This window comes from Oncorhynchus nerka, linkage group LG5 (genome assembly GCF_034236695.1).
Source record: "Oncorhynchus nerka isolate Pitt River linkage group LG5, Oner_Uvic_2.0, whole genome shotgun sequence".
NCBI lineage: Eukaryota > Metazoa > Chordata > Actinopteri > Salmoniformes > Salmonidae > Oncorhynchus > Oncorhynchus nerka.
The window spans coordinates 47860810-48114850 of NC_088400.1; the positions used below are offsets into that span (position 1 = coordinate 47860810).

Sequence of the window (254041 nt, forward strand, 5' to 3'; positions counted from 1 at the left end):
CAACAATTTATCCACAGATAAAGGGGTAAACCAAGTTAGTTTCCAGTAATCTCTCATCCTTCAAAATCAAATCAAATGTATTTATATAGCCCTTCGTACATCAGCTGATATCTCAAAGTGCTGTACAGAAACCCAGCCTAAAACCCCAAACAGCAAGCAATGCAGGTGTAGAAGCACGGTGGCTAGGAAAAACTCCCTAGAAAGGCCAAAACCTAGGAAGAAACCTAGAGAGGAACCAGGCTATGTGGGGTGGCCAGTCCTCTTCTGGCTGTGCCGGGTGGAGATTATAACAGAACATGGCCAAGATGTTCAAATGTTCATAAATGACCAGCATGGTCGTATAATAATAAGGCAGAACAGTTGAAACTGGAGTAGCAGCATGGTCAGGTGGACTGGGGACAGCAAGGAGTCATCATGTCAGGTAGTCCTGGGGCATGGTCCTAGGGCTCAGGTCAGTTGAAACTGGAGCAGCAGCACGGCCAGGTGGACTGGGGACAGCAAGGAGTCATCATGTCAGGTAGTCCTGGGGCATGGTCCTAGGGCTCAGGTCAGTTGAAACTGGAGCAGCAGCATAGCCAGGTGGACTGGGGACAGCAAGGAGTCATCATGTCAGGTAGTCCTGAGGCATGGTCCTAGGGCTCAGGTCCTCAGAGAGAGAGAAAGAAAGAGAGAAAGAGAGAACGCACACTTAGATTCACACAGGACACCGAATAGGACAGGAGAAGTACTCCAGATATAACAAACTGACCCTAGCCCCCCGACACATAAACTACTGCAGCATAAATACTGGAGGCTGAGACAGGAGGGGTCAGGAGACACTGTGGCCCCGTCCGAGGACACCCCCGGACAGGTCCAAACAGGAAGGATATAACCTTCAGGCCTTATGTGGTGGTTGGCAACCAACTTTGAGGTGCATTACCACTACCAACTGGCCTGGAGTGTTAACCTCCGTTCATCTTTCAATCACCCAAGTGGGTATATGCTCCTAAAAACCAATGAAGAGATGGGAGGCAGGGCTTGCAGCGCACCAAGCTTCACAAATAGAACTAAGTTCTATTTTAGCTCCTGGCTATGCAGATGCTCGTTGACATGCGTGGTCAGTGTGGGGTTGGATAATGTCAATGTGTACATTTATTTTACGACGCGAGTGTGTGGTCAGCATGTCTAAAATTAATATCGTTGGTTCAGAGATATTTCAACCTGCGTGTCCTGATCGCGTCTGGTGTGGGTGGACAAAAATCAACATGAGTGCGATGGCAGAGGCACGCACGCGGTCTGGTCAGCATGTTAGTGTATGCCTATAGTCTGAAATTGCCTCTGGAAACTTGGTGTGTATGCTTGTGCAAGTTAACAGATCACTAGATTGATATGCATAAATGTGCAGTGACTCTTGTTTGATTTTGCTAAAGCAAAATATATGTATATTTTTTAAAAACAGCCACAACCAAAATCAAACAGTTGTCTGCATGGCGAGAGTCTCCTCAATGAATGGAGGAAAGGTGTATTTATCCCTGGGACAAACCCGAGCCCAGGTGTGTCCCATTTCGCTGAAGACCCTCCCGGCTCCACTCACCGACATCCTATTAAGGAAAACAAGAGCAAAGAGAAAGAATGGGAGGGTTGTCACAATTAGATCATTAGATTGATGGCCATTTTGTTTTGCCGCTACTTTTTACTGCCCACGCACACACACTCATCTCTACCTGTGTAAACTATGGTTCCTCCTGAAAATATTCGGTGGCACAACCTTATCCAGGTCCTAATACTTATAATAATGTGGTTATGTGCTAAAATAGCAAGGATTTCTTTCTTACTAAAGCCAATTCTAAAGTATAATTTCAAGTGTAGTAATCTAAAAGGCTCTATCTACATGGTCAATCCGACATGCATGGCCTCTGCAGAAGTCAGGATATTAAAAGCCAATTTATCCTGGATCCGAAGATTTGAACAAGGGCTTCAAGGCACTGCATGGTCAATCTGGCGTATGCATTGGCTGTGCAGCATTTACATGATAAGGCATCTGCAGAAGTCAGGGCATTCATACTTCTTGTGCTTCGTGGAACAGCACCGAGCTGTTGTGAAGGAAGTTGTCAAGGAAGTGAGTTTGTGTTTATACAGGACCTCCCGCCCTCAACTTCCATCAACCAATCATGTCAATGTGGAGCTATACTGAGCCCTCCACATTGTTACATTTGAGAGCGGTGATGCGGTACAGAGCTCAATTTGGCCTCTGCATTGCCTCTTGAGGCTCTGCAATTGCATCACACCATCCATATGACTCCTCTGACCACATTTTCAGATCAAGCATAAATTGGCTTTTAGTATGGAGTGTGTGAAGCAATTGCAGATCCGCAGGAGGCATGCAGAGTCCAAATCAAGCTCCATACCACATCGCCGTGGGCCTCTCAAATGTTTAACAATACAGAGGGCTTTGTATAGCTCCGCATTGACATGACAAATCCTGTATAAACACAAACTCACTACTTTGACAACTTGCTCTGCTCTGCTCTACTAAGAGCAAGAAGTGAAACCCCTGAAGGCTGTATCAAAGTAAATGCTGTACAGCCACTTCAGACATCAGATTGACCACGCAGAGCCTTTTATACTTCTTGCCTATGCTGAGCAGAGCAGGGCTGTTGTGAAGGAAGTTGTCAATAAATTAAGTTTGTGTTCATACTGGACCTCCCGCACCCACCTACCATAAACCAATCATGCCAATGCTGAGCTATATGGAGCCCTCTGCATTATTACAAAATATGGGCTGCTCACAGCGATACCCTATGGAGCTCAATTTGGCCTCTGCATGCATCTGGAGGCTCCGCAATTGCGTCACACCATCTATATGGCGCCTCCGACCACATTTTTGGGATAAAACATAAATTGGTTCAGGTATTTCAAAGGTGGCATGCACAGCAACTGGGAGCCAGGGAGACATGCACTTAACCAAATCCCCCACATTCATCTTGAAATATAACTCTATTCTCAAAATGTAGACTTTATTCTCTAAATTCAATGTTGAGATTATTCTCAAAATATTGCTACTTTTTTAAAGTACTATTGTGCAAAAAATAAGAATCAAATCAAATCAAGTACCACCACCCTCTGCTGTTCCTTTTTTCCCCTCTTCACTTGGCCTTAATAGTCTTCCATACATCTAGACATGACCTCTGAGAAGAGTGGAAGGGAGATGGCGGAAACAGATGTATTGTTTGAAACTGTTGGCGAGTTAGGTGAAGACGAGAGCACGGAGTGTAAGAATGAATGGGATAAACTGGTGAAAAGGAAAGTCAAAGTTGTGGTTGAAATTAGGAAACCCCTAGACTCTTTTTTTTTCAGAGTGAGGGTTTTGGACCAACGTAACCTGGACGATCCTTTGGAAGTTTCGTTAAATGTCATGGGTGTGTTGGTTGAAGTGGCATCAGTGAGGGTATCAAGAAGTGGGCTTATTTTGAGTTTACAGCTGAGGCATTAAATAAATCCTGTCAAAGGATGTTCTGCCCTCACAGGCCCCTGAGCCTGTATAGGGATGAGACTTGAATTGGAATGTGACTGAAGGAGTGGGATGTTTATTTTATGTGCCACATTTTTTATATTGTTGATGATGCTGGTTTATCCCCTTCCTACAATGGATTTTTTCTATAGTTTACCACACGTACTGTAGGTGGCGCCAGGCACCTCTAAGGACTGTTTGGGGACCGCAATAATACCATAAAAGAAGAAAATACTTCGTTTGGAAAGAACAATCAATCATAAGGCTTGGCGCTGCAGGTAAATAACAAGTGTTACTTATAGAAGCCAACCTCGTATATTGGCCTCATCCAATAATTCTGTCATGATGGATCAGCGTTTACCAAAAACGTTGCAACCTGCCGCGAACCAGGAAGCTAACATCCCTCTCCTGCTAATAAGTAGCCAACTAACGTTAAGCTAAAGCTACTGTAGATAATTTTCCTATAAGTTATCCACAATAATCAATCAATACTAAGTTTTATCTCCCCTAATATGCATGTGAGCGAATAGATTGTATAGATACTAGGCTGCCTTAAATCACATTTATGTGATTGGCATGCAAGACTCAATTGTGTAGACCGGCCTTGTGTTAGTGAATGGTGTTAGCCAGTAAGCTACAAACAATGCATTTTCTCTTTCGCTCATTCCTACAAAAGTGGGTGTGCAGTAGTGATGGGAAGTTCGGCTCATTACTGACTCTGATCGTTTTGACTCGTTAAGTTAAAAAACAACGAATCTTTCGACTCATTTCACCAATTTGAATCAGTAATGCCCAGAGCACGCAGGACCCCCTACCGGCGAACGATGAACTGAACACTCGAAGGAGTACATTGTACATGCCTCTCGTTCATAGGGGCCTTATAGGAGTGGGAATTTGTGACTGAGACTGATTAACATTTGTTGGTTGCTAGGCATACAAATAACGTTACTCCACGATAGGCCTACATTTGAAATCAAATTAATTTATAAAACCATTTTCACGCCAGCGGATGCCTCAAAGCGGCAGGGTAGCCTAGAACGTTGGACTAGTAGCCGAAAGGTTGCAAGTTCAAACCCCCGAGTTGACAAGGTACAAATCTGTCGTTCTGCCCCTGAACAGGCAGTTAACCTACTCTTCATAGGCCGTCATTGAAAATAAGAATTTGTTATTAACTGACTTGCCTAGTTAATTAAAGGTAAAAAGAAAAGTGCTTTTACAGAAACCCAGCCTAAAACTCCAAATATATTGACATTTTCAAATACATGCAACTTAAACGTTTTTAATATCAATACATTTTTATTTGAAAATCTTTTGGACATCTGAGCAACTTGAGGGAACCCTATTTGAGTCAGAAAATGATATTTGAATGATAGGTAAGATAACACAGTGGTGTATAAAGTACTTAAGTAAAAATACTTGAAAGTACTGCTTTAGTTTTTTGGGGTACTTCACTATTTATATTTCGGTCAACTTTTACTTCTACATTCTTGAAGAAAATTATGTAATACATTTTCCCTGACACCCAAAAGTACTCATTACATTTAGACTTTATTCATCTAGGCAAGTCAGTTAAGAACAAATTATTATTTTCAATGACGTCCTACCCCGGCCAATTGTGAACCAGGAACTGTGACACCTCTTGCACAGTGCCTTAGACCGCTGCGCCACTCGGGAGCCTAGCATGCTTGAATGCTTTAGCAGGACAGGAAAATGGTTAGATTCACACACTTATCAAGAGAACAACCCTGGTCATCCCTACTGTCTCTGATCTGGCGGACTCACTGAACACATGCTTTGTTTGTAAATTATGTCTGAGTGTTGGAGTGTACCCCTGGCTATCCATAAATTAATAAAAAAACAAGAAAATGGTGCTGTCTGGTTTGCTCAATATAAGCCATTTGAAATTATTTGTACTTTCAGCAATTCCATTGACTTTTTATACTATAGTATATTTAAAACCAAATACTTGTAGACTTTTACTCAAGGAGTATTTTACTCTGTGACTCACTTTTTAAATTTTCTATTAAGGTACCTTTACTTTTACTCAAGTATGATAATTGGGTACATTTTCCACCACTGGATATACAAAACCTTGCAGAGCGCCTACACTACCGTTCAACCGCATGGGGTCACTAATAGGCTGACCACACCACTCATGTCACGTGCGCGAGCGTTGCAAAATAAATGTAGTCATCTATGTTATTCAATTATTGCACCCACACTGCTCACGAGCATCTGCGTTGCCAAGGGCTAAAATAGAACTCCTTTCTATTTCAGACGCAGTTACCCACGTGCCATCAACTCATTGGTTATACCCACGTGGGTGATTGAAAGACGGACTGTGTTGCCGGTCGGTGTAGTAATACTATGAAAGTTTAGATGCCAATCACCATATAAGTTCAAAGATGAAAAAGCCTGGAAGGAGGAGAGATGACTAGAAACGATTCAGTTGACCGTTTTAGCTAGCAGTGTAGTTAGTTTGCCAATTATTTTATTCACCACTCTAGCTTGTAGAACAGCTAGTATAATAGGTAGCTGACTACTACCTACTTTTAAAGAGTGACTGCCCCTAAAAAGCAACTTCTCATTTTGAAAATGGCATATGTACTATCGATATGAGTCAGAAACATTTATTCTAGTGTCAAAATTGACTTACAAAGTGTAAATAGGAACATTTTTGGTCATAAAGTTAGTCTTGTCCAAAACTGAGATTTGCCAGATGATAGGGAAGAATTGTCACGGAATTAAGGTTACCGTAACAGTTTTCCGTGGATTGGGTTTATTTTAATCCTGTCCACAGCTGGCAGCATCCAAGTAATCATACATTTGGAGAGCAGCTTCATGGGACCTGTAATGTCCATGGTCAATTTGGGGCGGCAGTGGTTAGAGTGTTGGACTAGTAACCGGAAGGTTCCAAGTTCAAACCCCCGAGTTGACAAGGTACAAATCTGTCGTTCTGCCCCTGAACAGGCCGTCATTGAAAATAAGAATTTGTTCTTAACTGACTTGCCTAGTTAAATAAAGGTTAAAAAAATTACATTTGGTTTGACATTGACATTTGATATCTGATGGGGTTAGATGGGGACCATCAGTAAACTACACAATGTACATATTTTAAAAGTTCAGTAGCTCCACATTTTAATGACCTAAAAACCTCCAACTATAAAGTGTAATAATTCATATACAAATATTGAAAGCATTTGAGACAACTAAAACATGTGCAACATGAAAATATCGTCAGATTTCCATTTTGTAATTCATTGACGGTCCCTAACTAGCCCAAGAGAAAGGCTATCCAAAGTCAAACTAATTTTGCCACGGCAAGCCAGTTGAAGCTAATTGGCTAAATAATTTGTCTAACTCTTCCCACATCCGCATCAAACCACACCCCGAAACCAACTCACGTTTGAATTCAGTCAAAACCAAATCACGTTTGAATTCGGTCAAGGCCGCTAGCCTTTATTATTATTATTATTTTAAAAAAAATCAAAACCCAGAATTTTTACGCGTAATCATAGTGAAACACGGAAATTCTGGTCTTAATTTTGACAGTTCGTTGCAAAAGTGATATATTTAGGTATTTTAGTGGTAAATCTAGCTCTTTTTTTAGCGGTTCAACTCTACCATTGAAATCATGATGTAGGTACGTCATCTCAAGGGAGGGTTCGGTTTGGGATGTACTGGGTGGTACCACCTCAAGGCTTACTATAAAATCAGGTGATAGGGCGCCTTATTTGACAATGGTCTTGATAAGTGGAGTGTGCCAATATATTTTGCATCATGCTTCCAAGACAAGACAACTGACGTTACACCAAATTAAAATGGCCGTAAATCACATTTCTGCTTATGACCAAATTCAACGTTTTTGCTTACCGTTTCATCTGTGCTTTTACAAAGGAAAAAAAACATGTAGGCTATGAGGATTATATGTTTATATTCGTAGCTACATCCAAAGTAACAAGAAATAGATGACAATGGTGGTCATGTCAACTGTATATTTCCCAAACGCTGTGACTGGGGACACAGTCCGCTAAAACAGTTGACTTATAGTTCAAAGGTTGTGAGTTCTAATTCCACATGGGGCAGATATATTTTTTTCTCTCCAAATCCTTTACAGTATTCATCCAATGGCCACACACCTCTAAGTCAAAAGAGTGAAAAGCATACCTGTGAGAATGGGTCACCCTGTTGGTAGTAGTAGTTGTAGGTGTTTATACAGTAAGACCAATCTGTGAGTCAATTTGACCATTTGAAAAAGGGCTACTGCATAAATACTGCGGGTTGGATTGAATTGAGCCCCTAATCTTCATTTTCAAGGTGATGATTGCACTTTTCTTCCCACTACAATACTGCAATACACGTGAGTCCATATTTCAAATGTATTTTTTGTGCCCCATGGGTTCTTGCCCCACACCCACCCCAAGGTTAATATTTATGAGCAATTCACCTCACCCACAACTTCTCAATTGAATGCATTTTTTAAACATTTGAAAGGGTTGGGCAAAGGCTAAATTGGGGTTGAGAGTTACCCTTTAATGAAACAATTCTAAAATGAGGCCAAATAAGGAAGTGTAGTTACCCTTTAAAATAATGAGCTACTACAGAGATCATTAAATGATGTCGAGATACTAATGTCTCCACCAAAACAATGGGAGTCGTTGTCCCAAAGGCAGGAAGGCATGCGACAACCTTAGGTCCAAAATAAGCCCATAGAAACGCATTGTGCTTATTTTGGACAGATTTTGGCGAGCCTGAATCCTCTCGCTTCGCCTTTTCTTCTCTGGCTACTATGAATGCATGATTAGGTTACCCAACAAGAAGTGAAAGGGGATTTTAAATTTACTGGTAGCAGTACAAAGACCGTCAAGTGAATGCATTTGTTATTCATTGCTTTTGTCTTCACTCCACAGGGATGTCGGGCCTAAAGCTGATCTCTGCAACTGACACCCGGTATTCAGGAACGGTGCTGAAGTCGATGAATAGACAGCGAAATAATGGATTGTTCTGTGATGTCACCATAATTATACAGGACCGTAAATTTAGAGCACACAAAAACATCTTGTCCGCGTCAAGTACTTATTTCCACCAACTCTTCTCAGTGGCTGGACAGGTGATCGAGTTGAATTTCATCAAGGCGGAAATCTTTGAGGAAGTCCTGAATTACATTTACAGTTCCAAAATTGTCCGCATTCGTTCCGACATGCTCAATGAGCTTATCAATGCTGGGCAGGTGTTGGGCGTGAAGTTCATTGCGAATCTAGGCGTACCGCTCTCACAAGTCAAGGGCCTACCTGGCCTGTCCAAAGACACAGAACACAATGAAGTAAGCTCCGTGGAGAAAAGCAGTACAGACTCAATGGGGATGATGATGATGCCTATTGTCACTGAGTCCTTTTCAGTGTCTGCAGAGGAGTTCAGTCAAACTGACAAAAGTGCAAACAAGGATCAGGACTCAGACGATGACGACATTATGTTTGTATCCAAAACAGACGCCACCAAGAAATGCAAGCCCTGCGAAATCATCGATTTGGATGGACCCAATACAGAGGAAGACTCTGTGACAAAGCAACCGGGAGAGGCCAGACCCGCTTTGACAAAGGACCAAGAGAAAACAGTCAAAGCAGCTCCGCACCTCAACAGCTCCTCGCAGACCTTGCAAGGCCAAACTCCTCTGATCAGACTCATGGTGTCCCCTGACGCAAGCTCAAATATTGCGTCTTCACCCACTGGAGCCTCCTCTTGCAGCACACCCACTACGCCGGCTAGAATTGGCACTTTCACCCCCGAACCCATCAGCACCTCCCTGCCCTCAGAAAACCACAAGATAATAGGAATCCACAAGAAGCAGGTTACACTAGCTCGACAGAGTGACTTAAAAATCAAGCTCTCGGCCCTTAAGTCACCTGACGGATTCATCAACGAGGCAGGCCTCAACATTCCCCAAATATCCGCCACCACAAAAAAGACGATAACATTAGATAAAGCCTCAGAGATCGACTCGTTTTCTCCAGGCTGCAAGGTGTATGCCAATATTGGGGAAAACACATATGACATTGTCCCCATGAAGGACGACCCCGGGGAGGGAGACTCTAAAAACAGTAGAGGGGGAAAGAGGTCTCTGATGGCTACCCCTCTTCAACCTTTCAACACCTCTCAACTGCCACAGGGTGCCACAATCAAGAAGACCAAAACAGAGCAGCAAGATCACTACGAGCTCATCATGGACGGGAAGACTTTCTTTGTGTGCATGGTCTGCAAGCGTCCCTACGTGTGCTTGACGAGCCTCCGGCGCCACTTCAACACCCACTCCTGGGAGAAGAAGTACCCGTGCCACTACTGTGACAAGGTGTTTGCTCTGGCCGAGTATCGGACCAAACACGAGATCTACCACACAGGCGAGCGGAGGTACCAGTGCCTGCTGTGCAACGAGATGTTAATCAACTACCAGCTATTGTCGACTCACTGCAAACAGGCCCACAACCAGGACCCATCCGGGAGGAAACAAAAGGACGACACCGACAACAACTTGTACCGCCTGCTCCCTTGCAAAACGGTGCAGTTCAAGACCTACTCACATGAGACAGACGATTCAGATTCACGAGGGGTCCCTATTATCCAAGAGGATGGGAGCGTCCAGCACATTAACCCTGGAAGGGGGAACCTGGCCAACCCACTACAGTTACAGTCCACCCAGGGCAAGATGTTGAACTGGGATGACATCTTTGTGGAGCCTGAGGCACAGCCTGGATCAGGTGCCCACCGGCCAGGGAGCCACCCTATCCAATCTCCCCCAGGCTCTTCTGAGTTTGAGTTTGTCATACCAGAGACGTACTGAGCAGGGTGGCTCACCGCTCTGTGATCTATGCCTTGTCAGTGGGTCCCCTTATTTGAATTTTGTTTCCTGGATCCACGTCAAATGTTGTCTTTTTCAAATGTTCAACAGTTGTTTTAGCTAAACTGAGCTAAAGTGTACAAAAATATAAGCATACAACAATTTCAAATGTTGTACTGAGTTACAGTTCAGATAAGGAAATCAATCAATTTAAATAAATTCATTAGGCTCTAATCTATGGATTTCACATGACTGGGCAGGGCCAGCCATGGGTGGGCTTGGGAGGGCATAGGCCCACCCACTGGGGAGCCAGGACCAGCCAATCAGAAAGTTTTTATTACAAACAGAAATACTCCTCAGCACCCTGTGACCACCCCCACCTCGCCCCCATTCAGATGATCTGGCAGGTGAAGAAGCTGGATGTGGAGGTCCTGGGCCGGCGTGGTTACACGTGGTCTGCGGTTGTGAGGCCGGTTGTACGTACCGCCAAATTCTCTAAAACGACATTGGTGGCGGCTTATGGTGGAAAAATGAACATTCAATTCTCTGGCAACAGCTCTGGTGGACATTTCTGCAGTCAGCATGCCAATTGCACGTTCCCTCAACTTGAGACATCTGTGGTATTGTGTTGTGACAAAACTGCACATTTTTAAAGTGGCCTTTTATTGTCCCCAGCACAAGGCGCACCTGTGTAATGATCATGCTATTTAATCAGCTTCTTGGTATGACACACCTGTCAGGTGGATGGATTATCTTGGCAAAGGAGAAATGCTAAATAACAGGGATGTAAACAAATTTGTGCACAACAGCTTTTGGTGCTTATAAACACTATCTGAGATTTTTTATTTAATCTCATGAAACACAGGACCAACACTTTACATCTTGTGTTCATATTTTTGTTAAGTGTAGTTGTTTTTAGGAAATTCCTATGTGCTCTAGCTAGCCCATCCGGAGTGTAATGTGGCTTTTGTTCTTATCAAGCTCTTGTCATTGAACTATGTATTGGCGCTCATTGTATTTCTACTTACCCCTTTTTATGGTAAATATTTGTGAGTACTCTGTCTGGAGTGCCCATGCAGTTCAACAGAAGGACCCTAAATCTAGGCATACACATTTATTTATTGTTAGATCTTTATTTTTTTATTAAATATATTTTTTTATCGGGAGTCAAATTACCTTATGCCTTTCGGGAGATAAAATGTACAGTGGTGCTGAATGGTAACCGTTGATGTTTGTTGTTTGAACAGAGATTGGGTCAGGATGCTGGATATTGATGGAATTAATGGATGTCATTCATCCCTTTGTTTTCTGAAATACACACTTTTTAATTAAACTTTCATTAAAAACAACCACCGACTGTTTCCTCGTTGCTATAAGATGAATCTCAACAAGGAAAGAGTCAGTGGTTGTATTTGATTCACCTTTTATTAAAAAGTATGGATTTCAGAAAACAAAGAAAGGCACACAACTACAGAGGACAAACATAGGTACAAGGTAAGTATTTCATAATTACATGTTTTAAAGTATTAATCCACAAAGCCTGGTCTCTGCTTTACTCCGTTGGTGGAGTTCATCAGAAACTTCCTTCACCATGGAGTTGAGTTTAACTCCTACTCTGTATGTATACGGTTTGCCTACATAGTGTATCATAGGAATCATGTAACTTGAAAACCATTTCTTTCTGTTATGAAATAGCACCTAGTGCAGGATTGTTCTGTAGATCATTCTTTTTTTGATGTCCATTCCCCTTGTCAGTATGTATTTGAATTGAGTTGGACTGTGGAGAGCTAACTTGACATTTTATACTGCTTCATTATGTCCTTCACTGACAACTTTTATGGCAAAAAAACCCTTACACAATTAACAGTGGTGTATCTTGTACATAATTGTGACCCTTTTCACTTGAAAATGTTTCTGTTTTAAAAACGTATTTATTAGGTATAGTGCTAAACAAATGTTAATAAAGATTTTTTTTTTTTAAGTGTGCCTCATTTTTGTCAGAATGGAAGAGACCTATTGAATGAGATGACTACACAGCATTTTAGTTTGAAAGAGTTTAAATCTGATAGTTTTCCTAAATCCCATAGTAATGAAGGCCCCTCCATTGGCATTTTTTCCCTGGTGGATGGTTATTCTCAAAAATGGAAAACAAAATGCACCTTGTGAGGTAGGTATTTCATTAAGGATGATGCATGTTGACTATTTAACCTTTTTGTCGTCTATGGGAAAACAACACCGTACAAACATTTTACACAATTACTTTTAATGGCGAGAGAATCAATCCACGCCAGTCAACAGAAGTCCATCTTCAGCGCAGCGGTTGAGAAAGTGCTGTTCAAAACAAATTTTGCAAAAACAAAACGGACTACTTTAATCGATCATTTCAAGAGGCTGCACTTTACTTTGAGGTCGACGCATTTTGTGATTAAGACAACACAAAGGGGTGTTATTTTGGTATACTCAAGTGTACGTGTGTAATAACCTATTATATTACACCCATAAAGAGACAGGAGAGTTTAGTGTTTAGTCCCTTTACAAAAATAAATAACATTAGGAGTGATAATTTATTTTTCAGATTCCTATGGAGCCAGATACCTGCCAAAAGGATGAATGTACATATTGTTAGGATCGTAAGAAAATCCATACTTAAATTGTTAGGATCGTAACAAAAGCCAAGTGTGAAACAAACGTAAACGTGACATTTCATCCGTGAAGATACAAACACCATGTTATGACTACGGACTGACATTTTAGGCTTGAACAAATCTTGTGTTGCAATTCTGACGTACAATAATACCTTAAAGAGTTTTGACAGTTTAATCTCGCCAACAAACAACAAAACGTACACCAAATGGCCTGTGAGGAGTGCTACCCAAACAAGTATAACAGCATAAAAAAAATCGGATGTCAGGGAAACCGGAAAGAGGTATCCTGCACTTTTTCAAGTTAAAAGTCTCCATTCTGTAGTACTCCTCAGTTGATTTTAATTCACATTTGCGTAGCTAATGTAATAGATTTGTTTGCATGTCTAGATGGCATTATGCCTCTCTTTTATTAATGTATCTACAGTACCAGTCAACAATTTGGACACCTACATTCAAGGGTTGATCTTTATTTTGACTATTTTAACTAAATTGTAGAATAATAGTGAAGACATCAAAACTATGAAATAACACATATGGAATCATATAGTAACCGAAAAAGTGTTAAACAAATCAAAACATATTTTAGATTTGTCAAAGTAGCCACCCTTTGCCTTTGACAGCTTTGCACACTCTTGGCATTCTCTCAACCAGCTTCACCTGGAATGCTTTTCCAACAGTCTTGACGGAGTTCCCACATATGGTGAGCACTATTTGGCTGCTTTTCCTTCACTCTGCGTTCCAACCCATCCCAAACCTTCTCAATTGGTTTGAGGTCAGGTGATTGTGGAGGCCAGGTCATCTGATGCAGCACTCCATCACTCTCCTTCTTGGTCAAATAGCCCTTACACGGCTGGAGTTGTGTTGGGTCATTTTCCTATTGAAAAACAAATGATAGCCCCACTAAGCACTAACCAGATGGTCTTCTTCTTATTGGTGTCCTTTTAGTAGTGGTTTCTTTGCAGCAATTCAACCATGAAGGCCTGATTCACACAGTCTCCTCTGAAAAGTTGATGTTGAGATGTGTCTGTTACTTGAACTCTGTGAAGCATTTATTTGGACAAAAATATTTGAGGCTGGTAACTCTAATGAATTTATACTCTGCAGCAGAGGCAACTCTGGGTCTTCCTTTCCTGTGGCGGTCCTCATGAGAGCCAGTTTCATCATAGTGCTTAATGGTTTTTGCGACTGCACTTGAAGAAACTTTAAAAGTTCTTGAAATTTTACAGATTGACTGACCTTCAGGTCTTAAAGTAATGATGGACTGTCGTTTCTCTTTGCTTATTTGAGCTGTTCTTTCCATAATAGGAACTTGGTCTTTTACCTAATAGGGCTATCTTCTGTATACCACCCCTACCTTGTCACAACACAACTGATTGGCTGAAATGCATTAAGAAGGAAATACATTTCACAAATTAACTTAACAAGGCACACCTGTTAATTGAAATGCATTCCAGATGACTGCCTCATGAAGCTAGTTGAGAGAATGCCAAGAGTGTGCAAAGCTGTCATCAAGGCAAAGGGTGGCTACTTTTTGAAAAATCTCAAATATAAGATATTTTGATTGGTTTAACACCTTTTTGGTTACTATATGATTCCATGTGTTATTTCATAGTTTGTCTTCTATTCTACAATGTAGGAAAAAAATCCTTGAATGAGTAGGTGTCCAAACTTTTGACTGGTAATGTACTTTGAAATGAACAAGGGAGAGGTTAAATGTAGGCTAAGTCTGGTATAAGCTTATTTTCACACTTCACAATAACTCTGTTGCAGTGGTCTTAGGTAGTCTCCATATAGGCTATCCCCTCCATCACGACACTGCTGCCCAGTTGAAGAGCTTGTGATCTCCATGCAGCACCACAGCACCATGAGCCTTCAGAAAAGCAACCCCTCAGCCTCAGAAGATGGTCTTCTGGAGGCATGCAGTCAGAGTCATTATACCCTAATAAAGTGCAGAGTATGCATGATGCGTGCAACTTCTCATTCCAACATATTTTAACATTTGAATTAATCCTTCATTCAGTTCAGTCAGTATGTCACCCATTCAGTCATATGTCTGAGTTGCAATAGGAACTAAATCAAAGAGAATAGAACAGTCTTATCCATTTGTTTATTTTAATCTATGTGTATTCAAACTTATTTGGCCTATCACATTAATAATATGTTTAATTTAGGCATATCCAAATAAAAATAGGCTTTCAACTTGTAGGCGTTGCAATTTAGGCTGTCATTTTGGGTACTGGTGTCATGTGGAATCATTTTAGAACTCTGTTTTATAACTGTTTTTATTATAGGGCTCTCCTTAAAAATAGACCCTAGCTCACAGGCCTCTAAATATAGCCTCCAAATACATTTTTTACATAATAGTTCAAGCATGTGCAGTGGCTGATAGGAAAGATGTCACTCAGGACAGGTTATGACCAAGACGTAATCAATATTTAGTTTTGTCTTGTTTTGGATATATCCTCCGTGATGGGGTTGTGCATCGCAAATGGCTAGGACAAGCCTACATAATACCGAGTCGGATTCACTAACACTCAAAATGCCTAATATAAAGGCCTACAGTCCGTGCTCCAAATACTGGAAAAAGTGTGATTCATTCGTTTACATGATCACCACAATAGCCCCACGCAGCTATAAAATTACAATTCTGCCATTATATAACACACAACAGCATGGCATATTTATATACGAGTTGATTTAGGTTTATTCCACTAACATCTGGGCTAGAGTTGCTTGATTGACTAGCTAATTTCAACTAGCTACGTTCGGTTCATGTCCTTTGCAGATGCCACATCACTGACAAAAGTTTGTACGCATAAAAAAAGATCTGTAAACGAGTAAAGGGATGTGTAAAGTAAGAATTTAACGTGTAAATGGGGCGGCAGGGTAGCCTAGTGGTTAGAGCGTTGGATTAGTAACCGAAAGGGTGCAAGTTGAAATCCCCGAGCTGACAAGGTACAAATCTGTGGTTCTGCCCCTGAACAGGCAGTTAAACCACTGTTCCTAGGCCGTCATTGAAAATAAGAATTTGTTCTGACTTAAAGGTAAAAAATATATATACTTTAAAAAAAAATCATAGTCGTAACATAAGGTTTTTACATTGGACAGATATGTTTCACACATGGTTTTTATTACGATCCAAACAAGTCACATATGGATTTTCTTACGATCCTAATGATACGCATGTTCAACCTTTGGCAGGTATCTGGCTCCATAGATTTCCCCCCAATCCACCCCACAACAAAGGATTTTTTTGTCATTATTTCCTCTGCTATAACCCTGCTCACAATCTGCGAACAACAACGTGAGATAAAGAGTAATAGGATGAACTGTGATCTATGCTTCAAAACCTTCATTTTACATTACACTTTGAGATACAATTGTGTACCTTTACATATGTCCAAGCAACGTTACAGATTATATTTCTAATGATGTACAGTAAATTGCACGCTTTTGGTCCTAATGGAAATACGCTAAAAGTTGAGCTTGAAAGCAATCTAACAGTGTTAATACTGGTTCAATGTGACATTACCAAGGCGTATCAATCAGTCCCGAATCAGACAAACCATTCCCAAACCACGACACCAGTGTCATGCCACTTAAAGGCGATGCAAAAAATAAGGAGCAATCACGGTGCCACTTTTGACAGGAAGCATTCAATAGAAAACAGAGAGAGAGAGAGAAACACACGGACTGAGGTGCGAGTCAGAGGGAGGAGACCACATTGTCCAAGGTGGCGAGCTTCTAATCTGGTCAGGATAACTGGTGCTTCTCTGAGAGTCGACAGATATGGATAAGGCACATCTGTACAGTCGTGGCCAAAAGGTTTGAGAATGACACAAATATTAATTTTCACAAAGTCTGCTGCCTCAGTTTGTAGGCTGGCTATTTGTATATACTCCAGAATGTTATGAAGAGTGATCAGATGAATTGCAATTAATTGCAAAGTCCCTCTTTGCCATGCAAATGAACTGAATCCCCCCAAAATATTTCCACTGCATTTCAGCCCAGCCCTGCCACAAAAGGACCAGCTGACATCATGTCAGTGATTCTCTCGTTAACACAGGTGTGAGTGTTGACGAGGACAAGGATGGAGATCACTCTGTCATGCTGATTGAGTTCGAATAACAGACTGGAAGCTTCAAAAGGAGAGTGGTGCTTGGAATCAATGTTCTTCCTCTGTCAGCTATGGTTACCTGCAAGGAAACACGTGCCGTCATCATTGTTTTGCACAAAATGGGCTTCACAGGCAAGGATATTGCTGCCAGTAAGATTGCACCTAAATCAACCATTTATCGGATCATCAAGAACTTCAAGGAGAGCGGATTAATTGTTGTGAAGAAGGCTTCAGGGCACCCAAGAAAGTCCAACAAGCGCCAGGACCGTCTCTTAAAGTTGATTCAGCTGTGGGACTGGGAACCACCAGTACAGAGCTTGCTCAGGAATGTGAGTGTGAGTGCATCTCCACGCACAGTGAGGACTTTTGGAGGATGGCCTGGTGTCAAGAAGGGCAGCAAACAAGCCACTTCTCTCCAGGAAAAAAAATCAGGAACAGACTGATTTTCTAAAAAAGGTACAGGGATTGGACTGCTGAGGACTGGGGTAAAGTCATTTTCTCTGATGAATCCCCTTTCCGATTGTTTGGGGCATCCGGAAAAAAGCTTGTCCGGAGAAGACAAGGTGAGCGCTACCATCAGTCCTGTGCCATGCCAAAAGTAAAGCATCTTGAGACCATTCATGTGTGGGGTTGCTTCTCAGCCAAGGGAGCTCACTCACTCACAATTTTGCCTAAGAACACAGCCATGAATAAAGAATGGTACCAACACATCCTCCGAGAGCAACTTCTCCCAACCATCCAGGAACAGTTTGGTGACGAACAATGCCTTTTCCAGCATGATGGAGCACCTTGACATAAGGCAAAAGTGATAACTAAGTGGCTCGGGGAACAAAACATCAATATTTTGGGTCCATGGCCAGGAAGCTCCCCAGACCTTAATCCCATTGAGAACTTGTGGTCAATCCTCAAGAGGCAGATGGACAAACAAAAACCCACAAATTCTGACAAACTCCAAGCATTGATTATGCAAGAATAGGCTGCCATCAGTCAGGCTGTGGCCCAGAAGTTAATTGACAGCATGCCAGGGCAGATTGCAGAGGTCTTGAAAAAGAAGGGTCAACACTGCAAATATTGACTCTTTGCATCAACTTCATGTAATTGTCAATAAAAGCCTTTTACACTTATGAAATGCTTGTAATTATACTTCAGTATTCCATAGTAACATCTGACAAAAATATAAAAGACACTGAAGCAGCAAACTTTGTGGAAATTAATATTTGTGTCATTCTCAAAACTTTTGGCCACGACTGTAGGCAGTCCTGGTGTCTTGAGCGAGGTAAGCTTGTTTTCTATACACGTACAGCCGATTCGCACCTTGGCTCTAACTCTTCGATGTTGACAGAACTTTAAGGTGTAAACGATAGGGTGTTTACATCCCCCATTACACTGTTTATACCTATCCAGACCCCTGCAAACATAGAATAGTTAGGGCCAAGGGAAAGATGTAGGGAGCGAACTGGCATCTACAGAGAGTCTGCTGAGAAAAGCGTGTTGGGCAAGCAGCGTCTTGTTATATCCCCCACTCCATCCAGGTTGGGCTGAACTGAATCCTAACAGGCTAAACTTATTGGGGGATGAATGAACCTTGCAGCCCTCCTATGACAAATGGCACGGGCTTCTAGTCACATTAGTGACGCATGCTATTTTTTTCTTCCAGTAACTCCTTGTCTCTGTACACCCAACAAAGCCCAGGCAGGCTTGGCTGCTTTAGAACGGTATGGAGCACCAGCGTGTAGCAGCAGCACTCTTTCAAACAGGTTAATATTAAAGGCCCACCAACACCTATCAATGCCCATTGTTGTTACTGCAGCTGGCAAAAGAGGAGATGATGCTGGATGCCCTCCCCTGTTCTTTCCCAGGACCAGCCACTCTCCTATGGGCTGTATGGTGGGGGCTTCTCATCGGGGGGGGAGTAAGGGGAGAGTAGCTTGGGGGGACCAGGGTGGGCCACATACGGCTGGCCCCTATGCGGCTAGCCCCTGACTGGGAGTCATCAGACAGGCCAGAAGAGTCAGGGAACATCATGCTGGAGCCCTGAGGAGAAGGGAGGGAGAAGATGAGCCGGAGTTAAAACAAGACAGATGACTTGAGTTTGTACACTACTCATCCTATGATCAAGCAGTAAGGACAGAATCTTAACTTGAAATCCACCAGTGTAACTTGAATGTGTGCATATTTACCATTGACATAAATGTGTGATCTCCTAAAAAGTTTGACTTACCCACACATAGTTCAAGTTAGTCTTCAGTCCTAATGCATTATTCATGTTAGTTGTGGCTATGTGGGGGATAATGTATGATGGGTATTAGTAGTATATTACCTGCAGGTCGTAGGCAGTGTAGGGTGGCAGGTAGGGGGCAGTGTTGAGGTAGGAGTTGAATGAGGGGGTGCTGGGAGCTGGAAACTCTAAGGGGAAAGAGGCTGCAGGAAGGGGCTCTGATTCACACGAGTCAGGGGTCAACATGGGCGTCTGTCCAAAACACAAAAAAATAATGGGCAATACTGATACCTGTGGTTCATGGTGTGTGCACGTCACAAAGGGCAACAATAAGGGCCACATATACTGAGAATTTGCATCCGGGGGGGGGGGAATAACTGAACTTGTCGAATAATAACCGCTTGCTTTCCCTTTGTCTGTTGAAAAACGCTTTAAAACGTTATGCTAGGATGTGCCCTAATAAATACAACCCTGCTGCTCATCTCACCAAGTCCTTGAAACCTCCTAGCACGCCGGCGGTAATGATGCCCAGGAAGAGAGCGACAATGTTGAGAATGATGGCGGACCACAGCAGGTGGTGGAGGTGCACCACGTCCTCGCAGCTCCCCACCTCCGTGTACTCATGGTAGCCCCCCATAAGCTCCACACGGCTGGGCCAGTGTGTGGGAGAGGTGGGTGGACGAGATCAGGGAGGAGAAAGAGTAAAGACAGACAGAAGTAAGAACCACCTTATTGAGATGCAAGGCTAAAGAGAAATGTGTAATGCCTACGACATTCATTGTGACAAATGACAGGCAAGCATAAATCCCAAATCAACAACATAGAAATTAACACAAGTGCACCTTTGGTTGTAAAACAGATGACAGTTTCAAATCAAGTTGGAAAGGGGGAACTACTGTAGCTACAGCTACTAGAGAGAGAGAGTTGGGGGAAACGGGTATGAGGATTGGTATTCATGTAGGAGTGAGGGCAGGGCATCCAATCATTCCCATGGTGGATTCCAAGCAGGAAGACTTATACACAGCTACTCTTAAAATCAACCACACCAACAATAATGTTTCATAAGGGGCTAAAAGAAAGGGACCTATTTCCAAATCATGGACGTTTTCCTAAAATTTATTCGCATGTCCCAAAAGAGGGTGTTCTCTGAAACATAAGCAGTGCTGACCTTAAAGCTATGAAAAAGACACTAAAACAACAAGTGTATACATTTGAGGCAAACAAGTAAATAATCAATCAATTGAGCTGATTTTAGCTGCCCCTCAGGCAGAAAAATAATCAAAACAATCCTCTAATGATAGGAATTTGCGAAGGAGGCTTAGCAAACTCACTTGCCACAGTTGTAGAGGTCACAGCAGTAACAGGTATTGGATTTCACACGTAAATTACAGGTAGCCCGGGATGCTGTCTGGCAGTGAACCTAGATTTAACACAGATAGTCACTGTTATGACATGGTAAAGCAAATGGGTCATGCTCTATATTATGTGAAACTGATGGATTTTCAACTCTAAGGCAACATTTAAACAACTTTAAGGCAACCTTTCAACCAAAATGGTGATATGAGGTCAACAGGAATGAAGTGTGCACTCACATCTTCATAATCAACAGAGGGTTTGGAATTGGCGTGGAAATCACAGCGACCGGCGTAGTAGGGTCTAAGGTCCTGGGGCGCAACACAAAGTCATCATATCCACATTTTATCCTACTGATTAGGTTTTACACATCAGTAAAGAAACAACAGCAGTAGACCCAAGACCCACTGCAATTTGCATACCGCCCAAACAGATCCACATATGATGCAATCTCTATTACACTCCACACTGCCCTTTCCCACCTGGACAAAAGGAACACTTATGTGAAAATGCTATTCATTGACTACAGCTCAGCGGTCAACACCATAGTACCATCACTAAGTACCATCACTAAGCTAAGGATCCTGGGACTAAACACCTCCCACTGCAACTGACCCCGACTTCCTGACGGGCTGCCCCCAGGTGGTGAGGGTAGGTATAGCAACACATCTGCCACGCTGATCCTCAACACTGGAGCTCCCCAGGGGTGCGTGCTCAGTCCCCTCCTGTAATCCCTGTTCACCCACGACTGCATGGCCAGGCACGACTCCAACACCATCATTAAGTTTGCAGACGACACAACAGTGGTAGGCCTGATCACTGACAACGACGAGACAGCCTATAGGGAGGAGGTCAGAGACCTGGCTGTGTGGTGACAGAATAACAACCTATCCCTCAACGTAACCAAGACTAAGGAGATGATTGTGGACTACAGGAAAAGGAGGACCGAGCACACCCCCATTCTCATCGACGGGGCTGTAGTGGAGCAGGTTGAGAGCTTCAAGTTCCTCGGTGTCCACATCAACAACAAACTAGAATGGTCCAAACACACCAAGACAGTCGCGAAGAGGGCACGACAAAGCCTATTCCCCTCAGGAAACTAAAAAGATTTGGCATGGGTCCTGAGATCCTCAAAAGGTTCTACAGCTGCAACATCGAGATCATCCTGACTGGTTGCATCACTGCCTGGTACGGCAATTGCTCGGCCTCTGACCGCAAGGCACTACAGGGGGTAGTGCGTACGTCCCAGTACATCACTGGGGCTAAGCTGCCTGCCATCCAGGACCTCTACACCAAGCGGTGTCAGAGGAAGGCCCTAAAAATTGTCAAAGACCCCAGCCACCCCAGTCATAGACTGTTCTCTCTACTACCGCATGGCAAGCGGTACCGGAGTGCCAAGTCTAGGACAAAAAGGCTTCTCAACAGTTTTTACCCCTAAGCAATAAGACTCCTGAACAGGTAATCAAATGGCTACCTGGACTATTTGCATTGTGTGCCCCCCAAACCCTCTTTTTACGCTGCCGCTACTCTCTGTTTATCATATATGTATAGTCACTTTAACTATACATTCATGTACATACTACCTCAATTGGGCCGACCAAACAGTGCTCCCTCAGAATTGGCTAACCGGGCTATCTGCATTGTTTATCTGCACCCACCAACCCCTCTTTTACGCTACTGCTACTCTCTGTTCATCATATATGCAGAGTCACTTTAACCATATCTACATGTACATACTACCTCAATCATCCTGACTAATGATTGTAGCCTCGCTACTGTATATAGCCTGTCTTTTTACTGTTGTTTTATTTCTTTACTTACCTATTGTTCACCTAACACCTTTTTTGCACTATTGGTTAGAGCCTGTAAGTAAGCATTTCACTGTAAGGTCTACACCGGTTCTAAGTAACCTGTATGTAAACAACAATTTCTCATGGAAAATTGAAAAGGTACAAAACAATGATGTCATCAAGTGGCAATGGTCAGATTCTATATTAAATCAGTTATTGGTGGTGTTACTATGTAATAACACTGAAACAGTGACATTCCATATGACTGCATGGTATCTGTGCATCTGTCTTCTGTATGATTGCTGCTTAGAACTTGGCTTACTCGCTGTGTTTGTTACTGGTACTCACAATGCGTCTTGCTGCAAACACCCCATCCACAATGGCACAGCAGAAGGCAGCCACCACTCCGAAACTAATGAACATAATGGACACCACCAGCTGGAAGACACACAAAGAGTGACGAGAGAAGCAAAGTGTTATCCACTCGGACCTTTGTCTTATTATCTTCCATAGCAAAGTCAAATCAAGGGAAATATTCCATGAACATTCCATGAATAAATCATTGTGTTTGTTGTTCTGCATCTAATGCTGTACATTTATTTATTTTACATGATGGTGCGTTGGATGTTTGTTGTCTACTGTTAGCTGTTTGCTCCTCATCCAGTTTTTGTGTGTAAAGGCTGACAAGCTACACACTCATTCTTCATTTCGGGAGCTAGGAGGAGTAGCTACGCCCCTGGCAACACCCCACGGCTCTCATCTGCAGTTCCGTCCATACATTCTTGCGTGGACATCTGTCCCCCTCCTCTTACACATGTTTATTTCTGGATGCATCTCACAAGAAGCCCTAAGATACATGTTCTGACAGCCATGCTAAAATCCCTGTGAGCCAACTGTGACATTCTGCTAGAGAAGGTAGCAGTGTTTCTGTGCCCATGCCACATGAAGACCACAATTTGGGCGTAGTCTATCAATGCCAAGTGATTGTAGCTTAACGAATTGAATTGGGTTATTGGCGGTGTTTGTCTGCAGAGAGCTATAGAGGTGTGGCATAGAAACTAATATGGAAGCGCAGGCGTAATATAAATACTCTTACCATCTGCCTCTTATTTTCTATCAAATGGGCTCCGATGATTCCGAGAAAGGAGCCTAGGCCCAGCTGAAAAAAGAGCACAATGTTGTTAGGTCACCAGTCGAACCAGACTAAATGGGAAATTAATTAAAATGGTAATAAAGACCTTTCTGTTGACTCATTCAGGATCAGGAAATGGTCTTTCTATTTAGTTCACCCAAATGACTTTTCCCCGGAAATAATCAATCCCAATTATTGTGATAGAAAATGACCAAGTTCAAGTTCTGTAGAACTGTTTCCTTGGCCTAAGTGTAGCACATGTAATGTGGATGTGAAACTTACTCCTCAGCCTGAAGTGTCCCCGCTTGCGCCAATGAATAGCTAGATATTTGCGCGGCACTGACTGGTAAGACGCTTCAGGAGGGCAGTCACGTGTACTAGTAAGGCAGAGGTCCCGAGTTCGTGCCAGGTATGGGCTGAATTGGGAGGAAGTGGTACTTGATAAAGGCCTTTGCAGACTGTATGATTTTAGCCTAATTTATGCCATGATTTTGACTTCTCAGACCACGTTGTGGGCAAATTCTTAGGTCGTAAACAATCGTTGTACGTCTTGTCTTGTTCAGTGTGACAGGTTCTAGGTCTGATTAAGTACCGAAAAGGTTCTAGTAGCATCCAACTTTTTTGCCTTTATCGTGTAGTGTGTGGCTGGTGTTACGATCCCGGTGACTAACCAATAGGAACACTGCCGACACTGAGTATAGTCAGATTAATATAATAGTTTGATTTAAACTTTTAGCCTACCGGTACATGCTGTGCAAGAAGAAATATTTCCCTAAAACTTCCTGTTTACATGACATCTGAAATAGGCTACCCGATGGGATAAATGCACAAAATGTCCAATCAAAATAAACGTTTTACCACAGCGACTATATTATTTTGGGAAAGCCTATTTGATTCTGAGTTCGAACATATAAAGTTTGTATGTGAAAACTATTTATTTAGGTTTTTCCGAACTCACTTCACTTATGCATAAGCATAGAGTGAGACATGCGCTGCTGGCACATGTGCAGATCAAATACACTGCTGCAGTTGACGTAGCCTACGTTGGCTGACGTAGCCTCACAAGCAAATCACAGAATGTGTCGACAGAACACATTTGAAGCAAATCTTACAATCTGGCCAGGTTGAGATCAAGATTGTAATTTGGTAACGTCGCACAGTGTGACGTTGTTAAGGCCTTAAGCAAGCAGCATGACTTCCTTTACAGTGGTGCCGTGACCCAGGTCTACAGTTGCACTCAGCTCAACACCGGGGTCGCTGTTGAGTATGTTTGAGCGGTGGATGTAGCACATGGGGATGTGAAACTTACTCCTCAGCCTAAAATGTCCCCACTTGCGCCAGTGAATAGCTAGCGTTTCACATGGCGTGGACTGGTAAGACGCTTCAGGAGGGCGGTGACATGTGCTAGCAAGGCAGAGGTCACAGTTTGCGCCAGGTATGGGCCGAATCGGGAGGAAGTGGTACTAAGCAAGCATTGTGGCGTCATTTACATATGCTTAGATCTATAAATGATAGTATAGGTGTCCAAGATCACCACCCTATTACTCTCATCAATCCAACTAGGGTTGCAAAGGGTAGGAAACTTTCCGCTAAAATTCCAGAATTTTTCCGGACATTTTCCATGGGTAGTTAAGGGGAATTTGGGGAATTTTGCTTAAATTCATCAAAAAAGTTAGCTTACAACAGTGAACTGTCATTGTGGGATACACATAAGGCAATTCTAGCTTTTGTGGCATATTTTGGTTAAACTGTCCCCAATTCAAGGGAATTGCAACCCTCTGCATGCACAGTGCATTCTTCCATCACATGTGCAGTGCACTCTTCCATCATATATACAGCTGATTCTCAAGATCTTCCACACTAATGAGATGCTATTGAGCCCACACTACTACACTGTCTGAGCCAAGGACTACATACTTTCTGGTAAATTTTGATTTCAATACTGGGTGGGGTGAATATATTTTATATGACATACATGATTTTTTGTGAATTAGTAAATAGTAGCCTACAGAAATGTGTGTTTAAATCAAAACTAGCTAGTTAGTTTTTTTTTTAGTTTTAGCTTGCTTAAGTCTGCTAACTGAGTGTTAATTCACCCATTTCCATGTTTCATTTTAAAACATGTATCTTACAAAGGACGTGTTTATTCTAACTGCTTAACTATTTATCTGTACATGGAATTGTATTTGGGTTATTTTTACTCATTTTTTTCTAATCTTCACAGTAAAATGCCATGGGCACTATCTGATGTGTGGAGACATTTCACTGCAGCTAATATAGAAGGAAAAGCTGTGTACATTTGCAAATACTGTGCTAAATACATTACATTTACATTTAAGTCATTTAGCAGACGCTCTTATCCAGAGCGACTTACAAATTGGTGCGTTCACCTTAAGACATCCAGTGGAACAGCCACTTTACAATAGTGCATCTAAATCTTTTAAGGGGGTGAGAAGGATTACTTTATCCTATCCTAGGTATTCCTGAAAGAGGTGGGGTTTCAGGTGTCTCCGGAAGGTGGTGATTGACTCCGCTGTCCTGGCGTCGTGAGGGAGTTTGTTCCACCATTGGGGGGCCAGAGCAGCGAACAGTTTTGACTGGGCTGCGCGGGAACTGTACTTCCTCAGTGGTAGGGAGGCAAGCAGGCCAGAGGTGGATGAACGCAGTGCCCTTGTTTGGGTGTAGGGCCTGATCAGAGCCTGGAGGTACTGAGGTGCCGTTCCCCTCACAGCTCCGTAGGCAAGCACCATGGTCTTGTAGCGGATGCAAGCTTCAACTGGAAGCCAGTGGAGAGAGCGGAGGAGCGGGGTGACGTGAGAGAACTTGGGAAGGTTGAACACCAGACGGGCTGCGGCGTTCTGGATGAGTTGTAGGGGTTTAATGGCACAGGCAGGGAGCCCAGCCAACAGCGAGTTGCAGTAATCCAGACGGGAGATGACAAGTGCCTGGATTAGGACCTGCGCTGCTTCCTGTGTGATGCAGGGTCGTACTCTGCGGATGTTGTAGAGCATGAACCTACAAGAACGGGCCACCGCCTTGATGTTAGTTGAGAACGACAGGGTGTTGTCCAGGATCATGCCAAGGTTCTTAGCGCTCTGGGAGGAGGACACAATGGAGTTGTCAACCGTGATGGCGAGATCATGGAATGGGCAGTCCTTCCCCGGGAGGAAGAGCAGCTCCGTCTTGCCGAGGTTCAGCTTGAGGTGGTGATCCGTCATCCACACTGATATGTCTGCCAGACATGCAGAGATGCGATTCGCCACCTGGTCATCAGAAGGGGGAAAGGAGAAGATTAATTGTGTGTCGTCTGCATAGCAATGATAGGAGAGACCATGTGAGGTTATGACAGAGCCAAGTGACTTGGTGTATAGCGAGAATAGGAGAGGGCCTAGAACAGAGCCCTGGGGGACGCCAGTGGTGAGAGCGCGTGGTGAGGAGACAGATTCTCGCCACGCCACCTGGTAGGAGCGACCTGTCAGGTAGGACGCAATCCAAGCGTGGGCCGCGCCGGAGATGCCCAACTCGGAGAGGGTGGAGAGGAGGATCTGATGGTTCACAGTATCGAAGGCAGCCGATAGGTCTAGAAGGATGAGAGCAGAGGAGAGAGAGTTAGCTTTAGCAGTGCGGAGGGCCTCCGTGATACAGAGAAGAGCAGTCTCAGTTGAATGACTAGTCTTGAAACCTGACTGATTTGGATCAAGAAGGTCATTCTGAGAGAGATAGCGGGAGAGCTGGCCAAGGACGGCACGTTCGAGAGTTTTGGAGAGAAAAGAAAGAAGGGATACTGGTCTGTAGTTGTTGACATCGGAGGGATCGAGTGTAGGTTTTTTCAGAAGGGGTGCAACTCTCGCTCTCTTGAAGACAGAAGGGACGTAGCCAGCGGTCAGGGATGAGTTGATGAGCGAGGTGAGGTAAGGGAGAAGGTCTCCGGAAATGGTCTGGAGAAGAGAGGAGGGAATAGGGTCAAGCGGGCAGGTTGTTGGGCGGCCGGCCGTCACAAGACGCGAGATTTCATCTGGAGAGAGAGGGAGAAAGAGGTCAGAGCACAGGGTAGGGCAGTGTGAGCAGAACCAGCGGTGTCGTTTGACTTAGCAAACGAGGATCGGATGTCGTCGACCTTCTTTTCAAAATGGTTGACGAAGTCATCTGCAGAGAGGGAGGAGGGGGAGGGGGAGGAGGATTCAGGAGGGAGGAGAAGGTGGCAAAGAGCTTCCTAGGGTTAGAGGCAGATGCTTGGAATTTAGAGTGGTAGAAAGTGGCTTTAGCAGCAGAGACAGAAGAGGAAAATGTAGAGAGGAGGGAGTGAAAGGATGCCAGGTCCGCAGGGAGGCGAGTTTTCCTCCATTTCCGCTCGGCTGCCCGGAGCCCTGTTCTGTGAGCTCGCAATGAGTCGTCGAGCCACGGAGCAGGAGGGGAGGACCGAGCCGGCCTGGAGGATAGGGGACATAGAGAATCAAGGGATGCAGAAAGGGAGGAGAGGAGGGTTGAGGAGGCAGAATCAGGAGATAGGTTGGAGAAGGTTTGAGCAGAGGGAAGAGATGATAGGATGGAAGAGGAGAGAGTAGCGGGGGAGAGAGAGCGAAGATTGGGACGGCGCGATACCATCCGAGTAGGGGCAGTGTGGGAAGTGTTGGATGAGAGCAAGAGGGAAAAGGATACAAGGTAGTGGTCGGAGACTTGGAGGGGAGTTGCAGTGAGGTTAGTGGAAGAACAGCATCTAGTAAAGATGAGGTCGAGCGTATTGCCTGCCTTGTGAGTAGAGGGGGAAGGTGAGAGGGTGAGGTCAAAAGAGGAGAGGAGTGGAAAGAAGGAGGCAGAGAGGAATGAGTCAAAGGTAGACGTGGGGAGGTTAAAGTCGCCCAGAACTGTGAGAGGTGAGCCGTCCTCAGGAAAGGAGCTTATCAAGGCATCAAGCTCATTGATGAACTCTCCGAGGGAACCTGGAGGGCGATAAATGATAAGGATGTTAAGCTTGAAAGGGCTGGTAACTGTGACAGCATGGAATTCAAAGGAGGCGATAGACAGATGGGTAAGGGGAGAAAGAGAGAATGACCACTTGGGAGAGATGAGGATCCCGGTGCCACCACCCCGCTGACCAGAAGCTCTCGGGGTGTGCGAGAACACGTGGGCAGACGAAGAGAGAGCAGTAGGAGTAGCAGTGTTATCTGTGGTGATCCATGTTTCCGTCAGTGCCAAGAAGTCGAGGGACTGGAGGGAGGCATAGGCCTTGTTGGCCGCAGATCGGCAGTTCCAGAGGCTACCGGAGACCTGGAACTCCACGTGGGTCGTGCGCGCTGGGACCACCAGATTAGAGTGGCCGCGGCCACGCGGTGTGGAGCGTTTGTATGGTCTGTGCAGAGAGGAGAGAACAGGGATAGACAGACACATAGTTGACAGGCTACAGAAGAGGCTACGCTAATGCAAAGGAGATTGGAATGACAAGTGGACTACACGTCTCAAATGTTCAGAAAGTTAAGCTTACGTAGCAGGAATCTTATTGACTAAAATAATTCAAATGATACAGTACTGCTGAAGTAGGCTAGCTGGCAGTGGCTGCGTTGTTGTTGTTCTATCTCTCTATAGTGCTGTTTCTTGTATTATGGTCTCTTGTTTCTTTAGAGGTTTCACTTTGTTGTCCTTTTTCTTTTCCTTTTTCTTCTGTCCTTATTTTGTCTTCCTTTCTTCTGTTAACTAGATATTATTTGTAAATCATATGTGAAGAATGCAACAAAGATGCAGAATCATCTGGCCAAGTGCATAAAGTTCCCTCAGTGCTCACAACAAGCAACCTCTGACAAAATTCACTCTACCTATATTTGAGGTGAAAATGATGAATCAGATACCTTGTTGATAGCAACAGCTCATGGTCCTCCTGGAATCAGACTTTTTTTTTGACTCAATGGAGGAACGTAGTCAGAGAAATGCTGATGAAGGTTTTGCTCGAGCTGTGTATGTAACTGGTTCACTTCTGATACTCACAGGCAATGTGTATTGGAAGAGATTTCTGAATGTTCTTCTCCCAGCATACACCCCTCCAACCAGACATGCTTTATCTACTCATTTGCTGGATGCAGAGTTCAAACAGAGTTCAAGTGAAGGTCAAGCAAATCATAGAGAAAGCAGACTGTATAGCATTAATCTATGATGGGTGGTAAAATGTTTGTGGGCAAGGAATAATTAACTACATCTCCACCCCCCAACCAGTATTCTAAAAGAGCACAGACACAAGGGACAACAGACACATCGGTCTCTACATTGCATATGAGCTGAAGACAGTCATCAATGACCTTGGACCACAGAAGGTATTTGCACTGGTGACAGACAATGCTGTGAACATGAAGGCTGCTTGGTATAAAGTGGAGGAGTCCTACCTCACATCACACCCATTAGCTGTGCTGCTAATGCATTGAATCTGCTCCTCAAGGACATCATGGCACTGAAAACAATGGATACACTCTACAAGGAAACGGTTAGGTATGTGAAGGGCAATCAAGTTATAGCAGCAATCTACCTCACCAAGCAAAGTGAGAAGAATAAAGCGCCACATTGAAGCTGCCCAGCAACATCCGTGGGGATGGTGTTATCATCATGTTTGATAGTCTCCTGGAGGGGAAGGAGTCTCTCCAAGAAATGGCCATATCGCAGTCTGCCGATATGGACAGCCCCATCAAGAGGATCCTCCTGGATGATGTATTTTGGGAGAGAGTGGTAAGCAGCCTGAAATCTATAGAGGTAGCCATTGATGGATTTAGGGAGACAATGCCATCATGTCTGATGTTAAGACTCTGCTTGCAGATGTAAGAGAAGAAATCCGTACTGCCCTGCCCACTTCACTGTTGTTCCAAGCAGAGGAAACTGCAGTTCTGAAATACATCAAAAGGCGTGAAGACCTCTGCCTGAAGCCAATACACTCTGCAGCGTACAAGAGCATCCTGTCTGGTGCAGAGAACAACGAGGCCTATGGTGTCATTACTACCGTGTCTCGCCACCTTGGCCTGGATGAGGGCAAGGTTCTTGGCAGTCTGGCGAAGTACACTTCCAAACAAGGGCTTTGGGATGGAGATGCCAACATATCTGATCAGCCACCTGGTGGAAGGGACTTTGTGGATCTGAGGCTCTTTCTCCCATTGCCTCCATCCTCCTCCAAATCTAACCAACATCAGCCGCCTCAGAGCACAACTGGTCCTTGTTTGGGAACACACACACCAAAGCACGCAACAGACTGACCAATACAAGGGTTGGAAAATTGGTGGCCATCTGGGCAAATTTGAGGCTTTGTGAGCCTGACAACGAGCCATCCTCAACAAGGTTGGAAAATGACAGTGAAGATGAAGCCTGACAGTGAAGATGTTCAGTGAAGATGTTCAAGAGGTGGACATTGAGGAGGTCCAGGGAGAAGACATGGAAGCATGAGAGGAAGACAATGAAAGCTTTAGTTTCTAGACTATAATTTTACAGATGTATATTGAAAACATTTTTGGGAGATGCAATGGATCATTGGGGATCATTCAAAAGAAAACATCCCATGAAGAGTCAACTAATTTAATTAAAGTTCAATTCGTAACATTTGTATTTTATATATATCTATTGGAAGGATTTAATCATTTGTAATTATGTCTACTTATGATGAGGTAAAATGTTTATGTTTCTGTCTCCATATGATATGGTAAATATATCCAATGCAAAAACATCTACATTTTTGTAAGGGGTGCATACTGGCGGCAGAGAAGTCAGACGCAGGAGAGCAACGGTGCAGTTTATTCATAAAAAGATAAAAACATAACAATCAATAAACGGGTACAAAACCCGACGCACACCAGACATAACGTGTACGAGCACTTACAATCAACAATACAGGACAAGGACATGGGGGGGGGGGGGGGGGGCAGAGGGTTAAATACACAACATGTAATTGATGGAATGAAACCAGGTGTGTGGGAAGACAAGACAAAACAAATGGGAAATTAAAGGTGGATTGGCGATGGCTAGAAGACCGGTGACGTCGACCGTCGAACGTCGCCCGAACAAGGAGAGGGACCGACTTCGAAGGAAGTCGTGACAATTTTAAATTGCATTCATATTCATTTGCATATATTTACGTTAATTCCTATATATTCCCAAAGAAAGTTTCCACCTCTGAATATTCCCCAAAATGTGCAACTCTAAATCCAACCAATTCAGATCTGTGATTACTTCAAGGAAAGCAAGGACTTCTGGAAACAACAGAGGGAGCACCCCCCCTATCCACATCGACAGGACAGTAGTGGAGAAGGTGGAAAGTTTTAAGTTCCTCGGCGTACACATCACGGACAAACTGAAATGGTCCAACCACACAGACAGCATGGGGAAGAAGGCGCAACAGCGCCTCTTCAACCTCAGGAGGCTGAAGAAATTTGTCTTGTCACCAAAAGCACTCACAAACTTTTACAGATGCACAATCGAGAGCATCCTGTAGGGCTGTATCACCGCCAGGTACGGCAACTGCTCCGCACACAACCGCAAGGCTCTCCAGAGGGTAGTGAGGTCTGCAAAACGCATCACTGGGGGCAAACTACATGCCCTCCAAGACACCTACACCACCCGATGTCACAGGAAGGCCAAAAAGATCATCAAGGACAACATCCACCCGAGCCACTGCCTGTTCACCCCACTATCATCCAGAAGGCGAGGTCAGTACAGATGCATCAAAGTTGGGACCGAGAGACTGAAAAACAGCTTCTATCTCAAGGCCATCAGACTGTTAAACAGCCATCACTAACATTGAGTGGCTGCTGCCAACATACTGACTCGAATCTCTAGCCACTTTAATAATTGGATGTAATAAATGTATCACTAGTCACTTAAACAATTCCACTTTATATAATGTTTACATACCCTACATTACTCATCTCATATGTATATACTGCACTCTATACCATCTACTGCATCTTGCCTATGCCGTTCGGCCATCGCTCAACCATATATTTATATGTAAATATTCTTATTCATTCCTTTACACTTGTGTGTATAAGGTAGTTGTTGTGAAATTGTTAGACATTACTGCATGGTCGGAACTAGAAGCACTGCTAACCATGTTTATGTGACCAATAAAATGTGATTTTGATTTGGATGCATTTCTGAAGTATTTAAACAGGGCCCATATCTATGATCGTGGCATCGATCTCCCAGTAAGAATGATGTAATGAAAGTACAACCAGTCTCTGCTCTATTAATACAAGTCTCACAATAACATTTTTCTTGATCTATACTAGTTAAGATTGTTCTTCAATACCTGCCCTATTCTTGTATCTGAAATGTGATTCACTGGTCTTTTTCAGATGAATAACCATACATTATTTATTCTTAGAGACAACCTAGTCATCATGCACACTGAATATAATCGAGGAACTTTATTTTTCCTGTTAGGGAGCTTCTTATTTTATAGAATATCATGTCTATAGGATCAACACAGTTAGTTTCTCCTGAGGCAGAATGCTGAGGGTTATATAGATGGGGTCTGTGAAGCCACTTTAATATATATATATATTTCGGTAACACTTTACCTGACGTCTGCAGGTATAACACGCTTTAGAGTAGAATAGAATAGTAAATAATAACTGCATTTTTCATGTGAAGAAATGTCTTGTTTATAACTTGTTATTATAATAACATATAAGCATGTATGAATGTATAAGCATGTGTGAATCTTTATAATGTATTATAATAATCAAACTTATAACAAGTTATGTCTCTCTAAGTATCAACATTTCAACTGACTCAAAATGGCTGGTATGTAGTCAGGGTCGAGATGATTATAAGACATTGCAAGAGGGTCATATACTCATGACAAGTCTTGCGATGCATTATAACTGCATCATAATGCATTCGTGGTGTTACCCTCTTTTCATTGAGGTATGACATGTCTCTAAGACAGTAAGATGTTAGACTGCTACTTACAAGGACTCCTGGGTAGTAGCCACCGACAGTAATGTTCTGTGTCCTGGTGGTGGCTGCCAGTCCAAAGACAAGGATGAGCACAGACACAATGAGCAACATCACAGTGACCATGATGGACTTCTGTTTCCTCTGTTTGAATGATCCTGGAAGACATGCGCAGCGTTAGACAATATACTCGTATATCCATTCAATATACAGGTAACTGAAAGTGTTCCTGAAAACTTAACTCCGGCCATGAAACATTTTAGTTGAATTGTATGAACAGTAGACTAATAAACAAAGTACTTAAATATATTTTGACTGTAGTATCCCTGTGTTACGCACTCCTCTTCAATGGATAGGGTAATATCAACAGGAGTGTGTTTTGGTTAGCTGGGTCGTTCCACCAATTAAGTGCCTTTTGCGTAGTGTACCTTAAAAAAATGTAATAAATATTTTTGTCACCTAATTTCAACATTCTGTCATAAAGACATCTCAAGAGGTTATGGTCCCGTGTGCCTCAGTTGGTAGAGCATGGCGCTTGCAACGCCAGGGTTGTGAGTTTGATTCCAATGGGGGACCCGTGTTGAAGGAAAAAAAAGTTTGAAGATGTATACACTCACTACTCTTTAGTCGCTCTAGATAAGTGTCTGCTAAATGACTCAAATGTAAACGTTAAATAAAAAAATGACTAAATTAAGTGCCAAATAAAGTAACAGGCTTGACAACTTCATATTAAATCATCCAGAAATCAAACAAAAAAACCTGTGAAAAAACACGTGGTTTTCAGACGTGAAAAAAATATTGAAAATACACACATATTTTTCATTTTCATGAGTCAGACAAACATTTTTACAGTGTTTTTCCCCTCATGTCCCCATAAATGTTCCCCATATTTTTCACCACTTCCAACTACATCTGATCTCCCATCCAGGGACCGACACTGTTTAGCTTCAGAGGCAAACCAGCAGTGGGATGCAGGGTGCTATGTTGCTGGAATAAATGTGCCAAAACCTGCAACTGGAAAAAAAGGCAGCAAAAGCAAAGGCCATAGTAACATAACCAAAGACAGGGGAAATTACAGGAAAGAGGGAGGTGTTTTATATACTGATTAGAGGTCGACCGATTATGATTTTTCAACGCCCATACCGATACCGATTATTGGAGGACCAAAAAAGCCGATACCGATTAATCGGACGATTTAAAAAAAATGTATTTGTAATAATGACAATTACAACAATACTGAATGAACACTTATTTTTACTTAATATAATACATCAATAAAATCAAATTAGCCTCAAGTAAAAATTGAAACATGTTCAATTTGGTTTAAATAATGCAAAAACAAAGTGTTGGAAAAAGAAAGTAAAAGTGCAATATGTGCTATGTAAAAAAGCTAATGTTTTAGGTCCTTGCTCAGAACATGAGAACATATGTCCATGTCTATCCAATCCAAGATGGCGTAGCAGTCAGACGTCTTTGTCCTGTCGTGTCCCTTGTATATATCGTTTTACATCTTTTTCGTTGCATATCCTTTATTTTGCTAAACCTCAACATCTAAATACTCCCCTGCAACCCGCCTCACCCAATGTGGCGTGGATCTGCTTTTTTTTCCTAAAGTATTTATATTTACTTCGGATCTGGAATCCCTCAACTGAAGCTAGCCAGCTAACTACCAGCTATCAGTCAGCAAACCATTGCCAGCAGTCATCAGCTGACCTTCAGCTCGGAAAGCTCTCGTCAGTTCGAACAACGTGACTCTAACCAGAGCATAACGTACCTGTTATTTTTATCCCCGGATTCTTACCGCAAACTGAACATTTTCATCTGGATCTTCACAACTAGCTAACCGCAATCCCGGATGACTACTCCTGGCAAACGTTTCCATCCCAGAGCAAGCACCAATTAGGTTGAAGCTAGCCCGGCCAGGGCTCCTGTGCTACCACCGAAGTATACTCCTGGGCTTCAATATCCGGACCCCTTATACAGCCGGTACTGGGCATGGAACCCCGCAGATCCCCTACGACTGGAATACCGACATAATCTGCCCAAGGACCTCAACAGGCCCCTCAGGCGCGACGCCCGCTGAAGGCCCATTATGCTAACCAGCTAGGCCTGCTAGCTACCTAGAGCTACTTGGAACCCTACTAATTCCACGACTGGTCTATCGACGTTACCGCACGAAGAGGCAAAAACAGACTTACCCCCACCGCGACGTCCCCCAAAGGCTAACTTTCTAGCCCCTGCTATCTGCTTGCTTGCTAACCCGGTCTGCTAACTGCTAGCTTGCCTTCCCGGTCTGCTAACTGCTAGCCCTTGCTAACTGCTGCTTGCTAACCCGGTCTGCTAACTGCTAGCCCCTGCTAACTGCTTGCTAACCCGGCCTGCTAACTGCTAGTTTGCCCCGGTCTACTAACTGCTAGCTTCCGGCCTGCTAACTGCTAGCTTACCTGCCCGGTCTGTAACTGCTTGCTTGCTAACCCGGCCTGCTAACTGCTAGCTTGCCCCGGTCTACTAGCTGCTAGCTTGTTTAGCCCCGGCCTACTAACTGTTAGCTTGTTAGCATCGGTCTGCTAACTGTCTGAATCGCCATGTCCCCAGCCAGCCCAACCACTCACTGGACGCATATGTTCACTTGGCTACGCATCAATATGCCGTGTCCATTATTGTCCTGGTTAGTGATTACTGTCTTATTTCACTGTAGAGCTTCTAGCCCTGCTCAATATGCCTTAACCAACCATGTTGTTCCACCTCCTACATATGCGATGACATCACCTGGTTTAAACATCTCTAGAGACTATATCTCTCTCTTCATTACTCAATGCCTAGGTTTACCTCCAATGTACTCACATCCTACCTTACCTTTGTCTGTACACTATGCCTTGAATCTATGCTATCGTGCCCAGAAACCTGCTCCTTTTACTCTCTGTTCTGAACGTGCTAGACGGCCAGTTCGTATAGTCTTTAGCCGTACCCTTATCCTACTTCTCCTCTGTTCCTCTGGTGATGTGGAGGTTAATCCAGGTCCTGCAGTGCCTAGCTCCACTCCCACCCCCCAGTTGCTCTCATTTGTTGACTTCTGTAAATGTAAAAGCCTTGGTTTCATGCATGTTAACATTAGAAGCCACTCCCTAAGTTTGTTTTACTCACTCCTTTAGCACACTCTGCCAACCCAGATGTCTTAGTCATGTCTGAATCCTGGCTTAGGAAAATCACCGAAAACCCTGAAATCTCCATTGCTAACTATAAGGTTTTCCGCCAAGATAGAACTGCCAAAGGGGGCGGTGTTGCAATCTACTGCAAAGATAGTAATACAGAACTCTGCAGGCTATCTAAGTCTGTACCCAAATAATTTGAGCTTCTACTTCTAAAAATTCACCTTTCCAGAAACAAGTCTCTCACTGTTGCCGCTTGCTATAGACCTCCCTCTGCCCCCAGCTGTGCCCTCGATACCATATGTGAATTGATTGCCCCCATCTATCTTCTTAGCTCGTGCTACTAGGTGACCTAAACTGGGACATGCTTAACACCCCGGCCATCCTACAAACTAAGCTTGATGCCCTCATCACTGTCAAATGCTTCCTGAAACACTTCTGCGAGCAGGCCTTTCTAATCGACCTGGCCAGGGTGATGATGATGCCTGGCTATTCTTTAAAAGTGTTTTCCTCACCATCTTAAATAAGCATGCCCCTCTCAAAATATTTAGAACTAGGAATAGATATGGCCCTTGGTTCACTCCAGTCCTCTCTGCCCTTAACCAGCACAAAAACATCCTGTGGCGTTCTGCATTAGCATCGAATAGCCCCCGTGATATGCAACTCTTCAGGGAAGTTAACAAATATACACAGGCAATTAGAAAAGCTAAGGCAAGCTTTTTCAAACAGACATTTGAATCCTGTAGTACTAACTCAAAAAAGTTCTGGGACACTGTAAAGTCCATGGAGAATAAGAGCACCTCCTCCCAGCTGCCCACTGCTCTGAGGCTAGGAAACACTGTCACCACCGATAAATCCACCATAATTGCGAATTTAAATAAGCATTTCTCTACGGCTGGCCATGCTTTCCACATGGCTACCCCTACCCCGGTCACCTGCCCGGCACCCTCCACAGCAACCCGCCAAAGCCCCCACCATTTCTCCTTTACCCAAATCCAGACAGCTGATGTTCTGAAAGAGCTGCAAAATCTGGACCCCTACAAATCAGCCGGGCTAGACAATCAGGACCCTCTCTTTCTAAAATGATCTGCCGAAATTGTTGCAACCCCTATTACTAGCCTGTTCAACCTCTCTTTCGCATCGTCTGAGATTTCCAAAGATTGGAAAGCTGCCGCGGTCATCCCCCTCTTCAAAGGGGGTGACACTCTAGACCCAAACTGCTACAGACCTATATCTATCCTACCCTGTCTTTCTAAGGTCTTCGAAAGCCAAGTTAACAAACAGATTACTGACCATTTCGAATCCCACCATACCTTCTCCGCTATCCAATCTGGTTTCAGAGCTGGTCATGGGTGCACCTCAGCCATGCTTAGACAATACTGTGCAGCTGTATTCATCGACCTGGCCAAAGCTTTCGACTTTGTCAATCACCACTTATCGGCAGACTCAACAGCCTTTGTTTCAAATCAAATCCAATTTTATTGGTCACAAACACATGGTTAGCAGATGTTAATGCGAGTGTAGAGAAATGCTTGTGCTTCTAGTTCCGACCGTGCAGTAATATCTAACAAGTCAGCTAACAATTTCATAACAACTACCTTATACAAACAAGTGTCAAGGAATGAATAAGAATATGTACATATAAATATTTGGATGAACGATGTCCGAACGGCATAGGCAAGATGCAGTAGTAGACGGTATAGAGTACAATATATACATATGAGATGAGTAATGTAGGGTATGTAAACATTATATAAAGTGGAATTGTTTAAGTGACTAGTGATACATTTATTACATCCAATTATTAAAGTGGCTAGAGATGTTGGCAGCAACCACTCAATGTTAGTGATGGCTGTTTAACAGTCTGATGGTCTTGAGATAGAAGCTGTTTTTCAGTCTCTCGGTCCCTGCTTTGATGCACCTGTACTGACCTCGCCTTCTGGATGATAGCGGGGTGAACAGGCAGTGGCTCGGGTGGTTGTTGTCCTTGATGATCTTTATGGCCTTCCTGTGACATCGGGTGGTGTAGGTGTCCTGGAGGGCAGGTAGTTTGCCCCCGGTGATGCGTTGTGCAGACCTCACCACCCTCTGGAGAGCCTTACGGTTGTGGGTGGAGCAGTTGCCGTATCAGGCGGTGATACAGCCCGACAGGATGCTCTCGATTGTGCATTTGTAAAAGTTTGAGAGTGTTTTTGGTTACAAGCCAAATTTCTTCAGCCTCCTGAGGTTGAAGAGGCGCTATTGCGCCTTTTTCACTACGCTGTCTGTGTGGGTGGACCATTTCAGTTTGTCCGTGATGTGTACGCCGAGGAACTTAAAACTTTCCACCTTCTCCACTACTGTCACGCGATGTGGATAGGGGGGTGCTCCCTCTGCTGTTTCTTGAAGTCCACGATCATCTCCTTTGTTTTGTTGACGTTGAGTGTGAGGTTATTTTTCTGACAGCACACTCCGAGGGCCCTCACCTTCTCCCTGTAGGCCGTCTCGTTGTTGTTGGTAATCAAGCTTACCACTGTAGTGTCGTCTGCAAACTTGATGATTGAGTTGCATGGCCACGCAGTCATCGGTGAACAGGGAGTACAGGAGAGGGCTGAGAACGCACCTTTGTGGGGCCCCAGTGTTGAGGATCAGCGGGGAGGAGATGTTGTTTCCTACCCTCACCACCTGGGGGTGCTACAGGGTGATAGTCGTTTAGCTCAGTTACCTTGACCGAATACAAATCTTGGGAACAGGAACAATGATGGCCCTCTTGAAGCATGTGGGAACAGCAGACTGGGATAGGGATTGATTGAATATGTCCGTAAACACACCAGCCAGCTGGTCTGCGCATGCTCTGAGGACGTGGCTAGGGATGCCGTCTGAGCTGGCAGCCTTGCGAGGGTTAACACATTTAAATGCTTTACTCACGTTGGCTGCGGTGAAGCAGAGCCTGCAGGTTTTGGTAGAGGCCATGTCAGTGGCACTGTATTGTCCTCAAAGCGAGCAAAGAAGTTGTTTAGTTGGTCTGGGAGCAAGACCTCGGTGTCCGCGACGGGGCTGGTTTTCTTTTTGTAGTCCGTGATTGGCTGTAGACCCTGCCACATACCTTTCGTGTCTGAGCCGTTGAATCGCGACTCTACTTTGTCTCTATACTGATGCTTAGCTTGATTGATTGCCTTGCGGAGGGAATAGCTACACTGTTTTGTATTCGGTCATGTTTCCGGTCGCTTTGCCATGATTAAAACCAGTGGTTCACGCTTTCAGTTTTGCGTGAATGCTGCCACCAATCCAAGGTTTCTGGTTGGGGAAGGTTTTAATATTCGCCGTGGGTACCACATCACCGATGCATTTGCTAATAAACTCGCTCACCGAATCAGTGTATACATCAATGTTATTGTCCGACGCTATCCGGAACATTTCCCAGTCCACGTGATCGAAGCAATCTTGAAGCGTGGAATCAGATTGGTCGGACCAGCGTTGAACAGACCTGAGCACGGGCGTTTCCTGTTTTAGTTTTTGAGCTGGTCATGGGTGCAACTCAGCCATGCTTAAGTTCCTAAACGATATCATAACTGCATATCTGCCTCTGCTGGTTCACCAACTCCTTCTCAGACAGAGTTAGGTGTGTCAAATCGGAGGGCCTGTTGTCCGGACCTCTGGCAGTCTCTATGGAGGTGCCACAGGGTTAAATTCTCGGGCCGACTCTTTTCTCTGTATACATCAATGATGTCGCTCTTGCTACTTCTGATTCTCTGATCCACCTCTACGCAGACGACACCATTCTGTAAACATCTGGCCCTTCTTTGGACACTGTGTTAACTAACCTCCAGACGAGCTTTAATGCCATACAACACTCCTTCCGTAGCCTCCAACTGCTCTTAAATGAAAGTAAAACTAAATGCATGCTCTTCAAATCGATCGCTGCCCCCACCTACCTGCCTGTCCAGCATCACTACTCTGGACGGTTCTGACTTAGAATATGTGGACAACTACAAATACCTAGGTGTCTGCTTAGACTGTAAACTCTCCTTCCAGACTCACATTAAGCATCTCCAATCCGGCCTCCCGGGTGGCGCAGTGGTTAAGGGCGCTGTACTGCAGCGCCAGCTGTGCCACCAGAGACTCTGGGTTTGCGCCCAGGCTCTATCGTAAACGGCCGCGACCGGGAGGTCCGTGGGGCGACGCACAATTGGCCTAGCGTCGTCCGGGTTAGGGAGGGCTTGGCCGGTAGGGATATCCTTGTCTCATCGCGCACCAGTGACTCCTGTGGCGCACTGGGTGCAGTGCACGCTAACCAAGGTTGCCAGGTGCACGGTGTTTGCTCCGACACACTGGTGCGGCTGGCCTCCGGGTTGGATGCGCGCTGTGTTAAGAAGCAGTGCGGCTTGGTTGGGTTGTGTATCGGAGGACGCATGACTTTCAACCGTCGCCTCTCCTGAGCCCGTACGGGAGATGTAGCGATGAGACAAGATAGTAGCTACTAACAATTGGATATCATGAAATTGGGGAGAAAAAGGGGTAAAAATTCAACAACAAAAAAACACCAAATTAAATCCAAAATTAAATCTAGAATTGTCTTCCTATTTTGCAACTTCACTCATGCTGCCAAACATACCCTTGTAAAACGGACTATCCTACCGATCCTTGATACCTCAGCCCCATTGTGTTTTATTTTTTTGCTCCTTTGTATCTCTACTTGCACATTCATCTATCACTCCAGTGTTTAATTGCTAAATTGTAATTATTTTGCCTCTATGGCCTATTTATTGCCTTACCTCATTTGCACACACTGTATATAGACTTTTCTATTGTGTTATTGACTGTATGTTTGTTTATTCCATGTGTAACTCTGTGTTGTTGCTTGTGTCACACCTCTTTGCTTTATCTTGGCCAGGTCGCAGTTGTAAATGAGAACTTGTTCTCAAGTGGCCTACCTGGTTAAATAAAGGTGAAATAAAAATAAAAAATTAAATAGTGGAAAGAGCAGGTGTTTATAATGTTTTGTACACTCAGTGTAACAGTATAGCTTCCGTCCCTTTCCTCCCCCTACCTGGGCTTGAACCAGGGATCCTCTGCACACATCGACAACTGACACCCAGGAAGCATCGTTACCCATCGCGCAACAAAAGTCGCGGCCCTTGCAGACTAAGAGAAACAATTACTTCAAGGGCTCAGGGCGAGTGACGTCACCGACTGAAACTCTATTAGCGCGCACCACAGCTAACAATCAGCGCATGTGATGGTGCATGGTAGTCTACCTTTTGAAAATACCCGTCTTTGTTAGATTCTTCATTTGAATCAATAGGTCTATTGGTGATTTTCATGATTTCAATAATTATCTGATGTAGAATCAGGTGTTATTAGGCCTACAATGTAATTCATTAATGATTATAACATCTCATGGAACTACTTTGTAAGGAATATAAATACAATGTAACCGTAACGTGTGTGAATGTAGTAAAAAAAAAAGGTAGTAAAAACAGAATCACAAACGAACACTTATTGGCTACATTATATTGTAACGACCCTGGGTTTATAACGTTGCTGGTTGCGAGCAAGAAGCACATCAATTACTTAGCTAATGTAAACTAGCGCTTTCCAATATTTGAATAATGTACAGCTCTACTCGTGTCAAACACATTTTATTCCCACATAGTCAGTATTACATCCTATCTAAATAATTTATCCTGTCAATATGACCACGTCGTCAAATTGTACCTTCCTTTTAGAATGTTGACAACACCACACAAAGATAAACAGTCTGACAGTTCAATGTGGCTTACAGCAGTAAATAGGCTACAGACAGAAATGTTGCTGTTGCCCACCCAGATAACCGCACAACATATGCTTCGACGTTACCAAGTAGCCTATATTGTTTTTGCTGCAACCACGCAGTTGATCTTGCACACACATACCTATAGGAGTTTCAGTCAGAATTCCGGGTTGTTGATTCTGTACGAGAGGCATTTTCTAATCAAACGAAGGAGCTGGATATAGGCCCAGAATTATAATTCAAGGATAAACACTAGATACCTGACAAGCAGAACAAATAGGCCTACTTGTTCACTGCTATGAACTAATACAGGCGTGATATTTGATTGCAGTAGCATACTCTAAAGCAGACGTCCCCGCACCGTTACGGTTGTTGTCGCTTTTACGTTAACAAATATTGACATATGCACTCTCTTCATCTTTCGTGAACAGCGGAGCATCAATAGGTGCACAGTTTGGAACATGAGTCACGCTCCAGTTACAGGTCTCGTCCTCTGCACAGGCGTTGCCGACACATGCCAGATCTTACAACGCCTGGATAAGGTTTTTAAGTGACATCATCGATAACGTGGCACGCAACCATTGGTTGATGCGTGCAACGTCTGAGCGGGGAACGCGACCTCAGTCATACCAGACAGTCCAACTGAAGACAAAAGTACATTTAAATCAGTCCTAAAATCATCATGGGAACATTTTCATATAGACTACATCTGAAAAAGGCAAACACTCGTTTTAGCCTAGTTTTTTAAATCCCAAATAATTAGACATATTTCGTTTCTGCTTTTTTAATTCGTTTTTATTATTGTTATAATACAGTAGCCTAGTTGTAACAGTTATTTTGATCATACAGGACGACATACATATTAGCTGACAAGAGGCTCGTTTTACGCAAGAGTGTACTAAAATTGACAATTTGAGATGTTCGAGCGCCACCCCATGTCAAAACTGAAAATAGTTGCCATCAACTCCTATAAACTGCAGGGTTTTACATAGTAATCTATTAGCCTATTTATTTCAGATGTCCTCAAAGTGTTCCCTTTCATTGTGATCTGCGCTAATAGACCTACTACCCATGATTAATTACCAAACTAATCATACGATGTTGCGTGGCGTGTGGCACAGAGGCAGACATTATGCTGTATCTGGTTGGACAGTCAAGGTGGACGCAATTGATTTATAAAAAAATGATGAAAATGATTTTAATTCAATTAGCCTATGGTCTGTTTAGGGCATCTACCTGGCCTTTCACCTGACCATCTCATATAAAAAGGCTAAGCCGTGATAATGTAACTAGGCTAATTGACCAATACCAGGGTACATAATACTTATAGATACATGATATATAAGTAAAGCAAAAATGATATAGGCTAACGTTATAATGTGTAAAAAGATCTAGGCCTATAACACATATATCACCCTTCAGTAGGCCTAACAAGTAAACAATTTGATTAATAAGCAGTATTAAAATAACTATCTACATTTGATTAATAAGCAAAGTGTTAAAATAACTATTTTGGTGCGTGCGAGAAAATGTGCCTTCACAAATAAGGGAAAAAAAATGAGCACAATGGTAAATAAAATATGTTTTTCCATGACGACATGCCTCCTTTCATGTAAAACAATATCAAAAACGAAACAAAAAAAACAGCAAGTCCATGGGCGAGCAGATCGGGACGTGACTGGCGTGCAGATATTAGATAGCCCTTGATGATGAGATATATTTGAACTTCGCAGAACGACGTTTATGGTGATCAGTCGGTGATGGGCGGTTGTACACATTGGGTCTGTACTTTCAGAGTGAGATGCAGATACTTAATGCACGATCATCAATACACTATCGAAATGTACCAGTTGCATGCCATTTCGCCTAGCCTTCAGCAAACAATGGCCATTTAAAAAAGCACAAACATAGATTCAAAATTAGTGATAAAACCCCAGTTAATCCAGATTTGTGCACGATGGTGACTGACGGTAGCATGTTGGGAATGACAGAACAAATATTTTTGGTGTGCTGCGGCTTTGCCTGAGCCTCAGCTCAGTTCAACAGACAATGGTACTCTGGTGTGCGTGTGCAGAATACCGTGCATCGGCCCATGCACTGTTGCCAAAAGTTCTTCTCCGATAAAAAAAAAAGCCCTTCCCCCCCCCCCCCCCACCAGTTTTCCTCTTTTCAGTGTGCACTCATTCATTCTATGATGCTCGCCTAGTTGAGAGGAGATTCTCTGTGCCCAGCTCCCGTTGTTTGCGTTAAACTTTCTAATGAAATCAAAAATTACTTTTTGACCAATTTAGAATTCGTTCTACTTAGGGTCAAGAGGGATTCAAGACAATCACAGAACTTTCCCTGCAAAAGAAAACTTCAGGTATGTCAAGATAAGTTTTTAATATTTTTGGGAAATCAGACCCAGGAGTTGAGCCCCAAAAATGTTTGAAATAGTTTCTCAATGTTTGGTCCTCAAACTTAAAAAACTGCAATGGATTTCCATAACTTTCTAAGGATGTTAGGATGTGTCCCTTTAATTCCTTGGGGACGCTAGTAGATGTGATTGGTTTAACAAGTACCTTTCTCCCCTGTGAAGAATTATGGAGCCCAATTGTACTGCGGGAGGGGCTGAGGAAGAGCACCATGGAAACTACTCACCAAATCCAGTAAGTCTGCTTTAGAATACAGAGGATGACATGAAAACTAATTGATTTCTGGGATTCATTCTACTGTCTACAAGTGCATGTCACAAGAGGTTTGGGGTACCATTCCTCATGAATTGAATTAATAATTAATTCAATTCCCATTTCTGTCTGAATATAATATAATAGGATATAATAGAATAGAGAGTTCTTAAAAACAAAACTCCACTTCATTAAGGAAGTGACATTCTAAAAACCCCAGGGGGTTCCACTGAACACTGTGGATCTTTCTGGGGCCTCTCGATGCTGAGAATCAGTGTATAACATCTGGCTGTCGCCGTGACCCTCCAGCTTGGCTGCAGCTGTTTCTCCAAGCAGGAAGGTCAGCCTTGAGGAGGAGAGATCTCCCAAAGAGGGCCACTGGGGTCACGGTGAATGTCAATTTAGCAGAACATGGTGGGACATGATGGAACATGATGAGACAGGACCATCGCGGAGTAGTGTTGCTATAGTGGATGCCATACCGTTTAAAAAAAAATGTAAATACTTGATACAAAGGGAATAATAGCATTTATCTAACTAATAAACATGGCGGTTAACCTAAAAAAAACATGGCTGATTATAATAATCAAAATATGTCTTTCTGTAATGAGTTGGAACAAATAGATAGTGATTGTTAACATCGTGGCAAGGCAAAGTCAGACTGGGAAGATTCTTACCTTCCTTTTCCCGTCTCATTTTTCCCTGTGCCAGTCTGCCGAGGTGGCGCCTGGCAAGCACGCGGTGGCAGAGGGCTTGGAAGAGGTGCAGGAGGAGTTGATAGAACATCAACCTCTGGAGCAGGAAGACCTGAACTTCGAGAAGTGGAAGCCGAAGCCAAAACCCAAGAGGACGCTCCACGAGAAAGCGTTCGATGTGAAGACATATCTATGGAACGCTGAGACCAGAGAGTTCATGGGCCGCACTGGGCATAGCTGGTGTAAGTAGAAGTGCTCAGTTTGCAGAAGTGCTCAGTAGTACAGTAGTAGAGGTAGTAACTGCGGTTGCCCATGCAAATCATATCATACAAAATATATCACCCACAAGAAAACAAATTCTGTGTTCAAAGCTGCAACAGGCCTGATGACACATTGGTTCTTAATTTCTATAAAAATCCATTAACTTCTCTCTCATTTGTAATCATTACAATTTTAATCGCCAATGGTTGAAGGCAAAAGTGCTGGTTTCGTGGCTTATTGTTTTTGGATGATGGTTGGGGTGGGCTGGGGCAGTGGGTGGGCTGGGGGGGGGGGGGTAGAAAGAAACGTGTCTCCCCAGTCCCTCGGCCCTGCTCACTGTACTGCGAGTGTGTGTGTGTCCAAGCTCAATGTTTACATAGGTGCACAGACGACTCTGTCCCGATGCGGACAAAAACAAGGCTGCCTGGGGACGGCTTCCCGGTAGGACTGCGGTGTTCTGAGTCACACGCTGGCCAGGAATCACATTCCTCATACCCCTCACCCAGCTTTCCACTGCCTTTTTCACAAAGCCCCCGTGACCTCCGCATTTGACCCTAGCGTGCTTGTGGCCCCACGGTCGCAGGCGAACACGTAAAGAGTAGACAAGCAAGTTTTGTTTCTGTAGACAGAAAAAGTTGTCAAATTTCATTACCAGTTTTGCGCAGTCCGCCAGACAAACTTTATTGGCAGAGGCTGTTACCTAGAGTTTGTTGAGGCGGTGATGATGGAGCAGGGCTCTTTATCCGACAGCCTGGTTGCTATGCGATCTGACAGCCTCGTTACTATGTGACTCGTTTGGGTTTGAACTCCCTCAAGCCTAACCAATGCACTACCATACGAGAGCACTAACATACGAGACCGGTCCAACGGGCCAAGATTTGAGAAAATGACGCAAGCAAGAGCATGTTCCTCCTTCCTTGTCTGAAAATGAGAGTTTTTTTCCCTCATCGTGCCCAGTACTGAAGAAGACAAGAGGCCAGGCTCAAGACAGGAAGCGATTGCCTAAGAAAGCAATGTGTGCACACTTGTTAAGGAATGGGGCCCCATGTGCCTCCTGGCAAGAAAGGAGGGGGGACTGAGTTTGAAGTCGGTGATGTGTGTCCTGTGTGAGAGGAGTGTGAGAGGGGGACACAATACCAGAGTGGGGTGATCGTTGCTCCTTGGAGCTGGCCGCAGCTCTATGGCTGCAAAAGACCGTCACTATGATGGCAACCGGAGGTTCACTGTGTTCCTGAGTGAAAGGACAGCTGGGAGAATTCTCACTGAGCTCAAACAGAAAGGCCTTTGTGGGCTCAGGGGACGCAAAGCTGGCTGCAACCAGCCTCCTGTGAAATTGCCTGCGCAGCAAAAGCCATTTAAATTTAGGGCACATTTGGGTTTGATTAGTTGCTAATGGACTGTTAATTGTAATTCGGGGAGAACAATGGTAGTTCTCAAGGTTTCCTTTTTCACACAGTTCAGGTCATTTGAATGAATTTGTTAACAAATGAGTTTCGTAACAAAGTACAAACTGATTGGAGTGATTTCCATTTACAGACGTGGAGAGGCAACACTTTTGTCACATTGGTGAGCATCCTGAGCAAAGACAGTAGAAGTGTCTAGACAGCCCAGACAGTTCCAAATTCCAACATAATAACTGGAGATTCTTTATACTTCATTATTTTCCCCAACTCAAATCAAAGAATTTCCATTCTGATGCACACTGATAGCCATAACCACAACTATTACCCTTGCCGTTCTTCTAATGATCTCCATTAAACTGAATTACAGTGACCGTGAATGTAATTCATTCTCTATATCTGACCTCCATGTTACCTCCTTCTAGTTCTGATCATCCTCTTTTACACTGCACTGTATGCCTTCCTGGCGGCCATGTTTGGTGCCTGTATGTGGTGCCTCATGCTGTCCATCAGCCCCTACCACCCAACCCACAACGACAGGGTGATGCCACCAGGTAAATATGAATTCTAACCTCCCACTCCCTATTTCTCTCTCATTCTATCCCTCTATCCATCCTCCAATCTGTCCATTCTATCTGAACGTAAGCACAGTTGACTGTCTATGGGTTTCCTTTGGCAGGTATGACGATGTCCCCACAACTGGATGGGCACTATGAAATCGCCTTCAACGCCTCCGACCGCAAGTCTTGGAAGAAGTATGCAAAGCTAATGGAGGAACAGCTAAGATGTGAGTCAGATACCAAACATGGTGGAATAGTTGGCATTTTGCCAAACTTGAATAGTAACTTGCAGGAGTGTGGTCTGAAAGTTAGCTGAAGATAATGTTTATTATTGCTGGGTTCGATGGGATTCAAATGTTGGGGACATGTTGGGTTATAACATTGAAGCAGAGCAGGCACACAGTTAGTTAATCCTCTCCCCCTTACCTTCCCTACCTTTGTCCCCTGTCCCAACTGCCACTGGGAGAACAGCATGCTGGGAAGGGAAAGCCTCTTTGTGGGCAGAGCGTATCCATTGAGTTCTGCTGCTTTTTTTCCGTTCTTCAGCGGTCCGCTTTTGTCAGACTGCCTGAATCAGAGGCCCGGCGGAGCAATCGGTTTATTTATGGGACCCCCCCTCCCCCCTCATGTCCCTCGTTTTTTAACATTCTCCATTTCCGTGTTTCAGTACTAACCACTAAACCCCCATTACAAAACTAAAAATAATTGTTTCATGTCTCTCTTTCAGCGTACAATGATGCCCTACAAGAGCAGAGGAACATCCAGTGTCCGCAGGATGCGTACTTCATGCAGGACGATCAGGAGGAGAGCGCAGAGAGGAAGTCGTGCCAGTTCAAGAGGTCTTGGCTGGGCGAGTGCTCAGGGCTCCAGGACCCCCACTTTGGCTTCTCCCAGGGGAAACCCTGCATTCTCCTCCGAATGAACCGGGTAAGACACAGCTCAGATTTGATGAGATCTCCCCCATGGAGGGCCCCTCTGTTAGCCTGGTTCTGGATCTGTTTGTGCTGAGAGAACACCTCCTGTGGTCATTGTCATGCTATGGAGGGCCCCTCTGTTAGCGTGGTCTTAGATCTGTTTGTGCTGAGAGAACACCTCCTGTGGTCGTTGTCATGCCAAACATGGTTGGCACGATCATAGGAGTTGAGAACGACAGTCCAAACAGATCTGAGCTCAGGCTATCACTCTATAGCATCAGTCAAGTAACATGAACTTCATCCTATAGCTGCATATATAATCAGCAATTGCTAAGAGGTAGTGTTATTTGTTATAGTCGTAAAGTGGAGTTTATCGATGAAATGGAGGAAGATGCCATTGAGGTAATCTGAGATAGATGCAGACATTTCAGTGACATCTTGTGGCCATCGTGAGGAGCAGATGAAAACGTTATTGTAATGTGATTACAGCAATTCTGTGACTAGTCAATGTCATTGTTACCATTATATACTGTAGCCTAAAGTTGTATTGTCCCCATTTGGAAAAGTCTAGAGTGAAACCTGGTGGGGATATCCAAAATTAATCTTATTGCTAGGTAGATGATTAGACACATTTTTTAAATGAAATGTTAATAAATCCTGACTTGGTAAAGTTGAACAAGATACCATATACAGCTGGTCTCAGCTGGAGGTTATAGAATGGATACGTTCAACCCAACCTTATGTGGATGAGACCTGATGTCATGACTGGTGAAAAGTCTCTGAAGAAAACTGAAGACAGCCACTGGGAATGATAAATTTGCATAGTTTTGCAACATTGTTTCTCAACAAAAATGATGATATAACAATACAAGGGTCCCTTTTATTGCTCTTGTCCTGTAGATTCTTGGCTATTTACCTGGTCAAGGCACTCCAGTGAATGTGACCTGTGGAGTCAAGGTACAGTAACCGACAGCATTCTTCCCTTCCAAACATCTCAACCATAACCGGGGCTGTAAAAGATCTCTCCGTGACTGAATATCATAACTGCTTATGGGACATGGTGTTAGTCACAAAAACACGACTCACTGTGACCTCTCACTCTTTCAGAAAGGAGTGCCAGAAAGCTTGGGAGAACTTCAGTTCTTCCCCAAGAGCATTTTCAACCTGATGTACTACCCGTTCTATGGGAAGCTGAGACACGTAAGTGAGGATTGTCAGCAGCATGCTTTCCGCTGCTGCTCTCATGATCTAGATTATATGCATGATCATAGTGACGATAGCCACTCAAGTTGCTTTTGTCCCATATCCCTTCTCCCAGGTGAACTACACAGCGCCGGTGGTGGCCGTGCGCTTCAATGGGCTGCAGTACGACACCCACATCGTTGTAAAATGCAAACTCAATGGCAAGGGCATCATCAATGATTCGCCTACCGATCGCTTCCTAGGCAGTGTGTCCTTCTCCTTTGATGTGGGCGCATAGTAGTATTCCCCATCCTACTGTTGGTGTGATGTCCTCATGACAACCAGGAGACAGGAGAATATAGGGGAAAAAATCTCATGTTGAATCCTTGTTTTTCATAAAATAGTTGACCAGCTTCTCTCTTCTCCCATTCCCTCCCGTACCCTTGTGCCTTTTGCTGAAAATAGCTAAATATTTTTGAATGTTAATGGATTATAAGCACAGACACCCCACAGACACCTCACCAATAGTCCTGAGCACAAGTTAAGTAGACAAACGGAATATTACCATTGAATACTTAGCAAGATTAATACCACTAGCTAGGTTTATGAAATACAAGGTTCATCTCACAGATATATTATTATACAGTACAAGCTGCCCTATAGTTAGTCTCTGTAGCTATGCAAATCCATTTATAATTTAAGACATTAATAGACCATTATTAACAGACAGAAACTGTACAATACTGTACAATAAGAATATAAGCGGAACATGTTAAGCACATTTTGATTTGAAATCAAATTCTGTACTAATTTCTTTTGAATCTTTCAACATCATATCTATTGTGTTTTGTAGACTCCAAAGGCTACCATATGAACAATGGCAGGACACTTTTACTTACACAGTAAAAAAAGAAACAGTAAATGACTAGGTTACATTTCAGGTTTTGTTGTTTGATAACTCCTTATTCCACATGTATTGATCATATATAAGCCCTATGCTGCCATTTTGTTTCCTTTTCTTTTGTATGAACACAACAAGACTGCTTATGAGAATGTAATACCGCAGGCTGACATTGATCCCTATATTAGCTGATGGAAACTAAGATCTACTCTGTAAACAGACAGTGTTCACACCGTTGATAAACTTGTATACCAGTCTTGCACGCTCTTAACGAAATAACAGGCCATTTTGATATAGGCCTATACTTAATCCTTGTTACTGTATTTTTGCTATGATTCTACTAAACCTGGTATCCATGTTGTATTTATTCTGATGTATACTATAATAAATACAATGTTGATAAGAACAATGTTTTTCCATAGGAATGTATTACCTAATTGTGTAGCAGGCTAAAATATATTGTTTTAAGTAATGATATATTTTTTACATGAAACTCTTTTCTTATGTTGGTTGTCAAGCAGACTACATTAAACATAACCTATTACACACGCACAAACAAGATAGGTCTACTTTGCCCAGATATGTTCAAAGGCATTGCAGAATTATTTATTAATTTTATTCCATAATGTTGACATGGTGCAATCAATTATCAAAACTGCCTAAAGAATTGGAGATTCGAGCTAAGAAATATTCGAATAGTGAGCATTATGCCAATTCATATTGTTTAATAAAACCATAACACTGTAGGAAATGTATACAATAAACTTGAAACTGAATTGACTAATTTAACAATGTGTATCTGTCATTGTGTACTGTTAAGAAATCCTGAAAAAATGACCTGATTTGACACTTGTCAAGTATCAAACCACAACATATCAAGTCAAATCAAATGACATTGAGAGGCTTACTGATGCGTAAAACAGTAAAACAACAACACTAACGTTTAGGGACTCATTCGAATGGTTAAGGTTTGGGATAAGGATACAGTTAAACTTAAGTTCACGCATGAATTCTGAGTGGTTAAATTAAGGGTTAACGTTTGGAAAGACTTAAAACAACAACAAACAAGTGTCTAGCACTAGGATTAAACACTCAACTCTCAGAGCCTGACGCCTCGATCACACCGACAGCATCGTTGCCTTTTGGTACACCAGAAGTACATTCATTTCCAATGTAACGCTGTGTTTGCCTTGCAGCATTGCGTTGCAGAAGCAGTTGCAGTGCATTCTGTGTGTGGCATACGCTGGATTTATCAAACGTATGCATCAAACTTTGCATAGAAAGCTTGACAGAAATGGTAGCAGAAGGTGAATGTTGCACACATTTTGTTGCACACCTATCCAGATGATGCTGCGTACCATTTTGCATAATGACTCTGTCGGTGTGATCTAGGCAGAGGTCTGCAGTTTAAACGCAACAGATTAAACGCAAGCCTACTAGATGGAAATAGGTGCTCACGTTGCCCCTAGAGGACAGTTTAGCTTCCACATTTAGCCAATTCTGGTACTTGCAGAACCGGCACCTCCTGGTGTATTCCATAAGAGATGTATCCATTGTTCTCTATAATATGTTGAGGTCCATAGGGACAGGCTCATGTGACCTTAAAAGGAGAATGAACTTGGGCAGCTACCAACATACCAGTGATGACTGCACCCACCACACAGCACTGGGACGGTTTCCCTATTCCCTTTTAAATTTATAGTGCACTACTTTTGATCAGAGCCTATAGAGAATATATGGGTGATTTTACAATGGCCATTTTTGGCATTTCATATTTTCCCCAAATTAAGTTGGTTGAGAAATAAACTTTTATCAACAGAAATACTTTTCTAATTTTGTCACGAACCAGAACCTTGTATTGGCTTTGACCATTTTATTTGACAATACATAGATTTCACTCAATTTTGCCAAAATATTTAGAGATTTATCTGCCAGGTAATGTTAATATGATCAGCTGTCATAAATTCCAACCACAACATAATGAGATGCATTCTTTCAAGTAGAGGACAATCTAGCTGAGTGCCAGCACTTGCGGTAATAACTGAGAATACAAATACTCTTATCTTGACATATTCAAAGTTATATCATACACTCTCTCCATGTCATATCCTTGTTCTCCACTGTCACTTCCCAGTGACAGTGGACTTGACGTGTACATTTTGTGACTTGACTTGTACATAAAAAAAATATATATATATATATTGATGACTCCTTTTCTAACCAGCTGCATATAAAATACACTCTAGTTTCTAACGGACAACAAACGCGTAACATATAGCTAGTACGAATTAGATTCGTAACATATCCCTAACCCACCCCCAAAGAAAATATCACAGGAAAAGGATGTCATAGGACACAATTTGATGACGAAGCGCACACACACAAACATGGGGCCCACTTTTGTCTCGTGAGCACCACTTTCAAAACTACTGGCTGAAATTATTTTAAAAATTGTGTGTGCATAAATATGTTAAACACTTTTCTTGTTGAAATAAATAGAATATCAAAAGTCAGGGTGTGGGACCATTGGCTTCTCAATGGAAAATAGTGAAATCCACAAAAACATGTAAAAAAATATCATAGAAAATCTTTTTTTAAACTTTGCAAAATCGCCCATACAGTGCATTTGGTAAGTATTCTTTTTCCACATTTTGTTACATTTCAGCCTTTTTCTAAAATTAAATAGTTATTTTCCCCTCAATCTACATACAATACCCCATTACAACAAAGCAAAAACAGGATTACAAAAATTGAAAGATCACATTTACGTAAGTTTTCGGACCCTTTACTCAGTACTTTGTTGATGCACCTTCGACTTGAATGTTCTTGGGTATGAAGCTACAAGCTTGGCACACCTGTATTTTGGGTGTTTCAACCATTGTTCTCTGCAGATCCTTTCAAGCTGTGTCAGGTTGGATGGGGAATGTCGCTGCACAGATATTTTCAGGTCTCTCCAGAGATGTTTGATCGGGTTCAAGTCCGGGCTCTGGCGAGGCCACTCAAGGACATTCAGAAACTTGTCCCGAAACCACTCCTGCGTTGTCTTGGCTGTGTGCTTATGGTCGTTGTCCTGTTGGAAGGTGAATCTTCACTCCAGTCTGAGGTCCTGAGAGCTCTGGAGGTTTTCATCAAGGATCTCTCTGTACTTTGCTCCGTTCATCTTCCCCTCGGTCCTGCCCACTCTCCCAGTCCCTGCCGCTGAAAAACATCCCCACAACATGCTGCCACCACCATGCTTCACCGTAGAGATGGTGCCAGGTTTCCTCCAGACGTGACGCTTGGCATTCAGGCCAAAGAGTTGAATCTTGATTTCATCAGACCAGAGAATGTTGTTTCTCATGGTCGGAGTCCTTTAGGTGCCTTTGGCAAACTCCAAGCAGGCTGTGCCTTTTACTGAGTGGCGGCTTCCATCTGGCCACTCTACCATAAAGATATAAAGGCCTGATTGGTGGAGTGCTGCAGAGATGGTTGTCCTTCTGGAAGGTTAGCCTATCTCCCATTTTTTTTTTTTGGTACCGTTCCCCAGATCTGTGCCTTGACACAATCCTGTCTTGGAGCTCTGCAGACAATTCCTTCGACCTCATGGCTTATTTTTTGCTCTGACATCCACGGTCAACTGTGGGACCTTATATAGACAGGTTTGTGCCTTTCCACATCATGTCCAATCAATTGAATTTACCACAGGTGGACTCCAATCTCAAGAATGGTCAATGGATGAACAGGATGCACCGGAGGTCAATTTCAAGTCTCATAGCAAAAGGGCTGAATAGTTACGTAAACAAGGCATTTCAGTTTATTTTGCAATACATTTGCAAAACTTTCTAATACCCTGTTTTTGCTTTGTCATTATGGGGTATTGTGTGTAAATTAAGGTCATTTTTATTTAAGAGGGGTCTGAATACTTACTGAATGCACAGGGAGTCGTTGAAGAGGTAACATTCATGCCGCCATTATGCTAGTCGAGACTATAAAGTCATGATCCTGACCAAAGTCTCATCTTTGGGCCTGAATATTGCAGTTTTTGTTTGCCTAACACTGCCAGTTTTACAACTGTATACAGAGATAATGCCAGTCACGAGTGATGTCCTTGTGGTTTAACAAGCGCAATAAAAAAGGAGAACACCAACTGTGGTTAATGAAATAGGAGTCAGCAAATTGCTACAAAACAGGAAAGCAACTTTATTTAAACGTTTCCCTCAACTTTAGTTCAACGAGCTAACATCATTTCACAATCGTCATGAGATAAGAGACAGACTTGGTTATAAGGGGAATAGTAGTGCAACAAAAAGGCACAAAACCACATCTTAGAGGCAAACTTAACCAGGATCAGTATAATCATAAGTATTGGTACAAAACAGAAGTTCACACCGAATAATGAGCATGATACAAGAACAGTAAGGAAATAACATCCTTGGTCAAAACACACTGATTTAATTTGTTTTTCAAAAAAAAAAGTGGCTGTTAATTTACCTGCTCTGGGATGGGGAGGTTCAGAAAGGAGTTTCCTTCCTGTCCAGGCTTTGGTCAATTCTTGTACTTCCTATGAGGCCTGGGTCGCGTTCAGAAGGATACGCGGTAGCAAAAAGGGTTGCAACAGAATTTTTCTATTGTTCAGGCAGTACCTCACGGTTTATAAAGTTTCAAAACATTCTCCCTACTGAACATGACCCAGTTCTTGTTGTAGATTTCTTAACTGGGCCATTTCTGATACCAGACCCAAGACTATGCCATCATCCTCCTTTCCGAAGGGACTTTAACATGAGTGAAAATACAAACATCAAAATGACATTTATGCAACTGCTCCAAATGCTGGTTAGTATCTGTGTCTTTGTAAAGTTAGTGTCCCTTTCATTGGGTCATGGCTAGAAAGGAATACAATTTCCTAACCTTAACCTAATTCTCCTAACCTGCCATGAAAAGTCAAATCTGACAAAAGCTGTATCCATTCTAGTCAAAACCCTTTTATTGTACTACGACTAAGAGAAATAAGCGCAGGGGGTACAATCACAATTAAGAATCTGCTAATTTAATGAGGGAATTCATAAAAATAAATGGCATTTTCTAATTCTGCAAAGATTTACCAATGGATACTTAGATATAACATTGGCTCTAAATTTCAATGCGCTTTCAATATTTTCTCAGTATAATTTGACATCTCTATTCATCAAAAATGAACATTCATTCTATACAAGAGAGCAATTAAAATGTACACAAATATAATACAGGATATCAACAGAACAGTGTGAGAAAACAGCCTCATTCATATGAACCTCTGGGAATAAACAACTGATGCCCTGTTATTAAGGAGGAGCCATGATAGGAGTGTGAAAAGGGAATTTGCTGAGGGTAACATCAAGGAAAGACCCATGGGAAATGGAAAGAAACATTTGGATGCCATAGAAGCTTTGGGGATGGGGAGGCAACATGTTGTGAGGGGCTTGGAGGATATGAGGGAATGGGTAGGGGCAAAAGCAGCTGTGATCGGATTATACAGACTGGTAGCCAGTGCGACTCTTCCTCCGGCCAATCAGGTAAGAGATAAGCACAAGGATGATTAGGAAGCTGAGGGCCACGCCCACAGCAATGGGCACCAGAAAGCTCAAATCAGAGTCCATGAAGCACTCCACGGCTGCCACAGAGAAGAGACAGAGAAGAAGGGTTAGCAATGATAGCATGCTAGTGATTAGTCAGCAGAAAAGACCAGAGTTAAGAGGAGAGAAGAAACAGGATTTGGTTAAGTCCTTCACAGACATGGAAGACATTTAAATTTTTTTAAAAGCAGCAAGTTCAGAACCAAGACATATTCATTGGGGTCAGTCAGAGCATTAATTGCAATTAGGAAAACCTTTGGTCACCAGCCATCTATAGTCAACCATGTGATGAGGAATATAAGATGTGTCAATCAAAATCAATACATTCTAATTACACACACAGCTGTTACATGCAATCGTTAACACAGCCGCTTCTCCAAGTCATTGTTTCATGAGAAAGAGCTTTCCATCCGGTGAATTTCACCATTAAGTAAACTCTGCACAGTATTTAAGTCAAATTAAATCAACAATTATCCAGATGACCGAAGTTATAGCCTCAGCATAGTGAAGATAATTTAGAAGTGCTCATAGCCAGTGCCCTGGTTTCGCTTTCTTCCAATGAAATAGGCAACCAACACAATGAGGACCAGTAAAGTCAAGGCAACCCCGACCGCTATAGGAACAAGCCAGCTCTCTGTCGTATCGTCTTGGCAATCCTCCGCTGGATGACAGTAAAGAAAGTGGGCACCGGGGGGGGGGGGTTGCAGGGTGGAAGAAAGGTAAAACATCAAAATGGTGAATGCATGGTCAGAGACACTTCTCAGTCAAGAATAGTTGGAAAACAAAGAAGGGATTTACTAAAATGTCCAGGGGACCAATAATATTGTAAAATATTAAAAATGGTCCACGCCAGTTTATGCACAATTTCCATTCCCATTTATTGCAGCTAAAAGCCTATTGAAAAGGAATTCAAAAATTAACATTGTGCACCGCCACAGAAGAAAAGAATGTACACCGAGTTTAAACATTATGAACACCTTGCTTTTCCATGACAAGACTGACCAGGTGAATCCAGATTAAAAGTATGATCCTTATTGATGTCACTTGTTAAATCCACTTCAAATCAACCAGTGTAGACGAAAGAGGAGACAGGTTAAACAAGTATTGTAGCCTTGCGACATCGATTGTGTATGTGTGCCATTCAGTGGGTGAAAGGGAATGACAAAATTGTGTGGTCAACACGGAGTCAACACGGAGTCAACATCCCGGTTGAACGCTTTCGACACCTTGTTGAGTCAGTCCATGCCCAGACGAATTGAGGCTGTTCTAAAGTAAAAAAATATTAGGAAGGTGTTCAGCGTATCTTAATTTGAAGAATGGGTCTGTCCTGTGATTACGATTTCCTGTTTCTTAACATGCTGCTTTATGAATTCATAAACTAGGAGAGAGAAAATAGGAGCCAAATAATCCGATTCATTAATGTAAATGTAATCAAACGTGATTGAATCTCAAAATGGAGCTGCTTTGTTGAGCAAGGGAAAAATTGTCACAATCATAACATTTGATCATGTCAAGTGAATGAAAATTGGGTATAGTAAATGTTTTCAAAATGGTATTTTAGAACTGATTGTTGACGCGGTCAAGAAAAAAAAAATACAATTTTAAAACCAAAGTAACAAACAGAATTTGTACAAAAGCAGTCAATTTTCCAAGACAACACACTGGAATGTAAAAGCAATAATCAATCATATATTTGAAAAGGAAAAAAAGCAAATCATTCACATATACAGCATCTTAAATGTTTTGGGGTTGACTGATTGATCAACAGAAATTAAAGGCGGCAATCAAATTTCTTCATGTCTCATGCAGACCCATCTCACTATGACAAAGCGATAATACACAGCAAATACCCATTTTCACCTGTCCTAACAGTACGACAATATACACATGTACTGCAAATCCTGTGGACAATCATCCTTTCTCCTACCTGATCGATTGGTGCAACTTACAAGCGGTCAACTAGGCAGGGTTTGAGTCAATTCCATTTCATTTAAGTCAATTCAGGAAGTAAGCTGAAATTATAATTCCAATTTTCCTCATGAAAAAGCTGAGAGGCAAATTGGAATTATAATTTATTAATTGAAATGGAATAGACCCCAGCCATGGTCACAAGTGCCCCCTTACTAAGTGGCAGCTTTCGGGAGCAACACCACAGCAACAGCTATAATATACACAGGTGTAACATTGCAGCACACATTTTCAATTTATGTCAAACTTACTGAACAATTTAGTGCATTTAAATGTATAAAAAAAAGAATCACCATCTGCGAAGAATAGGTTTGAATGACCGCAAATAAATCAGAGCTATCCCTTTTTTAAAACCTAACGCCAACATATAATGACTGGAGGGGTTGTGGGTTACCTTTCTTTTCAGGTTTGTCTTTTACATCCTCAAACTAGGCATGGACTTTTCAAAGTTAATTAAACACTTGGTAGATTTCACACTACACAATGTGAGCGTGTCAGTCAAAGTCAGAGACAGACTGACATTGGTGGCAACCATACGTCAAGTACTGCTGTGCGTGAATATAAATGACGGATGCCTTGTTTTGTCAAATCAACTTAGAGACGGAACTATATGCCAGCAATACCACCTTTTCTTTTTACCCGAGTTGCGTCCACACATTTCAGTCAAAAAGTTACATCTCCAAATTCAAACTAATGACCGACTAGTGGATGATCAGTAACGAGCTGAAAGAGCAAGGAGCGCAAAGCAGCAGACCTTGATCCTGGTTAGTTCGTAAAAGAGTTCCTGAGCCAAATCAACAAAGCTACTCAATGTTGTCTCATTGAGCAGCGAGGCAAATGTGAAATGTTCAAGTCAGTCAAAATAGTGCACTGCTACGATGAATTGTGAGTATGAATAAAACCACAAAAGGTTGAATGAAAATACACAAATTCAATAAGAACATAAAGAAACAAAAAAAAGGTAGGCCAAAGGGAGGGAGGGAGCAAGTGCATGATTCATAGTGAAAAGGGCACAGCCCCCAATTGTCACAGCTCCTCGTGAAAATGTGCAAACTGTAGCACAAGGACTTTAACTGGTGTTTCTATGAAATGTGCTACTTCATAAAAAGCGTCCCTACCCTGAATGAGAAGCCTCCGGCAAGTAATGTCAGATGGGTCAGGTGCAATCACTGAGAATTTTCAATAAATAAGGCCTTTACTGGTTCCAAAGGTTTCAAAAAATTGCACTGGCTAACACAGAGGTCAAATAATCCTGCACTTGCTCCTTTACAACAGAAAAAAAAGATTAAGCAAATCAAACAAAACGGAAATCACAAACAAATAAACGGGGTATGACAGTCGAACCTGGTCCTGGAGAGCATTTGTCTTCAGGTTTACCTAAGCAAAGCTAGACTAAGCTCAAGTCTAAGAGCAGCTCTTAAGAGTGGCTGAAGTAAGGAGGTGACAGTCTAACTATTCCAGTTGTACAAGTCAGTCGTCAATTGAAAGACTGCACTGAGACAGCCATCCAGGACCAGGCTTTGGGACCGCCACCCCACACAAGGATCAACCTGTGTTCTTGATTATTTATCACAGATTCACGATCACAGATTGCTTTTAGAGGGTCTGATATCCCACATAGGTCTTCCTACGACCTATCACATAAGCAATCACTACAATGAGAATCAAGCCAGCCAGGGCGGCACCAACAATGATAGGGATTAAGATGCTGGTGTCATCCAGTGAACATTCATGGGCTGCAGACGAGAGAGAGAATCAATGAGCACAACTTGGAACATCATCTTCTCATGATCATTTGGTTGTTAATCTTTTTAGGGCAGAAGCATGGCATGACCTCAAATACTTACCCGTTTCACCAAACTGGACATGTAACCTATTCTACTGAAGCCCATAATGGTTATTACAGTCTATGTCTCAGCTTCAAGCATGTTAGCTGCATTTAGCTTTAGCAATCCTAGTAAGCTGTAGAATACCACTAACATAAGGGTAATGACGCAAATTCCCCATCTCAGGAAGTCACCTACCTGTAGCGAATTCGCCTTTGTTGACTTCAAAGGGCTGGACGCGAAGCTCAAACGTGTAAAGAGTGAGTGTGTCGGTGACGTTTAAGGTCTGCTCCTTGTTGCACATGTAGGAGCTGCCTACCGCCGCCGCCCAAATGGACATGTTGGTATTGACTGCAACGACGGGAGCCCCTGGACATAACACACAAGTGAGCAATGTTATAATATGCATTGCATGTACTGTGCAGGTGCTGAGTGTGTAATGTATACTGTTTATTACAAAGCTGCACTGTTTCCAAGAAAAATGGCAGCTTGGGGAGAATAAAGTTGATCCTATCCTAACATCCAATTAGGGACTTTGTTCCTGAAGGGGTTTGTAAGTGCATTGCTGCTTACCAGTGGCTGGTATCACTGTGACATTCAGAGCGTGCAGTTGGAACTTCTTGCCGTCCTGTAACGTGCAAGGAAACACTTATCAGTTTGACTGAAACAGACCCTACTCTGTATTTGTCCAATTGTCTACATGCTAAATGCAGACAACCAGGATAATACCGGACTTGGTTTCAGATTTTTTTTTTTACGTGTCTGGCTTCGTCGCCTTACGTTGCTGAACGTGAACACGATGGTGATTGTATCTGATGTCAACATGAGATCGCTGCTGTTGGCCCTACAGGCTCCGCCCACTTCAGTCATATTAGGCACCAGGTTGATGGTCTCCTCTTTCTAATAAAGGGGAAAACACAGGACGGTAAACAACACTAACATACTAGCAACAAAGACCTATCTTCATAGACAAGAAAATCATATTCTCTGACAAACATATCTGAAAATGTTCCATTGAACAGACTATTGCATGCTAAAATATGAAACATCAAAAGGGCCTATTTTACAATCGCTATCCTACTTGTATACATACGTCTCCTTGCTTGTAGCCGATCTGTAGGCCGAAGGTGGCCATCAGGCAGGCTGTGCTGTTGACGTCGGTTGCGATGCTGTACTTTCCAGTAGTGGGAGTGGGCAGTGTAGGGGTAGAAGTGGGGGCAGCTGTGGTGGTAACGGTCGTGGTGGGCGCCACAGTGGTGGTCATGTCAGCGGAGCATATGGTGTCTGTGTAGGGAAAACAGAGAACCTATTAAGTTCAGAGAACCAACCGGGTTGGGATCAATTGCATTTCAGGAAGTAAACTGAATTTCAGTTCACTTCCTGAATTGACCCTTGTTAATTGGAATTGACCACAACCCCGGAGAAAACACAGTAAAATACATTTACATTACATTTAAGTCATTTAGCAGACGCTCTTATCCAGAGCGACTTACAAATAGTTTGACATACAGCGCATTCGGAAAGTATTCAGGCCCCTTGACTTTTCCCACATTTTGTGACGTTACAGCCTTATTCAAAAATGAAAAAGCAAAAACAGTTAAGACAATTTTGCAAATATCACATTTACATAAGTATTCAGACCCTTACTCAGTACTTTGTTGATGCACCTTTGGCAGCAATTACAGCCTCGAGTCTTCTTGGGTATGACAAGCTTGGCACACATGTATTTGGGGAGTTTATCCCACTGTTCTCTGCAGATCCTCTCAAGCTCTGTCCGGTTGGATGGGGAATGCCGCTGCACAGCTATTTTCAGGCTGGGCCAATCAAGGACATTCAGAGACTTGTCCCAAAGCCATCAAACCAGATTTCCTCCAAACGTGACGCTTGGCATTCAGGCCAAAGAGTTCAATCTTGGTTTCATTAGACCAGATAATCTTGTTTCTCATGTTCTGAGAGTCCTTTAGGTGCATCTTGGCAAACTCCAAGCGGGCTGTCATGTGCCTTTTACTGAGGAGTGGATTCCGTCTGGCCACTAACATAAAGGCTTGATTGGTGGAGTGCTGCAGAGATGGTTGTCATTCTTGAAGGTTCTCCCATCTCCACAGAAGAACTCTGGAGCTGTCAGTGACCATCAGGTTCTTGATCATCTCCCTGACCAATGTCCTTCTCCCCCGATTGCTCAGTTAGAGCTGGCTGCCTAGACTAGGAAGTCTTGGTGGTTCCAATCTTCTTTCAGAATGAAGGAGGCCACTGCGTTCTTGGGAACCTTCAATGCTGCAGACATTCTTTTGTACCCTTCCCCAGATCTGTGCTTCGACACAATCCTTTCTCGGGGATATACGGACATGGCCCCATGGCTTGGTTTTCGCTCTGACGTGCACTGTCAACTGTGGAACCGTATATAGACAGGTGTGTGCCTTTCCAAATCATGCCCAATCAATTTAATTTACCACAGGGGGACTCCAATCAAGTTGTAGAAACATCAAGGATGATCAATGGAAACAGGATGCACCTGAGCTCAATTTTAAGTTTCATAGCAAAGGGTCTGAATACTTAGGTAAATATGGTATCTGTTTTTTATTTTTAATAACATTTCCAAAAACCTGTTTTCGCTTTGTCATTATTTTGTTTAGACTGACGAGGGAAAAATGATTTAATCTATTTTAGAATTAGCAAAACGTGGAAAAAGTCAAGACTGAATATTTTCCGAATGCACTGTATGATTGTGGCACAGTTGATCTTACAATGGCCTGATGCTCATACTACCTACCGGTGTCACTTTTGCTGCCGTTAATCACAAACGCCTGTAGAGCAACATCATACAGTGTCTGAATGACAGACTCTACTGTCCGGACATCTGCACTCTTGCAGGAGTAGTAGGTGTCCACACTCACATTGGTGATAATTGACTTTACCGTCACAGACTTGGTTTCTAAAAGCAAGGATTGTCAAATATCAGCAAGAAGGATTGACAAATATCAGCATGTGTCATATCAACTACAGTACTAAATTTGTATATCGCAAATTAACAGTATCATGACATTTACATTTACATTTAAGTCATTTAGCAGACGCTCTTATCCAGAGCGACTTACATGACATCATAACTATGTAGTCACGAGTTCGTTACCTTTTGATGTAGAGTTGGGGAAGACGCTTGAGTCATTGAGATTGTAGGAGAAGATAATGGTATCTACTTGGTAGGTTTTGTTATTTTTAGTGAAATCCACTGTCCAACTGTGCCCATCTCCAAAACTGAGTTTCAATGTCGATGTTGTGTTATCACAGGCGCTCCCTTCGGTTGTCACATTTTCAGGCAGTACCAAAATAACAGTTTCACTCTGAAAGAGGACGAATATATTGGACAGTCATTAAAATATGGATTCCCTTTTATCATTTCCCGCCAAGTACTTCCTTAGGAACAGTGCCATTTTGCATCATGACAAAATAGTACAGTAGACATAACATAACTGTCCATTATAATGATGGATTAGCAGGGGGGAAAAAATAAATATTTCATATTCTGGGACAACGGGTGGGTCTAATCCTGAATCCTGGTTAAAACCGGCTTCCATCCGGTGTCTATTTCACAGGTTACCACTGGCTAAATCTATGAAGGTAAAATGTCTATTTATTCTGTTCCATCTGACTGCGCAATCCAATGTCTCATCAGCCCAGCCAAGCAATTTATAGACTTGATCTCTACTATAAAAAGCATAGACATAATCTAACATTTCTTTTAAACTAACAGTTTTCAGAGATTTGTATAAATCTTGCTATCCTTCTCTCCGACATTTGCAAAATTGTTTCAATATTCAAATTAAATCTCCATCTGTCTCATAGTAATTAACGTATCGTGAGTAGGGACGAGACAGGCAGCGCTTTTCAGCCTGTCTAAATTATGAATCAGCTGGCATCATTTTTATGGATATATACAAAGAAATGTCAAACGAAAATGGGTAAAACGAAATGAAGTGCAGCTAGTTTGCAGTCTTCCCAGCTTCAGTTGGAAGTGATTGTAGTAGCTGTGTTGTTGGCTGGCTCGTTGGCTGGCTGGGTAAGCAAATTTTCCATGCCAGGCAAAACCGCGCCTCATTAGCTCATTGTTATGGATGTATCCAAATAAATGTCAATAGAAAACAGCTTATACAAATACTTCGCTGTTATTCTGGCTGCTTTTTTAAATGACTAAGTTAGCTGTAGTTGGCTAGCTAGCAAGCAAGTGATAAGCATGTTGCCAGCCAGTATGGCAATGGAACATTAAGAATGAACGACTGGGTCAGGTCCATAAACACAGAACAAAAAGACAGAACGACTGGGTCGCATCTCTAGCAACCGAACTGATAGAACAAACGACCAGCCGGCTTGGGTAGCAAGCCTAGATTTGTTCCGGGACTATATCTTGTGGAAGGATGAAATAGTATGAATAAATACATCAAAATAATATTTTTAATGAAAATATGCCAATCATTATTTTAATACATTGCTAACCCGGCCCTCAACATCATCTCGAGCCTAACATGCCAATATATCCTCCAAACACCGGCTCCGAGGGCATTTTCACTTAAATTAGGCTTTTTTATTGCTAGGGACAATAACTTTGACAAACCCTGGTGTAACAAGACAAGCTATGACAATTACAGGATAAACCGCTGAACAGACAGAAGACTTTTCCTTGCAGTTACTCCCTCTTGTCCCCTCTGTGATTACATTAAGAACTATATTTGTCAAAGTAGACACTCAACTCAAAACTTATTAAGCAGAGTGACAAATCATATCAAGAGTTATTTATAGGCCTATGTATATTACCATGCAGAAAAACATTTAAAGAGTAAATACACACCTTGTTTACACCAACTTCATATGCGACTGAGAAGTTGACCATCAAATTGGCGTAGAGGCATAATTTGTTCTCCGTGTTGTTGACTGACACTTCAGTCCCATGTGATAGATGGAGTTCTGAAATAAAAATGAACAGCCATTTTCTTGACATGTTATGAGGCAGAATGTTGGGGGACTCCTGAAAACAAACTCAATTTCAATAAATTCACAGTAAACACACAGCATAGGTAGCCTAACATGAGTTTTGGTCATTTTCTACATGCCTTTACAAGTACCCAAAATATTTAAATTCTTATAAAACTCAGTGGGGAACACACCATATGCTAACAATTTCCAAACCTTCATTGTTGTGAAAGTGTTCATCATCTGAGCAATCTCACATGGAACTAAATGGGCCCGGTTTCCAGATTGCGACGGAACTTAGGTTTACAATCGTTTTAAAGAGGCATTGTTCCTACCACGCAGAGAGAATGTTTGAAGTGTTAATCTTAACATTAGAATTACCCCACAAAACTGATGACAGATCAGCTCCTAGAATGATATTAGCCCCTATGGCTGCAAATATTGAAGTGGCTTACCATGCTTAGGCTTCCCAACAATAATGCACCAAATTACAGATTGGGCATTGCACACAGGTTACACCATCATGAAATACATATAGGCAAAATAATTACAGACAGTAGCCTATTGGAAAAATATAACTCAATTTTTTTTAGAAAACATTTCACCATTATTTAACTAGGCAAGTCAGTTTAATGCAATCATCTCAGTTTTTATTTGAAGTATATTTTCATCCTTTACTTGATTATAACACTTTAGCAACTTTGTATTTGCAGTCAATTTCATTCTGAAGATACCAGCAGTCAGTCAGACTGATAAACATTTTGCTTCTATGTTTAGCAGAGATATTCTATGAACAAAGTGACATGGAAGGGCAAAAAAGCTGTAACTACGCACTAAGCTGTTCTAGTGGTCTGAGGCAGTCAGTTAATAACAAGCGTTTCCAAATGCAACTTTAGTACAGGTTATTTTGGGAAACAGCTGAGATAGAACCTTTGTAGGAGCATCGTTACAACAATGAACTAAGCCTGAAGACGCTTTTGTAAAACTGGCCCTGGTAGGTTATCACCAGTGACCCTGTGTCCCGTCACCCTGAGTGACTTGATATCAGAGGCCTTAGCTTGCAACAGAGGACTGGGGCCATTTCTCAACTGAAAATATTCTAATGAAAATTGAAAAACTTGGAAGGGAAAAAAAAAAAAAAAACTTGGAAGGATTCTGACATGAATATCAAATGAGTCCTGGCAACACCATGGCAGGAGGCCAAAACCTATCCCGGCTATAAAATAAGACATGCATTGGCTCAATGTGCAAATTCCTTCTATAAATCGTAACAAGAGGATTGGTTTATAGACAGCAACTGCTATAGCAATCACTTCGGTTACTGTGCAGGTTTAAAATGTTACTGCAGCCGTTTTACAATTAAATAACAAAAGGTCAATCAGCAGATACTTGGTCACGAGACAACTTCCTGATCAACGCGCAAAGCCATATATCATAAATAAGATACAGCTAACGTTACTTAAGTGAGAATCCTTAACGTAAATTTTGCTGAGATTTTGGATTGAACTGGATTTACAACAGTATAGTAACGCTAACGTTATCTAGCTAGTACATTACATATTGATACCTAAGCAAATGTGTGACTGGTAGCTAACGTTACTTAGCAAACTACGAGTTGTGAGCCTATTTCTGTCATCTAACATGTTACAAATGAACAGGGCGAATGAAGCTGGTCGATGTTGTCGTTGACATGTTTTGGTAACGACACATAAGGACGATATTGCTAACTAAGCCAAATGAAAGACAATGCCAAACATTACTTGGTGTTTAAGAGACAGCGGTTATTTTCCCTGTACACCCAGAAGTCCTTTCTGTAACATGACCTGTCAACTAAGACATATATTAAAACCACAACGAACGTTAGCATGACAGGTCAACAGTGCCATAAACTTAATGTCTTAGATTATTGGGTCTTTGATTGCCGGTAAAGTTGCGTGAAATTCACATGAATAAGTCTTTACTTTTAATTTATTTGATGAGTTAAACTTAGCTACAGCTAATGTTGGATAGAAAACTAGCTAACTAGCCTAGCTAGCTACTGGCGCAGCAAATAAATAACGTAGTTAGCTCAAGCAATATGGCTGAAGATAGGCCTACCGCCCGAAGTGACGGAGCACCGAAAGTTTCCTCTTATGGATTACAATATTACCCAACGATGACACAAAACAATATTTCGTTCAATTCTGTAAACATACCATTTCCAAGAGCGAGGAAAAAAATCAGAAACGCACAGCGAAACATGATGACTTGGTAGCCAAAAGACCTGTTCAGGAAGCGACAACAGCTTACGACTTCAGCTACCTTCCAAGTGCAGCTCCAGAGCATCCGCTCGTCAGCAATACAAAAAAATAAAAAATACTTCCGGTTCACGGAATTTCGGGAACAATAAAAGTCCCCCGCGTAATAGTAAAAAAAGTGCCCTTAATCTGTATTTATCTATGATATATGAAAAATAATTTTCTAAACATTAACTATGATAAATATTTGTTCATATTTAAGTGAAATGTGCATTAAATGTGGGTTTAAAAAAACTTGTTCCAAGGTCAAATAAATGCTCCCAATGCAGTACACATGTACACACATATATGAAATATATATTGGTTACAGGGAACTATTCTAGGTGCCGAAGTAAAAGTTGAGTTGGGATTACTCACTAGGGTCTATAAAATAAATACATGGTGTTATTTCATGGAGGCCTTCAATCTAAATACCCAGCTAAACTTTCTCCTCAACCCACTCCATAACCCCCAATGCAATATATTGGTCTTTAAATTACATATTGGCTTAGAGAAAAAAGTATTCTATGAACCGATGTAAAATGTATTATGCCGATGTACACTACCATTCAAAAGTTTGGGGTCACTTAGAAATGTCCTTGTTTTTGAAAGAAGCACATTTTTTGTCCATTAAAATAACAAATTAATCAGAAATACAGTGTAGACATTGTTCATGTTGTAAATAACTATTGTAGCTGGAAACAGTTGATATTTAATGGAATATCTACATAGGCATACAGAGGCCCATTATCGGCAAACATCACTCCTGTGTTCCGATTGCATGTTGTGTGAGCTTATCCAAGTTTATCATTTTAAAAGGCTAATTGAGCATTAGAAAACCCTTTTGCAATTATGTTAGCAGAGCTGAAAACTGTTGTACTGATTAAATAATCAATAAAACTGGCCTTTAGACTAGTGGAATATTTGGAACATCAGCATTTGTGGATTTGATTACAGGCTCAAAATGGCCACAAAGAACTTTCTTCTTAAACTATTCAGTCTATTCTTGTTCTCAGAAATGAAGGCTATTCCATGCAAGAAATTGCCAAGAAACTGGAGATTTCGTACAACGCTGTGTACTACTCCCTTGGCCCAACAGTGAAGAGGCAACTCCGGAACGCTGGCCTTCTAGGCAGGGTTCCTCTGTCCAGTGTCTGTTCTTTTGCCCATCTTAATCTTTTTAATCAGCCAGTCTGAGATATGGCTTTTTTTGCAACCCTGCCTGGAAGGCCAGCATCCCGGAGTCACCTCGTCACTGTGATTTTAATGGACAATTTCTTTTCGCTTTTCTTTAAACAAAAAAACAGGGACATTTCTAAGTGAACCCAAGCTTTTGAACGGTAGTGCATGTGCTGCCCCTCTTCCCTGATTCTATGCTGGGCATGAAATATCAAGTGTGCCTCTATGTAATGTTGTCTCAAACAAATGATCCATAGCCTATAGGCCTAGGATATACGAAATGCATGCTCGGAGAAGCACAGGGCAAAGTTATTTAGAAGAAAATATACTTCATTTTTTTGGGCTGCTGGGATGGTGTAAATAAAACTATCCCAAACATTAACCCTGGCATGCTCTGCTCTTGCTGATGTAAACCTTTTTGTGGTGCCTAACCTATCATGACTCAGGATATGACCCAGATGCAGACACGGGAGGCGGATAGTACAGGTCCCAGATTTATTAGAAACAGGGGGCAGGCAAAGGGCGTGTTGAGGGCAGGCAGGTACAGGACAGCAGGCAGGCTCGGGGTCAAAGCAGGCAGAATGGTCAGAACTGGGAGAAACAGGAGACAAAGGCCTGTGAGACAGAGGTTTAATCCTAGACACATGAAAAGTGTGATGTATACAGAAGGTAGGGGGCAACAGAAGACAAACAGCAGAGGGGCTAAGGATCTTGGAGATGGGGAAAGGGCTGATAAAACAGGGGGGACAGTTTGCGGGACTCTACCTGGAGGGGCAGATCCCGACTGGACAGCCATACCCTCTGCCCGAGACTATAACGGGGAGCCGGGGTCAGGTGAAGGTCATCTTGTCATCGATACCTGGAGGTGGTCTTGAGAAGAGCTGACCAAGCGCTCTTCTCTAGGTACAGCGACAACGGTGGACGAACATCTGGGCTGAGGGTATGCTTACCTTCCTCTTGCTCCGGGAAGAGTGGGGGCTGATATCCCAGGGAGCACTCAAAAGGCGAGAGACCAGTGGCTGAGCAAGGGAGGTTGTTGTGGGCGTACTCTACCCACAAAAGCTACTGGCTCCAGGTGGTGGGATTGGCGGAGACCAGGCAGCGAAGAGTCATCTCCGGGTCTTGATTGGCTCACTCCGACTGGCCGTTAGACTGAGGGTGGAACCCGGAGGAGAAGGCTGGCCGACGACCCAATGAGTGTGCAGAACGCCCTCCAGAACTGACGAGAACTAAGGACCCGGGTCGGAGACCGCGTCCCCTGAAAGTCCATGGATCTGGAAGCTGTACTGCACCATGAGCTGGGCCACCTCCTTGGCTGAGGGTAGCTTGCGGAGAGGGATGTGGGCGGCTTGGGGAGAGGGAAGTGGGCGGCTTTGGAAAACCGGTCAACCACGGTAAGGATAACCATGTTGCCATCAGATGGGGGGAGTCCAGGGATATATGTGACCAGGGACGGGAAGGGGTTGAAGGAGGCCAGCCGGAGCTAGCAGAGGAGTCTTATTCTGGGCACACACGGTGCAGGCGGTGACAAACGCGGAGATGTCAGTAACCAAGGTGGGCCACCAGCTGGAGACCATGTAAATGGGACCTTGGGAGAGGTGAGAGGTGAGTGCTGACAGGGGAGAAGCCCGAGTGTTGTAGCCCCGGATGAACCGGTGGTAGAAATTGGCGAACCCCAGGAAGTGTTGCAGCTGCACTCTGGAGGTGGGTTGCGGCCAATCCACCACCGCTCTCACCTTTTCAGGATCCATCTGGATGTTGCCTGCAGCTATGATGTAGCCCAGATGGTGGAGTGATGGAATTTGCATTTTTCCGCTTTGACGTACAGCTGGTTCTCCAGAAGACGCTGGAGGACTTGTCTGACAAGTTCTTGAGCTGAGTGGGAAAACACAAGGATGTCATCAAGGTAGATGAATACGAACCGGTTCAACATGTCCCGGTTCGTCATTGACCTGTGCCTGGAACACAGCAGGAGCGTTGGCCAGTCCGAACTACATCACCAGGTATTCGTAGTGCCCGCTATCCATGTTAAAGGTGGTCTTCCACACACCCCCTTCCCAGATCCGTACCAGATGGTAGGCGTTCCGGAGGTCCAACTTGGAGAAGATGGTAGCCCCCTGGAGAGGCTCGAAAGCCGAGGAGATGAGTGGTAACTCCTTGTGTCTTCCAATGGTGGCTCCCTGGGAGGAGACGGCGTAACTGGTAAGAGTCTGCTGGGTCAATCATGGCCTGTTCTTACTATCACGACTCAGGATATGACCCAGATGCAGACATGGGAGGAGGATAGTACAGTTCTCAGATTATTTATTAGAAACACGGGGCAGGCAAATGGCAGGTCAATGGAAGGCAGAAGCTCGTGATCAGGTCAGAATCAGGACGGCAGGCAGGCTTGGGGTTAGGGCAGGCAGAATGGTCAGAACCGGGAAAAACTAGAAAACAGAACTAGAGAAACAGGAAGACGGGAAAGACCACGGGAAAGACCTGACAAAGACAAGAAACTGGCAACAGACAAACAGCAAACACAGGTATAAATACACAGGGGATAATGGGAAGCTGAGTGACACCTGGAGGGGGGGTGGAGACAAGCACAAAGAGAGGTGAAACAGATCAGTGACATAACCAATGGCTTTGCTGTGTACGGTGGCACTTCAGGAAGCAAAATGCTTCTTCCGAAAATCCATTTTGGTTTGTCAAAAAAACTTTTCAATGGCCAATTGGAAAACCAGTTGTCACTAGTGTTAAAGAAATCTTAGGAATATGTGGGACAAGAAGAGGTAACATTCAACATCTTGTTAATCAGATTGAGGAACAGCTGGAGTTGATCTACCCTTTGAGCCAGTCACCCATATATTTATTTAACTAGGCAAGTCAGTTAAGAACACATTTTTATTTACAATGAGGCCTAGCCTGGCCAAACCCTAACGATGCTGGGCCAATTGTGCGCCGCCCTATGGGACTCCCAATCACGGTAATGTAATGAGATAGGAGATGAGGATGACAGCACAAATGTAAGTCAGTGCAACACAGTCAAGACAAACTAATTGATACAAAAACACAAATCAAACACTGAGTGGGGAGGTGAAATGCAGCGAAACGTAAACATGGTGTTTCTATAAAACACCAAATAACAGTAAACAAGCAATGTTAGCATGTGATATATGTGCAAATTGGTATCACTTTGATTCTATTGGCCTACCTTCAGATGGGGGCCAATTCTCAATGCAACTCAAAATCATGTCAAGTTCAAGTACATCCCATTGAAAAATGGATTTAGTCTTAAAGCGGACTGTGACACATTTATACATTCTAATGCTAGAGACAACAAGGTGCAATTCAAGAAAACAGTACGATATGTCACACCCTGATCTGTTTCACCTGTCTTTGCGATTGGCTCCACCCCCCTCCAGGTGTCACCCATCTTCCCCATTATCCCCTTTGTATTTATACCTGTGTTCTCTGTTTGTCTGTTGCCAGTCCGTATTGTTTGTCAAGTTAACCAGTGTTTTTGTTCTCAGCTCCTGCTTTTCCCAATCTCTCTTTTTCTCGCCCTCCTGGTTTTAACCCTGTCCTGACTCTGAGCCCACCTGACCATTCCGCCTGAGCCTGCCTGCCGACCTGTACTTTTGCCCCACCTCTGGATTTTTGACCTCACCCTGATCCTGCCTGCCTGCTATCCGGTACAGTTACCCCACCTCTGGTTTACTGACCCCTGCCTGCCTTGACCTGTCTATTGCCTGCTCCTGTTGGATTATTAAACCATTGTTAATTTGACGTTGTCTGCATCTGGGTCTTACCTTCATACCGGATACAAACAGAGAATGCAAATGAGGATCAGGTACAAAACCTATTGCTTGTAGGGTTTAAATGAGGGAATGTCAACTGCTCTGAGAAGATCTTCAAGTTATCCAACTTAATGTGTAAAATGCACACACACTTTTGAAGTTGAAGAACCTGCTTCTGATTCTCATCCTGATGTAGCCAAGAGTTCATACAGTAGATGGAGTGTCAGTGGTGCAGCGCAATCAAATCTCAGACACCAAACATATTGGGAATGAATACTACCAACTAGAGACAGGAAGTTGTGGTTTATCAAATGAGGTTTATCAGATGAGGAAATCATAAGCTCTCTGAAAACTGAATCAGATGAGCAGCATGTAACTGGAGAGTTTGACATCAAAATAAGCGAGGATACACTCAAGTGTGTTTTGTCAAGTGAGGCAAATTTTGGCTTATGCTTACCACTCCAAATAATGGTATCTTTATGTTGACTCGTGACGAATAGGAAAGAAGTGGAACGTATTTTAAAAAGTCCTCACGGGTAGGCCTATTTGCACCACCAAGAAACATGGTCCAGAAAAGTCGGATCTGTAGCCTCTGCCTTTTTAAAAACAATAGCAGTTGTGGTGCTTGTGTGCTTGTTCTCTAAAGCAGTCTTATGAGAGGGCAATGTGAATACGCTTTTCCACAATGGCACGCAAGACTTTGTTTTACATGACTTATCAGAGAGGAAATAACTTAGTTGAAAGAAGTTAAGGTTTTAAGCTTGAATGATACAGCACACTTCTGAAATGAAGCTAAATGCCTAATGATGAAATGATACTAAAATATAAATGTTATTTAATGTTGTGGTGGGCACCAATATTGCTAATTTGATATGATATTGATACCATTTTAATATCAATATGATCAAGGCATATTGTGATATTGGTTTATTCTTCCTGTTAACCTACACTATTCAGTAATAAAGCCTACATGACTGTTCCTGCATGCACAAAGCCCTTTCACAGCCCTTCTCACAGGCTGCTCAGCATACTTCAAAAAACGTACAAAATCTAACTAAAACAGGCTGCTTAGCATCAACTGTGGATGGGGTGTGGTGTGGATGGGCTTCCTATTTTAACAAAAATGGTTAGGTAGGTTTAGGCCAACAGGCCCAATGGGCAATCCACAAGCAGTTGTCTGGACTTCACAGAGAAGTGAACATTCACAGTTGCAATGTATTTTCTACGAACCGCTATGATGTCAATATCAAACTGAAAAAGGTGTCACACCCTGATCTGTGATGCTTGTCTCTCGCCCATTTTCCCCATTATCCCCTGTACATTTATACCTGTGTTGTCTGTTGCCAGTTCGTCTTGTCTCGTCAAGCCTACCGTACTTCTGTTTCTCGTTAGTTCCTGTTTTCTAGTTCTCCCGGTTTTGACCATTCTGCTTGCCCTGCCCTGGATTACTGACCTCTGCCTGCCCTTGACCTGTCGTTTGCCCCCTGTTTTGTTCACAGAACTGTCTATTTAAAGTATATTCATTTAAAGTATATTTATTTAAAATATATTCATTATTAAATTAAACTAACATTAGTTAATCCAGAGATTCTTACCTTTGCATCGATTCGGTAGTCTCACCCAGATCATTATGGCATTTGTAGTTCTTTATGAAATCCACATTAGCAGGTAATTAGCATTTAATTTGTGGGTGGTAAATACAGGCAAATATTTTGATAAAAGTGACCTTGTCCGAGAGAGATTTACATGGTTATGGAATCGTCATGCCAGGGTAAGCCTACACCAAACACAGCCCTTATTTTAAGTGTTTCTAAATCTTCCCTCTGACAAATGGATGGTGGAAAAACAATTGGAACAATTTCCCTGTTTAACCACTAGGATTTTATGGATATTATGACTCTTCCACTGTGGGACTCTATTGGAATCGTCTTAATGCACATTATGTACATTACCATTTAAAAGTTTGGGGTCACTTAGAAATGTCCTTGTTTTTGAAAGAAAAGCACATGTGTCCATTAAAATAACATCAAATTGATTAGAAATACTGTATCGACATGGTTAATGTTGTAAACGACTATTGTAGCTGGAAACGGCAGATTTTTTATGGAATATCTACATAGGTGTACAGGGGCCCATTATCAGCAATCATCACTCCTGTGTTCCAATGGCACATGGAGTTAGCTAATCCAAGTTGATCATTTTAAAAGGCTAATTGATCATTAGAAAACCCTTTTGCAATTATGTTAGCACAGCTGAAAACTGTTGTTCTGATTAAAGAAGCAATAAAACTGTCCTTCTTTAGACTAGTTGAGTATCTGGAGCATCAGCATTTGTGGGTTCGATTACAGGCTAAAAATGGCCAGAAACAAAGAACTTTCTTCTGAAACTCATCAGTCTATACTTGTTCTCAGAAATGAAGAAACTGCTTGTACTACTCCCTTCACAGAACAGAGTAAACTGGCTCTAACCAGAATAGAAAGAGGAGTGGGAGTCCCCGGTGCACAAATGAGCAAGAGGACAAGTACATTAGTGTGTCTAGTTTGAGAAACAGATGCCTCAACTGGCAGCTTCATTAAATAGTACCCACAAAACACCAGTCTCAACGTCAACAGTGAAGAGGCAACTCCGGGATGCTGGTCTTCCAGGCAGGGTTACAAAAAAAAGCCATATTTCAGACTGGCCAATAAAAAGAAAAGATTAAGATGGGCAAAAGAACAGACACTGGTCAGAGGAAGTCTGCCTAGAAGGCCAGCATCCCGGAACAGCCTCTTCACTGTTGACGTCTGGAATATAAATACACAGAACCAGTCAAAAGTTTGGACACACCTAATCATTCAAGGGTTTTTCTTTGACTATTTTCTACATTGTAGTGAAGACATCAAAACTATGAAATAACACATGGAATCATGTAGTAACCAAAAAAGGTGTTAAAGGAATCAAAATATATTTTATATTTGAGATTCTTCAAAGTAGCCACCCTTTGTCTTGACAGCTTTGCACACTCTTAAACAGCTTCATGAGGTAGTCACCTGGATTGCATTTCAATTAAAAGGTGTGTCTTGTTAAAAGTTATTTTGTGGAATTTCTTTCCTTAATGCGTTTGAGCCAATCAGTTGTGTTGTGATAAGGTAGGGTTGGTATTATATTACATATTATGCCAAGAACGGCTCAAACAAGTAAAGAGAAATGACAGTCCATCATTACTTTAAGACATGAAGGTCAGTCAATCCGTAAAATTTCAAGAACTTTCAAAGTTTCTTCAAGTGCAGTCTATGATGAAACTGGCTCTCATGAGGACCGCCACTAGAAAGGAAGACCCAGAGTTACCTCTTCTGCAGAGGATAAGTTCATTAGAGTTAACTGCACCTCAGAAATTGCAGCCCAAATAAATGCATCACCGAGTTCAATTAAAAGACATCTCAACATCAACTGTTCAGAGGAGACTGTGTGAATCAGGCCTTCATGGTCAAATTACTGCAACAACAAAAAAACACTACAAAAGGACACCAATAAGAAGAGACTTTCTTGGACAAAGAAACACAAGCAATGGACATTAGACTGGTGGAAATCTGTCCTTTGGTCTGATGAGTCCACAACCAGTGTGTCTTTGTGAGACGCAGAGTAGGTGAACGAATGATCTCTGCATGTGTGGTTCTCACCGTGAATCATGGAGGAGGAGGAGTCATGGTGTGGAGGTAGTTTGCTGGTGACACTGTCAGTGATTTATTTAGAATTCAAGGCACACTTAACCAGCATGGCTACCACAGCATTCGGCAGGGATACGCCATCCCATCTTGTTTGCGCTTAGTAGGATAATCATTTGTTTTTCAACAGGACAATGACCCAACACACCTCCAGGCTGTGTAAGGGCTATTTGACCAAGAAGGAGAGCGATGGAGTCCTGTATCAGAAGACCTGGACTCCACAGTCACCCGACCTCAACCCAATTGAGATGGTTTGGGATGAGTTGGACCGCAGAGTGAAGGAAAAGCAGCCAACAAGTGCTCAGCATATGTGGGAACTCCTTCAAGACTGTTGGAAAAGCATTCCAGGTGAAGCTGGTTGAGAGAATGCCAAGTGTGCAAAGCAGTCATCAAGGCAAAGGGTGGCTACTTTGAAGAATCTAAAATCTATTTTGATTCGTTTAACACTTTTTTGGTTACTACATGATTCCATATGTGTTATATCATAGTGCTGATGTCTTCACTATTATTCTACAATGTAGAAAATAGTACAAAATAAAAACCCTTGAATGAGTAGGTGTTTCCAAACTTTTGACAGGTACTGAATATCAACTCATCAAGAAAATAATCATACCTTTTTCAGGACCCTGTCTTTCAAAGATAATTCGTAAAAATCCAAATAACTTCACAGATCTTCATTGTTCATTTAAACACTGTTTCCCATGCTTGTTCAAATGAACCATAAACAATTAATGAACATGCACCTGTGGAACGGTTGTTGTTGTTCCTTTGCATTAGCGTAGCCTCTTCTGTAGCATGTCAACTATGTGTCTGTCTATCCCTGTTCTCTCCTCTCTGCACAGACCATACAAACGCTCCACACCGCGTGGCCGCGGCCACTCTAATCTGGTGGTCCCAGCGCGCACAACCCACGTGGAGTTCCAGGTCTCCGGTAGCCTCTGGAACTGCCGATCTGCGGCCAACAAGGCAGAGTTCATCTCAGCCTATGCCTCCCTCCAGTCCCTCGACTTCTTGGCACTGACGGAAACATGGATCACCACAGATAACACTGCTACTCCTACTGCTCTCTCTTCGTCCGCCCACGTGTTCTCGCACACCCCGAGAGCTTCTGGTCAGCGGGGTGGTGGCACCGGGATCCTCATCTCTCCCAAGTGGTCATTCTCTCTTTCTCCCCTTACCCATCTGTCTATCGCCTCCTTTGAATTCCATGCTGTCACAGTTACCAGCCCTTTCAAGCTTAACATCCTTATCATTTATCGCCCTCCAGGTTCCTCGGAGAGTTCATCAATGAGCTTGATGCCTTGATAAGCTCCTTTCCTGAGGACGGCTCACCTCTCACAGTTCTGGGCGACTTTAACCTCCCCACGTCTACCTTTGACTCATTCCTCTCTGCCTCCTTCTTTCCACTCCTCTCCTCTTTTGACCTCACCCTCTCACCTTCCCCCTCTACTCACAAGGCAGGCAATACGCTCGACCTCATCTTTACTAGATGCTGTTCTTCCACTAACCTCACTGCAACTCCCCTCCAAGTCTCCGACCACTACCTTGTATCCTTTTCCCTCTTGCTCTCATCCAACACTTCCCACACTGCCCCTACTCGGATGGTATCGCGCCGTCCCAATCTTCGCTCTCTCTCCCCCGCTACTCTCTCCTCTTCCATCCTATCATCTCTTCCCTCTGCTCAAACCTTCTCCAACCTATCTCCTGATTCTGCCTCCTCAACCCTCCTCTCCTCCCTTTCTGCATCCCTTGATTCTCTATGTCCCCTATCCTCCAGGCCGGCTCGGTCCTCCCCTCCTGCTCCGTGGCTCGACGACTCATTGCGAGCTCACAGAACAGGGCTCCGGGCAGCCGAGCGGAAATGGAGGAAAACTCGCCTCCCTGCGGACCTGGCATCCTTTCACTCCCTCCTCTCTACATTTTCCTCTTCTGTCTCTGCTGCTAAAGCCACTTTCTACCACTCTAAATTCCAAGCATCTGCCTCTAACCCTAGGAAGCTCTTTGCCACCTTCTCCTCCCTCCTGAATCCTCCTCCCCCTCCCCCTCCTCCCTCTCTGCAGATGACTTCGTCAACCATTTTGAAAAGAAGGTCGACGACATCCGATCCTCGTTTGCTAAGTCAAACGACACCGCTGGTTCTGCTCACACTGCCCTACCCTGTGCTCTGACTTCTTTCTCCCCTCTCTCTCCAGATGAAATCTCGCGTCTTGTGACGGCCGGCCGCCCAACAACCTGCCCGCTTGACCCTATTCCCTCCTCTCTTCTCCAGACCATTTCCGGAGACCTTCTCCCTTACCTCACCTCGCTCATCAACTCATCCCTGACCGCTGGCTACGTCCCTTCTGTCTTCAAGAGAGCGAGAGTTGCACCCCTTCTGAAAAAAAAACCTACACTCGATCCCTCCGATGTCAACAACTACAGACCAGTATCCCTTCTTTCTTTTCTCTCCAAAACTCTCGAACGTGCCGTCCTTGGCCAGCTCTCCCGCTATCTCTCTCAGAATGACCTTCTTGATTCAAATCAGTCAGGTTTCAAGACTAGTCATTCAACTGAGACTGCTCTTCTCTGTATCACGGAGGCCCTCCGCACTGCTAAAGCTAACTCTCTCTCCTCTGCTCTCATCCTTCTAGACCTATCGGCTGCCTTCGATACTGTGAACCATCAGATCCTCCTCTCCACCCTCTCCGAGTTGGGCATCTCCGGCGCGGCCCACGCTTGGATTGCGTTCTACCTGACAGGTCGCTCCTACCAGGTGGCGTGGCGAGAGTCTCCTCACCACGCGCTCTCACCACTGGCGTCCCCCAGGGCTCTGTTCTAGGCCCTCTCCTATTCTCGCTATACACCAAGTCACTTGGCTCTGTCATAACCTCACATGGTCTCTCCTATCATTGCTATGCAGACGACACACAATTAATCTTCTCCTTTCCCCCTTCTGATGACCAGGTGGCGAATCGCATCTCTGCATGTCTGGCAGACATATCAGTGTGGATGACGGATCACCACCTCAAGCTGAACCTCGGCAAGACGGAGCTGCTCTTCCTCCCGGGGAAGGACTGCCCGTTCCATGATCTCGCCATCACGGTTGACAACTCCATTGTGTCCTCCTCCCAGAGCGCTAAGAACCTTGGCGTGATCCTGGACAACACCCTGTCGTTCTCAACTAACATCAAGGCGGTGGCCCGTTCTTGTAGGTTCATGCTCTACAACATCCGCAGAGTACGACCCTGCCTCACACAGGAAGCAGCGCAGGTCCTAATCCAGGCACTTGTCATCTCCCGTCTGGATTACTGCAACTCGCTGTTGTCTGGGCTCCCTGCCTGTGCCATTAAACCCCTACAACTCATCCAGAACGCCGCAGCCCGTCTGGTGTTCAACCTTCCCAAGTTCTCTCACGTCACCCCGCTCCTCCGCTCTCTCCACTGGCTTCCAGTTGAAGCTCGCATCCGCTACAAGACCATGGTGCTTGCCTACGGAGCTGTGAGGGGAACGGCACCTCAGTACCTCCAGGCTCTGATCAGGCCCTACACCCAAACAAGGGCACTGCGTTCATCCACCTCTGGCCTGCTCGCCTCCCTACCACTGAGGAAGTACAGTTCCCGCGCAGCCCAGTCAAACCTGTTCGCTGCTCTGGCCCCCAATGGTGGAACAAATAAAGTACACCTGAAAAAGGATAGGATAGGATAAAGTAATCCTTCTCACCCCCCTTAAAAGATTTAGATGCACTATTGTAAAGTGGCTGTTCCACTGGATGTCTTAAGGTGAACGCACCAATTTGTAAGTCGCTCTGGATAAGAGCGTCTGCTAAATGACTTAAATGTAAATGTTGTTAAGACACTAACAGCTTACAGAAGGTAGGCAATTAAGGTCACAGTTATGAAAACTTAGGACACTAAAGAGACGTTTCTACTGACTCTGAAAAACACTAAAAGAAAGATGTCCAGGGTCCCTGCTCATCTGTGTGAATGTGCCTTAGGCATGAGGACTGCAGATGTGGCCAGGGCAATAAATTGCATTGTCCGTACTGTGAGAAGCCTAAGACAGCGCTACAGGGAGATAGGACGGACAGCTGATCATCTTCACAATGGAAGACCATGTGTAACAACACCTGCACAGGATCGGTACATCCGAACATCACACCTGCGGGACAGGTACAGGATCTCAACAACAACTGCCTGTCAGTGCTCAGACTGTCCTCAATAGGCTGAGAGAGGCTGGACTGATGGCTTGTAGGCCTGTTGTAAATCAGGTCCTCACCAGACATCACCGGCAACAACATCGCCTATGAAGAAGACTCCACATGTGTTTTTCGTTGAGTGTGTAGCGTATACTCCAACTTGGGCGAAGCTTGCTCCTCCCAGGAGCGCTCTGCAGTGTTTTGTCGTCTGTTAAGCTTTTTTCTTACAGGTCGACAGCATGCTACGAATAAGGGTGAACGAGCTGGGCCAACCGGTTTACAGTGCGAGGCTTAGTTGTCTTGTCTGCGTCTGTCTGCCTATTAGCCTCCCGGCTAATTGCGTTACAATTTGCTTGTTAGCTTCAGCTGGACACTAGTCTTACACTTTTTATAAGAAAATATTTCCAGCTGGTAACCCAATATTATATATTGCATGCAAAACTCTGTCTCACTCTTGGGGAAATATATAAATAAGCCTTTGAGGTTAGTGAAAGAAAGGTAATAGGAGTGTTAAAATTCTGATATTAATCTTCAATGATATTTAAACAAGACAAATCATCATAATTATTGATTCTTCAAGACATTTCATCCTTTCATTATTAGGATGTCAACTTTGCCTTGCATTAAGAGAAACTGCAAGAATGTCTAGGAAAATTAATAGATGGGGGGGCAACATAAAAACTCTGACAATTACTTTAATCTGAAGCAAGAAAACAAACAATTTATTCAGACACATGGCAAAGTCCAGTCAAGCATGATTTCTCAAACAAAGTATTTTTATCTGTTGAGATTTCAAACAACTCCATTAATGCCCAAATGCAAGGCCTGCCATAAAGCCCTACAAAGAGGACTTACAAAGAATAGAATCGTAAATTGAGATATTATACTTGGAAACATGAGGGGTAACAGGGACTGATGTCGCTGTGCTTTTAGTAGTAGATCATCTCTAGGAGTTAAGAACAAGACCTAAAGGCGAGGTGACTGTCGAAGTTTGTTTGCACTTAAAATGTCAATGCATTTGTAAAGTCTTGTATATACAAAAAGCAAACATTGAAAACAATCAGGGCAAAAGTGAAACGGACAACTAAATGCATACAACTTGTAAAAGTTAGTGTTTGGTTTAGCAGCATTTACAACCCCTATAAGAAAAGTGCTCCATTTTTGGCACGTACTGTCAATTCCTCATAATATCGCCTAGCTACTTAATTGTCTCATTGATTGCTGTTGATGAACAGGAGTAGTTTGAGACTAATAGCTATGGAGAATCGTATGACTTGGCTGCAGGTGCCCACATCTGACACTGAAATCCACCAGAGAAAAATAAAATCCTAATGTGAATGTTTATCCATGGGTCTCACATGCAACATTGAGACAAGCTTCAGTTTATTTGTTTCGCTCTCTTCCAAGTGTAGTATGGTAAGAGTAATGATATGCATTTGAACATTTGCGCATGGGATAGTACAGAGTGAATTAAAAGTAAAAGTAGTGACTTAAAAAAACAAGGCGCAGAACGCCAATGGACAAAGATCTACGTTTGAAAAGAAACTTATTTTCCCCCTCTGTAAAAAAAACAACAACAAAAACTGAACAACATTGGTTTGTCTGTTTTTCTTCTTGTCCAAGGTAGCTAAGTCCAATTCTCACTGAGCGGCACTGAGAAAAGAATGGACGATATTCTTGTTTTAATGGGCATGCAGTCCACAGGAAAACAGGCCCCTGACAAAGTCCCGCAGAGCAGTATCCATTCAGTTGTCGGTCGCTGGGTTGAAGAGGGTAACGCTAACATCCAAGGTACCGAGTGCTCAGAGAAGACTTCAGCCTGACTAGACCACCTGCCCCCCCTCCTCTTCTTCATCCCTCGCTCTTTAAGCCACATAGTTGTATTGGTTGGGGTTCTCCTTGTCGCGCTCCATGTAATCTCTGTCAATGAGAGACTCTATTCTCTTCTTTAGGTCAGCAGGCTGTTGAGAAGATGAGTGTTAGCAAACAGAAAAACATGAAACCTCAAGGTAACAGTCCACTATGAAGTGCTTGTACAGTTTCCATGCATCTTAATACAACGGATGGGTCTAATCCTGGATGCTGATTGATTAAAACAGTCTTCCAGCTGATGTCTATTCCACAAGTTACCGCCGGCTAAGTCTATGACGTTGAAATGCCTATTCAGCAATCCACTGTCTCATCAGCCCAGCTAGGTAATTTATAAACTTGATCTCCACTGTAAGAAGCATCTAGACATCATCTCCCATTTCTTTTGGACTTCAACAGCAGAGATTTGTATAAACCTTGCAGTCTCTCCGATATTTGCAACATTGTTTCAATATTGAAATTTGATCTCCAGCTGTTCCATAGTAATGAACGGGTCAGGAGTAGGAATGAGACAGACAGGCAGGCAGCTCTTCTCAGCCAGTCGAAATCATGAATTAGCATGATTTTTATGACAAAGAAATTTCAATATAAAACTGGTCAAAACACAAAAGCAGCAACTATATGCTATTATTCTGGCTGCACTGTTTGACGTGACAATATTAGCTAGCAAGCAAGGGATAAGAACTGGCAACGGAACATTTACAACGAACAACTGGGTCGCATCCACAGATATAGAACTCAAGGCTTCACGACTATGGCAACCTAACCGATACAATGAACAAACTGCTGGCTTGAGTAGCAACCCTAGATTTGCATTGGGACTATATGTCGTGGAAGGATGAAACAGTATGAATAAATTCATCAAAATAACATTGACATGTTTTCATTAATCATTATTTCAATATGTTGGTAACCCATTTAATAAAAGTGATAAAGCCCCCGAGACGAAACACCCGTGCCAATATATCCTCCAAACAATTACATAACCCTTTACTCAGATTTTCGCTGAAGCACCCGTGGCAGTGATTACAGCCTTGAGTCTTCTTGGGTATAATGCTACAAGCTTGGCACACCTGTATTTGGGGAGTTCTCTCATTCTTCTCTGCTAATCCTCTTGCTCTGTCAGGTAGGATGGGGACCGTCGCTGCACAGCTCTGGCTGGGCCAATCAAGGACTCATCCCGAAGCCACTCATGCATTGTCTTGACTGTGTGCTTAGGGTCATTGTCCTGTTGGAAGGTGAACCTGTGCCCCAGTCTGAGGTCTTGAGCAGGTTTTCATCAAGGATCTCTGTACTTTGCTCCATTCATCTTTCCCTCAATCCTGACTAGTCTTCAAGTCCCTGCCGCTGAAAAACATTCACACAGTATGATGCTGCCACCACCATGCTGCACCGTAGGGATGGTGCCAGGTTTCCTCCTGACGTGACGCTTGGCATTCAGGCCAGAGTGTTCAATCTTGTTTTCATCAGACCATAGAATCTTGTTTCTCATGGTCAGAGTCCTTTAGGTGCATTTTGGCAAACTCCAAGCAGGCTGTCACGTGCCTTTTACTGAGGAGTGGCTTCCATCTGGCCATTCTACCATAAAGGCTTAATGGGTGGAGTTCTGCAGAAATGGTTGTCCTTCTGGAAGGCTCTCCCATCTTCACAGAAGACTCTGGAGCTATGTCAGAGTGACCATTGGGTTCTTGGTCACCACCCTGACAAAGGCCCTTCTCCTCCGATTGCTTAGTTAGGCTGGGCAGCCAGCTCTAGGAAGAGTGTTGGTGGTTCAGATCGTCTTCCATTTAAGAATGATGGAGGCCACCGCATTCTTGGAGACCTTCAATGCTGCAGAATTTTTTTGCTACCCGTACCCAGATCTGTGCCTCGACACAATCCTGTCTCGGAGCTCAATGGACAATTCCTTCGACCTCGTGGCTTGGTTTTTGCTCTGACATGCACTGCCAACTGTGGCACATTAGAGAGACAGGTGTGTGCCTTTCCAAATCATGTCCAATCAATTGAAATAATCACAGGTGGACCAATGAAGTTGTAGAAACATCTCAAGGATGATCAATGGAAATAGGATTAATTTCAATTTCAAGTCTCATAGCAAAGGGTCTGAATACTTATGTAAATAAGATGTTATTTATTATACATTTGCAAAAAAATAAAATACGTTTTTACACGTTGTCATTATGGTGTATAGATTGATGAATTGTTTTTATTTAATCCATTTTAGAATAAGGCTGTAACCTAACAAAATGTGGAAAAAGCCAAAGGGTCTGAATACTTTCCGAACGCACTATGTTGGAGGGTCAGTTTGGGCCATCAAGAGAAATAAAATACCACATTAGCAACAAAGCGTTTGGGAACCTCACCCGAGTGAATAGTTATCTTCCTGCACACAAGGTCGTGTGTTTCAAACATGCTTGTTCCCCGTTTACTCACCTTTACGGGGAACTTGAGTTGGTTGTACACTTCCGACACCAAGAGATTATGGCTCAGAGTTTTCCTCATCTTCATGATCCGGACGATGGCGGCGTCGATCTGATACTGCCGGTCCTGGTAGACTCGTTCCGTGGTGCTGGCTTGCTCTTCCACCTACCAAGGACAATTCACCAAATTAATAAGTGGCTAATGTTCAATTTTCCCTAGTTTTTTCCCCTGCTTTATAGACGTTAAAAATAAACCAGTACCAGGTTTCCATCCAACCTTCTTATGCGAGTAAAATGTCGGATAAAAAAAAAATCACGACATGGGGCGCCCCCGAAACATAACCGCACGGCCGCCCTACTTCTTATCACACTGTGGAGGGAACACAGCTTGACTGACGGCCAAATGTATTTTTACATGCACTACGTCATCACTCACAGACTTACCCACAACGACTCAATTTTATGGTAATACATCTCTGGTGGGAAAATGTTATTTATGTGGATATTAGAATATTTGCACGAAAACCTGTTGCCAGTTGAAAGGAAACCTAACTATTGGAGGAGACTGATGAAGTGGAAACATATATGACAGACTTGGTATTTGAACACCTGCCTCTAGGGGGCATTGGCTAGCTCTGTACCAGCAGCGCTACAACTAGACTAGACTGGCACTCATATTCCTATTTGAAATGCACCAAAACTGGAACAGGCAGGGGCTACCTGAACCGGTCCAAAAATAAAAAACTGCAGTCCAATAAAAACCTTTAAAAAAACAATTATCCTAACGAACACAACCCTGCTGTGAGTGAGCGAATTTACCGTTTCTTTCATCTGGATCTGGTTGATCTTGATCCTGAAGAGTTTGTGTTTGAAGTCATCGTTGCAGGAGAACTTGTCTCCGTCCTCCACGTCTTTGCTCTTGGGGACTTTGTGGATGACCCGTGCCTTGCCACACGCCAACGACTGCAGGGTCCGTCGCAGCTCGCCATCCTCTGCACATACACACAGTGCCTTCAGAAAGTATTCATACCGTTGACTTATTCCACATGTGGTTGTGTTACAGCCAAAATTCAAAATGGATTACAATACCCCATAATGATAATGTGAAAACGTGTTTAGATATTTTAGCATATTTACTGAAAATGAAATACAGAAATCTCTCATTTACATAAAGTATTCACTCTTCTGAGTCAATACTTTGTAGAAGCACCTTTGGCAGCAATTACAGCTGTTAGTCTTTCTGGATTGTGCAATATTTGCACAATTCTTCAAGCTCTGTCAAATTGATTGTTGACCATCTTCAGGTCTTGCCATAGATTTTCAAGTAGATTTAAGTCAAAATAATAACTTGGCGAGCTCAGGAACACTTACTTTCTTCTTGGTAAGCAACAGTGTAGATTTGGCGTTGTATTTTAGGTTATTGTTCTGCTGAAAGGTAAATTCATCTCCCAATGTCTAGTGGAAAGCAGACAACCAGGTTTTCCTCTAGGATTTTGACTGTGCTTAGATCCAATCCATTTCCTTTTTATCCTAAAAAAAAATAAACTCCCCAGCCCTTAACGATTACAAGCATACCCATAACATGATGCAGCCACCACTATGCTTGAAAATATGTAGAGTGATATTCAGTAATGTGTTGTATTGGATTTGCACCAAACATAAGACTGTATTCAGGACAAAAAGTAATTTGCTTTTCCAATTTTTTGTTAGCAGTATTACTTTCGTGCCCTGTTACAAACAGGGTGCATGTTTTGTGATTTGTATTCTGTACAGGCTTCCTTCTTTTCACTGTGTGTTTTAGGGTAGTATTGTGGAATAACTACAATGTTGTTGATCCATCCTCAGTTTTACTACTATGACAGCCATTAAACTCCAAATGTTTTAAAGTCACCATTGGCCTCATGGTGAAATCTCTGAGCAGTTTCCTTCTTCTCTGGCAACTGAGTTAGGAAAGACACCTGTATCTTTGTAGTGACCGGGTGTATAGATACACCCTCCAAAGTGTAACGTATAACTTCACCATACTCAAAAAGATAATTAAAATGTCTGCTTTTTAAAAATACATTTTTACCCATCTACCAATAGGTGCCCTTCTTTGTGAGGCATTGGAAAACCCTTGTATTTGTGGTTGAATCGGTGTTTGAAATTCACTGCTCAACTGAGTGATCTTACAGATAATTGTAAGTGTGGGCTACAGAGATCAGGTTGTCATTCAAAAATCATGTTAAACACTTATTTCACACAGACAGACCATGCAACTTATGTGACTTGTTAAGCACATTTTTACTCCTGAACATATTTAGGCATAACAAAGAGGTTGAATACTTATTGACGCTAAACATTTCAGCTATTCATTTTTAATTAATTTGTAAGAATTTCAAAAAAATAATTCAATTTTGACATTATGGGGTATTGTGTGTAGGCCAGCGACAGAAAATCTCAATTTAATCCATTTTAAATTCAGGCTGTAACAAAAATGTATTTTTTAAAGTCAAGGGGTGTGAATACTTTCTATTGGCACTGTACATACGCACGCACATCCCACTTTAGGTCAACACAAACTCAATCCAAAAGGACTAGGCAAAAGATTGTGGTTCTCACATCAAAACAAAAGATGATATTTATCGTTTCTACTGTTTAAGCAAAATCTCTGAAAATAAATTGATCATCTTCAAGATGACTGCTCTATTTGATCCATTATGATTTGTGTGATGACTGAGACATTCAGCAGAACATGCTACATTGTGATCATACAAACCTATTCCTGTAGCTAGCTTGATCTCCTCCAAGGTGAATTCCTCCCCTTCGTTGAACATGAGCAGCACTAGCGTCTGAAACAGGGAAACCTGAAGCTCTTTTTTGCCCTATTTGGGAAAAAACAAACAAAACAGGGATACGAAAAGTTTAAAAAAATGAAATTCTGCCTAAATATATTACACTGAACAAAAACAAAGGCAACATGTAGAGTGTTGGTCCCATGTTTCATGAGGTGAAATAAAATGTTCTTATTTCACTAACATCTTGTGCAAATTTGTTTACATCTGTTAGTGAGCATTTCTCCTTTGCCAAGATTATCCATCCAGCTGACAGGTGTGGCATATCAAGAAGCTGATTAAACAGCATGCTCATTACATAGGTGCACCTTGTGCTGAGGGCAATAAAAGGCCACTAAAATGTGCAGTTGTGTCACAACACAATGCCACAGATGTGAGATGAGGGAGCAGGCAATTGGCATGCTGACTGCAGGAATGTCCACCAGAGCTGTTTGCAGATAACCTAATGTTATTTTCTCTACCATAAGCTGCCTCCAATGTCGTTTTAGAGAACTTGGCAGTACGTCCAACCGTTCACAATGTGTAACCACGACTGCCCAGGACCTCCACATCCAGCTTTTTCACCTGCGGGATTGTCTGAGACCAGCCACCTGGACAGCTGATGAAACCGTGGGTTTGCACAACCGAATAATTTCTACACAAACTGTCAGAAACAGTCTCAGGGAAGCTCAGCTCATTGTCCTCACCAGGTTCTTGACCTGACTGCAGTTCGGCATCGTAACGGACTTCAGTGGACAAATGCTCACCTTTGATGGCCAGTGGCACGTTGGAGAAGTGTGCTCTTCACAGATGAATCCCGGTTTCAACAGTACTAGGCAGATGGAGGATAACGCGTATGGCGTTAGGTTGGCGAGTGGTTTGCTGAACGTTGTGAACCATGGCGGCCATGTGGTTATGGTATGGGCAGGCATAAGCTACGGACAACGAACACAATTACATTTTATCGATGGCAATTTGAATGCACAGATACCATGACGAGATCCTGAGGCCCATTGTCATGCCATTCATCCGCTGACATCACTTCATGTTTCAGCATGATAATGCACCACGGCCCCATGTCGCAAGGATCTGTACACAATTCCTGGAGGCTGAAAATGTCTGAGTTCTTCCATGGCCTGCATACTCACCAGACATGTCACCAATTGAGCATGTTTGGGATGCTCTGGATCAACGTGTACGACAGCGTGTTCCAGTTCCCGCCAATATCCAGCAACTTCGCACAGACATTGAAGAGGAGTGGGACAATATTCCATAGGCCACAACCAGCCTGATCAACTCTATGTGGAAGAGATGTGTCACGCTTCATGAGGAAAATGGTGGTCACACCAGATACTGACCGGTTTTCTGATCCACGCCCCTACCTTTTTCTTAAGGTCTCTGTGACCAACAGATGCATATTTGTATTCCCAGTCACGTTTCCTTATATGAACTGTAACTCAGTAAAATCTTTGAAATTGTTGTGTGTTGGATTTATATTTTTGTTCAGTGTAAATGAGTGAAACATCATTCAATAGATGGGTAGCTACCTCTTTAAATTCAGCTTTTAAAACACAATGGCCTAACGTCGACTGCCACTGTAACTTCCTGCCGCTGTGCTTGCCCAGGTAAAATGTCTTGAAAATCTCCTGCAGTCGCACCATCTGGACAAGAGGGGCAAAAGTGTTAAACAGTAAACACTGAGGACAGGTCTATAAAAAAAATGTATGACCTAGATAATAACTGTGGTGATGATTAGGCTTTGCTGTACAGTTGTTTCTGAGTGCCCTAGAGGGGGAAAAAAGGGAGATTTTCTTCATTTTCTTCCTATCGTGGATTGACGGGCCTCATTTTACATTCATAAACCATGTTGTGGGCCTTTCCAAAACCACTTGGGGGCATTTGTTTACACCTCATTCAGTCACGTTGCCTCATTAGCTAGCTAGTAAACAACTTGGTAAATTTACCAGCATATCCAAATTTTGGGGGGCACAGAAAGAGAAAAAAGGGACAGCTTTGTCAGATGTCATCGCTCACAAAAATTGATGTTCTTAAAGAAACAGTGTACCATTTTCCATACAATGCATGTCAATAGGTAGTGATTTTACACAATATAGAAACCTAATATTCCACAAATGACTTTGTAATTCCAATGATAAAAATTAAAAAAAAAAAATTGTATCTACATTTTGGCTTTTTATAATAAACCAATTCCCAATATAGTGTACTACTTTTGAGTCCTATGGGCCCTGGTCAAAAGTACAGCACTATAAAGGGAACAGGGTGCCATCTGGGATACCAACCAAATGTATTACATATCAGGTCATAAAACAAAAGAGCCCAAAGGGTTCGATATTTGTAACCTCTGCGGGCAGATGGACCTCCATTGGGATGTAGGTGGGCCAGTATCCCATGGTGAGGATGTTCACCGTCAGCTCAATGTTACCAGGGATGTTTTGACACTGCATGTAATAGAGAAAAACGGTAGAAAAAAAATACATAAGCTAATATTTAAAAGTTATTTTGATGTCCAAATACTGCCACAACGACAAGCTTCCTTACATATCTATAGCTGACTGCGTAATGTATTTGATATTGTTGCCCTAAAAACTGAGAAATCACTACTGATGGTCTTCCCTATTCCAGAAGCATGTGTACGTACCTGTTTGAACTGCACCATTATGTCCTTGGAAAGCTCCATGTCCTTGAACATGCCTTCCAGCTTGCTGGTGAATGCTGCTCCACATTCTAAAGAAAGGACCAAGATCACGAGCTACTGGTCTCATTCAGTATCACATGTCTCATAGTTGTTTGGTAAGAGTTGTATTCGTATCGTTTATCGTAGTAGCTAATGGCAGTGGTGTGATCTGATGTAGACAGCGGTGGATGATTGTATGGGGCAGACCTTGGCTCAATACTATTCAAAATATTTATATTATTTTGAGCGTTTGATTGAGCCTGCCTCGAGTGTAAGACGGATAGGGTAGGTGTTGCAATTATGGGACTATTCCATTGGATCAGTCAATCAAGCACAGCCATTTGATAGAAAATGTATATTATTTGAACCCGGGTCTGATGGGGAACACACTGACCATGTTTCAGTTTCGACAGCATGGACTTCTCGGCATCCACGGAGGCACTCTTTCCCACCAGCAACCTCTTGGCCAGATCTTTCTTGTAGAATGCCTCAAAAACATCTTTGCCTATTCAAGAATCCAAAAGGGAAATATGAAGTTCAAGTACTAAGATAGACTTCTAAGAGACCTGTCAAAGAGGAGAGTTAAAAGGACCTGGAACTAGATGGTTGGCTGAATATATGGGACTATTATTACCATAACTGAATATGTTGGGACGACATTACCATAAATGAATCGGAAGATGATCATGATCTTGTCCAACATCTTCTCCAGCTCCTCGTCCGTCGCCTCCTTGTTACCCGCCCTAAGCTTTGAATCCACGTGTTTTGCTACAAAATATAACCATCTGTATTGTTTAATTTACATTTTTTTGTAGTTCACTTATGAAAATCTGGAAAATAAGTTTTGCTTAATAGTTTTATAAGGTAGCTTTCAACTGACAGGAGCATAACACACAAACATTATGAATGAAGACATGTTGAAAAGGGAGAGCTCTCTTGCTGTACTTTTATGTAGTAGTGTCATAATTTCTCCCATAGCGATAGCATTAGATCTAGTTTCCTTCCTTCATGGAACCAGGATTACATTCATAAGATGATCATCATGCAATACCAACCTATGAGCTCAGCAGGTTTGTTTGGTCTCTTGTTGATGAAGGTCTCAAAAGCCTCCTTCATGGCATTGACAAACTTCTCGTTCTTTATGAAGCAGATGTCGATGATGTGGTCCACCTTGTCCTTGAAGTCCAGGAGCTCCTGTACCATGGTCTTGTCCTTCTCAGGGTTAATGACGATCGTACTTCCAAAGGCCTGTGAGAGGTTTGTAGAGGTGTCAAGGGCCACTTTATTATTATTTTTAACTAGGCAGGTCAGTTAAGAACACATTCTTATATACAATGACTGCCTACACCGGCCAAACCCGGACGACGCTGGGCCAATTGTGAGCTGCCCTATGGGACTCCCAATCATGGCCAGTTGTGACACAGCCTGGAATCGAACTAGGGTGTCTGTAGTGACGGATCAAGCACTGAGTTGCAGTGCCTTACACCGCTGCACCACCTGGGAGCCCCACTATACTGTACAAATGAATGATCCAATTTTTCTACTGTTTTGTACTTGGAAGGAAGTGTCCCCACACCTCCAAAATGTTAATTAGTAAGAGGAAATGACTGATTCGGTGGTAGAATTTCTGACCTAAAGACCATTGATCTTTTCAAGCATACCTTGATGTACTCGATCCAATGCTGTAGAAGAACCAGTACGCCCCCTCTCACACGACTGAAAAGCTGATAGAGAAGACACAAGTCCTGGATTCTGTTCTCATCTAGCAGGTGATTCAAGCCTGGAGATGGAAAAATAGCAATTTAGTTCATGGTACTATATATCATGTGAGGACAATAACATTGCTATTTTTACATGGTTAAACTGTCACGATTGTAAGCAAATAAATGTCCCAGTGTGTCAAGTCGGTAGTTTCTGACATATACCTTTCTGCAGAGTTGAAGTGAGATGTTCACCCAGTAGTTGCTTCTCCACAGTGGCAATGAGAGGTTTTCTGAAGAAAATAAAAAAAGAGGGAGGAAATGAGTCAGTCGCTCTCTTTTCATCCTTTATATGTACACCGGCAGATCCTGTTGAGACCAGTGCCAAGAAGGCAGCAAATCAAACATTCATTGAGTCAAATGTAGAACTTAAAACAGAGGACCACAATACTCATGGGCTTTTGGAAGGCTAACCTCTTGTATTCTAAAAGCAATCCAATCAAGTAAAAAAAATACTCACTGTGTGCTCTGGTCTAGATACGTGATGACTCTGTCCGCTTCCTCCTCTAAGCGTTTGTTGACGTGATGGAGATACTCTGGGACCTGAAGAGACATTAGTCATTTGGCATACGAAGCCAAACAGCAGCCTATCCTTACAGGGTGAAACAAACATCTAGTATATGTAAAATCATCCCACATATCACATCAATCCAAAATAACAAAGTAGTTCAAATCTTTTTTTTTTTTACCAGCAGTAACTACAGTAACTAAGTTGACACAAGACTCAAAATGCAAACAGACCTGGTCTCAGATCGATTTGTGCTGTATAGCCAAACATTACATTTGAGTAGAATAAAATCAAAGTTTCGATTTGCAGAAGCTATCGCAGGTGGAGTGAAATGCCTATGTTTCTAGCGCCAACAGTGCAGTAATATAATTGTAATGTGAAGATCATAGAAGTTGGCAAGAGAGCAATAACAGATCTTACCAACTCCTATGATCATTGTACAAGTTCGGCAGTAGTGTCATTTTTGGCTACACAGTACAAACAGATATGGGACCAGACTATCGAAAAGCTGCCTCTAGTCAGACTCCGACAGTTAGCAGTGTTGAGGGATAAATCACCTCTCTCTCCTGCATCAGTCGCTGTCCCTCAGCAGCATACAGCCGATTAGTCTCCTCCAGAAAGCGCTGCTCAAAGGAGTCCTGATAAATCTGTCAGGAGTGGGGAGAACATTGGGTGTCATTAAAGCTATTTCTCAAGTGGCGGAGCTGAGATCACATCAACTCGAATCCAGACGCAGGTGCTGCTGATTGCAAATAACAACGGACAAACACCCCTTGCTTTGTCAGACTTGGATTTATTTCACTGTATTTAACTAGGCAAGTCAATTAAGAACAAATTCATAGACACAGCAATGTTTTGTATTACTGTATGGGAGTATTGAATGTGGAGTTGTACAATGAATTGGAGCCAAAGAACCAATTGCATGGTACAGGATAAACCACCATTCCAATCCTTTCAGATCTACACAAGTGCTTAGTGGGTAGAGGGGCTACGGGGTGATTCTGGACCAGGCCAATAGAACAAGATATCCACTGAGTAGACTTTTCTCCATGCCCTGTGTGAAGGGGCAGAGCCATACCTGCAGGTCAGAGAGCATGCTCAGTAGGCTCCGGAGCAGGCTGCGGTCGATGGTCTCGCCGCTGCGCTCCCTCTCGATGAGCAGCAGGATGCCGTAGATGGTCTTGCTCTGGACCTTCATGTCGCTGATTATGTAAAACCTAAACAACTCTAGGCCCATGTCCCTGAAGAGAACAGGGGTTATATAAATAATAACCATAACCAAAGACTATTGAAATAATATGGCCAGAGATGACATTATCAATGTTTACTACACAGAATGTTTATTTGAGGAAGAGCAACTCACCAGATTGATGGGAGCATTGAGTTTTGTAAAACATAGGTGCGGTCCAAGAACAAAAATATACTTCTAATCATGATCTGTAAAAAAATATTTTACAAAAAAGAAACATTTTCAGTAAAGAAATCATGTATAATCTCAATCATATTCATTGTAAATTCATTGAATAACACCTATCATATGATATCATCAGTCATAAAGACATACCATTTGTCTGCAGTGATCTTGCCAACAGTTGTCTATTTTCTTCAGGAAGAGGGTACTGTCCAGTACATCCGTGAGCATAGAGTCAAGGATGTAGCAGGTACATATGCACAACAACAAAGCTGCAGCAGTGTGATCTCAGTACATATGATTAAAAAGACATGCATTCAAGGGCCTCCTGAGTGGTGCAGCAGTCTAAGGCACTGCATTGCAGTGCTTGAGGCGTCTCTACAGAGCCGGGTTCGATCCCAGGCGGTGTCACAACCGGCCGTGATCAGGAGTCCCATAGAGCGGCGCACAATTGGCACAACGTTGTCCGGGTTAGGCCGGCATTGTAAATATGAACGTGTTCTTAACTGACTTGCCAAGTTAAATAAAAAGGTTTAAAAAAGGCTGACTTCGGTTGTCAGTTGAACAGCGTTTCCTCCAACACACTGGTGCAGCTGGCTTCCTGGGTAAAGCAGACAGGTGTTAAGAAGCACAGTTAGGAGGGTCATGTTTCGGAGGGCGCGTGACTTGACCTTCAACTCCTGAGCCTGTTGGGGGGTTGCAGCGAAGAGACCAGATCGAAATTGGGGAGAAAATACCAACCAAAATGAATGTATATAAAAAAAAGTAAAACTACAAAAACAATGCATTCAATATCAAACTTTATAAGGACATGACTTGAGTTCCTGTAGTTCAAATACAAAATAATTTGACTGATGATAATAGCCTACATTGAGTGATCAAGGACTGAACAACATATATTGAAGTGTATTAAACATGTTATCTTTTTAGGACCACCTGTTTCCACACAGAAAAGGATATTCTCTGAATTGATCGATTTGTGCCTTGATGTGGTCTTCACAAACCACCCGTAGCTGTTTGTAGAGCCTGGCAGATATCTTATGGGAGCAGAGGTTCTCGACAGCCTAAACAACAGAAAGATAAGCACTATCAAGTTTATTGCATTTTAGGGCTAAAACATTGATTATCTATGCATGTCATAGCCTACACTCACGTCATATAATCTAAAAAGCCCATAACCAAACACAGCTATTAAATAGTGCAGACATATCACGTGAATTATTGTCAAGCTCTTTCACGAGATACTGGCCTAAAGACATGGTGAAAAAAAAGAGAGATTGTTTGTTCGGACTGTGTTTGGCTTACCGACTGCTAAATCACAGGGCTTGAATAAGAAGCCAAGGTCATGAAACTCACAGGGGAGGATGAAGACTTCCCATCTGTGGCCAATCATAATAATAACCACAACCACAGGGTCGTATTCATCAGGGCACAAAGCATAAAATATTTAGCAACAGAAAATAGGCAATTTTTTTTTCCAATCTGTTTTCTTCCATTTGGTGCCGAACGAACATGACCTAGGACTGTTCTGAAAGGAAATGAGGCAGGTGCAGAATTTTCTGGTACCTGGTAGAGTTCCTCAAGATTGTACTTGATTGAAGTGCTGTTTTGAATGGCCTCGACCGCCTCCTTTAGTTTTTGCCAGGTCTCGTGTGTGTAGTTCTCAGGCAATTTGGGCTTTTCTGTGAAGAAAATTTGCGGGAAACCGTGTGAGAACGGTCATTTTCTGTTGTGTCCTTTCAACTGTACTACAGTTCATTTAAAACATAATTAGTTTAAGACAACATATCTAACTATAACAATATTCAGACAAATGAGCTGCATCATGTCAGGCATTTGAATAGTGTATCATTGTGGATTTTACTGACTCAACATATTCACTTCAAACTTGCATAGCTAGATTAGCCAGAATAAAGCAGATAAATTGTGCTAATTACTTTGCCTAAAATTTAGTAGAAACTTTCACTAGAAGGGACTAATGTGAATACTGCACACACCACTTGAATGTTTTAAATATACTACCTTTAAAGTTCTTGATTACTAGTTTCTTTGCAGCTCCAGGTTTGCTGCTGGAGAAGGTAGTGGAGCCTGCAGTTTTCGTCAGCCCGTTTGCATGATGCCCAACAACCCCAGCCAAAAAAACTGTTTTGGTTTTGTTTGAAGAACACGATGCAGATGACGACTCCTCAGCCATTTTCACATCCAGTCCTATGAAGTCTACGGAATCTTCGAACCTCAACTTCTTCTGGATTTGTTGCGAAGTGGAGGACGAAGAGGAATTGTGGGTTTTAGGAGATGACGATATTGAATCAATGTCTTCCCTCTCTGACCGGTTTATTTTCCTCTTCTTCGAATTCGTGATACTACTGCTGTCGTTATTTACATCTGAAGCTGTTGGTCTAGCCTCTTGGGTTGGCGGTGGGGGATTAGGGGAAGGTAAACCTGTTGGAAACATGAAAAAATATATAATATAGCCAGTCTACTAATCATAAACCTCCAGGTGTGCCGTGGGTGAACGAGTCGTGTTTCCAAGCTTTATCTTGCTATATTCCAAAATACGAATCCGGTCTTTTAAACAAGTAGCTAAGAAACATACAATAAATTGCAAACTACAGCCACACTAAAATCCTCTCCTTTCTTGTTATGGTTGCTGCTAGCAGAATAAAGATGGTTGATTACTGCTTCCTCTTGCCTTGGCCTCTCTCGAATATCCACGTTGTGGAGCTGTACTTAGTTTTATCAGCAACAAATAAAGTATGTTATTTCTGGGCGAAATATGTAATGTGGTAAATGGAAATAAAATCACAACTGAAAAGTTCAGTATCAAAACGTACCTTCTACAAGCGATTCCATGACCTACCGGAAGTACTTTTACCCAACGTTCCTGCTGCAAAAGTGCCTCTGCTAGTTAGCAAGCGTTCTTTAGCTGCTCACTGTCATTTTCCGCGAGATGGCGCTAGAGACGGTGTAAATTCATCACTGTGTAGTAGAATCTCTCAAAACACCGATTTATTTATGTCATGGTCTGATAATGTTTTATTGCACCCAGCTATGTTTTACTGTCTAACGTTTAGGATATATTTTCAACGTATTGAAAGGATAGAAGGAAGAGGGGACGGAAGGACACTTCGTAAATATTATGGATTTTCGGTTCGGGGATCATAGCTAGAAGGGATTCAGCTTTTGTCAAATTAACGACAGAAGTTTACATGTTTAGCATTTTAGCTAAACCTAACTATTTCCCTAAACTGTTACGTTCATTCTCCTAACCCGCTTCGAAACAAATCTAACGAATTTAACAAAAACTGAAATAAAGATTTTTATAACTAAATCAAGATAGACCACCACCTGTCGTTTCTAATCGGAACAAATGAGTCATAGTGGGCAGAACAAGCAAGGAGGTGGGCTGGGCCAAGCACGAGCTAGCGATATCCTATAAGCGGGTTCTAGCATACATCGGCACATTTCCGTTAGGGAACGCCTACTATGTGAAGTGCGCGTGTGCAATAACTCGCCTTTGCGCTCCTTCGAAACAAAGCGATTGTGTTTTACAACTTTGGCGAAGGTTAAGTCTACTCTGTTCATAACCGATTCTAGTTTTGGGAACAGAAAACTGTACTGAGATCAAATGTTTCATCGATGAGAAATGTTTCAGAATGTCGACCAAAATCCATCTTCTCCCACGGGGCTTTCTCTCACTAACATATTTCCTCTCACTGTGGAAACGCAAAGGGGATTCTTCACATGTATTCATCTGGTGAAATATCTGTTCCGTCTCTGGCTGGATCCCTTCAAGCCATGACCCGGTTGGGGTTCGGCGAATGTATGTCGCAAGTGACATCACTTGCGGCCAATGAACTGCGAAACTGGCGTGGAAGGACTATTTCATTGATAGATTAATTGGATTTTTGTTTGTCAAACACCAAGCGACATTGTAGATTAAAGACTTGTCTAGGTAGAGAAGGAACACAGTGAGCGCTACCATGTTTAAAAGCTAGCATCGTTACCATGGGGACTGGCCCCAATCGCAACCTCAGATGGCTAGCTAAATAGTTAAGCAGCTAAATCAAATCAAATTGCATTGGTCATTAGTTCCGTGTGTGCACATCAACACCCACAAATTGAGCACTATACTCAAATGTAATGTTGACAGTTTGTGGTTTAAGTTACAGCTGGCTATGTGGTAGAGCTAAACAAATAACATTACCAAGTTTAGGCTTGCCAACTACATGACCAGGGGCCTGTTGCACAAAAGTAGAATTAAGACATCCGGGATAAATGACTCAGCTGAGCTCAATGAAGCCAAAACATGTGCGTCCAGGCTTAATTGGTTGCACAAAGACCAAGCCAGGATGAGCAGACACGGATTCATTAAGCCAGGTGAAACCAATCCTGGATAGGTGCGCGCTCACGGCTCACTCAAATAGACCCCGCCACAGATCACAGATTAATTGATTTACCATGGCAACTAGAGCCGCGTACTTTTCCCCGTCGGAAGCACAAATCCTCATGGAGGCATACGAGGAGGTAAAAGATATAATTAAGAAGAAAGGCAACACCGCCATAGTGATAAAGCAAAGAGAAAAAGCGTGGCAAAGTATTGCAGACCGCCTGAATGCGTAAGTAGTGCACAATTACACACTCACCGCTCCGCTGAAACATCACAATTACAATTCAAATATTTAATTCACATCTCCAAAAATGCAGTTGTACTGTAATTATGAAACGGTAAAATTTTTAATTGAAATGCACTGCAGATATGAGTGAAATTGTGTAAAGTAACTCCATCACACTGTATAAAGCTATGATACATTTTTTGATATTTTTACTGAAAAGAAGACAAAAATACCAAGTAATTTTTTGCAGTGTGACTCCATTAAATGTGTGTGTGTGTGTGTGTGTGTGTGTGTGTGTAGATTAAACATGAACGGGCCAAAACGGACATGGCAGCAGGTCAAAATCAAATACAAGAACATTCTGCAGAATGGTATGGTCCCTGACTAATATTTAACAAAGCACAAGCATATATTGTACCCAGAAGGTGCCTGCTCACACATTGTCTGTACTGTTTTAGCAGTGAAAAAGAATACCCACAGACAAGGCACGGGTGGTGAGTCACCAAAGGCTGACCTTACCCCAGCAGAGGACATGGCCTTGGAGCTAAATAAAGGCAGGCCCGTCTTAGAGGGGGGATCCCTGGGGGTAAAAGAGACGAGCATAGGTTCCTCCCAAGATGCCACCCGCTTCATTCAAGGTATGTCCTTCCATCTCTACATGGGATACAACCACATTCATATTGAATCAATTTGGACTGTCTGACTTTGGTTTACCTATTGCCTTGCAGTGCCTGGCAGCACTGTGTTCCTGTTAGAGCCACCAGCACAAGCACCAGACGATGCTGATCCAGTGAGTACTCCATCAAAGGCATACTGTAGGCCTGGCATGTCTTGTCTACTAGCTTCAATATGAATCCGATTTAAATGTGATAGGGTGAAGGCCCCAGTGCAGCAGCAACAGCACATGATGGAGACGATGATGAGGAGGAGACCATCTCTCTGGATTCCAGAAGGCATGAGGTATCATGTTAAGACTGTGAAAGTACTATTTACTTACAATGGTGAGGAGTCCTCATCAAAATCAAAAATCTAATTTATTTTACAGGACCCAGATGCTATACAGTGGGAAAACCAGCCTGGCAACATAGTGCCATTAATAAAAGGACACCACATCCTGCCAAATTCCAGCTGCGCTAATTGTAGTGTGTTCACAGAGCTCACAAGCTATCAGAAAGTTGTATGGCAACCACCTCCGGCGCCAAATAGAACTGGCAGACATAGACATTCAGTACAAGAAGAAAAAGATGGAAAATCTTGCACTGGAGTCCGAAATAAAAAAGAGGACAATTAGGAAACTGGACCTTGAAATAAAAAAACTTGAGAGGGAGGTGAGATATGCCTTCAATGTACACTGTATGCTAACTGTAACACAAATGTATTAATCATTATTTTTCTTTCCTCCCCCAGCTCCAAGAAGATGACACAGCTCAAAATAAAATTAGGTATATTCTCGTAAAGTCAAGTGAGCCATGACATATGAGCTCTTATTGTGAGCACACAGGACGGTGGCATCTTTCTAAGGTTTTTTTTATTTTCCCAGCAATCAGTACAACCAAGTCATCGTTATAAGGCATCGCCCTCTTTTGCCCACCCCCAGCACCAGGTGTGGCCACTAGCCTATATGAAGGCCCAAAATTGTGTGTTCCTTTCTGCTCTGACAATGGCATGCCCATTCGTGCGAGATGTGGTGGATGAAGAAGCACTTGTGCTGAGGAGAGCCTTCAGGCGAGAAAGGGTCTTCAGGGACCGGTTGGACCCACTGGCCTTCCCTGATGACCATCTATATGAAAGATACAGGTTTTCTGCAGATGGCATCAGGTATCTATGCAGACTACTGGGTCCCAGGATTAAGCACCGCACTGCACGGAGCCATGCACTGAGTGTGAAGCAAATGGTTTGTGTGGCCTTGCGCTTTTTTGCTAGTGGAGCCTTCCTGTACTCAGTGGGGGATGCTGAACAAGGCCACAATTTGCCGCACAATAAGGAGTGTGTGTCTGGCTATCAAAGCATTAGCAGATGTCTTCATCTCCTTCCCTGGCCACAGAAGACTCTGTGACATCAAAGAGGAGTTCTATAGGATTGCAGGTAAGAGGATCTACAAATTACAGGACAACTGTTAACACATAGTAGGATACTCATTACTTTGTGTGACAGGTTTCCCCAATGTCATTGGTGCAGTGGACTGCACACACATAAGGATAAAAGCCCCTCAGGTGCCCATGAGGCCGATTTTGTGAATAGGAAATCCTTTCACAGCATTAATGTTCAGGTGAACATAACTTTTTGATATTGTCCATTGACGAACACTCTGCATTGCCAGTGATGTGCATTGATTGGTGTAATATTCCTCATCTTATGATTTCAGATGGTCTGCAATGCTGACTGTGTGATCAGCAATGTTGTGGCAAAATGGCCTGGCTCAGTCCATGACTCCAGAATCTTTCGGGCCTCTGAAATCTATCAGTGCCTATCACAAGGTAAGCCACACAACCCCTATTTATAACCATCATGGCTGTGTCAAGAATATCACTGTGTTTATGAGGTAGTAATGATGAGATTTTGTGTTGACAGGTGAATTCTCTGGTGTGTTGCTGGGAGACAGGGGGTATGGCTGCCAGCCTTTTCTCCTGACACCTTTCACAGACCCCCAGGAAGCACAGCAGGCCTATGCCCATGCCAGGACCAGGGCCAGAGTTGAAATGACCTTTGGCCTCCTGAAGGCACGCTTTCACTGCCTTCACAAATTAAGGGTCAGCCCTGTTAGGGCATGTGATATTACTGTGGCTTGTGCTGTCCTCCACAATGTGGCCTGCCTGAGGAAGGAGAGGGCCCCCAGAGTGCCACCAGCCATGGACTGGGACAATCCGGTAATCTTCCCTGATGACGACAGTGGTCGGCTGCTGAGGGACCAATATGTGTTGAATTATTTTAGTTAGTATGTGTGCTTTCAATTTTGGTTAAATATGTCCTGCGGTGGCAGAGGAATTTGGTTTTTTTTGGGTTCGTTTTTTGATGAATTTGGCCTCTTATGATGTTTGTGCGGTATACTGTGTGTAATACAAGGCTGCAGGGAGGCTACTGCATCATTCATTTGTCTGTTCAGTTGATGTGTATGGATTTGTCCTGCATTTTATTTTAGTGTGCAGACATGCAGGGTGTGTTATATACAGACCTTTGAATGTGTATGTATCATTTTGTATAATATGCTTGGATTCTGTGCTTTCCATCTTGTAGAGTCACTGTGACTTCAGTTTCGAAAGGAGCTGATGGTTTACCTGCTTTGTTTTGTCCTTATTCAATAAAGGAACATAATGTTACACATTGTGTTTTTATATTCATATGGAATGTGTATTTGTTTATATGACAGAGTACTAGGGCCACACTGAAGAAAAAGGATAAAATCATAAATTTATGAGGCTGGTTCTTTCTGCAGAAAAGCTACATTATTTTACAGTTTTGATACTTATGACAATGTGATACTTAATATTCTGGCACATCAGCATGTCTTTGTTTATGAAACCATACTGAAGTACAATTTCACGTGAAATGCCCCACATCTGTCATTTTAACAACTGTCCTCCTTTAAAACAACTGGTTACAATATTATGACTTGTGTTTTTTCCCTCTGTGGCCCTAATATTCTATCATTTTATATATAGACTTATAGTCTATGGGAAACTGTAAATTATCTAATGATAGCAACATCATCTAAAAATCATTTTTATTCAAAATCATTTAAATTAATGATCACAAACGTTTAAATAATAACAGTGGGTCTAGTTTATGTGATAACAATGTATAGTGAGCAGTGAAATAACTATTGGTTTCCATTTGTGGTGACTGCTGACTGACATTAGGGATGAGATTAAATAGATCCTGGAATTTAGCCTGGTCTGGAGCAGGCTAGCTCCACAGAATAAATCTCCATGGTAATTTATACCATAACATATCCTCCTGCCCCCTATCCATCTTTAGTGCAACCGGATTACAGATCAATTGAGCCAGGATCACCAAGATATCCTGGCTTAATCCCTTATCCTAGTTTTGTGCAACAGGCCCCAGGTAGCAAGCTCCTTGGCTAGTTAGCTAACTATTCAATGTTAGTCTTCCACGTAGACCTGAACTAAACTCTTGATTAGCTTTCAAGTGAGTGAAGAGTCACGCTAACATGAATGTGTTCCCATTTTCTAATTTCAGATTTGATGAGAAGGAAAATGTTTCCAACTGTATTCAGTTGAAGACCTCTGTAATCAAAGGCATCAAAAACCAGCTATTGGACCAGTTTCCAGACATTGAGTCAAGGCTCAACCATATCATGCCAAAAAGGACCCTGTCAAAATAGTGAGATGGTAAGTCAAGAAGTTAACATTTTCTCCCCTTCTCAATTCAATTTGCTTTATTGGCATGACGTAACAATGTACATATTGCCAAAGCTTACTTTGGATATTTACTACATGAAAATAACAAGAATCAAAATTGTCAACGGGACAACAATAACCAAGGGTCAAAATAACCATACATTGAACAATAACAATAAGCATACTGTAGAGGACATGTGCAGGTTGATTGGTCTGTCAGACACTGTCCCTCAACTTATGGCAGGCAGCAATGTAGTGCGCTGCCAACCCCACAGCTCTCTGCGTCCTCCCCCAACAGGACAGGTAGCCAACTCTCATCAGAGAGGTCTTTGAAACCTTGAATAAGGGTTTCAAATTTGGGGAAATGACACTAATTGTTTTATATTTTTCACATTTTGTCAGGAAATGCAGCTCTGTCTCAGGTTCTGCTGTTGTACAGTGGCTGCACAGCCTTTCCTCTACAGGGAGCCAGGTTTTCCTGTGTCTACCCTTCTCAAGGTTGTGCTCACTGAGCCTGTACTTTGAAGGTTTTTCTAAGGTTTTGATCAGTAACCATGGTCAAATAGTTAGCCACGATGTACTGTCGATTTAGGGCCAGACAGCACTGTACTTTGCTTAGCACTGCATTTTCTTAGAACTGTTTTCTCAGTGGCTGTGTTTGAGAGCGTCAAATCCATTACACTAGCTGTACATGGTTTTAAGTTGCAGTTGCAGCCGATAACACTTTTCTAGTTTCCTTTTTCCATTATTCAAAGGTGTTTGGAAATGCTGGTTAGCTAATTAGAAAAAGGTGGTCGCCTTTCTCTTCCATATGTGGAAATATAGCCATCTGGGATCAGTTTGAAAAAGGTGTATAGTAATATAACTGTTTTTAATTTTTAAAATTTTATTTAGAGATATGAAAATAAAGTTCAGAAGGTTTACAAAACCATATTGCAAGTACCGTAATTGCTGGACTATTAAGCGCACCTGAATATAAACCGCACTCACTGAATTATTAAAAAATATGTATTTTGTACATAAATACGCCACACATGTCTATAAGCCGCAGGTGCCTACCGGTACATTGAAACAAATGAACTTGGTCACTATCTTCCTCCTCCTGTGCACTGAAACCACTCTAGTCATCTCCTTCGGTGTCGGAGATGAATAGCCTCAGAATTGCTTCATCCGATGTTGGATCGTTTTCATTGTCGCTCTCGTCACTTTCATCCGGAGGCAAATACCCCGCTGAGCTCATGCTGCCCCTTCAACACGCAGCAGTCCAGCCTTTCGAAACCCATTGATGATAGTGGATTTTTTGACAATACTCCACGCTGTCAGGACCCACTGGCAGACTTGACCATAAGTTGCTCTTCGCATGCAGCCCGTTTTAGTGAAGGATTTCTCCCCACTTGTCATCCAAGACTCTTGAACAAGGAGCGCCACCTTAAATGCACGATTTACACTGATGTCGAGTGGCTGCAAATACTTTGGGCCATCTGCTTTTCTTCCCTCTGAAAGCCTTTGTTGTCTTTTTGCACTGAGTCAGTTCCTCACGCTGCTGTTTCCAACGTCTTATCATCGACTCATTAAGGCCAAGCTCCCGTGCAGCAGCTCTCTTTCCTTTTCCAACAGCCAGATCGATCGTCTTCAACTTGAAAGCTGCATCATATGCATTTCTCCGTGTCTTTGCCATGATGAGGGTGACAAAATTACTACCGTAATCAGAATGATGGGAAGTTTGAGCGCGCTCGATTTTACGTCACATTATGTGACGGTGCTCAGTTTTTTGGCGGCATGAATCTTGTGAAAGCGGGAAAAATTAGCCGTGTCATTGTATAAACCGCGAGGTTCAAAGCGTGGGAATTAAGCATATAGTCCGGAAATTACGGGTAATAACGTTTAGACGGCGTCGGGGCTGTTGTACACATTGGCTGAGAACCCAAGAGGTCACCCTTGGGTGAACGAGAGCAACTGTTTGACATGTTATGTTTTGTGTTCCATCATCCAACCCACAGCCATGAACACATTGAAATCTTGATAGTGAATGGAGAATTGCTCTTCTTCAGACAAAGAGAAGGACCGTTCTACCCAACTCTCCGACTGCTGCATAAGTGTAAGACCTCCACTCTTTTTGATGTGCAGGTACTGTCTGTGATTTGAATTCTATCACTTTTTGACAGCACCCCTTTTGATTTGAACAAAACTTACCATACATATTTGTCCATAGTAGAAGTGCTCAGGAAGTGACTTTATGCCAAAATGTTAACTTGAATTGGAAAATCTGTTTTAAAGTATACTGTGAATCCTCCATAGGAAACCTATTGATCATAGAAATATAGATAATAGAATAAACATGTTAGCAGTTGATGTTACTCTTCAATAACACAGACCCCAAAGCAAATCAAGGGGAGAAAAATAGGTTTATTCAAAGAGGACAAATCATAGATGTTATGCGAGAGGCAGATGTTCATTCTCCCCTGTCCTCAGTGATTCTTCCACAGAACAAATAGACAGGATGTAATTTTAAAACCTCCAAACCTAGCCTGCGGTTGACCAATTAGAATTCATTGCAGTAAAATTGGGCCAACGGCCAGATTACAAATATCCTGTTTCAGACTCGATGTATAGACCATTTGAACCAATGAAAACTTCACGCACGTAGCTATGAGTCCAGGACTGACATTCCTACACACATTCTAAACAGATGAACAACTATTTCCATTGATCATTTATTCCCTATTGACCTCAATACACAACGCAGAGGAATAATCTTAAAATATTCTGACAGACATGAACATTAAATTGATATTTGACTGTGGGTAGACCCGCGGCCCTCTTTGTGGAAGTAATTAAAGTTAAAATTTCAAATCAATTGACATTTCAAAGGGGTACCAGCTAAATTGCAGTGGTCTGAAGGGATAAGTCCGTTCAATTAATTATATTTCTGTTTTTGTTGTTATATTGTTATATTTGGAAACACATTTTCCTTGACTCCAACCCCATTCACTGCACTGAACGGATGTGGGTGGGCAATGTCTACATAAGGGTGCATATTAAAAACTCTGACGAAGGCCTTGGGGCTGATACGTAAAGTGTAATACTAGCAAGAGCAGCGTGCAGGATCCTATTTTATCTCATATTATTGTAATGACACCCACCCTGTATTCAACTGCATGCTGTGTCTCAACTGAGGGCAGACCCAACACAACCTCAGATGATGTTAAGGTAGGGTCTAAGCTAAAATAAATGTAATCATAGAAATGGACATTTTCCTTTAACATGAATGATCTAAAAAAAAAAAAAAGTTAACCCCTTAATGTAAAAAAAAATATATATATTATTTTTTTAAATTAAGGGGTTAACTTTTTTTTATTTTTTTTAGATCATTCATGTTAAAGGAAAATGTCCATTTCTATGATTACATTTATTTTTTAAGGATATTATGAAATAGTTAGACAACCTTGTTTTGTAAGCATTTAAATGTTTATGTCAACTGTTTATTTTCCAGTGATGAAGACATGGATGCCTCATGGTATGGTGGGGTATGCAAAATGCTTCATCTTTGAGTACCTTTATCTCCTGAATGTTTTGGCATTCAGGTCTAAAAGGCACTTTCTGACCACTTCTTCCATGGCCAAACATGTATGGAAAGTTTTGATTAAATCAAAAGGGAGGCTGTCAAAAAGTGAATGAATTCAAATGGATTTACCCTATGTGCTTTGTGTACTTGTACTGTTTGGTAAGTTACTCTTTTTTTCTGTTTGTATTTTACAGACCCTTTTATTCTTCCACACCAACAAGTAAAGGGGCCATCAAGTTTGTCCTAAGTGGAGCCAATATCATGTGCACTGGATTGACATCCCCAGGTGCCAAACTCTACCCTTCTGCCTCAGAAACAGTAGTTGTATCCTTCCTTTGACCGATATGCTGATCATGTACGGTGCCTTGAGAAAGTATACATACACCTTGACTTATTCCACATTGTGTTACAGCCTGAATTCAAAATGTATTAAATGCTTTTTCTCACCCATCTACACACAATATCCCATTACGAGAGTTAAAACCTGTTTAGACATTTTTGCAAATGTATTGATAATGAAATGGAGAAATATCACATAAGTATTCATACCCCTGAGTCAATGTCAGAATCACCCTTGGCAGTGATTACACCAGGATTGTTCAATATTTGCACATTCTTTTTAAACTTATTCAAGCTTTGTCAAGTTGATGTTGATCATTGCAAGACACCCATTCAAGTCTTGCCATAGATTTAAGTAGATTTAAGTTGAAATTGTCACTCGGGAACATTCAATGTGATCTTGGTAAGCAACTCGTGTATATTTGGCCTTGCGTTTTAGGTTATTGTCCTGCTGAAAGGTGAATTTTGTCACCCAGTGTCTGTTGGAAAGCAGACTGAACCAGGTTCTTCTCTAGGATTTTTTCTGTGCTTAGCTATATTCCATTTATTTGTATCCAAAATAAATCCCTTGTCCTTGCCGATGACAAGCATACTCATAACATGATGCAGCCACCACCATGCTTGAAAATATGAGGAGTGATACTCAGTGATGTGTTGTTGGATTTGCCCCAAACATAATGCTTTGTATTCAGGACAAAAAAGTACATTTCTTTGAATTTTATTTTTGAAGTTTTACTTCAGTGACTTATTGCAAACAGGATGTATGTTTTGGAATATTTTTTATTCTGTACATGCATTCTTTTCACTCTGTCATTTAGGTTATTTACTCCACAATACTATATTGTTGATCCATCCTCCATTTTCTCCTATCACAGCCATTAAACTCCACAACTGTTTTAAAGTCACCATTGAGCTCATGGTGAAATCCCTGAGCGGTTTAACTCTACTCCAGAAACTGAGTTAGGAAGGACGCCTGTATCTTTGTAGTGACTGGGTGTATTGATACACCATCCAAAGTGTAATTAATAACTTCACCATGTTCAAAGGCATATTCAATGTTTATTTTTTACACATCTCACAATAGGTGCCCTTCTCTGTGAGGTGCCCTTCTCTGGTCTTTGTGATTGAATCTGTGTTTGAAATCCACTGCTCGACTTGAGGGACCTTACAATTATCTGTATGCGTGGGGTGCAGAGATGAGGTAGTCATTCAAAAAGTCATATTGCACACAGTGAGCCCCATGCAACTTATGTGACTGGTTAAGCACATTTTCACTCCTGAACTTATTTTGGGCTTGCCATAATGAAGGGGTCAAATACTTATTGACTCAAGACATATCAGTTGAAGATAAAAATTAAAAACAGAATTCCACTTTGGGGGTATTGTGTAGGCCAGTGACACAAAATATCAATTGAATACATTTTAAATACAGGCTGTAACACAACAAAATGTGGAGAAAGTCAAGGGGTGTGGATACTTTCTGAAGGCACTGTTTGTTCAGTACAACGTCTTACTTGGCCCATTTTCTACATGGACGAGCCTTTAGGATCAGGCTCCGTCCATGTAATCCTATTAATTTATGGCCACGATGATGCTTTCAGTAACTCAAGAGTTCCAGAGTTGGAAATGGCTTACCACTAGATCGGCCCTCAGTAAATCTGAGTTCCAAGTGGGAAACTCAGACCAGAATGTTGATCCCCTAGTTTACGAGTTGTGATGTTTCTCCACTTACCTTTTAACTCTAACCAAAAGATTGTAAAACAAATCAAAATCAAATTTATTTATATAGCCCTTCGTACATCAGCTGATATCTCAAAGTGCTGTACAGAAACCCAGCCTAAAACCCCAAACAGCAAGCAATGCAGGTGTAGAAGCAAAACAAAGCCATTTTCAATGCAGTTTGACCCATACAGTATAGTACAGTGTATTCAGATCCCTTCCCTTTTTCCACATTTTGTTACATTACAGCCTTATTCTAAAATTGATTAAATACATTTATTCTACCCAATCTAGACACCCCATAATGACTAAGCAAAAACAGATGTTGAATTTTTAAAACATATACCTTACTTGCACGAGTATTCAAGACCCTTTGCTATGAGACTGGAAATTGAGCTCTGGTACATCCTGTTTCCATTGATCATCCTTGAGATGCTTCTACAACTTGATTGCAGTCCACCTGTGGTAAATTCAATTGATTGGACATGATTTGGAAAGGCACACACCTGTCAGTGCATTTCAGAGGACAGTGTATGTTGCATTGATCTGATCTGTAACAGACTATGGCAGTATAGTGTATAGTTCGGCAGCCCGGACATCTTTGGAAAGGCTAGCTGTCATACGGGGCAAGGACTCAGAATATGTAGTGGGGCGTTTCGGACGTCCCCAATGGCTGCACTACATGTGGAGATGGGGGATATGTCATTGCAGATTAGGAGATGACAGCTGGCAATTAATTATTCTGTTAACCTACAGGGACATGGGGTGTCCCATCCTGCAAAAGGGATTTTACAGGCCTGCTGGGAACATGAGAGAAGACAGAATACGAGCTTTGGGTAGGTGGGTAATATCCAGGCGAAGGAAATGGGACTGTATGGAAGGGAGTTTAGTCCAAAGGTAGCCATTCCTGTAAACCCACCATGGCTACTCCTGCCTCCAGTAGTTGATCTAGAAGTGTTGGAGAGAAACGACAGAAAGATAGGGAGGGTGATGAGCCATCTGATTTGTTTAAGAGACGTCTGGATACTGTGTATCAGGATTTTGTGGCCAAATACACAGATGGTTCAAAAGATCCAAAGACCGGACGTATTGGGTCAGCATTTGTAGTGCAGGAATCTGGGGTGGAAGTCAGGAAACGTATTACAGATGGTCTTGCAGTGGGTGGAGGAAGTCAAAGCAGATGGAGAAGTTATTTGCTCTGATTCATGTGCAGTGTTGATAAGTCTCCAAGTCATTTAGGTCACGTAGCAGACAAGACTTGCTCTATGAGGTGCTAAAAACCCATGGCAGGATTAGACAGATGGGTATATAGGTTTACTTGGGTCCCAGCCCATGTGGGGATGGAGGGGAACGAGGCAGTTGATGTACTGGCGAAACAAGCACTTAGAAGTGGGAATGTTGATGTTGAAGTTACAATGAGCAAGGCAGAGGCAAAAAGCCTGATATGGACCGTGATGGTGCAGAGATGGCAGGAGCAGTGGAATAGAGATGCTAAGGACAGGCATTTATTTCAAGTACAGAGGAAAGTCAGTGAGGGGAAGCCTGTAGGAAGGGACAGAACAGAGGAGGCTATTTTTACAAGATTAAGGGTGGGACACAGCCGGTCCTTCAATGTGATAGGAAAGCATCCAACAGTAAAGTGGGATTTATTGCCAGGAAACCGAGACGTGGAGCATGTATCACTACAGTGTGGGCAGTTTAGAGGGAAAGAGAGGCTGAGGTCTAGTATGAGGGAGAAGTAGATACAAGAAATTAGTTTTGAGGTATATTGAGTAGAACGTCATTAGATATAGTCTCAAATATTTCATATTTTTTAAGAGCAACAGGGCTGGCAGGTAGGATTTAGTTTCTCCCGGTCTCTGGCCCACACTCCAGTACAGTAGGTGGCGGTAATGCATCAAAACATTTCTGCAGCATCGAAGGTCAACCAGAAAAAAACACGCTGGCCTCCATCATTCTTAAATGGAAGAGGTTTGGATCCACCAAGACTCTTCCTAGAGCTGGTCGCCCTGACAAACTGAGCAATCGGGGTTGAAGGGCCTTGGTCAGGGAGGTGACCAAGAACCCAATGGTTACTCTGACAGAGCTCCAGAGTTCCTCTGTGGAAATGGGTGAAACTTCCAGAAAGACAACCATCAATGCAGTACTCCACCTTCAGTAAAAGGCACATGACAGCCCGCTTGGAGTTTGCCAAAGGCACCTAAAGACTCTCAGACCATGAGAAACAAGATTCTCTGGTCTGATGAAACCAAGATTGAACACTGGCCTGAATGCCAAGTGACACATCTTGAGGAAACCTGGCACCATCCCTACGGTGAAGTATGGTGGTGGTAGCATGCTGTGGGGATGTTTTTCAGCAGCAGGGACTGGGAGACTAGTCAGGATCGAGGAGAAAAATGAACGGAGCAAAGTACAGAGATCCTTGATGAAATCCTGCTCCAGAGCCCTCACGACCTCTGACCAGGGCAAAGGTTCACCTTCCAACGGAACAATGACCCTAAGCACACAGCCAAGACAATGCAGGACTGACTTCGGGACAAGTCTCTGAATGTCCTTGAGTGGCCCAGCCAGAGCCTAGACTTGAACCCCATCGAACATCTCTGGAGACACCTGAAAATAGCTGTGCAGCGACGCTCCCCATCCAACCTGACAGAGCTTGAGAGGATCTGCAGAGAACAATGGGAGAAACTCCCCAAATACAGGTGTGCCAAGCTTGAAGCTTCATACCCAAGAAGACTTGAGGCTGAAATCGCTGCCAAAGGTGCTTTAGAAAAGTACTGAGTAAAGGGTCTGAATAATTATGTAAATGTTTATTTTTAGTACATTTTGAAAAATGCCAAAACCCGTTTTTGTTTTGTCATTATGGGGTATTGTGTGTAGCTTGAAAGGGGGGGGGGGTTAATCCATTATAGAACAAGGCTGTAACATAACAAAATGTGGAAAAGGTCTAGGTCTGAATACTTCCCGAATGCACTGTTTTGACACATTGTCAATATAAGCAAGCAAACTAATTTATTAATAGCTACATTAATCCCACTGGTTGAAAAGCACTAATGCATTCATGCCTTAGTTATGACTCACCAACTGGGACTTAACGAGTTCCTGAAAACCTTCCGAAAGCACCATTATGTCAGCCTGTAATTGTCATACACCAACATTGGTGTTTTGACACTTCCTGTTGGTATCAAGTGCATGTGAGGTGGTGTTTCCTTTACAATTGGTTTCAGGCCATAATGGCGGAGGGCAAGCAATATGCGCTTTGGATCGGAGTCATGAAGATGTCTGCAGAAAACATGTAATTATCACGACTTTCCTATTTACACCACAGAAATGTACTTGTACACATACGACATCACCAAAAGTATGTGGACACCCCTTCAACACCTGTTGCTGACAGTATCAAATCGCACACACAGCCATGCAATCTCCATAGACAAACACTGGCAGTAAAATGGCCTTACTGAAGAGCTTAGTGACTTTCAACATGGCACCGTCATAGGATGCCACCTTTCCAACAAGTCAGTTAGTCAAATTTTCGACCTTGTAGGGTAGCCCGGTCAACTGTAAGTGCTGTTGTTGTGAAGTGGAAACGTCTAGGAGCAACAACGGCTCAGCCATGAAGTGATAGGCCACACAAGCTCACAGAATGGGACCGCCGAGTGCTGAAGCGCATAAAAATCGCCTGGCCTCGATTGCAACACTCACTATCGAGTTCTAAACTGCCTCTGGAAGCAAAGTCAGCACAATAACTGTTCGTTGGAAGCTTCATAAAATGAGGTTTCCATGGCCGAGCAGCCGCGCACACAAGCCTAACACGGAACGCAAACCGGCAATTTAGCTAGTTAGCTTGCATTTGTTAGCTAATTTTTCCTATTTAGCTAGCTTGCTGTTGCTAGCTAATTTGTCCTGGGATATAAACATTGAGTTGTTATTTTACCTGAAATGCACAAGGTCCTCTACTCCGACAATTAATCCACACATAAAACGGCCAACCGAAACGTTTCTAGTCGTCTTTCCTCCTTCCAGGCTTTTTCATCTTTGAACTTATATGGTGATCGGCATCTAAACTTTCATAGTATAGTCGTGTCTTTGGCTATGCCGGATTAAGTGATATGACATGCTATTCTATAAAATAATTTCTCCGTCATTAATATTACCTGATTGAGCTAATCATGTAAATGTAATTAACTAGAGTCGGGCACTACAAAATAATATTTTTGAGCTGTTATCTTCCGAATAAACTCTTAAAGACCTAGTAATATTTTACATCAATAGCAGTCAATATTAATCGTCATCTTAATTCAGTCTCATCTGAAAGTTGTACATTCTTAGTTATCTGCACGATCCCTGGCTAACAAGTTGAATCAGCAATACAAAATTGGGTTTAATTATTTATTTACTAAATACCTAACTAATCACACAGAATTACACATATTTAAATCATAACTTGATTACACATTACGTCATAAAGGAAAACGTCCCTAGCGGGCAGAACAGATATGACAGCTTGTTACACAAAAGAAAAGGGGCTGGGTTTGAGTGAAAGAGCGGGAAGACTGAGGAACAAAGGGAAGAAGCTGTGCTATCATAAATACAGTATCTTATGCATTCTAAATTACCGCCCATTTGGAAAAGGAAAATGCAATAAATATTTACTCTGAGCTGCGCTTCGGTAGGTTGGTGGTAGATGGAAGGCCGTGTTGCCCAACCGAGTCCTTTGAAGAATGTCTCTGGTGGTCAATTGGATACGTTGTAGTAACGTTGTTGTGTGATAGACGGGATACTCTGTCTGTTCCTTCCTAACCCTCGTTTGCATCTGCTGTTGCTAACTCAACGGCTAGGAGGTATCACTTCTGTAGTGAATAGGAGTTCAAAGTTCATACCATTCGCAACCAAAGCTCACGCTGATGTTGGCTTCGTTCTGTAGTTATTATCTGAACCGTTCTGACATTGGACCGTCGTCCTCACATCTTCGGAACAGGAGGTTATATTGTCGTCAAGGGCTTATATAGGAAGGGAGAGGAGGGCGTGTTTGAAAAGTTTTATAGCCCATGTCCCTTCACAGGGGCGGGCCACTGATTGAGCAGCCCTATCTTATGAAAACCTAAATCTCACATTTTAGAAGCTAAAATCATATTTCATCCATCACGAATAATTTCATATTCAAACATTTAAATTGAACAACAATTCCATGTGAATCGGATAACTCTGATGTGGAGACTTTCCGCTGTAGAGTACATGTCATCTTATCATTGATGAGAATGTCTCAGATGACAACCAAACTGACATCATTTTCATTAAGTACCACCGCATATGTTCAATTGTTCGGATTACCAGAATATAGTTCATTTCCCCCCACCTTCTGATGTTCCCATAATCTCTATGTTAACCAAGGTTTTTGCAAATGTAACATCAGTAGGGTAGAGAGAGGAAAAGGGGAGGGGGAGTGGTATTTTCATAAACCTATCCCCGAGGCCAACGTCATGACAGTATTACAACGACGACTGGCAAACGGTTCGTCTTTCAATCACCCACGTGGGTATAACCAATGAGGAGATGGCACGTGGGTACTTGCTTCTATAAACCGATGGGAGAGGCAGGACTTTCAGAGCGATCTGAAAGTCGCAGACGCTCGCGACGCGTCCGGTCTGGTCAGCATGTAAGATCACAATGCCAAGTGTTGGCTGGAGTGGTGTAAAGCTCGCCTCCATTGGACTCTGAAGCAGTGGAAAGACGTTCTCTGGAGTTATGAATCATGCTTCACCATCCGGCAGTCCGACGGACGAATCTGGGTTTGGTGGATCCAAGGATAACACTACCTGCCCGAATGCATAGTGCCAAATGTAAAGTTTGGTGGAGGAGGAATAATGGTCGGGGGCTGTTTTTCATAGTTTGGGCTTAGTCCCTTTAGTTCCAGTGAAGGGGAATCTTAACGATATAGCATACAATGACACGATTCTGTGCTTCCAACTTTGTGGCAACAGTTTGGGGAAGGCCCTTTCCTGTTTCAGCATGACAATGCTCCCGTGTACAAAGCGAGGTCCGTACGGAAATGGTTTGTCAAGATTAATGTGGAAGAACTTGACTGGCCTGCGCAGAGCCCTGACCTCAACCCAACATGTAGCATTTTCCTTTCTGTTTTCCATGAGTTTGCCTACAACTTCAGCACCTGCTGTAAGTGCCTGGATGTGCGTATGTTCTTCAGCTTTCATATATGGATCTGGACCATTCACTATGAACTGGACTGTGTTAAGGCTAAAGTATGAGCAGTGCGAGTTGAGATTAAAGCTAGAGAGCTGCATGTAGCCACGTGTGGACATTTTGTTCATATGTTATTTAGCCCAGTTCTAGATAATTTGTAGTCAGCAATAGGGGAGTGATTGCTTCCTACAAGAGCACAAAGCGAATACATTTCTAGACATATTTGAAAAGCGAGTCAGGTAAAAGCTTTTGTTTTTTGTCTCAAAGTGGCAGTGTTGTAATTTGACACATCTTATTTTAAGCCTAAATAACCAACAGGCAGAGGGTAGAATAATTGTTCTGATTCTCTGAAATAATTGAATGGGAATAATAATGCATTTTATTTATTTATTTGATTTTGCATAAAACAACAACACTTTCAGTCGCCTTATCTGAAGGACAAGTGGATAGACAGGTTAGTGTCAAGCCCTGCATGTTTTTTCCCCCAAAAGTCTCATGGAATGGTAACCCACATTGAACACCACACATTGGCTGAATGATAGAACAGCTATTTCCTTGTTAAAATGTTATGGAATACATTTTCACTGTTGTTTTAGGCCACTCTGATAGGCCTACATTATGATAAAATAGCCAATAGCCTACATAGCCATTGTTAAAACTGTAACTTAAAGTGGGTACAGCCTCAGTGTTCATAGTAAACACGTGCTGGAAGTTGCACTGAATTTTCACAATGTTCGATTTGGGCTCAGCAGACCTGAAATTTGCTCAATGCGGAAAAAATGAAAGGGAACATTTATTTTAGCAGCAAAGGGGGGACCAACTTCATATTAATGCCCATGATTTTGGAATGAGATGTTAGAAAAACAGGTGTCCTCATACTTTTGATCAGGTGTACTTGTATAAACTACAGTACGTGTATAGACTTTCCTGATGCTCATTCCACTTCACTTTTTGTGGACAGAGAGAAAGTCAACAAGGGAGTAGGAGTTGAAAATGTTCATTATCTTAACGACGGACTGTGGCACATGAAGACGTATAAGTGAGATGTCATTACCCACCCCCTGGACAACATGGAGCTCTTGACAGCGAGGCTTCCAGTCAATTGTTTACACCAAAGCTGGAGGCTTTGCACCAACCTCCAATTGATGCACAAATAAAAACCTGCATTTAAAGTTATTTTCCATTCTTTTGCACTGCCTTTACATTTCATGGTTTCTTTGCTAAAGTCGTTGGGACTCACTTGCAACCAGGAGAAAAACATCTGAAATGGATTGTAGATCATAGTACCATGTATATAATGTTACATGACATGAAATCAATAAAGAATTCTCTGGCGAGTTGGAGGCTAAAGAAAGATGAAATCAGATTTTTAGGGGGTCAGTTACATTCTCTCTTTGCAGAAGTTTCGGCATGCATGGTCTTCATTAGGTGTATGTATTTATGAAAACTAAAGTAATCTAGCAGACACTTCCATATGCCAGGATGTACAATGATGCTTGATGGGGCATGAATACAGACAGGCATCACTGGTAAACATTCGAAAAGAATGTCACATTCACTGTTTAATGAAATCATTTTTTAGAAATGGCAACTCGAGCTGAGGATAGTTTGTTTGGAGCTCTGTGGGAGAATCAATAGTTTTTGCTTGGCGACTACGTTTTCTTCTCACCGTGGAAACAAAACAATAATCAATATGAAGGTACACGGAGAACAAGTAGAGCCTACATAAAAATACTCAAACGACAGTTGGGCTAGGGGTACAATAACATAGAACATAAAGACCTTAAGGGATTTACAGTGCATTTGGAAAGTATTCAGACCCCTTGACTTTTTACATTTTGTTACATTATAGCCTTATTCTAAAATGGATTCAATTGTTTCCCCATAATGACAATGGAAAAGCAATTTAGACATTTTTGCAACAAAAAAAATCTAATTTACATAAGTATTCAAACCCTTTACTCAGTACTTTGTTTAAGCACCTTTGGTAGCGATTACAGCCTCAAGTCTTCTTGGGTATGACGCTACAAGCTTGACACACCTGTATTTGGGGAGTGTCTCCCATTGTTCTCTGCAGATCCTCTCAAGCTTTGTCAGGTCTTAACACATTCCTGAATAATAAATCAACACCTGAGGAATGGCATCTAAAACAATTGCAAAATCCTTAGGTGTTACAATGATGATAAGAAATCCTCATAAGTAAAAAAAGAATCCTCTGCATTTACAAGTTGGCTCACCAATAGAATATTTCGGAACAAATATTCTAAAAACAAAGATGTATTTTTATACAGGGTTAAACATGTAGGAAGCCTCGACTTCTGATCTTTGGTATGGTTATGCATAAATATGTAAGTTCTTTCACTGGAATACCCTAATATGAGGGTGTCACACAATCTTTGACAGCCATGAGTTTGCATTTATTAATGCTAAGACTTAGACCAGATGCTTTGATTGATATGGCAATCTGACTGGCATCTTTCAGAAATAGTGTAGTATCGTGCTATAGTAATTTAGTAGCTGTGCTATAGTCATTTACCAGCTATGGAAATACGTTGTACAGGACTTATTTACTTTTATTTTCATTCAATGTCACTATTATTCACTTTGGTTTTAGAAGTGGGGGACATAACCTGGGGGAGGACACCCAGACCACCGCCAGGTTATGTCCCCCCACTTCAAATGTCAATCATTTGATTAATTTAACATTTGAAGTGGGGGCACATAACCTGGCGGGGGTCTGGGTGTCAATCCCCCAGATTTTTTGGGTGCAACTAAAGCAAATTTCCTGCATTTTTACACAATCCAATATGTTGTCTGCATTTAGAACAAAAAGTAAGAAAAAAATACCCATTGTCATCAAGCTAGGTAAGAGCTCATTATTAAAAATGTTTAAGTGATTAATAAGACTGAACTAGATAAAAGGTCATTCAATAACAAATACTGTTACACCGTTAACCAGTAGCCTAACAAATGTTCCACTCTTGAAAAAATACAGACTTCACTGTCTTTGTTAAGACATCCTCTATATCAAATTTCAACCAGACCAACCAGCCAGCCCGAGCCACCTGCACTCCCAACCCCCAACAGTCTAGTCAATAACTCAACTCTCTCCCAACACAATTTAATTCCCAGTTCACACCTTCATTTTTTTAGATTCCCACGGGAAAGGTTTGGAGAAAAAAACAAAAAAACACATATACCTCAAATATATATTAACACACAGAAACTGCAAATCCTCCATATAATTCATCTCATATTACTAATAGTAGTGTAGAGCTCTTTTTAGTTGCATACAATATAACTGTGTCGCCTCATTCTGTCCATAGGGGTTTAACACCCTACAGCTCCCCAACACACCCCACCCCCGCTTTAGGATCTTAGTTAAATATTCATTATTGGTTTTGGGTGTGTTAGGCACAGTGACAACCCACAGGACGGAAGACCACCAGGGCCAGGACTGAGCAGCCCAGCAGCTAGGGATAGCCTAAAAGGGCGTCTCCCCTGACGTGAGCACGTTTTCAATACAGATATCTTTAGTCATACTGTATTCCATATAAAGCATTCAGACCTTATGAAAGTTGCCCAATATACCCTTAATATAGTAATACATAACTTGACATTCTGGGAGGATAACCAACCCTCCAATTAATTGCAATGCATTTCTTAGCTGCTATAAATGCTTGGTTACACAGTTTCTTCAGATAACAGTCTCCAGTATCAACATTTCCAAGCAAACAAAACGGAGAAGGGAGATTCTGTAGACTTGCTGAGATAAAAGAACACACTATTTGGCAGAATTTAGCCAGCCTTTGTAAGACCAAAACATATGCAAATATGTCCCCTTTTGGGTTTTACACCTCCGGCAGAGGAATGACATTTCTGAGTGCATGGAATTCAGTTTCACTGGCATATAGTACATTCTATGGATGGCCTTAAACTGCAGTCATTTATGTCTGAGATGATACGAACACAACAACAATCAAACACATCTGTATCCATTCATCATCATCAATAGCTTCTAACAGGTCTTCCTCACATCTTTGTTTTACATGTTTTGTGTCATCGATAAAAGCTTCTATCAACCCTTGATAGTTTGGAAATCAAGTTTGGAGGTTTGTCATACTGCCTTAAAATAGCATCTGGCCTGTCCTTGTCCAGAGTTTACTGCGCAGAGAGAATAAAGGTTTGTATCTGCAAAACTGTATCTCACCTCTGTCACAGACTGGTCTTCCCTGACTGCCTGACCCTGCTGAGACCCCTGTCACCATCTGATCTTCCTAAAATGAGGCATGACAAGGAATTGCCTTGGTGTACATTTATACATTATATTATCCAAGAATAGAACCAATGGTTGAATAATGGAAATTACCATTATTCCCAAATCCCACACTGTAGCTTTAAACTTAATCCACTGCCCTGTAGCTACTGTAGGTCTACCCATAATTTCAAGATGGAACTTTGTATCATTCGCTGATATTGTTAATATACTGCAAAATTCACCTGTGCTCTGTAGACTGGACTTCCCTGGCTGTCTGAGCATGCTGAGACCCCAGTCACCATCTGATCCTGCTAAGCCACGATGAGCATAGTTTTGTGTACTGACTGCACAAGAGGGCTGCATTTCCGTGGGATGCTTGTGTAACAGGGTTGGTTATGTTTCCACTTGCCTGAAAAGAAAGGTGTGTTTAATGTTCAAACATTCTTATTCTTATCCTTCTCCGCTGTGCAATCCAGTTTCCGAGCTGGTCATGGGTGCACCTCAGCCACTCTCAAGGTACTAAACAATAGATAAAAGACAGTACTGGGCAGCCGTCTTCATCGACCTGGCCAAGGCTTTCGACTCTGTCAATCACTGTATTCTTATTGGCAGACTCAACAGCCTTGGTTTCTCAAATTACTGCCTCGCCTGGTTCACAAACTACTTCGCAGACAGACTTCAGTCTGTCAAATCGGAGGGCCTGTTGTCCGAACTTCTGGCAGTCTCTATGGGGGTAGCACAGGGTTCAATTCTCGGGCCGACTCTTTTCTCTGTATATATCAACGATATCGCTCTTGCTGTGGGTGATTCCCTGATCCACCTCTACGCAGACGACACCATTCTGTATACATCTGGCCCTTCTTTGGACACTGTGTTAACTAACCTCCAAATGAGCTTCAATGCCATACAACACTCCTTCCGTGGCCTCCAACTGCTCTGAAACGCTAGTAAAACCAAGTGCATGTTTTTCAACTGCCCCCGCCCGCCCGACTAGCATCACTACTCTGGACGGTTCTGACCTAGAATATGTGGACAACTACAAATACCTAGGTGTCTGGCTAGACTGTAAACTTTCCTTCCAGACTCATATCAAACCAAAATCAAACCAAATCAAAATCAAATCTAGAATCGGCTTTATATTTTGCAACAAAGCCTCCACTCACGCCGCCAAACTTACCCTAGTAAAACTGACTATCCTACCAATCCTCAACTTTGGCGATGTCATCTACAAAATAGCTTCCAATACTCTACTCAGCAAACTGGATGCAGTCTATCAGTGCCATCCGTTTTGTTACCAAAGCCCCTTATACCACCCACCACTGCGACCTGTATGCTCTAGTCGGCTGGCCCACGCTACATATTCGTCGCCAGACCCACTGGCTCCAGGTCATCTATAAGTCTATGCTAGGTAAAGCTCCGCCTTACCTCAGCTCACTGGTCACGATAACACCCACCCGTAGCACGCGCTCCAGCATGTATATCTCACTGGTCATCCCCAAAGCCAGCACCTCGTTTGGCACCTTTCCTTGTAGTTCTCTGCTGCCAGTGACTGGAACGAATTGCAAAAATCTCTGAAGCTTGAGACTTACATTTCCCTCACTAACTTTAAAAATCAGCTATCTGAGCAGCTAACCAATCGCTGCAGCTGTACATAGTCCATCTGTAAATAGCCCACCCAATCTACCTACCTGACCCCCTTATTGTTTTTTTTTACTTTTCTGCTCTTTTGCACACCAGAATCACTACTTGCACATCATCATCTGCTCATCTATCACTCCAGTGTTAATCTGCTAAATTGTAATTACTTCGCTACTATGGCCTATTTATTGCCTTACCTCCTCATGCCATTTGCACACACTGTATATAGACTTTATTTTCTTCTATTGTGTTATTGACTGTATGCTTGTTTATTCCATATGTAACGCTGTGTTGTTGTTTGTGTCGCACTGCTTTGCTTTATCTTGACCAGGTCGCAGTTGTAAATGAGAACTTGTTCTAAACTGGCCTACCTGGTTAAATAAAGGTGAAGTAAAAAAACTAACAATTGGTTGGTTGGTTCAATTCACGATGACAATAAGGCCTGTTGTTATTGGCCCGCTTGCAGAAAGGGGGAGATCTCGAATGTCAGGTCTCCCCAGTATGAAAATGTGGTGCAAGGGGTAGGTCACGTTCTGAATACTATTTTACAATGTGTACAAGTTTGCTGACCATTGCTGACTTATACATATGGCACCTGTTAGGGGTCGAGGGGCTTTCTGGGATGTGCTTTGGTATATGATTGCTGTATATAAGTCTGTTAGCTAGCATGCACCGATGTAATGGTCACATAAGCTCACTGCTAACACAGTTGCTTTCATGCTACAGATTTTACCATCGACAGCCATCAACATCATTAAGCCATGCACAACTAACGTGCTGTTTCCTATTTAACAACAGATTATAAATAATGCTCAACTGGGACCACTGGCTAGGGTGATTTATTTGGACAAAACACAACGCAAGGAGAGTACGATTAACATCTGTTACCCTTGCGGGACCTGCTTTTCATGCTAGGGGCAGTCAGACAGACGATGTTGGGATTCTTTTTTTTTTTGGTGTCCCACAGAATATTTGGAAACTATCCTCTTTCTGCATTGTATGCGTTGGCCTACCTATTGTATTAAAAGCACTTTTTTTTTGCATTATTCACAGAATTCGCAGCTTCAACTTCAGTAGCCTACCTCTCCTATTTGGGCGTGAGCGTTCAAGTGCGCCAAGTATGTGTGATCTCTTTGAAATAGAGTAGGTTGCCGACATGGACGGAGAATCACGTGGCAGTTAACTTGAATTTGAAATTAACTTAAATATGATTAGACTGTAGTTTACTACTGTGTCTGTATATAAATATTGATAATGGAAAGAAGTGGAGGGCGCTCAAACAACGTGAGTTGAAGTGCAATCAAAAAATGTAATCGTGCCCACGTAACCTTAGACCACTGCGCCACTCGGGGGGCTCCACAAACAATTTCAAATGAAAGTTTGCAAAAATAGATAAGATTCTGCAGCCATGGAGAGGTAAATACTTGTCTATTTTTGGAAAAATCACATTGATGAACTATTTGGTCCTATCACAGTGTACTTACTTACTAATGTGTAATCATATGGAGTGAGAGTTGTAATAAATAAATTAAACCAGACACATGGACAACACACAGACAGGAAACAGAAACAATGACGCCTGGGGAAGGAACCAAAGGGAGTGACATATACAGTGGGGAGAACAAGTATTTGATACACTGCCGAATTTGCAGGTTTTCCTACTTACAAAGGATGTAGAGGTCTGTAATTTTCATCATAGGTACACTTCAACTGTGAGAGACGGAATCTAAAACAAAAATCTAGAAAATCACATTGTATGATTTTTAAGTAATTAATTTGCATGTTATTGCATGACATAAGTATTTGATCACCTACCAACCAGTAAGAATTCCCGGCTCTCACAGACCTGTTAGTTTTTCTTTAAGAAGCCCTCCTGTTCTCCACTCATTACCTGTATTAACTGCACCTGTTTGAACTCGTTACCTGTATAAAAGACACCTGTCCGCACACTCAATCGAACAGACTTCAACCTCTCCACAATGGCCAAGACCAGAGAGCTGTGTAAGGACATCAGGGGTTAAATTGTAGACCTGCACAAGGCTGGGATGGGCTACAGGACAATAGGCAAGCAGCTTGGTGAGAAGGCAACAACTGTTGGCGCAATTATTAGAAAATGGAAGAAGTTCAAGATGACGGTCAATCACCCTCGGTCTGGGTATCCATGCAAGATCTCGCCTCGTGGGGCATCAATGATCATGAGGAAGGGATCAGCCTAGAACTACACGGCAGGACCTGGTCAATGACCTGAAGAGAGCTGGGACCACAGTCTCAAAGAAAACCATTAGTAACACACTACGCCGTCATGGATTAAAATCCTGCAGCGTACGCAAGGTCCCCCCGCTCAAGCCAGCGCATGTCCAGGACCGTCTGAGGTTTGCCAATAACCATTTGGATGTTCCAGAGGAGGAATGGGAGAAGGTCATGTGGTCTGAGACAAAAATAGAGCTTTTTGGTCTAAACTCCACTCGCCGTGTTTGGAGGAAGAAGAAGGATGAGTACAACCCCAAGAACACAACTCCCAACCGTGAAGCATGGAGGTGGAAACATTCTTTGGGGATGCTTTTCTGCAAAGGGGACAGGACGACTGCACCGTATTGAGGGGAGGATGGATGGGGCCATGTATCGCGAGATCTTGGCCAACAACCTCCTTCCCTCAGTAAGAGCTTTGAAGATGGGTCGTAGCTGGGTCTTCCAGCATGACAATGACCCGAAACACACATTCAGGGCAACTAAGGAGTGGCTCCGTAAGAAGCATCTCAAGGTCCTGGAGTGGCCTAGCCAGTCTCAAGACCTGAACCCAATAGAAAATCTTTGGAGGGAGCTGAAATTCCGTATTGCCCAGCGACAGCCCCGAAACCTGAAGGATCTGGAGAAAGTCTGTATGGAGGAGTGGGCCAAAATCCCTCCTGCAGTGTGTGCAAACCTGGTCAAGAACAACAGGAAACGTATGATCTCTGTAATTGCAAACAAAGGTTTCTGTACCAAATATTAAGTTCTGCTTTTCTGACGTATCAAATACTTATGTCATGCAATAAAATGCTAATTAATTACTTAAAAATCACAATGTGATTTTCTGGATTTTTGTTTTATATTCCGTCTCTCACAGTTGAAGTGTACCTATGATAAAAATTACAGACCTCTACATGCTTTGTAAGTAGGAAAACCTGCAAAATCGGCAGTGTATCAAATACTTGTTCTCCCCACTGTATAGGGAAGGTAAATCAGGGAAGTGATGGAATTTTGTTTAAAGTATCGCCCTTTCTTAAACATGCCATACAAAACTGGTTACAATTTAATTTTCCCTGACACCCAAAAGTACTAATTACATTTTGACAGGACAATGGTCCAATTCACACACTTCTCAATAGAACATCCCCTGTCATCCCTACTGACTCTGATCTGGCGGACTTACTAAACACAAATGCTTAGTTTGTAAATTATGTCTGAGTGTTGGAGTGTGCCTCTGGCTGTCCGTCAAAAATAAATACAAAATTGTGTTGTCTGGTTTGCTTAATATAAGTTACTTGAAATTCTTTATACTTCTACTTAAGTACATTTTAGAAATTCCATTTACTTTTGATACTTAAGTATATTTAAAACCAAATACTTTGACTTTTACTCAAGTAGTATTTTACTGGGTGACTTTCACTTGAGTCATTTTCTATTAAAGGTATCTTTTCTTTTACTCAAGTATGACAATTGAGTACTTTTTTCACCACTAGGTATCGCTGCAAAATGCTGTGGTAGCCATGCTGGTTAAATGTGCCTCGAATTCTAAATAAATCAGACCGTGTCACCAGCTAAGCTTATCCACGCGATCTGATCTGACCTCCTCCATGCTCCACACTGGCAACCACACATGCGCAGATCCTCCATTCACCTACTCTGCTTCTCACAAAGACACGGCGGTTGGAACCAAAAATCGCCAATTTGGACTCATCAGGCCAAAGGCCAGATTTCCACCGGTCTAATGTCCACTACTTGTGTTTCTTGGCCAAAGCAAGTCTTCTTATTGGTGTCCTTTAGTAGTGGTTTCTTTACAGCAATTCAACCATGAAGGCCTGATTCACACAGTCTCCTCTGAACAGTTGATGTTGAGATGGTTCTGTTACTTGAACTCTTGAAGCATTTATTTGGGCTGCAATTTGTGAGACTGGTAACTCTAATGAACTTATCCTCTACAGCAGAGGTAACTCTGGGTCTTTCTTTCCTGTGGCGGTCCTCATGATAGCCAGTTTCATCATAGCGCTTGATGGTTTTTGCAACTGCACTTGAAGAAACTTTCAAAGTTCTTGAAATTGTACAGATTGACTGACCTTCATGTCTTAAAGTAATGATGGACTGTTTGCTTATTTGAGCTGTTCTTGCCATAATATGGACTTGGTCTTTTACCAAATAGGGCTATCTTCTGTATACCACCCCTACCTTGTCACAACACAACTTGTTGGCTCAAACCCATTAAGTAGAAAATAAATTCCACAGATACATTTTCAAGACACAACTGTTAATTGAAATGCATTCCAGGTGACTACCTCATGAAGATGGTTGAGATAATGCCAAGAGTGTGCAAAGCTCTCAAGACAAAGGGTGGCTACTTTGAAGAATCTCAAATATATTTTGATTTAACACTTTTTTGGTTATTACATGATTCCATGTTTATTAAAATGGGGGGCGGGGGGGTACAAAAAAAAGGATCATTACTTTCTCCTGGTCAGTCTGTCATGGAAAGAGCAGGTGTTCCTAATGTTTTGTACACTGTGTATAAAGATGATACTGTATCTCTATCATTCTCTTTGTTTACCACATATGACTGGGAAAAATCTATGCGAACGGCGCTACAACTGGTAATTACTAGTCAGAAACTCATCCATTTTAGCCATATTACACTAGACCCTAACAGTGTGTGTGTGTCTAATATATATATTTTTAGTTTTGCTTATCAATAACAAGGGGTAAGATAAATGCTTCACTATGAGCTAGGCCTATTTTGCTTTACAGTGCTCTATATTTGGTTTAGCACTTTTTATAATTAAGAACTATGATTTCCCACTCTGACTGAATGCAACAACAGAACAGTCATTTCATTTAGTTGTTGGTATTAGGAGGATAAACAATGGCTGTCAATTTCAGTCAATTTTTATTTCACCTGGTTTTCCAAGTGGGTAAAATAGTTACAAAATAAACAAAAAACAAATCCACCAACATTAATTTCATTACAATGACAACAATCATGTGTAGCAAACTATTTGTTTACAGACTTTTACAGTCATCTCAATACTTGATCAATTTCACCAAATGTTCACTCTGTGTGGCCTTGTATTAGCCTAATTAAACCAAATTAGCCACACATACCAATGAAAATAAATTAATTAATTGTGTGAAAGAATTAGATATATTTCTTCATAGCACTGTATTAGCCTACATCTGTTCATTCATTCTTCACAACCACAATTGTATTGTGCGGAGTGCAAATTTCAAAAGGTATAAAAGACTAAAGATTTGCCACCCTCTCTCATGTATACAAACTGAATAAGAAAACAGTTCAACAGTTCGACTTGACATCACACAGCAGCAGTCTTTTTAATTCCATGTCTGGCCCAAAGGGGGAAGCCTTGCACTTTAGTCATTGTCAGAGCCCTCGGGGGGCAGGAATATCAAGGAATCATGGAAGTTGTGCCCATACGGGCGTAGTCTGTAAACCCCAAACATCATGACCTGCATCTGGTTTGGTGACATTCCGCTAAAGGTGATGGCTAAGTCAGAGCAACAGCCCTCCACCACATCCAAAGAGTTTTTGGACATGCCGTCTTCGATGAGTGAACCCACACTCTTACTGTTGAACAGCCCCTTGCCCTGTGTGTCCTCACCGTTCTCTGCAAAGACCCCAGTGTACTTCAGACATATAGCCAGCTGTTTCTCCTCGCTTAGCTTCCAAAGGGACCTGCCTCGCTCTGGACACTTCTCCCCGTCTTTGAACACGTTCACCAGCCTTCTGAGGGCCTCGTAGCTCAGCACGATGCCGCTCTCGTACTCAACGTACTCCAGTTCGCCCGATTTCACGGTGTGGCCGATGTAAAAGGGCTCGTTGGGGTCTTTGGCCAGAACGAGGTACTTGAGGTTCTCAATAATGGCAAAGGTGGTAGGCCGCGCCACAAAGAACCAGCGCAGGTCACCGGAATTGTCGTACGCGTGCTTCAGGGCCTTGTGCAGCTTGGCCCACTCGTCCTGTTCGTTAAGGTCCACCGCTTCCAGAGCTTTGGCTGACTCGGAGCTGTAGAATACAGCCTGGTCGCAGTGTTTACCCCAGGTGTCCTTGGCTGTGGCCCAATACACTAGGACCTTAGGCTGAACCATGATGACGCAATAGACTCGCACCTTCTGGCTCAGCTCCACCATCTGGGGCTCGGACAGGCTCTGTAGCTCGTCGTTGGTGGGAGCCTTGATGTGGTGGTGGTGGTGCTGGTCCTCTGGGCTAGACTGCAGGCCTGGTGTGAAGCTCCCTAACAGGGACAACAACAGGCAGAATATGCCTCCCAGGGCCATCCCCTTCATGAAGGAGCTGCCTTCCGACAACATGTTAGTTTGTCAGCAGCACACACTGTGAAAGTAGGAAACAAACATTAATTTGCCCTATTACTAATCAAATGGATAGTCATGGTGGTGGCAAAAGGCTCAAAATAAAGAAGCTATCTAGCTACATAACAAGTGACTGTCATTTCATGTTAGTTGAGTGTAAAAAAACAACTATACTGAACAAAAATATTAAAATGCAACATGCAACAATTTCAACGATTTTACTGAGTTACAGTTCATATAATGAAATCTGTCAATTGAAATAAATGAGGCACTAATCTATGGATTTCACATCACTGGTCAAGGTCTCAGCCATGGGTGGGCCTGGGAGGGCACAGGCCTAACACTTGAGACTGGCCCACCCACTTGGGAGCAAGGCCTAGCCTATCAGAAGGAGTTTTTCCTTACAAAAAGGCTTTATTACAGACTGAGTAGTATTTCTGTTTCATCAGCAGGTGAATAAGCCGGATGCGGAGGTTCTGGGCTGGCATTGTTACACGTGCTCTGCGGTTGTCAGGCCAGTTGGACATACTGACAAATTATCTGGCAACAGCTCTGGTGGACATTCCTTAGTTAGCATGCCAATTGCACATTTCATCAACTTGAGAGGTATTGTGTTGTGTGACAAAACTGCACAATTTAGAGTGGCCTTTTATTGTCCCCAGCACAAGGGTAATGTAATGATCATGCTGTGTAATGATAATGCTGTTTAATCAGATTATTGATATGCCACACCTGTCAAGTGGATTATCTTGGCAAATGTAAACATATGAGAGAAATAAGCTTTTTGTGCATATGGATCTTTCTAGGATCTTTCATTTCAGCTCATGAACACAAACACTTTCCATGTTGCGTTCGTGCTTTTTTCAGTGTAGTTCACTTTTTACTATTAGAATCCAGTTAGCAAAGGACAAACTGTCAGTGCAAAAATGAACTATTTCATTGCTAACTGGCTATGAAACTTGACAAACTGGTTTACAAGTAAAGGGTGTATCAGAGTGTTAAACGTACACGCACGCGTAAACACTGCAGTGTTCTAAAATATTGTACCAATTTCTCGGAGCAGCTCAAGCAGTTAATCAAACGGTCGACACATTCAAATGAATAGAAGTGTACCGGGAGACGCGTTGGTTGGGCAAGGTGGGGAGGTGCGCGCTCGGATTGTGCATCCCCAGAGAATGGTGGTCTATGAGCCGCGTAGTCATGTTACAAAGGTACGCCGTACTATCGCGTCTCGGCGTCTATGATTTACGCTTAATTTACGTCTCGGCGTCTAGACTATGATTTACGCTTAATGAAGCTGTCGAACTACCGTCAGTACAATCTTGTTAGCTTGCTTGTTAGGTAACATTACAGATAGCTAGCTACCTTAGCTATAATCACAACATGGCAAAATATCTCATTAAGACAAACGTTTAAACCAAAACATCAAGAAAACACTTACCTACAAACGACTGCCACGGGCTAAGAATTCCCTCCCTTCTTTTTAGTTTCCACTCCAGTCGACAGTGGTGTCAGGTGTGCTGTGGCAGATGAAGGGGCCTGGGTTCCGGTCTAGAAGCACAGTTTCGACTGCTCCTACAGTTTTGCTTCGGTACTGCAGTCTAACTGACGCTCGGGCCAGAAAGACAATTCCCACATAGGAATTTTCAAATCTGACTTGTCTAACATGACACATTGGTCTTGATCTCCAATATAAAAAGCATCTAGACATTATCTCACGTCTTTTACAATAACATTATCTCACATTTATTTTAGAATAACATTACGTTTTCAACAGCGGAGATTTGTATAAACCTTGCTGTCTGTCTCTCGGACATTTGCAACATTGTTTCAATATTCAAATTCGATCTCATACTGTCGCATAGTGTTGGGAGTCGGGACGAGACAGACAGGCAGCGTTTCTCAGCCAGTCGAAATCATGAATCAGTTGGCATAATTTTATGGATATATGCAACAAAAAAAATCAATTTAAAAAATGTTAAACAAAACGCAGCTAATTTGCATTCTTTCCAGCTTCAGTTTGAAGATGTGTTGTTCCTGACGAGTGAGCACATTTTCTATGCCAGGCGAAATCGCGCCTCATCTAATGAATTTATCCCCTGCAGCAGAGGTAACTTTGGGTTTTCCTCTCCTCTGGTGGTCCTCATGAGAGCCAGTTTCATCGTAGCGCTTGATGGTTTTTGTGACTGCACTTGAAGAAACTTACAAAGTTCTTGAAATGTTCCGTATTAACTGACATTAAAGTAACAATGGACTGTTGTTTCTCTTTGCTTATTTGAGCTGTTCTGGCCATAATATGAACTTGGTCTTCTACCAAATAGGGCTGGCTATCTTCTGTATATCACCCCTACCTTGTCACAACACAACTGATTGGCTCAATTGCATTAAGAAGGAAAGACATTCCACAAATGTAATTTTAACAATGCACACCTGTTAATTGAAATGCATTCCAGGTGACTACCTCATTGAGAGAATGCCAAGAGTGTGCAAAGCTGTCATCAAGGCAAAGGGTGGTTGCTTTGAAGAATGTCATATGTCAAATATATTTTTATTTGTTTAACACTCTTTTGGTGTCTACATGATTCTATATATGTTATTTCATAGTTTTGATTTCTTCACTATTATTCCACAATGTAGAAAATAGTAAAAAATTAAGAAAAACCTTGAATGTGTCCAAACTTTTGACTGGTTCTGTATATCTGTTTTCTATAAATCTCAGATACAGATACACTGGGATATTATCAAGACTAGCAATTTAGCTTATTTTCCCATTCTTTTGGACAATAGCCAATTTCTCCTTGTTTCCACTGCCATCAGATTCAAGTTCAGCATCCGCTTCCGCCATCGTCCTCGAGTCCATCCACCTTCCATAGTCTTTCAGGAGGCTAGGCTGATAATATCCTCAAAAAGTTCTACAACTGCACCATTGAGCATCTTGACTGGCTGCATCATCGCTTGAAATGGCAACTGCTCGGGGCCGAACTACCTGCCATCCAGGACCTCTATACCAGGCGGTGTCAGAGAAAGACCCTAAAAATTGTCAGACTCCAACCACCCAAGTCATAGACTGTTCTCTCTGCTACCGCACGGGAAGCGATACCGGAGCACCAAGTCTGTGACCAGATGGCACCTGAGCAGCTCCTACCCCCAATCCATAAGACTGCTTAATCAAATGGCTACCTGGACAATTTACTTTACACTGACCCCCTCTAATATTTATGCTCGTAAGCATTTCATTGTAAAGTCTACACCTGTTGTATTTGATGCATTTGACCAATACAATTTGATTTGATTTGATTTAGTCCTCCACTCCATACTCACTCTGAGAATTCAGTTCATCCTGCTCTTGGAATCCTCTTGATAGCTCATATCTGTGGCTTGGGGGGACCATTGATTCATGAAAAATATAACTCATGAGCTTAGTTGAACTGTACCTCATCAGAACCTAAAATATAAGCTTGATTTACTCCAGTGTTTGTATCAAAGTAAATGTGAACAAACACTATATAGCCTCAAAAGATGGTTAAAGCTATCATTTAGATATCATGGATGGTCAGTCCTTGCATCCTATTGCTCTGTCTATGAATTTGAGAGTGGTTGCATTTCTCCAGCCCCAAGAGAGAAAGCTTAGTTATTGTTTCAACTGCTGATTACCGCTTTAAACTATTTGTGTGACTATAGTCAATTTAACTTATTTTGACACGAACCAGATACAATGCCATTGTACAAACTTCGAAATGGATATCATCACCATAACTCATCATATAATATTTTATTTTGTATAGCCTAATGTTGAAATTAGATTTTGACACATCATAATTGTTTTTTCATTTTGAAATTGAGTAATACAATATTCTATGATGGAAGTCTAGTCCTGCTTGTTTTCATCACTATTTTTTCATCACTATTTTTCACCTAAGAATGAGCAGATGAGATGATGTATAGAGGTAAGATCAAGACACCAGATTGTTTTCAACAGCAATTTCTGAAACCTGTAGACAACCATATGACAACCTTATAAATCACTTACAACAGTCTGGGCCTTTTGATCATACTCCTATTTCCTGTTATTAAAAACCTTTCATTTTGACAAAGAGACCTTAAAACCTAGAGCATTGACACACCACACACTACGTCATACTTTGTACCCGGTCAAACTTTTCTCAGATCTTTTTTTCAACAATCACTAAGGTTATATATGATCAAGGTTGTGTGAAATGTAAATGATAGGATGGTTTTGCAAGTACATATACAATAATACTTCATTTGTTATGTATAACATTCAACAGGCTTCCTGTATAAACTGACATTAGGAAAGCAGGGCACACAATTGTCTTTGTCAATAGCTTCATGTTCGGACAATGAGAAATGGCTGAAGACCACCCAATAAGTAATTTCCCTGAAGCTTGCCTAATGATGGTCTCTAAACACAACATTATGTATTCTTGGTTTAGAATTGTACTTAAAGGGGTACAAACATTTGTCACTGTAGTGGCACCCAGTGTGGTACGCCCATTGTACCTTTAGTTATAGGTACATAATTATACCCTTGCAGTTCAGACCGTGGAAGAGCAAATAGTGTACCTTAGGGGATGAATTAGTAGGCTACCTTTCTTACATATAGTCCAAGGGTGCAAAAGAGAACCTTTAGAAAATGTACAATTTGCCATTTTAGGGTACCACCAGAGTGACAAATCCGTTTCTTTTAAGTGGCAAAAATGTACCCCTAAAAAGGTTTGCAAAGCCTTATTTGCATATTTCCCAGGGTGCATTTCAAGTGAAATTTAGAGTACCACCAATGACTGTGTTTGCTAGTGACAGAGACATGGTTTTTGCATTCAAGGGTACTCAGTCCTGTAACATTCATCAAGTGAGTGTCTAGGTAAGTCTTTTTGACAATATATTACATACACTGAGTATATAAAGGCTTAAGAGCACCTGTTTTTTTTCATGACAGTGACTGACCAGGTGAATCCAGGTGACGGCTATGATCCCTTATTGATGTCACTTGTTAAATCCACTTCAAGCAGTGTATATGAAGTGGAGGAGACCAGTTAAAGGATTTTTTAAAAAGTTTTCAGACACTTGAGATATGGCTTGTGTGTGTGCCATTCAGAGGGTGAAAGGGCAAGACAAAAAATAAGTGCCTTTCAACGGGGTATGGTAGTAAACTCAGCAAAAAAAGAAATGTCCTCTCACTGTCAACTGTGTTAATTTTCAGCAAACTTAACATGTGTAAATATTTGTATGAAGATAACAAGATTCAACAACTGAGACAAACTGAACAAGTTCCACAGACGTGACTAACAAATGGTATAATGTGTCCCTAAACAAATGGGGGGTCAAAATCAAAAGTAACAGTCGGTATCTGGTGTGGCCACCAGTTGCATTAAGTGCTGCAGTGCATCTCCTCCTCATGGACTGCACCAGATTTTCCAGTTCTTGCTGTGAGATGTTACCCCACTCTTCCACCAAGGTATCTGCAAGTTCCCTGACATTTCTGTGGGGAATGGCCCTAGCCCTCACCCTCCGATCCAACAGGTCCCAGACATGTTCAATGGGATTGAGACCGGGCTCTTCGCTGGCCATGGCAGGACACTGACATTCCTGTCTTGCAGGAAATCACGCACAGAATGAGCAGTATGGCTGGTGGCATTGTCATGCTGGAAGGTCATGTCAGTATGAGCCTGCAGGAAGGGTACCACATGAGGGAGGAGGATGTCTTCCCTGTAACGCACAGCGTTGAGATTGCCTGCAATGACAACAAGCTCAGTCCGGTGATGCTGTGACACACCGCCCCAGACCATGATGGACCCTCCACCTCCAAATCGATCCCGCTCCAGAGTACAGGCCTCGGTGTAACACTCATTCTTTGACGATAAACGTAAATCCGACCATTACTCCTGGTGAGACAAAACTCGACTTGTCAGTGAAGAGCACTTTTTGCCAGTCCTGTCTGGTCCAGCGACAGTGGGTTTGTGCCCATAGGCGACGTTGTTGCCGGTGATGTCTGGTGAGGACCTGCCTTACAACAGGCCTACAAGTCCTCAGTCCAGCCTCTCTCAGCCTATTGCAGACAGTCTGAGCACTGATGGAGGGATTGTACATTCCTGTTTTAACTCGGGCAGTTGTTGAGATCCTGTACCTGTCCTGCAGGTGTGATGTTCGGATGTACCGATCCTGTGCAGGTGTTGTTACACATGGTCTGCCACTGCGATGACGATCAGCTGTCCCTCCCGTCTCCCTGTAACGCTGTCTCAGGCTTCTCACAGTATGGACATTGCAATTTATTTCCCTGGCCACATCTGCAGTCCTCATGCCTCCTTGCAGCATGCCTAAGGCACGTTCACACAGATGAGCAGGGACCATGGGCATCTTTCTTTTGGTGTTTTTCAGAGTCTGTAGAAAGGCCTCTTTAGGGTCCTAAGTTTTCATAACTGTGACCTTAATTGCCTACCGTCTGTATGCTGTTAGTGTCTTAACGACCGTTCCACAGGTGCATGTTCATTAATTGTTTATGGTTCATTGAACAAGCATGAGAAACAGTGTTTAAACCCTTCACAATGAAGATCTGTGAAGTTATTTGGATTTTTACGAATTATCTTTGAAAGACAGGGTCCTGAAAAAGTTTAGGTGCCAGGTGCGTCAAGAACTGCAATGCTGCTGAATTTTTCATGCTCAACAGTTTCTCATGTGTATTAAAAATGGTCCACCACCCAAAGGACATCCAGCCAACTTGACACAACTGTAGGAAGCATTGGAGTCAAAATTGGCCCTGATATACTCAATGTATATCGTAACGCCATACTTTGACAGGCTTGTTTTACCCCAACATAGTGGTCAGAAACTCCTGGTTTGCAGGCCACATCAGACAAGTCCTATTATGCTGGCTTGCAAAGTGAAATGTAATTCCTATTGGATTTCAACCGGAGTTAGGATATCCCAAAATGGGAAAGAACCAAAGGGAGAGACAGATATAGGGGAGGTAATCAGGAAAGTGATGGAGTCCAGGTGAGTCTCAGGCGCTCATAAAGATCGTGGCAGGTGTGGGTAATAATGAGTAAACTGGCAACATCGAGCGCCGGGGAGCGGAAGTAAACATAACAGCAGCCTGCATTTAGAATGACTGCCAAGGTAGGAAAATGTATAAATGAGACTTCCTAAACACTTTAAACAGGAAGAACTACTTTCATATTGGGTTAGTTCATTTTATGTAGCATAAGATCAATCAATGTGCATGCAAAAACACAACATTCTAAAAATCAACCTGCAATAGAGCATGCTGGGACATATGATAATGATCCATTTGTTTTTTGTGTGTGTTATGATTGTACAGAAATGTACCATTATACTAGATTATTCGCATATGTAGGCCTACCCTAAAAGGTACCAAACAGTACAAGATTATATGTGTATCTCTGAAGGTACATTGTGTATTCTGATCTATTTGTACCACAAGGAACAATACTGTACCCTAACCATAGCCTTTTTTTTCTGAGAGTGTATGACTACAAGGGTAAGAGAAGAAAAGAAGAAAAGAAACAGTCTGTGCGTAGAAGGGGCTGTGATTAGAACAGTGAATCATGTTGTCTGTGATGGGATGAACAACCCATTAGAACAAGAAAATGGTGTTAGTCAGACATATAGAATCTGAGGATGCTGACTGGCCTCTGATTGCTATTGGAGAGTAAACATTTGTTAGGGCCCTCTGAACAAGCAGAGATAGGCCCTAGATACATTGACAGAATCCCCGAATTGTGTCTATGACGATGGGGCCATTACATCAAAACCATTTAGACTGAGACTGGGTGACATGATAATGTATTGATCCCGTCATGATGGATGGTTGAGGAAGATATAAAAGTGAAGTTCCCAGTCAGGGTAAGATAGTACAGTCCAGAGCCACCTAAGCTATTGTCATCATGCTGTCCTTAGCACTGTTCTACATTTTGGCTGTTATTTGCTCTGCCAGACGGACGCATGCTCTACCACTGTATCCAGACACAAGCTTGGAACCTCAAGAAGGTATGCAAGAGAATCTGTGGTGTAGGGAACATTTCCCTTGATTTGATAATTTCTGAATAGTCTGTCTATAATGTTCTATTTTAGGGCATGTCTTGCTGAACCTTATGAGACAATTAAGGTCTCATCTTTTCTTGGTGGAATTGATAGTGTTCAGGTTTCTGATATTCATTCTTAGATCCCTATGCATAATGCTGTGAGGGCAATGTTGAACTCTGAAATTCTTTGTCTGTTGACAGCGTTTTCTATAACCATGTAGGTCTCCCGTAGATGGCAAAGGGGATAGATTTTCCTCTGAGAACATTGAAGGCAATAGCTATTTTGACTGTTAAATTCAGGATTCGAGTCTGGATTAGGGTGACATCATTGGGTTCACTGGAACTTTCAGCAATGGCGTGGGTCTCAGTATTGATGATGGTGATAATACGGTTTGATAATTGAGAGCTGTTATGCCTGAGCAGAGCTGATCCAGAAGTTGGTGGCAGAGGTGGAGGATGGAGAGAACGCTGAGCTGACTGACCAGAGAGAGGTGAAGAATCTCTACCCTCTCCTGATGCAGCGCAGTGGCGCCAGGGGTACATGGAATAAAGCAGGTGAGGAGAGACGAAACCTAGAATCAAGACACCAAGGATTGGACATGAATGTTCTGATATCCCATAACTCTTTGCCATATGTTAATCAAAAAGCACAATTGGTTTTATTCTCAACAGCTAGTCACCCATGTAACATGATTAGTTCTATATTGAATTGGGTTTATGTTCTCAATTTTCCATCAGGAGCTAAAGATTCTGTGCAGCAGGATAAATTTGTCAACATGGTAAGTGTTAGACATTTTTATTGAATATGTAATACAGAAGAACCCTCTAGGAAAAGCCATTATATTCTGTCCTGTTCTATTTTGCTCCACGTGTCATAAAATGTATTGTGCTTTTTTTAGGTTGATGATCTGAAGGCGGTGGTGTTGAAGCTCGCTGCAGCCGACAAGCTTCGCTCTCAGGGCTTCCTTCGGTCTGAGCAGAATTTACCGAAAACCAACAAGAGAGGTGAGTAAAGAAGAATGTTATCCTGGACCGACTCAGTTGCCATACCTTTCTTTATGTTCCTTATGTACATAGTAAGAACAGATGTTTGCTGAGGACAATCAAAAACACAGTGTTGCGTCAACAACAGAAGAAAATTAATTTATGCCGGCATATTTGCAATGTTTAACTAAGGATTGTTCTGTGGAAGGTCAGATGGAGTAACTATAGCATTGCAGGATACAAACAGGATATGATAGGGGTGGCAGGGTAGCCTAGTGGTTAGAGCGTTGGACTAGTAACCGGAAGGTTGCAAGTTCAAACCCCCGAGCTGACAAGGTACAAATCTGTCGTTCTGCCGCTGAACAGGCAGTGAACCCACTGTTCCTAGGCTGTCATTGAAAATAAGAATTTGTTCTTAACTGACTTGCCTAGTTAAATAAAGATCAAATTTAAAAATTAAAGCAGAACTGATGGACATAATCTTGACATTTGTCTTTATCTTTCTCTTTCTTCCCTGGATAGCTTGCTTCTGGAAATACTGTGTGACAAACTAGAAGCTGTGTGCTGGAGGAGAATAAGATAATTTTTGACGATACCTGGACAAGAACACCTTCTCACCACCCTCACCCCAAGCTGTGTCCCTTATTAAATATTCAAATTACAGCCCCAAGACAATGTTCATACATAGAAACCTAGAGTAAATGATTGGTAGGAAATATATTTTTTAACCCAGTTGAAAATGGCCTTGCATTGAGGCTGGCTGACAATAAAATGAAATATACAGTATAATGTGGATTGAATTGAACAACTTTGTTTTTGACACCAACACTGTGTCAGATTGCATATACATTTCTACACAAATACACAGCGTACATGCCTAGAACCAATGCTTGGAAGCGAAAAGAAGTCAACAACATTAGTCTAAGACAGTAAAAAAATGTATCATAAGGGAATGAGGTTTTGAAGTGTCTGTCGTATGTCTAGGAGATATTAAAAAGCTCAGGATATATATACATATTTAACCCCTTATTTGTTTGGTCACAAACTACAACAATACTTCCATTTGTACCTTACAACCATCGTGAGAGTCTCCTCTTTTCAAATTAGTTTGTAGCTTAAACGGATCGGACGCAACAGACAGAAGTTGGCACCTCAGTGTTACCGAATTCAGACGAGTCCAGTGACACGTGGAGGTCGTAGAGCAAAATGTAAAACCCCTTTGTGAGTGTCTCCCCTTTCTCTAGAGTGGTCATAATAGTTTTATAGGCCAAACCGGTTGGATGCTGCAGACGATTTCACAAGAAGACCGATTTTTCGGGAGGTCTTATGGTCTGACAAACACTGCTGTACAGTAGCTCGGCCACCATCCACCGCAGATGTGGAAGGCCGATATCGGTGGATTGAGACACAGCCCATGCAAAAAGAGATCTCTAGCTTATTAAACGGACCCATTTTGATGGGGATATTTATGTTAGTAATTATGTTCCTTCGATTGCCGCACGGGTGTGTCAATAGATTTAAGGATTAAACACAAATTAGCTGTCAACTTATTTAAATTGACAAATTTAGAAATGCACAGTAGATAAATATTTAGGGTAATCATGCAACATAAATCAGATATGACTACATACAGTATATATGGATTTCTTTGACATGATCAGCAATGGTTTCTGTGTTTCCTTTTTACACCCACAAGGGAGCAGCAGAGTCCTAGAGATTTCACACACACACACACACACACACACACACACACACACACACACACACACACACACACACACACACACACACTCTCGAGGGTCAGACTCATGAAATAGATTTTATTTTAGTTCACATCATAGTTTGAAAAAACTAGAATCAAGCAGGTGTAATGTATTATGGTAAAACATTTGACCTAAACTTATTTACATGATAATTGACTATTCTTTATGGTAATCATGAGCAACTGCTAAAATAGATTTTATATCACTACATTCAATCACACATAAACATAATTAGAATACACTCTTATGGTCTTATACATTCTAATTTTATGGGTGTTCAGGTGGAGAAAAAAAAATATATTTACACTATGGACAAAGAAACACTTAATTAGATAAACAGTCAAATTGCACACTTGGCCTATTTAGTGTGGCATATAATGGGAATTGGCAGTATAATTACTTGAAATAAACACCATACATAGACCTTAGTTACTGTAGCAGCCTATTAGTCAATTGTCTGTAAAACACAAGGCATTTTGTAAATAATGCACTTTTTAACATAATGCACTTTAATTAAGCGGGTGTGAACTTCTGTACTGATTTGATTCCTAGAATGCCTATCGATTTCAAAGGCATCCTGATGCAGGATTGACTTGAGATACTTTGATAATGATTGCTGTGGCCTCCCAGAAATGTTTTAAATTTTTTGGGGGGTGAATGAGTTACCATTTCCATGTAAGGTAATAGTAAAAGAGGACATGTTGTGTAATGGTTGGTTAAAGGTTGGTTATAGATTTACAGCCTCTTATTGGTCACGTCCAGGTAAGCCTTCTCGATCTCAATGTTGGCAGGGCAGGTCTGACTGAACTCCTCCCTCTCGTAGGCATTGTTCAGGTACCTCCAAACACCGGTGAACTGCGCCGGGATGTCAAAGTCACAGTACTTCTTGGCAGCAATCTATCATATAAAACAGAATACATGGGAAAACTGTTGAATTGTGAGACACTATAAACCATAATAGTCATGTTACACTATTTAAATAATGAAGACTGGAGAACAAGGACGGAGAATGTTTATTCCCAATGGTTAAAAATTAAGTTACACTTCTCTCAGGATTAGAAAGTAAGGACGGACCCTGTCATTGCGTAGGTTGTGTTCTACGCTTCATAAGACATGCCTAATACCAGAATATAATCAAATTCGTATTGTAAACCGTTTATGTATGGACCTATTTGTCTCACCTTGATGACATGCAGCTTGGGCAGCAGGTTGCAATCTGCCAGGGTGAGATGGTCGCCATCCAGGAACTTTCTCTTGGAGAGGGTGATGCTTTCTCTGGAGTTGTGGTCAATCTCTTCTGGGACGGGGGAGTTCAGGTAGAGATCCAGCCGCTTGAACTCCCGGAGCAGCGCCTTCTCTTGGACTATGGATTGAGAGAAACACAGGTATGTATATCAGACATATATTATATATCTATAGCTTTAGAGGTGTTCCTTATGGGCACCTTTCCCAGACCCAGATTAAGTTTATATATTGGGTTGAAAAAGCGCTTTCAATTGAGATTCTCCATTGAGCCTGCTTTTCATGGCCAGGATTAGGCATGGTCTGGTCCCTAACATTCGCATCAAACCAGCATTTCATGAAGGCATACGCCCATAGCGTGTATTCCGTTGAGTACGTATTTTCCATTGCCTCATAAGACATGGTCTAATAGATTAATGTGGACTGACTGTAACTTCACATACAAGTAGTGTTGGCTGGGTTGTTCTTGATGAAAGCGGAGAACTTCGCGAAAATGTCCGCACCCACGTCAAAGGACTCTTTGTTGACTGGGCTAAGGTGTGGATACCTGAAGGGAGGGAGATGAGATGAGCCTGAGTATGAATTTGTTTTGAAGAAGGTCAGTGCATTTCACTTTCTTTAATATAATAACACTATACCTGGGAGGGGCCAGTGTTTGCTCCAGAAACTCCTCGATCTTGATAAAGTCTGTCTTGAGGGTTCCGTTGTACAGGAGGAACGGAGGGTTGGTCCCTGGTGCCAAATCCTTCAGCTCCGCTGGCTTCCTAGTGTACCAGGGCAGGGTTGGGTGGAGAGGTGGGTAAAGGGGAGGGAGAAAGGGAGTAGACAGGGTCATATATGTGATCCTTCCAGCTTTATATCAATAGATACGATGTCGATCATTCAGCGACACAATCACAATGAACACAATGGTTATCAAGCCATGTCAAAAATCCAGTGTTGGCATTCTTGATGAATGATTCCAACAATGCCCATGATTCAGTAAGTAAAACACACTGGCATGGGAGTGGCTAGCTCAAAGGGTGCATGTTGTGTGTTTTCTTAATCACTCAGTTATCAGCATCCTTTCAACGTTTCCTGATCTTATTAGCTCACTAGTAATGGGCCTGAGAAATTCACACGGTTTAGATTAAGAAAATATGTTTGTTCAATAACACACGGACCATTCTGCTATTGCTTTAGCCTTGCAAGCACCGCCCTCTATCCCCTCTCTGTATCACACCCCATTGAGTGTTACTTTTTCCTTATTAAACGGTTTGGTTTCTGAAAAACATCCTTGTTCTCCCTCAACTCTTAATAGAGCCCTGCGTGAGTGAGGGTTTTGTCTAGAAGGGATACTGTTTATGTCAAAATGGACTTTTCGTAGCAGGTTAGGACAACTCATGCAGTTGGTTAGGAGAATTAATATAGCAAGTTAGGTTAATTAGGTTAAGATTAGGGAAACGGTTGGGGTTAAGGTTAGCTAAAATGCTAAATAATTACATTTTTGAAGTCAATTTTACATAATCTAGACATGACCCTGTGTAAGGGGATCTTTAAACAGATGCACAGGAAGTGGAAGGGTGGGAGGCGGGGGGCTTACTTCCTCATGTCGACGGTGGTAACGGTGAACTTGACTCCTTTCAGCCACAGGACCATGAAGAGTCTCTGGCAGAATGGGCAGTTGCCCACGTTCTCTCCATCGTGGCCAGCCTGAAGGACAAGCAGCATTAATAATTGGGTTTAGGTTTGGTTATAGCCTGGTTCTGTTTGTGCTGTATTGCCAACTCCTTTGGTCATTGTCATACCAAGGGAGTTGGGGCGGTAGGGTAGCCTAGTGGTTAGAGCGAATCCCCGAGCTGAAAAGTTAAACATCTGTCATTCTGCCCCTGAACAAGGCAGTTAACCCACTGTTTTTTAAAAATCTTTATTTAACCAGGCAAGTCAGTTAAGAACAAATTCTTATTTTCAATGACAGCCTAGGAACAGTGGGTTAACTGCCTGTTCAGGGGCAGAACGACAGATTTGTACCTTGTCAGCTCAGGGGTTTGAACTCACAACCTTCCGGTTACTAGTCCAACACTCTAACCACTAGGCTACCCTGCCACACTGTTCCTAGGCCGTCATTGAAAATAGGAATTTGTTCTTAACTGACTTGCCTAGTTAGATAAAGGTAAAATAAAAAAGTTGGCAAGACAATATTAACATATCTCGGACCAGGCTAGTTTACCAGCAGTATATTTCATAGACAGCAATATACGATAACTGCCTCAAACACAGAAGACTCATGGTCACAAGTAAGAAAGTGCCCTTTCCAAATTCCAATAGCTTTATGTTGACATTGTCCATGTTATCCATTACAGTAAGTCCTGATCTCCAACCCTATCATGCAATTCATATTAATCTCATGTCATGACAAAAGACACAAATATACACACTTGTAGTGGTGGGAGTGGCTGGGGTATTTTAGGAGCTGCTACTTGATAGAAAAAGCAGACATTGTGTTGGAGAGGAAGATAACGGTAGATAACGGCCTCTGGTATTGAGAAACAAACTGAATTGTTCACTCACTGTTGTACGCAATTTGATTTTGTGTGTGTGTGTGTGTTTTAAGCAACGCTCCCCACACAACCTGACAGAGCTTGAGAGGATCTGCAGAGAAGAAGGCGAGAAACTCCCCAAATACAGGTATGCCAAGCTTGTAGCGTTGTACCAAAGAAGACTCAAGGCTTTAATCACTGCCAAAGTTGCTTCAACAAAGTACTGAGTAAAGGGTATGAATACTTATGTAAATATGAAATATAAAAAAACGTTTTTGCTTTGTCGTTATGGGATATTGTGTGTAGATATATATATATATATATATATATATATATATATATATAAAATCATCCATTTTACAATAAGGCCGTAATGTAACAAAATGTGGAAAAGGTCAAGGGGTCTGAATGCTTTCCGAATGCACCGTGGCTTCACCTCCCTTTTTACCAAAAATCTTTGTCTCACAGACACCCTTCGGCTCCCCCTCCAAAGGAAGTAGGGATAAATGGACATGCCCAGAGTTGCAGAACAAACACCCTGAGATTTTACGTATCCCCTCACGAGGAAAAGGGGGGATCTGGCGCCGAAGGGGTGGATTACGTTTCTGGGATATGACTTCACATAGAAATATATGTGTGTATGTGTCTTCTTATTTGATATTTTTGTGTGAATGTGCGTATGTGTAATAGAGCATGTGCATATGTGTCAGTGTGTGGGCGTGTCTGTCTCATCGGGGGCCAGGGGTCTCCAGCGTCCTGCCAGCACCTCCTGGGCGTGTGGTGATAAGGTGGCCTCCAGTATCTGGCGTCATTACCCAGGGATAAAGGCCACTCTCACTGTCACTGAGGAGTGTATGCTCTGACACACACACACACACACACACACACACACACACACACACACACACACACACACACACACACACACACACACACACACACACACACACACACACAAACACAAACACAAACACACACACGCACCAGCCTCCAAGGCTTTACGTAACCCTAGATGACGACTGTTCATGGAGTGCCAACCATTGGATTGATGGTGCCCATAATGAAGATCTCTGACCCTCTACAATGCTGAGGGCTGATAAGTGAACTACAAATCTTGGTCACTTTCCAGTTTTTACCAATCCTGAACACAACACTACAAGTATTGAGCCCTTATTTGAAACAGAGGCTATGGCTGAAGTAGCTGAAGCTTACATTACAGCTTGATTTTGTAGGTTTGTCTGTATTTCAATCATCACATAATTGACATATTTTTACATATTGTTGAAATAATAGACATTCATAGGCGGTATGTTAGAATTAATACAAATTCATATTATTTTTATTCTAAACTAAAGGAAACACAATACTAAACTAAACAAAATACTGACCTTTATGAAGAGTTCAATAGTCGGGTCTTTGTCGGTGTTCTGTCGTAGTGCCATTTTGTCCAAAAGCTGTGTTGTGTGGTGCCAAGTTCAGAAACGTTTTTCCAACAAGTGTCCTCAGACCCAACCAAAACCTCTTAACGCTGAAGACTCCAAGTCCACTGAAGTAAAACCTCACTATGAGTCTGCTATATATCTGTGTGCTCTAGTGTGCTGGTTTATATATGGATCTTAGGAGGCAGTGTAAGACCCTTGTGGCTGGCATGCTTTGTCTGAGGGCTTCATGAGGCTATCACTGTGAAAAGTCAGAGGAGGGGGTGGGTCCAGAGGATGGGCGTGGTCCTCCCTTATATAAACAGTGCCAAGCTCTCTCTATGAGGAGAGCCTAAAATAGGTCCTATTATTTGTCAGTTGATAATGGTTAATCAAACAATGTAGACATATAGTTTCACCATGTGACAAAAAAGCTGACAGCCATCATATTCCCCATACTGACAGTATAACCATATTGAATACACTGTTTTGATGATTTGTCACACTAGTAACTAGTGTACACTTTCTACTTTTTGGCTCGTCCTTACAAAGCATGTACTGTGTTGGAATATACTGGGAACCATTAACACCTCATTTGATTTGGAAATGTTAACATACAAGTGGCTCTCATCTGTTTGAGCAAGTGATTGCTTTGGTAACTGGACTTCCAGATGAGGATATTTTGTGATGAGACCCAATTGCGCATGAGAAACAAATATATATATATATCACACATTTTTGATGCCGTGTTATGGTAAGGATTTCTGGAGAAAAATTCAGACATTTGCGCAGAATTGCCAGTAACCTTTATGTTGCGACTTCCACCGAAGTCGTTTCCTCTCCTTGTTCAGGCGGTGTTCGGTGGTCGGCGTCACCGGTCTTCTAGCCACCGTCGATCCATTTTTCATTTTTCATTTTCCATTTGTTTTGTCTGGTTTTCCTACACACCTGGTTTCAATATTACTAATTTATTGTTGTGTATTTAACCCTCTGCCCCCCCCCCATGTATTTGTGTGGAATTGTTTATTAGTAAGTGCTTGTGCACATGTTACTGGTGCGCTGTTACTGGGTTTTGTACCCATGTTTGTTTATTTCGTTATGCCGTTGGTTTTACAATTAAACTGCTTCGGCTATTACCAGTTACGCACCCCTTACACTTTAAGACTACAAGGTTAGCAGTAGAAACTGGCTGGCATGATTTAAGTGAAATCACATGGGTGTTTGTGGTTAATGTTGGTACTTGGTGAGTCACATGGGAGGTGGAGGCACGGGTCATTGTGTCATGATGGGAGAACCCCCAGCCTACATCCCTTGGGTAGAGGGAATGGAGCGGATTAGTTTTGCTTTCAGTTACCATCTGAGGGTATAGTGGTGGAGGGGGGAACTTTAAGAAAACCAAAAGGGTTTGTCCATAATCCATAAATAGGCACAAGTCCGTAGCTCATCGAATAAAGCAATGATCAAATCAAATCAAAGTTTATTTGTCACGTGCGCCGAATACAACAGGTGTATTCACCTTACAGGGAAATGCTTACTTATAGGCTCTAACCAATATTGCAAAAAAGGTATTAGGTGAACAATAGGTAAGTAAAGAAACAAAACAACAGTAAAAAGACAGGCTATATACAGTAGCGAGGCTATAAAGGTAGCGAGGCAACCTACAGACACCGGTTAGGCAGGCTGATTGAGGTAGTATGTACATGTAGATATGGTTAAAGTGACTATGCATATATGATGAACAGAGATTAGCAGAAGTGTAAAAGATATGCTGATTATTTGTGAGGACATAGGTAAATATGAACGAACCAGTCAGCACGTTATCAATGACAATCCATTATAATGCAGTTATCATAAGCATGTATGATCTCTTCTCATTTAATCAGGCCCGTACATGCTTATAGCAAATAAAGCATTAAAACTGCGGGGTGTTATATTATTATATCTACAGTACATCATATTCTAGATGCAAATTCATTGAAATAATTTGATATGATTGCCACTTTACACCTCCCTGGAGACCAGGTTTTAGTTCCACTGTTCACTGAAGTGTGTGCATCTGTGAGAAATAAGTTGACAGTTGCAACATCTGCCGGGGAATTTTGTTGCTCCAGCTGTACATACGTAAACCCAGTATAAATAAGTCTAGGGGGGGAGTTCACCGATTTCTGACATCTTTCAGCCGTGTGGAGACGGCTCATGAAACACATGCCTTCCGAGGGGCTAAAACCTTGTTAAGACAAGGAGTCCAGGGACAAATGACTGAACAATATGGACCTCTGCTCAGTGTACTTCTAGTCTCAGATATATAGTATCTGCCGCCCCAGGGTCTGATGGGTATTTCCATCACAGAGGGGGGAGGATAAAAAGCAAACGCTCGACATGGAAACTCCCAACAAATCCTGGAAATGAGACAAATAACCCGCAGCCAGAACAGGAAATTAGCCAGCATGGAGAGTAACAAAGCATCCTCTACCAATGAAGAAAGAATAGGAGGTCATGCCATAGACATCAGTAGAGGGTGCGGAGGAGAGGACGGCTCATAATAATGTCTGGAACGGAGCGAATGGAATGGCACCAAACCATGTGTTTGATGTATTTGATACCATTCCACTCATTCCGCTCCAGCCATTAACACGAGCGTGTCCTCCCCAATTAAGATGCCACCAACCTCCTGTGATAGACATAGGCGGAGTTCCCCTACAGGACTTAGTCACCGCCTTGACACTCATTGGGAGGTGTTCTGGATTTCAACGGGACGTATGTTGGATCACTTGTCAAGTTAAAATAACTTAAGGGAAAGTTGGAAATGTGGGATCAATAGGTTTTCTCAATAGGATCAAAAAGCAGGGATGTGTATCTATCCAAGCCCCTATGAATTCCATCTGAATTACTGTATCGCTCCAAGAGTGTCCAAGAGTGTGACTCATCTCGGAATTGGTTGACCTTTAGAGCAGGGTTCCCCAACTGGCGGTCAGTGGGCCGAATTTGGGCCAGGGATGGTTTCATTTGGTCCTCCCAAGTTTTCTGAGCAAAAAAATTTATATATTTTTACATTTTCATTGTTGGACATAAAACTCCAGGATATCAGCTCCAAGTGATTTGAATTAAATTAATGAAATCTGTTTCAATTATTCCCATGCATAATAGAGAGACCATGATCATATACAAATTTAAGCAACGTTTGAAATGATTATGTTTTAGTCAAACATTATATCGGTTTGGGCTTCTTGCAGTCAATTTTCAGTCTACAAATGATTTGTAATTCTGTTCCGGCCCCCTGACCATCCTCTCAACAGAGTTAATAATCACTGCTCTAGAGTTATGGAGGGAGTTTGTGTTTGGGAGGGCAGGGCTGATAGTAATTTCTGAATGGCATCCAGTGTTTGACTATGAGATCTCCTACACGATAAACAACTATCTGATCTTATCCGAGAGAAGCCAATCAACTCTCAATGATCCTCACTCTAGTTGGCGCAATTGTGAACCTACGTACCAACTGAGTTCACCAGTTTTATTAATTGATCAATGTTTGGTTGCTATAACAACTACACCGAGTGGCGCTGATAGCTCAGTTGAAGCATGATGGGTCTGGTTCCCATGTGCATCACATCTTTTAAACATACAGGTCAGTGGAGGCGGCTGAGGGGACGACGGCTCACAATAATGGTTGGAACGGAGCGAATGGAATTAAGGTGCCACCAACCTCCTGTGATACAGGCATGCATTTCAGTTGCCTTGAATAAACCTGTCTCGTAAAAAGACAATATTTGTTCATGAATGTGTTTGCAACACAACTGTTATTTGATATACTACTTACTATTTACTTTTATCCTTTCTTACATTTGAACAGCTGAAGCAAGCACACAACCTTTCTTCAGGAAATGTACCTTTCCTAGTAAATCATTTTTTTGGACCAGGATAAGAAAAATGGAAACAACAGATATGTCACAAACCTATGGAGCAATGAAACAAGTATTAACATAAACATTGTGACAATTAAGTGTGATATCTGGAGTGTTACTGGAAAAGCAAAGCTGGCTGGAAATGTGTTACTTGCTATTGACCTCTCTCTTCCCCTTCCACAGAGCAGAGGGAAAGAAAATGCCTATCTCAGGGAGACAGACTAGCCATATCTCCATTAGACACACAGCATCTGGAAGTGAGCCCCTCTGGAAAACCACCTCTATGAGGAAGTCCCAAATGGCACCCAGTTGCCTATGTAGTGCACTAATTTTGACCAGGACTCATTACAAGTAGTGCAGTATAAAGGGATTAGGGTTCCATTTGGACAGAGGTGTGAAGTAACTAATTACAGCTACTCTCCTTACTGTAATTGACTAGCTTTTCCGAGTACTTATACTTTGAATATTTTTGAAAGTCAGTAATTTTACTTATACTTGAGGAAAATTGCATTATAGTAACAGTACTTCTAGTTGAGTATGATATTTTAGTACTCTTAAAAGATACATTTTGTGAGTGAGGGACTGAGTGAGTGAAGGAAAGAGTGTGAATGGGGGAGTGAGTGAATATCGGAAGGGACCCTGGACAAGTAACAAGTAACAGGGGTGGGGGAATGAGGGATTGAATAAGTGAAAAAATTCGACATGTTTATTTATGGAGTCTGTATATATACTGTATATAGAAGTCTGGCAACTTTGTTTATTAACTTTATTTTGTATATATTTTTTACCAATACATCTTCATTGCTTTGAATGTTTAAGTTGACAAATGTATATTTTTAGTATATTTTTGACAAATCCTTCGTTTTCACGCGCCTTGCTGCAACTCATAAAATAAATTAAAACGTAGTTCTTACTGTACATACATTTTCTCTCATGTGTAACGACGTTCAGGTAACCTTCGCGAAATTAGCTAATTATCAAGGTCAATGTTTTTATTTTAAATGACTTTTGCTCTGAGTACTTTTAAATTAGCTACTTTTTAATTTGAATGTATTTTTAAAAAAAAGAATTGACACCAGTAATTTGAGCTCTACTTGAGTAAAATGTCATTAAAGAAACAATAGTCCTACTTGAGTAGAATATTTCACTACTCTTTCCACCCCTGCATTTGGAATGCAGATAACCTCTTTGTCTATATGAACAGGACCCTCCATGTTGACCAGTGGGCTGCTGGGGGTCTTGATTCGGCCGTTACACACGCAGGGTCAATACATGTTATCACACTAAACAAAGAAGGTATCCATGTGGACCTAATAGCTGTGTTGAGCTTATTTATTGTCAATAACAATAACATAACATTGATCTCTTCTTATATACAGTAGGTCGATAGTTCTCACACCTTGGACGGTAGGTGATAAACACACAAATGGACAAAAATGCTTGCATGCACACCCACAAGCACATGCATGCACAATTGTACCTATGTATATATACACACACACACACACACACACACACACACACACACACACACACACACACACACACATGCACACACAACAGTCAGCTGATCCTTTTGACTGTGAAAAGGGGGACTGTTCGACGGTCAAGACAATGGGTATCATTGACCACTCGCTCACGGTCAGTAAACAGCCAAGCAGCATCACATAGTGATAAACCCCACTGGTGGTGTGTAATATAGGATGGGCACCATGACAGTCCCATGGAGCTTCTGGAGGTCCTGCTGGTCTCTGTCCCTCTTCCTCATCCTGGCTCTGAACACGCACAGTGCATGGTCCTCTCCCGATTTCTCCGGTAAGTGTGTTTTTGGCCTTTGTTATTGCTGTTATAGAGAAAAAGTGGGGAAAATAGATACTGGTATGGCTCACTCAGCACTACATGCTGTGTAGAGAGGAAGCCTACGCAAGACACGAGCAGCATCCCAAATGGCACCCGGTTTGCTCACAGGGCTCTGGTCAAAGTTGTGCACTATGTAGGGAGTAGGGTGTCATTTGGGACGGTACATTCCCTGATTTATCTCCTGGACATCCTGTGCCAACAAATAGCGGCAGCGGTTCACTGTGAGAGACAATTGTCAGGGTTAAAGCACCCTGTCCTCCTCATTGACAATAATGTCATTATAATAACCATTATAATTCTGAAAATATAATTATTGTTTAATTCTCCACATATCACTGATAAAGGCCATTCCATTATCTGTTTCAATACACATATCAAGCAAACATAATCTAGAATTATAGGCCTGAGTAATAGTATTTTTTTGTAGTTAAATAAGAATGACATTGACACCCGTTTGAGCTGATAGCAGTGATTAAGTACACCACCCCGTTCATGAAAATGGTTTGCTCATACAGACTATATATATATGCTATATAAAGCAGACAGACAGGCATCAAGGCATTCAGTTACTATTTGAACGTTACAACTGGCAAAACGAGTCACCTAAGTGACTTTCAGCGTGGTATGATCGTCGGTGCCAGGCATGCCGGTTCCAGCATCTCAGAAATGGCCTGACTTCCTGTGCTTTTCACCCACGACAGTGTCTAGGGTTTACAGAGAATGGTGCCACAAACAAAAAGCATTCAGTCAGCGGCAATCCTGTGGGTGTAAACAGCTCGTTGATAAGAGGTTTAAGGAGAATGGTAAGAATGGTGCAAGCTAACAGGCGGGCCACAAACATACAAATAACGGCACAGTGCAACAGTGATGTGCAGAACGACATCTCGGAACACAAAACTCGTCGGTCTTTGCCACATATAGGCTATTGCTGCACACCACCACACCGGATTCCATTCCTATCAGCTAAAAACAAGAAGAAGCAGCTCCAGTGGGCACACAATCAATAAGACAGAACAATTGAGGAGTGGAAAAACATTGTCTTGTATGACAAATCCCGGTTCCTGTTGTATCATGCTGATGGCAGTTGGGATTTAGCGTAAGCAGCATCAGTCCACGGCCCCATCTTGCCTGGTATCAATAGTACAGGCTGGTGGCGGTGGTGTAATGGTGTGGGGAAGGTTTTCCTGGCACATGTTAGGTCCCTTGATATTAATTGAGCAATGTTTCCATGCCCTGAAGAAGTCAGGCTGTTCTGGAGGCAAAAGGGGGTCCAACCTGGTACTAGATGGATGTACCTAATAAAATGGCCAGTGAGTGTATTTGTGTTGTCCTGGTTGCATATTCATTGATGAATGTCAGACACTTCAGCATGACAACAGACAGAGATGTTACGTGATGATTTGTTTGGACAAGATAGACAGCCAGTCCATGCAGGGTGACCACTACTGACCAGTGTTGCCTTTGTCTGGGGCTTGTCATTGTCACTCCATCTCTATATCTGACCATTACAGGGATCAACATCTGTGTATGGGTGTGAGCAATGAGCTGCTCTAAGAATAGCACATTGTGAGGGAGAGACTGGTACTGCCCTACCGTGGCTCTGCAGAGCTGCATAACATTGGGGAACACAAAACAGACCCAGCCAGGAAGAGACAGACAGGGGCCAGGGCATAGAAATAGAATGACTAGAAAGGACATTCATTCTATTTCTATGGCCCAGGAAATCGCTGTGAAAATACGATGAGTCCAAATCCAACAATAGAATAAGAATGACTAGAAGAGATAATTTCCCTTTATGTCAACATTTTGTCCATTCTAGGAATTCTATTTCTATGGATCCAACTCTGTTATGAACTCTGTTATCCTATGTGATTGTGTATCATAGCACAACACTGCTCAGGAGAGCTACTCCCAATGTTTGGGACACAACCCTCTTGTAACCAGGGCTGGGTGATCATGAGTACAATGACACAGGACACATAATGTGCAATGTGTCAAACTGTTGCTTCATAGATGAAGCCTAGTCCTCATTTAAGAAGCATTTTCAATCAAGGGAGATTCCCCATTAAAAGGGCTTTTTTGTCCAGGATAGGCTTCGTCAGTGTCAGGTAAACCTGCCAAGATGGTCTATCAAATCAAATCAAATTAATATATGAAGCCCTTCTTACATCAGCTGATGTCTCAAAGTGCTAAAACCCCAAACAGCAAGTAATGCAGGTGTAGAAGCAACTGCATTACATGAGATGTAATGTAATTCTATTGTTAAAAGATGATGACTTAGGAAAAACAAACTCATTCTGTGTTTAGTCAATTATTTTATTTGTATGGCAATTGATTTATTACTAACTCTACTTTATTTGGTCTTGGTTCAACAAGTCAAGTGTATCAAGACCTATATGGCTTCTTGAATGTGAGGTCATCCTTTATTTCTTAAATATGTTTCATAAACTCTGAACAGCTTGTCAACTAGTAAAAAGCTGATTAAAACCACTCCCAGAAGATTAGATACAGACTTCAGAAAGTACACTACGTACACAAACGTATTTGGACACCCTATCAAATGAGTTGATACGGCTATTTCAGCCACACCCGTTGTTGGCAGGTGTATAACATCGAGCACACAGCCATGCAATCTCCATAGACAAACATTGGCAGTAGAATGGCCTTACTGAAGAGCTCAGTGACTTAAAACATGGCACCGTCGTAGGATGCCACCTTTCCAACAAGTCAGTCTGTCAAATTTCTGCCCTGCTAAAGCTTCCCCGGGTCAACAGTAAGTGTTGTTATTGTAAAGTGGAAACATCTACGAGCAACAACAGCTCTGCCACGAAGTAGTAGGCCACACAAGCTCACAGAACTGGACCGCCGATTGCTGAAGCACATAGCGAGTAAAAATCGTCTGTCCTCGGTTGCAACACTCACTACCGAGTTCCAAACTGCCTCTGGAAGCAATGTCAGCACAAGAACTGTTAGTCGGGAGCTCACAAAATGGGTTTCCATGGCCGAGTAGCCACACACAAGCCTAAGGTCACAATGCGCAATGTCAAGTGTTGGCTGGAGTGGTGTAAAGTTCGCCGCCATTGGACTCTGGAGAAGTGGAAATGAGTTCTCTGGAGTGATAAATCACGATTCACCATCTGGCAGTCCGATGGACAAATCTGGGTTTGGCGGATGCAAGGAGAACACTACCTGCCGCAATGCACAGTGCCAACTGTGAAGTTTGGTGGAGGAATAATGGTCATCGACTGTTTATCATGGTTCGGGCTAGACCCCTTAGTTCCAGTGAAGGGAAATCTTAACGCTACAGCATACAATCTAGAGAATTCTGTGTTTCCAACTTTGTGGCAACAGTTTGGGGAAGGCCCTTTCCTGTTTCAGCATGGCAATGCCCCCGTGCACAGAGCATGGTCCATACAGAAATGGTTTGTTGAGATTGGTGTGGAAGAACTTGACTAGCCTGCACAAAGCCCTGACCTCAACCCCATCGAACACCTTTGGGATGAATTGGAATGCCGACTGCGAGCCAGGCCTAATCGCCCAAGATCAGTGTCTGACCTCACTCATGCTCTTGTGGCTGAATAGAAGCAAATCCCTGCAGCAATGTTCCAACATCTAGTGGAAAGCCTTCCCAGAAGAGTGGAGGCTGTAATAGCAGCAAAGGGGGGACCAACTCCATATTAATGCCCATGATTTTGGAATGAAATGTTCGACGAGCACATACTTTTGGTCATGAAGTTTATTTACACCCCTCAACCTTTTCCACATTTTGTTGTGTTAAAATTGATTCAATTTAGATTTTTTTTTTTTACGCTGGCCTACACACAATACCCCATAATGTCAAAGGTAATTCTGTTACTAGAAATGTTAACAAATTAATTAAAAAGGAAAAGCTCAAACGTCTTGAGTCAATAAGTATTCAACCCCTAAGTTGAGGAGGATACAGTTATCTGTAAGGCCCCTTAGTGGACTCTTACTCCAAAACATGCATCCTGTTTGCAAACAAGGCGGTAAAGTAATACAGCAAAAAATGTGGCAAAGCAATTCACTTTTTGTGCCGAATAGAAAGTGTTATGTTTCAGGCAAATCCAAAACAACACATTGTTGAGTACCTGTCACGTCCAGGGGCCTGTTGCACAAAACTAGGATAAGGGATTAAGCCAGGATATCTTGGTGATCCTGGCTCAATTGATCCGTAATCCGGTTGCACTAAAGATGGATAGGGGGCAGGAGGATATGTTATGGTATAAATTACCATGGAGATTTATTCTGTGGAACTAGCCTGCTCCAGACCAGGCTAAATTCCAGGATCTATTTAATCTCATCCCTAATGTCAGTCAGCAGTCACCACAAATGGAAACCAATAGTTATTTCACTGCTCACTATACATTGTTATCACATATAACTAGACCCACTGTTATTATTTAAACGTTTGTGATCATTAATTTCAATGATTTTGAATCAAAAATGATTTTTAGATGATGTTGCTATCATTAGATCATTTACAGTTTCCCATAGACTATAAGGCTATATATAAAATGATAGAATATTAGGGCCACAGAGGGGAAAAAAACACAAGTCATAATATTGTAACCAGTTGTTTTAAAGGAGGACAGTTGTTAAAATGACAGATGTACAATTTCACGAAATGCCCCACTTCAGTATGGTTTCATAAACAAAGACATGCTGATGTGCCAGAATATTAAGTATCACATTGTCATAAGTATCAAAACTGTAAAAACAATGTAGCTTTTCTGCAGAAAGAACCAGCCTCATAAATTTATGATTTTATCCTTTTTCTTCAGTGTGGCCCTAGTACTCTGTCATATAAACAAATACACATTCCATATGAATATAAAAACACAATGTGTAACATTATGTTCCTTTATTGAATAAGGACAAAACAAAGCAGGTAAACCATCAGCTCCTTTCGAAACTGAAGTCACAGTGACTCTACAAGATGGAAAGCACAGAATCCAAGCATATTATACAAAATGATACATACACATTCAAAGGTCTGTATATAACACACCCTGCATGTCTGCACACTAAAATAAATGCAGGACAAATCCATACACATCAACTGAACAGACAAATGAATGGATGCAGTAGCCTCCCTGCAGCCTTGTATTACACACAGTATACCGCACAAACATCATAAGAGGCCAAATTCGTCAAAAACGAACCCAAAAAACCCAAATTCCTCTGCCACCGCAGGACATACTTAACCAAAATTGAAAGCACACATACTAACTAAAATAATTCAACACATATTGGTCCCTCAGCAGCCGACCACTGTCGTCATCAGGGAAGATTGCCGGATTGTCCCAGTCCATGGCTGGTGGCACTCTGGGGGCCCTCTCCTTCCTCAGGCAGGCCACATTGTGGAGGACAGCACAAGCCACAGTAATATCACATGCCCTAACAGGGCTGACCCTTAATTTGTGAAGGCAGTGAAAGCGTGCCTTCAGGAGGCCAAAGGTCATTTCAACTCTGGCCCTGGTCCTGGCATGGGCATGGTTGTAGGCCTGCTGTGCTTCCTGGGGTCTGTGAAAGGTGTCAGGAGAAAAGGCTGGCAGCCATACCCCTGTCTCCCAGCAACACACCAGAGAATTCACCTGTCAACACAAAATCTCATCATTACTACCTCATAAACACAGTGATATTCTTGACACAGCCATGATGGTTATAAATAGGGGTTGTGTGGCTTACCTTGTGATAGGCACTGATAGATTTCAGAGGCCCGAAAGATTCTGGAGTCATGGACTGAGCCAGGCCATTTTGCCACAACATTGCTGATCACACAGTCAGCATTGCAGACCATCTGAAATCATAAGATGAGGAATATTACACCAATCAATGCACATCACTGGCAATGCAGAGTGTTCGTCAATGGACAATATCAAAAAGTTATGTTCACCTGAACATTAATGCTGTGAAAGGATTTCCTATTCACAAAATCGGCCTCATGGGCACCTGAGGGGCTTTTATCCTTATGTGTGTGCAGTCCACTGCACCAATGACATTGGGGAAACCTGTCACACAAAGTAATGAGTATCCTACTATGTGTTAACAGTTGTCCTGTAATTTGTAGATCCTCTTACCTGCAATCCTATAAAACTCCTCTTTGATGTCACAGAGTCTTCTGTGGCCAGGGAAGGAGATGAAGACATCTGCTAATGCTTTGATAGCCAGACACACACTCCTTATTGTGCGGCAAATTGTGGCCTTGTTCAGCATCCCCACTGAGTACAGGAAGGCTCCACTAGCAAAAAAGCGCAAGGCCACACAAACCATTTGCTCCACACTCAGTGCATGGCTCCGTGCAGTGCGGTGCTTAATCCTGGGACCCAGTAGTCTGCATAGATACCTGATGCAATCTGCAGAAAACCTGTATCTTTCATATAGATGGTCATCAGGGAAGGCCAGTGGGTCCAACCGGTCCCTGAAGACCCTTTCTCGCCTGAAGGCTCTCCTCAGCACAAGTGCTTCTTCATCCACCACATCTCGCACGAATGGGCATGCCATTGTCAGAGCAGAAAGGAACACACAATTTTGGGCCTTCATATAGGCTAGTGGCCACACCTGGTGCTGGGGGGGTGGGCAAAAGAGGGCGATGCCTTATAACGATGACTTGGTTGTACTGATTGCTGGGAAAATAAAAAAAACCTTAGAAAGATGCCACCGTCCTGTGTGCTCACAATAAGAGCTCATATGTCATGGCTCACTTGACTTTACGAGAATATACCTAATTTTTATTTTGAGCTGTGTCATCTTCTTGGAGCTGGGGAGGAAAGAAAAATAATGATTAATACATTTGTGTTACAGTTAGCATACAGTGTACATTGAAGGCATATCTCACCTCCCTCTCAAGTTTTTTTATTTCAAGGTCCAGTTTCCTAATTGTCCTCTTTTTTATTTCGGACTCCAGTGCAAGATTTTCCATCTTTTTCTTCTTGTACTGAATGTCTATGTCTGCCAGTTCTATTTGGCGCCGGAGGTGGTTGCCATACAACTTTCTGATAGCTTGTGAGCTCTGTGAACACAATACAATTAGCGCAGCTGGAATTTGGCAGGATGTGGTGTCCTTTTATTAATACGCACTATGTTGCCAGGCTGGTTTTCCCACTGTATAGCATCTGGGTCCTGTAAAAGAAATGAGATTTTTTGATTTTGATGAGGACTCCTCACCATTGTAAGTAAATAGTACTTTCACAGTCTTAACATGATACCTCATGCCTTCTGGAATCCAGAGAGATGGTCTCCTCCTCATCATCGTCTCCATCATGTGCTGTTGCTGCTGCACTGGGGCCTTCACCCTATCACATTTAATCGGATTCATATTGAAGCTAGTAGACAAGACATGCCAGGCCTACAGTATGCCTTTGATGGAGTACTCACTGGATCAGCATCGTCTGGTGCTTGTGCTGGTGGCTCTAACAGGAACACAGTGCTGCCAGGCACTGCAAGGCAATAGGTAAACCAAAGTCAGACAGTCCAAATTGATTCAATATGAATGTGGTTGTATCCCATGTAGAGATGGAAGGACATACCTTGAATGAAGCGGGTGGCATCTTGGGAGGAACCTATGCTCGTCTCTTTTACCCCCAGGGATCCCCCCTCTAAGACGGGCCTGCCTTTATTTAGCTCCAAGGCCATGTCCTCTGCTGGGGTAAGGTCAGCCTTTGGTGACCCACCACCCGTGCCTTGTCTGTGGGTATTCTTTTTCACTGCTAAAACAGTACAGACAATGTGTGAGCAGGCACCTTCTGGGTACAATATATGCTTGTGCTTTGTTAAATATTAGTCAGGGACCATACCATTCTGCAGAATGTTCTTGTATTTGATTTTGACCTGCTGCCATGTCCGTTTTGGCCCGTTCATGTTTAATCTACACACACACACACACACACACACACACACACACACACACACATTTAATGGAGTCACACTGCAAAAAATTACTTGGTATTTTTGTCTTCTTTTCAGTAAAAATATCAAAAAATTTATCATAGCTTTATACAGTGTGATGGAGTTACTTTACACAATTTCACTCATATCTGCAGTGCATTTCAATTAAAAATTTTACCGTTTCATAATTACAGTACAACTGCATTTTTGGAGATGTGAATTAAATATTTGAATTGTAATTGTGATGTTTCAGCGGAGCGGTGAGTGTGTAATTGTGCACTACTTACGCATTCAGGCGGTCTGCAATACTTTGCCACGCTTTTTCTCTTTGCTTTATCACTGTGGCGGTGTTGCCTTTCTTCTTAATTATATCTTTTACCTCCTCGTATGCCTCCATGAGGATTTGTGCTTCCGACGGGGAAAAGTACGCGGCTCTAGTTGCCATGGTAAATCAGTTAATCTGTGATCTGTGGCGGGGTCTATTTGAGTGAGCCGTGAGCGCGCACCTATCCAGGATTGGTTTCACCTGGCTTAATGAATCCGTGTCTGCTCATCCTGGCTTGGTCTTTGTGCAACCAATTAAGCCTGGACGCACATGTTTTGGCTTCATTGAGCTCAGCTGAGTCATTTATCCCGGATGTCTTAATTCTACTTTTGTGCAACAGGCCCCAGATAGGACTGTTTTGGTTTTCACATTTGTTGTTTTGGTATTTTGTAGTGTTCATGATTTTTGTCTTTATTAAACATGTTGAACACTAACCACGCTGCATTTTGGTCCTCTTCTCCTTCAACGGAAGAAAACCGTTACAGTACCACTCTCCATATTTTCAAGAATAGTAGTGACTGCATCATGATATGGGTATGCTTGTATTTGTTAAGGACTGGGTAGTTTTTTTAAGTTTAAAAAAGAAATGGAATGGAATAACCTAAAACACTAGGCCAAATCTAGAGTTGCTTACCAAGAAGACAGTGAAGGTTCCTGAGTGGGGGAGTTACAGTTTTGTCTTAAATTTGCTTGTAAATCTATGGGAAGACTTAAACGGTTGTCTAGCAATGATCAACGACCAATTTGATAGAGCTTGAAGAATTTTCTAAAGAATAACGTTTGAATATTGTACAATCCAGGTGTGCAACTCTCTTAGACTAACCCTATCACCCCCTGATCTGTTGCACCTGTCCTTGTGCTTGTCTCCACCCCCCTCCAGGTGTCGCCCATCTTCCCCATTATCCCCTGGGTACTTATACCTGTGTTTTCTGTCTGTTTGTTGCCAGTTCATCTTGTTGGTTCAAGCCTACCAGCGGGTTGGTTCAGCTCCTAGTCGCGCGGCCTCCTGGTTTTTGACCTTTGCTTGTCTTGACATGTTTTCACTTTGACAAACATGTTTTCACTTTGACATTAGGGGCATTGTGTATAGATGGGTAATAAATACAAATAAATTCAACCCATTTTGAATTCAGGCTGTAACACCGCAACATTTTGGAATAAGTCATAAGTTTATTGGTCATATACACATGGTTAGCAGATGTTAATGCGAGTGTAGCGAAATGCTTGTGCTTCTAGTTCTGACAGTGCATTAACAACTAACAAGTCATCTGACAATTCCACAACAATTTCCTCATACACACAAAATGTAAGTGGATGGAATAAGAATATGTACATATAAATATATGGAGGAGCGATAGCTGAGTGGCATAGGCAAGATGCAATAGATGGAATAAAATACAGTATATACATATTAGATGAGTAATGTGTAAACATTAAAGTGGTATTATTTAAAATGTGTGTCTGTATGTAGGCAGCAGCCTTTGTGTTAGTGATGGCTGTTTAACATTCTGATGGCCTTGAGATAGAAGCTGCTTTTCAGTCTCTCGGTCCCAGCTTTGATGCACCTGTACTGACCTCGCCTTCTGGATGGTAGCGGGGTGAACAGGCAGTGGCTCGGGTGGTTATTGTCCTTGATGATCTTTTTGGCCTTCCTGTGACATCGGGTGCTGTAGGTGTCCTGGAGGGCAGATAGTTTTCTACCGGTGATGCGTTGTGCAGACCGCACCACCCTCTGGAGAGCCTTGCGATTGATGAAGGTGCAGTTGCCATACCAGACAGTGATACAGCCCGACAGGATGCTCTCAATTGTGCATCTGTAAAAGTTTGTGAGTGTTTTAGGTGCCAAGTCAAATTTCTTCAGCCTCCTGAGGTTGAAGAGGCGCTGTTGTGCCTTCTTCGCCACACTGCCTTCTTCACCACAATTTGTCCGTGATGTGTATGCCAAGGAACTTAAAACTTTACACCTTCTCCACTACTGTCTCGTCGATGTGGATAAGGGGGTGCTCCCTCTGCTGTTTCCTGAAGTGCACGATCATCTCCTTTGTTTTGTTGACGTTAAGTGAGAGGTTGTTTTCCTGGCACCACACTCCAGTCAAGGGGTATGAATACTTTCTGAAGGCACTGCATGACAAGTCACTGCATGACTGTTTGAACAGTGTTATATTGTACTGTTGGCAGTGCCTGCCTCTAAAATGTAAAATCAATTACAGTACAATATTTTGGCATAATAATCCCCGTTCTTGCTTAATAGGGCCTATTTCTTTGATTTATTTTCTATGTGCATTTTCTGCTCCATTTCTTGAGAAGTGGTGGATTTGATCAAAAGCATTGACAGTTGTCAGTTTGATCTTTGAGGTCTGTCTTATCTCCATGCATACCTTCTGTTCCTTTTCAGTGTACCTCCACACAATACTAAGAAACCACACTGCTCATGCCTGCGATGGAGACACCCTTTCTATCAAGTGTCCCTCCAGAACCTCTGTGTCCGTCCTGTCAGCATTCTACGGACGTCGTGTCCCCAGCAAGAACTTATGTCCCCCTGCAAACACAAACATGACTGAGGACAACACTGGATGCACTTCCACTGTCGCTATCCAGGTACAGTATAGTAATTAGCCATACAGAGTTGTCCTCTATTACTGACAGCAAAACAGAAGCCAACTTATCAGCAGTTAGCTCCACAAGTTGATAACTTAAGAACATTGGACTCTTCACTTAAATAATATGAATCACATACTGTTAGGACTTACTACAGCAGTGATTGAATATGTTGTGGGTTTGAACCTGGGTATGCCTCAAGACTGTCTGCTGAGCTAAAGCCTTCTGATGAGTAACCTTGCCTGAGACCTAAGGACTTGCATGTAAATGTGCACATTTTTCTCACACTCAGACATTGTTGTATTGTCCCTGCAGAAAGTGGTGTCGGAGTGTCAGGACCGGCGTTCCTGTCATATACCTGTCATTAGCCCAGTGTTTGGTCAGGACCCCTGTCCCCTCACCAGCAAGTACCTCATAGTGTCCTACAAGTGCCGCCCAGGTGAGACTAGTCCACAGGGTTTGATTGTGTGAGGGTAACACAAACTGTCATAAAGTGTGGTTGTGAATTTAGGAGACAAAAGATCTTGAATAGTACTCCACAACTGAATACATCAGATACATCCGGAAATGTATTATCGGACACTGAATTCAATTGGTCTGTTTCTATTTAATTGAATAGGATAATATCTAATTCTATTGAAATATACAGTATTATACAGTAAGTTTGTCAGTGATCGATACTGCTGTTTTTATCTTTCAGAGCACCACCGTACTAGGTTGGTGTGTGAAAACGAGAGACTGAGGCTGGTGTGTAAGAATAACACTGTCCTGGCTATCTACTCGGCTACATTTGGCCACCTGCTGCACGGGAGTCCCAACTGTCCTCAGGAAACTGCACCACAGCCTGACATGGGTCTGAAACCATAGTCATTGGTGTGAAACAGGGAACTAAAGTGTCATCTAGTGGTCAAATACTAGGATAAAAATAATGTGCATTTATCAGTACATAATCAATAGTGTGTGTTACTATGTTACTTACTACAGATGAGTAACACATGAGTAGGCATAAGGTACATGGATATACCCTTGACCTATGCATGTTTTCAACCTCTATAGCCTACTGTATATCAGAGTCAGACCAGGATCAAATGCCTATTTTAAATACTTGTGCTTGATTAAGGTTGGAGTTTATACTTTAGGGACTAGTCATTTTGCTTGTTTGTATCAGACTATATCAAGCACAGCTCAAGTATTTGACTTATTTGACCCACATCTGATCAGAGTATACATCTATCCTTCAGAGTGTCTGTCACCATCTGCCCTGAGGAAGGTGTCACGCAGGTGTCATGGCCGAGCCAACTGCTCAGTGCTGGCTGACACTCAGAACTTTGGGGACCCATGTTTTCCTGGCACCAGGAAGCACCTGAGAGTGTCCTTTACATGTGGTATGTGACTAGAAGTCAAAGAGCCACAACCATGTGAGAGACACAAACATCATGGTGTCTATAACCCACAGTTGAAGAAATTGTTTTCATGGACCAGATTACTGAGAAAATGTTTCAGGAGAAATTGATCAAAATGAGCCCTCTTTTGCCTCACCAGTTCCTCGATATCTCTTGGAGGATGTGCGACGGAGTGGCTCAACATCAGACCCTTTCTTGATCTCAGACTACACACATGGTAAGACACCTACAAATACATGTATCCAAGTAAATGTAGCTAGCTCAGCTACTAGTAGTGCAATTAGGTCGGTGGACAATATGATTTGCAGCCGTTGGGCAGAAGGCACAGTAAGTCCCTTCTCATCTGCAGGAGGCTGGTACACTGGCCCCGGCGTCATCAGGCCTCAAAACGTGCTTTATACCAACTCTCTGGAAATTTTTGACAAAATACTGGGTAGGTCTATTGTTTTCTGTGTGCATGTAGGCTGGTTACTCATTAGCAGGACCTCTTTGTACTTTATATAATATCCCTTGTCTTACTTAATGATCAGCAGGCACCCATCATTACCTGGTCCCAGATCTCTTTGTTCTGTATAGCTGTAGGATTTGGCAAGACAGCACAAATAGATCTGGGACCAGGCCAACCAATTGTAACTATCTCGATTGTATAGCTGTCAATATAGGCTTTGTCTTCTATCTATTTCTCATCGAGCAATATCATGCTAATTTCACCCCAGACTAGTGTGTCATCCCTCCACCCACAGGTCTTCCAGAGAGAGTGGCCCTCTACTTTGTCTCAGGGATCTGCGCTGGTCTAGTCTTCCTGCTCTGTCTGTTCGGCCTGCGCTCCACCTTAGTGAGGGACGTCAAGGACTTGGCAACAGAGCTGGGGGATGAGCTCAAGGCCAGCCGCAGACCCCGCCGGGAAGTCATGGAGGACCAGTATGACGACGACACCTCTGATGCCTCCTCCTTCCGCCGCCTCACCCAGTCCTACCGTGCGGCGGATATCTTTAGTCCAGCGACCATGACGGTGGAGATGGTGGAGAGGGAGGGAGATGAGAAGGAGATGCCCAAGTTCGGAGACATCTGGCCCCACAGGGACTCCAGCCCATACGCCATCCATAAGATAATAGGGAATAGAATAGAATATCCATAAAATAAAAGCCTGCAGTGCCCGAGACTCCACAGGAGTAGAGTAGAATAGAATCAAATTGAATAGACATAAGATAAAGGCCAGCAGTGTCTGAATATCTATAGGTATTTTATTGTATTCTATAGTACACACAAAATAAAAGGCCTGCAATGCCTGAGAATCCACAGGAAAGCTTGTGGGAACAGACAGCAGCAACACATTAATCATAGACTGAAAATGAATCTTTAGTAGACATTATTTTCTTATAATTTCATGTTATCTATCTTTCCTTAATGTACGTTTTATATGATATGGTGTCCTAACCTCATTATATTCAGATAACTGGAATGAAGCACACACATAATAACATGTTCAACATGTTTTTGGTTGGTGGGTTTCAATAAACATAATAACTTTTTGCCTAGAAGTTTGGGGAAATGGTAAGACAATTTCAATTGCACCTGAGTCAAATCAAATGTTTCTTTGATTTAGGCCTTTTTTGTACCATTAAATTCCATCTATTGGTGATCTTCATGTAGCCTACAGTAAACGGTCCAGTAGATGACGCCATCCTCAAGCATAGTGTATGTCCAGCTCATGCTATGGTATACAGACCTCCATTGTTCTCACTGTTTTTCCTCATCCACGTTATTGATAATCTTAGTCCAGGTAAGAGATTAGTAGCTGGAAACGTTTTTGAATACATGGATCCAAGAGTTTTGTCAGTGTAGTCCCTAAATAGGTACTGTATTGCCCTAATACAGTATAGAGGGGCTAAAGGGTTTTTGTGGGCTCATTCCTTATGGTATGATCAATTCACACACGAACAGGCTATATGATTATCATAATGATATTCAATTGACTGTTCTGATGTAGCCTGTTTTCTTTTCCCGGACGACCTCGTCCCCACTGCTCTGGAGAAAGTATCCGTGCGCAAATGCTGCGAAGCGGGCAAGTTCACATGAGTGAATCTGTAACCAAAGTTGTACACCAATGGTCGCAACGCAAGTGCCGAGTTTTCGGCTTTATGTAGCCGCTGGATGGCTAGCTAGCCTGCCATTGAAGAGGGGAGAAGACAGTACCGCTGACAAGGTGCCACGATGGAGGAGTTACTAGCAATACAATGGCATTCTTATCAAACCTAGGTAGCTAATTATGCCACCGGCATTTTGATTAGCACAGCTAGAACGCATTCTCCGTGTGCGTGTGGATGACACATTTTAAGCCAGGACCAGTCTAGCCATATGAACATAGCACGCAGCCTACCTCTTGCAACAATTTATTGAACCAGCCAAGCTAGACTGAAAATTAATATTTAGTAGACATTATTTTCATGTTATCTTTCCTTAATGTACGTTTTATATGATATGGTGTCCTAACCTCATTATATTCAGATGGAATGAAACACACAGACTAGCCTGCCCTAGTCTGTGTCCATGCCCTCTCATGATTGCGGTTGGTTCCTTATTAGTGGTGTTTAAACTGCAAGAGGACAGGACCTAAGGCTGTCTGGTCAGAAGGAGCCCAGGCTATTGTCGCTAGATAACTCGCTTGGTAACCACACGGCACTGGCTGTCAAGTGGTTGATGGTGGAATTAGCTAGCTAGCTACCTAGCCTATTGCAAGCTTAGCATTGCCCGCCCCCCGCTGTCACCCGGAAGGCCGCGGGTCAGGGGTGGGCCCGGGGATTGAACAACTTTCCTTGCCTAAAACGTCTGGATGGACCCGAGTAAATATAGCTAGTTGCCTATAACTACCATACGCGTGTGTATTATATAGCTGAGAATGGATGCCTCTTTGGCCTTCGGACGTGACGAGCAGTGCTTGGCAATATCCTTTTGAAAGTCTGTGCCATTTTTTTGTTCTGCTTTTAAAACCTAGCTAGCGTAACGCTAGCTAGCTAACGTTAGCTTCCTGAATATTGTCCCAACTGTTTAGGTTCGCTTGCATTTGAATGTAAATTGAAACAGGACAGTTCGTGTAGCTAATACTGTCTTGCGGGTCAAACGTTTGGGTGTGCTACTCTGAACATGTCAGATGTTTATTGATTTGATAACCCATTTAGCCTAGTTACTAAACTAGTTAGATTGGAATGCTATGTTCAGAAGTGCATGCCAGTGTTGGTGGAATGCTTACAGCCTAACGTAACTAACGCTTGCTATTTTTGCTTCAGTTTCCAAAACAATGTAGCTATCAATGTAACCAAATAACCCATTGCTTGGCCCATACAATATATGGTCATGATGCCTTACTCTTTGAGGCTTGTGCAAATGTACTAACTTTAGTTAACATTTTGTTTATTTTATAATACTACAAGCATTATAGGCTTTAGATACATTTGAAGAATTTCACAACAGCCTTGAGTAGACAGTCTTGAATAGTTAGTGGCTAAAATATTTGTTCACAAAATCATAGTCAATATTCTGGTCTTATGTTCAAGCAGGGACACAGACTAGTCTGCCCTAGTCTGTGTCCCTGCCCTCTCATGATTGCTGCTGGTTCCTTAATAGTGGTGTTCAAACTGTAAGAGGACAGGAGCTAAGGCTGTCTGGTCAGAAGGAGCCCAGGCTATTGTCGCTGATTGAGTGCTCTGGGGAGTTTGTGTAAGTACTAACAATAAAGAACTCATTGTCTGAAATGTAATGTTAATTCATATCTAGGGCTGTTGTGGTGACCGTATTACCGACCGCCACACCGGCAGTCATGAGTCATGACCGCAGTCAAATTCCACGTAACTGTTGAGTCATGGTAATCTCCTTTTACGCACTCTGGACATGCGTTAGTAGTACCCAACTCTGCCGTACCCAACTCTGTCGGCACTCTATTGTCCCTCTAACCACTCACAATGCAAATGCAATTGAAAATCACGACAAACACTTGTCATCAAAACAGTACCATGCTTTTAAAACTGACCTACTGTGATCGATCCATTTGAAGAAAGAAGTTTAACAGCAGGTTGAAACTGAGTGGAAAACATGGTCGTTGTGTATGTGTTTTCTAATCCAAACGCAAACAAATGGACAGCTTTTTCTAAGGCTATGATTCATTCTAAACACCAATGCGCATGGGCCTATAAATGACCCCCAGATCTGTAAAAAAATATATTTAAAAAATGAATTCAAATAATGATTGTGGCATTATACAATACAGTCTAATATCCTACCACATATTATGCACGGGAGAAAAAAACAGATTTAAGATGTCTTTGGTACATAATTGGTCTAGCCTCTACTGCAAAATTAAACAAATTCTAGTAATCGCCTTTGAGTGGACTGCATTATTCATTATGGATGGACTGGTTACCTTATGCTACAGTCCAAACTTTGTATCCATGAGCCTGTAGACGATGATGTTGGTTCATTGATGGTGCAGGGCGGTTTAGAGTTAAGCCCAAATCAATCAAAAAGCGGTTTATTTTGTTCGTTGACATTTTTTTTTTTAAGAACACCTGGAATTAGAATGCACTCGAGTGACCGAGAGACCAGACAGCCATGACCGTCTACAGCGTCAAATTAGAAAGCAAGTCTATTTTTCTCGCCGTATTGGGTTGTAAGCTAAGGTTTATCAGTCAAATAGGCTGCAATTGTTTTCATATATGTAGCCTATCTGTGTTTGTCATTTTTAATATTTTCATAATGACTAGGCTGACACCTTTAGCTACAGAATATCTCACCAACGAGTGTTTCTATCCCCTCTGTCCTTCATTCCTTTCTCGAGGCTGCAGAGTGAGTGGCTGTCATTTTAATGAAATACACTGCTCAAAAAAATAAAGGAAACACTCATAACACATCCTAGATCTGAATGAATGAAATATTCTTATTAAATACTTTCTTCTTTACATAGATGAATGTGCTGACAAGAAAATCACACAAATTATTAATGGAAATCAAATTTATCAACCCAGGGCGAGTCACACTCAAAATTAAAGTGGAAAACCACACTACAGGCTGATCCAACTTTGATGTAATGTCCTTAAAACAAGTCAAAATGAGGCTCAGTAGTGTGTGTGGCCTCCACGTGCCTGTATGAACTCCCGACAACGCCTGGGCACGCTCCTGATGAGGTGGCAGATGGTCTCTCTCAGACCTGGATCTACAGCATCTGCCAACTTCTGGATAGTCTGTGGTGCAATGTGGTGTTGGTGGATGGAGCGAGACATGATGTCCCAGATGTGCTCAATTGGATTCAGGTCTGGGGAACGGGCGGGCAAGTCCATAGCATCAATGCCTTCCTCTTGCAGGAACTGCTGACACACTCCAGCCACATGAGGTCCAGCATTGTCTTGCATTAGAAGGAACCCAGGGCAGACCGCACCAGCATATGGTCTCACAAGGGGTCTGAGGATCTCATCTCGGTACCTAATGGCAGTCAGGCTACCTCTGGCGAGCACATGGAGGGCTGTGCGGCCCCCCCAAAGAAATGCCACCCCACACCATGACTGACCCACCGTCAAACCGGTCATGTTGGAGGATGTTGCAGGCATCAGAATGTTCTCCACGGCGTCTCCAGACTCTGTCACGTCTGTCACGTGCTCAGTGTGAACATGCTTTCATCTGTGAAGAGCACAGGGCGCCAGTGGCGAATTTGCCAATCTTGGTGTTCTCTGGCAAATGCCAAACGTCCTGCACGGTGTTGGGCTGTAAGCACAACCCCCACCTGTGGACGTCGGGCCCTCATACCACCCTCATGGAGTCTATTTCTGACCGTTTGAGCAGACACATGCACATTTGTGGCCTGCTGGAGGTCATTTTGCAGGGCTCTGGCACTGCTCCTCCTGCTCCTCCTTGCATAAAGGCGGAGGTAGCGGTCCTGCTGCTGGGTTGTTGCCCTCCTACGGCCTCCTCCACGTCTCCTGATGTACTGGCCTGTCTCCTGGTAGCGCCTCCATGCTCTGGACACTACGCTGACAGACACAGCAAACCTTCTTGCCACAGCTCGCATTGATGTGTCATCCTGGATGAGCTGCACTACCTGAGCCACTTGTGTGGGTTGTAGACTCCGTCTCATGCTACCACTAGAGTGAAAGCACCGCCAGCATTCAAAAGTGACCAAAACATCAGCCAGGAAGCATAGGAACTGAGAAGTGGTCTATGGTCACCACCTGCAGAACCACTCCTTTATTGGGGGTGTCTTGCTAATTGCCTATAATTTCCACCTGTTGTCTATTCCATTTGCACAACAGCATGTGACATTTATTGTCAATCAGTGTTGCTTCCTAAGTGGACAGTTTGATTTCACAGAAGTGTGATTGACTTGGAGTTACATTGTGTTGTTTAAGAGTTCCCTTTATTTTTTTGAGCAGTGTATGTTTTGTTGTGAAAACATGTTACTATAGATGTTCCCAAGCAGATTTCACTTTGTTTCCCAAATGTAACCACTGGGTAGCTGCTGGAACAGGGTTGGAGAGACCATGGCATACAGAATTTGGGTGGAATATCCCCTGCCACGCAGCGAGAGGCTGCATACTACTCAAACAGTGGTTGATGACTTGAGTGAAATAAGTGTTCTTATAAGCCCAGACATTTCTAAATGCTATCCTGTGTGAAGCACAGTTTTGATGGTTGCCTCTAAAAAATGATCCCAGCTTTCTACTGCTTCTATATATATTTCTCAGCTTCTAATATTAAGCATTGCTCCGCTATAAAACCGCTATATACTCGGCATGATTAAAAAAACTAAACAGGGGGAAAGAGGCCTCCATTCACTATTCGATGGGAAAGCGGCCTCCATTCACTAATCGAGTGCATACGGATTAGGTATTTTTTCACCCTGCCCCTGTTCCTGCCCATTTTTTAATAACTGGCCATTCTAAATCTGAACTCCTTTTACATATTAGCAAAGAAGAGGTTAAATTGAGAATAGTCTGATCATGATGAGAGAACAGTGTGTGCTTTTTTTGCGACTTTTTCATATCATCAATAGCCTATAAACAGAGTACAAAGCATTAGGAACACCTTGCTCTTTCCATGACAGACTGACCATGTGAATCCAGTTGAAAGCTAGGATCCCTTATTGATGTCACTTGTTAAATCCTTTTCAATCAGTGTAGATGAAGGGGAAGAGACCGGTTTAACAAGTATTTTTAAGCCTTCAAACAATTGAGACATGGATTGTTTATGGGTGCCATTCAGAGGTTGAATGGGCAAGACAAAAGTTTTGTCCCTTTGAACAGGCTTGGTTGTAGGTGTCAGGCGCACCGGTTTGAGTGCATCGAGAAATCCAACACTGCTGGGTTTTTCACGCTCAACAGTTTCCAATGTGTATCAAGAATGGTCCACCACCCAAAGGACGTCAAGTCAACTTAACACAACTGTGGGAAGCATTGGAGTCCACATGGGCCAGCATCCCTGTGGAACGCTTTCGACACTGTAGAGTCCATGACCTGACGAATTGAGGCTGTTCTGAGGGCAAAAATGGGTGTAACTCAATATTAGGAAGGTGTTCCTAATGTTTTGTATACTCAGTGTAGTCACATCATGCAGGCCATATATGTGTTGATTTCTAAGACATTCTAAGGTTTGTATCGTTCACAACTAAAGTTGTAAAATAACTCTAAATCTAGCATATAGGACCTTTTCAAATGATCACTTTTATGCTCAATGTAGCCACTTCATATGTGCACTCGTTCTGGAGTTAAAGTTAAATTATATCACATTTACATTTACATTTAAGTCATTTAGCAGACGCTCTTATCCAGAGCGACTTACAAATTGGTGCGTTCACCTTAAGACATCCAGTGGAACAGCCACTTTACAATAGCGCATCTAAATCTTTTAAGGGGGGGTGAGAAGGATTACTTTATCCTATCCTAGGTATTCCTGAAAGAGGTGGGGTTTCAGGTGTCTCCGGAAGGTGGTGATTGACTCCGCTGTCCTGGCGTCGTGAGGGAGTTTGTTCCACCATTGGGGGGCCAGAGCAGCGAACAGTTTTGACTGGGCTGCGCGGGAACTGTACTTCCTCAGTGGTAGGGAGGCGAGCAGGCCAGAGGTGGATGAACGCAGTGCCCTTGTTTGGGTGTAGGGCCTGATCAGAGCCTGGAGGTACTGAGGTGCCGTTCCCCTCACAGCTCCGTAGGCAAGCACCATGGTCTTGTAGCGGATGCGAGCTTCAACTGGAAGCCAGTGGAGAGAGCGGAGGAGCGGGGTGACGTGAGAGAACTTGGGAAGGTTGAACACCAGACGGGCTGCGGCGTTCTGGATGAGTTGTAGGGGTTTAATGGCACAGGCAGGGAGCCCAGCCAACAGCGAGTTGCAGTAATCCAGACGGGAGATGACAAGTGCCTGGATTAGGACCTGCGCTGCTTCCTGTGTGAGGCAGGGTCGTACTCTGCGGATGTTGTAGAGCATGAACCTACAAGAACGGGCCACCGCCTTGATGTTAGTTGAGAACGACAGGGTGTTGTCCAGGATCACGCCAAGGTTCTTAGCGCTCTGGGAGGAGGACACAATGGAGTTGTCAACCGTGATGGCGAGATCATGGAATGGGCAGTCCTTCCCGGGAGGAAGAGCAGCTCCGTCTTGCCGAGGTTCAGCTTGAGGTGGTGATCCGTCATCCACACTGATATGTCTGCCAGACATGCAGAGATGCGATTCGCCACCTGGTCATCAGAAGGGGGAAAGGAGAAGATTAATTGTGTGTCGTCTGCATAGCAATGATAGGAGAGACCATGTGAGGTTATGACAGAGCCAAGTGACTTGGTGTATAGCGAGAATAGGAGAGGGCCTAGAACAGAGCCCTGGGGGACGCCAGTGGTGAGAGCGCGTGGTGAGGAGACAGATTCTCGCCACGCCACCTGGTAGGAGCGACCTGTCAGGTAGGACGCAATCCAAGCATGGGCCGCGCCGGAGATGCCCAACTCGGAGAGGGTGGAGAGGAGGATCTGATGGTTCACAGTATCGAAGGCAGCCGATAGGTCTAGAAGGATGAGAGCAGAGGAGAGAGAGTTAGCTTTAGCAGTGCGGAGGGCCTCCGTGATACAGAGAAGAGCAGTCTCAGTTGAATGACTAGTCTTGAAACCTGACTGATTTGGATCAAGAAGGTCATTCTGAGAGAGATGGCGGGAGAGCTGGCCAAGGACGGCACGTTCGAGAGTTTTGGAGAGAAAAGAAAGAAGGGATACTGGTCTGTAGTTGTTGACATCGGAGGGATCGAGTGTAGGTTTTTTCAGAAGGGGTGCAATTCTCGCTCTCTTGAAGACAGAAGGGACGTAGCCAGCGGTCAGGGATGAGTTGATGAGCGAGGTGAGGTAAGGGAGAAGGTCTCCGGAAATGGTCTGGAGAAGAGAGGAGGGAATAGGGTCAAGCGGGCAGGTTGTTGGGCGGCCGGCCGTCACAAGACGCGAGATTTCATCTGGAGAGAGAGGGGAGAAAGAGGTCAGAGCACAGGGTAGGGCAGTGTGAGCAGAACCAGCGGTGTCTTTTGACTTAGCAAACGAGGATCGGATGTCGTCGACCTTCTTTTCAAAATGGTTGACGAAGTCATCTGCAGAGAGGGAGGAGGGGGGGGAGGGGGAGGAGGATTCAGGAGGGAGGAGAAGGTGGCAAAGAGCTTCCTAGGGTTAGAGGCAGATGCTTGGAATTTAGAGTGGTAGAAAGTGGCTTTAGCAGCAGAGACAGAAGAGGAAAATGTAGAGAGGAGGGAGTGAAAGGATGCCAGGTCCGCAGGGAGGCGAGTTTTCCTCCATTTCCGCTCGGCTGCCCGGAGCCCTGTTCTATCCTGCCATATCCTTTTTACTATAAAATCATATAACATAAAATAATGGCACAGGACTTATAAGCAAATCTTGTCTGCTAATTGAAGTAGCCTACAGCCTATGGCATGGCGCATAGCCAGATAACAAACAGTAGGCCGACTCATATTTTGTTCTTCTGAAATAAATTTTCTTCATATCATGGTTCTTTAGACCTAAAATAAATAATGGATTTATTGTGACGGTGTATATTAAAAGGCTTGGAGATGCTAAAAGTGTTTACGTTAATTAAGTCAGTTACCGTTAGACCGGCAGTAATTTGCATGACAATTACCGGCTGACACATTTTCATGACCGCCAAAGCCCTATTCATATCTGCCTTTCTCACTCAGACTGGGTCAACAAACATGCACATAATGATGAGTTGCACTCCAGTGGTCAGGTTTATTTTTGTCAAGCTGTGGTGCACAATTTAAGATGACACATTGCATTGCAAAACGTCTTCCGCTCCGACTGCTACTTGTAAAGGCATTTTGCTTCTTGTGAACCATCTCTACAAGACAATCTGCAGAACCACCATACCAATGTTGGCTGTGCTGCTGTGTATACTGTAGTCTACCTTGAATAACAAGGTTGCGTCGTTACAATTTTAGCAGTATAATGTTGAGGTGGAGTGATAATTCCCAGGTATGCCTCTAAAGAGAAACACTGCAGCATAAAGCGATAGACCTCAGTGCATCATGCCAGAAAGAGCCTGAAATGGATCCGCTGTGTCCTGATGGGAGTTCACTGTCAAATGCACGCAGGCCATTTATTACAGATCTCAGATGTCCTAGTGGTTTTCACGTCAGAATGTCATGTTGATGTAGCCTGCTGCCGAAGTGGCTTTTCCTGCAATCAGATGTTTCAGTATAAAAGTGAAAAGTACTGAACTCACGTTGTTGCTGAGTTCTTAATATGGACAGTCAGGAGAAAGCAGAACAGCCACAGTCTCAAAGTAAGCTGTTTACAGCACCCATCTTGGCTTCACACGAGGAGATTCTCAGCCTGCAGCTCGAGCACATGGTTGCTTGTTGGATGTTTTTGTTTAGCGAGCAGTAAGACTCAGGAACATTACATCTGGTGTGTGGCAGAGAGAGGGCAATTAGCCCCAGTACCAGCCACTGTATTATACCTGCATTCCACCACCATGTCCTAGATTCTAATGGGACTGGCATGGGAGCTACATAAATGCATCAAAACTGTACACACTAAGCTAAGCCCTGCTCCAGTCTGACTCGTAGGTCTATGCTTTGCTCTCATAAGCTGAGAGAGGTCCCAGGCCCTCTGTATGACTAGCCTATAGTTGGTTACCAACTTGAAGGAAATGCGCTGAAAGTGCTCGTAAGGCAGTGATTGCAAGGAGAGGTGCCAGGAGGGGATGATGTCAGGCTTTTTTTCAATGATGTTACGTGTTGAATTGATCGTTTCTTGCTGGAATGATGGTGAGGGACACGGGTTGTCATGGTAATAGAGGCCTACTTGTTGATGTTAAATGTAGCCTAAATTACGAAGGGGATAAAACATTGTGATTTGATATATATATATATTTTTAAGTTGGGTGTACTACTTACTGAGCGATCTCCAGCTTGCCTTTTTGGAAAAGAGTGTCCCGACTTGACACATTCCGACAAGCAGCCAGGGTTGAATCATTTTCTACAACTCCACAGTAATCACATTTCCTGGTTAGACTTGAACGGATGTGTGGACATGTTCTGCCGAACCCGATGCCCTGGCTGCTGCTGCACAGTCATTGTTGGGGACTGAAACATGACCTACATTAACCCACGTAACAGCTCGGGCAAACTCTCCATTTGATATGGATTAAAGCTCAGGCCTTGTAAGCATTTCATATGAGGTTAAGCTGTCTGTTATTTGAGTGTCTTGCATGGATTTCAATTGGAATCGGCTTCAGTTCACTGATGCTTTGGCTGTTGCGTTGTCATCATCAGGGAGAGAGAGAGATATATGACCATATATTAACCCTAGCATCACAGCTCTGAAGCTTTAACATTCAGACCTAATCATTTACATTTCCTTTCATTGGACTTGCATTTGAATGTCTTGCATGAAACTGCAAAAGTTATGGAAGTTATTTAGAAATGTATTTTTTTCCTCCCTGATACATTTTTTGAGATGAGTTCCATGAAATCGCTATGACAAAACCTCTCGCTCACTATATTGCATGAAGCATTATGCAAATTGGATCAAATTAAACTTTTTAGCTGAAAACCAACCATTTAGTGTGCTGTATTTAAATATAATTTCCTCTTCTCCCTCCAGGTTGGGTGTTTTGGCTAACCCTGATGCTGTTGTGTCCTCTCCGGTACCTCAGTTGTCCATACCCATCAACAGTCATTTTCAGATAGTGCGACGTAAGTGAACATATGGTTTCTCTAAGTTATCCTTTGATACTAAATTCCATGCAGTTTGTAATGCAGGCTAAGTAAATGATTTTTAAATTAACTTCCAACAGGCTAGTTTTCAGAGATTTTTATATGAAATTTTTGTGCTTCCAGTCATGAAACAGTTATTTTTGATGCAGAGCCCCTCTCTCCTCAAAATCCTGCTGGCATTTCACTTCACATTCCTTAACTCCTTACCATGGGAGGAGTATTTACTCAAGGTTATTGCTTGTTGTAGTGTGCAACAAGTCCAAGGTGCTTTCTTTTCTCTTGCTAGACAGCATTTAAAAGTCAACAGCAAGTCAAAGTCAACAGCAAGAGCCTATTGGAACCTTCTCACGACATAAACCCCCCCTCTTTTTACCCGCTTTATTTCAGAGGCCGAAGAAGCGCTGTTCATTGATTTACCATTAAAAAGTAAGACTTTTCTCCTCATACTTCTATTTCTTTTAAAAATGTGCATCCGTCTTGATAGGAATTGTTTCTAATGGAGATTTACTGTAAACAATGGATTAGGTTGTTGTTTCTACCTTTTTATAATATGAGCTTATGTGCAAGACCAGTGTTGTGGCAACAATACTACAATAAAAACATTTCAGTCGGTCTACATTCAATTTGGCTACATTTTTAGAGCATGCAATGCCCTGAGCTCCATGCCCTGGATGTGTCTGCAGCTTTATTTGGTTGCAAAAGTTGGTCATGAGTTGCCTATGGCAATGGGGCAATCTGCACTCGGTTGAAGTGGGTCACTGTTTCCAAATCATTGTTTACCTAATTTTGTGCATAGTGGGTAGACATGCATGTAGACGTGGGTATTGTCTCCATGGTTGTGGTGAGTGAGTCAATGGTATATTTGTGGCGAATGTAACTCATTTATCCATGTGTTGTCTGCATGTCACTCCTGCCCGTGTCACACACTATGTCCAGCAATAATTGCCCCTTGGGAATAAAGTGTTTTGAATTGAAGGGGTCTGTGTTGGCCATAAGGTGATTCAATGATGAATGTGTGTTTGTTTGAATGAATCTGTCTTTCTCCCTGCCCCCTCCAGCTTGCATTAGGATTCGTGTCAGAGGGGAGAAAGCCCCAGAGCTGGTGCTGGAGTTACAGGACGATGAGCGCAGCCAGTCATTCTTCTCCCAGGTGAAGAGAGCCAAGCAGCAAGGTGAGCCAGTCTCTCTCTCTTCTCTCTCACACTGCTCAACACTGCCGAACCGGACTGACGTCCCTACACCCTTGGGCATGTATTATTCACTTAGCACTGCTTCACGTTACTGATATATCTCTACATTCTCTTCTCTCACGTTGAACCCATGCCTGCCTGTGACATTCCTCAGATATGTTGAAGCTCTGGGGAAGAGTCTACCAAGGGGACGGGGCGGGGGCAGAAAGTGGCGGGTACCTTCGGTCGCGCAGCCTTAGCCATGAACCTTAGCCAGGTTCTGAAGCAGTTTGGCTAGATGGGGGATAGTAACTGTTCAATATGACAACCTGCTCTTTTAAGTTTTGAACAGTTCCTGTCCGTGTCAATGGTTGCCTTGGCATCGCTGGTTAATAATTGAGAAAGCCCACTGTAATGAGGTCACACTGATACATTGTCCCAAATGGCACCTTATTCCCTATATAGTGCACTGCTTTTGACTAGGGCCCATAGGCTGCACTATATAAGGAGTAAGGGTCCCATTTGGGACGTAGTGTCACAGCGAGCTTGTAAAAATATTGCAACACAGCCTCTTACATCAACCAGTTCCTTCCTAGTTTCTAGATACCACCCAAACTGCCCACGCGCTGTCTCTCTGACTGTCCCAAGTGGCACCCTATTCCGTGCACAAATTTTGACCAGTGGCAATTTGGATCCCCATTTGCTTTTGCAGAAGCAGCAGCTACTCTTGCTGTCCACATAAAACAGAACATGGAAAGTAACAAAACACTGATACACTGATAGACAAGGAAAGTCACATAAATAATCCTCAAATTACCCCTTTTTCTCCCCAATTTCGCGGTATTCAATTGTCCCATCACTGCAACTCCCGTACGGACTGGTGAAGGTCGAGAGCCGTGCGTCCTACGAAACATGACACAGCCAAGCCGCACTGCTTCTTGACACAATGCCCGCTTAACCCGGAAGCCAGCCGCACCAATGTGTAGGGAGGAAACGCCGCAGACTTGGCGACCGTGTCAGCATGCATGCGCCCGCCCCGCCACAGGAGTTGTTAGAGCGCGATGGGACAAGTACATTCCGGCCGGCCAAACCCTCCCCTAACCCGTACAATGCTGGGCCAATTGTGCGCCGCCCCATGGGTCTCCCGGTCACGGCCGGCTGCAACAGAGCCTGGACTCAAACCAGGATCTCTAGTGGCAGAGCTAGCACTGCGAGGCAGTGCCTTAGACCACTGCACCACTCGGGAGGCTTAATAATTTTTTTTTTAAAAGGTAATTCTTCTGTTTGCTTGAGTAATTGAAAGGGAGTTCCATGCGATCATAGCTCTGTATAAAACTGTGCGTTTCTGTGAATTCGTTTTGTACTTGGACTGTGAAGAGACCCCTGGTTGCATGTCTTATGTATTGGAATCTGAGCTGAATGTTATTTGATTTTTGCAGACAATCTGGAATTTGTCACAGTAACATTTCTTATGTTGTTGATATTAGTTCTTTATGTGCAGTTAAGGGAAGGCGTTCTGCTCTGTTTTGAGCTAGCTGCAGCGTTGCTTGGTCTTTCGTTGCAGCACTTGACAATATTAGAGGACAGTAATCAAGATGGGACAAGACCAGCGCCTGAACAACTAGTACAGTTGATTATTGTGTCAAAACACAGAATATCTTTTTATAACAGACACCCCTCCCCATCTTCACAACAACTTTGTCAGTGTGAGTTGCCTATGATAATTGACCATCCAATGATAAACTCCTAAGTATAAGTCAGTGCAGTACAAGTACAATCCCTTCTCTAAATGCATGCTGGAAGTCAGTAGTTAACTTGTGCTCTGAAAAATAGCAGGCAGCAAACTGATTGGGTGGCTGTTAGAGCCAGCAAAAGGTGCTTTACTATTTTTAGGCAGTGGAATTCCTTTAGCTTCCTTCCATGCCTGTGGATGCACACACTCTTTTAGGCTTTGGTTACAAATATAGCAAATATGGGTGGCGATACAGTCTGCTACCATTCTCAATAGTTGCCCATCAAGGTTGTCTATACCTGGTGCCTTATCATTATTGATTGATAACAATGGTTTTTCGACATCTGTCACGGTAACTTGACCAAATTCAAAACGGCAATCCTTCTCTTTCATTATTTGATCTTTTACTGTAAAACTTAAATTAATAGCCCAGGCGCTTATTCACTGAATCACTGGACACAACAGGCTTTTATTTAAGTCAGGCTTCTATTTGAGCCAGCCTTTTGTTTTCATAAGGCACGGCACACAGCTTTTGCTCATTTGCATAGTAAATGTTTTAACTCCAGCAATTTCAGTTTCACTTCCAGCATTTAAATTACTTTCTTTATTTCCTGCAATAATGTGTTGTCATTTACACACTGTCAGGTTTATTTTGTCTCTTTTGGGAAGATTTATTTTTTTCCTTGACAGAATAATTATTTTCATGTTTGACTGCATTTTTCCCCAGCTGATTTTCTGGGTCTGTACTCCCGAAGTTGTTGACTGTTTTTTTGATTGCCAGTTAGCTACATGTCTATGGCTAGCTATCAGTTCTCAGTTGTTAGCAGCGAATGGCTAGCGGTTTCTTACTGGTGATACAAATGGATGAATTACATTTTTTGTTGTCATTACTGAATTATTTAATGTAACAAATCTAACTTTAAACCTAGTCAACAATTTGTTTAGACCCACCGTTTATTTGAAACGGGCATTTATTTACTGAACTGTGTGCCGTTGCACAGCTAATAAAAGGTCAGGTGGCTATTTGAGACTGCGAATAATTGAAGTTTTACAGTATACAAAAATATGATGGTTCACTGTGAAATTGTAATTTCACTTTACTTGTGAAATAGTCATTGAAATGATTGACAATATAGAAATATTTTGTTATAAATGACCCATGAACTTAATTTCAGGTACTCCATGTCATTTATCTTTGTTTTGTCGTATAATTTCTTTACATTTAATCATGACATTTCTCAATTTACTGTATATCACTCCATCAGCTGAGCAGCCTGACTTGTTTGCCACCTCTTTTGCATAATTTTCTTTTAACCAATTTTTCAATTCGTCATCAAACGAGGGAGCTTTAACAGTTCTCACAGCTAGTTTCTTAACATGTGCATGCTTGTCAACAATTGGCATTAATAATTTTACAAATACTTCCAGTGTTTACTTCATACTTCCAGTGCTACGTCTGGATTCACTTCATACTTCCAGTGCTACGTCTGGATTCACTTCATACTTCCAGTGCTGCGTCTGGATTCACTTCATACTTCCAGTGCTGCGTCTGGATTCACTTCATACTTCCAGTGCTGCGTCTGGATTCACTTCATACTTCCAGTGCTGCGTCTGGATTCACTTCATACTTCCAGTGCTGCGTCTGGATTCACTTCATACTTCCAGTGCTGCGTCTGGATTCACTTCATACTTCCAGTGCTGCGTCTGGATTCACTTCATACTTCCAGTGCTGCGTCTGGATTCACTTCATACTTCCAGTGCTGCGTCTGGATTCACTTCATACTTCCAGTGCTGCGTCTGGATTCACTTCATACTTCCAGTGCTGCGTCTGGATTCACTTCATACTTCCAGTGCTGCGTCTGGATTCACTTCATACTTCCAGTGCTGCGTCTGGGTTCACTTCATACTTCCAGTGCTGCGTCTGGGTTCACTTCATACTTCCAGTGCTGCGTCTGGGTTCACTTCATACTTCCAGTGCTGCGTCTGGGTTCACTTCATACTTCCAGTGCTGCGTCTGGGTTCACTTCATTACACTTCAGACCAACAAACATTTTTCACATCTTCAACAAAAGAATCATGAGAGCATTTTGTATGATCTCTTTTAAAATACTTTAGGTCAAACCTTTGGTACTTTGGCATTCCGTGTTATTGCCACAATGTTATGGTCACTTTAGCCAATGGAAACTGATATTGCTTTGAAGCAAAGCTCTGCAGATCAATAGAAGTGAATGTCACAGATCCAATATTGGTATGCACTCTAGTTTGTTGAGTGATACTCTGAGTCATATTACAGGCATTAGTCACAGTTAGAATCTTCCTCTTGAGAGGACAGCTAATTGCTAACCAGTCAATGTTAATTTTACCCTGAAAATTTACCTCTGTTAACATCACACACAATTCATCGAAATATTGACTTTTAGCACTTGGTGGCCTATAGCAGCACCCAAAAGAAGAAGCTTTAGATGAGGCAGATGAACTGCAACCACAACACTTGAACAACATTCAACATGAGATCCTCTCTAAGCTTTACAAGAATATTGCTCAGAACATATTTAGCGACATCTCCCCCATAAGCATTCCTGTCTTTTCTGTAGATGTTATATCCTTGTATTGCTACTGCTGTATCATCAATGGAATTATTTGAGTTTCAGAGATGGACAGAATGTTATCCAGTGTCAGTCAGCAAGTTATTGATTTCATGAACCTTATTTCTAAGGCTGCATATATGAATATGGGCCTTAGCCCTTTCATTGGCAGTTAATCGGAGCTAGATATAATACGGAGGGAAAATAAATAAATATGTTTGGTTCTCATTCCTCCCAGGCTTTTGGGAGGGAGGGTAGACAATGAGCCTGTCATAGTCAATGTAAGCAATGTTCCCATGCTCTCTGGCAGCTTTCATAGCTGGGATAAGTTCTTTCTGCCTCTGGTGCACAGTTTCAGAGAAGTCCAGGTTGAGGAAGATGTTGGTTGCTCTCATGATTTTGGCTCTCTCCAGAACAGCCATCTTGTCTTTAAACCTCAGGAACTTGACCACTATTGGCATGGGTCTGTCACCTAGGCTGGTTAATGTTTCCCAGACCTGTAAGCGCACTCCACCTCAATCTTCGTATGATCCATCTGCAGCTATTCACTGAGCATTTTTCTTCATACGGCCCAGTTCTCATATGAAGACTCTGGAATGACATCCACAACGATCTTATTCCTCCTGGATTGTCCCTCTAGATAAGTCTGTTTTCCCAGTCATTGTAATAATGATTCACAGAAACTGCTGATGTCAGCTTGAGATGGTCAATAGAAACAAGATGGCACATTTCATAGAAAAATGAGTTGGATCCTTTTGAAGGGAGTAGTGATATTGCTATTGCATTTCTCCTTAGATCCACAAAAAATGACATTTACTGTACATTCTTGGAACTATACACATTTGAAAGACTGCAATTCTTGGTACTATGTACTATGCAGGTTGCAACTTGTACAGAAATGCTGTCTTATGTAACTCAGAACATTTATCTCTTAAGTGATCCAGCGCTGCCGTCAAACCCAAGGTTCTCTTTTTAAAAATGTTAAATTAATTTTAAAAATTTTGATTATTTTTCCTCCAGTGGAGTCCAAAAGCACGCAAATCAAGGTGATGGATCCAATCATACCTGCTCCCATAATGTCGTCTCCTCGCAAAGTTTCTGCCCCAGTCCCACCCATCCCTCCACAAAGAGGGATCCATAAAGCTGTCAACTCTAATACCAAGCCCACCGGCGTACCGCCACCGCCTCCCAACCTCACCAATAGCTCTTCAGCTAACCAGACCTGCACAGGTATGGATACAACCTGCACAGGTATGCACATGGATAATATAGTTCAAATTGAATGCATTTATATAGCGCTTTTCCAGCTGCTCAAAGCGCTTGACATTGTATAGGGTCAACTCACCTTGTCCCCCACTTATGTCTAGCACATTTTACATCAGCACACAATACAGTGAAGCGGTCAGGAGTGAATCAATACTTGTTGAATGTCACAGGGCTTCTCACATCTGAATCTTTCCATCTCAGCAGATAGACAGGACACAGCTCTCTCCCTGGCCACGGACTTTGGCTTTGAGGACAACTTCAACCACTCCCTCAAAGTGGAGGAGAAGAAGAACCAGCAGAATCGCATTGTGCCCCCCCGGGAAGCCCCTCCAGTTCCTCCTCTACCTCCACGTAAAGGCTCGTACACTCCCTCCAATCCTCTCCCCCCCGCTCCCATCCCCACCTCCAAAGACAGAGCCTCGTCCACACAGGCTAAAGATGCTGCCTTCGTCACGCCTGCCAAAACAGAGTGAGTATGCCCATCCTGTTGGAGATATTTTTCCCTCTACAGAACTGTATTTGGCTTCTTTTGGTGTCAGAGGGCCTCTATTTATTTCTAGAGGGCCTAGATCAGTGGTCACCAACCTTTTTGAGTCAAGATCACTTTCTGATTCCAAAATAAACGTGACTTAAAAAACATAAGCATATGCAACGTTAATGTTTGTGCTGTAGGCTATAGGCCCAATACATTATCACTACATATTGGCTATACTTGAATTGCCTTGCCAATGTTGTTCTTCTCAGAGCATTTTGAAATTATATTGCGAAATGCATTATTTCTGCCTCATGCACCAATTCATGTTGTTATTCCTATGACCAGAGAAAGTCATATTTCTCGAATATATATATATATATATATATATATATATAAATGTTAATGATAACACAAGCTTATGGAAACATTTTGATAAACTCATTAATTGTAGCTGCAGTGCTGGTTGTAGCGTGAGTGGAGGTAAGCAGAATGACTTGTAAAAAGTGTTGAACAAAGTGTTTACAGTGCTGAATAACTTAAACATGAACGTATGCCAAGTTCTGCCTTCAGACACATGAAATGGTTCACAATGGGAACACTTTACCTTCTTGGCCCTAAGGCTGCTGAATCAAGTGCACCGACCGCCAACAGTGCAAACCAAAAAAAATAGGAACACAATGCTTTATCGTTGGCTTTTCTATAGAAATGTTTGGTGATCGCCTACTAATGCCTTGGAGCTCTCTCGATCGGTTGGTGACCATTTGCCTAGTTGTTGATGTGTCTGCTTTACACCCTGCTTGGAAAATAATGATGTGGAAATACTGTGGTGATGACTTAGCTCATTTGATCTTGCAGTCTTAGGACTTCAGTGGACCGGCCCACCTCGTGGAACGACAGCCCCACCACCAACAGCATGCGGAATGCCATGTTCTCCACTCAGGCCGGCCAGAGAGAGTACCTCATCAAACACCGCCTGGGCAAGAAGGAGAAGGAGTATGTGGACATCAAGGACTTCAGGTGAGTGCCCGTTGGTTTGTGGGGGTGTGTGTGACCGACTGGGGGTTTGAACCCGGGTCTCCTGTGTGCCACAAGCGAAACACTAGGCATTACCTTGGAGAGCTAATCCGAGTAGTAGACAGTTGTTATTCTGGACAGAACATTGAGGAGATCAATTGAAAGGGGATTATAGCAGCATCACCCTTTTTTTAAATTCCATTCTGGTGAGATTAAATCAAATGCGCCTATTTTAGTAATTATACATTTTTCTGGAGGCTGTAGTGGGCAGGATCCTGCATTGTTCTAAAAATTACCTTCACTCACTGAGCCATTGTCCCTATTCTTACCTGCAACCCTTATCAGTCTACTCACTTATGTGTCTGTCCACTTAAGCATGTGAATGTCTATATAAGACTGTTATGTGTGTGTGTTTCAGATTGTTTACCGGAACGTGGAATGTGAACGGCCAGTCCCCAGACAGCAGTCTAGAGCCCTGGCTGTGTTGTAACCAAGAACCTCCTGACGTCTACGCTCTGGGGTCAGTGACATGTCTATCTGAGTATCCAATGTCTTCTACACAGAATGTATGAGTGAATGGACCTGTTGTATTCATCAGTGCACACCGTTGCAAAATGTTTTGCTACGGAAAACAGAAACAAGCAACAAGCTTTTCTTTTCGGACAACCTCAGGTATTCCCTCCCTGATTCAGTCCGTTTTCTTCCGTTTGGGGCCTAGTGAATACAAAACAGAATTGTGCAAATGACATACTTTTCGGGAAACGGATCCTCTGAATGCCACATCATTAATGATGGATGGACTTAGTTATAACCTAAATTTCATTGCATACTCTAAAGAGTGTTTTTGTGCACTTTCCCATGCATGAGTGCTGATTGCACTTTACTAAGCATTGAAACACTGACTTCCCTGTGCATTCTGGGTGCTGTAGTTTCCAGGAGCTGGACCTGAGCACAGAGGCCTTCTTCTATCTGGACTCGTCGAAGGAGCAGCTGTGGGTGGAGGCTGTGGAGAGAAGTCTTCACCCCAAAGCCAAGTACAAAAGGGTGAGCTAGTGAGAGGTCTCTTCTCATCTTCAGTGTCAAACAGGAATGGTTCGATCAGCTAAACTAAAAATATTACATTCTTGTAATTACGGAAAATAATGGCCGTAATCACACACTTATCAATGGCAGCAGATGCCCTTATCAATCTATTTTGTTCATACACAAATAGACGTAATATTATTTGGATATGAATGTCGTCCACAATGGATGCTTTTGTCCCCGCAGGTGCGCACCATCCGACTAGTGGGCATGATGCTGGTGGTGTATGTCAACAAGGTGCACAAGAATCACATCAAAGAAGTGGCTGCAGAGCAAGTGGGAACTGGCATCATGGGAAAAATGGTACGAATGAGTCAAGTCAACTAAGAGGAAGTGTTTGTTCTCCTATTTCTCCAATCAACTTTATAACTTTATACCATTTTATAGGTAGGTATACAGAACATATACACTATATTTATGCGCAAATGTAAATTAACAGATTTTCATGCAATATGAAATACACTGAACAAAAATATAAACGCAACAGGTAAAGTGTTGGTCCCATGTTTCATGAGCTGAAATAAAAGATCCTAGAAATGTTCCATACGCACAAAAAGCTTATTTCGCTCAAATGTTGCACACAAATGTGTTTACCATCCCTGTTAATGAGCATTTTTCTTTGCCAAGATAATCCATCCACCTGACAGGTGTAGCATATCAAGAAGCTGATTAAACATCACAATCATTACACAGGTGTACCTTGTGCTGGGGACAATTAAAGGCCACTCTAAAATGTGCAGTTTTGTCACCACACAACGCCACAGATGTCTTAATTTTTGATGGGCTGAGCGTCTGTTGCGGGACACTTCACTGAACAAACAAATCAGTCAATCAACATTCAATGCTTTCTTTTCCCATTAGGGGAACAAGGGAGGCGTGGCGGTGCGCTTTGTGTTCCACAACACCAGCTTCTGCTTTGTCAACTCCCACCTGGCGGCCCACGTCGAGGACTTTGAGAGGAGGAACCAGGACTACAAAGACATCTGTGCCCGCATGAGCTTCCACCTGCTAGACCACCCTCCCCTCACCATCGTCAAACACGAGTCAGTCCCTTACAAGACCCATACTGTAAAGTCATAGGCATTGATCCAATGACTACACTAGCATAGCACTTAGTGTGAAGCATTGGGCATGTGTTCTCAATAATAGTATTTCAAGACCTAAGGGGCTTACAGTAGTCGTCATTGCCCATAATACATGTAATTCTTTGAAATAGTACTTACAAAGTGCCGTGGTGATTGTGTTATTGAATACCCAATAAACAATTCTCAGGTAAAAACTAATGTAATTCAACATAATTTCAAAGTAAATAGTGGACTGTAAAATGGTGTAACCATGTCACAGATGTACTTTCGTAGAGTTTTATGTTATGTGTAAACTTATGGTGTTACTGTAAGACTTTACATGATGTTGTGTTACAATGCATAACTCTTCATCCATTCTGTGGTCCAGTGTAGTGATCTGGGTAGGAGATCTGAACTACCGGTTGTTTGTGTACGATGCAGCTGAGGTCAAACAGCTCATCTCCCACAACGAACTAAGGAAGCTGCAGGAGTATGACCAGGTGGGAATATTTACACACACACACAATGGGTTTTTACAGCTTGTTTATGCAAACAACCTAAGTGTAAGGTTCAGCGCTGTCATACATTTTTGACATTTAATTCAACAATACTGCACATAAATCATGTTGTCATTCTGCACTGTGACAAATCAGTTACCAAAACAGAAAACGGCAACCTCAACGATAAGAGTGACACTAAATAAAAGTAAATGTTTTTTGGGTGGAGTTCTGTATTCTGCAATAACTTTGGTGTAATCCCTCCTTCCCCCTTCCTCTCTGGTTGTTTATGAGGGTTATAAATACAGGAGTTCCTCTGTCTGTCTCTGAATAACCTTTGTTGTTGGTATATTTCCCCTCCTTCCTCTGTGTGAAGCTGAATATCCAGAGACAGACCAGGCGAGCCTTCACAGACTTCATTGAGGGAGAGATCAATTTCATGCCCACATATAAGTATGATGCCAAGACAGACCGTTGGGACTCTAGGTAAATGTACCACTGATCCTGATTCCTTTCCCTCCAAGTACGTACTTACAGTATATAATACCCAGAGAGTTTGGTATTTTGAGCTGTAAACTATTACTCCCCCACCCAACAGAGTGTAAAGGAAATACCCTGTGTTGGATAGTCCTCATATGCCATAGCACCTTGATTATTCATGTTTATGTGTAAGGTCAAATCTGAAAAGCCACCTTTCCAAACATTCTGTCCCAGTAATGAAACGAGTCCTTACTCAAATATAGACAGCTGTTTGAGGCAATGTTTTTCCAGTATTGAATAGGCATGGTAGGCCGTCCTAACTAGCTTTGTTCCCTTCCTGCCTAAAATAATTTGAAGAGACTCAGGAGGTTGCTTTGGGGGCCTTTGTGATTTACCTGGAAAACAATCTAAGGTATCTAGGGAGACACTGGGTTGTGTGGCATGCAACTGAACATGTTTGGAAAACTTTTCAGCGGAAAGCGAAAATTACTGTTTCATATTGGATGTTGTCTATCACTGTTTCAATCCGCTGTCTTTCATTTAGTGCCCAAATGAACACGATCCTTGTGTGAGGTTAGCTGACCGTGTGCCTCCTAACCACTGTCTCTCTGTCTGGGGTTCTCCTGCAGTGGTAAGTGTCGTGTCCCGGCGTGGTGCGACCGGATCCTGTGGAGGGGTAGTAACGTTAAGCAGCTCCACTACAGGAGCCACATGGAACTGAAGACCAGCGACCACAAGCCCGTCAGCTCCCTCTTCAGCGTAGGGGTAAGGATCATGGAGCCACTTACTCACTACATTGTCTGTCAGCGTCTGGAAATCACATCTGACTGATTCAGGTCAAGGCAGTCAATGGAGACCTCACCTTCACAATAAACACATATCTGCTAAGCCAAAGGAGTCCATTAAGTAAAATAGACATAAAAACCTTTTAACATACTATACAGCTTATTGAGAATCATAAATACATATAAATTGGCTTAAAATGTGTTTATTCTCGAATAGCGTGCTTAGTTATGCTATAATGAATATATCGGTGTTGATGGAAAATGAATCTGTGTAACAGGTGAAGGTGGTGAATGAGGCACGCTACAAGAAGGTCTTTGAGGAGATTGTGCGCATGATGGACAGGATGGAGAACGAATTCCTCCCGTCTCTGTCACTGACCGACAGAGAGGTGAGTAGACAGAACATGCACACGTACAGAGCCATGACTCTCATCGTATTGATTTCCTGTCCAGCATGTCCTCCCCACTGACATGTTGTTTCAGATCAGATTCTCTGTTTTTGGCAGTAAGCAAGGGACATGGTCGTTTTGAATTGAATCAGGGACTTGTGACGGGCAATTTTTTGGTCTGAATTTAAATCACTAAGAAAATTGATATAAGCCTGCCAAGATGCTTGAGTTACTTTGCACAGGTAGAATGGCATGGGCATCTATTTGTATTTTAAACAATCTGCTTTGCATAGATCAATCAAATATTATTGCACTCTGGCTTACTGTGTGTCTGTCCTCCTCCCAACATCTCTCTCTTTCTCTCGCTCCCTCTTCTCCCGTAGTTCACCTTTAAGGACGTCAAGTTCCGCCAGCTTCAGCGGGAGCGTTTTGTGATCTCCAACGACGGGCAGGTCCCCTGTCACTTTGCCTTCATTCCCAAGCTGAACGACTCCCAGTACTGCAAGAATTGGCTCCACGCCGAGCCCAGCGAAGGCTTCCTAGAGCCCAGTGAGTCCACTTCACTTTCAGCCATGGCACCTACCTTCCACAGTCATTCACAGGCCCTGTCTGGTGGGGATACTTTCACAATGCATCCTTTACTCCTTCCTTGGTGGGATTTCACTGATCTGAGTGGATCTAAGGATTTATTGATCAATCAGTTGAATAATCTCCTAGAGGACGGAGAAGGAAGGCCTGTCCAGATACGACCCCTAGCCTCTACTCCTTAAATACGCTTTTGATACTTATACAATATGTTGAAAGTCCTACCAAGCCTGTCAGAGGGGATGCTGCTACCATATTATTTATAGGCCTACCAATCAAATATTTTACATATGGTGCCTAGGGTCTAGGGGTTGTTTTGCAACTGGACCGAAGAATGCATTTGTATAGCATCTATACTCTGTCATAACCCATTGTGTGCATGTATCTTTTGTTCCCAGTGTGGCTATCCCTCTTCAGTTATCATACCTCTAGAGCTTTGTTCTTGAGGCACCAAAACGAAAGAAAACTGATTGAAACAAGGATTTTGTTCAATAAGAAAAGCCCACGTCTACTTTCCATTGCAGAATGTTTTCCATCCCAAACCCTAATGAACACTTCCCCTCTTTGTCTCTCCCCACCAGATGAAACTTTAGAGATCTTCCTGGATGTGTATGTGAGCAAGGACTCGGTGACTCTGCTCAACTCAGGAGAGGATGCCATCGAGGATATTCTGGTGCTGCATCTGGACCGAGGCAAGGACTACTTCATCACCATCTCAGGCAACTACCTGCCCAGCTGCTTTGGTACCTCACTGGAGACCCTGTGCCGCATGAAGAAGCCCATCCGGGAGATCCCCATCACCAAGCTCATCGACCTGGTGAGTGGGACTAGTTAACGTGATAGCAAGCAGGAAGGAATACTTTCAAAGTAGGTTAGGAGTGATGTATATATTGTTCTGTATTGAAGAGATGTTAGTTAAATTATATACACACACAGTACCAGTCAATAGTTCGGACACAACCACTCATTCAAGGGTTTTTCTTTATTTTTACTACTAGATCAAAACTACGAAATAACACATATGGAGTCATGTAGTAACCAAATAAGTGTTCAACAAATCAAAATATATTTTAGGTTCTTCAATGTAGCCACCCTTTGCCTTGATGACAGCTTTGCGCACTCTTGGCATTCTCTCAACCAGCTTCATGAGGAATGCTTTTCCAACAGTCTTGAAGGAGTTCCCACATATGCCGAGCACTTGTTGGCTGTTTTTCCTTCACTCTGCGGTCCATCCCAAACCATCTCAATTGGGTTGAGGTCAGGTGATTGTGGAGGCCAGGTCATCTGATGCAGCACTCAATCACTCTCCTTCTTGGTCATATAGCTCTTACACAGCCCGGAGATGTGTTGGGTCATTGTCCTGTTGAAAAACAAATAATAGTCCCACTAAGCACAAACCAGATGGGATGGCGTATCGCTGCAGAGTGCTGTGGTAGCCATGCTGGTTAAGTGTGCCTTGAATTCTAAAAAAGCCAGACTTCGGTTTGCAACTACACATGGGGACAAAGATTGTACCTTTTGGAATATCCTCTGGTCTGATGAAACAAAAATAGAACTGTAATGGGCATCGTTACGTTTTGAGGAAAAAGGGGGAGGCTTTCAAGCCGAAGAACACCCATCCCAACCGTGAAGCTTGGGGGTGGCAGCATCATGTTGTGGGGGTGCTTTGCTGCAGGAGGGACTGGTGCACTTCACAAAATTGATGGGATCACGGGGGAGGAAAATGATGTGGATATATTGAAGCAACATCTCAAGACATCAGTCAGGGAGTTAAAGCTTGGTCGCAAATGGGTCTTCCAAATGGACAATGACGCCAAGCATACTTCCAAAGTTGTGGCAAAATGACTTAAGGACAACAAAGTCAAGGTATTAGAGTGGCCATCACAAAGCCCTGACCTCAATCCCATAGAACATTTGTGAGCAGAACTGAAAAAGCGTGTGCGAGCAAGGAGGTCTACAAACCTTACTCAGTTACAGCAGCTCTGTCAGGAGGAATGGACCAAAATTCACCCAACTTAGCAACCAAAAAGCTTCCACTGGGAGCTTGTGGAAGGCTACCCGAAACGTTTGACCCAAGTTAAACAATTTAAAGGCAGTGCTACTAAATACTAATTGAGTGAATGTAAGCTTCTGACCCACTGGGAATGTGATGAAAGAAATAAAATCTGAAATAAATAGTTTTCCCTACTATTATTCTGACATTTCTCATTCTTCAAATAAAGTGGTGATCCTAACTGGCCTAAGACAGGACATTTTTACTGGGAATAAATGTCAGGAATTGTGAAACATTTAAACTCAGTTTATTTGGCTAAGGTGTATGTAAACTTCCAACTTCAACTGTAACTCTGGGTCTTCTATTCCTGTGGCGGTCTTCATGAGAGCCGGTTTCATCATAGCGCTTGATGGTTTTTGCGACTGCACTTGAAGAAACTTTCAAAGTTCTTGAAATGTTCCTCTGACTGCCCTTCATGTCTTTAAAGTAATGATGGACTGTCGTTTCTCTTTGCTTATTTGAGCTCTTCTTGCCATAACATGGACTTGGTCTTTCACCAAATAGGACTGTCTTCTGTATACCAGTCCTACCTTGTCACAACCCAAATGATTAGCTCAAACGTTTGAGAGAATGCCAAGAGTGTGCAAAGGTGACTACTTTTAAGAATCTAAAATGTTATATGACCCTTTTTTGGTTACTACATGATTCCATATGTGTTATTTCATAATTTTGATGTCCTCACTATTATTCTACAATGTAGAAAATAGTAAAAATAAAGAAAAACCCTTGAATGAGTAGGTGTGTCCAAACTTTTGACTGGTACTGTGTGTATTTTTAAATATTGTTATTTTTTGTTTTCCCTTTATTTAACTAGCCAAGTCAGTTAAGAACCAATTGTTATTTACAATGGTGGCCTACCAAAAGTCAAAAGGCCTCCTGCGGGGACTGGTGTTTGGATTGAAAATATAGGACAAAACACACATCACGAAGAGAGACACCACAGCACTACATAAAGAGAGACCTAAGATGACAACACAGCAATGCAACAGCTTATTTTTTTTATATACAGTACTTCAGTCATTGAAGGAACTGAAGGCAGCAATGGCAGGAAGTTGTTTTTTCTTAATGACACTTTTGGCAAAGAGATTCTGCTAAAGTTGTTTTCCCTAACCCTAAACCATCTAAACGGGTAAGACATGAAAAGCAGCCAACACTGCAGCAGGCCTCAAAGGTTGGTGTTGAAGAGCACATAGATTTGCTCTCGATCGTCCTCCATTGGCCCCTCCTTTATTTGTTCAAAAAGCCTGTTCAGAAAGTGATATCTGGCAGGGACACGTGAAGGCCTGTTTGTCCACTCCTTTAAGGGATTGTAAGAGTCTCCATTATGGCTGTTGCGGTGACCGTATTACCGCCACACCAGCGGTCATGAAGGCAGTCAAATTCCACATGAGAGCTCATGTTGCGCAACATTTCTATTGGCTTTGCAATTGTACGAGAAAACAGTGATGGTCTCTACTAAAAAGAGGAGGATCCCATCAGCTTTCTATAGGCTAGGCCTACTATATTTATTTCTCAACTTTCATAATATTAAGCACATTGCTTATATTTTACAACAGGAGTACAGCCTACCTGGCTGGCATGAAAATGAACCACAGGAAAAGTGTCCTCCATTCGCTATTTAAGTGCATAGATGGCATGTATTTTTTCACACTGCCCCTATTTCAATACAGGTGCATGATAATGGTCCATTCTAAATCAAAACAAATTTCACACACATATTATTTAGTAAATGTAAAGACGAGATTCAATTAAGAATAGTCTGATGGGTGACAATATTAGCCTGAATTATATATTATCACCTGTGAATGTTGCCCAGCATAAGAAACAATGCCTTTAAAAAACAAAAACATTTTCTAATCTTAGTCGGACACCTCATGTAACCTAGCCCATAGTTTATATGTTTTGCTAAGGTTTGTATCATAACTAAAGTCGCCAAATAACTTCTTAAAATGAAGCACATTAATCCGCTTTACAAGGGGTGTAGAGCCTAACTGGCATACATAAGCAGCGCGTGAGTTTCAAGTTTGGGGAAGATCATTTTATAATAAAAGCATTACATGCATAATCACAATTTCGGTCACTTTTAATAATGGTGTTTTCCTGTTTAATAAAACATTTGCACTTATAGCCTACTGCAATGTGCACATTGCTGCGCTTATAATGTGAAGAAATAGCCTAATTTATCAACATTTTAAGCTAAATGTTCTGCTCTATTTTGTCAGCCAAAATTGCAAGAAAAAGTTTTTGGGATATTAGTGGTTGTATTCATTTGGGATCTATTGCATCCCACAACTGTTCCAGACTGTTTTGGAATATTTATTTCTCGCACAGAATAGAATAGGTTGACTATTGTACTATGGGGATAGTAGATTGACATAAGCTAGTGCTTTTGCTGTTCGGTAGGCCTACACATCTTGTTTGCTGATGAAAAGTCAATGTGGACAATTCTTCCAATATAGACTTTTAAATTGTAGATGTTCCAAAGGTCTGCATGTAGCTTTTCCTGGCTTCCACGTGTGTATTTTAATTAACGGTCAATTGCCATGAGACCAACAGTTATTTGCTTGACATCACCGGCTGACAAAATTTAGTGACCGCCACAGCCCTAATCTCCACAGTCTGTCGAGTGCAGCGAGAATGTTTCAACCTGTGCCATTGTTTAGAATCTCCAAGGGAATAAGGAAGTGGCACATGGTGTGTACAAATTTCAGAAGGGCTTTCCTGAAATGCTGGGATCATTGACTAAAAGTCTAGGGATAGCCTGTCCATGCATTTCTATCTATATCCACCTTGGCCACTAGTGTTAGATTAGTATGCTATGTTTATATGATCCATTGCATTTCAAGTGATCTCTTGCTTCCACTGTTACTTTTCTACTGTCATTCTTTGCATGGATTACTTTTGGGTGAAATCATTCATTTTTAAAGGTGCAATCTGTAACTTCTTAAAACCCTGTAATGCTCAAGGAGTCAATGCTCAAACAAAAACACACACAAAACAAAACTCAATTTAGGCCAATCAGTGCTCGATACACTCTCAAAGACCCTTTCCCCCAATCCTGCCGGCCTGGGACAATACTTTAAAAAAACAAAGTAACCTACAGATTGCACATTTCAAACAGCATGTCATTATCTTACTCCCTTACTCCTCTGTGGTTACGCTTTATGTCCTATCTACAGTATCTTCTCTGTTCTCTATTTCTCTTTCCTCATTGCGTTGATCATTCCTTTCCAACTCTTCACTGCTGTGCTGGTGGCTGCTGGGTGCTCAGGGAGAGGACAGCTACATGGAAAAGGTAAATTCAACATGGTGTGCCCATTTATAGAAATATATAATGATTAGAATCCTTCTATTTCTATGGTGTCCCACTATGGAAATAGAACTGACTTCTATTTTAGCCCTTGGCAATGCAGACACAAGCAGTGTGGATGCAATAATTGAATAACATAGATTTCTACATTTATTTTGCAACGCTCGCTCATGCGACGCGAGCTGTGTAGTCAGGGTATAAGGCTAGTCTGTTGCCCCGCTGTTGGTCAGCGGAATAGGCAACCCAGGTTCTAGTCTAGTAATGTTGCTTTCTAGATTTGACATAAAAACACCTTTAGATTAACCAAATATACAGTACCTCATGTTCTGAATTAGGGAAGGACATTGGTTCAGACAGGACCATGATCAAATATTCTGTTTTGGGATCCAATACTAAAGGCTTAATTTACTACAGCTCTAGACGCAGGGGTTGCATGTCCGTCTCTGCCATAGCAGTACTAGCTGTAAGTGCTGAGCAATTAGTTGAATTGTGATATTTTTCCGTTTTTTAAAACAACTCATTGACTGTTGTTGGTTCAATTATTTGAATTCCTTTTTTGCTGTGGGCGCCATGTGCAGGTTCTCTAGAGAGAAATCCGATCAAGCCCCAACTGTGTGATATATATATATATATATATATATAGTAGGGCGTTTTATGATCACTTGAAATGAAATAATAAAGTCATCAACTAGGCCAAAAACAAATGTAATATACACAACTGAAATATTCGATTGAAGTAATGTGAATAAATTGTGGTTAATAAGTGATAAGCAGTAATGGGCAGTCACTACCATCATAGGACTTTTTACTCTCTGTTACAGCATTCAACCCACATAATGCATATTGCATTTAATGTCTACAAAAATATTTGAAATCGCAAAAAAAAATAAAGTTATTAAAAAAAAATATATATAATTGACCTAAAGACCTAATCTCTCAGCACTACTAGCTGTACTAGTCTTCAATCTGAGATATTGGTGTTCCGCATAAGACCGTCATGAAATGTGCATATAATATGCTTTAAATATTTCAAATTATGCAAACACTGGTTGAGATTGATAAACCTAAGGCAGTGATAGACCAGAGAGTAGAGCAGGGCAATATGTCCTAAAAATCATATATTGTTTTTTTTCTTCAAATACATCTCTATTAAATTTGTTTAAAAAAAAAACAAACATTTTCTCTAAGCTTTGTTGTACAGTTAAATGTCAAATACATTGCATTTCAAACAGTCAGCAATAATCTAATGAATTCAGGGCGTGTGAAATTAGGTTTAAAGCCCCACTGATAATGTAATTATTTATTCTAAATAGTTTATCCTGCTTTTTTGCCAACGTCTCTTGATATGGCTTTCAAGTCTATGAAAATGCCCTCGTTATACATTTAACCAGAACCATTCACAATGCACATTCACTAATAATGACCAATTTATTGTAGCAGGCATTAGAGAAAATGAACACAGGTCTCCACAGCAATCTCTGTACAAGCACAAGCCCACATGCTAGTGTAGCCAGCTAATCTTTATATTTCAAGTTTGGCCAACTTGGATATGTTTTGTAGCTAACACGGCAGAACAGTTGAATTGTTATGAAGACTACCTTCTATGCGTCTCCAACTGTTTGAACAGCATGCCAGCCTCTTCACTTTGTTCAGATGTTGAAATCAAGTAACCTACCGTATTTCTCCGAATGATAATAAGTGGCCAATTCCTAATAAAGCTGTATTTTATGCTTATTGGACATTTTATAAAAGACTAGACAGCTGAGTCGTTGAGACATATAAAGGATATTGTTAGATAGGTTAACTTCTACTATTACAGTAAAATGTCTCAATGTGTTTGGGTGTCCATATGACCGATTCTGTTGGACCAAACCTCAAATGCAAATAGAGAGGAAGAAGTGATCTCTCAACTTTGTTGATTTTAGTTTCAGGGGCTTGTGTGTGTGTGAACAGAGGAAGAGGCGAAGCGAGAGGTTTTGCTCTCGTTAAAATCTGTCCAATGCGTTTCTATGGTTTTATTTTGGACCTAAGCTTGTCGCCTGCCTTCCCGACTCCTATTGTTAGGCTGGAGTCATGAGCATCTTGTCATTATATTTAGATCTCTAGTGTAAATGGTAAGGTGCAAAGAAGGAGCGATACAGGCATTTAGAATATCGCGCAAAAACATATTAATTTGATGAATTCAAATGTATTCGATATATCGCCCAGCCCTACAAGAGAGGAGCCTGGTTTTCACACTTGCGTGCGTGTGTGATCATAGAAGTGACACCACATGTACCACCGCAGTACACACGCATCACAACCGTCCCTCCACACACATACAGTTCTTTTTCCGCACACCCAAGCTCATTTCACAGCAGGTCACCCTACAGTGCACAGGCCTTCACACACATGATTAAGGCTAATGAGAGTTTAGGGAGAAGCAGAGGGGGCCTGTGCTCAGTTAAGCAGCATCAACTTCACCCATATAAAGCCTGATGTTAATCCCATCTTCACCTTCCGTATCTGAGCAGCTCACCGGCCAGTGAAACTGAATCACTGCATGGCTAAACCCACTACAGATGGCACCATAAATATGTAACTGCCAAAATAAAGGAAACACCAACATAGTGTTTTAATAGGGCGTTGGGCCCTACTGCAAGCCACCAGAACAACGTCAATGTGCCTTGGCATATATTCTGCAAGTGTCTGGAACCCTATTGGAGGGATTCAACACCATTATTCTACAATAAATTCCATAATTGGTGGAAAACGATGTCTCAGTCGCCACTCCAGAATCTCCCGTAAGTGTTCAATTGAGTTGGGATCTGGTGACTGAGACACACACACATCCTTTAAACCCCCTATGCTCCTTTTGAGACCCCTCTTCGAAGTCACTGAGATCCTTCTAACCATGGTAGGCAAAATAATGTGCAACTGGGCATTTTTATACATGACCCTAAGCATGATGGGATGTTAGTTGCTAATTAACTCAGGAACTACCAGTAGTGGTGCGTGGGATAAATCACTGGTCAAGCCAAGACGGTAATAAAAGCTGTATTACAACCTATGATAATTGCGTTGCATGCTTTATAATCCATTAATTCATACGCCACTGTGATATACAGTAGAATAAGACCGAGACAAAAAAAAGACAAGTCGCACAGAGGTGGAATAAATTCAACTACACAGTCGTTTGTTTCATGACAAAACTGGAGAGCAACATCTGTCCGGTGAAGTCCACAAAGCAAATATTAGATGTAACAGACAGTTATATGACCTGCAGCATGGTCCAGCAAGTTAATGTTTCCTACAGGTTACTGAACAACTACTGATTTAGAACCATGGAGTTACTACAGGTCAGCACAAAGACAACAGGAGCCCTGCCTCTGCTATTCCAGCACCATTTACACTTAAAAATCATCAAATCAACTAGGCTTTAATACAGTGAAAACTAACTTAAAAGATATCAAAAACTATTTAGTCCAATCAATGTTGCTAAATGTAATGTGGCTGTCCATGGAACTGATTTCTGTGTTTATTTGTGTGTGTGCGCATGCCCAAGTAAAACATTTTTTGAACTCACCCTACTTGTAGACAAGTTGAACGCCAATGCCATCCTCTTTCATGTTGGCAAAACGGTCTATGGATTTTAGTTTTTGTTGTCATAGGCTACCTAGCTAAAAATGCTTGCTAGCCTAACGTCCTCGCATAGGCAACAATGGACCAGCTAAGTTAGCTAGCTAGTTAACATGTTATGGTGGGCCAGCAGCATACTGCCCTGCTTCCCACGTCTGGCTTTCTTTTGAAGCTAAGCAGGGTTGGCCCTGGTCGGTCACTAGGTGGGAGACCAGATGCTGCTGGAAGTGGTGTTGGAAGGTCATTAAGAGGCACTCTTTCCTCTGGTCTAAAATAACATCCCAATGCCCCAGGGCAGTGGTTGTGGACATTACCCTGTGTAGGGTGCTCTCTTTCGGATGGGACTTTAAATGGGTGTCCTGACTCTCTGTGGTCACTAAAGGTCCCATGGCACTTATCGTAAGAGTAGGGGTGTGAACCCCGGTTTCCTGGCTAAATTCCCAATATGGCCCTCATACCATCATGGCCACCTAATAATCCCTCCAATTATTTACAAGTTATTATTATTATTTTTTGTTTCCTGACCTCAAAATTGGTCTCCTGATGTGGTTTAAGCGTTTTTGTTAATTTAGAACATCCAGTTTTTGTACTTTTTTGATAGTGTGATTTTGAGAGTGAAAACCAGAAACCTAGAAAAATAAAACAGAATTTACCAAAATATAAAAAGGGCTCTTGAACTGTGGAGTGACTTAAAAATCTCTAACAAAAACACCCTTTTTGTGATTGCGCCGTTATTGAAGTCGTTTGTGGTGACGAGGGGTGTTTGTACAAAACAAAGTCATCAGCAATTGGATCGTCTCCTTTCCAATCTTCGTGTCAGATCCAATGAGGAATTGTCAAACTGCCAGTTTACCCATGTGTGTTCGGTCTCTGGCCCAACCCATCGGTGTCTGTACCAATAAGATGGCCCCGAATGTGTTCGCATTCGGTAAAGGCTTGGGGAGGTACTCCGATCCAGACTAATTACGGTGAAGAAACTAACGTCCGTGGTGTGGCATAGCGTTTGGATGGAGCAAGGAGTCTGGGTATCCCGAGAAATAGGGTATTTGCTCAGCCCTCAAATGAAATATAACATTTAAGTAATGTGAGCATCTGCTTTCCCAGGCCAGTGTTCTTTTCATTCAGGCCAGTAGCATTCAGTTGTCACTGACCAGAATGTCGAGCCCTGCAATGGCATGTTACTTTAAAACATTTACATTACATTTAAGTCATTTAGCAGACGCTCTTATCCAGAGCGACTTACAAATTGGTGCATTCACCTTAAGACATCCAGTGGAACAGCCACTTTACAATAGTGCATCTAAATCTTTTAAGGGGGGGGAGGGTGAGAAGGATTACTTTATCCTATCCTAGGTATTCCTGAAAGAGGTGGGGTTTCAGGTGTCTCCGGAAGGTGGTGATTGACTCCGCTGTCCTGGCGTCGTTAAAAGATGGCTCGTCTTTTAGCCTGGTTCTATGGAATGAAGGTACATTATGGGACACTGGTCAGGTAAAACAATTGGTGCGACCAAATCAATTGCTGGTGCCATCAACTGAAAAAATTGGTAGCACCAGTGGAAAAAGCCCCCCCCCAAATCAACATCCAGGGCCTGATGTATTTGAGTTCTGTAAAAGCCTTTATTTCTGGTCATCTAACCATAGCCTAGGCTACATCTCTTGTAGAAGCTGCACTCCTAGACGCTTAACAGTAACACTTTGAGAGGCTCTCTAGCTCTTGATGTTGTATATGGCTCTGTAGGCTATCACTGTGTCCCATTCGTGTGTGTGTGACCCCCCCATCGCCAGTGGTTATTTTTGGCCCGACTCTCCCTAGTTCTCAGGGATCCATTTGCAGCTAGACACAAAACAATGTGATCCGCTTCCAGTCAGATGGCTCTCCTACAAGCCGACCCGACATCCAACCCTTGCGTTAATCCGCTCTATGTTCCCTATACCTATAATGGCAGGCAATGTGCCATGTGGGATCATCTTTGGAATGGAATCAACATTTTGATAAATGGGATACTTTTAAAATGTCTAAGGATGAATCTAACCAAATCCTCCCTAGGGAATTAAGCAGTTCATAAGTTTATGAATCGACCGGGTAAAGCTGGTTTCAGTCACATTACTAACAGAGACTTTGTGTCAGAATCTGGTATGCTTATGCTCTGACGACCAGTCTTTTTTGGCCTGAAAGTTGCGCTGAAATGCCAACTATTTTCTTCAATATACTGTGGGTGTGTGTGTTGTCATTATGGTATAGTATGACATTGACATGCTGTGGTTGTGTGTGTTCTCTCGGTCTAGTATTTATGTTTCTGACATCTTGTGGTGTTCTCAGTATATTATCTATGTTTCTGACATCTTGTGATGTTCTCTCAGTATATTATCTATGTTTCTGACATCTTATGATGTTCTCTCAGTATAGTATATATGTTTCTGACATCTTATGGTGTTCTCTCAGTATAGTATATATGTTTCTGACATCTTGTGGTGTTCTCTCAGTATAGTATATATGTTTCTGACATCTTATGGTGTTCTCTCAGTATAGTATATAGGTTTCTGACATCTTATGGTGTTCTCTCAGTATAGTATATATGTTTCTGACATCTAGCGGGGGGCTCTCAGTATATTATCTATGTTTCTGACATCTTGTGGTGTTCTCTCAGTATAGTATCTATGTTTCTGACATCTTGTGGTGTTCTCTCAGTATAGTATCTATGTTTCTGACATCTTGTGGTGTTCTCTCAGTATATTATCTATGTTTCTGACATCTTATGGTGTTCTCTCAGTATAGTATATATGTTTCTGACATCTAGCGGGGGGCTCTCAGTATATTATCTATGTTTCTGACATCTTGTGGTGTTCTCTCAGTATAGTATCTATGTTTCGGACATCTTGTGGTGTTCTCTCAGTATATTATCTATGTTTCTGACATCTTGTGGTGTTCTCTCAGTATAGTATCTATGTTTCTGACATCTTGTGGTGTTCTCTCAGTATAGTATCTATGTTTCTGACATCTTGTGGTGTTCTCTCAGTATATTATCTATGTTTCTGACATCTTGTGGTTGTGTGTGTTACTTCAGGAGAAGTCCAAGATGAGCTTCCTTATGGTGGACAGTGCTGGCACGGAGGACAAGCCTTTAAAAATCCCCAAGGAGGTGTGGCTGCTGGTGAACCACCTCTTTACCAAGTCCTGCCAACAGGTGAGAGGATAGTAAGGGATTCCGTCTGGAATCCAAACGGAATATCGCTCCATTTCACTATTGTCACGTCAATGATTCTGTTTGGACGGAGCGAAACAGCACAACATTTTGTTTTTGTATTCCAGGCTAACCTTTCCAAGCACTATTCTAGACTTAGCGTCTCAGCCTCTAAATTGTCTTCTAACCTACCCTTATTCCAAGGAAAAACAAAATGGCTGTAAACTCCTTACCATTATTCCAGGAGGACCTGTTCCAGACTCCGGGCCTGCAGGAGGAGCTGCAGAGTATCATTGATTGCCTGGACACCAGCATTCCTGACTCCATCCGTATCCTTTGCTCATATGTCCCAAGTCATTCCAAACCCTTTGGCCCAGATCCACTAGTAGGCCCAGCCCTGTAACGGGAGACTGTGACTGAGATGCCACACAGCTATATGGGTCACTGTGATAAAGCAGCTGCTATACACAGACTGCTGCCAAGGTGCATGGGGTGGTAGTATTAGGAGATGCTACATTCATGACATATGCTACGTAGATTTGCCATGTGAATGAAAAATGATGTGTGTGGTTTTTGGGTTTTTTATGGTGTGCAATTCTCCCTATCATCCGTGTTCCTGCCCATACGTGCGCACACACACACAACCAGTGTGTTTGAGAGGATCAGTTTGAGCAAAGAGAGGCACAAGATTGCTATTCTTCATCACATAATGGGTAACCATTTCGAGGGTGATTCTGCACAGCAATGTGGTTCAAACACGCACACTGACCCTCGGGCCCCAAATCTGTGTGTTATTCCCCGACTGTGTGTGTCAGCTGGTTGTAACCACTCTGTGGCCGAGGCCCTGCTGATATTTCTGGAAGCTCTGCCTGAGCCAGTGGTGTGTTACGAGCTCTACCAGCGCAGCCTGGACTGCTCCCACGACAGCCGCCTCTGCAAACAGGTGCATTGTGTACATATTTCCACATAAAAATGTATGTGTTTGATACCATATGAATCGTAATGGATACAAGTAGGAGTCATTGACTTCTATTGAATCGTTAAAAGCTCATATGGTCATTGCACACCATGAGACATAGTTTGTCATCTATGTTCTAGAAGGGTCTGGTTAGGGTTCTCATTTGTCTTTTTTCTGGGCTGTTTTGACAGTTGATCTCCCAGCTGCCCCGGGCTCACCGCAACGTGTTCCGCTACCTGATGGCCTTCCTCAAGGAGCTGCTGAAATACGCCCACAACAACAACCTCACTGCCAACCTCATAGGTCAGTTCCCCATGGCCACATTCTCTCACATTCGCTTTCTGAGGTTGAGTTCACTAGGGTTCAATGTAGGAAAACATTTAACAACATAATGCAAAAATCAGTGTTCCTATTGGACATGTTCAGGTAGAATAGTTTGTCCCCACTTGACTCCATTTCAACATGTATCCTCTTTACTGAACACAACCCAAATTCAGGGTCAATACCACTTCAATTCTGGAAATGAAATTCTCAAGTTTAGAATTGAAAAAAAATATTCAGGAACTGGAATTCACTGAATTGAAAGGAAACGGATCCAAACTCCTGTTTCTAACATCTACCTCTCTCTCCTCCACTGTGCCCCATGCCAGCTACCCTCTTTGCCAGCTTGCTCATCCGGCCCCCGCCCAAAATGGTGGGCCGACAGACCCCGCAGGACCGACAGAGAGCCGTCATCTTCATGCTGGGCTTCCTCACGGGAGGGGACGACGAGTGAGGGGTTAAGAGTCAGGGGTTAGGGCTCAGACATCCTCCAGGCTGGACCTTTTGATAACTGTTATAAGAGTGGAGTTTTGGTGCACACAAGGCGTGTGTGTGGGGGACCACCATGGTGTGACTCCCCTGACGCCCCCTGGCCCTTAGGGGAAGTGTGTTGGATCCTGTAGTGGGAGAACAAACAGTGTAGTTATATGGGACCCTCTCTTTTATCACAGGCTCTTACCAATTGCCCCAGCCTTTGTAGTTCTGTGCTTCAGTCACTCACAACCATCACCATAGTTTTCACCTCTGCTCATAGTGTAGCTGCAGATTAGGTGTCGGAGTGACAGTGAACTGACTGATGCCTCTCTGCACTTTTTGCTGTACCAGGAGACCTGAATGCCCTTTCTATGGATTCACCCCCCCCCAAGGCAACCCCCAAGACCCCCATGCTTCATATAACATGTTCCATGCCAAAATGACTCCCTATACCTGAATACAATATGTGTGTATGTATGTGTGTAATGTATTATGTATGTATGTATGTACGTACGAACCCATAGATACTAAGATAATGATGATCCGTTAGTCCATGACACTAAAGATGGACCACACAGGTGGTCGTCCAGAAGATTTGAATTGCAGCTATCCGATGGATACTACTCTCGGGGTGAACTATTCAAAACCATCAGTAGACAGTGATATTGGGCACAAAATAATTCTAGTGAACACAGAGAGACTGAGTGAGTCCTTTCTTGTTCGGAAAAATCTGATAAAGGAAGATTTTCCGTTGTTACAAGACAACGATGACAATGGGGAGAAATCCCGTCTGGGTTCTGTGATATTGGGAGATGTTAGAACGATCAGTGGGCTGTCCTTTAAACCAATGTTATTTATTCTCTCTTTTTTTTCTTACATGACTTTTTTTTCACCATCTTCTATAGTTTATTTCACCTTCATAATTGTTTTAAGAGACCACATTTTGCGTATTGTTTAACTGCCCGTGGTTGTTCAAACCCACCTTTTTGCTTCTGCCGTTCTGAAACACGTGTCGTTCAATATCAGTGAGAGCACATTGAACCCGTCACACTAACTTCACAATAGAGTGATCAGTCATCATGCCTGCATTTATTTGCCATTTTTATGGGCCAGTTTTTCAGACCCAGAGATGAACATTCTCTATTGAGCATGCATTTTTTTTAGTTCAAGAGTAGGCTTTTAATCTGAGTCCCAGAAACCAGTCCTACAGAACATCAGAGAGAAAACACCTCTACGGTATCGGTGTCTTAACTGTTGTAAATAGTCCTCCTGTCCCCATTGTCCACGATGTTCGACTCTGCTTGTCAACTCTTACTATGCTGGTGCAAACTATGTGTTCTTGTTTTCAAAATGTATGTGCAGGTGGTACAGTCGTTTTTAATGTCTGCCATGTCCTCATTTTTTTTCTTTCTTTGCTTCAGCCTCACTATCTGCCTTCATGCCGATTTAGAGCGTCATTGTTTTGGGCTTGTGTGCTCATGCAAGGGTATTTTTTGTCACTTTGTCTCCCGCAGTATATTGAGACAATATAATGTCCTGTTTTGCTGTCTGTGTGTCCCAAATAGCCGCCTATTCCCTTTTATAGTGCTCCACTTTAGACCAGAGCTCTGATCCAAAGCACTGCATTATATAAGGGTGCCATTTCGGAAAACACTGTTAGTTTTTTCAGCCACTAAGCATTTTTTACAGTGCAGGTTGAACAGGATTTAGTTGTTCATTACACCCTGAGAAACGAAAACTGTTTTCCAGACAGATTCTCTTTTCTGGGCCACAAAGGAAATGTTTTTCCCCGAACGCTGTCGTGGATCTTGTTATGGTTATGAAATGGGGAACTCCAATGCTGTGCAATTTCAACAGTGTTTCCTCCCTGTGTTTGACACTGTCCAGTCATTTTAGAAGTTATATGTCAAAATGTCTCCTGGCCGGCACTTTACAGGCCGGTTATGTGACACGGTTGGTATATGACGCCCGTTTCCACCGGAGCTGTTGCCCTGGCGTAAGTCTCCAGTCAACTAATCATGCCAGAAAAGCCTGTTGCTTAGTCAACAGACACTTCAAGACTAGCCTGGTTCCGTACACTGTATGTGGTGTAGCCAACCCCTCTATTGTTGTCATCCATGCTAAGGTATGACATCGAGTATTGATTTGCCTACTACAGGTCCAGGCTAATGAATACATTTCAAACAGTGTTTCAATGGGTTAAATAACATTATAGCTAACACACCGACCGTCTTGCCAGAAAAGCCTGTACTTCGTCATCTTGTTTAACAGGCATTGCTACACCAGAAAATGCGTTCTGAGACGGAAGCCTTTGTTTCAGTATGTTACATAATCTTATAGCTATAACACTGATAGTTCGTTAATCAAAGCACTTACCGGTTTCTATGTCAGTGTTAGCTCTGTACCTGAAATGAGTTTGAGTGGAGTGGGCCTTGTGTACATTTCTGTGCCTCGCTGCAATCATCCCATACAGTATATTTCTCAAATGGGCCAGGCATGCCTTTTAGTGTTCCTCAGAGTTGTCATAGACTTAAGCGCTTTGCTTAGCTTGGCCGAACCATGGCTGGCCCTGGATGGATTTGTCCTTCCGGTTGTCTCTGAGTCAAAAGAGGAGGAACAGGAAATCTGGTCTTTTCATCTCATTCACAACACAAAGCTTTTACATCAGAAATAAGGCCAACCCAAGCTGAGGAGGGATAGCCAGGACTGAATAGTCATATTTGGGAGAGAAATCCACATTCATGTTTCCTTATTTCTCTTCATCTGGCGCCTGTCTGTGTATTCATGTGTTGGCTTATGCGCTCTGCTCCTCTTCATGCCTCAAGTTTCGTAATGGTCTGTCTAGTAATAATGCTACATATGCAAAGGAAGACTTGCACAACTGTTTTCAATGTATATTTTGTGTGGTACTTTTAATTTATTTAACGGAAATAAAATAATGTACAAAGAACATCCATTGTTTGAACTTTTTTCCTACGAAATACCCAATTGTTCACATATGATACTCTTAAGTAATTACAGCCCCCCTTTTTGGAAATCTTAAGAATCAGATAAACAATATGGTGACATCGTTGCTATGGCTGACTTGTCTGCTCCGTGTGAAATGGCCAGCTGTTGGTGTGAGCCCCTATAGTTAGTCCAGTCAGCGGGCCGTGAGAGATCCATCGCCTGGATGCAACATTCCCCTTCATCTCCATGTATAAAGTCCTCAAACTGGACTCACTGTCATCCGTTTGCCATTATTTGTTACTGTAGCCCCAGCCTGCAGTACGTGTCCCAGTATCAGCCATGGCCATGCTGAGAGTGTCGTCCTACCGCCCGGCAGTTTGAGGAGCAGTGGAGTCGGAATGGACGGTCCGGCGGAGGCTGTGGAGGGCAGTACCGCTCAGCGGTCAAGGCCAGGTCAGTGTGTGGTTTCTTGGTAGCCCCCTCACCTCTTCATGGCTTAGGGGGCCTGGGTCCTGTTCAGTAGGGGGGTGGGGAAGCATTTAGAAACTGAGTGAAATGTGGAGGTACTACCTAAACTCAAGGATTTATGTTTTCTGTCACAAAATGTTTTGCTACGGTAAGCTCTATCAAACATGACTCAACATGCGTATGGAGCACTGGAAAGGGCTTTATGGAGAACACCCTGTGCACTGAGGAGGGTTTACTACGGTGTACCACAGGCCGGCAAGCTAGTGTCCTTTCTTCTTGGGGGACTGCTTAGATTAAAACTAGAACGTGTCCGACAACATCTGTGGGACCAGGCAGCAACATCCTAGGGACCAGATGTTTGTTTCCTTTCACTCCTTAAGTATTTCTAAATGTTTATTTCATTGAATTGCAAGCACATGTGTGTGTGGTAGCTTTGCATGGTTTTCATATGCAGTATTGAATGTCCCCCAATTGGCTATTGTGTGTTTAGTGTTCGTTACGCACGTTTGGTTACGTTAGTGGTCTGTCCCAAGGGAAAAGTTTGAAGGGTGTTGACAAATGCCTTAAAAAAAAAAACTTCCATCAGATAATGATGATATATTCCCCTCGGTTGTGTTCATTTACACAGATATAATTTGGGTGGGGCAGCAATGCTATGCATTAAAGACTTTTTAGGGATTGCTATCTTTGATTTTCTATGTACATGCACAAAACTGATGCTGATACTTTTGTGAAATGTATTGTGCTAGTGTGTCTCTCTCCAGGGCTTTATACAAACTCAGGCATCTCATAAGCTGTGTGTCTCCCACAGGGGTGCGGCTGCTGAGGAGTGTACGTGTGTCCAGCTGGACTTTGTGGCTGCCAAGATGCTCAATAAGGAGAGTCTGGTCCGATTCGCTAAAGACCGCAGCATCATTGCCGCCCTAAATGATCGCTTTGTCGCCCTCATCAACATGGTGAGCCCTGGATAGATTCAACCCTTGAAACATTCTTCTACGGTTCTATAAGGTTATATAAACTTGACACCTAAGGGTCACAATGAACACTAACTTGAGCACTGTGCTCGATTTTAGAGTGACCAACAAATACAGTAGAACCAATGGGATAGTCCCAAAAGTTCAAAGGTATTTCTTATGCATTTGACCCAAGTCTATTCTACACAGATGGTCCAAGGAAGCAACCCCCCCAAAATTCTGGTAACCTTCCCGAATTCCCAGATTTTCCAGAAATCACACTTGGAATATTCCCGCAATCAAGAAAGGAATAAGCAGGAATTCTAATAGTCAAACTGGGATTTCTGGAAAAACTGGGAATTATGGGAAAATGACCAGAATTTTGCAACTCTTAACATTCATGTACATTCCCATACCATTTGTACATGCTGTGTGCGCCCTATAGGCACGCTGCTTTGAGGAGGACAATGAGTCTCTGGAGGCCCAGATCTGTGAGCTGGAGGAGAGGTTGACCGGCCAACAGACCACCTCCACTACCGTAGCTGTCCCTGAATACAGCCTGGACGCCGTGATGGAGAGACTGCGCAAGGAGAGGGTACATATTAACAACGCAGCAGAGAGGAGGCATTCATGTCACACGAATGCTAGGAGAAAAGGAACCTGTTGTCTAATGGTGGTTGGTTCCCGTGACAGATAAGTAGTGTGTGTGCGAACGAATGTGAGTGTGTATGTGTCAGCGTGATCGTCTATATGTACAGCCACTGTGCAGACGGAAAGAGGGTATACCTAGTCAGTTGTACAACTGAATGCATTCAACTTAAATGTGTCTTCCGCATTTAACCCAACCCCTCTGAATCAGAGAGGCACGCGGGCTGCCAAATTGACAGGTAGCCATTGTCACAGACCATTACCATTACTTACCATTGCCAGACTGATAAGTCATTGTGTGTGTCCAGGACCAGAGCCTGTTTGATGTGGAGGAGCTGAGGAGAGAGCTGGAGTGTCTGCAGGAGCAGTATGAGGAGACCGTTCAGCAGAGGACCCTCGTCCAACTGGAACAGGAAGACGTTGGCCTGGTAATGACCTCGCTTCCTGTGCCATTTTGGTGTCACTGTTTAGTAATTGTGTTGAACTGGTGTCTTCGTTGGTCTTTTATTCTCTGACAATAAGTAGACTGTGTGTGTGTGTGCTACTGTCAATTTAGAACCTGTACATAGACATAGATCTAACTTGTGGTAGCTCAACTATTATACCCAATTTGCCCAGTTTGTTCATTCCTCAAAATGAAAGATTGCAAATAGGCAAGGAAGGGTGGAAAGCAGCCTGAATTATCTAAATAGTCAAAGAAGGCCAAAATCTCTTGAGGAGCACTAATAAACTGACTGTACTAATGTATAACTACCACTAGACGGCACTATTGCCATGATTTGCCAACACTGTTTTATTCTCTACTATTCAAAAAAACGAATTTCATAAGCTGTGTGGCTCAGCATAGCCCTGCTGCTCCTCTGTATCTCTACCCACAGGGTGTTGATTAATTATCAGTCCTACAGTCTGGGCCGGTGGCCACAACACAACCACAAAACCCCAGTCCTAACAAACCCTACTATCCCATTCCCTCACTGCCTACCACACCACACATGTCCCTGCCGTCACAGCCCATCTCCCCACTGCCAGCCCAGATGTGGGAGAGGCCGTTGACGTGTCTCCTTATTGAGTCATTCAGTTTTTAATTTCTCCTATACAGATGCAATACGGACTGTAATGTAGTCGGTGCAGTAATGCTGCTGGCTGGCTCAGATTCTGGCTCCGATTGGAAAGCAGCTGGAGCGTGGAGAGTGCTTAGAGTCGGGTGGCAAACAAACCAACAGAAACAGGCAGGGAGAGGAGAGATTGTATGTGATTGTGAACCGGTGTTGGAAGCAGCTCCACGAGAGGAGGCTGCAGTCTTTCTCAGTAGGCAAGCAGACAGACTTTGGAAGAGGCTTAAAACAAGGCATGGCTGGGTATTTAAAATCCAGCCTTGCCATTAGCTATTGATTAAGCCTGTTTGTATTTTGTGGTAAAGCTGCCCACATCTTGGACAAACTCCATGGTCTGTCTGTCCGTCTCTCTGCCAGCCAATTCTCGGAGTGTTCTTTTGAGCTTTTATCTGGGGCTGAGGCTTATAGTGTTTAAAAGGTTCAGCAGGCTCCCACCAAGGCTTCCCACAGTGGAAGAAGGCTGGAGGAGCTGGCTGGTTCTCATCCAAATCCAAAGCAGAAGACGGTGCTATAAAGCACAGCTAGCCTGACGCGATGGATGAGGAACAAGAGAAGAGAAGGGTGATCTAGGGGGGATTTCTTTGGTCTTTACAGTCCATAGACTGTGAGTGCATGACTCTCCAATTTACGGCCTTGTGTTTGCCCAGAGATAACAGTAACCGCTTGCCTTATGTGTGACGTCCATCAGGGACCCATGTGTTCAGGCAGCCACAGCAGGAAGGTTCCGCCGTTGGACCCTACCCGTTTTGCATTCAGGTACAAATGCTAGCACCAGGAGTAATTGAATTCATCACCAATTAATCAGGCACTTAAAAGGGCTGGATAAACCCTGCCGCTGAATGGAATCGAGGACGAAGGCATTTTTAGCTAATTAGCCCCTCTTCCTCTGCATTGCGTTGTCTAGCTACCTGCTGGTTGAGGAAATAGTGTGTCATGGTACTTTTGTTCTGCATTTCAAATTGACCCCTAGCCCCTACCTCCTCCCTACCCCTTACCACCCCTAGCCCCCTGCCCATTACCCTCCTCCCTACCACCCCTAATCCCTAGCCCTTACCCCCTCCCTACCCCTTACCACCCCTAGCCCTTGCCCCCTCCCTACCCCTTACCACCCCTAGCCCCTTACCCTCCTCCCAACGCCTTACCACCGCTAGCCCTTACCTTCCCCTTACCACGCCTAGCTCTTACCCCCTCCCTACCCCTTACCACCCCTTACCCTCCTCCCTACCCCTTACCCCCGTAGCCCTTACCCCCTCCCTACCCCGTACCACGCCTAGCCCCTTACCCTCCTCCCTACCCCTTACCCCCTAGCCCTTACCCCTCCCTAGCCCTTACCCCCTACTACCCCTTACCCCCCTAGTCCTTACCCCCTCCCTACCCCTTACCACTCCTAGCCCTACCCCCTCCCTACCCCTTACCACTCCTAGCCCCTTACCCTCCTCCCTACCCCTTACCACCCCTAGCCCTTACCCCCTCCCTACCCTTACCACCCCTAGCCCCTTACCCTCCTCCCAACCCCTTACCCCCTACCCTTACCCCTCCCTACCCCTTACCACGCCTAGCCCCTTACCCTCCTCCCTACCCCTTACCCCCCCTAGCCCTTACCCCCTCCCTATCCTCTTCCCCCTTACAGCCCCTAGCCCCTTATCCTCTTCCCAACCCCTTACCCTCCCTAGCCCTTACCTGCCCCTTACCACCCCTAGCCCTTGCCCCCTTACCCTCCTCCCTAGCCCTTACCACCCCTAGCCCTTACCACCCCCCTCCCTACCCCTCCTACCCCTTACCACCCCTAGCCCCTTACCCTCGTCCCTACCCCTTACCCCCCGTAGCCCTTGCCCCCTCCCTACCCCTTACCACGCCTAGCCCCTTATTCTCTTCCCAGCCCCTTACCACCCCTAGCCCTTGCCCCTTACCCTCCTCCCTACCCCTTACCACGCCTAGCCCTTACCCTCCTCCCTACCCCTTACCCCCTAGCCCTTACACCCTCCCTAGCCCTTACCCCCTCCCTACCCCTTACCACCCCTAGCCCCTTACCCTCCTCCCTACCCCTTACCCCCGTAGCCCTTACCCCCTCCCTACCCCTTTACAGCCCCTTATCCTCTTCCCAACCCCTTACCACCCCTAGCCCTTGCCCCTTACCCTCCTCCCTACCCCTTACCACGCCTAGCCCCTTACCCTCCTCCCTACCCCTTACCCCCTAGCCCTTACACCCTCCCTACCCCTTACCCTCCCTAGCCCTTACCCCCTCCCTACCCCTTACCACCCCTAGCCCCTTACCCTCCTCCTACCCCTTACCCCCGTAGCCCTTACCCCCTCCCTACCCCTTACCACACCTAGCCCCTTACCCTCCTCCCTATCCCTTACCCCACCTAGCCCTTACCTGCCTCTTACCACCCCTATCCCTTGCCCCTTACCCTCCTCCCTACCCCTTACCACGCCTAGCCCTACCTCCTCCCCTACCCCTTACCCCCACCCCTAGCCCCTGCCCATTACCCTCCTCCCTACCACCCCTAAGCCCTAGCCCTTACCCCCTCCCTACCCCTTACCACGCCCTAGCCCCTTACCCTCCTCCCTACCATCCCTACCCCTTACACCCCTAGCCCCTCCCTACCCCTTACCACGCCTAGCCCCTTACCCTCCTCCCTACCCCTTACCCCCCTAGCCCTTACCCCTCCCTACCCCTTGCCACCCCTTACCCTCCTCCCTACCCCTTACCCCCTAGCCCTTACCCCCTCCCTACCCCTTACCACACCTAGCCCCTTACCCTCCTCCCTACCCCTTACCACACCTAGCCCTTACCCCCTCCCTACCCCTTACCACCCCTAGCCCCTTACCCTCCTCCCAACCCCTTACCCCCTAGCCCTTACCCCCTCCCTACCCCTTACCACGCCTAGCCCTTACCCCCTCCCTACCCCTTACCACGCCTAGCCCTTACCCCCTTACCACCCCTAGCCCCTTACCCTCCTCCCAACCCCTTACCCCCTAGCCCTTACCCCCTCCCTACCCCTTACCACGCCTAGTCCCTTACCCTCCTCCCTACCCCTTACCACGCCTAGCCCCTTACCCTCCTCCCTACCCCTTACCACTCCTAGCCCCTTACCCTCCTCCCAACCCCTTAGCACCCCTAGCCCTTACCTGCCCTTTACCACCCCTAGCCCTTGCCCCTTACCCTCCTCCTTACCCCCTAGCCCTTACCCCCTCCCTACCCCTTACCACCCCTAGCCCAGCCCTTGCCCCCTCCCTAACCCTTACCCTCCCTAGCCCCTTACCCTCCTCCCAACCCCTTACCACCCCTAGCCCTTACCTTCCCCTTACCACCCCTAGCCCTTACCCCCTCTCTACCCCTTACCACCCCTAGCCCCTTACCCTCCTCCCAACCCCTTACCACCCCTAGCCCTTACCTACCCCTTACCACCCCTAGCCCCTTAACCTCCTCCCTACCCCTTTCCCCCTAGTCCTTACCACGCCTAGTCCCTTACCCTCCTCCCTACCCCTTACCACGCCTAGCCCCTTACCCTCCTCCCAACCCCTTACCACCCCTAGCCCTTACCTGCCCCTTACCACCCCTAGCCCTTGCCCCTTACCCTCCTCCCTACCCCTTACCACGCCTAGCCCCTTACCCTCCTCCCTACCCCTTTCCACCCCTAGCCCTTACCTGCCCCTTACCCTCCTCCCTACCCCTTACCACGCCTAGCCCCTTACCCTCCTCCCTACCCCTTACCCCCCTATCCCTTACCCCCTCCCTACCCTTACCCCCTAGCCCAGCCCTTGCCCCCTCCCTACCACTTACCACTCCTAGCCCTTACCTTCCCCTTACCACCCCTAGCCCTTACCCCCTCCCTACCCCTTACCACCCCTAGCCCCTTACCCTCCTCCCTACCCCCGTAGCCCTTACCCCCTCCCTACCCCTTACCACGCCTAGCCCCTTACCCTCCTCCCTACCCCTTACCCCCTATCCCTTACCCCCTCCCTACCCCTTACCCTCCCTAGCCCCTTACCCTCCTCCCAACCCCTTACCACCCCTAGCCCTTACCCCCTCCTGCCCCTTACCACCCCTGCCCCTTACCCCCTCCCTACCCCTTACCACCCCTAGCCCCTTACCCTCCTCCCAACCCCTACCCCCTAGCCCTTACCCCCTCCCTCCCCCTTACCACCCCTAGCCCTTACCCTCCGCCCCAACCCCTTACCCCCTAGCCCTTACCTGCCCCTTACCACCCCTAGCCCTCTGCCCCTGCCCCTTACCCTCCTCCCTACCACCCCTAGCCCTTACCACCCCTAGCCCCTTACCCTCCTCCCAACCCCTTACCCCTCCCTAGCCCTTACCCCCTCCCTAGCCCCTTAGCCCCCCTAACCCTTACCCCTCCCTCCCCCTACCCCCCTAGCCCTTACCCCCTCCCTCCCCCTTACCACCCCTAGCCCTTACCCTCCGCCCAACCCCTTACCCCCTAGCCCTTACCTGCCCCTTACCACCCCTAGCCCTCTGCCCCTTACCCTCCTCCCTACCATCCCTAACCCCTAGCCCTTACCATCCCTAGCCCCTTACCCTCCTCCCAACCCCTTACCCCCTAGCCCAGCCCTTGCCCCCTCCCTACCCCTTACCACTCCTAGCCCCTTACCCTCCTCCCTACCCCTTACCACTCCTAGCCCCTTACCCTCCCCCAACCCCTTACCACCCCTAGCCCTTACCTTCCCCTTACCACCCCTAGCCCTTACCCCCTCCCTACCCCTTACCACCCCTAGCCCCTTACCCTCCTCCCTACCCCCGTAGCCCTTACCCCCTCCCTACCCCTTACCACGCCTAGCCCCTTACCCTCCTCCCTACCCTTACCCCCTAGCCCTTACCCCCTCCCTACCCCCTAGCCCTTACCCCCTCCCTACCCCTTACCCTCCCTAGCCCCTTACCCTCCTCCCAACCCCTTACCACCCCTAGCCCTTACCTGCCCCTTACCACCCCTAGCCCTTACCCCCTCCCTGCCCCTTACCACCCCTATCCCTTACCCCATCCCTACCCCTTACCACCCCTAGCCCCTTACCCTCCTCCCAACCCCTACCCCCTAGCCCTTACCCCCTCCCTCCCCCTTACCACCCCTAGCCCTTACCCTCCGCCCAACCCCTTACCCCCTAGCCCTTACCTGCCCCTTACCACTCCTAGCCCTCTGCCCCTGCCCCTTACCCTCCTCCCTACCACCCCTAACCCCTAGCCCTTACCACCCCTAGCCCCTTACCCTCTTCCCAACCCCTTACCCCCTCCCTAGCCCTTACCCCCTCCCTAGCCCTTACCCCCTCCCTAGCCCTTACCCCCTCCCTAGCCCTTACCACCCCTAGCCCTTACCCCCTCCCTACCCCTTACCATCCCTAGCCCTTGCCCCTCCCTATCCCTTACCACCCCTAGCATTTACCCTCCTCCCAACCCCTTACCACCCCTAGCCCTTACCTTCCCCTTACCACACCTAGCCCCTTACCCTCCTCCCTACATCCGTGTTAGTGAGCATTTCTCCTTTGCCAAGATAATCCATCCACCTGACAAGAAGCTGATTTAAACAGCATGATCATTACACAGGTGCACCTTGTGCTGGGGACAATAAAAGGCCACTCTAAAATGTGCAGTTTTGTCACACAACACAATGCCACCGATGTCTAAAGTTTTGATGGAGTGTGCAATTGGAATGCTGACTGCAGGAATGTCCACCAGAGCTGTGGCCAGAGAATTGAATATGAATTTATCTGCCATAAGCCATTTCCAACGCAGTTTTAGAGAATTTGGCTGTACGTCCACCCAGCCTCACAACTGCAGACCATGCGTAACCATGTCAGCCCAGCACCTCAACATCCGGCTTCTTCACCTGCGTGACCGTCTTGAGACCAGCTACCTGGACAGCTGATGAAAATGTGGGTTGCTTAACCAAAGAATTTCTGCGCAAACTGTCAGTAACCGTCTCAGGGAGCTAATCCGTGTACTCGTCGTCCTTACCAGGGTCTTGACCTGATTGCAGTTCGGCGTCGTAACTGGTTTACTGATGTCAACATTGTGAACAGTGTGCGCCATGATGGCGGTGGGGTTATGGTATGGGCAGGCATAAGCTACTGACAACAAACACAATTGCATTTTATCGATGGCAATTTGAATGCACAGAGAGACCGTGATGAGATCCTGAGCCCCACTGTCGTGCCATTCGTCCGCCGCCATCACTTCATGTTTCAGCATGACAATGCAAGGCTCCATGTCACAAGGATCTGTACACAATTCCTGGACATTGAAAATGTCAAGGTTCAGCAACTTCACACAGCCGTTGAAGAGCAGTGGGACAATGTTCCACAGGCCACACTCAACAGCCTGTTCAACTCCATGTGAAGGAGACGTGTTGCGCTGCAAATGGTGGTCACACCAGATGACTGGTTTTCTGATCCAGGCCCCTACCTTTTTTTAAGGTATCTGTGACCAACAGATGCATATCTGTATTCCCAGTCATGTGGAAGATTAGGGCTGAATGAATTTATTGCAATTGACTTTCTTGTTATGAACTGTAACTCAGTAAAATATTTGAAATTGTTGCATGTTGCGTTTTATGTTGTTCAGTGTAGATATTAAAGGATTGGATTGGTGCAAGCCAGTGTTTCCCAATTATGGTTCCAGGGACCCAAAGGGGTAGACATTTTAGTTTTTGCCCGAGCACTAACACACCTGATTCAACTAAAGGCTTAATGCCGAGTTGATTAGTTGAATCAAGCGTCTTCGTGCGGGGGCAAAAACAAATAGGCGCACCCCTTTGGGCCCCCAGCACCCGGTTTGGGAAACACTGGTGTAAGCAATCTTGTGAAAATGACATCTAGTCTATCAAAAGACAAGCGGGAGCTTTCAACATACGAGTGCTTTAGGTTTTCTATTGACCTGGCTGTCTGCCACCCCTTTGTAGGAAGTGGATGTAGTGACAACAGACTGTCTGGCCCTGAGGGAGCAGGTGAACATCTATGAGGAACAACTGGCTCACATGGAGGCACAGCATGAGACGGTAAGAGAGAAGGGACATATCCTAGATATGGCTGGATGGCAAACATTGATTATCCCACAGTATTAGTACACACATGAGGAAAAGTATACTACTCAATCGGTCTCTGAGTCATTACTTACATGTGTGACTGGGTTTGAACCCATATTTCATGCATGCCAATAGACTGTTTACCCACTGAGTCTTCAGATCTCTGGCAAGGTTTGCTGAACCACCACCTTTACACAAGCAGCAAGCTTTTCTGTTTAGCCAAAGCCACTAAAACTCCAGACAAGGGCAGGTGTTGGAGAGATTCCCATTAGGGTTTGCCGGGGGGCAACACGGGTTCAGATGACCCCGGCCACCTTGTTGACCAGGTTTTTACCATGAACAGTAGTTATTTTACGAGGAACAATTGTGGTACTGAGACAGGATTAGAGCAAAGCAGGGTAGAGCCAAGAATAAGCCTTGCCAAGGATAGATCTCACAGGTGATATGACCAGTTGTTGAAGGAAATTTCTAACATGTGAAGTTCACAAGAGCATATCAAGTAATGGCTTTAATTTCTGGTCAAACAGAGGGAAAGGGGGGGAAAACATCTGCAAACAACAAGTCTTAACGGGTATTAGAAATACATCAACACACAAGTTGAGGTAAAGACCTCTGCCAACTAATATCAACACTTATATTTTGTTTTTGGAGAAATTATTTTCCTTTCCGGTTATTTTAATAAATATCGCCGTGTGCCTTGTAATTTCATTACCAAAAACCCACATATCTTTAAAGGCCCAGTGCAGTCAAAAACATAATTGACCTGTGTTTTCTATATATTTCCACACTATATTTGTTTGACATTTATTGTCACAAACACCGGATAGGTGCAGTGAAATGTATTGTTGGAGGTTGGAATAATACTGTGAAATCGTGAAAATAATAATGCCCTTTTAGTGTTTGAAAAGACCACCGGAAATGTCTGTTTTAGCTTGCCCGGTGACATCACCAGGTGGTAAATGAGTTTATAGACCAATCATTTTATTTATTTTCCATTTTACCAGGTAAGTTGACTGAACACATTCTCATTTACAGCACAACTTGGAGAATAGTTACAGCGGAGAGGAGGAGGGATGAATGAGCCAATTGGAAGCTGGGGATGATTAGGGGGTCATGATGGTATGAGGGCCAGATTGGGAATTTAGCCAGGACACCGGGGTTAACACCCCTACTCTTACCATAAATGCCATGGGACCTTTAGTGACCACAGAAAGGCACTCGTTTATCGTCCCACCCGAAAGACGGCACCCTACACAGGGCAATCTCAGCAGCATACCACCCTGCATCCCACTGATGGCTTGCTTCTGAAGCTAAGCAGGGTTGGTCCTGGTTGGTCCCTGCAAGGGAGACCAGATGCTGCTGGAAATGGTGTTGGAGGGCCAGTAGGAGGCTCCCTTTCCTCTGGTCTAAGAAAAATATTCCAATGCACCAGGGCAGTGATTGGGGACATTGCCCTGTGTTGGGGGCAGTCTTTCGGATGGGACATTAAATGGGTGTCCTGACTCTCTGTGGTCACTAAAGATCCCATGGCACTTCGTAAGAGTAGGGGTGTTAATACAATATCAGAGGGAGAGGGGCAGAGGGAGACAGCAGAAAAGAAGATAGGAGAGGCTGAGGCGGTAGGAGAGGCCGAGGCAGAGAGAAAAGAAACTGGGAGCAGTGAGAGAGGGAGAAAGCGAGGCAGTTCCATCACTCAGTTTTTTTTTTTCTCCTCTGTGAATCCCGGCCACTCGGCTGGCCGGCTACGTTTAACACACTCCCTCAGGGACATGCTCCATAACTCCCTGCACTGAATAACTCACAGCACCAGCTCAATACCAAATGAAAACAGAAGTCCCCCTTTGTTTTATTAACTGCTATTATTATCAGGCATTTCCAAACACCTATTCTCCTGATGAATAAGGCGCCGTTACTCATGTCGAGGAAAAATTAGATGAGGGTCAAGCTGCTTTGGTATTTCTCCAGCACTTCATTCTGCTATGATATATGCATGGAGGTTAATGATGGAGTTTTAGGTATTGTGACCTGAAGACGTACACGGTGGGGGCTTACTGTTGTTATCCACTTACTTAATTGTGTGTGTGTGTGTGTGTGTGTGTGCAGACGGTTCAGAACATGGTGGCCCCTGTAGAGGGTCCAGCTGCAGCAGGGAGAGGAGTCCTGGAGTTCTGCAACCCTGACATCAAGTCAGCCCTCATAGATATCAAGGAGAACTACAGCCAGCTGGCTGAGACCATCCAGGTACAGAGTCTGGAGCATACACACAATGTGCATGTCACAAAAACAGAACACAGAACACACACACCCGTCAATGTAACTCCTGACAGTGCACTCACCGGCTACACACCACTCCCCCTTTCTTCCCCAAACCGTCTGGCTAAATCTGAGCCTTCTCACATCGCAGAGGGACGTGCCCGCTTGTTTTCTTTTCCTCTTGACATAACACTGGAGGCGAACCTTAGATTCGGAGGTGCTGCCGCACACCAGTACAGACCCACTTTGTCCCTCTGTGTCTTGCGTTGGTGTGTCTATGTTGGTGTGTTTTACAGAAAGAGAGTTTGTGTGAGTGTGTTACAAGCTAGAGGTGCTCTGCTGGGGTCAACCTTGCTCTCCAGGGGGGTCTGACCCACCATAGGGTCCCGGGTCGGGGATATCTGCCCCCCCAAGCGAGGTCACGTTCGTAATCAGACCCCTGGGCTCCTTCCCAGGCCCCTAGGCGGTGTGTGTGAGTGCATGTGTATGTGAAAAGGCTTTGGGCTAAATTTCCAGCCAGGTTACCTGTGATTAAAGTCAATAGTTGATGTCCATTTGTCTGTGGACGTCAAAAGATGACATGGAAACCGGCCACTATGGGCAACAGTGAGCGCTGTTACCGTCAAGTAAGTTTTGGTTTTGCGAGGCCGTGGTGGACTGGGATGGTGGTTGGGCGTGAGCATCTACCTCTGATTCCCCAAGGTTGCAAATTTGAATCCAGCGATAGAAACTTTAAGGTTTCGGACTTAATGCCTAAACTTAACCCTAACCTTTAACATTCAAAGTTCATTCCTAAACGTAGCCCTAACCTTAAACATTAGAAGTTAATTCCTAAACTTAACCTTACACACTTTGAAATTTGACATTTGCAACTACTTCGAAATTTGACGTTTGCAAAACATGGATAAATGTTTCATTCGGATGTGAGACTGTGAGAACTAGTTGAAATTGACCACAGTTCTTAGTCTCTCTAACCCAGACACTTACACTCTCCTTCCCACTTCATCCTTCCCTCGTTCATTGCCAGCTGGACAGCTTGCGGTCTGGGCCTGGCCTCCATTAGTGTCTCACAAGGTGCAATTGTCTCCATCCCCAAATGATTGCCATTGGGATTGAAGTGTGATTGTGATTGCTGGATGACTCTGACACACCTGTGAGCCCTTGTTGCCACTCGTTTGCTGTCTAAGTTGTTCCTCTTCACCATTCCCTTTATGGGGGAAAGGTTAACACACTATCTACATACGGACTTCATTGCACATGAATAACCCACGCATACTGCATTTCTAAACAACGACCGTAAGACTGAAATATCTACTTGTGGTTATTGTACTTGTGGCTACCCCCCCCCCCCCCCCCCCCCTCCCCTGGGAAGTAATTTAAGGGAAACTCTGTCAACTAGTGTCATGCAGTGAACTATGTTATGTTTCCAGTGTGAGTGCAGGGAAACTGGTGCGGTTGTTGCTGGTGCTGTTGTCGCCATTGGAGCTGGAAAGGAGCTGACGGTGGCCAGACCTGCGGGGGTCACAGGCGTTGGCCAGATAACAGACGTCAGCGAACTGAAGAAACTGGTGAGGAACCGTTATCTCTCTCTCTGGCATTCACCTACTTTTTCTCAGACAATCACTACCTGCTGATTTTGACTGTTTCTCAAGTTTCTTTCTCTCCCGTAAACTTTCCTTCCAGTAAATTTACAGTTCTCAGACATCTCCTCAGAAAAGCCAGCCCCACCATGAGTTCAGCATCAAACATCAGCCACGAAATCAAGAGGAATTGTAGAAAATGTATGGCTTCTTCCCACAGACAGTAAAGTTTAGGGAGAGAAAGGCAGTTCACTCCTCAGGAGTTCTCAATGAGTGACTTCTCTAGCGTTTTCTCTCTCTCTCTCATATTATTAGACAGACTTTTCACAGTACTCTCTCTTCTTCATCATCAACTTCTTAAAACTTCACACATTCCTCCTCTGTGTCTCCAGAGACTCCAACCCCAAACTGAACAATGGAAATAGAACATCATATATCACCCATCCCCGTCTCCTAGAGAAAAAGAAACACACAACAGAGAGGCTTTATTGATAAAATGGTAGAATGTCTCAGTACAGTCTTTCAAGAATTAGTCTCCAACCACCCCGAAACTCAATGATTCACTCAAGTTTACAGTATTCAAGGAAATGATGTAACTTCCCATTGCAGTTCATCTATCATTCAAGAATCCAGACTTAATAGAATCAGTCAATGACTTAAATCGACAGTAACTGGCTTAACTGCTCGCTCCACCGTAATCATCAGTGGTCGGACCACAGCCGACACCTCTCCATTTCCACAACAAACATGGCGGTTTGGTTCCCATTACCGAGGTTGTGGTCTTTAAATAAACAGGCCCCCTCTGTAACCGCAGTCGCACTCTCATAACACCGTCTCCTCTTCCCTTAATGTGCAGCACGCGAGCCCTCGCTCTGCCTAGCCTGGGCCTAGTCTGATGGACACGTCCCTGCCTGTCTTTCTCCCCTCCCTTAATCTATCTCTCACCGGCCGTGATGGATGTCCCAGTTCTGGTTTCTCACTGAGACACAACTTGGCCAAACAAACAACCTTGCAGTGAAATCAGGCTCAGCTTAGAGGTGTGTATAATAGAGTAGAACATGCATTGATGGGGATGACACACACCCAACCCCCCCTGCCCACACACACGGCATCCGACCAGGGGAGGGAGAGAGAGAGACCTAGTTGACTGGGGCCGTCTGCCAGATGGCTCCATATGTAGTTCACTACTTTTGACCAGATGACAAAAGTAATGCACTATATAGAGAATCGTGTGCCATTTAGGACGTATCCTCATCCTCTGACAGCTAATTGTTTAACTTCTCTGGACAAAAAATATAAACGCAACATGCAACAATTTCAAAGATTTTACTGAGTTACAGTTCACACGAGGAAATCGGTCAATTTAAATAAATGCATTAAGGCCCTAGTCTATGGATTTCACATGACTGGAAATACAGATATGCAATCTGTTGGTCATAGATACCTTTCACGGTATTTCTGTGCGTTCAAATTGCCATCGATAAAATGCAATTGCATTTGTTGTCCGTAGCTTAAGCCTGCCAATACCATAACCCCACCGCCACCATGGGGCACTCTGTTCACAACGTTGACATCAGCCAACATGACGCCATACACGTGGTCTGCAAATTCTCTAAAACGTTAGAGGTGGCTTATGGTAGAGAAATCAACATTAAATTCTCTGGCAACAGCTCTAGTGGACATTCCTGCAATCAGCATGCCAATTGCACGTTCCCTCAACTTGAGACATCTGGTATTGTGTTGTGACAAAAACTGCACATTTTAGAGTGGTCTTTTATTGTCGCCAGCACAAGTTGCACCTGTGTAATGATCATGATGTTTATTCAGCTTTGTGATATGCCACACCTGTCAGGTGGATGGATTATCTTTGCGAAGGAGAAATGCTCACTAACAGGGATGTAAACACATTTGTGCACAAAACTTTAGAGAAATAAGCTTTTCGTGTGTATGGAAAATTTCTGCGATCTTTTATTTCAATTCATTAAACACTTTACATGTTGGTGTTACGTACGCCTCTCGGAGGAGGTAGCGCAACGCCCTGCTACAACTCAACTCCCCATAGAGTGAAAGAGGTATGGGATTATAAGTGCGAGTAAAGATGACAAAGACAGAGAATTTACCGTTTACTGGGAATTTATTTCATCCCACTGTAATTTTTGGGAAAAGGGTCTGGACGGAACAAAAGCAAAGAAAGTTAATGTCAAAGTCCCCTCTCCTACCTTACCGGCCTACCCCACTACTTACCTAACCTACCCTCTCCTACCTTACCTGCCTACCCACTACTTAGCACCACCTGGTGCGCCAACCAAAATACAGGGGGTGGTCCGCCCAGGTCTTACCTAGTGGGCATAGACAGTGAATACTACGGGTTATGTATGCCTAAGCACTCCCTTATGTGTGCCTAAGCACTCCCTAGGTGCCTTCCCCTTCCCCCCTGGGAACAAAAACAGAATACAAACGAAAGTAAACAATTTCAATAATCAAAAACACTGCCTCCTATGGGGACACACATACCTTAAAAGCAGCGGGTACAAAGTACTTAACAAAAAAAAAACTTAACAGTTGGATTCACATTTTTGTTCAGTGGACTTACAGCAGGGAGCCAGGTGTGATTGTATGTGTGTGTGTTAGTAAGAGAGTATACAGTTAGAGGTTTCAATGTGCTGTTTAGAATGACATTGGCAGAGATTAAGTCACGCATCTCATGTTTCCTCTGACCATGTACCTTAATTTCTGTGTTTTTGCGTTTATACCTGTGTGTATAGATTGCAGAGCTTGAAAAGGAGCTTGCAGAGCTGGAGAAGTGTGGTGAGGAGCTGGAAGATGAGATTGAGATGAAGAGAGAAGCGTATGTGGAGGAGATCTTTGAGCTGGAGGTAAGAGGGACAGACCACACCGAGCTTAAACTGACCCCAGTACAGTACCCCACCATCTCTGCTCCAAGTAGACACGGCCCCTAATCACAGATCTATGAACAGTTTACCCTACCCTCAATCCTAAGGGTAGAAAGTTAAATATCAGACCATAGACCAGACGTTAGGGTCAAACTCTACCTCCACCCATCCCATAAACCCAATGGCTCTATTCCAATAACTTCTCCCTCCACCCATCCCATAAACCCAATGGCTCTATTCCAATAACTTCTCCCTCCACCCATCCCATAAACCCAATGGCTCTGTTCCAATAACCACACTAGCATACCACTTAGAATGTGTCCAATACATAGATACATGGCTTAATACTAAGTGGTAGTATGCTTGTGCGGCTATTAGAACGTGGCCCATTATCTCTCTGTTTCTCCTCAGTGTCGTCTTGAGGAGATGCGGAGGCAGCAGCATGAACTGCAGGTCCAGATGACGGAACAATGTGATGACTACGAGGAGCTGCTGGGTCAGAAGATGGCCCGGGAAATCGAGATCGCTGCCTACAGGTGGGCCTTATCAAATTGTATTTGTCACATGCGCAACAACCTTACCGTGAAATGCTTACTTACAAGCCCTTAACCAACAATGCAGTTCAAGAAATTTAGTTAATGCAGTGGCGTGCCGTGGGCCTGGGGGCTGGGCCTTCAGTGAGGTCCTACACAGTCCCACCCGAATTAATCCACCTCTTATTACCATCATTATGATGCCATGGCTCTAGACACTATACATTTAGACAGAAACGCAGTATAAAACCAGGCGTTGCGTCACCTTGAAATTGACATTTTTATTCATAGAATTGCAGGGGAAGAGTACAATACCTTTTCATTGTGCAGCTCCTGTTGCCCTGCGCGCTTGTTCGTTGAGCTGTAGATCCACTCGGGTGTCCCCAAAAGTTTTCAAAAGCAACCTTGCTTGTAAGTGCCCAGCCGTGTCTCATTGCTGCCTTGGTTAGACAACTCAAGTTTGCAAAGCCAGTGTGGCTCCAAACACCAAATCTATCACTTGCAAATAATAGGCAGTACAGTTTGCAGTGCTTCTCGGAGCCTGTGAGCCATTGATAGCGCTCCTAGTTGGAACTTTGAAAGTGGCGAACGAACGAGCGAGCGAACTTTCCCGCCTGTGACAGGCTTTGTAGGGTCGGCGTCGGGCGACCTCTACTGACAATGTCTAACTTTACTTGAAAAGTTTGTCTTGAGAATGGCGTTATAATTATATCCTCGACCAAATCGATATCTTCTCCTCCTTCCGCCATTGTGGGTTAAAAAAACAGCTTAGTAGTACGCAAATTAATTAGTTTATCAAATTCAGTTTCCTAGTTCTGAGGTTTGCATAGACCTGCCCATATAGGACCTGCCTCTCAATATTGGTAATCCAATCAAAAGACGTGCACGCACTACGCCTGCTAGCTGGCTCCTGTGTAACACTGGAGCCAGCCAGCAGGCGTACAATAGCCAACTCTAAAGCTGATTGGTTGACACTAAATTTTCATTTCCATTCACTTTAAGCTACAAGCGCCCGCACTGTTGATTTTGAAGGCCTGAGGGCAGATTTTAGACCCCTGGCAACACATGATGGCTGAAAGCAGTGCAACCAAGAGGAAAGCTATGAAATTAAGAGGATAACTCTTACTCTGGGGAATAATTTAATACATATTTGTGGGAAAATATATTTAAAAAAAATTATATTCTGATGATGTTTAGGCCAGCAGAGAAGGCCTTGCTGGCCCTGACGGCCCACCACTGAGTTAATGAAATAATTACTAAATAAACACAAATTAAATATATATATATATATATATATATAAGTAACACAAGAGAATTACATAACAATAATGAGGCTATAATAAGGGCGTACAGGTACCGAGTAAATGTACGGGGCTACAGTTAAGTCGAGGAAATTTGTAATGTGACTATGCGTAGATAATAAACAGCGAGTAGCAGCAGTGTAAAAACAAAGGGGGGGGGTGTAAAATAGTCCGGGCGGCCATTTGATATATTTTTCAGCAGTCTTATGGCTTGGGGTAGAAGCTGTTATGGAACCTTTTGGTTCTAGACTTGGCGCTGCGGTACCACTTGCCATGCAGTAGCAGAGAGAGCAGTCTATGACTTGGGTGACTGGAATCTTTAACATTTTTGGGGCCTTCCTCTGACATCGCCTAGTATATATGTCCTGGATGTCCGGAAGCTCTGGGCCGTACACACAAGCGCCTTACGGGTCAGATGCTGAGTAGTTGCCATACCAGGTGGTGATGCAACCGGTCAGGATGCAGCTGTAGAACTTCTTGAGGATCTGGGGACCTATGCCAAATCTTTTCAGTCTCCCGAGGGGGAAAAGGTTTTGCTGTGCCCTCTTCACAACTGTCTTGGTGTGTTTGGACCATGATAGTTCGTTGGTGATGTGGACACCAAGGAACTTGAAACTCTCGACCCGCTCCATTTCAGCCCTGTCGATGTTAATGGAGACCTGTTTGGCCCTTCTTTTCCTGTAGTCCATGATCATCTCCTTTGTCTTACTCACATTGAGGGAGAGGTTGTTGTCCTGGCGCCACACTATCAGGTCTCTGACCTCCTCCCTATAGACTGTCTCATCGCTGTTGGTAATCAGGCCTACCACTGCTGTGTCGTCAGCAAACTTAATGATGGTGTTGGAGTCGTGCTTGGCCATGTAGTCATGGGTGAACAGGGAGTACATGAGGGGACTGGGACTGAGCATGCAGCGCTGAGGGGCCCCAGTGTGTTGTTGCTTACCCTTACAGGAAGTCCAGGATCCCGACAGGAAGTCCAGGATCCAGTTGCAGAGTGAGGTGTTTAGTCTCAGGTTCCTTAGCTTAGTGATGAGATTTGTGTGCACTTTGGTGTTGAATTCTGAGCTGTAGTCAATGAACAGCATTCTCACATAGGTGTTCCTTTTGTTCAGGTGGGAAAGGGCAGTGTGGAGTGTGACAAAAAATTGTGTCATCTGTGGATCTGTTAGGGTGGTATGTGAATTGGAGTGGGTCTATGTTTTCCGGCATGATGATGTTGTGAGTCATAACCTTTCAAAGCATTTCATGGCTACCGATATGAGTGCTACAGGGCGGTAATCATTTAGGCAGGTTACCTTCACTTTCTTGGGCACAGGGACTATGGTGGTCTGTTTGAAACATGTAGGTATTAGAGACTCGGTCAGGAAGAAGTTGAAAATGGCAGTGAAGACACTTGCCAGTTGGCCCGTGCGTTCTTTGAGTTCACGTCCTGGTAATCCATCTGGCCCCACGGCTTTGTGAATATTGACCTGTTATAAGGTCTTGCTCACGGAGAGTGTGATCACACAATTGTCTCAAACAGCTGGTGCTCTCATGCTTGTTTCAGTGTTGCTTGCCTCGAAGCGCATATAAAAGCATTTAGCTCTTCTTGTAGGCTTTCGTCACTGGTTAGCTTGCGGCTGGGTCTCCCTTTTTGTAGTCTGTAAAATATTTTTCAAACTTAGTCCTGTATTGACACTTTGCCTGTTTGATAGTTCATCTGAGGGCATAGCGGGATTTCTTATAAGCGTCCGGATTAGTGTCTTGCTCCTTGAAAGCGGCAGCTCTAGTCTTTAGCGCAGTGTGGATTTTGCCTTTAACCCATGGCTTCTGGTTCGGAAATGTACGTATGGTCACTGGGGACGACGTCGTCGATGCACTTATTGATGAAGCTAGTGAATGAGGTGGTATACTCCTCAATTCCATTGGATGAATTCTGGAACATATTCCAGTCTGTGCTAGGAAAACAGTCCTGTAGCATAGCATCTGTGTAATCGGACCACTTCCGTATTGAGCGAGTCACTGGTACTTTCTGCTTTAGTTTTTATTTGTAAGTAGGAATCAGGAGGATAGAATTATTGGCAGATTTGCCAAATGGATGGCGAGGGAGAGCTTTGTATGTTTCTTTTTTTCCTCCTCTGGTTTCTCCTCTGGTTGCACATTTGACATGCTGGTAGAACAGACTTAAGTTTGCCTGCATTAAAGTCCCCGGCCACTAGGAGTACCGCTTCTGGATGTGCATTTTCCAGAAGCTTATGCTTATGGCCTTGTACAATGAGCCTTGTACAGCTCATTGAGTGCGGTCTTAGTGCCAGCATCGGTTTGTGGTGGTAAATAGACGGCTACGAATAGTATAAATGAGAACTCGCTTGGTAGATAGTGTGGTCTACAGTTTACCATGAGGTATTATACCTCAGGCGAGCAATACCTCGACACTTCTTTAATATTAGACATCGCGCACCATCAGTTACTGACAAATAGACACACACCCCCGACCCTCGTCTTACCAGATGTAGCTGCTCTGTCCTGCTGATGCACGGAGAAGCCAGCCAGCTCTGTGTCGACGTTTGGCCACACCTCGGTGAAACATAAGATATTACAGTTTTTAATGTTCGTTGGTAGGGTAGTCTTAATCATAGATCGTCTAGCTAATTTTCTAATGATTCCACGTTGGCCAATAATATAGAGGGTAGTGGTGGTTTACTTACTCATTGGCGAATTCTTACAAGGCACTCCTCCCCCCTTTTCTCTGTCTTCATGCTGATGATGGGAATTTGTGCCTTGTCTTGACAAAGCATATCCTTCACATCGGAATCTTTAAAGAAAAAATGTTTTTCCAGTTCGAGGTGAATAATCGCTGTTCTGATGTCCAGAAGCTCTTTTCGGTCATAAGAGACGGTAGCAACATTATGTACAATATGAGTTACAAAAATGCAGAAAAGAAACTAACAAAATGGCACAGTTGGTCAGGAGCCCGTAAAATGGCAGCCATCCCCTCCAGCGCCATACTCGAGACATTGATACATTTCACCCAAATGTCCCTATGCATAACAATGGATAACCTACAGGGCTTATGGCTTATGTGGTAGTGAAAAAGACTGCACAGCAGTGTTAACTCTTGGAACTACCCATCCTGGATCCGGGAGAATTGTCATCAACTGACACTAATTAGCATAACGCAATGGACAAAAATGACTAGAAAATATTCATGTTCATGAAATCACAAGTGAAATATAGTGAAACACAGCTTAGCCTTTTGTTAATCACCCTGTCATCTCAGATTTTGAAATGATGCTTTACAGCCAAAGCAAGACAAGCATTTGTATAAGTTTATCGATAGCCTAGCATAGCATTATGTCCAGTTAGCAGCAAGAAACTTGGTCACGAAAATCAGAAAAGCAATCAAATGAACCGTTTACCTTTGATGATCTTCGGATGTTTTCACTGACGAGACTCCCAGTTAGACAGCAAATGTTAATTTTGTTCCATAAAGATCATTTTTATAGCTGAAATACCTCCGTTTGTTCTTCACGTTTGGTTGACAAATCCACCGGAAACTGCGGTCACGACAACGCCGAAAAATATTCCAAATTAGATCCATAATATCGACAAAAACATGGCAAACCTTTTTTATAATCAATCCTCAAGGTGTTTTTCAAATATCTATTCGATAATATATCAACCGGGTCAGTTGGCTTCTTAGTAGGGGTGAGAGAAACAATGGCCGCATTTGTCTATTACGCACATATCACTCTGAGAGCCACCAGCTGACCATTGATGCAATGTTGTCGCTCACGCTCATTTTTCAAAATAAAAGTCTGAAACTATGTCTTGTGACACTAGACACATTAGGGAATCCATAGAAAAAAGAATCTGGTTAATATCCCTTTCACTGCTCAATAGGGACGCAATAAGAACGCAGCGGTTTCTAAATAAGAGTCACTTCCTGATTGGATTTTTCAGGCTTTCGCCTGCAATATCAGTTCTGTTATACTCACAGACAATATTTTTTACAGTTTTGGAAACTTTAGAGTGTTTTCTATCCTAAGCTGTCAATTATATGCATATTCTATTATCTGGTCCTGAAAAATAGCCCGTTTACTTTGGGAACATTATTTTTCCAAAAATGAAAATGGTGCCCCCTAGTTTCAAGAGGTTAACTAATGATTGTTCAAACATGATTGGTCACAGACAACAGCACAAAGGGTAAGAAGGTAGAGGAGACAATGCATCACGCAAAGCAGCCACAGCTGTCAGTAAGTGTCCATGATTGAGTCTTTGAATGAAGAAATTGAGATTAAACTGTCCAGTTTGAGTGTTTGTTGCAGCTCGTTCCAGTCGCTAGCTGCAGCGAACTGAAAACAGGAGCGACCCAGGGATGTGTGTGCTTTGGGGACCTTTATCAGAATGTTACTGACAGAACGGGTGTTGTATGTGGAGGATGAGGGCTGCAGTAGATATCTCAGATTGTGAGGCCTAAGAGGGTTTTATAAATAAGCATCAACCAGTGGGTCTTGCGACATGTATACAGAGATTACCAGTTTACGGAAGAGTATAGAGTGCAGTGATGTGTCCTATAAGGAGCATTGGTGGCAAATCGGATGGCTGAATGGTAAAGAACATCTAGCTGCTTGAGAGCACCCTTATCTGCCGATCTATAAATGACGTCTCTGTAATCTAGCATCGGTAGGATGGTCATCTGAATCAGGGTTAAGTTTGGCAGCTGGGGTTAAGGAGGAGCGATTACGATAGAGGAAACCAAATTGAACTTTAGCCTGCAGCTTTTGATATGTGCTGAGAGAAGGACAGTGCACCGTCTAGCCATACTCCCAAGTACTTGTATGAGGTGACTACTTCAAGCTCTAAACCCTCAGAGATAGTAATCACACTTGTGGGGAGAGGGGCATTCTTCTAAACAAACCACATGACCTTTGTTTTGGAGGTGTCCAGAACAAGGCAGAGAAAGCTTGTTGGACACTAAAAAAGCTTTCTTGTAGGGCGTTTAAAACTAAATCCGGGGAGGGGCCGGCTGAGTAGAAGACTGTATCATCTGCATATAAATGGATGAGAGAGCTTCCTACTGCCTGAGCTATGTTGTTGATGTAAACTGAGAAGAGTGTACAGAGGCCTCTGTAGTATTACAATGACAATGGCGTCTTCAGATGACGCAATATTTTCGATTTTGTTCACAGCCCTACACTGTGAACATGTAGTATGTGTGACATGTCACCTGGGCAACTCCATATCCATATTAAGACATTCCTGAGAACAAAGGCCTGACATTCAAGGTTAACAGGGGTCACAGGAAACAGACCCTACGACAGCCCCAGAAAACATGATGCAGTTTCCTGTCCGGTGTGCCTATTGAAGACGTTTTTTTGTGTTTCTGTCATGTCTCCCTCCTGTTGTGTCTGTCTGTGCGCTCAACCATCTGCCATCCTGGTATGTAGAGGGATGCACTTTGCCCTTGCCGACCCCCCTACATTTGGACTCCCCTTCCTTACGCATCCGATCCTTGGGAGCCCCCCCCATACATCCTTGCGGCTCAGGAAGAGGCAGCCTCAAACAATTCCTCATTAAAATGGACAGGGGGTGGGGAGGACCTCACACTGTCAGGACCGTGGGCTGGGTCTCTGCCAAGCCACTTTATCCGCCAGCCTGTTAATGTCAGCAGCCCCGCAACCCACCGTAGCATCTTTTAAACACTCTGGTTCCTGAACAGACTGTTCCAACGACGCGCACCACATAGACTCAAGACACGCGCACACATTTACATACACACACAAACACTTTGTCAAGACACAGGCAGGCAAGACGGTCTGGGTGCGACATTGCTTAACTTTTTTAAACATCTTGTTAACAGGGCTGTTTTGTCATCTGTGATTTAAAAGCATGAATAAGAAATGGAAAAAAAGCTTCTCTCCACACCTTGGAAATGTGTCTGCAGAAGAGAGCCTTATGACACGAGTCTCGCCTGTAAAATGTACACTGAGCCATTTGGACCAGATGCTCGCTGCTGTTGTAGCTCCCCAGTGACGGAGTCTTAATGTTGACAATTCACTTGCTTGCAGTGTTACGTGTGTAACTCGGACTGTGAGCAGGGCCTATAGGGCTCTGGTCAAAAGTAGTGCACTATAGGGAATAAGGTGCCATTTGGGACACAAACAATGTCTTAGTGGTAGACGACACAACAAGAACAAGCAGAGGTCTAAACAGATATTGAGATTACCCCTAGCCCTGATATGGTGGCTATAATGAATGAAATAGGAAAAATAGGCACAACTGATGGAATTCATCTGATCTAATTCACATCTTATCTAAACAATCTGGTTGAAATCAATAATATGAAAAAGCAATATCCGTAACTCCGATAGGTATGCTTTCATAGTGGCTTATTAAGAAGTAAATAAAACAGACAATGTTTCTATGGAGGCTAGCCATGTTGAGTCTAAGTCCTCCTAGCTGAAGTGGAAGAACTCTGTGTGTGTGTGTGTGTGTGTGTGTGTGTGTGTGTGTGTGTGTGTGTGTGTGTGTGTGTGTGTTATCAGCAGACCTTCTTACAGTTTTCCTTTTCCTCTCTTCCCTTTCCTCTCTTCTATTCCCAGAGGTTTGGTGGAAGAGGAGGATGAGAGGCTTTGCTACCTGTGAGAGGAACCGATGCAGACCAGACCAACCAACCTGCTTTCGGCGATGGATATCCTCCCATACAGATTTCATGCGTTGCCAAAACACAACAGACCTAAGTCGGCCATTAGAGATCACATGAAGCTAACCGCCACACAACCATTTGAGCAGATATAAAAGTATCATGACAGATTAACGAGGTCTGGAGGGCGTGCCAGGGCCATTGATAACAGGTCACTGGCAGGTGACCCCTGTCCTATAAGATAGATGAAGTTGTCTAACATTGGGGTGTGGAGGGGGATGGGACTGGATAGAGTGTGTATTCAGTGTCTGTGAAAGTTCCTTAAGTGGTTTCTATCTGTTGTGGCTACAGTCTCTGGAGCTAACTCACTGATATGACACACACACACACACACACACACACACACACACACACTGACTGACTCTGCAGAATCATTTACCTCCCGTTAACCCTCACTCCAGCATGAGCCCATTAAACGCTCTTAACCACTGACCTCTCCACTCTTCACAGCCATTGGACAGCTCTTATATCCAATAAGATAGCCTTAACCAATCATGGCAGGTCACCATTCATTTGTTTTACAGTCATTGCATTAATGTGGGTTTTTACACAGAAATGACAGTCAAGTCAGTTACACTGTTCATGTATACTTGCGAACTGGTTATTGAAGTTGACATTCTGCAGCTCCCATACAGCTGGCCAGCAGATAGCTTGTGTGCTGTTCCTGACTTATTTGCTCATTCTCTGCCCATGACACCTGGAGGAATTTAGTCAAGTTAAAACCATAACAATAAAAATAAAAACATTTTGCTTGACATCACCTTCTTGTCCTTTTCACTCTCCACTTAAGTGCCTTACCTCACAATCATAACTGTACCATTTAACAGAGGATGAGTTATGCCGTGTGATCCCTGCCCCATTTGTCTTCATGCTTAACCTCACATGTGAACGTTCTCGGCTATTGACGGTATCGGAGGCTTGTTTGCTCAGCCATAAAGATGAACAATACCGCTAATAATGGCTCAGATAAGATTTGCTACAGCCGGTGATCTCCTGGTGAATTGAAACGCATCCACACACACACACACACACTAGGAGAAGGCTGCAAGCGGTCAGGGGGACTTGTTTAATTGCGTGGACATGAAACATGGTGAGCAGTGGAAGAAGCAGACCGGTGGGTCTGTGGGGCCTTTATTTTCTCAGGGCTGCAGCACTCAATCATGTTCTCTGCCTCCGAGGACTGGACCCACAAAAGACATATCCCACCAGGCCAGTTGAGAACAAGTTCTCATTTACAACTGCGACCTGGCCAAGATAAAGCAAAGCAGTGCAACACAAACAACAACAGAGTTACTCATGGAACAAACAAATGTACAGTCAATAACACAATAGAAAAATCTGTATACAGTGTGTGCAAATGGAGTATGGAGGTAAGGCAATAAATAGGCCATAGTGGCGAAGTAATTACAATTTAGCAATTAACACTGGAGTGATATATGTGCAGATGAGGATGTCCAAGTAGAAATACTGGTGTGCAAAAGAGCAGAAAAACAGACAAAAAATATGAGAAGAGGTAGGTAGTTGGTTGAATGGGCTGTTTACAGATGGGCTGTGTACAGCTGCACTGATTGGTAAGCTGCTCTGACAGTTGACGCGTAAAGTTAGTGAGGGAGATATGTCTCCAACTTCAGTGGTTTCTGCAATTCGTTCCAGTCATTGGCAGCAGAGAACTGGAAGGAAAGGCGGCCAAAGGAGGAGTTGGCTTTGGGGATGACCAGTGAAATATACCTGCTGGAGCGCGTGCTACACGATAAGGCGGAGCTTTACTAGCAAACACTTAAAGATGACCTGGAGCCAGTGGGTTTGGCGACGAATATGTAGCGAGGACCAGCCAGCGAGAGCATACACGTCGCAGTGGTGGGTAGTATATGGGGCTTTGGTGACAAACGTATGGCACTGTCTAGACTGCATCCAATTTGTTGAGTAGAGTGTTGGAGGCTATTTTGTAAATTACATCACAGAAGTCAAGAATTGGTAGGATAGTCAGTTTTACGAGGGTATGTTTGGCAGCATGAGTGAAGGAGGCTTTGTTGTGAAATAGGAAGCCGTTTCTAGATTTCATTTTGGAATGGAGATGCTTAATATGAGTCTGCAAGGAGAGTTTACAGTCTAGGACACGTAGGTATTTGTAGTTGTCCACATATTCTAATTCAGAACCGTCCAGAGTAGTAGCTAGTCGGGCGGGCAGTGATCAGTGTAAGAACATGCATTTCGTTTTACTAGCATTTAAGAGCAGTTGGAGGCCATGGAAAGAGTGTTGTATGGCATTGAAGCTTGTTTGGAGGTTAGTTAACACAGTCTCCAAAGAAGGGCATCAGATGTATACAGAATGGTGTCATCTGCATAGAGGTGGATCAAAGAATCACCCGCAGCAAAAGTGACAACATTGATATATACAGAGAAAAGAGTCATTTACATTACATTTACATTTAAGTCATTTAGCAGACGCTCTTATCCAGAGCGACTTACAAATTGGTGCATTCACCTTATGACATCCAGTGGAGCAGCCACTTTACAATAGTGCATCTAAATCTTTTAAGGGGGGTGAGAAGGATTACTTTATCCTATCCTAGGTATTCCTTTACATTTACATTTACTACCTGAGAATTGAACCCTGTGGCACCCCCATAGAGACCGCCAGAGCTCCGGACAACAGGCCCTCCAATTTGACACACTGAACTCTATTTGAGAAGTAGTTAGTGAACCAGGTGAGGCAGTCATTTGAGAAACCAAGGCTGTTTAGTCTGCCAATAAGAATACGGTGATTGACAGTCAAAAGCCTTGGCCAGGTCGATGAAGACGACTGCACAGTACTGTATTTTATCGATGGCGGTTATAATATCGTTTAGGACCTTGAGCGTGGCTGAGGTGCACCTGTGACCAGCTCGGAAATCGTATTGCGTAGTGGAGAAGGTACGGTGGGATTCGGAATGGTCGGTGATCTGTTTGTTCACTTGGCTTTCGAAGACTTTAGAAAGGCAGGGCAGGATGGATATGGGTCTCTGACGGCCAACCACCCATCTCCTCTACCACATGGGACTTGCTAGGGCCCCGATGGTCGATTTCTGGACCTTCTGTTCAAGTGTCAAAAAGGGGTGGAAGATAAACTCATATGTGCTTAAAGAGATAGTATGGCCTCTGTCTCCCTATATCATTCACACTAATTCTGTCTTTTGACGGTCTCATGGGGAAATGTTCTTACACAGCAGAACTATACAAACGCACAAAATCTAACACATTTTTTAAAACTTTCCAAATACAAGACAGGATGGCAAGATTTTTATTCATTCCATGCCAATTGGCTGTAGCGAAGTAGTGTCACGTTAACAACAAGCTGATATATACCAGACCAGTATCACACTGAGTCACTGACTTTTGCCAATCAAAAATGATCTTGAATGGTCAATCTGGTCGCTAAGGGTTATTTTATTGCTCTCTTTATTTACTGGGATATTAACTGGCTTATTGTCACTGCTGGTGTATTATTTCTAACCTCAATGCAAATCTTTGTCATTTGAGTTTAGCAGAGCTAGTATAAAAACATGACAGTGAGGACGGCCAACTATACTGAACAAAAATATAAACTCACCATGTAAAGTGTTGGTCCATTGTTTCATGAGCTGAAATAAAAGATCCCAGAACCTTTCCATATGCACAAAAAAGTTTTGTGCACAAATTTGTTTACTTCCCTCTTAGTGAGCATTTCTCCTTTGCTAAGATAATCCATCCCCGTGACAGGTGGGGCATATCAAGAATCGGATTGAACTGCGTGATCATTACACAGGTGCACCTTGTGCAGTTTTGTCACACAACACAACACCACAGATGTCTCATGTTTTGAGGGAGCATGCAACTGGCATGCTGCCTGCAGGAATGTCCACCAGAGCTGATGCCAGAGAATTGTTGGTTGGCACAACCAAAGATTTTCTGCACAAACTGTCAGAAACTGTTTCAGAGAATTCATCTGCATGCTTGTCGTCCTCACCACGGTCATGACCTGATTGCAGTTTGGCATTGTAATCGACTTCAGTGGGCATATGCTCACCTTCGATGGCCACTGGCACTCTAGAGAAGTGTGCTCTCCATGGACGAATCCCAGTTTCAACTGTACCGGGCAGATGGTAGACAGCATGTATGGCGTTGTGTGGGCGAGCGGTTTACTGATGTCAACATTGTGAACAGAGTGCCCCATGGTGGCAGTGGGGTTAAGGAATGGGCATGCATAAGCTACGGACAACGAACACAATTGCATTTATCGATGGCAATTTGAATACACAGAGATACTGTGACGAGATCCTGAGGCCCATTGTTGTGCCGTTCATCTGATGCCATCACCTCATGTTTCAGCATGATATTGCACAGCCCCATGTCGCAAGGATCTGTTGCACAATTCCTGGAGCTGAAAATGTCCAAGTTCTTCCATGGCCTGCATACTCACTCAACATGTCACCCATTGAGCATGTTTGGGATGCTCTGGATTGACGTGTATGACAGCTTGTTCTAGTTCCTGCCAATATCCAGAAAGTTCACACTGCCATTGAAGAGGAGTGGGACAAAATTCCACAATCAACAGCCCGATTAACTCTGTTGGTGGTCAGACCAGATACTGGCTGGTTTTTGATCCATGCCCTCCACCTTTTTTAAAGGTACTGTATCTGTGACCAACAGATGCATATCTGTATTCCCAGTCATGTGATATCCATTGATTCCAATTGACTGATTTCCTTATATGAACTGTAACTCAGTAAAATCTTTGAAATTGTCGACAACACAAGTTGGTCTGCTTCCACATGCACATCCAATACTAGCATCAGTAATTCTAAGTTTGTTGTTAGCCCAGATAGCATGGACACTGACAGTTGTGAATCGGATGCAGCCAAAGAGCTACTGCACCCTTACCCTGGAAAGCACCGAACAACAGACGGGGACGTTGAACCATCGAAGAGGCGCAAATATGATGAGAACTACATTGATTTGGTGATCACTTATATTGGGAGTAGTGCCTTTCCTCAGCCACAGTGTGTTATATGTGCAAAAGTACTATCTCACAACTTGATGAAACCTTCACTCTTGCGCAGACCTTTAGAAACAAAACATGCCAATTTGAAAAATAAGCCACAGGAGTTTGAGTGAGAATTAAGACGACTTTGAGTACAAAAGCAACAGATACCATTAATAAGAAAGGGCTAGAAGCGTCATATATGGGGAGCTACTGACTGGCTAGGACAGGCAAGCCCCATACTATTGTGGAGGACTTCATTATTCCTGCTACCGTGGATATGGCTGGGGAATGCTGGGGGAAAAGGCAAAAAAACTATACAGACAATTACTTCATCAAACAACACTGTTTCACAACGCATCAGTGACATGGCAGGAGATGTTTTCAAACAATTACTGCTTCGCATACAAGCCAGTGAATTCTATGCCTTACAGCTGGATGAGTCAACAGACGTGGCGGGCCCGGCACAGCTCCTGGTATATGTCCGTTATGTTTATGGCGGGTCAATTAAAGAGGATATTCTCTTCTGCAAACCACTGGAAACCAGGACAACAGGAGAGGATATTTTTTAAGTACTGGACAGCTTTGTGACATCAAATGGACTTTGGTGGTCAAGATGTGTTGGTGTCAGTACTGATGGCGCAAAAGCCATGACAGGGAGACACAATGGAGTGGTAACGCGCGTGCAAGCTGTTGCTCTGCAGCATCAACCGAGAGGCTCTTGCTGCCAAAGGAATGCCTGACAGCTTGAAATATGTTTTGGACACTACAGTGAAAATGGTTAACTTTGTTAATGCAAGGCCGCTGAACACTTGTGTATTTTATGCACTATGAAATGATATGGGCAGCGACTATGTAATGCTTTTACAACATACAGAAGTGCGCTGGTTATCAAAGGGAAAGTATTGACACATTGTTTTAAAAATTGAGACATGAGCTTAAGGTTTTCTTTACCGGCCATAATTTTCATTTGTCTGACCGCTTGCATGATGATGAGTTTCTCACATGGCTGGCCTATCTGGGTGATGTTTTTTCTCGCCTGAATGATCTGAATCTAGGATTACAGGGACTCTCGCAACTATTCAATGTGCGGGACAACATTGAGGTTATGATTAAGAAGTTGGAGCTCCTCTCTGTCTGCATTAACAAGGACAACACACAGGTCTTTCCATCATTATATGATTTTTTTGTGTGCAAATGAACTCAAGCTTACGGACAATGTCAAACGTGATATAGTGAAGCACCTGAGTGAGTTGGGTGCATATTTACACAGGTACTTCCCCGAACGGATGACACAAACAACTGGATTCGTTATCCCTTTCATGCCCTGCCTCCAGTCCACTTACTGATATCTGAACAAGAGAGCCTCATCGAAATTGTTCTGTGAAAATGTTATTTAATTAGAAGCCACTGACAGATTCCTGGATTGGGCGGCGCTCAGAGTATCCTTCCTTGGCAATTTTCGCTGTTAAGACACTGATGCCCTTTGCAACTACGTACATATGTGAGAGTGGATTCTTGGTCCTCACTAGCATGAAATTTAAATACAGGCACAGACTGTGTGTGTGTAATGGTATTGCTTCCATCCCTCTCCTCGCCCCTACCTGGGCTCGAACCAGGGACCCTCTGCACACATCAACAACTGACACCCTCGAAGCATCGTTACCTATTGCTCCACAAAAGCTGCAGTCCTTGCAGAGCAAGGGAAACAACTACTTTAAGTTCTCAGAGCGAGTGATGTCACCGATTGAAACGCTATTAGCACGCACCCCGCTAACTAGCTAGCCATTTCACACCGGTTACGTGGAAAATGATTTAAGACTGAGACTTTCTCCAATACAACCCATATTGCTTATCTATGTGCATCCTTTCAAGCACAACCTTCTCATTAACCGGTGGTGAGTTATTCACAATTTTCGATTAACAAATAAAGTTTTATACGTAAGATGGCTAAATAAAGAGCAAATTATTGATTATTATTAAATTATTATTTGTGCCCTGATCCTATAAGAGCTCTTTGTCACTTCCCACGAGCTGGGTTGTGACAAAAACTCACACTCATTCTTATGTTAAATAAATATATTGTATAGTGTGTGAGTGGCAGGCTTACAATGATGGCAAAAAACAACATTTGAGAGTGCACTGACCCTGGTGCTAGAGCGGGTACGCAGCTGGAGGTTGAATGTTTGAAGGGGTACCGGACTATAAACGTTTGGGAACCACTGAGCTAGGCCAATGGCTGACAGATAGCCAAACTCTCTCTCTCCTGGGGGAATTGGTCCGGTTTTATGACTTAACTGCCAGATCGTAAATACCTAGCAGAAACCTTCCCTTTGGCTCTGCAGTATTGAGAATGGAATGTCTTAGTGTTACAGAGAGACTCTTGCCAAAGAACTAAAACATCAAACAATGAACATTGAAACAATATTTCTAACATAAAGAATGTTGGTAATGATGTCAGATGGAATATGAAAAATGAATGTCTATTTTGTGATGTCATTGAGATTTTCAGAAAGACTTATAGAAATATAGCTGTAGCTCTGAAAGTGTTATCAGGTTTGCATCTGAATGTTGTATAAAATAGGTGATTAAGTCTAGGAATACTTTTGAGAAGATGGAAGCGGGATTTTGGCCTTCTAAACGGGATAACGGCTCTTCATGTAGACCTGGGCCAGGTCAGTGACCACGCTCACGTGAGCGCACACATTGTGTCAACAGGATAGAACACCCTCCAAGACCAGAGTGCTTAAAGGGACTCGTAACGAAATGTACATTAGACCAATCAGGTGGACGGTGTAAGCCGTCCAATGGTTAGACTCTACCAGACCAGACAGCATGGAGCGGTGGCTACAACGATGGAAATGGTTAAAACTACAAGACCAGAAAATGGTAAGAACCCCTGAAACGCTCAACGAGTGACGAAGGTGAAGACTAGACTAAAACATGCACCGCCAGCAGCTCTACATGTAACGTAGTCTAGGACAATTGACCAAGATGAGATGAGGGAAGGACAAATTCCTCTCACCATCATAGGTACCTCTGTATCTATTCTAACAAACATAGGGAAATACAGATCCCTCTGAACACCGCTTGGTATACCTCTGACGTATCCATTTTAACGAACACTCCGAGACAAAACAGACTACAACTAAAGACATACACAAACAGAAACTTACATCGAACCACTTCCCAAAGATGGATCGAGTTCAACAGAGAGACATCAACAAAGACATCCACGTGTAAATATATACATTGCAATTATTTTCGAATGAGCGGTCGTTCATGTGCAAAGTATTCATATTCCCATGTGCATAGCTTCCACATGTATCTTCGATAAGTCCACTCACTTTGTCTCTCCCGCTCTTTATTTCCCCACCCCCTTTCCATTGTGTAACAAGCCGTCATATTAGGTTAGTCCACTAGGGACTTTTCATTGCATTATGTTAGTAATCAATATAACCTATACCGTGTGTGTTTATGTAATTATGTGTGATTATGTAGTTAGTTATTAAGTCAATTTGTTTATCGCTGATTCATCACTTAGGCTAGGGTTCGTGCAGATTTATGAGGTCAACGACGTTCAGAATGAGACTGATATGAGGAAATTATTAATTGATTAATTGATGACTGGTATGATATCGATATATTCTAATATATTCTTGAGGTAATTGGGAAAAGGTAACTCATGAAACAAACTTTTCCCATGGTGCCCCAGAGTTAATTGTTACATGATTAATTTAATCGGGTAATAATTAAATGTAGGAGATAATTATTTGATGTATAGCAGTCATCACATCAATGGTAGTCACGCCACGACACATCTCACTGGTCACGCACTGACAATTATGTTGCTTTACTTTCCAACAGGCGCGGATGCAGTTGAGAAACATTGAACTGAATGCTGTTTTCGATTTCTATAACTCTATGCAGCCTGTTAAGAATTAAAATAGATTTTTATTTTCATATTGTATCGTGCTGTATTTATTTAGTAGTGCTGTGCATTTTATGTGTGTGTACACTAAGTCCTTATTTGACCTCTTCTTCACTGTTCTTCTGCTCATATGGGAGAAGGTTTTGAGGCAGTTGAGAGACACATCGAACAGAACATTTTATTTCTGTAACTATGCAGGCAGGTAACTCCGATCCATCAAGACAGAAGTTGGCATGAACTCTCCTCAAAATGCAGTGAAACCTGTTACAACTGCATGGAAAGTCAGTTATATATTCGACTATGCCGAATAAAGACCTTAACATCGTTAAGAGTCTATTTGTTCACCTGTGCATCAATCTATGTAATATAATGTAAAAATCCCCATCAAAGTCTGTCAGTTTAAGCTCGAGATATCAGTTTTTTTTGTATGTGCTGTCTCAATCCCCCGCATCCACCTATGTCGGCCTTTCGCAGTTCTCATAGCCTGGTTCCTCTCTAAGTTTCTTCCTAGGTTCTGGCCTTTCTAGGGAGTTTTTCCTAGCCACTGTGCTTCTACACCTTCATTGCTTGCTGTTTGGGGTTTTAGACTGTGTTTCTGTACAGCACTTTGAGATATCAGCTGATGTAAGAAGGGCTTTATAAATACATTTGATTTGATTTGGCATCTGCAGAAGTGACAGAGCTACCGCACTGTTTGTCAGACCAGCGGACGTCCCGAAAATCAGGTCTTCTCACGAAAATACCTGTAGTGTCTAAATGGTTTGGCCTGTGACCACTTCATTGAAAGATGAGACTCTCACGAACATGATGGTGTTATCCTTTTTTTTATTAGCCTCACAATTGTCACGGGACTCGTCTGAAGGTGAATGAATGGAAGTATGGAGATTATTGCCAACAAAAACAAATATTTGTCCAAAATACTACAATATTTCCTGAAATTTCTTTTATATCCTAAATCAGATATAGGATAGACTCTTCAAAAATATTTTTCCTCATTATGTATTTTTTTTGTTCGTTCGACAATGGTGGGATCTTTTTGTGTCGGTAAAATAAATGATGCGAGGAACGGTGGTAGAAACGTATCTAATAACCATCACATCAAAGTAAACTTAGAGTCAAGCGATGATATGGTGTTTGGTCATCCCTCTATGACTTGGGAAACCATGCAGTTTATTGGGCTACAGATGAAAGAAGTTATGATGAACTTCATAGGGTGGTGAAAGTGCACGGTGATCTTGCTGCTCCTTTCCAATAAAAACAAAGGGTCTTATTCTGGTGAAATGATGATCGATGCTTGACTACCGTTTGGCAAATAAAAATAATCTCGCTCTTATCCATAAGAATTTCATCACATAGATCACCCTACCCGCACAGCAAGCTATTAGCTAGAGCACACATGCCAAGACATGATAGGTACATTTTCTATTTAACACAACAATATTTGTGACAAAACTATCAGTAGAGTTGAAAATGTGATGGAAACATTTTGTGTGCACTATGTCATCACCCACTATGTCATCACCCACTGACTTTTATCCACAACAAGTCCCGTTTGGTAGAAACACCACTGGTGGGAAAATGTGCATATTTTCTTTACGCGATTTTAGAATATTCGCATGGAGATCTGTCGCCAATTGAATGGAAACCAAGCTATTGAAGGGGCCTAGGGCAGCCCTCGATAACTGGACAATTTTACTTTAAGGAAGGGTCGTAGGGGTCATCAAAGCTGTGTCACGGGTCAGTGGTCAGTGACTTGGTTGGCCTTTTAATCCTGTTTCCCTTGATGAGTTTCAAGGAGGGGAGAAAACGGCAATCAACAGAGCAAGGAATAATTTAACATAATTGACTGTTTGGCTCTTTTACCCAAACTACAGGGTGGGTTATTGAAATTGAGTGTAATATTGAAATGTAATATTGAACCTGTTAATATGAGACAGGGCCTTTGCCTATGGATTATGACATTTGAGACCAACAGCAGGAGCTGGATCAGTCAACATATCTCTCCCATCTGCAGCTGAGGAATTTGATTAGAACCTGAGATAATGGTAACCAGGTCAGCTTTTATGCTTCAATTCAGCTCTCGCCTACTCATAGGTACCCCCAAAATACCCCTATCCCAACCAGATCGCCCGGGCAAATAAACACAGTCTTCAATGGGAAGAAACATCATAAAAAATAATTCAACCCTGGGTGGAAGCTGGGGACCGAGCTGGTGTTTATACAGCAAATAAATAGGAGGAAAAGGGGGTTGAATCAAGGAAGAAAATTAAGACTGTAAAAATATACAAACCTGAGGAGGCTATTGAGAAAGTATTTCCTTAAGAAGAGGGGAAGAAATAATAAATGATGGGGCCCCTCTCCCTGGGGGGTGCGACTGGCAGGCCCCAGGGTAGAAGGATGTGGGCATCCCTCTATCTTTATAGGGGTCATGGACTTAGAACCACAGTAGGAGAAGAGACCAGCATCAAAGTACATAGGATTCATCCCTGAGTCCCTGAAAAAATACCAGAACTCTAGCATTGTCTCCATAAGGGAATGTGACCCCATGCCCCCCTTCCAACCTCTTTCACACACCTTTGCCCTGACCACATTGTGATGGCAGTGGTTTTGTCATGTGGCCTAAGGGTCTCTATCCTTTCATCAATGTGTTTTTGTGGCCCCTCGTGTCTTCAGTCTCCACTTGGTGTGCATAACTGAGAGACTGTTGACAGCCATGGCCCCTCGTTTATCCCACACTCCCCATATGTCTCTCCATAGGAGGTGGCAAACAGTACATTACCACTCATTAGTGTTCCGTGTTTGAATCTTGTGTATTTTGCTGTTTACTTACCCATTAATATTGTAGTAGGCCCTTTTATAAATAATGTCTGTATTTTCTATGGAAATTATCCTAGTGATGATAATGTTGCCTCTGATCTAATGATAAAAAGTGTAATTTTGGCATATTTACGCTGGATTTCGGACCACTACACAGCGAATCGGTCTTGATCAAAGCTGATAAAAGGTTCCCCTTTTTTTCAAGTGTTCAATTAATCAACATCAGAAGGGTGTAATGGATGGCGGCGGATAACAGTCTTGACTACGGGAACACTTGTAAGTTGGCAGGATTTGTATAGCGCTTTAGCTGTGGCTTTCATTTGCGTTACAAGGTGTCAGCAACATTTTCAGCATAGTGACTTTGTTAGGCCATGGCTTACACAGATCCATCCATTTTCCTTATTGGACTCTTGGCAGATGGCCTGAAAGGATCATGGCTTCCCTGGAGTTGAACACCGAGTTCCCATGTTAAGCCTCATCTTCAACCTAAATGTCCCCGTACCCTGTCCTTGCAGTGGATATCCAAGCTTAGGCTAGAATGCTGTAATATGCCTGTATTGCCAATGGAATGAAGGAGGTTCATTGTTTTAAATAATTCGTTTCAATATTTGTTTCTCAAATACACTCATTGTCAATTCCTTTTCGTCCGCCTCAGAAGACATGGAGCCAGAACACCAGAAATCCAGCTTGAAACCAAAAAATGACACGTTACAATTTATGTCTGCAGCCATAGCCTGGAGGTATGGCTGGTTTTTAGTATTTGGAGAAATTTCCGAAATGATTTTCTTGGAGTGCCAGTCATTCATCTTGTCCCAGACGACTAGGTCTAGTTTCTCACAACATTGACAGACCAAGCAGGTAACTTAACTCCCATGTAGCTTTGCGAACACATTAAACATGTTGGTGCCCATCTAATCCCAAATGGGACTTCCAGTTAGCTGACGTAAGACATCTAAGCCGAAAATACGCAAACTGTGCAGACAAAACCGACATGTTTTTAATTATCCGGATAAAAGCTTAGGAGGCCTACATATAGGGGGTCAACATATGGAGCACAGTGACATCACTCCATGGTGTTAGTAAGAAGGCTATCCTCCACTTAATCTCAGAATTATTTTTCCGCTATCACCTACAATGGGGGCAGGGCAAGGCTCAAGTGCTCTACATAGACTCAATCCCTGTTGTATTCAGACTGTTAAAGGAGTATCTCCCTTTGGGAACTTGTTTCCTGAAGACCCCTCATCAGTGAACATTAAATGCCTGGTGGAGTGTTTAGCCACCAATAAACCAGCAGAGCCACCGGGCCCATATCGCCTGCGCCTCAACTCCATGGAGGTTCCACCCGAGGACGTGTCTGCCCTGTAATGTTTTACAGCTCCAGTTGGAGAAAAAAAAAGTTTTAACCCAATCCCCCCAACAGCATCTGCTGCCAATTTAGCAGGCTAGCATTCCTGCAGTCACTGCTGTTTAATATTCACAGGAGCTAGCTAGAAGAATCCCCCCCCCCTTCTCGATTCTCAGGTCCAGAGTCCAGACAGTGAAAAATGAGGGGTTAAAAGACAGTGAAGCTAGAGCAGGGGCGTGGTTAACCAGGCTAATTAGCAGGGTTAATAACGGTGTTCCCAGAAGGCCTTTGGGGAGTGGAGGTGGAGAACGAATGCAGACCTGACTGGTTGCACCCGCACAGGAAGTTTACGACACAGCTAGCTCGGCAAATCAAGATGTATTTAATCATCAAACAATCAGAGAGGAGCTGGCGGCCAGGCCCAACTCAGCTGCCAGCCAGAGATGGAGACAAATGTGCATAGAAACAGGGCGGAGAGGGAGTGCCAAATGTGCACCACGAATTAAGTAGCATATTTCGGAGAGTTTAAACCCCTTGATGTTATGGGCATCACCAAACATGTCCATGGTGCATATTTAATTTGACTTTTGCCAAGCCCCTTTGGCAGAATGGAAGCGATATTGATTGCTTTTTAAAATGTTTTTAATCGGTTTCATGTGTGTCTCCAAATATAAATGTTGTTTTAACATTGGAAAGACAGTAAAGATTAATGCATTGCAACTTTTATAGGAAATTACTTGAGTGAGAGACTCAATCCTTTCTTTTAATGGCAACAGTTAAAATTCCCTGCGTACATAAACACTTGCCATGTGTGTTGCTGATTAATTTAAGACAGAGCATTAACTCTTTTAATTGATAATTAGTTCAATTGCTTGGCCTTTAATATGACATGACCTCATAAAGTACTGTTGAATGTCTAAGGATATGTATACACTGAGTGTACAAAACATTAGGAACACCTTCTTCATATTGAGTTACACCCCCTTTCGCCCTCAGAACACCCTCAATTCGTCGGGGGCGTGGACTACAAGGTGTCGAAAGTGTTCCGCATGGATGCTGGCCCATGTTGACTCTAATGCTTCCCAGAGCTGTGTCAAGTTGACTGGATGTCCTTTGGGTGGTGGACCATTCTTGATACACACAGGAAATTGTTGAAAAACCCAGCAGCGTTGAAGTTCTTGACACACTCAAATCGGTGCACATGGCACCTACTACCATACCCAGTTCAAAGGCACTTAAATCGTTTGTCTTTCGCGTTCACCCTCTGAATGGCACACATATTCAGTATCTCAATGATCTCAAGGCTTAAAATCCTTCTTTAACCTGTCTCTTCTCCTTCATCTACACTGAATGAAGTGGATTTAACAAGTGACATCAATAAGGGATCATAGTGTTCACCTGGTATTCCTAAAGTTTTGTAAAGTCGATGTATTGACAAAGCACTCCTAACCATTTCCATTCCCTGAAAACATTTGCATCTGTTTCTGCGTGTCTATGAGAAAGCTGGCATACATTCTTCTGGCACACATTCTATTCATATAGTCTCACAGGGAATGCAATCTCTAACGAAAGCAGAGAAGATTTTGGACCTTTGAAATGCAAACAAACAAAGAGCTAAAAATACAGAATTCATATCACATTTGTTACAGTGGGATCTATTCCACAATTGTGGGAATATTTGTATTTCGACTAGTTCAGCAGCTATCATTAACTCTCTTCTGGGTGGTATTACAATGAATGCAGCAAAAATGACTTCTCTTTGGATTGATTGTGATGCATCATCTCTTCATTCCTCTCTCACCAGCGCACTCATCCAGACTGCCGAAAGAGGAGAGATGGTATTTCTGTGGTTGACATCCAGACTGCCGAAAGAGGAGAGATGGTATTTCTGTGGTTGACATCCAGACTGCCGAAAGAGGAGAGATGGTATTTCTGTGGTTGACATCAAGACTGCCGAAAGAGGAGAGATGGTATTTCTGTGGTTGACATCCAGACTGCCGAAAGAGGAGAGATGGTATTTCTGTGGTTGACATCCAGACTGCCGAAAGAGGAGAGATGGTATTTCTGTGGTTGACATCCAGACTGCCGAAAGAGGAGAGATGGTATTTCTGTGGTTGACATCCAGACTGCCGAAAGAGGAGAGATGGTATTTCTGTGGTTGACATCCAGACTGCCGAAAGAGGAGAGATGGTATTTCTGTGGTTGACATCCAGACTGCCGAAAAAGGAGAGATGGTATTTCTGTGGTTGACATCCAGACTGCCGAAAGAGGAGAGATGGTATTTCTGTGGTTGACATCCAGACTGCCGAAAGAGGAGAGATGGTATTTCTGTGGTTGACATCCAGACTGCCGAAAGAGGAGAGATGGTATTTCTGTGGTCGACATCCAGACTTGTCTGATTACCCTGGAAGGATGATGTGGATCATGTGACACCTCCCTTGCTCCTCTCCAAAAGGACAGCCCTTGCCATGGCAACTGCATAAACATCAGACTCCCTATCCAAGGAGAGTTCTACAGGGGATATACAAGGGCACAATGTATTATAGAGAGGAAGGAAGGGACCCTTCCTGCACGTATGCAGACCCAGTGTTCTGCACGGGTAGCTGATGTAGCCGCATGATAATGAGAGCATTGTGCCTCATGTTTGCACACACACATCTTGTTGCTGCATTGTTACACAACCAACAAGAAAGGGAAACAATTTAAGGCAATGTAATGTAAAGCAAGCAGATGATGCATGGTTTGCGTTTCATACATGGAATCCAAAATCGCCACGAACAACCAGAAACAACTGAGATATCTTTACCTCTAGTCTAGCACGTAGGCTGCTTTAATTCAATTGTCTAGCCTGGTTCCTCTCTAGGTTTCTTTCTAGGTTTTGGCCTTTCTAGGGAGTTTTCCTAGCCACCGTGCTTCTACACCTGCATTGCTTGCTGTTTGGGGTTTTAGGCTTGGTTTCTGTACAGCACTTTGAGATATCAGCTGATGTACGAAGGGCTATATAAAAAAATAAAAAAATTGAAATAAATTTTAATTTCTAGAATTGAGAGCATGGGAACTTTATTTCATATTGTGTAACAGACATGGTTCGGTGATGACTGACCTTGCCCGAGACCTGAATACTTGCATATGCACCCCTAGCGAATGCCCAAACTTAAACTCAGCGGGCTTACACAGTCTTATGGCTCGTAGGTGACTTGGGTTCAAACACAGTCGATCATACTTGTGTGAGGACCAGGACATAGGCCCGTAGCCTGTCATGTTTAACTCAACAATGTTCCCTTCTGTCAGTTAGGTGCTATATACTGTAGCATATGTGAAGATATGTTATGGGACCAGACCTATACAAGACCTCAACACATTAGAACATGTTTCACATTACCTCTGCATGCCTCCCATTACAGTGGCTTAACGATGACAGAAGCTGTAAAACAGGACATCTATGACGAACAGGCTACACATTTGGATACTGTATGAACTGAAAGGTGTTTTCTCTACCAGAACCATAGTATTTGTTCGCATTTGTACCAATTCTTGGATAGTGAAACAGAGCATTATACGTTTGGATTCGAGGCTATATAACTCTGCTCTGGCTATATTTAACCATAGTATGAACATTCTTCTTTACTTGATCCCCATTACCTGATGCCTTAGCGACCACTAGTCTTCCTGAGGTCCACAAAACTAGGCTGGGAATGACCCTGGGTAGTGGCCATGAATAGTACCAGATCTCTATCTTAGTCTTTCTGTCTCGGCAACCTTAAGCTTTTGCTTGATTACCCGACTGTAAGTTAAGTGTAGCGAACGGGCTAATAATGTGTCAGATACCCCAGTCAGGCATAGAGCACCATTGTTGTCCAGCAGATGTTAGCCAAGACTAATTCACAGAGCTTTTGGGATGGTTTGTGTTTCTCTCCTTGTTGCCTTTTGAATTGTGTTGTTGGCACATAGCATAGTCCATGTACAGAAACCAGAAAGACTAGGGCCACTCCGTTGTAAGGTCCTCCGTACTGCTTACGTCTTACTGGGACCACAGAGCTACTGGTGGCTAATCAGATTAACAAAACACACACACAATTTATTCAAGCTCTATTCTACTCACTGCTTGTGTTTACATAGAAGACTCATTATGGTAGTCAATGTAACAAATCCTTATACAGTGCCTTCAGAAAGTATTCATATCAACGTTCCAGATGTTGTTTTGTTACAGACTGAATTTAAAATGGATTAAATATATTTTGAAGGCCATCTACACACAATACCCCATAATGACAAATGAAAACATGTTTTTAGACTTTTTTGCAAATACATTTGATCAGGATGTCATACTGAGACAAAGGTTAATTTTACACATGAGCCCTGAATTACATAAATTACAGAAAATACACGCATCAAAATATAAATACAAAATGCATGCAGAAAGAAAACAATTTTGAAGATTGAAAATGAAATGCTGAAATATCTCATTGACGTAATTATTCACACGCCTGAGTCAATGCATTGTTGAAGCACCTTTGACAGTGATTACAGCTGTGAGTCTTTCTGTGTAAATCTCTAAGATCTTTCCAGACCTGGATTGTGCAACATTTGGCCATTATTCTTTTCTAAATTCTTCAAGCTCTTTCAAATTCACCAGCAGCATACCATCCTGCATACCACTGCTGGCTTGCTTCTGAAGCTAAGCAGGGTTGGTCCTGGTCAGTTCCTGGATGGGAGACCAGATGCTGCTGGAAGTGGTGTTGGAGGGCCAGTAGGAGGCACTCTTTCCTCTGGTCTAAAAAAATATCCCAATGCCCCAGGGCAGTGATTGGGGACACTGATTGGATTGGCTGTTAAACAGGTGTCCTGACTCTCTGAGGTCATTAAAGATGCCATTGCACTTATTGTAGGGGTGTTAACCCTGGTGTCCTGGCTAAATTCCCAATCTGGCCCTCAAACCATCACGGTCACCTAATAATCACCAGTTTACATTTGGCTCATTCATCCCCCTTCTCTCCCCTGTAACTATTCCCCAGGTTGTTGCTGCAAATGAGAACGTGTTGTCAGTCAACTTACCTGGTAAAATAACAGAAAAAAATTAAAATTGGTTGTTGATCATTGCTAGACAATCATTGTCAGGTCTTGCTGTAGATTTAAGTCAAAACTGTAGCTCTTCCACTCAGGAACATTCACTGTCTTCTTGGTAAGCAACACCAGTATAGGTTTGGACTCGTGTTGTAGGTTATTGTCCTGCTCAAAGGTGAATTCACCCCCCAATGTCTGGTAGAAAGCAAACTGAAACAGGTTTTCCTCTAGGATTTTGCCTGTGTTAGCACCACTCTGTTTATTTTTTATCCTGAAAAACTCCCCAGTCCTTAACGATTACAAGCATACCTGTAACACGATACAGCCACTACTATGCTTGAAAATATGGAGAATGGTACTCAGTAATGTGTTGTATTAGATTTGCCAAAAACATAACACTCTGTATTCAGGACAAATTTTTTTTTTTTGCAGTATTACTTCAGTGCCTTGTTGCAAGCTGGATGCATGTTTTGGGCTATTTATATTCTGTACAGGCTTCTTTCTTTTCACTCTGTCACTAGGTTAGTGTTGTGGAGTAACTACAATGTTGTTGATCCATCCTCAGTTCTCTCCTATCACAGCCACTCTGTAACTTTGTTAAAGTCACCACTGACCTCATGGTGAAATCCCTGAGCAGTTTCCTTCTTCTCCGGCAACTGAGTTAGGAAGAACGCCTGTATCTTTGGAGTGACTGGGTGTATTCATACACCATCCAAAGTGTAATCAATAACTTCACCATGCTCAAAGGGATATTCAATGTCTTCTTTTTTTACCCATCTACCAAGAGGGGCCCTTCATTGTGAGGCATTGGATAACCTGTGGGGTACAGAGATGAAGTAGTCATTCAAAAATCATATTAAACAAATGTATTAGTCCATGAAATGTATTATGTGACTTGTTAAGCAAATGTTTAGTGCTGTAGTTATTTAGGCTTGCAATAACAAAGGGGTTGAATATTTATTGACTCAAGATATTTCAGCTTTTCATTTTTAATTAATTTGTAAACATTTCAAAAACATAATTCCATTGATGCTTGGGTGCCGGAGGTTTGACAAGCCAGCGTTGGATTATTTGTCTGTTCATAGGATGGAGCCACAGCCGGCAGCTACTGCAGATGTCAAGTGCAGCCAGGACATTGAGGCTTCTCCTGCCCTGTCTGCTAGCACTGTGCTAGTTCCATCCCTGAGGGTCCTGCTACTTCCAGACCTTTCAGATCTCACCTCTGGGAACCATATGGACATCACCTTGGGTGACCAGAAGTCATCCCTAATGTCCCCCCTGACCTAGACATCCAATTTCCAGCCATCACTGCAGGGTCAGAGTTCCCTTTCTTCCTGGTTGACTCAGAGTTCCCTTCCCTCCTTGGAGAGTCAGAGTACCTTCCTTCCTGGGGTCAGAGTTTAAGTTTCTTGCCAACCTGGCAGATGTAAAGTGTCCATGTTTTTAATGTCCCCCCCCAGTGTATCCTGCCCTTGCGGTAGGTCTAGAGTTCCCTGCCTTCCTGGTAGGTCCAGTCAATCCTGCATAATTATAATAATTTTCCTTGTCAGGTCCAGAGTCAGTTTCCCTGTCAGGTTCAGAGTCAGTTTCCCTGTCAGATTCAGAGTCCGTTTCCCTGTCAGGCCCAAAGCTATCAGCACTAGTATGTCAGCCATTTTAGCTTCGCTGTCTCCAGCCCTAGTCAGCCCATGATCCTCTGCCCTGCCAGGCTTTCGGTTACCTGCCTCCCTAGATCCACAGGCTCTGCCCTCAGTTGGTTAGCAGCCCCCAGCCTCAGTTGGTAAGCAGTAAGCTCCCTTAGTGCTACACATCAACGCCTACGGACTGTTCACGTGCTATTTTCTAACCAAAGTGTTGTGTGCATCCATTGAAATAAGTAATGCCCTGTTTACATTGTGATGTATTTCATTATGCCGTACGTTATCTTCACGGAGTCTTGCCCTGTGAGTTCTCGTCAGAGATTGCATTTCTTTTGGGAGATTGCAATATATGACCTTTTCATTCAAGACAGGATAAATATTTTGTTTCAGGTGATAATAAAACATGTTTTGTTTACTTACTTTTTCCTCAACTTGTTACTCTAACTTTATAGCAAGTCAAGCTTGCACTGCAGAGCAGCTAGCTAGCTAGCTAGCTAACTAAAATATAGGTTAGTTTGAAGATACCACTGTATCTAGTGACCTTCACCTCATAATTATTATCAAAAACAAACCATCACAATAAATGGGAGGCAACAGTCATATAATACAATTGGCTTAACAGACAATGTGTATTATTTAACATTACTATTACAATAGTACTCACTTATAGGAATAAGTAATAGTTTACAAATGACTATCAGTCCCATAAAGCCATCACCAAAAACCACATATTTTCATCTTCTCCTGTGGTTTAGTAACTTCTGTTCCTCGATGGACTCTGTCTGGACTGAAGACAACGTAAAGTCTCGCAACGGAGCCTTCAACCGGAAGGGGGCATTGCGATTCCACTCCATTGTGGATGTATCCATTGAAATGCATGACATCCGGTGCAACGTAACAGAGTGCTTATGGGTAATGTGAACTAAGTTAAGTGTTGGAAATGTTAATGGGATAAGATTAGATGTAATATTAGTGAGTGATGGTTACCTTACTGTGCAATGTAACGGTGCAGATAAGTTTGTAAGTAAGAGGTTTGAATTGTTGTTGCTAGCTCTGAGCTAATGGTAGCACTGTCTGGTTATATGTACCCTGTGCATGCTACCTCATCCAGTTAGTATTGTTTATTCATTGTTACAAGAGTGTTTACTGAATGCAGCTAGCTTACTCAGTATTAAGTGTGTTAACAATGGTTATATTGTTTACATGCTACCGCTGCGAAGTACAGCCTCTCTCGTGCCTCCACACGTGCAGTTGTTAATTGCCTCAGATAAGATCTGTAGCCAGGCCATAGAGGGCCATACATCTTCATATCCCTAGACTCAGTTCTCTTTCCCTCTCTGGCAACATGTTTACATTGCTGATGTGTGAATATCCCCGTGTTAGCCTGTATTATTATTGCATTCGTTGATATGCTTTCATCAGGTCATATGTTAACACTTCCTGATCTCCACTTATAGTTTGCACGTCTGCTGTATTGCGTCTATTTATCTCAATAGCCTCTTGTAAGTGGATCCTAATGATTGTATTGCTCTCCCTTTTTTAGAACCACACTTACATGAAACCCTTTCGAATGGAAGCAGCTGTGTCCGTGTGTGTGTGTGTGTGTGTGTGTGTGGTGGTGGCCAAGTTACTGTAATGGGCCTCAACATCACATTTTAATAACCGGACAGCACAATAATGGGCAGAACCAAAACCAATCAGCAGCAAATAGCGGGTGAGGGCATATCCAGCCAACCGCTCAGATGAGCTCCAGCAAGCCGTTCCTAGTTCCGGATTTAGCAACCAACTGTCTTTTTTCCCTCAAAGTGTATGGCTTTTTTTTTTTTTTTACATTGTGTTCCTGTTCAAATTAGATTACACTGACAATATTTCAGGCTGCTCAGGTGCTCGACGTCATGTTTACACAACTAAAGGAGCTGTTGAGGAGATGACACCCATGTGGATACCACTTTCCTGAGCAAAGAGAGAAAAGTGATTTGGCTGTTAATGTTCAAAACCTTGGGAATTGTCTCTCTATACACTGTGAGGCTATTGAGTTGAAGTGCTTTGACCGCAGTGCGATGAACATGATTCATATCATTATTCATATCATTATTCATAACATAGTAAAGTATGTGACTGTTACTGTAGCCAGGTTTACAGCTGCGAGTAGTTAACTCGAGAATATTAGGCTTGTCAATATTGATTTCCCAAAATGTCATAGACAATACTGAACACAGGTAGATATATAAAATACTTCTGATATTTCTCAGTAATAACACTGTAATGACTTCCAATACAAGGCTAGATTATGTTTGTGATCATGTTATGGTTGACACATGTCAACTTTGAAGAACAGGTCCTACTAGCCTGCCAAATAGCCCCTCTCCAGTGCTACCCTTATCTCTCTGTGTGTACATTTAATAATCATTTAATAATCCTCTGTGTTTGTCTGAGCTGTGATTGGCTAGGTTTGGGTTGGTCCATTGCCTGACAGCACGCTCTGTCACGTGGCCTTGGCAGTTGCCTGCCCTCGCGGTGGACAATCCATTCCCCAGGAACCCTGGGAACTCTGAGAACTCAGGAGCTTGCCTTCCCTTAACCAGCCAGGCTAACGTTGATGTTATGAAGCCATACGGCTGAGAGTGAGACTATTATCCCAGGCTGCACCTCCATGTTGTGTATCCCTGTAACACAGCAACCACATCCCCTATCCGCTCGTGAAACTCTACACACCCCTTGCACGGTCTTCACATTTTGCTGCCTTAAGATGTCTTGATTGCGTATGTCTTGGATGCACTTTTGGCAGCCATTACACAGCTGTGAATCATTCTCAATAGGATTCTACCAACTTTGGACAACTCTTAGGGCCACATTTATCCATTGTTTTTGGTCAAAATTGCTCAAGTTCAGCACATTTGGTTGTGAGTCATTGATGGACAGCAAACCTTGTCTCTGATTTTCAAGCAAATTTTCAAGTCAGGTCTAAGGCTGGACCACTCAGGAATACTCAACACCTCTTTGAAAGCCATTTTGGTGTGTCTTTGGCATACGTGTTTTTGTAATTGTCCCACTGAAAAGAAAAACTCTTCCCCAGGGTTAGGTTTTTAGAAAACTGAGGCGTGTTTTCCTCAAACTTTTTACCTGGGCTTTGCTCTTTTCATATTTATTTGGATCCTGATCAACTCCCCAGTCCATGCCGGTTACAAGCATACCAATAATATGATCCTGCCACCCACAATACAGAGGTTTTCACTCTGTTTTGTGTTGTATTGGAGTTGACCCAAGCCTGTATTTTTTTATTGAGGCCAAAAGGTAAATTTCTTTGCCGTGTTGTCTTGTAGTATTACTAAACATCCTTGTTGCAAACATAATGGATGATTTGGAGTGTATTTTTTAAAACAGGCCTCATTCTTTTAACTTTGTCATACAGGCCAGTAATGTGGAGTGAATGCAATGCTGTTGATCCTCTGTATATTCAAGTATAGTGGTGGCAGCATCATATGCTATAGGACTGATTGTCACCGCCAGGGACTGTGGAGTTTGTCAGGGTCAAAATAAATATGAAAGGAGCAAAGAACAGATCACAAGTTAAAGGAGCCTTTGCCATAGGCTTCTGAATACCTAACCCTGGGATAAAGTTGTATTTTTTTCAGGGCTGAAAATGACACAAATGTTAATGCAAAAGACACCCCAGAATGGCTCTCCAATAAATGTTGAGTGTTCCTGAATGGTCAAGTCTCAGCCCTGACTTAAATTTGCTTGAAAACCAGAGACAGGGTTTGAATATTGCTGTCCATCAATGACTCCCAACCAAATTCACTGAGCTTAAAAATGTGGATGTATGTTGAATCTTTTTCAAAATGTTTTGTGGCTGTAATCTTCATTTATTTATTTATTTGGAAAGCTTTATATTATTTTTCGTTGATTTTGGAAATGTGGAGTAGGTTATGTACATTGGCAGATTTCATTTTTAGATCAAATGTTAAGGCAGCAAGATGTAAAGCTGTGCAAGGGGTGTGTAGACTTTCAAGAGGCGCTGTATATCTATAATACCCTTTAGCTTGGTATGCATTGCTAGTATATGCTATATATTACTAGGATGCTATGCGTTAGTAGTAGCAATAGCTATGCTATCTGCTAGCAGTCACGGCCTCACGATGCTAGCTCTTAGCACCCTATGCATGTCTTTTCGGTAATCTGCTCTGTATATTCCTCCCGTCTGTGTTTACTAACCCTGGGCTCGGAATGCTAACCAGATATGTCACACACACACATGCCCAGAGTGGAGGAGGAAAGGAATTCAGGGTTTGTGTTTGATAAACAATTCTGAGAAAATAATTAGATGATAAGACACCACTTTCATTAACCGCAGGGAATCCGACGTCAAATATCGCCTACAACCAGTCACAGTTAAAAGCCTGCCTAATATTACCATACCATATTAATTTTTAATCAATTAAGGACCTAAAGGGAGAAATTAGAAAATGCAGATTTACTCCACTGGGATTGTGGGGGCAAGGACAATTATTTTATATTTGCATATGGCTCATATTTACACCCATGTATACAGTGATCTGCAGTACATACAGTTTGAGTGGCTGTCTAATACCCTTTCCATACCAGTGAGCCAAGCCAAACTGTATTGTGCTGGCCTGGCTACGCATCCACCGTAGTTGTTGGAACTGGACAATGTTAAGAGAAAATATCTGAGCCAGCACAGTATGGTTCCACTTGGCACGATTAGAGAGCGGTTGTCTGCCATAAATGATGCGCCTGCCACTGCCGCTGCCTGACTGATGTTGATGTGTGGAGCATTGGCTTCACACTGAGGTGTAGATGGGTCTACACAGTCTTCTCCTTAGTGTGTGGGGGGGCAGAAACGACTGGCTGGGCCTGAAATGCTGTGTCTGTCAGAGAGAGGGAGAGATAGAGGAGGAATAGGGAGCTGGCTGGTTTCTGGGTCCACTCCATGTTCTTACTCTCTACTTCTCGCTCTCCTTCTCATTCAATAAACAAATATGTGGAGTATTTCTCCCTCTGGTGTTCTTATGTTGCTCAGGTCTCTGCAGCTGGTTTGTGGCACCTGAGAGTTGACCTGCATTAAGGCATCAAGAACAGCCTGACGGTTAAAGGGGGCTGGTCTTAGTGCACATCTTCAAAAGCTTGTTAAAGAGGAAAGCTTTGGCAGTGATTTAGGGAAATCTGCTATTACAGTTTTAATAGGGTTCATCTAATCCATGCTGGCAGATTAGAGCTGTCTGGACGTGGCCCAAATACTTGCTGCTTCACTTAATGTCTCCGTCTCCAAGCTAATGCATTTATGAGCTGTATAGTATTCACTAAGGCAACCTGTTTCTGTCTCATCGGATGAATGAATCTCCAGAGCCAAGATCTTTCGAGT

General features: G+C 43.1%; 11 protein-coding genes, 3 long non-coding RNA genes and 1 pseudogene across 26 annotated transcripts; 9 read left to right on the top strand and 6 right to left on the bottom strand.

The window, feature by feature from the left end:
* Positions 1-3667: 3667 nt before the first annotated feature.
* On the top strand, positions 3668-12303 carry LOC115129585 (transcriptional regulator Kaiso-like). The gene is made up of 2 exons (XM_029660113.2): positions 3668-3768; positions 8401-12303. The coding sequence occupies exon 2, from the start codon at positions 8403-8405 to the stop codon at positions 10323-10325; it is 1923 nt and encodes a 640-aa protein (XP_029515973.1). The 5' UTR covers positions 3668-3768; positions 8401-8402; the 3' UTR covers positions 10326-12303.
* Positions 12304-18880: 6577 nt separating this feature from the next.
* LOC115129166 (transmembrane protein 255A-like) lies at positions 18881-42921 on the bottom strand (annotated as a pseudogene).
* Positions 42922-44600: 1679 nt separating this feature from the next.
* Positions 44601-51764, top strand: LOC115129584 (protein ATP1B4-like). The gene is made up of 9 exons (XM_029660112.2): positions 44601-44761; positions 44978-45047; positions 45777-46002; positions 47847-47975; positions 48101-48208; positions 48709-48908; positions 49796-49852; positions 50003-50095; positions 50214-51764. The coding sequence occupies exons 2-9, from the start codon at positions 44982-44984 to the stop codon at positions 50373-50375; spliced, it is 1041 nt and encodes a 346-aa protein (XP_029515972.1). The 5' UTR covers positions 44601-44761; positions 44978-44981; the 3' UTR covers positions 50376-51764.
* A 3373-nt stretch (positions 51765-55137) lies between these two features.
* LOC115129583 (lysosome-associated membrane glycoprotein 2-like) lies at positions 55138-67656 on the bottom strand. Of its 3 annotated transcripts, none has more exons than XM_029660110.2 (9): positions 67524-67656; positions 65207-65322; positions 63494-63704; positions 63134-63295; positions 61457-61647; positions 61144-61263; positions 60937-60991; positions 60562-60732; positions 55138-56607 (listed from the first exon to the last, which is right to left on the bottom strand). In XM_029660110.2, exons 1-9 carry the CDS (start codon positions 67651-67653, stop codon positions 56465-56467), a joined length of 1299 nt encoding a protein of 432 aa, XP_029515970.1. In that variant the 5' UTR covers positions 67654-67656; the 3' UTR covers positions 55138-56464. The 3 variants fall into 3 exon arrangements, with proteins under 3 accessions (XP_029515970.1, XP_029515969.1, XP_029515971.1); XM_029660109.2 differs by having other exon boundaries at positions 56515-57230; XM_029660111.2 differs by lacking the exon at positions 55138-56607 and adding an exon at positions 57423-60273.
* A 13481-nt stretch (positions 67657-81137) lies between these two features.
* Positions 81138-97188, bottom strand: LOC115129582 (cullin-4B-like). Of its 2 annotated transcripts, XM_065018697.1 has the most exons (21): positions 96754-97176; positions 95942-96361; positions 95486-95601; positions 94880-94983; positions 94073-94142; positions 93872-93945; positions 93587-93749; positions 93066-93155; positions 92461-92543; positions 92166-92233; positions 91902-92020; positions 91296-91488; positions 90904-91008; positions 90635-90745; positions 90205-90290; positions 89906-90004; positions 89093-89206; positions 87491-87596; positions 85552-85724; positions 84746-84898; positions 81138-82404 (listed from the first exon to the last, which is right to left on the bottom strand). In XM_065018697.1, exons 1-21 carry the CDS (start codon positions 96770-96772, stop codon positions 82309-82311), a joined length of 2562 nt encoding a protein of 853 aa, XP_064874769.1. In that variant the 5' UTR covers positions 96773-97176; the 3' UTR covers positions 81138-82308. The 2 variants fall into 2 exon arrangements, with proteins under 2 accessions (XP_064874769.1, XP_064874770.1); XM_065018698.1 differs by lacking the exons at positions 81138-82404; positions 84746-84898; positions 85552-85724 and adding an exon at positions 85731-87252 and having other exon boundaries at positions 96754-97188.
* A 123-nt stretch (positions 97189-97311) lies between these two features.
* Positions 97312-101875, top strand: LOC135571802 (uncharacterized). 2 transcript variants are annotated; one of them, XM_065018700.1, is made up of 11 exons: positions 97312-98538; positions 98836-98906; positions 98994-99173; positions 99264-99325; positions 99409-99495; positions 99581-99622; positions 99690-99863; positions 99943-100620; positions 100690-100804; positions 100901-101012; positions 101107-101875. In XM_065018700.1, exons 1-8 carry the CDS (start codon positions 98381-98383, stop codon positions 100006-100008), a joined length of 840 nt encoding a protein of 279 aa, XP_064874772.1. In that variant the 5' UTR covers positions 97312-98380; the 3' UTR covers positions 100009-100620; positions 100690-100804; positions 100901-101012; positions 101107-101875. The 2 variants fall into 2 exon arrangements, with proteins under 2 accessions (XP_064874772.1, XP_064874771.1); XM_065018699.1 differs by lacking the exon at positions 100690-100804.
* Positions 101876-103851: 1976 nt separating this feature from the next.
* On the top strand, positions 103852-116103 carry LOC115129165 (uncharacterized). The gene is made up of 4 exons (XR_010463885.1): positions 103852-104991; positions 106653-106782; positions 111744-111811; positions 115679-116103. It is a non-coding gene; the product is annotated as an uncharacterized LOC115129165 (long non-coding RNA).
* Positions 116104-125733: 9630 nt separating this feature from the next.
* On the bottom strand, positions 125734-128748 carry LOC115129948 (C1GALT1-specific chaperone 1-like). 2 transcript variants are annotated; one of them, XM_029660744.2, is made up of 2 exons: positions 128635-128748; positions 125734-127211 (listed from the first exon to the last, which is right to left on the bottom strand). In XM_029660744.2, the coding sequence occupies exon 2, from the start codon at positions 127187-127189 to the stop codon at positions 126233-126235; it is 957 nt and encodes a 318-aa protein (XP_029516604.1). In that variant the 5' UTR covers positions 127190-127211; positions 128635-128748; the 3' UTR covers positions 125734-126232. The 2 variants fall into 2 exon arrangements, with proteins under 2 accessions (XP_029516604.1, XP_029516603.1); XM_029660743.2 differs by having other exon boundaries at positions 128631-128747.
* Positions 128749-134696: 5948 nt separating this feature from the next.
* On the top strand, positions 134697-136988 carry urp1 (urotensin-related peptide 1). Its single transcript, XM_065018702.1, has 5 exons — positions 134697-135214; positions 135673-135804; positions 135988-136028; positions 136149-136254; positions 136756-136988. Exons 1-5 carry the CDS (start codon positions 135112-135114, stop codon positions 136785-136787), a joined length of 414 nt encoding a protein of 137 aa, XP_064874774.1. The 5' UTR covers positions 134697-135111; the 3' UTR covers positions 136788-136988.
* A 1045-nt stretch (positions 136989-138033) lies between these two features.
* On the bottom strand, positions 138034-143420 carry clic2 (chloride intracellular channel 2). Its single transcript, XM_029660106.2, has 6 exons — positions 143146-143420; positions 140821-140930; positions 139877-140002; positions 139682-139785; positions 139178-139359; positions 138034-138893 (listed from the first exon to the last, which is right to left on the bottom strand). The coding sequence occupies exons 1-6, from the start codon at positions 143197-143199 to the stop codon at positions 138732-138734; spliced, it is 738 nt and encodes a 245-aa protein (XP_029515966.2). The 5' UTR covers positions 143200-143420; the 3' UTR covers positions 138034-138731.
* On the top strand, positions 141702-143257 carry LOC135571804 (uncharacterized). Its single transcript, XR_010463965.1, has 2 exons — positions 141702-141905; positions 142226-143257. It is a non-coding gene; the product is annotated as an uncharacterized LOC135571804 (long non-coding RNA).
* Positions 143421-148679: 5259 nt separating the features above from the next.
* On the top strand, positions 148680-162712 carry si:ch73-335m24.2 (protein eva-1 homolog C). Of its 2 annotated transcripts, XM_029660104.2 has the most exons (8): positions 148680-148892; positions 159566-159768; positions 160084-160207; positions 160469-160621; positions 161010-161153; positions 161311-161388; positions 161521-161604; positions 161915-162712. In XM_029660104.2, the coding sequence occupies exons 1-8, from the start codon at positions 148781-148783 to the stop codon at positions 162307-162309; spliced, it is 1293 nt and encodes a 430-aa protein (XP_029515964.1). In that variant the 5' UTR covers positions 148680-148780; the 3' UTR covers positions 162310-162712. The 2 variants fall into 2 exon arrangements, with proteins under 2 accessions (XP_029515964.1, XP_029515965.1); XM_029660105.2 differs by lacking the exon at positions 161521-161604 and having other exon boundaries at positions 148681-148892.
* LOC135571805 (uncharacterized) lies at positions 154129-155682 on the bottom strand. 2 transcript variants are annotated; one of them, XR_010463966.1, is made up of 3 exons: positions 155039-155682; positions 154647-154758; positions 154129-154552 (listed from the first exon to the last, which is right to left on the bottom strand). It is a non-coding gene; the product is annotated as an uncharacterized LOC135571805 (long non-coding RNA). The 2 variants fall into 2 exon arrangements; XR_010463967.1 differs by having other exon boundaries at positions 154855-155682.
* Positions 162713-163765: 1053 nt separating the features above from the next.
* Positions 163766-203399, top strand: ocrl (OCRL inositol polyphosphate-5-phosphatase). Of its 6 annotated transcripts, none has more exons than XM_065018704.1 (24): positions 163766-164114; positions 164805-164888; positions 173297-173388; positions 173797-173835; positions 174468-174581; positions 179916-180146; positions 180366-180630; positions 181492-181653; positions 182069-182170; positions 182580-182694; positions 182920-183036; positions 183595-183776; positions 184186-184297; positions 184671-184780; positions 185404-185539; positions 185838-185948; positions 186332-186497; positions 187115-187350; positions 191858-191881; positions 198580-198699; positions 198941-199025; positions 199512-199639; positions 199846-199957; positions 200305-203399. In XM_065018704.1, the coding sequence occupies exons 1-24, from the start codon at positions 164071-164073 to the stop codon at positions 200427-200429; spliced, it is 3012 nt and encodes a 1003-aa protein (XP_064874776.1). In that variant the 5' UTR covers positions 163766-164070; the 3' UTR covers positions 200430-203399. The 6 variants fall into 6 exon arrangements, with proteins under 6 accessions (XP_064874776.1, XP_064874777.1, XP_064874775.1 ...); XM_065018705.1 differs by having other exon boundaries at positions 163767-164115; positions 164808-164888; positions 180363-180630; XM_065018703.1 differs by having other exon boundaries at positions 163767-164114; positions 180363-180630.
* A 206-nt stretch (positions 203400-203605) lies between these two features.
* vimr2 (vimentin-related 2) lies at positions 203606-229622 on the top strand. Its single transcript, XM_065018236.1, is given in 11 exon segments — positions 203606-203767; positions 203769-203857; positions 204678-204822; positions 205265-205414; positions 205776-205895; positions 213494-213589; positions 215720-215857; positions 217300-217437; positions 220215-220325; positions 220755-220879; positions 228762-229622. Coding segments are annotated over 11 exon segments (1185 nt in total). The 5' UTR covers positions 203606-203737; the 3' UTR covers positions 228805-229622.
* Positions 229623-254041: the final 24419 nt, after the last annotated feature.

Coding starts and splice junctions, on each gene's coding strand:
- LOC115129948 (XM_029660744.2), bottom strand. CDS start 127,189: ATGTTGTCGGAAGGCAGCTCCTTCATGAAGGGGATGGCCCTGGGAGGC.
- urp1 (XM_065018702.1), top strand. CDS start 135,112: ATGCTGTCCTTAGCACTGTTCTACATTTTGGCTGTTATTTGCTCTGCC. Junction 136,029..136,148: donor AGGATAAATTTGTCAACATG/GTAAGTGTTAGA, acceptor TGCTTTTTTTAG/GTTGATGATCTGAAGGCGGT. Junction 136,255..136,755: donor ACCGAAAACCAACAAGAGAG/GTGAGTAAAGAA, acceptor TTCCCTGGATAG/CTTGCTTCTGGAAATACTGT.
- LOC115129584 (XM_029660112.2), top strand. CDS start 44,982: ATGGAGCCCAATTGTACTGCGGGAGGGGCTGAGGAAGAGCACCATGGA. Junction 48,909..49,795: donor TTCTCCTCCGAATGAACCGG/GTAAGACACAGC, acceptor CTTGTCCTGTAG/ATTCTTGGCTATTTACCTGG. Junction 50,096..50,213: donor TCTATGGGAAGCTGAGACAC/GTAAGTGAGGAT, acceptor CCCTTCTCCCAG/GTGAACTACACAGCGCCGGT.
- LOC115129583 (XM_029660109.2), bottom strand. CDS start 67,653: ATGCTCTGGAGCTGCACTTGGAAGGTAGCTGAAGTCGTAAGCTGTTGT. Junction 63,296..63,493: donor CCCCAACTCTACATCAAAAG/GTAACGAACTCG, acceptor CCTTGCTTTTAG/AAACCAAGTCTGTGACGGTA. Junction 60,733..60,936: donor CACAGTGATACCAGCCACTG/GTAAGCAGCAAT, acceptor TGTTATGTCCAG/GGGCTCCCGTCGTTGCAGTC.
- clic2 (XM_029660106.2), bottom strand. CDS start 143,199: ATGGCACTACGACAGAACACCGACAAAGACCCGACTATTGAACTCTTC. Junction 139,360..139,681: donor CAACCCAGCCAACACTACTT/GTATGTGAAGTT, acceptor CTCAATCCATAG/TCCAAGAGAAGGCGCTGCTC. Junction 138,894..139,177: donor CCAAGCTGCATGTCATCAAG/GTGAGACAAATA, acceptor TTTATATGATAG/ATTGCTGCCAAGAAGTACTG.
- LOC115129582 (XM_065018697.1), bottom strand. Junction 87,597..89,092: donor TAAAAGCTGAATTTAAAGAG/GTAGCTACCCAT, acceptor TTTCCCAAATAG/GGCAAAAAAGAGCTTCAGGT. Junction 85,725..87,490: donor CAAGCTAGCTACAGGAATAG/GTTTGTATGATC, acceptor GTGTATGTGCAG/AGGATGGCGAGCTGCGACGG.
- ocrl (XM_065018703.1), top strand. CDS start 164,071: ATGGATGCCTCTTTGGCCTTCGGACGTGACGAGCAGTGCTTGGC. Junction 183,777..184,185: donor CTCACCATCGTCAAACACGA/GTCAGTCCCTTA, acceptor TCTGTGGTCCAG/TGTAGTGATCTGGGTAGGAG. Junction 185,540..185,837: donor GCTCCCTCTTCAGCGTAGGG/GTAAGGATCATG, acceptor TCTGTGTAACAG/GTGAAGGTGGTGAATGAGGC.
- LOC135571802 (XM_065018700.1), top strand. CDS start 98,381: ATGGCAACTAGAGCCGCGTACTTTTCCCCGTCGGAAGCACAAATCCTC. Junction 98,539..98,835: donor ATTGCAGACCGCCTGAATGC/GTAAGTAGTGCA, acceptor GTGTGTGTGTAG/ATTAAACATGAACGGGCCAA. Junction 99,623..99,689: donor AAAACCAGCCTGGCAACATA/GTGCCATTAATA, acceptor GTGTGTTCACAG/AGCTCACAAGCTATCAGAAA.
- LOC115129585 (XM_029660113.2), top strand. CDS start 8,403: ATGTCGGGCCTAAAGCTGATCTCTGCAACTGACACCCGGTATTCAGGA.
- si:ch73-335m24.2 (XM_029660104.2), top strand. CDS start 148,781: ATGGGCACCATGACAGTCCCATGGAGCTTCTGGAGGTCCTGCTGGTCT. Junction 148,893..159,565: donor GTCCTCTCCCGATTTCTCCG/GTAAGTGTGTTT, acceptor GTTCCTTTTCAG/TGTACCTCCACACAATACTA. Junction 161,154..161,310: donor GAGAGTGTCCTTTACATGTG/GTATGTGACTAG, acceptor TTGCCTCACCAG/TTCCTCGATATCTCTTGGAG.